The following is a 268251-nucleotide window of genomic DNA, read 5'->3' on the forward strand; positions in this document are numbered from 1 at the left end:
AAAGGGATGGGATGCACTAATCCTTGGCTCCGGCTCGGATGGCAGAGATTGGACTAGGCTCAAACCTGTGGTGAAAGTGACTTTTTTGTTGCTTTTACGGAGAGCTTCCATTCTGGAGTCCCTGTAGTTTCCTCTGGGCCCTTGCTCCATTAATGATGACTCCTTCTCATCGCCACCCACGTCTGCCCCTTTAGCTCCTCCCCCCTTTTTCCCTCTGCTGTCTTCCCCGCAAGAACTGCTCTGCCCGCCCTCACTGACCATCCTTGTGTTCATTCAACTCAAGTTCACTGAATGCCCACAGCTCTTGAGGGCAGCCCAGCCCTCCCACAGACGGCATTCACAGAGTCCTTTCTCAGCCTTAAGGGCACAGACACATGAAAAGGCCACGTCCCCACTCTCACCTGTGACTTCTCTTTGGACCACTTCCTCTTTTCCTTGACTCCTTCCCTCCTTCTTCTCCCAACCTTCCAAGTGCCACCATTTTCCTAGTCACCCCGCCCCCAACCTGAAACCTGATTCCTCTCCTTTGGCCATCACATCCAATCTCCTGGCAAAGCTTGCTGGTTCTTTCTAATGGCTCTGCACTTTTATCCTTTGTTTTCGTTACCACCGCCCCTACACCACTGAGTGGGCACTTGGCAATGGGCATTGTGCTTGGTGCACATCCAGCGAAGGCAGCGCTGTTTTCGAGGACCTTACAGTCTAAAGGGGGGAACAACAGACAAGTAAACGACTGAGGATGTAGTTACACATTCTGCTACATGCTGTGAAGGAAATAAACAGGAGGCAGTGACAGGGGGTGACATAGTAAGGGGACCTGCTTTGAGAATGTGCCTAGAGAAGGCTTCTGTGAGGAGGGGACATTCTGGGCGAGACCTGGAAGGTGAGATGAGCCCAGTGCGGGGCGGGGCGTGAGCCGTGGGGGAGGGAGGGAGAGAACATCCTCCACGGGCCCCCTCTCCTTTTCCGGCCTCCTGGCCTTTTTGCCTGTGACCGAGGGGAACGTGGCGGGCCTCATCTCTGTGAGCCCCTTACACTCCAGCTCAAATGCCACTTTCCATGATGTCACTGGTCACTGCCTTCCCCTCTTGTGTACCACTCTAGCAGGTCAGACTGCACTTTCTCTGTTCTTATTTTCTGGCATGGACGCTATTTGTCCAGAATGTACTTCTTCAACTAAGGGAAAACTTCTAGAGGCTTGTGACTGCGTCCAGTGTGTACCCTCAAAGCAGCTCATACATGCCAGAGGCCCAATAAATGATTGTTGAATGACCCTCCCCTTCCTGGATTTCACAATCTTAATCTAAAACACGAGGAATTTGTACAGAGAATCTCTCTAAGACCTCTTCCTTTGATGATAAAACTGATGATGAAATAGAATTCTGAAGGATTTGTATGCTGCCGCCTGCCCCCCGCCCAAGACAGCTCATGCCTTTGCAAATTTTCCTTTCAAAACAACAAGCGAACAGCGATGCCGACAACATAGAAGGTTTAAATGCTGCTGTCAGAGAGCATGGCACGTGAACACATACAGTTGATACACACTGAAACATTACACGCACACACGGGCTAGGCGCATGCTGTGCGGGAGCACAAGATCTACAGGAGATGGATGGACAAGGAGAGTTGGACAGATGAGTAGGATTCTAGGACAATTTGTTTAAAACGCAGAAGATGCCCTGGCTGGAGTGGCTCAATGGACTGAGCGCCGGTCTGCAAACTGAAAGGTCACAGGTTCGATTCCCAGTCAGGGCACACGCCTGGGTTGTGGGCCAGGTCTCCAGTGGGGGACATTTGAGAGGCAACCACATAGTGATGGTTCTCTCCCTCCCTTCCCCTCTCTCTAAAAATAAACATAAAATCTTTAAAAAAATAAAACACAGAAAGTGTTCTGACAGAAGCGTGCTGATCCTGATAACTTACAGTTGAACAAAAAAGCGGCGCTAGGGAAATATGGGAACAGATGTACCAGACCTCCCACCAGCTGCCCTCAAAGGGGGAGTTAAGGTGCAGATAGTAGTTCATGGTGGTAGTTCCCAGAAAGAGCTATTTGAGATAAGTATGAGGGTGGAAGGGTCACGGAAGAGCAGTCAGCAGTGAGGACACAAACCAGGAAGCGTTCAAGCTGTCCTGGAGCCCTGCAGGGCACGATGTCCCAGGTTTGTCCTCTACTCAGAGCAATTGCCGGCTTTGTGTGTGTTAAATGAAATTCAAGCTTTCAACTTTTTCACATTTTTCTTGAAGGAAGTAAAAAGGTTCCTGAAGTACCTCTCTATTTTGGCATATCAGAGACATTGAGGTATTATTCCAAAGCAGAATAAGGGGGAAATGAAAAAAAAAAAGATGAAAGAAATCAGTACGTAAAGAGGTCCTGAAAAGGTCAAAGGGGAAGCCCTGCCCCTTTTAAGTACAGCAACGTCAGAGGAGCAGATAAAAAGGGCGCTCTCTGCACGTGCTGCCAGGATTCCATCCACTAGCTGTGACTGGGTTTTTCTAGAGAAGAAATAACAAGAAGCAACAGAGAAGGTGAAAGGGACTAAAAACCAGGCTCATGGCCAGGACGAGTAGAAGAATGGAAAACAACAACAAAAATGGTAGAAAGGCCCGCATCTCTGGAACCACCCCCTGCCCCATAACAGGAACATTTCTCAGGAAAATCCAGACCTCGCAGAGAATGGTAACATGGCTCAGGACTTTGCCCTGACTGCCGTGGCTCAGTAGGTTGGGTGTCATCCTGCAAACCGAAAGGTCGCCGGTTTGATTCCCTATAAGGGCACATGCCTGGGTTCCGGCTTCTATCCCTGGTCGAGACACATACAAAAGGCAACCAATCAATGTTTCTCTCCCTATCTTTCTCCTTCCCTTTCCCTCTCTCTAAAAAGAAATACATAAAATCTAAAAAAGAAAAAACTATTTTTAAAAGACTTAGTGCATGAGGGGAACCATACAACCGTGACAGAGAGAAAGCGCTGAATAATAACAGGGAACTTTCCAAAAGCCCTGACGACGCGTCAGGTATCACTCCGAGAGCTTTGCGTGTATTTACTTGTTTACTCTTTACAACTCTGTGACTGTTGTTCCTGACATTTCATAGATGAAGACGCGGAGCCATGGAGAGGTTAAGTACCTTGGCCAAGGCTGTATAGCTCAGCGAAAGAGCAAACACTTTGAATCCAGGCAGTTTGGCTCCAGGGCGTCTGTCACTGTGCTGCTGCCTCCCTAGCTTCCACTTCCCTCTGGGGTATTTATTTGCAGCCTGGCTTCTGCCCTCAGTACCGCATTGCCACTGCTCTCAGTAAGGTTTCCAAATCACCAGACTTGATCCTGTCACAGCCCTCGGCCTCGGGAACCTTTTGGCAACATTTCGGCCACGTCTGACACCGTTAAAACATCTCCTCACTGAGACTTGAAACCTTTGCAGCGCCTCGGATTATGTCTCTGCAAGGACCCTCATTTTCACCATCACCGTTTCCACTGCTATTATCCTAATTCAGTTCTTCATTATTTCCATTCACTCTAACAGGCACATTATTCTGTGTGTCAGCCCCTGGGGATATAATAGTGAGCAAAAACAGATCTCTGCCCTTCTAAAGCTTACTGTTGAGTAGATAGTCATTAAACAAATAATTACACGAATAAGTATATCTTTACAAACTGAGAAGTGTGGTTGATGAAAATGTGGGGTTTTATCATCAGAGGGTGAAATCCGGAAATTGTAATGGCCTCCAAATGATTCGTCCTTCCTCTAGACTCTCCCTTCTCCAATCCAATTTGCATGCGGTTGTGCAGATGGCAGCTCCTGGTGTCTGTCTTCTGATCTTACCACCCACCCCCCACCTCAGATTCCTTCAGTGCCTTACGGAATGAAGCAGAAACTTCTTAGCCAGATGTCTGCGATCCTCTGGAATCTGGTTCCAACCACCCTTTTTCAGCTTTCCCCCGCTCTTCCCCTCTCAAGCACTCTATCTGCAAATTGGCAGAACCATTCGCTGTTCCTTGTCCTCAAAGACTATTTGCTTTTTGCCTTGTTGTTGTTATTGTTACTATTATTACTACTTTGGGCCTGGAATACTCTTCCCCCTCATACCTCTGTTTGAATCCTAACCATTGTGAAAGTCCAGTCCAACCCTCTGCACACAGCATCTCTTGATCCCCTGCTCTGGAATCTCAGCTCTCCCCTTCCTTGTATGGCACTCACGTTCTATCTTTAATATCGTACTCACACTAATACAGGCCATGCAAACCTCACCTCTTCCTTTATTAGATTAGAAGCTCATTGAGGGAAGAGTTTGGGTTAACCAGTTATTCATTGGGTGGATGGACAGATGAATGAATGAAGGAATGAATGAATGAATGAATGAACGAATGAATGAACGAATGTACAGAGATGAATGAATGGCTGGTAGCCTCAAGATTGACAACATGAAGGGGGCCTTCAGTATGCAGGCATTTTATGATCATGAGTTTTCATGGCAGTTTAAAAGAAAGCCATGGGAAAGCTATCAAACCAAAAAAACCGGCCCATTTCCACCTTCCTCCACCTCTTATTCTACCAGATGTACCTCTGTAGGGATGAGGGGCCCCCCGCAAGAGACACAGAATCATCTCCAAGGACTATGATGTAGGGGGCAGAAAATTCAAGGTCTTGGGGGACGAGATGGGGTTTTCTTCTCACAAAAGAAATAATATGGATGATGGAATGGCTGCCTATAGAGATGGGATTTTGGAATGGATTTTTGTTTTGTCTGGACCACAGTTTAAAGTAGTGGATTGCTGGGCTCTTGGTTAGGCACAGAGTTCTCTCTCATACCTGGGAAAAGTGTGTTTACCCAGAGTCTTGCTGATCTGATAAAGAGAACTTTAAATTGGAACTGGAGGGGAAAGGGGCAAAATGCCCTCATAATATTATAAAATCAATTACTACGGATGGGATCAGATAGGACAACAAGAACAGCACTGGAAAGAAGTGCCCATTGAGTCGCAGAAGAATACATTTCTGGAAAGAGTCAGCCATAGAACTTACGGCTTAAGCTGTTTCTTCATCAACTCACAGCACACGCATAGGGTTGAACCATATGAAATTGCTAATATTCAACTGTTTTTGGCAACTTCACTTGATTCAACTTAATATTTTGAAGCAAACTGCAAAACTGAACTAAGGTAATAAACATCAGCCCAAGGGATCATTAAGACCGGGAGGAATGCAACTTAAAACTGGAATGTGGCATCAGGAAGAGCACTTTGTGAGGAAGAAAGACGCTCTTGAGAATGGCAGGTGACATTGTGCTGTGCGCATAGAAATGCATGAGTGCGAGGACAGAGCCCTCCGCAGAGTTTCAGAGAAGCTAAAAGGAGAAAGAAACGGAAGTGTGAGCCAGTGCATCACACAGCACCCGAGGCGAGGCACGGGGCGGGACTGCGTATTCCTGATGCGGGTCCCGGAAGCGGCGCGGGGCCACTGGAGCCGCAGTGAGGGACTGACTCTGCGCAGGGCTGCAACTCAGTTTCATTTGCCTAAAAACAGAACACTTAGAAAAATTCTTTACTTGTCTTGCTGACAGTACTACCCCTCAGAAAGTAATCAACGGGAGGGACTGTTGATTCCCTCAGTCCCTCAGAATTTGTGACCTAATTCTGACCAATAGTGGAGAACTGATTGGTCAAGTGGAAACTTGAAGAGCCACTGTATTAGCTCAGAATTTCTAAGAGCTTAAGGTTAGACATGAGAGATTTGGCCCTCGAGTTCAAGAAGGCAGCCTTCAAATGGTTCAGAGAAAAGAAATGTAGCATGAGGGCAAAGAAAGAGCAGGGGTTGAATAGATCCAGCTTTATTTTTTTTTATTTTTCAATTACAGTTTACATTCAATATTATTCTGTATTAGTTTCAAGTGTACAGCACAGTGGTCAGACAATCATATATTTACAAAGTGTTCTCCCTGATATTTCAAGTACCCACCTGCACCACACATGCTTATTACAATATTCTTGACTATATTCCCCATGGTGTACTTCACATCCCTGTGCCTTTTGTAACTACCATTTGTACTTCTTGATCCCTTCATATCTAGCTATAAATTGTGGCTCTGCCGTTTTCCAGCTGGGTGACCTTGTTTAAGTTGCTTAAACTCTCTGAGGTTCAGTTTTCCGCAGAAACAACAAGGGAGGGAGGGAGGAGAAAGGAAGGAAGGAAAGAGGGAAGGAAGGAAAGAGGGAAGGAAGGAAAGAGGGAAGGAAGGAAAGAGGGAGGGAAGGAAGGAAGGAAGGAAGGAAAGAAGGAAGGAAGGAAAGACAATAGCATGACATCACTTACTTCCTGGGTTTGTTAAGACAATTAGATGAGATAGCACATGCAAATTGCTTAGCGCCTAGTAGGTATGCATTAATTATTAGTTTTCTTGCACTTGGCCATCCTCCCAAAAGGGTCAAAAGGCTCTTAGAAACTAAATTCTGACCATATTGTTGCGACATGCTTTAATGAAGTAAAAGGAAAGGTACCTAAAGAAAATGATGTAAATACACAGAGAGTTCTTTGATGATGAGACATTAAAAAGGTGGAAAGAAGGGCACCTGACCCAGGATGAACATAAAATAGTAACACGGAATGGCCAAAATCCTATCAGGGAGGCGTGGCCACAAATGAGCTAATTCTAGGAGTAAGAAATAGAAGCTTTAGGTTTTGTTTGCATTAAGAAACAAATGAAGGAAGTCCTAAAGTCTGCATGTTGGGGCAGATAGTTTTGTTTTAATTAAAATTAGTTTTCAAACACAGTATAATATAAGCTCATGTAGAAAGAATTCCAGTAGTACCACAGGACATAAAAGGAAAAATGAAATGGTGTGCTGTCGCCAGACACAAAGCTAGAGAGGACCTCTTTAATTCCTACTTTGCTTTAGTCTTCTTTGCCATTGGACTGGAATGGGTCAAGCAGACAAGATGGAACTGAGGGGCATAGGAAATAAGAAGTTGTAAGAAAGCATCAGGGTGCTTTAAATGATTTTGTCTCTTGGCCCAGACAAATTAAATTTCAGGGTGTTAGGAGAAGCTGTAGATGAGGTCTCTGCACTGTTATCTGTAACCTTTGGGGAACCACTGGGAATAATAAAGATGCTGGAATCCTAGAGAAAGACATATGCTCCTTTTAATTTATGTATTTTTCAAAAAAATTATTTATTTTTAGAGAGTGGGTAAGGGAGGGAGACACACAGGGAGAGAAACATCAATGTGAGAAACATCAATCCCCCCAGCCAGGCACCAAACTTGTAACCCAGGCATGTGCCCTGACCAGGAATCAAACCCGTGACCTTTCGCTTTGTGGGATGATGCCTAACTAACTGAGCCACACTGGTAAGGGCCATATACTCCTTTTTAAGGATTTTATTCATTTTTAGAGAGGAGAAGAGAGGGAGAAAGAGAGGCAGAGAAACATCTATGTGTGGTTGCTTCTTGTGCGCCCCCTGCTGGGAACCTGGGCTGTAACCCAGGTATGTGCCCTACCCTGGGAACTGAACTAGCGACCCTCTGATTCGCAGGCTGGTGCTCAATCCACTAAGCCATACCAATTAGGGCGATATGCTCCTTTTAAAGGGAAGATGATAAGTGGCACAAGGTTTAGACAGGTAAACCTCATCTTACAGGCAAGCCTCTAGAATACATTATGAGATGAGATGGTTTGCAGGAGACCTAGAAGGAAAGTAGTGATCACAAAAGGTTTATAAAACCTTTTACTTAAGAATAGTTCAAAACAGACTAAGCTCATTTTCATTTCTGAAATGACCTTTGTAAATGTAATGGGTAACGCAGGGGAATGGATTCCAAGAAGGTGTTGACAAAGTTGATTATGATATCCTTGTGAAAAAGTTGGAAAATGTAGATAGTACAGTTATTGAATGGGTGAATGATCAGCCCAAAGTCTGCTATGTAAGGGATCAATGTTTAATTTATTTATGTAGTAATTATCTGTCACTACCACTTAAATGTAAGCTCTTCAAAACAGGGACTTTGGCCCTGGCTGGCGTGGCTCAGTGGACTGAATGCCGACCTGTAGGTGGGAGGGTCACTGGTTCAATTCCTAGTTGGGGCGCATGCCTGGGTTGTGGGCCGGATCCCCGTCGTTGGGGGGGAGCATGTGTGAGGCAACCACACACTGATTTTTCTCTCCTTCTCTTTCTCCCTCCTCCTCTCTGTAAAAACAAATAAATATTTTTTTTAAAAGAGAGACTTTGTCTTCTATTTTGCTCATGACTTTATCCCCAGAGTGTGTAACAGTGTCCAGCACGTAATAGAAAGTATTCAAGAATTATCTATTGCATGAATGAATGATTTTGGAGGTAGGACTTCCTGGCATGTTACCAAGCTTTGCCTCTGGCTTCTCTTATTCAGGATGTTTCATCATTTATTTGAATAAAGACATTAGTTGGCATGCTGACCAAATATGCAGATAATGGGGGTCTGAGAGGGATAACAACATAATAGAGTCTATCTAAAAAGAACAACTGTCAAGAGCAATTTAATGGTGATAAATGCACTCAGATTTAAAAAAAAAAAAAAGGAGTCTGGCTGTGCAGAACGGAGTGGCCAACGGCCTGCAGAGCAGCGCGCCTGAGTTTTTTGTGCTGCTGCGGTGCATCCCTCCCCCGTGACTCTCCGTCTGTGAGACGGACACACTGCAGCGGCCGGAAACACAGAGGATGTGGATGGAAGAGCAGGCTCAGAACCTGATTGACAAAACAACCGCAGCCTTTCAGCAGGAAAGACACCTCTGACCCCATTCGCTGCTCCCCCTCCTACAGGGGCAAGGATCCCACCTCCCCGCCCTGCCCATCTTTTCGGTCTTCCTCGCGCTGGTATGACGCCAGTGCCCCATATGAGGGGCCCTCCCATGAAGCCAGTGATGGGTCCTCCTCCTCCTCCTCCTGGGATGATGCCAGTGAGACTTGCTCCTGGAATGAGGCCACCTGTGGGAGGCCACATGCCAATGATGCCCGTCCCATGGTGGTGCCCACTTGGCCAGGAATGGCTCGACCAGGCAGACAGGGAGAGAGGGGAGCCTCTTGCTATCGGTGTTATATGACTTGCTCGGCTTCACCAGGAGATTGTGGTGCTGACACTGGGTGTTCCTAACAGCGTGGCAAGGAAGGCTCACTCCCTCTTCCTATCAAAGACAGAATGGTTTGGAGGGGAGTAGTGGGACAAAAAAAGAGCAGTTTTCATTTGTATTGTGAAATGTGAAAGTAAAATTGTTAGTTCTTTTAGTTAAAAAAAAATATTGGAAGCACAGGGGATTCAAGATGGTGGCGTAATATGTGGCAGGGTTACAAGTAAATTATAGAACAATCAAGCTTAACAACCAACTAAACACTAGTTGAACATAAGTCGTATAATCAAGGATTTACACAGAAGCGACATTGAGACTGGTAGGAAGGACAGAGGTGTAGAAAGGGCTGGCTCTGCACCCCTGTGAGGTGACTGAGAATCCGGACGCATCTCCCATCTGCAAAGGTGCCCCCTCCTGAGGAGCGCTGGGCTCCCCAGCCCAGAGCACCAGAGCCAGGAAAAGGAGCCCACATAACATCTGGCTGTGAAAATCAGCAGGGGTTCTGACCATGAGGGAGAGGAGTTTGCTAGAAACCCCAGGCACCCTCTTAAAGGGTCAGCGCATGAAAGAATAAAATGGCAATAAATACATACTTATCAATAATTACTTTAAATGGAAATGGCTTAAATGCTCCAATCGAAAGGCATAGGGTAGCTGAATGTATAAAAAACCAAGACCCATATTTATGCTGTCTACAAGAGACCTATCTCGTAATGAAAGACACACAAACTGAAAGTAAAGGGGTGGAAAAATATATTTAATGCAAATAGAAATAAAAATAAATGCTGGGTAGCGATACTTATATCAGACAAAATAGACTTTAAAACACAGGTTATCATAAGAGACAAAGAAGAATATTATATGATGATAAAAGGATCAATCCAACAAGAGGATATAAGCCTTGTAAATGTTTATGACCCAACATAGGATCACCTAAATATATAAAGCAAATCATTGAAAAAATTTTGTAAAAAATAATTTAATGATAAAGCAAATCTTAATGGACATAAAGGAAGAGATTGGCAATAATACAGTCATAGAAGGATTTTTAACACCCCATTGATGTCAATAGATTTTTCATACAGAAAATCAACAAGGAAACAGCGGCCTTAAATGACACATCAGGCCAGATGGATTTAATTGATATTTTCAGAGCATTTCACCCCAAAGCTGCAGAATATATGAGGTCTCTCCAGAAAAAGTCCAACCATTATTAATATAACAAGAACACTTTGTGCAACATAGATAAAACCTGGCAGCCAAGAAGCATGGACTGGAATGCCCATGTGTGAACAATGAAGACTTCACTGTACTAGTCAGTGGGGGCAACAGACACCATTGAGTGAGCATGTGTACTGTGTGGCCATCGCATTCAAAGTGACTGGGCAAGTAGAGCAACAAATCTGCATCAAATCTTGCGAGAAGCTTGAATCTTCCTCCATGGAAACTATTTGGATGATTCAGAAGGCTGCAGTTACGGACAACTGGTGATTGGCAGCTTCATCACAGCAACACGCCCGCTCATACATCGTGTCTCCTGCAGTTTTTTTAAAGATGTTATGTACTTATTTTTGGAGAGAGGGAGAGGGAGGGAGAAAGAAGGGAAGAGAAATATCAATGTGTGAGAGACACACCAATTGGTTACCTCTTGCATGCCCTACCTGGGGACCTGGCCCATAACCCAGGCATGCGTCCTGACCAGGAATTGAACCGGTGACCCTTCTGTTCACAGGCCAGAGCTCAATCCACTGAGCCACACCAGCCAGGGCTCGTGCAGTTTTTTTTTTAATGTTAACATTTTAAAAAAATTTATTTTTTGAGTGGGGAAGGGAGAAAGGGAAATATCAGTGTGTGAGAGATACATTGATCAGTTGCCTCTCACAAGCCTCCAAGACTAGGAATTGAACCCGTAACCTTTTGGTTCGCAGGCCAACGCTCAAATCCACTGAGCCACACCAGCCAGGGATCCTGCAGGGTTTTTGTTTGTTTGTTTTTTGCAAAACATCAGATCACCCAGGGGACTCAGCCCCCATACAGCCCAGATTTGGCACCCTGTGACTTCTGGCTTTTCCCAAACTAACATCACCTTAGGAAGGGAAAAGATTTCAGACCATCAATGAGATTCAAGAAAATACGATGGGGCAGCTGATGGCAATTGGAACTGTGTGAGGTCCATTGGTGACTACTTTGAAGGAGGCTGAGCTGTCATTGGCCTCTGTACAATGTTTCTTGTATCTTCTTCAATAAATCTCTTTTTTCTATCATGTGGCTGGATACCTTCTGGATCTTGTGTGTGTGTATACGTGTATATGTATATACACATACATACGTATGTGTATCTCCTAGTTCTGTCCACTGAGAGGACCTAGAAACAATGGCACTCTTGTAGCAATGAGTATACCTAGCATCCTGATCTTGGGCACTACCTACCATTTTCCATTAAAAGGATTCTAGTGCTGGGGCAGAGAAAATAAAAAATGAATGTGGAACATCTTAATTGTGCCACAAAGTAAGGAAATGTTCAAAGAATGAGGGGGACACTTCAAAAGGATGTTGGAGCTGGCTTTGAGAAATAAAATCAAAATAGTGGGTAATTCATTAAATAAAATAGAAATCCATTAGTCTGTACTAATATATTTTAAGAACACGAATAAGTAAGTGAGGGAGAAGAAAATGCTCTATTTAACAAATGCCAACTAATAAATAAAAAGGGAATGATGGAAACTTCAAAGTCCACATTTAGCAACCATCACAGTGAAAATTAATTCAGGCACAAATCATTAATGGATGCTAAAACCAGTGAGTGCAAGTTTAATAAGAAACAGAGTATTTGGTCTGAAATATCTTCCAGAATGTAATGCATGTTTACATATCAGTTACTAGGTATGTGGTAGACACCATGTTAACTTTAACCAGGGATGGAAAAAAATGGCTTTGTGTGTCTTGGTATGCTGCACTGGCAGAACATATCACTTTTGTGGTATGCTTACTTAACATGAATCAACTGAATCTAATCATTAAGAAACATCAGACACACCCAAGTTGAGGTTCATGCTACAAAGTAGTTAGCCTGTACTCTTCAAAAATATCAGTCATGAAAGATATGGGAAGACCGAGGAACTGTTTTGTTTTGCAGGAGATGAAAGACATGACAACTAAATGCAGCTTACGAAGGACTTTACTAGGACAATCGGTGAAATCTGAATGAGGTCTATAGATTAGTGGTATAATCATATCATTGTTTATTTCCTAATTTTGATGGTTGTGCTGTGGTCATGTAGAAGAGTATCTCTGTTTTTAGGAAATAAACACAGATATCGTAATGGAGCAACATGTCTGCAAACTAATCTCAGGTGGTTCAGAAAGAAAGAGAGAGAATGATAAGGCAATAATGGTAAAGTGTTAACTAGGGAAGCTGGGTGAAGGATGTAGGGCAATTATCAGTGCTTACTTGCAATTGTTCTGTAAATGTGAAAAGTATTTCAAAAATCAAAAATTTAAAAATGCTAATACCAATCGACTGGCGGGAGAAGCCAATGTGATCTTATAGTACATTAGTGCAAGTCTAGCCAGAATGAGGCTGCAAACTGTGTGTGGGTCAAACCTCTCTGGAATGTGGGATTTGGCTCTTGGAAGGTGAGGTGACTACATCGCCTGAGGAACAGCTGAGGGGTCTGACTTCTGTCTTCAGTTCTCCAAAAGGCATCTGAGACAGGGAAGCAGACTTGGGACAGGGAGACAAATTTCTGTTCAGTAGGAGGAAGGGCTTTCTGCCAATTAGGCAGTAAGGTGGATTGAGCAATCTTGGGAGTTCCCTGTCATAGGACATGTTCTAACAGAGACCGGACAATCAATACTCAAGAACATCATAAAGATATTTCATGAATCCAATCAGTGCTGGGCCCAAAGACCACTAAGGTCCTTCTGATGATAGAGTCTGGTTCTCTGTTGTCTTCAGGTATTGGGAATTGAGTATTTCTGGAATAAAATATGATCTGTGTTGGATGGGGATAAACATTCTTTTTGTTCTCATGGGGCAAGAGTCCCCTAACTTTTTAAAAATATTTATTTTTACAGAGAGGGGAAGGGAGGGAGAAAGAAAGGGAAGGAAACAGCACTGTGCCATTGATATACTGATCAGTTGCCTCTCACACGCCCCCAACTGGGGACCTGGCCCACAACCAAGGCCTGTGCCTTGACTGGGAATCGAACCAGCGACCTCTCTGTTCACAGGCTGGCACTCAGTCCACTGAGCCACAGCAGTCAGGGCGAGAGCCCCCCAACTCTTGCAGTTCTGTGGAACCATTGAGAGAAACAATGATCCAGATCCTTTCCTAGACAACCATCTTGCTCTCCCATGGGCTACTTACAAATATAATTCTTAGCACTTTGGAAAATGAGCTGGTCACAACGGTAAGTTATTTCAGATGCTTTTATTTTAGAACATGCTTTTTAACCATATGAAAATAGGGCCTGAGAAAAGAGAAACATACATTGAAAAGAAAGTTTAACAATTTTGAAACATCGAACTGTCTCAGGCCATGCTCCTCCCAGCTGACATTGGTCCACCAGCTCCTCTGATCTGTTCCAGCAGTTGTCAGTTCCTCTTCATGTAAAAGTGAGACCTTTTCTTTTTATCCAGTGTTTCCACCAGCTCACTATACAGGATATTCACCTGGGAAAGAGATAAATAAATAGATCTCTTGAGGGGAAAGGATATGTGGGAAAGCCTCCCCGACCCATGGTGATGGCAGCAGAGTCTAACCTATACCCGAGCCACACTGGGGAGAAAATACAGTCCTCTCTCGGGGAAGAGGGGCCCTATCACGCTGGGTCCATTTGCTAGGGACAGGCAGCTATCACATGGAAGAAGCTACCCAAAGCATAAATGATCCTTTGCTCTTGTTTGGTAACAAGACTTTTTCTCCACCAAGCGTCTCCTGGTTGGCTTAATGGTCCAGAAGTCTGCAACTCGGAAGAGTTCATGGAGGAAGTACCTTTGTACACAGCCACAGAGGCAGGCACTTCCTTGTGTGCACTGGCACTGACAGGGATGTGTCTTCCCAGAGCTCACTCTGGGCATTGGTCTTAATTAGACTCCATCCGCCATCCCTAAGTGTGTGCCTATTCACCATCCTTCCTGGTTTTCACTCTAAGAAATTGCTATTTACAGTCCCCTAACTCTTGGGAGTTCCATGGAACCACTGAGAGGAACAACGATGGAGATCCTCTCTCAGCCAAGGAAGGTAGCACCGAGGCCTTACTGAGAGCCCAGACAGAACCTCTCTGCCCCGAGTCCTGCTGCCCACCTTCTAACCCTCTCCCTCCTCACCTGAGTTTCGTAGACTTTCTTGAGGGAGCCAAGGTGGTCGAGGAAACGCAATGACAGGCCACACCACTTTTCAGCAGATACATACATCCCATTGCCATACATGAATATTCCGGTATTCCAGGACATGATCATCAGCCAGAGAACCTCCATTTCCGGGTAGCCTTCCTGAAATCCAAAAAAAGTGTTTGTGCTGTCATGATCATTGACTGTATCAGGGCTGGGTCCCATTCTTAGTAAATAACAGGTGCTCTGCTAACACCAAGGAGGGCGCCACAGCCTCCACAAGCAATCCTGTGCTCCTGGAGAGCAGGAAAAGAGCACCTTGAAGCTTTGTCAGCTGTAGAATGGTCTGGATCAGACCTTATGAAGTGACATAAACCGAAGAAGCAATGAGGCCTTCCTGGACTGAGTCCTGCTCTCTCTGAAGCAGGAGAAAAACCTGTATCCTGTTTGGGGCTTCCCTTGGTGCTATCCTCAGTCAGTCATCTCCCCAATACCTTACCTCTAATTTTCAGAGAAGGCTGCCAAGAAGTACTTTTATTGAATCTCTTAATTTCCTTGACCCGAGTCAGTCTGTGTTTGGAATAGAAATTACATTAATCTTTATTTATTTTCTTAGAGAGAGGGAAATGGAGGGAGAGAGAGAAAGGAAGAGAGACACTGATGTGAGAAACATTGATTGGTTGCTCTCCTACACACCCGAATGGACCCACAACCCAGGTGTGTGCCCTGACCAGGAATCAAACCTGTGACCTTTTGCTTTGTGGGATGACACCCAACCCACTAAGCCATGATGGTCAGGTTTTAATCTTTATTTTTAGTCGGGGGGAGAGAGGGAAGGAAAGAGAGAGAAAGAGAGAGAGAGAGAGGGAGAGAGAGAGATTGATTTTAAGGAACTGGCTCAAACAATTGTGGGGGCTGGCAAGTTTAAAATTTGTACAGTAGGCCAACCGGATGGAAACTTAGGCAGAAATCTTTCTATGTTACAATCTTTTTTTTAAAAAGATTTTATTTATTTGTGGGGCGGGGAGGGAGAAAGAGAGGGAGAGAAACATGGATGGGCTGCCTCCTGCACGTGGCCCAACGACGGACCGAACCTACAACCCAGGCATGTGCGACCCTTCACCTTGAGGGACAATACCCAACCAACTGAGCCACACTGGTCAGGGCTCTGCATTACAGTCTTGAGGCAGATTTCCTTCTCCAGGAAAACTCAGTTCTTGCCTGTAAGGCAAAAATTGGTTATGGAGGTTATTGCAGTTCTGTTATACTTAGTATCAACTGATTGCAATTTTTAATAAATATTAATCTTTGGTGTTGACAAAATCTACCTGGCTATGAACAAAGGGTACATTTTTAATATGGTCCCTTTGCCTTATGAGTGTCTTTAACATGGCTGATCATGGCTGATCAAAAGATTTTGCAGTAATGAAAAGGGTTAGTCTAGGGAACAACTTTCTCAGTCCTTGTATAGGAGATGGACTGCAAAGGGAACATCCATGTGCTCATTCCATGTTAAAGGCCTTCACCTACATACTAGGTCTCAGGTCCTTGGAAGGGAAAATGAGATAGGAGACTTGGTGTCTCAGCTGTAATACACTCACTGGGATCTATAAAAAATTACTATGCATAAAACACTATGAGAATGAGAGCGCTAGGATGGACAAGACAAAGCTCTTATCCTAAAGGACACGCAGTGCCTTGGGGGAGACAAGATACCCATGTGTGAAGAGGACTATACAAGTTGTGTGACTAAGGGCTAGTCAGAACAACGCAGGCGGTAGGTGTTCTCATTCAGTAAAAGAAATGAGCATCAGGCGGGCACGGTCAGAAGAGGTCTAGTTTCTCTGCTTGAAATGCCACCCCCATACCTGTCCACTTGGTGAACTTCTATTTTTTTCTTCAAATTTCACAAGCAGAGTTAGTTACTCTTGTCTCTGTTCCCACAGCAAGTGTTACACTCTTCTAACAGAACTTAGCAGGGTTTTTTTTTTTTTTTTTAATCCTCAACCGAGGACGTGCTTTACTGATTTTAGAGACAGAGGAAGGGAGGTGGAGAGAGAGGGAGAGAAACATCAATTGTGAGGGAGAAACACTGATCGGTTGCCTCTCGTACATGTCACAACCAGGGTCCGAACCCATAACCTAGGTGTGTGCCCTGACCAGAAATCAAACCCGCAGACCTTTGGTGTTCGGAGGGCGCTCCAAGTGAGTCACACTCGCCAGGGCACACCTTCTCAGGTTGTTTTGCACATGTTTACATATTTATCTCCTGCAGGCTGTTGATCTCCTTGAGGCACAGGAATTTTGATGTTCATCTTTGTATCCTCTGAATCCAACACTGTGCCCGGCACATAGCAGGGGTATAATAGTTGTTCACTGAATGCATGAATCAATGGATAAACAAATGAATTTATATCTAGCCGAATGCAATGTACTCAGTAAGGCTTTCCCTGACTCCCGGAAATTTATTATTCCTACCACTTTGTTCCTATGGCACTTCGTTCATGGCACTACAGTACAGCAGCACGTCTGTTTCCTCCACTAGGCTAGGAGCTCCTTCACGGCAAAGTGTCAACTACCTTCGTGTACTCACAGCCTGGCACAGTGTCCGACAATGTGATTTTAACTGAATTAATGAACAAATGACTGAACAAACATGGTCTTTGGGTAAATAAGATCTAGACATGCAAAGGTTATATGAAATGTCCAGATTAGGCAAACAGAGATCGAAAGCAGATTGGTGGTCGCCAGGGGCTGGGGGAGCAGGTAATGGAGAATGACTACTAATAGTTATGAGGTTTCTTTTTGGCCAGATGAAAACGTTTGGGCGTTAGATACTGGTGATAGTTGAACAATTTTGTGAATGTACTAAACAATGGACTTGTACACACTTTAAAGTTGTGAATGTTATGATATGTAAATTGTCAATAAAAATTACAAATATGTTGATGTACAGAGAAAGAAAAGGGCATTCCATGTGGGCAGAACAGAATAAATTAAAACATGGATTGTGCTTGAGACTGAGCATAGCTCAGGAAGACTAATAGTTATTTGGCCTAGGCAGGCAATTTATGTAGGGAAATTAATGGGAAATAGGACTAGAAATATAGGAGACGGTTACTTTAGCATTTTCTAAATGCTTTTCCTTAGAACATTACCATTACGCAAAATGTTAACAGATGGTCATAAAAATAGGGTTTTTGAGTCAAATATGTTTTGGAAATACTGCCTTCTATATATACCCCTTTGGAGCATGTGTAATGCACATTCATGAAAAATTTTGGGAAATATTACAGCAAAGAAACTACATAACTTTGTTTAATCCAAGGTATGTAAATTTTTACTAACATCTTATATAATGTAATTGGTGAAATATTGGGCTGGAATGTAAAGGGTTTTGTATTATGAGCCACAGATCTCAGAATTTCTTCTGCTGGTAATGAGAAGTCACTGAAACTTTATGAGAAGGCAAGTGATATGATGAAATTGAAGCTTTAATGATATTGAAATGCCAGCAGTGTTTAGAACAGACCTGTGTGAGAAAAAACACCGGCAGCAAGGTCTGTTTGAACGGAGTTGTAAGAGTCTAAGGATGAAGTGATGAGGGTCAGAACTAAAATAGCGACAGTGGAAACTGAAACATGCAAGAAACAAGACAACCTGGTAACTTACTTGATATGGGGAATATAAGCTAGGCCAATGACAAGTATCAGGTGATCTCACTTATATGTGGAATCTTATGAAGAACATAAACTGATGAACAAAATAGAAACAAAGGCATGGATAGTCCATGGAACAGACTGACAGCTGTGAGAGGGGAGGGGGAGAGGGGACTGGATGAAATAAGGGGAAGGGATTAGCCAAAGGACATACACGCATGACTCACAGACAGAGACAACAGTGTGGTGATGGCCAGAGGGAAAGGGGGGGATGGGGGCAGGGGCTGGGTGGAGGCGGGCAAAGGGGAGGGATGGGGACATCTGTAATAGCATCAACAGTAAAAAAATTAAAAAAAGAAAATGGCTTTAAAGTACATAGTTTGAATGGCTGAGAGAATGCTGATACTGCTGAAAGAAGAAATTGGAAAGAAATGTTTCTGGTGCTACAAGTTCAAGATAATGGTAAGTTCTATTTTAATTACGTTGGCACTGAGGTACCTCTGAATATACCACATAGGCTGTTGCAGTTATGGACTGGAACTCAGGTAATGGCAGAAGTGTAACAATTCACTTAAAGAATAGAGTATAGCACTGGCTGGTGTGACTCAGTGGATTGAGCATCGGCCTGCAAACAAAAAGGTCGCTGGTTTGATTCCCAGTCAGGACACATGTCTAGGTAGCCCAGGTTCCCCAGTTGGGGGCATGCAAGAAGCAACCAATCGATGTTTCTCTCCCTCCCTTCCCCTTTCTCTAAAAATAAATAAAATCTTTTTAAAAAAGAAGAGAGTGTAGAACATGGAGAGCTAAACAGAGAATATTGGAAGTGTTTATAGTTGGGTAGTAAGAGGAAAAAAACAGAGGAATGATGAGAAAATAAAGAAAAAAAAGAGGCTGTCCTTTTCACTTTCTACAGCACTGCTCACAAGCCTCATAGCTGTCTTACCCCGCTGATGATTACAAGTCTGAGGCATACTGCATATGATCCCTATGGCTGTCCAGGAGACTAGGATATGCACACAGGAGATCTGCCTTATGAAGGGCTGTATGAACAGCAGACCTATCAGGCGATCCCCAACATGATCAAAAACTTCATCCAGTATTTCCACAAAATCATCTCACATTTGATTGGCCAGAAGGTGTATGAGCCACAGGCGAGTCGTGTCTCCAGTGATATCATTGACCAGAAAGTGTATGAAATCCAGGACATCTATGAGAACAGCTAGACGAAGTTGATGCAAAGATTCTTCAAGGATACACTTGGGCCTGAGGCTGAAGCCACTGCTCTACAGGTTGGCAACAATGCGGTCTTCCTGATTTTGTAAAAAGAATTATACTACAGGCACACATATGCCATAGCCAGTGGGGGACCTTCCTTGGAGCAGAGGTTTGAATCCTATTATAACTACTGCAATCTCTTCAACTACATTCTTAATGCTGATGGTCCTGCTCCCTTTGAACTACCCAACCCGTGGCTCTGGTATATCACCGATGAGCTCATATATCAGTTTCAGTCATTTTCGTCAGTACCGCTGTAGGACCGCCAAGAAAGTTGGAGGAGGAGATTGACTTCCTTCGTTCCAAACCCAAAATCTGGAATGTTCACAGTGTCCTCAATGCCCTTCACTCCCTGGTAGACAAGTCCAACATCAACTGGCAGCTGGATGCGTATGCAAATGAAGGTCAGCTTGACAGTGTGGCTGGGGAGTACAGATGGCACTCCCTCTACCAGATGCTTGGTTACTTCAGCCTGGTGGGGCTTCTGTGTCTGCACTCCCTGTTGGGGGAATTACTACCAGGCCGTCAAGGTGCTGGAGAATATCAAACTGAACAAGAAGAGCATGTACTCCTGTGTGCCAGGCTACCACATACTATTATGTTGGTTTTGCATATCTGATGATGCGCTGCTACCAGATGCCATCCGGGTCTTTGCCAACATCCTCCTCTACATCCAGGGGACCAAAAGCATGTTCCAGAGGGCCACATACAAGCATGAGGTGATTAACAAGCAGAGAGGGGAGATGCATGTGCTGCTGGCCATCACCCTCACCATGTACCCCATGTGTATTGATGAGAGCATTAACCTCTAGGTGCAGGAGAAATATGGGGATAAGATGCTACGCATGCAGAAAGGTGACCCACAGATCTACAAGGAATTTTTCGTCTATTCCTGCTCCAAATTCCCATCTCCAGCTATGACGATGTGCACTCCAACTACCACAAAGAACCCTTCTTACAACAGCTGAAGGTGTTTTCTGATGAAGTGCAGCAGCAGCAGCAGCAGCAGCAGGCCCAGCTCTCAACCATTCACAGCTTCCTTAGGTGCTGCATCACTATGCCTGTGGCCAAGCTGTCTGGCTTCCTGGACCTCACCGAGAAAGAATTTAGGATTCAGCTTCTCGTCTTCAAGCACAAAATGAAGAAGACCTTACCTAGCTCAGCCATCAGTCTGTCAACTGAGTAGAAGTTTATTCATATCAAAGACTGAAACGTTTTAAGTAAATCTCAGTAAAGGATCTTCTTTGGAGCCAAAAAAAAAAAAAAAAAGAAAAAAGGAAAAAAGAATTTAAATAACAAGGCAATGGTCAATAATGAAGGCCAAGGTAAAGAAAGAGGCCATCAGATTTGTCTAGGAGGTGGTAATTAGTGGCCCTGTAGAGTACAGTGTGGCTAACAGTGCAGACAGTGAGGGAAAAGAGTAGCTAAAGATGAGGTCAGACAGGTAGGCATAGCCTAGTAGGCCACATTCAGGATTCTGGTCTGTACGAACAATGGGAAATGACTGAAGAAGATTAAGCAAGGCCACACATTTGAAACTTTGAAAGCTCACTCTGGTTGCTGGATGAAGAAAGGCATAGAAGAAAGCAAGAGATTCAAGACCAGCGAAAAGGCTCCTGCAGTAGCCGAGGTAAAAGAGAGTAACTTGAACTAGTTTGGTGATGGTGGAAGATGGGAAGAAGTGAATGAGTTTGAGATACTTCAGAGGGAGAATTGACAGGACCTGCTGATAGATTAGAAACAGGAGTGAGGGGAGTTGAGGATAACTCCTTGATGTCTGGCTTGGGCGACTGGGAGAATGGTAATGCCATTCAGTGAGTTAGGGAACACTGGAGGAGTTGTATGTTCATTTGCATTAGCTGTCCTCATGCCCAGCATTGCTCACAAGAATCATTAATCCTCAACAAAAAAATGCATACATGCAGCTACTCAACCCAGACTGACATTGATTTGCTTATGTGAGATACAAATCAGTGCCAGAAAATGGAGGTGTTTGCTCTGATGATTTTCTGGGGCTCATATTTGAAGCCAGTTTTCTCTGTCCTCAACATCTTAATAAATATGGCAGCCATACATACCTCTAACAACACTGTAGGTGTTTTGTCATATTTGTAGCTTTCCAGCCAAGGAAAAGCTAAAGGAGTTTGTTAGCACCAAACCAATGCTGCAACAAATGTTAATGGGCTTGCTTTAAAAAGAAGGAGAAAAAAGAGAAAAAAAAACCAGTGGAAAACAATCTAATAATAAAATGGCACTACATATGTATCTATCAATAATCACCTAAATATAAATGGCTTAAATGCTCCAACCAAAAGACATAAGGTGGCTGAATGGATAAGAAAACAAGACTCATATACATGTTGCCTCCGAGAGACACATATCAGATTGAAAGATACACACAGACTAAAAGTGAAGGGTTGGAAAAAGGTATTTCATGCAAATGGAAAAGAAAAAGCTGGGGGAGCAGTACTTGTATCTGACAAAATAGACTTTAAAACCAAGGCTACAGTAAGAGACAAAGAAGGACACTACCTAATGATAAAGGGAACAAGCCAACAAGACAATAAAACTCTTGTAAATATTTATGTACCCAACATAGGAGCACCTAAATATGTAATGTAAATCTTGATGTACATAAAAGGAGAGACTGACAGAAATACAGTCATAGTTGGGGGTTTTAACACCCCACTGACTTCAACGGGGAGATCTTCCAGGCAGAAAAATCAACAAGGACAGAGCAGCCTTAAATGACACACTAGATCAAATGGATTTAATTGGTATCTTCAGAGCATTTCACCCCAAGGCAGAAGAATACACATACTTTTCAAGTGCACATAGAACATTTTCGAGGATAGACCACATGCCAGGACACAAAACAAGTCTTAATAAATTTAAGAAGACTGAAATCATATCAAGCATCCTTTCTGACCACAGTGCTATAAAACTTGAAAGCAGCCACAAGAAAAACACTGAAAAACACACAAAGACATGGATGCTAAATAACATGTTATTAAACAATGAATGGGTCAACAATGAGATCAAGGGAGAAATCAAAACATACCTTGAAACAAATGAAAATGAGGACACAACAATCCAAAATCTGTGGGACTCTGGGAAAGCATTCCCTTACAGGCTTATCTCAAAATCAAAAACAAAACAAAACAAAAACAAGAAAAAAGCTCAAATAAACAATCTCACTTCACACTTAAAGGAACTTGAAATGGAACAGACAAAGCCCAATGTGGGTAGAAGGAAGGAAATAATTAAGATCAGAGCAGAAATAAATGAAATAGAGTCTAAAAAATGATACAAAAGATCAATGAATCTAAGAGCTGGTTCTTTGAAAAGATAAACAAGATTGACAAACCGTTAACCAGACTCATCAAGAAAAAAAAGAGAAAGGACCCAAATAAATCAGAAATGAAAGAGAAATAACAACTGACATCAAAGAAATACAAAGGATTTTAAGAAAATATTATGAACAATTATATGCCAACAAACTGGAAAACCTGGATAAAATGGATAAATTCCTAGAAACATACAATCTTCCAAAAATAAATCAGGAAGAATCAGATAATTTGAATGGACAGATTACACCTAATGAAATTGAAGAAGTAATCAAAAAACTCCCAACAAACAAAGCCCTGGACCAGATGGCTTCACAGGTGAATTTTACTAAACATTCCGAGAAGCACTAACACCTCTTTTTTCTCAAACTATTTCATAAAATTCAAGAGAAGGGAAGGCTCCCAAACTCATTTTAAGAGGCCAGCTTTATCCTGATTCCAAAATCAGATAAAGATACTACAAAGAAAGAAAATTATAGGCCAATATTCCTGATGAACATAGATGCTAAAATCCTCAACAAAATACTAGCAAACTAAATACAGCAATGCATCAAAAAGATCATACACCATGATCAAGTGGGAGTTATTTCAGGAATGCAGGGATGGTACAACATTTGCAAATCAATAGATGTGACTCACCACATAAACAAAATGAAGGATAAAAACCACATGATTATATCAATAGATGCAGAAAAAGCTTTTGATAAAATCCAGCACCCATTTATGATCAAAACTCGCAGCAAAGTGGGAATAGAGGAAAGGACACCTAAACATAATCAAGGACATATATGACAAACACACTGCTAGCATCATATTCAATGGGCAAAAACTATAAGCATTCCCCTTAAGATTGGGAACAAGACAGGGATGTCCACTTTCACCTCTCTTATTTAACATAGTACTGGAAATCCTAGCCACAGCAATCAGACAAAAATAAGAAATAAAAGGCATCCAAATTGGAAAGGAAGAAGTAAAACTGTCTTTATTTGCAGATGACTTGATACTGTTCATAGAAAAGATTCCACCAGGAAACTACTAGAACTAATAAATGAATTCAGCAAAGTAGCAGGATACAAAATTAATATTCAGAAATCAGTTGCATTTTTATATGCCAATAAAGAACTAACAGAAAGGAAAATTAAGAAAACAATCCCATTCACAATTGCTTCATAAAGAATAAAATACCTAGCAATAAACCTAACCAAGGATGTAAAAGACCTGTACTTGGAAAATTGTAAGACACTCAAGAAAGAAACTGAAGAAGATACAAATAAGTGAAAGCACATACCATGTTCGTGGATAGGAAAAAGTAACATCATCAAAATGTCCACACTACCCAAAGAAATCTATAGATTCAACGCAACTCCTATCAAGATTCCAATGACATATTTCACAGAACTAGAACAAATATTTCAAACATTTATATGGAACCACAAAAGGCCCTCCTGAAGAAGAGCAAAGTTGGAGGAATCATGCTACCTATTATCAAACTATACTACAAGGCCATAATCATCAAAGCAGCCTGGTACTGGCATAAAAACAGACACATAGATCAATAGAACAGAATAGGGAGCCCAGAAATAAACCCACAGTTTCATAGTCAATTAGTATTCAACAGAGGAAGCAAGCACATACAATAGGCTAAAGATAGTTTATTCAACAAATGGTGTTGGGAAAATTGGACAGATACATGCAGAAAATGAAACTAGATCACCTTCTTACACCACACACAGGAATACATTCAAAATGGGTCAAAGACTTAAATGTTATACCTGAAACCAAGAAATCCTAGAACATAAGCAGCAAAATCTTGGATATTGCTCATAGAAAATTTTTATCTGATATCTCTCTCCAGGCAAGGGAAATGAAAGAAAAAAATAAACAAATGGGACTTCATCAAACTAAAAAGTTTTTGCACAGCAAAGGAAATTGTCAACAAAATAAAAAGACAACCCACAGAATGGGAGAACATATTCACTGATCCATCTGAGAAGGAATTAATAACCAAAATTTATAAAGTACATACAAAACTCAACACCAAAAAAACCAAACAATCCAATTAAAAATGGGCAAAGGACCTGAACAGACAGTTCTCCACAGAGGACATATAGATGAAAAGATGGTCAAAGTCACTAATCACCAGAGAAATGAAAATAAAAACCACAGCGAGATACCATCTCACATCTGTCAGAATGGCTATCAAAAATAAGTAAAAAAAACAAGGGCTGGAGAGGATGTGGAAAAAAGGAAACCCTTTTGCACTGTTGGCGGGAATGGAGACTGGTGTAGCCACTGTGCAAAGAAGTGTGGATAATCCTCAAAAATTTAAAAATGGATCTGCCTTTTGACCCAGCAATCCCACTTCTGGGAATATATCTGAAGGAATCCAAAACACTAATTTGAAAGAACATAATCATCCCTATGTTCACTGCAGCACTAATTATAACCACCAAGATATGGAAGCAGCCCAAGTGTCCATCACTAGAAAGGTGGATAAAACAGCTATGGGACATACACAATTAAATTCTACTTGGCCATAAGAAAGAAGAAACTTTTACCTTTTACAATAGTATGAATGGAGCTGGAGAACATTATGCTAATGAAATAAGCAAGTCAGAAGAAGGCAAATACCATATGATTTTACTCATATGTGGAACCTAATGAACAAACTGAACTAATGAGTAAAACTGAAACAGACTCACAGATGGAGAATAGATGACAGCTAGTGAGGGTGAAGGTTAGGGGGTAGAGGGATTGAGCAAAAAAGAAAAAGGACGCATGGACATGGACAACAGGGTGGTGATTGCAGGGGGAAGGAGAGTATAAGGGGACTAAATGGCAATGTAAAAAACATAATAAAGATTATATATTTAAAAAAAAGAAAAAGTATAAATGACCCATGGATGTGGAAAACAAGGTGGAGATTGACTGTGGAGGCAAAGGGTGGGTGGAGCAGAAAAGAGCAAGGGAGGGGGGAAATTGGGACAACTGTAACAGAACAATAAAAATTTTGTTTTAAATAAAAATACAAAATAACCCAAAATGCCAGGTGGTACCACCATTTTGACTTAATCCATAGTATACTTATATGTACTAGAGACTTTCCACTATTAACTATTTACATTTTATAAACTCAGGAAAATTTTGTAGTATGCAATTACATTGTAATATGAGTTTATTTACCCTAAAACTCCTATCAGAAAGTATTATCCTATGTAATTTATTTTTAAGTATATTTTACTGATTATGCTATTATAGTTGTCCCAATTTTTCCCCTATGCCCCCCTCTGCCTGGTACCCCGCTTTCGTCCAGCATTCCTCCCCCTCTTAGTTTATGTCTATGGATCATGCATATAAGTTCTTTAGCTTCTCCATTTCCTATACTATTCTTAACATCCCCTTGTCTATTCTACACCTACCAAATATGCGTTTTAATCCCTGCTCTTTTCCCCCCATTCTCTCCCTCCCCCCTCCCAGCTGATAACCCTTCAAATGGTCATACCTATGATTCTGTTCTTGTTCTTTACTTAGTTTTTTTTTTAATGATTTAGTTGTTGATAGTTGTGAATTTGTCGCCTTTTTAACATTCATAGTTTTCATCTTTTTCTTTTTCTTAAATAAGTCCCTTTAACATTTCATGTAATAGTGGCTTGGTAATGATGAACTCCTGTAGTTTTGCCTTGTCCGGGGAGCGCTTTATTTGCCTTTCCATTCTAAATGATAGCTTTGCTGGGTAGAGTAATCTTGGTTGTAGGTCCTTGCTTTTCATCACTTTGAATACTTCTTGCCAGTCCCTTCTTCCTTGCAAAGTTTCTTTTGAGAAAGCAACTGATAGTCTTATGGGAACTCCTTTATAGGTTACTCTCTACTTTTCTCTTGTTGCTTTTGAGATTCTCTCTTTATCTTTAACCTTTGGCACTTTAACTATGATGTGTCTTGATGTGATCCTATTTGAATCCAACTTGTCTGGGACTCTCTATGCTTCCTGGACTTCTATGTCTATTTCCTTCACCAGATTAGGGAAGTTTTCTCTCATTATTTTTTCAAGTTAAGTGTTCAATTTCTTGCTCTTCCTCTTCTCCTTATGGCATCCCTATGATCTGGATGTTGGCATGTTTGGAGATGTCCCAGAGTCTTCTTATACTATCCTTGTTGTTTTTTTTTTAAATTCTTATTTCTTCTTTCTGTTCTGGTTGACTGTTTAAATTCTTTCTTATGTTTCACATCGTTGATTTGAATCCCAGCCTCCTTCCCTTTCCTGTTGGTTCCCTGTAGATTTTTCTTTATTTCACTTAGTGTAACCTTCATCTCTTCCTTTATGTTGTTGCCGTACTCAGTGAGCTGAGCATCCTGATCACCAGTGTTGTGAACTCTGCAACTCATAGATTGGCTATCTCCATTTCATTTAGTTCTTTTTCCAGGGTTTTGCTCTGTTCTTTCCTTTGGGCCATATTTCTTTGTCTCCTCAATTTGGCAGCCTCCCTGTGTTTGCGTCTGTGTATTAGTAGAGCTTCTTTGATTACATGTCTTAGCAGTGTGGCCTACTGTAGACAAGGCACTTGTAAATTGTGTGAGGCAGAGCCTTAGGTAGTCTCCAGGGTGGGACAACCCACTTCACTGCTTTGTGGCTCTGTATGGGGGGAGGGCTCAGAGAGGGGACTGTGCCCCTAACTGGCTTCTGGAGGTTTGTCCAGCACTTGCCCTGTTTCCAGTCACTTCACCCACTTTCTGCAACTGGTGCTCTTCTAGCTATTGCCCTGGCTGAATCCCAGAGTGGGTTGTTTTTGTACGTTTTAAGACCGTACAAACCCTTTAAGTTGAGTTTCCCGAAAATCTGGCAGTTTCTTCTACCACCCCAATGCCCACTGGTTTTTACAGCCAGAAATTACGGGGATTTATCTTCCCAGCACTGGACCCAGGGCTGTGTGGTCTGGCCTGGGATTGCTCGCTCTCAAGGTATTCCTCCCGATTTTTATCCACCATATATGAACGTGGGACCACCTGGCCCATTCCTCTATCACTGTCACCTTTCCACACCACACTCCGTCTCCTCTCCTGTCACCATGTCTCCGCCCCTCCTGCCCATATGGATGAATGTGGCTTTTTTAAATCCTTTGTTGTCAGGCTTCCATAGTTCGATTTTCTGAGTTTCTGGGTGTTAATTGTTTTGAGATTTAGTTGTAATTCTTTTTGTGGTTTTGTGAGGAGGCAAAGCATGTCTATCTACGCCTCCATCTTGACCCGATAGCCTCTATGTAATTTCTAATACATAATACAGTTCAGATCCTTAAAATTAGCTGAAAGGTTAATATCACTGCTTAACTTACGGTGTGGCTAATAAAGCTCAAAGCATCATCAAAAAAGCCCCAAAGTTCTTCCAGGGGACAGATTTCTTCCTTTGGCACCCCTTCTGGCACCAACAGGTTAACCAATTTGTGCATGCAGTTGCTGAAATCAAAAAGAGAAAATTCATCCCATAAGGAAAGAAATCACTGGTTTCATGGCTAAGATAAGTAAAATCTGGAGCTCATCCCAGACTAAGAGCTTCAAAACATGCCTGTTCTTCACCCAATTTGATGTGGCCTCCAACTCAGAAGAAAGATTTCTGAAGATATAAAAGGGGCTGACAAATCCTTCCTTTTATTATGGTTGTCCTTCACATTTTTTTTTTTTAGTTTGCTACACTAAGGAGTTGTGGCTATTTACTATATTTTATGAGCTGATGGAATCTACAAGCCCTTTAAAGTATCTTGTTACATCTTCAAATAGGCAAGGGAATTGGGATTTAAATTAGAAATAATTCCGGGAGAACTATCTCTCAAATCTCAGAAAAGGAAGACTTTAATGATATTTTCCAGAGAAAAATCACATAACATCTAATTTTTCCCCCTGCCTAGGCATAGAAAACACAAAATCTCCAATAAATAACATGTCATATTATGTATAGCACGCCCTTAAAGAAAAAGCGCTTTAAAAAATCTGCAGAGATATAGCAAAATGTTAACATTTGCTAAACTTTGGTGGGGAATGCATTGTTGTTATTTTAACTTCTGTCTGCATTTGGCATTTTTAGTAATGAAATGAAGAAAGGTACCCAGTAATTTTAGTATATACATACTTACACAAAGAAGCAACTTTCTGTCTCTTTTTCTCCTTTGGGAAAACCAGACTCCTCGACTTAGTTAATTAATTCTTGGTCTATAGCACAACCCTGAATATGGAGCTGTTGTGAAGGCTTTGTAGTTTAGGAGTTATAGGAGTGCCCCAATCATTTTTTTAAATTGGGCCGGTGGAGTATGATCAATGATGTGTGAGGCACTGCCTACTGCTCATTTGGCTATCAAAAAGCCTGGATACAGTGCTGAATTACAATTACTAACCTGTATTTCAGAACATCTATCGATTCCTTCTTTTGGTAAAGCAACAAAGCTCTTTTCAAGGCATTTACAGCAATGGAAGGGTAGTGTGCAGGTGTTTCCATTGCTAGTGCTACAGGAAGGGAAGAAAAAAGGTAGTGAATACTATAATCCCATCCATCACAGTTTCCATCCCAGGCTACAACTTTCTTTCTCTAAAAGAGAAATAAATGAAACACACACACACACACACACACACACACACTTTATAAAATGATGAATCCATGGTGGGTTTCAGAAATAACTTCTACTTCCTTGGCAGAGTAATATAATAGGATCACCAGGTTGTACCTTTTATTCAGGAAACGTCAATAGAAAATCTATTGTTTCTCTGACCCTGCCCATAGTAATACAGGTGAAGCAATAACCTTAGGAACCAGAGTGAAGGAGGGGCACACTAAGACGGAAACAGAACGCAGATCAGTGAAAGGGCACTAATCAAAAATGGATGTATACTACAATCTATTGTTTTTTGTCTGATAATAAAAACAGAAAACACTTGACATAAGAGTGAGTGTCCAAGATAACAGATCTTAAAACTTATAGATGCATTCACCAGTTTCTAGAATTGGAATTCCTTTATACAATGAGCGGTGGTAACCATCTCATGTCCATAAAGTATACACCACCTGCCCCATGTCTCTAGGAATTCTGCCTTCAGAAGACAAGGAAAGGCAAATGTGACTCTTGTTCAGTCGGGGCTACCTAATACTTTTATTAAGCACACACAGGCTCCCAAGGAGAGTGAGAGATAAGAAGAGAAGACAATTAGGTCATTTCTTGTAGTATATCCCTACAGAGATTTTGGGCCCCCAAATACCACTTACAGCCCAACCAGAAATTTGGGAGTAGCAATTGTGTTCACAATATTACCAATATTTTTCTGTACACTTTAATAAACTGCTACGATTCCAACACCTTTGATTCATGAAGCAGTCGTTTATCATTTCTAGCTAGCTGAACAAAACTAAGTTTGGGCTCCCCCTATTGTGTAGCTACAGAACTGAATTTCATCCACACAATAAATGAGAGGACCTATTGTGAGCAATGCACTTAGTCAGGGTTTATAAAAAGTATTGTACAACAAATATAAGTAATTATTCTTTATGATCCTAAGGAGCTTATAATTTTTTGAGATATTAAAAATTTATTTATTTTTAGAGAGTAGAAGGGAGGGAGAAAGAGAGGGAGAGAATCATCGAGTGGTTGTATCTCACACCCTCCACTGCTGGGGACCTGGCCTGTAACCCAGGCCTGTGCCCTGACTGGGCATTGAACGAGTGACCCTTTGCTTTACAGGTCAGCACTCAATCCACTGAGCCCCACCAGCCAGGGCAGGAGCTTCTAATCTTATATAAAGCAAAAGATAAATGCACAAATGATTATAATACAAAGTGGTTCAAGAATGCCATTAGAGAAGGAAAAGCAGAGTGCTATGAGGAAATGTAGAGAGAACAGAGAAATAAAAAAAGGAGTGCAATTTAAAGAGGTGCTAGCCTTCCAAAATCATAAATATAGCTCTTACATGCAATTGTTTCTAGTGTTTTACTTTCCAAATGAGGCAGATCCCACATTGGTTCCAGGAAGCTGTCCAGTAATGGATCATTCTTTTTGGCTTTAACTTCAAACTCATATAGCAGAAGCAATGTCTCACATGGATCATTGGAGAAGTCCCCTACAAAAGAGGCAAAAATGCATTTCATTATCCTCTCATATTCTAATCTCCTCTGGGGAGATTTTTTTGTTGAGGAAAATTAATTTTACTTACAATTTGAAGGTTATTCCAATTTCTGTGGATGTATTTTTTACATTTTTAAACCTATAGTTTCATCAATACTTTAAACACCCTGCGTTACAATCATTAGCATTGCCCATGTTTCCCAAAATTATTGCCGTGATGTTCTTAAACAGCCTGAAAAAGTCCTGCTGTTGTCTAATTCAAATCCACTGTTTACCTGTCTCATTTTAATGACTGAAGTAATCAGAAGATACAAGCTCGTATAAATTAACTGTGGTTTTATTTTTAGCAAAGGAAAGTTTCCAAATTGTTCCATTTAGTCAGCCAACAATATTTCTTGGGTATCACCATGGACAGAGGTTTGTCTCAGATGGCATATACCATACTATGTAAGATGGTTTTCATTCACCCGGTTAGACTGAACTTTTAAGAAAAGTGTTGAGACATAGCGTACATACAATAAATTGAATGATGTGCACCGATCTTAAACAGCCTGATAAATTTTTACATATGTTTAAATCTATGTAACCACTACCCAGATCATGATATAGAATACCTCCAAAACTCACGCTTCTTTCTAGTCAATACTACCTTAGCAGAATTAACAACTATTTTGACATTTATCACTACTGATTGTTATTGCCTGTTCTTGAACTTCATTGCTAGTACATACATACATACATACATACATATATATATATAATTGCACTTTGCTTAATAAGTGAAAATCAATTAATGTAATACATGATATCAATACAATAAGAAGCAGAAACTAAATGATGATGTCAATAGTCAGGAAAGCATCTGACAAAATCCAACATCTTCTTCTGATAAAAACAATGAACAAATCAGGAACAGAAGGGAACTTACTCAACCTGATAAAGGGAATCTGAAAAACACACAGCTAACAACATACTTAATGGTGAAATACTGGATTCTTTCAAAGTCTTAAGAACGAGACAAGGTTGCCTACTTTCACCACTGCTATTCACCATTGTTATAGAATTTCTCAGCTAAGGAAATTAGGCAAGAAAGAAACAAAAGACATAAACACTGGAGAAGAAGTAGTGAAACCATCTCTGTTCATACACAATGTGATCTTGTAAATAGATCCTTAAGGAGTTCAGTAAAATAGATATCTATATCTATACCTGCCCTAATATATATCCCAAGTTGAATCTTTATTAAGGTATTTTCTTCCCAAAGTGTAAGCTGATAATGACTTAAATTGTGAGCTTTCCCGGGGACCTTGCATAGAGAGGGTTCTCAAAGACTGAAATGCTCCATTACTCAAGTGAATGACTAATGATACACTTTCTGGTGCCACATCAGCATTTCATTCAGTAAATATTTATTAATTCTTATTATGTGCCAGACAGAGTATTAGGAGGTAGGGATAGAGAATTAACAGGACAGGTAACTTTTCTGCCCGCGTAGAACTTAGATTCTAGTTGGGGAGACAAAAAATAAACAATATATAATATCAAGTAGAGATGTGTATTGTCAAAAAAAGATAGATTAAGAGGGTAGATAGTGATGAAAGTTGCTATTTTAGAAAGGGTGTGGTTAAGAAAGACCTCTATGAGGGGGGTGACACTAGAGCAGAGGATGTAGGGGAGCAAGCCATATGAATATCCATGAGAAGTGTGTCCTAGGCAAAGGGAATGGCAAATGCAAAGGCCCAGAGGCAAGAAAGTACTAGGTATTATTGAGATACAGTAGGGCTAGAGTACAGTAAGCTAAGAGGCAGAATGATGGAGGCAGAGACGTAACCAAGGGCCAGATAATCTATGGCCTTGTAGATCATGGTAAGGACTTTGGATTTTAAGTCCAAGTAAATGAGAAGTACAAGAGCACTGATACAATCTGACTTACTTTATAATACTCTGGCTGCTGTGTGGCTATTTTCTTCATTGAGGGGCAAGAGGGAAAGCAGAGAGGATAGTTGGGAAACCATTACAGTGGTCTAGCTGAGAGATGAGGTAGATTGGACTAAAGTGATAGTACTGGCCTGATTTATTGTTGGGAAGGGGCACAATGCAAATCACACTACTTTCAGCCTCACCATGTATAATGCTTGAATAACATAATTCAAAAACTAAAATGTTCTCTTATACTCCTGGCTTTTCTTTACTCAGAGCCCATGGCTTTTCCTACTCAGTCTTCAAAAGTAAGTTCAACTATTACATTTGGGAATGAACCCTTTCTTCCTTGGTGGTTCCACACACTCTATATTTCTATTAGTGAAGTCATTTCATTTTCTTTGGTATATGTATAGTAGATTATGTTTATGACCTCCTCGCTGCAAATGTCTTAGGGACACAGACAGTTAACACATTTCCTTATGTTTCCACAATACCTAGTAACCCCTGGGAATTTACTAAAGACTTGGTAGAATAAATATGGTAAACTGCTTTCCTTACATCATTAGTATAATGGCATGTCAAGGTTCATTTTTTGTAAAAGCCAATTCCCATAGCACTAAGACTTCAGTGACTGTATATACAGTTCTTAGTTAACTCTGATTTGAATTGACTTTTGAAAGGTTGGTGTTGTCCAGCTTTCCCCCAGGAGTTTATGATTCACCAACTTTGCACTGTCCCTTAATTTGTCTATTTACAGTTGGTAGCTTAATGATTTACTTACATTTCTCAATGCTGCACTCATAATTTTAGGCAATATTTTATTAGAGGTACCCAAGCCTAAGAAATATGACCCTCTAACAAGTTAGAAGTATTTTTTCTAAATGTATTTTGGTTTTAATTATTAAAGTACTGCATGTTCATTGAAAAATTCAAAAAATAGAAAAGTAAAATAAAAAGTAAAAGTCCTCAAAATCACTTATTCTTGTTCTAAGAGGTAGCAAATGTTCAGTTTGGTGTCTATCCTTTCAAGACTTTTTATATGATATATGCATCCATATGTATGTGTGTGTTTATATAGGTGTGTGTGTACTAGGTATTGGACATATAAAGGTAAGCAAAAGCAGTCATAGTATCTGTCCTCATGGAGCTTATAGTCTAGTATACATGCATACAAATATGCATATACATATTTTCAAAATAAAAATGGACCAAGAAAAGGCCAACAAAAGTACAACACTCTCAGTAAGGAGCACACCCCAAGGTACACATCATTTATCAACTACAATGACAGAGTTTACAGGCTCGTGGAAGGAACTTGTCTGGATTTGGCTTGGTTTTGAGCAACAAAGGAGAAAGGACTGAAGCATGAGCAAGTGAGCAATGAGGCAGAAGAGGGGAGAGAACCTCTGTGTTTCGAGAATCCCTATAGGTGCCTATATCCACTGGCTGGGAAAATGTAGAGATTACAAGAACTCACATATACGACCCTAGACCATAAGTAGTGGATAAACTTTTATTAGCCTGGATCATAGCCTTTGCCTCCTCTACACATGAATCTCCTGCAAATAGTTTGTTGGAGGAAAAAGTACCACAATTAAAGATAAGTTATTACTACTAAATAGTAAAAAACTATCAACCCAATTTAATAACGGGCTGAAGACTTAAATAGACATTTCTCCACAAAAGACATACAAATGGCCAACAGGTAGATGAAAAGGAGCTCAAAGTCACTAATTATCACATAAATGCAAATCAAAACCACAATGAGATATCATCTCACACCTGTCAGGATGGCTGTGAGGAAACAAACAGGCAGCAAGTGTTGGCGAGGAGGTAGAAAAGTCGGAATCGTTATACATCATTGGTGAGAATGCAAAATGGTGCAGCCACTACAGGAAACAGTATAGCAGTTCCTCAAAAAATTAAAAATAGAACTACCATATGATCCAGCAATCCCACCTCTGGTATTTATCCAAAATAATTGACATCAGAATCTCAATGAGATATTAGCACACCCACGTTCACTGCAGCACTATTCACAATAGCTGAGATACGGAAACAACCTACCATAATTTGTCGTGCATAATGTGCACCCACACTTTTGTGTGCACTAGACACAGGATTATTAAATCTATACCCGTGGTATGTACTCATTATAGCTATGTATAATGCACATCCTTATTTATCCCTAAAAATTTGGGCAAAAAAGTGTCCATTATACGTGGCAAAACATGGTAAGTGTCCATTGAGGGATGAATGGATAAGAAAAATGGGATATATACACATGATACAATACCATTCAGCCTTAAAAAAGAGAAAACTCTGTAATGTGTGACAACATGGATGAACCTTGAAGACATTATGCTAAGCAAAATTAGCCATACTGCATGATTCCACTTATATAAGGTATGTAAAATTCGATCTATCACAATCATAGAATCAAAGAGTGAAAATGGTGGTTGCCAGGAGCAGGAGGAAGGGTAAATGGAGCGTTGTTATAATCAATGGGTGTAACGTTAAAGTTAAACAAGATGAATAAATTCTAGAGATCTGTTGTGCAACACTGTACCTATAGTGAACAAAGGATATTACACTTAAAACTTTAAGAGGGTAGCTCTCACATGCTCTTACCTCAACAAAGTAAAATTTAAGAGACAAGTTATCAGAAAAAAAAAAGCGCTGTGTAAGATACTACGTGAAAATGGGAAGGGAGGAACAGGAAAAAAATAATGGAAGATGGAGAATTCTCTGAAGGGAAATGCTGCCATAAAGCAGATGAAAATTGTGACCAAACATGTCAGCATGAATCTTAAAATATTAAGTTATCTGTAAAATAAGAATATAAAGCAGGTATTCAAATACTCAGGGAAGAGCTGGTAGACAAAAGGAAATGAAATATGAGCCATTTTAGAGATAAAGAAAGAAATAGGAAGAAAAAATGAAAGCATCATAGAAATAAAGGTAAAACTAGAGGCGGCAAAAGAGAGGAGAGATACTACTTGATAAACAGTAAGGGGTTCAGAAAACAAGAGATAAGCAAAATGAAATAGAAATTGAAATTGGTTCTAACATCTTTATGTTAAATGAAATCTGATGCATGTTCATTTCATACTTGTATGACAATCATGGTTATATCTTTAAAAGATTATCAACCCAAATGCCCAATGGATATACTTGACAGAACCTGTAAATTGTGTGGCTGGAGAAATGCAACTCACGGACTGCTTACACTCACGTTTTCTTGACTCCCAGATTGAACCCCAAATGCCAAGAGAGCTTTGATGAATAGCTTTTTCCTTTATTATTGAGTTTATGTTTTGTTTCTGTTTCTGGTTTATATATAGCCAATCAGTTATTCCCCCTTGGTAGCAGCAATCACTGGAAAAGTGGTTTTCTGGTCTGACCATTTGGCATTTCTCTAAATGGATTAATGGATTATCTAGTCTCTGACTGGGTAAGAAACAACAGACAATTTAATTTGTTAGTCTTTTTTGTTATTGTATTTGTCCATTTTGAGCTAAAATTAGTAAATTATTTTTTGATAAGGAGAACAGCACTCTGATATCTGGACTGGTAAGTTTCTGTGTTTACTCTTGACCTGTAGTTGAAGTTGCAGATCTGAGCCCGTAAGTTCTCTCTACGTCTCTGTCTCTGTATTTCAGTAACTAAAAAGGCCTTGAGCTTGCATTGTGTGAGTGTGAAATATTTTCCTATGTCTGGAAGGCACTCATTAATTAGGTTATAAAGTCTCCTAAATTAAAGAAGCTCTAACTGGTTTAAAGACATAAATAAACACTTACATACAAATATTATTAAAATCCCTACAAAATGGAAATCTAATTTCTAATACTTTACAGGTGTTAAACTAAAAGTATTCTTATTTTAAAAAATTCTACTAGCTCAGAAACATTTTAAGAATCCAGAGTTAAGACAAATCTTTGGCAAATGATATTTTAATAATTTTGATTTAAAAGAGCTTTGCCTTTTTGGTGATTTATTTATGTAAAGTACAAATTAGCATACTTTTTATTTTACTTTGGTCTGTTTTTCCTAAATGCATACAGGTTTACTGATTAAATATTATTATATATTATTTATATGTAACATTTAAGATAATAGAAAATGTAAAAATTGTGTTCAACTAAAATAAATCATTGTTCTGACAAACTTTTTATTTCAGTGACAACTATTGGTATGTTTTATACTATGTTAGATTTGATTTCCCAGATATTTAACTTAAAATGTACTGATATTGAGTTAATCAATGGATAATGATTAAATACTAACTTTTAAGTAAAATAGAATACTTAAAGGTTACTAAGCATAGTTTTAAGTTTATACACTATTTCTTCTTATCTTTATATGCTACAGAGAGGCAATAACTTTGGGTTGTGTTAATGAATGTGTTCATTTTTCCTCTTTAAAAGGGATGCATGTGGCCATGGAAAGCTGTGACAGGTGTGCTCACGAGCTCTGCCAGTCTGCTGTGTTTGTGGGCGAGGTATGGTTTTCAATTACACCCAAGTTTTCTCTTTGAAACAGAAATTTTCAAATAGAAAATAAAGCCCTGTAATGTATTAACATGTGGCAGTTATCTTGATTTTGATGGGTCTGCTTCCTTACCTTACTGATTAATGCCTTTGCTTACAATATAAAAGGTTATTCTTTACCTTCTATGTAATCTGCCTAGGTGGCAAATTCTGTGTTTTACCAGAACAATTTTCTGGTCCTTATGTTGTCTTCATTATAGCTTTATTCTTGATTATTTAGTGGAGAACAAATAAGACACAAAGAATTTCCTCATTTATCAAAAAGCTAAAGCTCTTTAGACACAGACAACAGTATGGTGATTACCAGAGGGAAAAGGGGGGGTTGGAGCAGGTAGAAGAAGGTAAAGGGGATAAATGGTTGGGAGGAGACTAGACTTAGAATGGTGAAAGCACAATACAACATACAGGTGATGAATTATATAGCATTGTACACTTGAAACCTATATAATTTTATTAACCAATGAAACCCCAATAAATTCAATAAAAATAAAGTTCTTTAGAATTGTGTTACCTCTTATGCTTATTTTTAAATGTTTTATTGTCATTTTGCTTAGACAGGCAACCAAGTAGTATTGTTTCTCAGGCACCCACAGTCAAATTTTAGTCAAATGCCCAAAAAAGCAAATAACGTCTAACAAATCTTTAATCTGCCTTCGCAAAAGTTGCATCCCAAATATGTAAGATATAAAATAAAGTCTTTGAGACATCTTTTAAATTTCAAACTATCTCTGAGATTTACAAAAGGCCCCCTGGAAAACTGCAAAGATTTATTCATTCTCTTCATAGAGAAATGTAAGAAGTAATTAGGTTCATCTGACTGGTCACTATTGTGAGAGTTACATGAGTAGAGCTGCAAAATCAGAAGAGATACTCAGGCTTCTTATGTTAAGTTTTCACAGGTACAACATTACTAAAATAAAGTTTTCAAAAACTGTATACTTATAGGTGACTCCAGGAGATTTTTTTACTGCATTCTCTGTCCATAGTATAGTTTTACCTCAAAAGAAACACTAATCATAACTCTTATGAACTCTGAATAATGGAAAGAATATCTAAAGGAGCAAAAGGAAACAGAGGATGTGAAGAACACTATAAATGAACTAGATTTAACAGCTATGGATAGAATACTCCACTCAACAACAACAGAATAAACATTCTTATCAAGTTCATGGGATATTCTCTAGTATAGTCCATATGTTTGGCTACAAAACAAGTCTCAATAAATTTAATAAGACTAAAGATATATTCTCTGACCACAATGAAAGGAGACATCTGCAATGGAAAGAAAACTGTAAAAATCACAAATATGTAGAAATTAATAATACACTCTTAAACAACCAATGGGTCAAAGGAAAAAATCACAAGAGAAGTTAGAAAATACACAGAGATGAATTAAAACAAAAACACAACATATCAAACTTATGAGATACAGTAAAGGCAGCACTCGGAGGGAAATTTGTAGCTGTAAATAATTTTAAACCTTGGGTAATTAGAAAAATAAAAGCAACCTCAACCTAAAGCTACCAGAAGAAATAATAAAGATAAGAGTAAAGAAAAATCAAATAGGGAATAGAAAAATAATAGCGGGAATCAATGAAACCAAGGGTTGGTTATTTGAGAAGAGGAACAAAACTGACAAACCTTTAGCTAGACTGACCAAACAAAAGAAAAAAAGACTCATTACCAAAATCAATGTCACCCCAATAAATTGAATTAAAAAATTAATTTAAAAAAACAGATTATACACTGTGACAGAGTAGGATTTATTCCAGGAATGCAAGGTTGGTTCAAAAAAAGCAAATCAATCACTGTAATACACCACACTAATAAAACAGTGGAAAAAAAACTTGATCATTTCGATTGATGCAGAAAAGTCATTTGATAAAATCCAAGATTTTTTCATGATAAAGAAGAAAATCACTCAGAAAGCTAGGAATAGAAGAGAACATACTCAACAAAAAGGAAATTAAAAAAATACATTTTCAGTAGCATCCAAAATAAAATACCTACGAATGAATTTAGCCAAGGAGGTGAAAGACTTGTACACTGATAACTATGAAACAGTGATGAAAGAAATTAAAGAAGACCTAAACTATCCCATCATGTTCACTTACTGGAAGACTTAATATTGTTAAGATATCAATACTACCCCAAGTAATACCTACCCAAATTCCAATAGCCTTTTTGCAGAAATAAAAAAGCCAAATAATCTTACAGAGAAAACAAAGTTGGAGGGCTCACACTTCCCAACTTCAAAACTCACTACAAAACAACAGTAATCAAAACAGTGTGGTACTCAATAAGGCTGAAGCAGGTGACAGAGAATGAGTATGATGCTACTTTATATGTGGTAGAGAAATGACACCTGACTTATAGGTTCCATTTAATTGTAATAATTTTTATTTTTCTATCATCAACGAAAAAAATGGTCATATTACCTCTGATCCCTACAACGGTAGTTTCACTGACTTAAAAGTTGATGCTATGTTTGAGCTTTTATAATAATTTGAAAGTTGCAATTTTGAATTGCATTGCCATATATTTGGTTAAAGGATTACTATAACATTACGTGCCAAGTGGATTATTGTTTCGTATATAAGGAGGCATGCAAAAAAAAAAAAAGGGCCACTAAGTAAATTTGCATAATTACTTCTGCCAGATAATTTATTTCCTAACCAATTGTTTCCATTTTTGCATTTGTGACCAGCAAAATAAAGCAAAATTGAGAAATCCAGAAATGAACCCATACAAATATGTCCAGCTGATTTTTGACAAGAGTGTTAAGACTACTCAATGGGGAAAGCAAAGTCTCTTAAAAATAGTGCTGGGGCAAATGGATTTCCACACATAAAAGTATGAAGTTGGATGCTTATTTCACACTATATACAAAAACAAACTCAAAATAAATCAATGAGCTAAATATAAGAGTTGAAATTATAAAGCTCTAAGAAGAAAACATAGAGGCAAATGACTCTATATTTGACAATGGATTCTTAAATATGAAACCAAGAACATGAACAATAAAAGAAAAGGAAGGCAAGTTGGGCTTCATCAGAATTAAAATTTTTGGTGCATCAAAGGACATCATCAAGAAAGTGAAAAGACAACTATAGAATAAAGTATTTGCAAATGATATATCTGACAAGGGATTTGTGAGATAGTAGAAAAAAGTGTATGTTGTTCCTTGGTTCCTAGCACAGAGCTCCTAAAATTCTTGTAATTTCCTGGGTGAGAGAAATGTTTTCTGTTCTAATGAGGTGACTCTGGGTGGGCTCCTGAATGGCTCCTAAATGAGGGCTAGTCACCAGAAGGATCAAACTATGATTAGAAGCTTGGAATTTTCAGCACCACATCCCATTCTCTTAAGAAGACAGAAGGGCTGGAAATGGACTTAATAATCTATCATGCCTATGTGATGAAGCCTCCATAAAAATACCCAAAGTACAGGGTTTGGAAAGTTTCTGGACTGGTGAACTCGTGGGGGTGCTGGGAGGGTGATGCCAGCAGAGGGCATGGAAACTCCATACCCCTTCCCACATACCTCGTGCCCTGTGCATCTCTTCCATCTGCATGTTCATCTGTATTCTTCACCACATCCTTTCATAATAAACTGGTAAGTATAAGAAAATGTCCCCCTGAATTCTGTGAGCCATTCAAGCAAATTGACCAAACCCAAGGCGAGAGTTGTTGGAACCACTGATCTATATAGCTGGTTGGTCAGAAGCCCTGGAGGCAATCTGGACTTGCTACTGGCATCTGAAATGGGAATGAACCCATAAACAGTGGGGTCTAATGTTATCTTTGGATAGTGTCAGAATTGAATTGAATTGAATTGTTGGGCACCCAGCTGGTGTTGCAGAGAATTGCTTGGTGTGGGAAGAAATTCCCACACATTTGGTGACCAGAAATGTCAGAAGTGAAGTGTTTTCCTTTACGGCAAAGGAGGCACACAAGACAGATACAGGAGTAGAAAAAAAGCTTTTAGGTTTTTCTTTAGGTTTCATATAACAATAAAAAAGACTAACAACCCAATTAAATGGTCAGAGGATTTGACTGACAAGTTGTTTTTTCCCAAAGATACATAAATGACCAATAAACACATGAAAAGATACTCAACATCATCAGTCATTAGGGAAATGCAAACGAAACCACAATGAAATAGTACTTTATTCTCACCAGGATGGCTATAATCCAAAAGACAATTATGTGGCAAGTGGTGGCAAGGAGGCAGAGAAATAGAACTCTCATTCAGTGCCTGTGTGAATGTAAAATGGTGCAGCTGCGATGAAAAACAGTGCACATTTCTGTAATATATTAAATGTAGAATTATTGCATGACCCAGTAGTTCTATTCCTAGATTTAGACCCCAAAATTGAAAGCAGGGACTCAGGCAGATACTTGTACGCCAATGTTCAAGCAGCATTATTCACAATAGCAAAAAGGTGGAAACAACCCAAGTGCCTATCAACAGAAGAATTGATAAACAAAATGTGGTATATACAATGAAATATCATTCAGCCATAGAAAGGAATGGAGTACTGATATGCCACAACATTGATAAACCTTGAGAACATTATACTAAGTGAAATAAGGCCATCTCACAAGAACGAATATTGTGTGGTTCCACTTAAATGTAATTATCTAGAACAGGCAAAGTCATAGAGACAAAAAAGTTCATTAGAGGTTATGAGAGGCTGGGAGAAAGAGAATGAGAAGTTACTTTTAACAAAATTTTTACTGCTGACTCTATTACAGATGTCCCCATTTCCCACCCTGTTTGCCCACCTCTACTCAGCCCCCGCTCCCACTTCCCTGTGGCCATCAGCACACTGTTGCCTGTGTCTATGGGTCATGCATGTATGTTCTTTAGTTGATCCCTTCACCTTCTTTCATCCAATCCCCACTCCCCACTTCCCCCTGAGATCAGTCAGCCTGTTCCATGTATTCATGCCTCTGTTTTTATTTTGTTCATTAGGTTCCACATGTAAGTGAAATCACATGGCATTTGTCTTTCTCTGGCTTATTTCACTGAGCATAATAATCTCCAGGTCTATCCATGCTGTGGCAAAAGGAAAGATTTTCTTCTTTTTTATGGCCGTGTAGTATTGTGTTGTATAAATGTACCACAGCTTTTCTATCCACTTATCTACTGATGGGCACTTGGGCTGTTTCCAGATCTTGGCAATTGTAAATAAGGCTGCTGATAAGGGGTTAATCTCCAAAATATATAACGAACTTACAAAACTCCAGGAAGACACCAGGAAGACGAACAATCCAATTAAAAAATGGGCCAAGGACGTGAATAGACACTTCTGCAAAGAGGACGGACAGGCAGATGGCCAATAGATATATGAAAAAATGCTCAATGCCACTAATCATCAGAGAGATGCAAATTAAAACCACAATGAGTGTCACCTCACATCCACCAGAATGGCTGTCATCAATAAACCAACAAATACCAAGTGCTGGCGAGGATGGAAAGGGGAATCCTTCTGCACCGTTGGTGGGAATGCAGATTGGTGCAGCCACTGTGGAAAGCAGTGTGGAGTTACCTTAAAAAATTAAAAAGGGAACTGCCTTATGACCCAATGATTCCACTTCTGGGAATATAGCCAAAGAAGCCCAAAACACAAATTTTAAAAAATACCTGCATCCCTATGTTCATTGCAGTGTTATTTAAAATAGTCAAGATATGGAAGCAGCCCAAGTGTCCATCAGTAGATGAGTGGATACAAAAGCTGTGGTACCTTTACCCAATGGAATACTACTTGGTAATAAAAAGGAAGGAAATCTTACCCTTTGTGACAGCATGGATGAACCTGGAGAACATTATGCTCAGTGAAATAAGCCAGTCAGAGAAAGACAAATACCATGTGATTTCACTCATGTGTGGAATCTAATGAATAAACTGCACTAACAAGGAAACTAGAGGCAGACTCGTAGAGAGTAAGCTGACAGCTGTGGGTGTTGGGGTTGAGGGGATGGAGGGATTGAGCAAAAAAGAAAAAGAACTCATGGACATGGGCAACAGTGCGGTGACTGCGGTGGGGAGGTGGAGGTAGAGGAGGGTATAAGAGGGATAAATGGTAATGAAAAAATACAAAAATTAACTATTTAAAAAAAGAAAATGACACACCAATAATTTAGGGTTATTAGGAAACTAAATTCATCAACATTTAAAAAAAAATAAAAGCACACTATGACCAAGTAGGGTTTGTTCAAGAAATGCTATGATTACTTAATTTTAGGACATCTATTATAATTCAAAATGTTAATACTTAAAAAGAGAAAAAATATGACTATAGAATCTGAAAAGACATGTAATTCATTATCTATTGATTTTTAAAAATTCTAACTAAAACAGGAAGAGATGGACACAATACAAAAAAGTCTATCTGAAAAGCCAGTACCATCCTTAATGAAGAAACAGAAGCCACTATGTAACCCTGAAAATGTTCACTACTATTTTCATTATTTCATAACAAAATAGTAGCAGTATCTGATATTGTGATTGTGGTTTGGAAGACTGTTTCGCCTATATTTAGTCAGCATTAAAAGTTGATTAAGTTACCAATCATATATCACATATATGATTGCAATAATATCATAATATGAGAGCAATAATATCATATATATTCAATACTATATTTGTATAAAAAGCAAAGTAAAAAATATTTTCACTCCAAGCAGTGTGCCAGAGCCAAAATACAGACATATAATGGGGAAAATTTAGTTCTAAAAGAATCATTTGACTGGTTATCAAGTTCTGCAGTGGCACAAATTTCTGGTGATAAATGACTAAGTTTTTCAGGTTTCAAACACCTTTTATAACTGCATTACCAAACTCCCAGTTCCCACAATACCTGTTTCTTTCAGGAGATTCCAGATGTCTCTGCATTCATGGATCTGCTCAAGTGCACAATTCAGGTATCTGGTCTATTTGGCAGAAATGAACAAAAAAAGTTAGTTTCAATCAAACAAAATTTTAACCAAATTAGCATAATCTTAATATCATTTTCATTAAAAGTTAAAAATAAAATGATTAAGTTTAAACTGAACATTTTAGAATTTATATAGAAACATTAGCCTCTATTTATATTTTTTTCTTAGTGTACCAGGAAAATGAGGATTAAATAGAAAACCTGAATATTATCAATTTTTAAAATAACCTAGGACAGAAGAGAAGCACTTCCAGGATGGTGGTGTTGGGAGCTCCATGGACCCTCTCCCTAACAAAACAACCATAACTGAAAAGTATAAAACACAATCACGTAGTCTCAGGAAACTGGCCTAAGGGCATATAGCAAATCTATTCCAAGAAATCTACTAAGTCTCAGTAAGAACAGTGAGCACCTGTGGCAGTTAATTCATGATCTGCCGACCAACCCCCCAGCTCAGTGTGATGTAAGTACTACTTTAAGTGGGTGGGGCTGAGAAGATGGGGCTCCCTCTACCCTCAGTCTCCAGGCTAGAAATTCCCAGAAGGAGTATGCTGCCAGTACTTCTCATCTCCCTCCCCAGGTCTATGTTGCAGAAGCTCTATTATAAAACAAGCACAACTGAGAGGCCCGGAGCTCTGTTCCTCTACCCAGTCCCCACCACATACCAGGCATAGCAAACTGAGAATACTAGGTCTCAACTGCCCTTACCTCAGCCTGCTTATAGGCTAGGGTTTCCATGCTGGGAGGGGTAAGCCAAGAATGCCAGGGACTGACTCCTCCTGCCCAGCCTTCTACTCATAGAGCTGGACTGTCACTCTGATAGAAATGGGCCACTGTCCCTGCCTCCAGTAATGAAATAAGGGGCAAAGAAAGTTTTTCCTCAAGAGGTAAGGCAGGCCATTAGTAGAGCGAGCTTTGCAGTTCTCCCTGAAAGGACTGACTTTAATTGGAACAGAGCATGGAAATGTTCAAGTCTAAGGGCACTATAAAAAAACCATGGAGATCTTCGTGTTGAACAATTAAGAGGTGACTGATAGCTCAATGATATATCAACAAGCAAACAGTACACCAGCTCGCAGTTTACAGAGAGAACTAGGGGAAGAAACAAAAGCTAAGAAGACCCCTTCCTCTTCAATTTATGCCAAAGAGCATTTCTGAACACACACAGAGTTAGGACTAATACCTAGGCATGCTACTAATGGAATAAGGCCATTTAGAGGCTGAACGGGCAGATTAGGGAAAGGGATAGTAAAAAATAGCCTTGCTAAAAAGCACTTTCATCCCTTTGGGGAAGAGGGGTCAGGGAGACTGTGCCCTCTGAGGAGTGATACAGCTGTGGAGGAAATACACTTCAATGAACTAGCTCAGCCAAATCTCACTAAACAAATTAACAAGAAAATATTAACAACAAGCCCCTGAGGGGAATCAGTGTTCAAAGATGCTCCAATATGTCATCTAAAATGTCCAGTATTCAACAAAAAACGATGAGATATGCAAAGAAATGGGAACGTGTGACTCATATGCAAGGGGGAAAAAAAAAGCAGGCAACAGGAACTTACTTTGAAAAGATGCAGATGTTGAACTTAGCAGACACAGATTTCAAAGAATCTATTTTATTTTATTTTTTCAAAGAATCTATTTGGAATATATTCAAACAACTAAAGGAAACCACACAAAGACAGAGTCTGATGACATTGCCTCAGCAAATACAGTGTCTCAATAAAGAAAGCAATGGGATAACACATTTAATGGGATGAAAGAAAATAACAGTAAGCAAGAATCTAATGTCCAGCAAAACTATCTTTCAGAACTGAAAGTAAAATATATTCCCAGATAAATAAAAGCTGAGAGAATTTGTTATTAGCAGAACCATTTTTACCAAAAAAAACAAAACAAAACAAAACAAAAACCAAACCTAAGAGAAGTTCTTCAGGCTGAAAGCAAGTGACACCAGATAGTAATTTGAATTAAAAAAAAAAAGTTCACCAGTAAAAGTAATTGTGTAACTCTAAAAGACAATATAAAGATATATTTCTTCTTTCCTCTCTTAACTTTTAAAAGGCAATTGTATAAAACTATATATAGTTTTTTAATACCTAATAGATATCCATAGACTTCCACCAACCCAGAAAGAATATACATTTTTCTAAAGCAGATACGGCACTTTCTTCAGGATAGACCATATGCTGCTAGGCCACAACACAGACTTCATGTAAACATAAAATATGTTAGAAGTTCACAAAGTATGTACTCTGACTATAGTGGAATAAGACTAGAACAAGAAGAGAATAAACAACAGATTCTTAAGTAAACAATGGGTCAAAAAACACAATGAAAATTATAAAATACTTTGAGATGAATAAAAAGAAAAATGCAACACACCACAAAACTAACGAGATGCTGCTTAAGCACTGTGCAATAGTCTGAATGTGTCCCCCCCAAATTTATGTTAAAATCATAACCTCAAAGGTTAAGGTATTAGTAGGTGGGGCCATTATGAGGTGCCAAAGTCACGAGAGTGGAGCCCTCAGGAACTGGATTAGTGCCTTTTATATAAGAGAGCTATATGCCCTGGTTGGTGTGACTCAGTGGGTTGGGCATCCAACTGGTTCAATTCCTGGTCAGGGCATGTGCCTGGGTTGTGGGCCAGGTCCCCAGTTGGGGGCGTGCGAGAGGCCGCTGATCGATGTTTCTCTTACACATCGATGTATCTTTCCTTCTCGTTTTCCCTTCCCTTCTCCTCTTTCTAAAAATAAATAAATAAATAAATAAAATGTTTTAAAAAATCTGAATAGACACTTTCCAAAGAAGATATACAAATGGCAAATGAGCACATGTAAAGGGTGCTCAGCGTATCTTTGTCATTAGTCATTACATCATTAGTAATGACATCAATAGAGAAATACACATCAAAACTGCAATGAGATAGTACTTCATACTCACTAGGATGACCGTAATCTAAAGAACGTAATAATAAGTGATGGCAAGGAGACAGAGAAAGTGGAACTATCATTCATTGATGGTGGGAATGTAAAATGGTGCAGCTGCTTTGGAAAACAGTCTGGTAGTTCCTCCAGTGATTAAACATAGAGTTACCATATGGCACAGCAATTCCACTTCTAGGTATATACTCAAGAGAAACAAAAAAACATATCCACACAAAATTTGGACGTGCAGCATTATTCATAATATCTGAAAAGTGGAAAAACCTCAATATCCATCAATGAATGAATGGTCAAAACAAAATACAATGTATTCATACAATGGAATATTATTCAGCCATTAAAAAGCAATGAAGTACTGATCCAAGCTACAACATGGAGAATCTAAAAAACATTACTGAAGAATTATAAAAGGAGCCAGTTACAAAATACTATAAATAGTATGATGGCATTCACATGAAATATCCCAAACAGGCAAATCTATAGAGACAGAAAGTAGATGGTTGCCTAGGGTTGGTGGTAGGGATGGAAAGTCACTGTTAATTGGTAAGGAATTTTTAGATTGAGGGAAAAGTTCTAAAATGAGATTGTGTTGTCAGTTGCACAACTCTGTGAATATTCTAAAAAACATTAAATTGTATACTTTAAATGGGTGAATTATAAAGTATATCAATTATACCACAGTAAGTCTGTTAAAAATATTCTAGGACAGGGGTCAGGATACTTTTCTGTAAAAGGCCAGACAATAAATATTTTAGGTTTTGCCAGCCACATAAATTCTCCTTCACATATTTTTCTGTATTTTAATTTATAACCTTTTACAAATGTAAAAACCATTCTTAACTCTCAAGGTATAGAAAAACAGTCCGTAGGCCTGATTTGGCCAGTTAGTAGTAATTTATCCACTCCTGTTCTAGGAAAAAGATGTGGTTCCTTGATAAATTACAATTACTATACTCATATATTTTTTAAAACATCCTTCACTTCCCCCTAACTCATATTCAGGAGAGTAGAAACAATGTTGATAAGATTATGTGGGATATCTGTAGTCCTTCATCATCTGTTTATTTAAAAATATTCCAATTTATGAGGACTCAAGAGAACAAGGAATAGATGTATTTAGTAGAATTCAACAAGTCCTCATTAGAGAAAGCATCATTCATAGGGACCAAATTTAGATGGTAAAAGGCAGAAGTGCATCTTCAATTACCTAAATAGACATCCTTTCAAAGGCAAAGAAAGTTATATAAGGGTTACTAAGAGAGCTCTTAGGAAACATAAGGGCATGCAAGAGAAAGAACAGGAGGAAAAAAAAGAATAGTTGTTAGAAACAAACAAAATAATTAAGTACTGTACTTAAGAGTTTGTGAAATTTTTCTCATGTCAATTTGGTCTCTATTCACTGAGATACAAAATTTGACAAAATTAGGGCTACCAACTTAAAAGGAAAACTTTAAAAAAGTTAAAAGCACTATGCAAAAACAAGATCCTGTAACTATTTTTTAGTAAGGCATAAAAACGCTATTGAAAATAAAATTACATTTGCCCTTACTTGTTAAGAAGCAAAAATGGTTGTTTTTCATTTTGCTCTGGGGCACATAGATCTTTTCTCATCTTTTACAATGTAAAGGTTTCTAAAAAGAGGACACTTTGCTCCTTAGGGATAAGGACTTTGTCTTCTTGATCCCCAGGTACTTAGCAGAGTGCTTGGTAGTCATATGGTTTTTGAATTGTACTCAACAAGGGAAGAGAAAGGAAGGAAAATGCGTCAGCAGAGATCTGTGAGAGTTTGTTGCAGATATGAAGAATCCTATGAAAAAAGAGATTAATTAACAGAAGGAAGAGAATAACCAGGAGGAAGGATTTACATCAATTAGAAAAAAAGAAGCTGGCAAATTTGGGAAGTTAGGAAGGATTTTTTTTCCTAGGTAAAAGAAAAATAGTAGGTACCCAGATCTTAACCTCATACAAAAAATGCTAGTGGTTCAACTTGCAGGCAATTTTCATAGTTTGGAAGGAAGGTAAAGAACTAAAGGCAAACCGATACTCTGGTGTATGGGAGACTGAGATGTTGATGTTGGTTATCTCCCCAAAGGGGAAAGGTTTAAGAAGCTCAGAGTGGAATTCAGGCAAAGGGTAGGAATTCTGTCTTCTGGTTAAAACTGAGTTAATGATAAAATATTGAAAGACATGGGTCAAAGAAAGCAAAAGCAACTGAGTGAAGAACAAGCTATGTAAATAATTTCAGATGGCTTATCCAAACCGTGGAAGTAGATGAGTTCTTCTTTAGAGAGTATGTGAAAGGAAACAAAAGAGAAAAAACTATGCATCACATATGATCACAGGGAGATGATGAAGATAAAGATTATTTAAAAATAGATTTAAAAAATAGATTCAGAAAGAGTGGTCCATGAGAAGGGGTATTTTAAAAGAGACATTCAATCTTTTTGAAAGAAGAGGCCAAGACAAAGGTAACCTTTCCTTAGGAAGGAATTAGCCATTATAAACCTTTGAAATCAAGATGCTGCTGGAAGGGAGGAAAGAATTCTCTAAAGAGAATCAAAAGAACTGCATCAGGGAAGACAAACATACCAAATAGTATACTGAACTCTTTTGTTTTATTTGAAGGTTACACATTACCTGTTCAAAAGCTGTTGAAGCTCTTCTTGCTTGCTCTAGATCAACCGAAGTTGCCATCAGTAAACATGTTTTCTGTGCAATCAGAATTACTTCATCAGAAGGACAAAACTGGGACAGCTGATAAGAAATAACCAGAACATCAATGAATACTGAGAATTCTGCCAGGTGAACACAAACAATCAGAATGAAAATCAGCAGTATTCTGTCTGAATGAGAAAATTCAGCTGGAAAAGCACATCTCACCTTACAAATGATATAGACCATAACATTCATTTATGGTTTCAATTTTACATTACTTTCCATTGTTTTTTAAGCATCTTTCTAGAGATAAAATGCTTCATTTCTTCACAATTTTCCTATCTTTCCCAGTGACAAGTACTGTCATTTGGCCCCGTATTTCTATCTAGTGATCTACTTCTTGGTTTATGTTGTAATTTCTAGGTGATTTCTTCCCCCACAAATAGATTCCCCCTTTGCACTGAATACAGCTGAAATTAGTACATATATTGTCATGACTGAAAGAGACAATGCCAAATCTTGACAGGCTTTAGACATAACATCATCATCAAACCTTGTTCTCTAGCTTTAGGGAAAAAAAAAAACCTCCCTACTTTGTATTAAAATAAAACTCTAGGCCACTTGAGATTTTCACATGGAATCTTACTAGTGCTATCACAAATGTTGAAACTAAAAGTAATTTATTTCACTTAATTAATTAAAATAATACCTAAACTTCCAAAGACTATTTCTTAATCTTCCCAAATGTTTAGTGATCATCACCATCACCATCATTGAATTAATAGCTCGAGACATCCAGTCTCTCTAGGTCTCAGGTTATTTGTGTATAAGACAAGGGAGTTGTGCTGGATTATCTCTATAGTTCCTTTTCATTTGAAAACTCTTACCATTTAATCTATCTTAGTATATCAATCTGTATACTCCTGAATGTATAAGCAATATTCTTTAGTCCCCCTTTTATTCTTTCATGAATACTGTACTTGTTTTTCTTTCTGGAATTTAACCTATACCTTGGAGGTTAACAACTATTTAAAAATGCTTATAATTACAAAACAAGCTCACAAGTCTTTACACACAGAACCCGCTCTAGGAAAAATTATGAAGCAGGCCCAGGCTTCTTAGCATCCCTTTTACCTCTGGTTGTCCCCAGACACCTACCTATTCTATATTTCTCTAGACTTTCACACATAAACCTTCCTAATGTTTTGATAACTGACAATGTTTTAGAGGATCCCCCTCATAAACAAAGTTATATTTTAATATAGGCCTTTGGGAGACTGAACTTCCTTCAAAGGCAAGGAAGTAAGTCTCTTATGGTAGAACTTCAAGCTCAGTGATGGTTGTTAGCCATGTTTTGGTATGGGGGAGACCTGCTTCATTACACCTTATAGGGATTGCATTCTCTAGGTCATTCCTGCTTAGACATACATCAAAAGCCCCTACATTAAAAGCCAATCCCACTCTATATTTAGCCATAATGGTGACATACTTGTTGTGGTAGATATATGAGATATTTATTAGAAGAGACTCACCTTGTAAGAAAGCATGAAAAACTCTCTCATTGTCACTGGGTCTTTGCTGCACTGCACAGCCAAATTCCAAGCTGAAAGTTAATGTGAAATAATATAGTTATGAAAATTTACTGCTTAAATGTACTGTTATTAGGGTTAAAAAAAAAGAAAGCTAACTTTAGTTTTTAGAGAAATTTTTCCAGGTAAATTTAGAGACTTCCATTACTTACAATGTTCAATTCTAGGCCAATGACCAATGGAGATAGTGCTGCTTTTGAAAAAATTGGAGGATATACAATAAGTTCTTAGCATAAATCCATCTAAAAAGTGAGGCTCACCAAGGAGCTCACCAATTGGCATTGGTGAAAAGAAGTTAAAATTTAGCAAATAACATGGTACACTAGAATCAAGAGTTGAAGAAAACTGCTGTAAAGATTTACATCTTCCATGGAGCAGTAGAAGCCCCCATTAGGCAACATTCAGCATGATCTTCACCTTGGAATATCAAAATTAAAAGTCAGTAAAAGAAGTATTGGAAAGTAACTTTTCAAACTTTCCAAAAAAATGAAAGTCATTCAACCTTTATTTGCATAAGCTTCTCAGAAGCCAAATTGCTGTATTTATTCCCCTTTCTCCTAGATTAGAGCCCCAGTAAACTCCATAAAGCAGAAAAAGGTCCATGTAGAATCGGTCCACTTTGTGATATTGCCGCTTAATTGCTCTTGTTTACTTATCACTGTAGTAACTGCCTCCACCAAATTCATAATTGTACATACAGCTTGATGAATTTTCACAAAGTGAATATATATATCCATGTAGCCAATACAGATCAAGAACGATCTTGATCATTACGAGAAACTCAGAAGCAACCCCATCAACCCTCTTCAAAGTCCAACCTCCCTCAAGGGTAACCACTATCCTGAGTTCTAACATCATAAATTAGTTTTGTCTGGTGTTATTTTCTTTTTACCATATGTAAATGGAATCATATAATACATACTCAATGCCTGGCTTCTCTTGCTCAACATTAAGTTTGTAAGATTCATCCATATTGTTGCATGGAGTTTATTTTGATGAATCATGTTCAGAGATAAATTGGACATTCTAGACCACGCTTAGGGGCATAACCTTGGAGATCTGCAGTTATGGTTCATTATTTTAGTTTTTAGACCCATTTCTATCAAAAAGGAAGAAAACTAATATTGACTGAGTACCTACTATGTTCCAGGTACATACAATGTTTCATTTATAACTCTTAACAATCCTACAAAGTATACATTAATTGCTCTCATCTTATAAATAATTAACCTGAGGTTAAGCAGGTTATCCTTGTACCCACAGATACAAATGGAAGAGCTAGAATTTGAATCCACATCTGTTGACTCTACCACCCCACAATGTTGCCCATAGCCACAGAATTTTCTCTTACCTATTTTTCTAAACCAGTGAGCTTCATTAATTCTTGAGTCTGAAGTCGAGGCTTTTCCAACAGAAGCCTGGGAAAATTTCACGAGTGCTGCATCAAACAAGAAAATTTGATATTGAGGTCTTTTACTATAGCAAAGTTGTTAATCCTGCTTTAAAAACAGTGGAACATGAGTTTGAATTTAGAAAGTTCTTTGTGTGTGTGTGCACAGTGGTGCATACTAAAAGTAATTAAAGTGACAAAAAGCATTAGCAAGCTCCAAGAAGCTATTAATTCAAACTTTGAGGAATAAACACGTTTTTGGAGAGATTTACAATTTTAATTAAAGCAATCAGTCACCACCTGAGGTAGAAAGATATGATTTACATGTAAGGAAATAAAGAATTGGATCATGATAGTGTAAACCTAAAAACAAAGTTAGAAAAAAGACTGAAGTGGAGACTGAGAATGGGAAGAGTATTGATAGGCTGGTATAATATTTACTGAACTCCCACAGCAAGCACATTACAGAACAAAGAACATGATGTGATCAGAAAGCATTTACTACATACCCACATGCCCTTCTGAGAGATAAGGATACCAACCAGCAAAGTTATTCTCTTTTGAAGAACTTTGGTTTCTAAACCTCGTTGCCACATTTAACACCTTGTTGATATGTATTTGGGGTACAAAATTGAACTACGGCAATAAACAGAGTTTCTAAAAGGTGGAGTTGGTATGTTTTGGACCTAAGGAAATAAGTATGTGAGCACTAGAAGTGGGAAGACTTGTTAGGCAAAAGGGAGATACCATGTCAGGAAGCATGGAGTTGGAAAAGGAATGAGATATAGCTAGAAGGTTAGCTTGAATAATAGGGGACAGAGAGGAATTATTAGTAGATAGGGGATATGACACAGGCTTGAGTAGATAGGTGGAAAGTTTCAAAATGAAAGTAAACAATCTGAATTTGATTCAGAGAACATGACTACTAGCAGGAGACGAAGGCAGGAAATGCTCTAAAAATCAATTGGGAGAGAAACAGAGCTGAAATCACATTTGGGGATGAATGCTAGGGATGACAAACTTCTCTCTGCTTGTGAAAAAAGAAACGAAGGTAGACTGCTGTGACCAATGTTAAAAGCATGAGGCTTAACTCATACATGAAGTCTGAGTCAGTGTGCTCAATGTAATTAGAGAATTTAACAGAGGATAGAGGTGAGATAAAGGACTGAAAATGGCCAAGGAGATATTTACCTGTATTCAGGCCAGTCAGAAGTCTATCAGTTTCCATTTTTCTAGAAAATAAAGAAAAGAGTGTTTTCTTACTGTTCCAAGGCTTTACTATAGAAAAGTACCACAATGAGACCCTATTGGTGCCTGAGAGCTGTGCAAAAATGCAAAATTGTAAAGTTTGTTGTTCAAGCCTCTAACATGTCATTTCAACACTATTTTTGCCCACTACAGGACCCTGTTCCTCATCCCCAGTGCCCTCATGTTTTTTTCTCTTTTCCCCTTCTACACGTACTTTCAGCAAAGAATTTCATTGACTGATAAGGTTTTATATCACAGGGCCATAGAATGTAATAGTAGATTGTGATCTCTGTGGTTTTCAAGTTTTGTTTTGTTTTTTTGAAGAGGGGTAGTGATCTCTGTGGTTTTCAAGTTTTGTTTGCTTTTTTTTTTGAAGAGAGGAAATTAAAACTCTTGTTTCAAGTAAAATTTTATAAAAGTCTAATAGGCAAGAAAAGATAAAAGCTTAGATGGCTCTGGTTTAACTAGTGGTGGATGGAGGCCTAAATCCTCACCTTCCTCAAAGTCCCTGAGTCAGTGCCACAGAATTCCCAGGGTTCTCAGGAATCTAGTTTAAAAACCACTTATCCTGTCCAGAGAAAATTGATCTGGAAGTGGGGGATGATGTGTCCAAGGTCATAAAAATAATGACAATGTCAAGACTAGTACCCAGGTCTCTTGATCCTTAGTCAAGCTTCTTCAAGGAGTATATGATTTTTAACAGAGGAGAACATTCTGTTTTACTTAAACAAAAGAATGAATATGGAAATATTGGCAAACTCAACTAAGAAAGGTTAGAGGAAGCGGGGTAGAGCATACTATTTCTAAAACTGGCTTCATCAGGAGGTCTAGTATTATATAATAAATATTGTGCTTCAAGAGCAGTAGCAGCTTTCTCAGAGATAAAGATTAGAATTTTGCTTTATATAACTTCTTATAGTAAATTTTATTACTTTGAATTTCAGCTGAGCTAGTTACTTTCTTTCCTATTTAATTCAGTGACTACATAAAATAATCTAGCAAGGGTCCATTAATGCAAATAAATAATGCAAATAAGTATGAGGATATTAAAAGGGGATGAGTGGGTTTTTTAAGAGACAACGTGCTTTTAAAATTTTAGCACACAAAGTTGTTAATACTTAGGTAGATACTGCTAATTAAAAAAACAGGATTTTTAGAAGAGAAATAAACTTTAGAATTATCCAGTCCAGCTTTTCTTTACTTAACAGATGAAGAAAATACAGCTAAGAGAAGTTAAATAAGTTGTTATTACCTACGGTAAGCCAGAATTTGTAAAGTAGCTGAAACTAAAATTCAATTCTCTGTCTCTTCCCATTGAACGAGGCTTTAAAAAAAAGTTAGTATAATCAATTTGTTAAATCAGGTCCTGACCACTACCTGAAATCATTGCTAGCAAATGTTCTTTATTACTATATTTATTTGAAAACAATAAGGGTATAAAGTCTTCTGTAATTTAAGTTTATCATTAATTCAAACAGGATCCCTTTCCTTTTCCCCATCTCCAAATTGGTTTCAATCAGTGGGACTTGACTGTATGTCACAATTACATGGGCTATGAAGCACCTTGTAAGTCTAGTGATAAAGATCTTCTTTTAAAGAACTTACATTCAGTCGTTTAAATAAATCAATGTGTCAGGTAATACGTGAGGTTCCAGGTAAACACAAATATTCCTAGCCTTCAAGGAGCTCTTACAATCTAGTGGCTATCAAGGTTTAGTCTCTCAGTTTCCTTTTTTATTTTTTAACTTTTAAAATTGAACTTATTGGGTGACATTGGTTAATACAATTATATAGGTTTCGTGTTTACTATACTATAACACCTCATCTGTATATTGTATTGCATGTTTACCACCCCAAGTCGAGTTTCCTTCCATCACTACTTATCCCTACTTTATCCTCTTCTACCTCTCTCACCTCACTTTACCTCTGTTAATCACTATACTGCTGCTTGTGTCTATGAGAGTTTGTTTTTTTTTTTTGCTTATCCCTTCACCTTTTCATCCAGGCCCCAACTCCCTTCCCCTCACAGCTGTCAGTCTGTTCTCCATATCTATGAGTCTGTTTCTATTTTGTTAGTTTACTTTGTTCATTTAACTTTTTATTGCATAAAATCTCAAAGATACTTATATGTTAACATATATGTGAATCTCCATGTACCCATCAGTCATCTTCAATACTTATTAACTCATCATCAATCTTACCTCAGTGACACCCTCTACCCACTTTATTATTTTGAAGGAAAGTCAAGACATCACATCATTTCATCCATAAATATTTTAGGATATGTCTCTAGCAGCCAAGGACTCTTTTTAAGAAACATAACCACATTACCATTATATGCCTAAAAATTAATGATTTCTTAATATCATCAAATATTTAGTCATTATTCAAATTTCCAATTATCTCAATATCTTTTTTTTGTTGTTGATTGAGTTGCCTTCACAGAGCCTGTAAAGAGGCAAAACTTAAGATACATGCTCAGGTAAAATTCATATTATGAAATCCAATATTATCAATCCAATTATTATCTCAGTCACAGGCATTTCCAAAAAATTCAGCTGAAAAAATATGTCTCCAGGTACAAATGTATAAAGCCAAAGTGAAGAAGAGATACACAAAAAGCAGAGTTTTGTCTGAAAATGCAGAGATGGTAATAGTTCCCTGAAAGGTGTTCCCAATCAAGGCCTTGAATCGAGCTGTCTTTCAAATCATTAGGACATAGTAAATTTTGTGAATGGAAAATATAGGTGACCCAATTCTTCCACAAACTGTTAACTTCTTGATAACGTATGCCATAGAAACTATGAACAGAGAGGTATTTGAATACTCAGCTGAGCTGATACAGAATCAGGATCAGAATCAACAAGCCAACAAGGTTATATGTTTCTGTGGGAAAGTAAGGGATATATGGAAATTTAAGTCTCCTCTTAAGAAAGAAGGAAACAGATGCAATATCATAATGAAATCATAGCTACCATTGTTGAGGGCTTAGTAAGTGCCTGGTCATTTTCTTCTAAGTGTTTTACACATCTTTACTCTTCCAGTCATGACAGCAACCCCACAAAGTAGGTACTATTACTATTCCCTTTGTACAGATGGTGAAACACAAGCCCAGGTCACACATCTAATAAGTGGAAGAGCCAGGATATAAAGCCAGAAGGCTAGCCCCAGAGCCTATACTGATCTTACCCACTGTTCTACCCCTCTCTCAATATAAAGTTTATATTGAAAGCTACTACTATGATTTTTCTAATGATGAATACATCATTTCTGCTGAAATAACTTACTTGTTTTCAGATTCCTGCATTTGAGAAACTTTTGGAACAAGAAGACGACACAAGCACCTGCATGATAAAGTAATATGAAGTGATACTTAGGAAGAAACATGTGAAAGAATACATACCAAATTATTAACCTTGATTACCCCAGGAGGCAGAAAGGAGATTAATTATATTTTACTTATGGATGTTTGTATTGTTTTTAATGGTTGTGATGAAAACATACCACTTTGTAATTTTGGAAGAGTAAATTAAATAAAATAATTTAAAAACAAAAGTGATATTTATGACAAGTTCTTAAATAGTTCCACAGTATATATCATTGCCCCAGATCACCTGCTAGAACATCAAGTATGGTATACAAACAAGTCTTTATATTTTTTTCTTCCCATATAGGAACCTGGACTGGCATTTGGGTTCCACGTAAACTAGGATGGCTATTCTTTGAAGGGATCTGGCAACATAATAACAAACCAACAAAATAAGGTCAGTTTGTAAAGTTTCAAACCCTAAAAATCTTTTTTCAAAAGATTTTATTTTTAGAGTGAAGGGAAGGGAGGGAGAAAGAGAGGGAGAGAAACAGCAATGTGTGATAAATACTGATTGGTTGCTTCTTGCACACTCCCAGCTGGGGACCTGGTGCACAACCCAGGCATGTGCCCTGACCAGGAATTGAACCGGCGACCTTTTGGTTTGCAGGCGGGCACTCAGTCCACTGAGTCACACCAGCCAGGGCCAAACTCTAAAAATCTTTAAAAAAATACCATCTATCCTGAATGATTTTAGATATTTATCTGACTGAAGGCATGCAAATATCTCAAGACTCCTTCTGATACTTTTATTTGTGACTCCATTTCCCTTTGGCAGTGTGGCCTCAAATAGAGTTGACCAACAGGAGCCCTCTGGTTTCCAGTTTCCCCCACTGGCATAGTCTCAGTCACATCACGAGGCATTATCATGTCCTAACCTCACTTTCCTCTGCCTGACTATTGTATAAGTTTCCTTTTGATAAACCATTTTCAGTCATAAAGAGAAAAGGGGGAAAATCAGGTTCAGCTGTTATCTTTCTTTAAATCCTCACCAAAGGACATCTTTTCATTGCTTTTAGAGAAAGAGAAAGGGAGGAAAGGGGGGGGAGGAGACAGAGAGAGAAACATGCCTAGGTTGAACCTCAAACCTTGGTATGTTCCCTGACCAGGAATTGAACCCACAACCTTATGGTGTATGAGACAAAGCTCCAACCAACTAAGCCACATCAGCCAGGGCTCTTCTTTTTTAAATTAAGCATCCCTATCAAATTTCCAATGGAATTTTTAACAGGAATATAAAACAAACCCTAAAATTCCTATGGAACTACAAAAGACCCCAAATAGCCAAACCAATCTTGAGAAACAGCAAAGCTGAAGGGATCACACATCCTGACTTAAAGTTATACTATAAGCTATAGTAATCAAAACAGCACAATACTGGCATAAAAAAGTCATATAGACCAATGTAATAAAATAGAGTCCAGAAATAAGTCCATGTATATACAATCAACTAATATTAGACAAGGTAGCCAAGAACAGTCAATAGATGACAGCTTTTTCAATAAATGGTGTTGGGGAAACTGAGTATTCATATGCAAAAAAAGTTGAAACCGGACCTCATATCTTGTATTACTCACAAAGAAATTAACTTGAAACAGATTAAAGACTTAAATATCAGACCTAGAACCACAAAACTCCTAGAAGAAAACACAGGGAAAGGGCTCCTTGACAATGATTTTTTTTGGATATGACCCCCAAAGCATAAACAACAAATGCAAAAACAAGTAAGTGGGACTACATCAAACTAAAAAGCTTCTGTACAGAAAAGAAAAAAAATCAACAAAATGAAAATGCTACCTACAGAATGGGAGATAATATTTGCAAACCATGTATCTGATAAGGGGTTAATATCCAAAATATAGTAGAAACTCATATGCCTTGACTGGTGTGGTTCAGTGGGTTAGGTGTCATCCCACAAACCAAAAGGTCGCTGGTTCAGTTCCTGGTCAGGGAATGTGCCTGGGTCCGGGCTGTGCAAGAGGCAACTGATTGATTGATGTTTCTCTCACACATCAATGTTTCTTTCCCTCTCTCCCCCTCTCTCTAAAAATAAATAAATAAAATCTTTGAAAAAAAGAAACTCATATGACTCAATAGCAAAACAAACAAACAAACAAACAAACAAACAAAACCCCTAACCAATCTGATTTTAAAATGGGCAAAGGGTCTGAATAGACATTTTTCCAAAGACATATAGATGGACAACTGGTACATGAAAAGATGCTCTACATCACTAGTCATCAGGGAAGTACAAATCAAAACCACAGTGAGATATCATCTCACACCTGTTAGAATTGTTATCATAAAAAGATAAGAGAGAAGTGTTTATGAGGATGCGGAGAAAAGAGAACTCTTGTGCACTGTTAGTGGGATTATAAATTTGTACAGGCACTATGGGAAACAGTAAGGTTTCTCAAAAATTAAAAATATAACTACCATGTGAGCCAGGAATCCCACACCTGGGTATATATCCAAAGGAAAGTAAATCATGACCTTGAAGAGATAGCCGCACTGCCATGTTCACTGCAGCATTATTCACAATAGTCAAGATATGAAACCCAACAATCTAAGTGTCTGGATGAATGGATAAAGAAATATGGTATGCACACACACAGGAAATCCTTTCCTATCTATAGGGTGTGAATTACTTACTTTACAGCTGTCAGGACTTGTTCTGGGTCTTCTGAGCATAGAGCTAAATATTCCAAAGCTTTTTCTCCCGCAACTTGTTGTCCATTCTAAAAAGGACAAGATACAATATGTTAAATGACATCTCAAACTGCTGGTTACAAAATTTTATCTATATTCCTGTCCATTAAGGACAAGAAAAAAAATAAATTTGTTCATTTTGTATTCTTAAAAGAGATACTGCAAGATGACCGAACAAAGATACAGTTCATTGACAAAAACAGAACAGGTTCACATTAGCGTCAGAAACCCACTCTTCCCTATCCAGAAACATTAGTAGCCTTGCCAACCTTGCTGTACTTGGTACCTTACCTTAGGGTCTTTCTACTGGCTTTTACCTCTGCCTAGAATACTCTGCCTTCACTGCCCATCACGGTACATTTGTGGGGCTAACTCCCTTACCAATTTCAAGTCTTTATACAAATGTCATCTTCTCAATGAGACCTACCCTGGCTACCCTATTTAAAATAACTCACACCAATCCAGCGCACTCTCACTCCTGATCCTTTTTATTCTGCTCTATTTTTTCTATATGACCCATCAACTTCTTATATATTATACAAATTTGCTTATTTTCTGACTGTTTATTATCTTCTTCTGCTTGAATGTAAGCTCCAAGAAAGCATATCATTGTTTCATTTACTTAGTTATCCCAAGACACTAAAACAGTACCTGGCACATACTAGATAATAAATAATAAAATAAATATTTGCTGAATAAATGACATTCTCACTAGTATTTCAAATGTCATTTATAAAGCAGCTGTAGTAAGTAAAAACTGGATACCACACTTGTTCTTTTGTAGGTATATACTCAATTTCTTGGGTTTGGTCACCCATCCTCTAATTCAAACTACTTTTAGGGTTTTTTCCTCCTCATTAAAACCATTTTTCTTTTCAGAAGTACAGTTCCATAATTCTTCTGCTTTCCATATTGAATATAAATTTATAAACCTTCCTTTAAAAAGGTATTTGCCTTCGGCTTCCCCACTACCACATTTCTCTCATTTCCTCCTCTTCACCGTCCTACACAAACACATCCTGTATCTGCATCTGCCAAATATTTTTCCTCCTCCAAGAGTTCTATTACCCTATTTATTAACATTAATACATAGATCATTCAAACTGTACTTAGTAACTACTTTGGGCAAGGTGCTAGAAATATGGTCCTCAAAGATATCACAAGTCAATTTGGATAGACAAGTCATGCATTAGCAATATAAGGCCGTAACTAGCATATATGTTACAAATTACTGAAATTCTGAATAGGAAGAAAGGATGAAGATGGAATTCATTTGGGAAGTCTCCACAGTGGAGGGAAACCTTAGATTGGGCTTTGAAAGGGTAGCATTTGAATAAGCAAGAACATTTTTAAAAAGATGGGATGGTATAAACAAGACATGGAAAAAGGAGTATGATTGGCCTGTTTGAGAGACACTATGTTCAGCTCAAGTGATAGAAGGCTTATGTCTCCACCATTCTAGATCTTGTGGCTAAGGTAATGGTAGCTTATATTACTGTGCTGTATAGATGTAGATGTGAACAAAACCAACCCCATCTTTGTGTCCCAATTCCATTTCACTTTTAAATTTCATGCTGTGACCTTTGACCAACCTCATTGTCCTTAGAAAGCATATCAAAGCCTTCTAATTGATGGTTATCTGCATTCCTTAAAACATAGCCATACACCCAGAATGGCATCAATTGAGATAAATATCAAAGTGGCAACAGTATCAATTATAAACAATCATCTATCACAAGACCACCAGGAGGTAATGACCCCTGGCACTACTGCATTCTTTGTCCCTTTGTTCTGTCAGTCATTAGCACCAAAGTTATACTATAAAACTATAACAGGGGTCTGGTAGTGAAGAATAATCTGTGCATAATAGCTGAGTCATCTGTTCCACTCTCACCAGATCTTCCCATGAGTAAATTGCTTTATAATAAATTCTATTATATTCTATGGAGTTGCCTGCTTCATTTTTTGGTCTTAAGAAACTTTCTCCTTCACCCCACGATTGCACATATGATGATGACACAGGGTAGTAACATAAGATAAAGTAGAAGAGATAGCTGCTGTGGCCAGGTTGTACATACGTTAATTAGAACAGAAATACTATATTTGTAGACCAAGCTTCAAATCACATTTTTGGCTACCTTCTCAGTTAATTTCCACAATTCTGTAGGAAGGTATTACCTTTATTTTAGAAATGATGAAATTAAGAATTTAGTTTATCACCAAGTCTAAAACCTCCACAGCTGCTATGATGCTTTTCCTAATCTTATATGTTTCTAAGTATATTTCTAATTTTATAAGTAAAAAACAGAGTGCAAATACTTATAACTTCTAAAGTAAAATCGCGTTGTGGTCAAGAATTGAAAAGGTCCATGGGGATTTAAACTGGTTTTATTTTTTCAAGTTGGTGAGAAAGATAAATTTCTTAATAGATAACTACTGTATTTGTGTGGCATCGCATTTTAAATTTGGTGTTTCTTTTTAAAATTAATGTTTTGTTATATTTATTTTTCTGTAGTTTTAAACACAAATCTGTTACATCACTTTGTTTCATTTATAGTATAAAGAAATGAAGAGAAATAAAACAATTTTGCAGCCAAGTTTGGTGTGAAAATATGAGGCCAAATAGTAAAGGAAGTAAGGGCAGGTCTCTCTTGTGCTTAAATTGTCTTTCAAAATGAAAAAGAGGTAAAAATTTCATAAATAGATACATAATAGTTACCTCTAGAGCAAATTGGGCAGCTAAGCCTAAAAGCTTGCCATGTGAACCAGAATCTGTAAATATGTCATTCTTTCCTAGGTCTTCAGCCATTAATGAATCCTTGAAAGCAGTAATTGCTTCCAGAGCTGAAAAACAAGGCAACAATTCAAAATATGAGATACTTTTATGAAAGATAATAGCTATCAATGGTTAATTATATTACAACGACTTTGGAATGCATTTTATGAGCACTAATATCTTTAAAATATTAGTTAATTTTCATAGTCATCTAAATTGCTAAACTTCTAAGGAGGACTTAAATGTCAGAAAAGTGTCCAACTGAACAATTCACCTCTGTGAACTTACCATACGGATATACATGCAAAAGCAAACAAAAACAAGTATGTTCATCCAGCAATATTTACAAGAGTAAAATTTGGAAGCAACCTAAATTCTACCAACAATGGATAGGCTAAATACATTTTGGTATATCTATAAAATGAAATACAATACAGAATGAAATAGAATAAATAAATGATAGTATTATATTCCGTTATGTCTTAAAGGTAGACTGTAAGTTAAATATATGTAGTAAAGACAGCATGGATGGACCTGGAGACTTATGCTAAGTGAAATAAGCCAGTCAGAGAAAGACAAATGCCAGATGATCTCACTTATATGTAGAATCTAATGAACAAAATAAACTAACGAACAAAATAGAAATAGAGGCATAGATACATGGAACATAATGACAGCTGTCAAACGGGTGGAGGAGGTAGGGAGTACATGAAAGAAGGTGAAGGAATTAGCCAAAGGATATATATGTATGACCCACAGACACAGAAAACAGTGTGGTGATGGTCAGAAGGAAGGAGGGGGAAATGGGGACATCTGTAATAGTGCAAACAACAAAAATAAAGGTAAATAAAAAATAAAACAAGACAAAGAATTATAGCTAATAAGCCAAAATAAGGTAAATACAACCATAAAATTCAATTAATCCACAAGAAAGCAGAAAAAAGTAAAATGGCATCAAAGAATAGATGGGACAAATAGACAAATCACAGGATGTTAAATTTAAACCTGACCACATCAATAATCACGTTAAATATAATGGTCTAGATGACCCAATTAAAAGGCAGAGATAGTCAGGATTAAAGAAAGCAACTTTCAACTATGTGGTACCTACAAGAAACATACTTTGTTTTTGTTTGCCTATTTTTTAATGTATTTTTTCCATTACCATTTATCCCCCTTATACCCTCTTCCACCTCCACCATCCCCTCTTGTCACAATCACCACACTGTTGTCCATTGTCATGAGTTCTTTTTCTTTTCGGCTTGATCTTGCCACCCCCAACTGCCCCTGCCCCGAGCTGCCAGCCTGCTCTCTATGAATCTGTCTCTACTTTGCTTGTTAGTTCAATTTGTTCATTAGATTCCACATATGAGTGAAATCATATGGTATTTGTCTTTCTCTGATTGGTTTATTTCACTTAGCATAATACTCTCCAGATCCATCCATGATGTCACAAAGTGTATTATCTTCTTTTTTTTAACGGCTGAGTAGTATTCCATTGTGTAAATGTACCACAGCTGTTTTACCCACTCATCTACCGATGGACAAAAAAACACACTTTAAATCTAAAGAGAAAATTGGTTAAAAGAAAAAGCATGGGACAAAAAAATACTATGGTAAAGGTAATCAAAAGATAGCTAGAGGGTTATATTAATATCATACAAAATAAATTTTAGAACAAACAATATTACCAGTGATATAAGGTCACTTCATGATGATAAAAAGAATCAATTCATTATGAGGGCATAACAATCTTAAATATTTACATACTTGATAACAAAATTTCTAAATATGAGAAGCAAAAACTGATTGAATTGCAAGGAGAAATGAACAAATCCACAATGATAGTCAAAGTTTTCAAAACCCTCCCTCAATAAATACACAGAAAATCAGCAAGGATATGGTACATTTAACAATATTAATCAACTTGACCATCACTAGCAATCAGAGAGATGCAAATTGAAACCACAATGAGGTATCACCTCACACTTGTCAGAATGGCCATCATTCAACAAACAACAAGCGCTGGCAAGGATGCGGAGAAAGGGAACCCTAGTGCCCTGTTGGTGGGAATGCAGACTGGCGAAGCCGCTGTGGAAAACAGTACGGAATTTCCTCAAAAAACTAAAAATGGAATTGCCTTTGGACCCAGTGATTCTGCAGCTGGGAATATACCTTAAGAATCCTGAGTCTAAAAAAAAAGAGAATATATTATGAGCAAGTGGAATTTATCCCAAGAATGCAGTGTTGGTTTAACAGTTCAAAATCAATGTAACTGATCACATTAACAAACTTAAAAAATTGGTTACTTCAGTAGATGCAGAAAAAACATATGACTAAATTCAACATCCATTCCCAGACCAAGAAAACAAAACAAAACAACTCCCAGGAAACTGGAAATAGATGGGAACTTCCTCAACCTGACAAAAGGTATCTGTGAAAAGCCTACCCCTAACATTACACTTCATATTTGGAGACTAAATAAATACCTTCCCTCTAAAATCAGGAAAAAGCCAAGGATGTCTGCTCTCACCAATTTTACGCAACACTGAACAGGAGATACTAACAAATATAACAAAACCAAAACAAAAAAATTGTACCCAGATTGGACAAGAGCAAGTAAAATTGTCTTCATATACAGACAACATGATCATCTAACTAGGAAAATCTGATAGAACATACAAGAAAGTTACTGGAACTAATCAGTGAATTTACCAAGTTTGTAAGATATAAGGTCAATATATAAAAATCATTTGTATTTTTACATACTAGCAATGAGCAATCAGAAACTTAAGGTTTTTTTATAATGCTATTTCAAATAGTATAAAATATTGTATTCTTAGGAAGAAATCTGACAAAAGATGCACAAGACCTATACACTGAAAGAAGAGATCTCTGTGAGATATTAAAGACTCAAATAAATGGAGGTTTACAACTTGTTCATGGATTGAAAGATGACAATCCTCTCTAAACCAATATATAGGTTCAATGTGATCCCATTCAATATTCACTTTTGTAGAAAATGAAAAACTAATTATAAAATTCATAGAGATACACAAAAGACTTAGTATAGCCAAAGTAATTTGAAAGACAAGAACAAAGTTGAAGGACTAACACTGCATGATTTCAAATTTATTATATAGCTATAATAATCAATACAGTGGGGGAATGATGTAAAGATACATGAATAGATTAATAGAACAGAATGAAGGGTCCAGAAAGAGACCCATACACATTTATGACAAGTGATTTTTCAATAAAGGTGCAAATTCAATTCTGTTCAGAAAGGATAGTTTTAAAATGAATGATGCTGGAATGATTGGATAGATATGTGTAAAAGAATGAACTTCAATCCATACCTTAAATCAAATGCAAAAATTAAATGCAAAATGATTCAGAGCTAACCCTACCCTTGAACCTAAAAGGACAGATAAAGGACTTCCCAGACAAGAAAGAGCTAAAGGAATTCATCACCACCAAACCAGTATTATATGAAATGTAATGCAAATAGATTAAATGCACTAGTCAAAAAATATATGGGTGGCTGAATGGATAACAAAACAAGATCCTTACATGTGCTGTCTATATGAGACTCACTTCAGATGGAAAGACGTACACAGACTGAAAGCAGAGGGATGGAAAAAGATATTTGATGGAAACAAAACAAAACAAAAAGCTGGGTAGCAATACTTAGACCAGACAAAATAGACTTTAAAAGAAAGGCTATAAAAGGAGACAAAGGATCTGACAATTCCACTTTTGAGTATTTATCAAAAAAAAAATCCAAAAATGCTAAACTGAAAAGACATATACATCTACATTGTCATGGCAACATTACCTACATTAGCCAAGATACAAAAGCAACCTAAGTATCCATCAATATGTGAATTAATAAAGAAAGGGTGCATATATACAATGGAATATGACTCAGCCATAAACAAGAATGAAGTATTGCCACCTGCAATACCTAGAGGGGATTTTGCTAAGTTAAATAAATCAGACAAGGACAAATACCTCAATTTAACTTACATGTGGAATCTAAACAAAATAAACAAGCAAGCATAACAGAAATAGACTCATAGATTCAAGAACATTTTGATGGTTGCCAGTTGGGAGGTGGGTTGGGGCAATGGAAGAAAAACGTGACAGGGTTAACAAAACAAACAAATGAGCAAAAACAGAACCAGAGACATGGAAATAAAGAACAAACTGACAGTGACCAGAGGGGAGGGGGACAATGGGGCAAGTCAGGGAACATGTATAAAGGACCCATGTGCATGGACAACTGGGTGGGAATTGACTGTGGGAGCAGGAGGGGGCGGGGCAGGGGAGAGCAATGGGGGAAAAAGTGGGATAACTGTAACTGAACAAGAATAAAAAAAGCACAAATTGGTAGTCACAGAATAGTCATGGAGATATAAAATACAGCATAGAGAATGTACTCAGTAATACTATAATAACTATACATAGTGTCAAATGGGTTCAGGGGTGATTACTTTGTAATTTATATAAATGTTTAATCAAGAGGTTGTGCACCTGAAACTAATATAATATTTTATGTCAACTATAATTGTGAAATAAAAATTATTTAGACAGTAATCCCCCTCCTAGATATTTACTCTAGAGAAGTGAAATCTTATCATCACACATCTATGAACAGATACCTATAGCACTTTTATTCATAATCACCCAAACTGGAAACTATCCAAATGTCTTTCAACTGGTAAATGGATAGCAAAAGAGTGGTACATGCATACTGTGGAATACAACTTAGCAATAAAAAAGAGCAAACTATGCAAACACATAGGGTATAAATGAGTTTCAAATGCAATATGCTAAGTGAGAGAAGCCAGGCTCAAAAAGCTTCATACTGCATGATTCCATTTATATGACATTCTAGAAAAGGCAAAACTGTAGAAATATAAATGAGATCAGTAGTTTCCAGGGCTGGAAGTGATAGGAAGGAGTTTCAACAAAGGGGCTCAAGGTAATATTTTGTTATCTTGATCATACTAGTGGTTACACAACTATATGCACTTGTCAAAACTCATAGAATTATTAATATAAACAAACTTCATAGAGTCATACATTACTAGCGAGGGTAAATTCTATTCTATGTACCTTCAATAAATATGACTTTAAAAATGGTCACAAATAACTGGAAAAAAGTAAAAATATTGAACTGATGCTATGTTTAAAAGCAAAATTATTTTAATAGAATGTTAAAATAAAAGGTTTAATAGGAAATCTATTTTTTTGCAATTTCTTCTGGCAAAAATTTTCAGGTTCTTTTATGTTTCAACATAATACATCAAATAAAGCAAATGCCCAGAAGTGTCTAATGAAAACATCACTGATGGACATGACACCAATACAATATTAACCCTGATAAAGAGTTGACTTCAATTTGCTACTACTTAACTAATACACAGGTATCATTACTATTCTTGACAATTTCTTTTTCAGTGCAGAATAAGTCATCTTCCTTTCTCTTATGGATTGAATAACTGAGTCCATTGTATATAATAGGTATTCATAAATAGTTAACTTAATTGAATTAGTATACATTCTGTTTGGATTCAAGTCTCTCAATTTATCATCTTGTGCCCTTCACAAAGAGCAACCAGACTGGAGCTCACACTGCTGCAGGATATGCTCAGCTACTCTGAGAACTGAACAGGAATAATGTCACAGCATATCCTAATCAAGTCGAGATACATGTGTTTGCAGGCACATCAACTAGGAAACTATGCTTAACTTAATGGAAAAGACAAGAGCACTAATGGGATGAGGTTCATGTGAGTAATTCCAACACTGTCTACTTTGTGGAAACTCCTTTTCAAAGCTTAATCTCTCACCAATCATCTCCCAAAGAGGTGAAAACAGTCCAAAGGTGCCCTGGAGACTTCCTTTCTCTAAAGACAATTTTTAACTGATAGATGTTTACGGTATACTCTCCCCTGCCCCTACAACTTTTTAAACTTAATTTTTGAATAGGGTGGTTCAAATAATATAACGTATAAAAAAGTATATCATGACAAGACTTGCCCCCCTATTTTTGTCCCACATCCGCCTAGATCCTATTCCCTCAATAGGTAGACCCTGTACTTTTATTCTTACATAAGTGTTCATAGTCTCTTTTTGCATGGTTGTATTATCTTTATGTAGAAAAGTGAGAATAGATATATATCTATATAGATATATTATATGATTTATCTATAATATTATAGATAAATAGATATTATATATAATATAATACAGATTATATTATAGATATAGATATAATAGATTATATACATATATATCATTGTCTTACAAACAATGTTTTTTTTTTCCTATTATGGTCAAAGAAGATATTTGTATTCTTTGTGTTAACAGTTAAATGTATCTCATAAATAACATTTATACCTGAGTCACAATTGCCTTCCAAGACTGCAATCTTGAACATATAAAATTGAGTGAAAATACATCCAGGATCAAGTTGTTCAGCTTCTGTCACTGCTCCTTTAGCCTGAAAAAAAAATATTGTGTCTCTTTTACAAAAGCTTTAAGGAAGATCTTACTGTATTTTGCTAATATTGTTAACATAATGACAATGGCTAAGTTTTACTCATAATGAAAATACATGAATCTAAGAGAAGTCTTTAAAGGACTGTTTTCTTAAAATGCTAAAGACATTTGAGTTGAGTTCTGCTTCTGAAAATAGGGTGCATTATACATGTCAGACCAACCCTCCTACTGAAAACAACCAAACATGTTGGGTAAACTTTTTTAATTCTAAAAACAGCTGACAATATATGTAAATTTATTGCCAAGCAAAATCTAAGAAAAAGTGAGTTCTCAGAGAAATAAGCAGAGAATTAAAGTCATTTTTTTTCTTGTGGGCATTAGTAAACGCAGGAAAATTTTAACTTTAATTTTAGTGGCCCTCCCTAGGTCAGGGAAACAGATATCAAAGCTCAAGGAGTTACAATCGTAGGCTAAGTAGGCTAAGAGCAAACCAGAAGTAAACACACTTCACCAACATCCCCACGGGACTGCCAAAAAGTTACTTTGGCTGTGAGACATATGCAGCAAAATAGGGTGGGGAGACCCAATCCCTGAGGTGTAAGACTAATTAATAGACTCTGTATGTATTTACCACCCCAAATGATATTATATGGGAGGCTGAAAGATCTCAAGCTATAAATTTAGTTTACATTGGTCTCAAACATCTGAAGAAGCAAATATAAATCCTCTACAGAGGAAGTCTCCTTTAGGCTTCAAAATATTTCCATTAATATTTTTTTTTCAAGAATCATGATTAGAAAACATTAAAAATAATCAAGCACACTACAAAACAAGGCACCGTAAGTGAGAATCAACAGAAAAAACAAAGAGCAGAAATAGATTCTCAAGATGTAGATGCCAGAGTTATTGAAAACTGGCTATGAAACACCTATGTTTTCAAGTTTGTAGAAATAAAATATATAGAAGTAGGTTGATAATCAATAGTACATATTGATACTGTTACAGTGTTTTTTCCCAACTAGTATCCATTCTGATTTGTTGTCTGTACCATAGCAGTTGTTAAACACTTTCAACATCACAGAAGATTGTAGGAAACAAATTATAAAATGTGACCTTGTTGATCTGAAAAAAGGAACTATTTGAAATGAACAATACAGTAACACGAATGGAAAAATGCCATAAGAGAATAGAAGACAAAAAGAAGAAAAACTTAAAGAAGACATGAAAATTATGTATATTTCACCACAATGAAAACATTTAAAAAGAAACAAAGATAAACAAGTGATCTACAGATTCAGTGCATTCCTTATGAAAATACCAATGGTGTTTTTTGGTACAAATTTAAAAAACAACATTGGTATGTAATCTCAAGGGACTCTGAGTAGCCAAAAACAACTTAGGAAAGAAGAGCAAAGTTGGAATAGTCGCATCTCATTTCAAAACTTACTACAAAGCTATAGTAATCCAAACAGCGTGATCCTGATGTAAGCGCTGATACAGACAAATGAAACAGAACAGAAAACCCAGAAATAAACCCTCACATACATAGCCAAATGATTTTCAACTTGGGTGCCAAGACCTTTCAATGGAAAAAGGACAGTCTTTTCAATAAATGATGTTGTGGAAACCAGATATCCACATGCAAAAGAATAAACCTGACTCTTCCCTTCTACTATATACAAAAATTAACTCAAAATGGATCTAAAAGCTAAAGTTATAAAAGTCTCAGAATGAAACATAGGGGGAAGCCTTTATAACACTGTATTTGTCAGTGATTTTTTTAAGATATGACACCAAAAGTACAGGCAACAAAATAAAAGATAGATATTTGGAATTCATCAAATTTAAAGTGTTTGTGCTTCAAAGAACACTACCAAAAAAGGGAAAAGACAATCCACAGAATGGGAGAAAATGTCTGCCAATTATATGTTGGTAATGGGTTAATATCCAGAATATATAAAGAACTCCTATAACTCAACAAATAAAAAATAAACATTTAAAATAGGCAAAAGAATTTGACATTTCTCCAGAAAAGATATACAACTGGTCAACATCCACATGAAAAGGTTTTCAATAGCACTACTCATTAGGGAAATGCAAATCAAAAACACAAGAGACCACTTCACACTCATTAGGATAGCTATTTCTAAAAAACAAACAAACAAACAAAAAACACACAAAAAAACCCCCAAGACCCAGAAAATAACAGGTATTCAAGAGGATGTGGAGAAATTGGAACACTTGTGCATTTTTGGTGGAACTGTAAAATGGTGCAGCCATTATGGAAACACTGTGGCTGTTCCTTAAAACATTTAAGCTTAGAATTACCATAGGATCCAGAAATTCTACTCCTAGGTATATACTCAGAAGAATTGAAAATAGGGACTCAGATCCTTGTACACTCGTGTTCATAGAAGCATTATTCACAATAGCTAAAAGATGGAAGCAACCCAAGTGTCCACCAACAGATGAATGGATAAACAGGTGGTATATACATACAATGGAATATTATTCAGTTTTTAAAAGGTAGGGAATTGTGATACATGCTACAACATGGATGAACCTTGAGGACATTACGCTATATGGAATAAGCCAGTCACAATTGGACAAATAGTGTGTGATTCCACTTAAATGGGGTACATATAGCAGTCAAAATTATAGACACAGAACATAGAATTGTGGTTGCAAGGGACCAGGGGTTGGAAGAAGTGGTGAGTTACTGTTTAATGGGGACAGAGCATCAGTTTTGCATGATGAAAAGAGTTCTGGAGATGGATGGTGGTGGTGTTTGCACAATATTGTGTATGTACTTAATGCCACTGAACTGTACACTTAAAAATGTTTAAGATGGTAAAACTTACCAAGATGTTAAAAAATCAATTGTATTTCTAAATACCAGCAATGAACAACTAGAAGTTGAAATTAACAAAGTGAGACTTTTTTGCAATCTTGCCAAAAACACGAATTATTTGGGATAAAGTTAACAGAATATATGTAAGATTTTTATGCTGAAAACTATAAGATATCGATGAGTGAAATTAAAGAAAACCTAAAAAAAGACAGCTATGCTATGTCAATGGATTTGAACACAATATTTTTAAGATGTTAACTGTCCTCAAATTGACCTATAGATTCAATGTAGTTCTAATAAATATCCCACTAGGCATTTTTTTTTAGTAATTAACAAACTGATTTTACAATTTATGTGGAAATATAAAGGACTTAGAGTAGACAAGATTCTGAAAAACAACAAAGTTGAGGATTTACACAGCTTGATTTTAAGACTTACTATAAAGCTACAATATTCAAGGAAGTGAGGTATTAGCATAAAAATAGACACATAGGATCAATGGAACAAAATGGAGTACAGAAGCAGATCCAAATATTTATGATCAATTGGTTTTTGACAAAGGTGTTAAGGTAATTAAATTAGTTAAGGATAATCTTTCAATACTGGTGCTAAAACAAGAGATGTGTATATGGGGAAAAATGAACCTTGACCCTCCCACACACCTGCACATTATCTAAAAATGGATCACAGACTTAAAAAAAAAACTAAAACTAGAAATTTCCTAGAATAAAGCACAGTGGAAAAATTTGCCATCTTGGGGTAACCAAAATTTCTTAGCACACTATAAAAATAAACCATTAAAAATTTTTAATAAATTAGACTTCATTAACACAAAACCCATGACACACCTATGGAAACTGCTAAAAAAGATTGGTGTCCTCTCCCTCCCAGGAGCATGCCTATGGCTTTTCCCTTCCCCCTTTTCTTCCTCCACAGGCTTACATCTCCTAAACTCTAAAGGTCTCCTGGGCTAACTCCCTGAACATGTCCCAACAGTCCCCTTTTCTCCAACTCTCCAGAGAGCTGATAGCGGCCCAGCTTTGTCTCACTCCTTTCCCATGACGTTTCTAGAGAGCCAGAGCAGCTCCACCTAGGCTCTCTTCTGTTGCTTCTTCTATCCTAATCCCTTCCTTGTTTCACTGTCTGTAGCTTTAATAAATGTACTCTCAAAATAAAAAAAAGGGATTGAAAATACCATATGTTGATAAGGATGTGGATGAATTGGCACTGTCACCCTTTGCTGACAGAAACGTAAAATAGCACAACTCTTGGAAAACAACTTGATGGTTTCTTATAAACTTAGAAATGCACTTATCCTATGACCCAGCAATTCCACTCTTAGATTATTTCCCCAAGAGAAATCAAATATCCATTCAAAGACTTCCATTTTAAATGTTCACAGTAGCTTTATTCATAATAGCCTCAAACTGGAAACAACCAAAATGCCCATCAACAGATGAATGGACAAACAAATAGTGGAGTATCCAGGCAAGAGAATACTACTCAGGAATAAAAGGGAACAATCTATTGATACATGCAACAACATGAGTGATTCTCTAAAACATGTTGAGTGAAAGAAGCCCTATCTCCTGAAAATTATGTACTATATGATTCCTCTTATATGAAACTCTAGGGAAGATTAATTGATAGTAATAGGAAGTGTAGCAGTCATTGCCTGGTGCTGAGAGTAGAGGTGAAGATTGACTAGGAAGAAGAGCAAGAAACTCTTGGGGTAATGGAAGTATTCTGTATCTAGACTGCGGTAGCGCATATACTAGGGAATATATCTGTCAAAACCATCCAACTGTATACTTAAAATGAGTGCTTTTTATGACAAATGCAAACTTTGTATCTTTTATGGGAAGTGTCTGGCCACAGAAGTTGCTGCTGATGCTCTTGGTGATGAATGGAAGGGCTATATGGTTCAAATCAGTGGTGGGAACGACAAACAAGGTTTCCCCATGAAGCAGGGTGTCTTGATTCATAGCTGTGTTCACCGGCTTAGTAAGGGGCATTCCTGTTATAGACCAAGGAGGACTAGAGAGAGAAAGCTCAAATTTGCTTGGGGTTGCATTGTGAATACCAATCTCAGTGTTCTCAACTTGGCCATTGTGGGGGGAAAAAAAAGGGCAGAACGGCATTTCTGGTCTCACAGATACTACTGTACCTCGTTGCCTGGGGTCTAAAAGAACTAGAAGAATCCACAAACTTTTCAGTCTCTCTAAAGATGATGTCTGCTAATGTGTCATGAGAAAGCTCATAAAAAGGTAAGAAACTTAGGACCAAAGCACCCAAGATTCAACATCTTGCTACTCCATGTGTCTAACAACATAAACATCGGCATATTGGTCTGAAGAAATGATATACTAAGAAAGATAAGGAAGAGACCGCAGAATACAATAAACTTTTTGCAAAGAAAATGAAGAAGGCCAAAGAAAAGTGGCAGGAACAGATTGCCAAGAGGCATAGGCTGTACTCTCTGAGAGCTTCTACCTCTAAATGTGAGTCCATTCAAAAGTAAGATTTTTCTAAGCAACAAATAAGATCAGACATTTAAAAAACTCAATTGTGCATTATCATTAACTTACAGACTATTCCTAAAACAATCCATTATCCATCCATTAACCAAAATTCAGGTTTTATTATGATATATAGCAGCGATTTTCAACCTTTTTTTTTTATCTCATGGCACATACAAACTAATTACTAAAATTGTGCGGCACACCAAAAAAATTGTATTTTCTGCTGATCTGACAAAAAAAATAGATATAAATTTGATTCATCCACACCAGACTGCTATTGTGTTGGCTGTTGCCATTTTTTAATTTGACAGTCTAAGGGAAAAGGGGTCAGTGCCTCTGACTAAGTAGTCATGTATTTTCATGTTTTAAAAATTCTTGTGGCACACCATTTGAAAATTGCTGATTTACAGCAAAATCCCTTTATATCAAGTTGTAATAAATTGCTTCTATACTTAGAATCCAAGCCCATTTCCCCCATCCTAAGTCTTTCCATTCAAGCCTATGACACAAACCAAGCACTTCAAAATCCTCAAAAATAATAAAATAAAATTAGGGTACTGACTTAAGGTGCTATAAACTCCCTAAAGCAGAGTTGGTGTCTATAAAACTATATACTTTAATACTGTTTCACATAAAGTACTGGAGATACTCAATGGATAATAGCAATTAAAAATTCACATTTATACAACTTAGGAAAAAGAACAAATAAATAAATTACCTATATTTAATACACCACTTTCTCAAAATAATGTTGCCAAATGTATGAACTAATGAATCTGTAACATAATATACTAAGAATTCAGAGGAATTTATTCTCCAATTCCTTTGACCTGCTCAAATTAACTTGTGGCCTATGATTCACTATTTCATTTTAAAACAAAATAAAATAAAATGTGTTTCCCTTTCTCAAAGAGTAAGGAGCTAAGCTAGATAAAAGAATAATGGGGTAATTTTTAAATAACATAATCTTGCTCAGTTCTGATAATCAAGGGCACTCACAGATCTTGATCACTTGCAATTTCCAATTATCCCCGGTGGCAAGGACAGAAATAGCATGAACAAATAGAATTCTTCTATCAGAGGAAATAGACTGACAGGTATTTATTGAGTATCTATGACGATTTCTTAATGTAATGAATGCTTACTATGCATTAGGCTCTATGGTAGATATCAAGGAAAATAGATATAGTCCCTGTCCTCAAGGAGATGGATGGCACTCTAATAGGGGTTACGGCACGTATACAATTAACTACAATACAAGGCAGAATTTAAGTACCTAGATATAAACAGAAGTGTTACAAAGTCTTAAAGGAAGAGCAAGTCTTAGAAATTTCCTTAGAAAGCTAAGACTGTCATTAATAGGTAAGCTTTGAAAAAAGAATTTTAAAAGGCCAGGAAGGGGTCATTTGCAATGATGAAGCAGGGAAAGCAGCAGGTACTCCAGTTGAAGTCAAACATAGTACACATGTAAAGAGAACAAATACATTTATTTTATTTCTAGGTTATAAAGGATCTTAAGTACTAAGGAATTTGGTCTTTATTTACAGGGAGCCACGGAAGATTACTAAACAAGATACAATAATCAGAAGACTATTCCAACAGTCTTAAGAGTTAATGAGGGCCTGAACTAGGGTAGTGAGGTGAAAATGGAAGAGAAGATAGCTGTTAAAAAAAAGCTGCAGAGGTAGAACTGACCAGACTTGGCACATGACTGAGTATAGGGGGAGAAGAAGGAATCCATGAATTTAAGATTTCAGTCATAGGTAGCTGGATATATACCCAAAGACAATAGAGGAGTGAAAGTCGGCTATCAGAGAGATCAGGGCTAGAGATACAGATGTGGGAATGAAGAGCTGAAGCTAAGAAAATATTTGAAGTATTACAGAAAGGTGAGTGTACAAAAGAAGGAAAAGAGGGGACCAGAGAATAAATTCACTCAACAAATTTGTATTGAAAACTTACCATGTACCAAGCATGGTTGTGGATATTAGGGATAAAATACTGAAAAAGATGAACACAGTACCTGCCCTCATCAAACATTTGTTTGGTGAAAAGAGACTAGCCAGATAAGAGAAATAGAAAAAGAACAGTCAAAGCAACAGGATTAAGAGAAGATGTCATAGAAGCCAAAGAGAGTTTCCAGAAGAAAGAAGCAGTTGACAGTGTTACACTGTTTTGTGCAAGGAGGACTAAGAAAAGACTAGATTTGATCATTAAAATGTCACTGGTGATCTTCCTAAGAGCAACTTATAGAATCATAGATGCAAAAAAATCACCAAGAGGGGCGCTGGTAGTGAGGCCAAAAGCTTTGAGTCATCCTTGTGTCTTCTTTTTCTCCAACATCTGGTTACGTCAGAGAATTCTGTCAACTTTACTTTTTTAATCTATCTAGAATCTGACCATTTCTCACCATCTACACTTCTTCCGCCCTGGTCCATGATACCATCATCTCTTGCCTAGATTATTTCAATGGCCTCCTAACTGGTCTCCCAGCTTCCACCCTTGTACCCACACCAGTCTATTCAACAAGTGGCCAGAGTGAACTTACTGAAACACAAGTCAGATCGTATCACCACTCTGCCCCAAATCCTCCCAATGGTTCTCCATCTCAGAGTTAATAACGCTGCTTCCCTGACCACATCTCCAACCTTCCCTAATATTTCGTCACTAATATCTTTGCTGTTCCTCAGGCATAGTCCTATCTTTGCACTCACTATCCTCTCTGTCTGGAATGCTCTTTTATTTTCAGATATCCATATTCAGATTCCTCATTTTCTTAGGTTTCCACTAAAAGAAAAACACCACCTTCTTACTAAGGTCTTCCCAGGCTACCCTATCTAAAATTTCCACCCTTCAGTCCTCTTCTAAAACATTTAATAACACTTTTTCCTGATGAGTTTTCTCCTTTGGTCCACATCCAGCCCACCATCTATTTCTACACAGTTCACAAGCTAAGAATGGTTTTTCATTTTTGAAAGGTTGAAAAAAAATCAAAAGAAAAATATTTTATAACACATGAAAATTATATAAAAATTAAATTTTAGTGTTTTCTAAATATAAAGTTTTATTAAAACAGCCATGCCAATTTGTTCACATATGGCCTATGAGTATTTTCGTGGCACAAGAGCAGAGTGGAATAGTTGCAACAGAGACTATGGCTTAGCGAACCTAAAATATTTACTATTCAATTCTTTACAGAAAATTTGCTGCTTCTATAATATACCATAACATGTGTCTTTTTTTGTCTGTCTCTCCTAGTAGAGTATAAAACCATGGATGTAGGAGGTTTGTCTATTTTGTTCATTATTAGAGCTCCAATGCCTAAGACAGTACTTAACATGTGGCAGATGGTCAATAAATATTTTTAAATGAATGATTACTGAAAAAATATAGGCAGTAATTTTAGGGTAGAAAGTTTGGTAATAAAAGAAAGGATAAAGAGAGAACTACAATTTGAAGACCATGGCAAGGTTGAAGAAGACCTCAAAAAAATTGTAGTAACAGGGGAAAAAGCAGTAAACAAAAAAGTTTAAAGAGCTAGGGCTGAGACCTGTAGAGAAGGTCCCCAGAAAAAGTTAGTACTTTCTCAGAGATTTTTTGGGAGAATAAAGGATAAATAAAGAGAAGTTGAGGTTCATGCCAGTGGCTACAAGCTCAGAAAATTTCAAGGTAAGGTTTTCTGGTAAAAAAAAAAAAAAAAAGGCTAAGGCATGGGGGCTTTAAGGACAAAAAAATGTTTTGGAATCACCTTTGTGAGTAATATGATAGTAAGAATTAGTTTTATTGAATGCCTAACTGAAAAACCATGAAATTTTAGCCTATTCAATAAGCATGGTTGCATAAATTTTCTGAGCAATGTTAAGTAGCTCAAGGGAAAAAGTGAAAAAACAGCAGACAATGAAAATTAACAAGGTTAGGTGAGAATAGTAAAATATGATAAATTGTGTGATTTTCACCTTTCTATCTGCCCTAGTACATAGGAGAGTATTCCTTACAATAGGAGGGCATTAAATCAATGTCAGTTAAGTTCAAGAAAGGAAGAATGAAATGGAGAAATATACTAACAGTAGTTAACAAGAGTACCTTGAACATATTCAAAATACCCTTTGGCTTCAACATCAACCTTAACTAGCATAATCACACACTAAATACGTACTATTAGGACCTGCCTCATTTCCTGCTCTCCTCTTTTTTCCCTCCTCACTATCAGTAGCATTTGAACTGCCAATTATAGACTCAGGCCTATACTAGGCTCTAGGACCAAACTTGACATTAGTTAAAGGAGATTTAAGAAACACTGCTTTAAGGCTTGGAAGACTGTATCTAGTTCTTCTGGTAATTCATCCCAGTCTGGCTCCCCATGCCTGAGCTCCACTCTTGAAAGCAGCCTCATATCCTCTACCTTCTCTTCCTCATCCATTTATCTACACATAACCCAAATACCCCAAAGATTTGAATTCTGCCTCTGAGTCCAAATTTCTACGATTGAAGACCTGTTCCCTGCTGGTACACTTATGTGATGCCAACTACCTGTGTTTCTAACTTATGAAATACTTCCAGTACTTAAGATTTCCTCATTGCCATGTTCTGCTTATCTGCCTATTAGGATAACCTGATGCCAGCTGCGTGGCTGAGCCGAAGGCAACTACGTCTTGTTTGTCTCTGTCAACTCAAAGACAAGCACAGTGCCTCATACTGTGTTCTTTCTACCTTGATGACCTGATTAGATATCCTTCTTTGGCCTGCAGAGGATGCATCCATCCCTGCAACTGGCCTGTCTAGCCCCAGGTCCAGATCCTTCCCAATCTGCCAGGCCAACATAAATCATGGAAGTTACAAAGCTGTAAGTAAGTAGTAGGCAACTATCTTTCTGAAAGCTAATGATATCCTGTGCAGGCATAATGAATTAGGTAACAAAAATCTGTATGACACTCTTCTTTTAAGGTCTTTAAGTAAACAGTAGTCAACTATCTTCATGAAACAGTTAAACACTAGCCTGTGCAGAACTATGATGAATTACATTAAATTTCTACTTCTCTTCCAGGACTATAAATTTATAACATGAAAACTAAATGGTATATATTCTCTTTTGAAAGACAATCTGAAGTATTTAGTCAGATAAACCACCTTTCAAAATAAACAAATCTTCAAAGAAAATGTCTGGAATTACAACACTTAATCACAAATTTTCTCCTAAACTTGTCATTAAACTTGAAAGGCAACAAAAACTCATACTTTATCTGGGTCCACACTTACCCTTCCTTTTCCTTGCCTTTTCATGAGCCAATACCACCCCCCCAAATATGTGCATACTATAAATACCAAAAGGAAGAAATTTCCCAGTTGCTTTGGGAAGTATGAATGGTTCTATCCTTAAATAAGTTTTTATCTTTTACCTTTTAGAATTTTGTCCTGATTAAAAAAATCAATTTCTGGACATTTTTTTAGGGTAGATGGAAAGGCAAGAGGTAACCCAGAAAGTAAAAGATTGACCATTTCATCCAAGTATTTGTTCTCACTGAATCCTTGTCAAAAAAATGTATGCCTTAAAATTTAGTACACTTCAAAGGAAAATACTTCAGATGGTTAGTAGCAGATAACTTTGTTCAGGAGTTCCAATGATATATCACTTTTCAGAACAGGGTGCAAAAAGTAAAGAGTAAGTAATGGAATTAATGGTCTTCCAAATTCTATCTCCTTTTGGGAATTCCAGTAATTAATTTGTATAGTGTGCAAATCAGGAAAATATCAATTTGACTTTCTCCTGTATGATGAACTCTCAGATAGCAAAGAAGTCACACCACTGCCTCTATCTCTCTGCCACTAAGCATGACAACATTTGTGGCCTTTGAAAAACAGGTGATCGTTTGATTACACATATTAGTGAAGGTGTGTGGTACTTGTCTTTCTCTGACTGGCTTATTTCATTCAGCATAATACTCTCCAAACACAGTGGAGACAGACTCATGGATATAGAGGACAGACTGACAGCTGTCAGAGGGGAGAGGGTTGGGGGCTGGGTGAGAAGGGTAAAGGGATTAAGAAAAGAAAAAATAACAAATACATAAATATAGCCAAACTTCTGGAAAATACGTAGACATTTAGCTCACTCTTGCAAAAGGGAAAAAAAAGAAAAGAAAAATAGATAAATCAAAAGACCTTTTCAACTTGTTTCAAATGCAGGTAACAGGAAGCCATGTTCCTCTTCAGCTTAGGAAATTCCCCATCCATTTCATCAGTTTCATAAATTCTCAGAGAATAGTAGTACCAGTTTAGGGCTTCAGCATAGTCTTGTACCTAAAGTTTAAAAAGAAATAACAAAATCACACAAATATCTCTACATTTGGCTCTAATATTTCCAAGTTACCCCTAGGAACAAACAGAAAAATGGTATTGTTTTCTTTCTTTCTTTTAATGGGAGAACTGAAGAAACTTCTATCAGTTATCTTTTAAATATTGTTCACTTACTTTTTATTTTTATTGTTGACAGACACTATTACAGATGTCCCCATTCTCTGCCCTCCGGCTTTGCTTGCCTCCACCTAACTCCTACCCACTTCTCTCTGGCCATGACTATACTGTTGTCTGTGTTTATGGGTCATACCTATATGTTTTTTGGCTAATCCTTTCATCTTCTTTCATCCAGTCCCCCCAACCTCCGACAGTTCCACATATTATTGTTCATTATTGAATCATTCTGTCCCATGTATCTATGCCTCTGTTTCTGTTTTGTTTGTCAATTTATTTTGTTCATTAGATTCCACATTAAGCGAGATCATATGGTATGTTTTTCTCTGACTGGTATTTTTCTTTTTTTACGCAACCAAAACACAACATCTCCTGTAGTTGAGTTCTAAGTGCATTAAATTATCAGTTTTAATAATCAGTATAAGTCACAGATAAAGTGACAATCAATATTCTTATTCCCTCACATTAGAAATCTCACAGAAACCATCAACAAAATTAAAAGACAACCTATGGAATGGTAGAAAATATTTGCAAACCCCATATTCAATAAGGGGTTAATATACAGAATATACAAGGAACTCCTACCACACAATAGCAAAAAAAAATTTTATTAATGGGCTGAAGATCTGAATAGACATTTTTCCAAAGACAACAAACAAATGACCAGCAGGTACATGAAAAGGTGCTCAACATCAATAATAACCAAAGAAATGCAAATCAAACCACAATAATAAGATATCACCTCATACCTGCTGGCATGACTATCATCAAGAAGATAAAAGATATATGCTAGAGAGAATGTGGAGAAAAGGGAAACTGCATGCTATTGGTGAAATATAAACTGGTATGGCCACTTTTGGAAAACAGTATGGAGGTTTCTCAAGAAATTAAAAATAAAATTGTCATGTGATCCAGCAATCCCACTTCTGGGTATATATCCGAAGGAAATGAAATCATTATCTCAAAGAGATATCTATATTGCCATGTTCATTGCAGCATTATTCATAATAGCCAAGGTATGGAAACAACCGAGGTGTCTGTTTATTGATGAATGCCAAGCATGTTACCTCTCTTAATTTTAGATGGTTATTCCCCTGGTTTCAGATATTTTCATTCCATAGTGTCCTCATCAGTACTCTGCTAAACACTGGAGGAGGACTTGCAGATTGCTGGGGTTCTCTTTTTGTGCTATGCTCTCCTCTCTGGTATTCTGTTCTATGAGTTTAGCTGCTTTGGTCTCTCACACTCTCAGCTACATCTACTCTAATTAGAAAGCCCACTAGAATTCACTTCAGTTCTTCTTCCTACACGACAGCCTGGAAATTCAAGGTAGTAAGCTGCACAACTACAGGGCTCACTTTGTTTATTTCCTATTTCCAAGATATCACTCTCTGTTGTCTGATATCCAATGTCTTAAAAACCATTTTTTTCATGTATTTTGTCTTGTTTTATTGGGGTATGTTTAGGCAAAGACATAAATCTGGTCTGTTACTTCTTGATTGGAAGTGGAAATCCAATATAACTTTTTAAAAACAGTATATCCTTTTTTTTTTTTACACACAGAGAAAAATTAGAAGGAAATATACCCAAATTTTGCAAGTGATTATATTACAAATAACTATACTTTAAAAAATGTATCCATAGTTTTAAATTTTTCTACTGTAAATCTGGATTGTAAAGAGAAAATAATTACTACTTTTTTGTATTTTTTAAAATTGCACCACAATTAAAAAAACTTTTAGAAGGTTTTTTAGAGCAGTTTTAGATTCACAGCAAAATTGAGAGGAATGTACAGAGGTTTCCTATGAACCCCCTACCCCCACACATGCATAGCTTCTCCCCTTATCAAAATCCTCCACTGGAGCAATACATTTGTTACAACTAATGAACTTGTATGGACATATCACAGCCACACAAAGTCTCTAGTTTTCATCCAGATTCACACCTGGTGTTGTATTTTCTATAGGTTTAGACAAATGTGTAATGACATGTATCCATCATTACAATATCAAAGTATTTTCAGTGCCCTAAAAATACTGTGCTTCACGCCACAATTTTTAAAGGGAATAAAAACCTCTAAGAGTTTCTCATTCCTCATGTTAAAATAAATTACTTTCCTATAGTTTAATATCCATGGTGTCATTTCCCTACATTCTAAGTCCTCAATGGGGATGAATCATATCTTAGTATTTTAAAATAAATTCTTGTCTGTAAAGTACAGTATAGGAAATGGAGTAGCCAAAGAACTTATAAGCATGACCTATGGACAAGAACAAAGGTGTGGGGACTGCCTGAGGGAATAGAGGGTGCTGGGTGGAGAGGGGCAAAGGGGGAAAAATTGGGGCAACTGTAATAGCATAATTAATAAAATATAATTTATTAAAAATAAAATAATGTAAATTCTTGCCCAATGCCCATTAACATTCTACATTATGAATTTTAATAAATAGAGATTACTAAAGTATTTGATGCTCTATAATTTTTATAGTCAACACACTTTTTTCCTTGTTGGGATTGAGAGAGAATATAAAGAATAAAAAAAAATTATTCCCAAACCTCATAACTTTTGGAAGCTTTTCTCCACAGAAGGTTGTGTAAATAGCCTATTAATTCTGTTGTCATTTTTCTTCCTGCTTGCTGATCTGAAAAAAGAAAAAAAAACCTCTCAAGATCTAGAAGCAAGAATCAAGCTCTATTACATTAAATAAAAGAGCTAACTATATTCAGAACACATAATCTTTAAGTAATGGCTACAAACACAATCACATTCAGACAGCTTTTCATCATAGATTTTAGGTTTACTAGCAAAATCGGTTTATACAATACAGTCAGCGTTTGGTACAGTCACAGTAATTCGCCCATCAATCTGTGATAGTTTTCCAGCCTAGTCTCTCTTTAATGTATTTCCCATGTTCCAAATTTGATCATCATCTGGTGCCTTAATGTTATTGTGAATGAACAGGCAGCAATGCTGGAAATCATTAATAAGAAATGTTCATTATGTACTAACCACATCAGATCAAGTTCACAAGAAAGGCCAATTATACCTTAAAGCCTTTGTAGAATACTTTAAGACAATCTTTACACATAAACTTTATTACTTTAAATTGTAACTTGTGTCTGATTGTTTCTGGTCTAGACATTTACAGAGTTCAAATATATTAGCACACATTAAGGAAAAGTTTAAAACAATAATACAATTCTACACCCACTTCTCTTTCACCCCTTTGGCACTATCAATTTCCACAGTCTTGATTAGCACTGAGAGTTTCCGACTCTCAAGCCTAGTCAGCAGATGTAGTTTGTTTCATGATTTAGTTAAAAATACCCACATGAGAGTAAAAAGCTACTTAATGTATCTACTTAAAATGTTATAATATTTTGAGAATATAAGTGTATAATCTGGAATCACAATGCAACTAAGATTTCTTAACTATAACCTTAGGAAATTAGTTATTCTGGATAACCAACTTTTCTAGTTGATTGACTGTTTAATTAAACATAAAATGTTTTTATTTTAAAAAGTTTAAATCACTTCATTCAGTTCTTAATTTTTCTAAAATTATGTTTTATGAATTATATTTTTCTAAACATACTTTCTAGTTTTCTGAAGCACATTTTAACCTTTGGTCATTCAGAGTCAACAACACTAACAAGTACTGTATTTTATTGTACTATTAATAAATCATGGTGATGCCTTTGGTAATTATTATAGAATATAGTACAGATTATTATATTTTTTAATGTTTGAAACTTTTTAATAAAACTTGTGGAGTTTTTCTTCTTACCTTGTTGTCAAGTTAGCCATATATTTCCCTGTATACCCTTTCACTGTTTTTAATATATGACCATTAAAATGCTAAGGGTTGAAAAAACCAGATGACCAAGCTTATTAGAATTGTGTCTAAGGACATGGACAACGGTGTGGGGATCGACAGCGGGAGTGGGGGGTGGGCTGGGTGGAGGAGGATAAAGCGGGAGAAGTTGAGACAACTATAATAGAACAATAAAAAATTTTTTAGAAAACATTTACTGACTATATCTCTATATATGTGTAGAGTTGGAAGAGACTGGGGTGAGAATTTCTAAGAAAGGGATTATAACCATCTGTGTGCTTCAGGTTATAGTGTCCTACAGAGAGGTGGGAGATTGGGGAATGCTAAGATTTGGCTCTACATCTCTGCTTTAACTGGAGCAACTACAGTGTATTTCATGTGGCACAGGGTTCATATAAGATTGTATCACAAGAGGATGCTGCTGCTAAAAAATGTCAAAAACCAGGAATTTGACACAACCTTCATTTCACAGTTGGAAAAAAATAAAATCCAGTGATATTATTGACCTGCCCAAAGGCATACAGCAAATTTGAGATCAAACTGGAAACACGTGAAATTAGGTTTCTAACATCACAATTTTCCACCATACATGAGTTTTAAGTTCAAAGGTTTGTTTTTGTTTATGGTTTGTTATATTTGCTTATTTTGTCATTCTAGCTTGCCAAAGAAGTGGAATCTGGATAGGTGACGTGTTATAGTTAAAGGTTATTAGGAAGAAAAAAAGAGGAGTGAGAAAAAGGAAAAAAAATCTCTTGACCTGAGTATTTTGCTACTGTTCTGATAGCCACCTTGGAATCATATGCATATTAACACCTTTCTAAAACACCTGTAGAAATCCTACTGACCTATAATGATGTCTTCAATCATCTCCTTAGCAAGCTGTTCTTCCTTTCTTTGTATAAGTATTTCAATGTGGTACAGTAAAGCTTTTCCAACATTTTCTGATGTCTTAAAATGTTCGCAGATCATCTTCAGGAAATGAAACCCAACAAATTCTCTGTTCAATGAAACAAAATTGTAAGTTGTGTGAGTAGAATAGTTGGTTTTTTAACCAATAGGACTAAAGTTTATTTGAGTATGAGCAAAAGAGGCAAGATAAAATTATATCTGAGCTTAGGTAATATCACTAAATGTGTAAATAAGCCTATTTGTCAAAATAAACCTTTTAATTCAATTTTTGCTTAATTTATTAAGCCACAAATATTTTATTTTCATGAACACCTATAGTCAGATAATCATCTCTTTCCTACTGTCTTATTTATGCTTTTTCTCCAAAAATGATGCTAATTTATAAAAATTGCTTCATGAGCTCCAGTGAAGATGCATGGACTGACATCAGAAATTCACTAGTCATTTTGTGATGAGAACTTTTAGAATCTACTCTCTTAGCAACTTTCAAATACACCGTACAGCTATGTTAATTACAGTCACCATGTTGTACACTACGTCTCTAATATTTATTTATCTTGTAACTGGAAGATTGTACCTTCCAACCACCTTCTCAAGTCATTACGCTGTACACCTTTAAACTTATACAGTGCTGAATGTCATTTACATCTCAATAAAATTAAAAAGAAAAAAGTTTACCAGTGCTTTCTGCCAACCACTCCTTATAAATATTTATTTATCCTTGGTTACACAAATAATACCAGTATATTTTGATTATTTAAAAAATTCTAACAATTCATGGACTGGAAGACATTATTGTTAAGAGAAGTATCATATGATTTCACTCATATTAGGAATCTAATAATGAACAAAATAAACTACAAACAAAATAGAAACAGGCTCAGAGAGGACAGACTGACAGTTGATAGAGGAAAGGTAGTTGCATGGCTGGATGAAAAAGATGAAGGAATTAAGTAAAAAAAAACAAACACCCCTCATAGGTACAGACAACAGCATGATGATCACCAGAGGGAAGGGGTGTAGGGGGAAGTAGAAGAGGGTATATGGAGTATAAATGGTAATGGAAGGAGACTTGACTTGGGGTAGTGAACACACAATACAATATGCAGAAGATGTATTATAGAATTATACACCTGAAACCTATATACTTTTATTAACCAATGTCACCCCAATAAATTCAGTAAAAAAAAAAATCAATATACAACAAGTGTTGGCAAGAATGTGGAGAAAAGGGAACCTTCGTGCACTGTTGGTAGGAATGCAAATTGGTATAGCTACTATGGAAAACAGTATGAAGTTTCTTCAGAAAATTAGAAATAGAATTGTTTTTCTTAAGATGGTATTTCTTTTTTTAAATTGTTATTCTATTATAGTTATCCCAATTTTCCTGTTTTCCCCCCTTCCCCACCCACTCCTCCCCCCACAGCCAGCCCCCACCCTGTTGTCCACGCCCATGGGTCACTGATACTTGTTCTTTAAATAGACCTGGCAATTCCACTTCTTGGTATGTATCTGAAAAAACCCAAAACATAATAACCAATAAAAAGATCAAATGATCTATGCCAAGATTACAAATAGGAAAAATTATGCACAAATACAAAGAGTTGAAAAAAAGGAAAATTCAAAACAGATTATTTGTTAGGATAGTAAGATTAGATATGATCTTTTTCCTTTTAAACTTTTCATTATAGTCATGATATGGTCACAGAGCTAAAAAATAGAATTTTTGAGAAGAAGGAATTAAAGCTCAAGGTGAGGAGACAGTAATAGTAACTTCTTTGTTGTAAAAAGTTCAGGATCCCTTGATCAAAGTAACTTGCATTATAAGAGACTAAAAGGATTTATAAGTAAGACTTGTAAATTATAGAAGTCTTAAGAAATTATGGAAAAACTAAGGGGTAATGAAGACTAAAGAAAGGAAAAGTTGTTAGTTCTGATTTTTCAAAGGGGGAAGTAAACTCCCAAACCTGGCTACTCAAAGTGTGGTTCACAAAGCAACAGCATTAGCATCATCTGAAAACTTGCTGGAAATGCAGATCTCAGGCCCCACCCCAGACCTACTAAATTGGAGTATCTATTTTAACAGGACCTTCAGCTGATCATATACACATTAAAGTCTGAGAAGCACTAACATAAACCAGCAAAGATTTGATGAGTAAAAGACAAGCCAAATTAATCTTAGTTTATATTTTGACAAGTTTACTTAAGTGGTAAATTTACAGAGTAATCAGATAATCTAAAAAATTTCAGAAAAATGACTCACAATAATAGACTATCAAGCCACCTAACTGCTTTCCTAGAATTGGAAGCATATGTTATGCCCTTCTATAGCACAATATATTACCAGGATCTCATAAGTATATAACCTGAAATTGTTTGCACCCTGACTCCTAATCAAGCTTGACTATAAATGGTGAAATGTCAAAAACATATCACTTAACAAACATGGTATTTCAACCCACTTATCAATGTATTCAAAATTTTACCCTTACATCAAGGTGGAACGTCAGAAAACTAGGTCTGCACTACCTTAGCTTAGTCATAGCAGAACTGCATTCACTTTCTAACAACGTTTTGCACACTTAGCTAAAAGAAACTTCTTTACATACAATATATTTATGCCTTTGCAATGATATTATTAAAATCATTCTCTATAATATAATGCATAATTCTTATACTGCCTACAGGTGACAAGTGTTTAACATAAATGAGTGAAACAGACTTCAAGAAAAAGCAACTTCCAGATATGCAATCACACTTTAAAAAATTTTTTTATTAAAGTATAGCTGGCATACAATATTATATAAGTTGCAGCTGTCCAGCATAGTGATTTGACATTTTCTACCTTACAATATGATCACCACAATAAGTCTAGTAATCATCTGTCACTGTATCAAGTTATTATAATATTGCTGACTATATTCCCTGTATTGTACATTACATCCCCATGGCTTATTTATTTTATAACTGGAGGTTTGTACCTCTTAATCTCCCTTCAGTCTTCACCCATCCCACCACCTCCTCCCCTCTGGTAACCATCACTTTGTTCTCTGTGTCTATGAGTCTGTTTTTGTTTTGTTTGTTCATTTGTTGGGTTTTTTTTTTAGATTCCAGAAATCATATGTTATTTATCTTTCTCTGTCTCACGGATTTCACTTAGCAAAATATCCTCTAGGTCCATCCATGCTGTTGCAAATGGCAAGATTTCATTCTTTTTTATTATGAGAAATGTTCCATTGAATATATATATACTACTTCTTTCTCCACTCATCTATAGATGGACACCTAGGTTGCTCCCATATCCTGGATATTGTAAATAATGCTGCAATGAACATAGGGATGCATATATCTTTTCAAATGAGGGTCTATTAACTGAACGGCGATACAGCATGTTATAGTAGAAACAGGTAAGAGCTCAGAAGCAGCAGCTTATTTTAAATTTAAATTTGAAATCTAATAGTACTACTTAATTTATCTAACTTTTAATATTAATTTTGAACTTTTAAATTCTCACCTGAGGGTATATTTATGATTTCTGAGAGAGAGAGAAAGGGGAGGAGAGAGAGAGAGAGAGACAGACATGCTCCAACTGGGGATTGAACCCGCAACCTAGGTATGTGCTCTGACCAGGGGTGGATCCATCCAACTGAGCCACCCAGCCAGGGCTGATTTTGAAATTTTGAAATTTATAATTCTGTTGATTTGAAAATAGAAACCTGAAACTCTTCTATACTAATATGCCAATATCCACATGGGCTGATATGGAAGAAGTAGGTACTTAAATGGAAATTTGGGTGCTGTCATTCAAAGGAAAGTGGAATGAATAAATGATAGCTGATCAAAAGCAATAAATGTCCACTATATCTGATATTTCAGAGTTACCTGATTAGAATTCAGTACCACACTACACTACAGTTCAATGTGTAGTTCTTTTATCCACATTAGTGATGTTAATTGAGAAAGGCAAAATAGTGCTTTCATTATTATAATGCTGAAAATCAGAAAACATTTTTAAGAAGTCAATCTTTAAGTCTACAATTTTGAGTCTGTAGTTTAGGTAATCACTTCCATCTCTGAAAACCAATTTCAGCATAGAAAAGTGAATCAGATTATTCCTTGCCAAATGAGTTCCCCGAAGAAATGACTTCACTAAGAACATGTGAATTAAAATTTACATTTGCGTAATTACTTATCGAGCACATTTGCAGAGACAGGTTCAGAATATTTATATGGGTTGTCACATTCACCAAATGGGTCAAGTCTTTGGGCTGAGGCAGGGATTTTCCCTTGGATGACATGAACAAGCTGAGTTATTTCAACAGTTCAAAAAACATCTCTTTAGCACCTGTCATAAATGCTGTGCTGTATTGTCCGGCTCTCCCTTTCGAGACTGAAGTATTTATTTCCAACTTGCTATTTAGGAATTACCAAAGGTTATGCCCCCTCCCCGGGCAGCTGGCATCCAATGACTAGTCAACACTGGGCTATATGATCTCACCCTAACTGAAGACAATTCTGAAGGGCCATCCCATCTTCAGTGCTCCCCATGGGCTGAGGTTGAAGCATTGTTGTGATGTTACATCAGTCCAACTCTCTTTACCTAGTTCTGCCCCCTTTCCTTCCCGTTATAGGTGTTGATCCCAAGAGTACCCCTTAAAAAACCATTTGCACATTAACCTCCATCTTAAAATCTGCTTCCAGGGCAACCCAACTGGTGACAGCATCACAATCAAGTAAGACCCCTAAGCTCCAAGAAGTAGAGGCCCCTATTGCATTGTGCGTCAAATTCACCCAACAAAGCAATAACCTCTGATGAAGTCACAGGAGATATTCAGTATACATGTAGTATTACTACATTCACATTTCATTTTTAGCTTTTTAGCACAAACTGTTTCCTGGTGAATTATACAATGAATAGACTTGTCTTATAATCTTAAAACACACTTCCACCTTAGATTTAAGGTACAAATCAAGGCCTATATTAATAACTAACCATTGCAAGCATATCTTTTATATTCACATTTAAGTTATTTTGACCAACCTACATGAAACTTATAAGATACAGGCACCATGTGATAAAGTTCTATCACATCAAACTTTTCATTGACACCACAAATAAATACACTTTTGGGGGGCAGTATTACTTATGTCTGTGCAAAAGAAACATCACAAATAAACCTTTTAAAACGACCTTCCACTAAATTATCAGACATGCCTTCAATGTGCCACACAACAGCATTTCTGGTTAGATTACATTTGAAACTTAAAACTATACTTTGTGCCTCACTCACTAGAAACCGTTTTTGTAAACTTGTCATCTATAAGAGGGATTAATGCCTGGGCAATCTTTTTCTTTAATATATAACTATATAACTGCATTTTAGAACAGGGTTGCTTATTTAATTCACTTTGCAGAAGAAATTTGGTTAAAATTTCAGTACTTTCCTTAAATGCAGTAAGTTTTAATTATATCACTTTTCTGCATACTGGCCATCGTTTCTACTTTATTTTGTTTCATAATGAGCTCTTGGGTGGTATTCATTTGACATAGACACACTTTGTTTTCATATTAAACATGTAGGAATATTTTTTACTTCCATCACAAAGAGATTTGTCCTTTCTCATTTTCTTGAATGCCCTCTCAGTCTAGCTTTCATTCTCTCACTTTTTGGAGAGAAAATAGGTACTGTAGGGATTGGGTCAAATTAGAGAACACATGCCCCATGTCTTAAGATGGTACCAACTATTTAGCTCCACCTGATTGTTGCTTAGCAAGAATACTGGCCAAGTGTTTTCAGATTTTTCAATTTTTTTTCCCAGGAGAATATAGAAATCCAGATTTTTATGTAAAGTTATTAAATGTTGGCAACTAATTCATCCCTATGCCACACATCTCTGGCCCTACCCAGCCTACAGTCCACTGGTTTGCAAACTCTTTCCTGTGTGAAATTCTTTAGAATATAGAATTGGGGCAGGGAGAGTTTTCAGTCCTGAAAATAGTAATACAGGACATGAGAGACCAAAAAAAAAAAAAAATCTATCAGGCATATAGAAAAAAACAGCAAAATAACAAAAGCCCCACTTTATCAGTAATTTCTTTAAATATAAATGAATTAACCTATCCAACCATAAGGTAGAGACCTAAAGAATGGATACAAAAACAGAATCCAACTATATGCTGTGTTCAAGAGGCTCACTTTAGATCCAAAGACACGAATAGGTTGAAAGTGAAATTATGGAAAAGGAAAAGGGTATTCCATGCAAATAACCAAAAGTGAGCAGCAGTGGCTATAATAATATCAGAAAAAATGACTTTGAATCAAAAAGTCTTAGAAAAACTAAGGAAGGACATTATACATTAATAAAGGGTTCAATACAAGAAGATATAACAATTATAAACATTTACATACCTAATAACAGATAATCAAAAGAACTCCAACTGAGAGAATTGAAGGCAGAAATAGATAAGTTCTACAGTAATCGTTGGAGACTTCAAGACTCCATTTCAACAATGGATAGAACCAGACAGAAGATAAGGAATAGATACTTGAACAATACAATAAATCAACTAGATCTAACAGACACATAGAGCACATTCTACCCAATAACAGAATACACATTCTTCTCAAGTGCACATGGGACATTTTCCAAGATACATTAGGGCACAAATGTTGTCTCAATAGATTTTAATAGATACCATACAAAATGTCTTTTTTAACCACAAAAGAATAAAGTTAGAAGTCAATAACAGAAGAAAAACTGGAAAGTTCAGATGTTACAAAAATTAAACAACACACTTAAATGACCAATGAATCAAAGAAGAAATCACAAGGGAAATTGGAAAATACTTAGGGATGAATAAAAATGAAAACGCGACGTACCATAACTCATGGGACACACAAAAAAAACTGTGCTAAGGAGGAAATTTACAGCTATAAATGCTTACATTAATACAATCAACAGAGATCTCAAGTCAACAACCTAACTTTACAACTAAGGGATTAAAAAACAAGAACAAACTAAGCCCAAACCTAAGAAAAGAAAGAAAACTGAAATGAAATCAGAAATGAAAGAGGAGACACTGCAACAGATGCCACAGAAATTAAAAGAATTGTAAGAACTACCATGAAAAATTATACACCAGCAAACTGGATAACCTAGAAGAAGTCAATGAATTTCTAGAAATATACCACCTACCTACCAAGCCTGAATCATGAAGATATATAAAAACCTGGCATACCAATAACTACTAAAGAGGGAGGGGTGGGGGGCAGTCTTGTGGAACTGAGCCCTTAACCTGTGGGATCTGACATTATGTTCAGGTAGACAGTGTCAGAATGGAGTCAAGTTGTAGAATATCCAGTTGGTGTCACAGAGAATTTACTGGTGTGGGCAAAAACTTACACATATTTGGTGACCAGAAGTGAAACGCTTTGTGTAAGTAGTAAAGGGGACAGGGAAAAAATATGTATATAGGAAAAAAACACACAGTAGGGAAGAACTAGGTTTTTCCCTACAACAGGAAATATGTATAAATATGTAGAGATTACTGGAAATATGTATAAATTCTATGTGAGGAAGAATTCCATACTCCAGCTTTGTAAAAATGTAATAATGAAAATCCTCTCTTCCACAGGTATTCCAGAAGAGGCTATATGACTTTTCATCCAAGAAGTCATGTACAAGTAGGAGACTGGTCTACAACAATGGTTAGCAAGCTCTAGAGCCTGCAGACCAAATTCAATCAGCCACCTGTTTTCATAAATAAAGTTTTATTGTGTAACTAAAGCCACTGTCATTCATTTATAGTTTATAGCTGCTTTCACATTACAACAACAGATTAAGAAGGTGTGACAGACTTTCTGGCTTGCCGAGCCTAAGATACAATATTAACTGCCTGGCCCTTTACAAAAAATGTTTACTGATCCTTGGTCTGAAATAGTGGCTCTCAGAACTACCTGGAAATCTAATAAGAATACATAGACTTGGGCTTGTTGGAGTAAGGTAGGGCCTGACCCCTTTATTTTTATCAAGTTCCTTAGTGATTATATTTTTAACAGTTTTATTGAGGTATAATCCACATACCATATAATTCATCCATTTAAAGTATACAATCTATTGGTTTTTGTATATCCACAGTTATGCAACATCACCTAATTTAAGAACATTTCCATCACACCAAAAAGTAACCCTAAACCCTTTAGCAATCACTCCTCATTTTCCCCAATCTCTTACAGCCCTAGGCAACCAAAAATCTATTTTGCGACTATAAGTGTGCCTATTCTAAAAGTATCATATAAATGAAATGATATAATATATGGTCTTTGTAGCTGGCTTCTTCCACTTAGCATAATGTTTTTAAGGTTCATCCACATTACAGGGGTGTCCAACCTGCGGCCTGCAGGCCGCATGCAGCTCACAATAGCTGCGGATGTGGCCCAACAGAAAATCGTAAATTTACTTAAAATATTATAAGATTATTTTGTGATTACATGTCTCAGTGTATTTAATGTGTGACCTGAGACAACTCTTCATCTTCCAGTGTGACGCAGGGACACCAAAACGTTGGACACTCCGGTAGTAGGATGTTTCTTTTTATTGCCAAGTAATATTCTATGGTATGGATAAACCATATTTGTTTATCTATTCATCAATTAATAAAAATTTCAGTTGATTCCACGTTTCAGTATTAAGAATAATGTTGCTAAGAGCATTCTTATACAAGTGTTTGTATGGCCATAGGTTTCTTAACTCAAGAGCGTACTTGCTAAGTCACGTGCTAAGTAACTTTCTATTTAACTTGTTGATGAACTAATAGACTGTTTCCAAAGCTGCTGCACTATTTTACATTCCCACCATCAGTGTATGAGGGTTATAATTTTTCTACATCTTTGCTAGTATCTGTTATTATCTGTCTTGTTGATTCTAGCCATCCTAGTGGGTGTGAAGTGGTTTCTCATTGTGCTTTTGATTTGCATTTCCCTGATGGTTAATTATATTGAGCATATTTTGAAGTGCTTACTCCCCAGAAATTCTGATGCATAGTGATGTTTGAGAAGCATTAAGGGGTCTGTAAGGACTTTAAGGTCCCTTTTGACATTAATGATCCCATAAAGATACTGCTGGAGAGGTATATCACTTGAGGACTATACTTTGTTCCTGTTCCACCTGACAATGACCTGCAACTTAACTTAGTCTAACTCCTGTTTTATAAAGCCATGACATTCTTTTTTAATTTTATTATTTAAATTTTTAATATAAATTTTAAAATTACTTGACTATTGATTGTTTAAATCATTAAACAAAGTTCAATTTTCTAATTTGATCAGCACAATGGCAAATACTGTGCTCTGTGAATATGGATGTATGGATGTATGGATAGAAAGAGAGAAAGAGAGAGAGAGAGAGAGAGAGAGAGAGAGAGAGATTGATTGATTGATTCAATGCGTGTATATGGAAACCTGAGAAAAATATTAGTCTTTAGAGAAAAGATAATCAATTCTTCTGTACCTTTCACGATCCATCAGCAGTTTAGCAATGCTCAGACAGAAGTCTACAGTCATGTCAAGATGCAGTATGTCTGTGACAGCTAGCAAAAAGAAAAAATAATCATATCAGTTTCATTTCTGAGCAAGCTTAGCCATTTTCAATAATTTTTCTCTGTTCAAAGTGTACTTTCTAAATGTTTGCCACATACCATGCCTTGCCTAAAAACTTATCAAAATCTTTTTATGACATAAAAATATACAATGCTAGGGAGTGTGAGGAAACAGGCACTCTTAAATAGATGACAAAGTAACCTGGTAAAATCCTTTTGAAAAGCAGTTTGGCAATACTATGTGCTAAGAACATAGTGGTTAAAAGCTTGGGCTATGAAGTCAGAAAAACCTATATTTGAAATCATTTGCAACCTGTATGGCCACAAGCAAGTTACTGAGATTCTTCTGCACCTTAGTTTTGTTATCTATAAAATGGGGACTATATCCCCAATCTCTTGGGGTGATTGAGAGGGTTACATGAGATTATATATGTAAATTACACAGCAAAGCACCTAGCACTTAGTAAGCATTCAATAAGTGACGGCTGCTATTATTCCCTGTACCTCAGAAATTATATTTCTGAAAAGTCATCTGGAATAAATATAGGAAAATGCTTATGAACAAAAATATTAATGGCAGTGTTGATTATAACAAAAGGAAATATACTGAGTATGCACTATGGACCCAGGAACTGTGTGCCTGTTGCTGGCCAGCAGCAGACAAAACACAAAATCCCTGCTGTCAAGGAGTTTATATTCCAGTAGATGGTGGACGAAAGATATCTTTAGTATTTACCAAAAACTTCCTTAATGGGTATCTGCTATCCTTTCATAATTTAAAGAATTATATGTATTTTAATTTTTTTCTCTACAATAAAAAATACCAGTGAAATTCTAATGCCAGCAACTTAGGTTGCCTATTCTAAGAGAAAAGTACTTTCACTAGCAAAGAAATGAAGAGACAATAAAAATGCAATTTTCATACATTCTCTCAATGCAACAAAGTAAAAGATAATTTTATTATTTTACACTATGGAAAACTTAGAGTCAGGGAAGCCTCCTAATTTATAATCTGACATTGGAACTTCATTACTCTGAATATCAACAATATTTAGATTGAGTTAAGTAAAACAATCTGGGAATAAAGAATAATTTCACTTCAAACTCTGCTTCTTATGTACATTTTGATAAAAAACTGTAATGGGGAAATCTCATCCAAAATGAAAGGACTTCACACCAGGTTACTCCAATAATATCTATGGTCTTCCCACATTGTACTAATTTGAGTAAATCTACCGTTTTAATTGGTTAGTTGGTTTGTTTATTTCCCTAGAGCAAAAAAAGTGGAGTTGTCTTCCTGGTCGCTAACACTCTTCAACCTGTGCATACTGAGATGACAACCTAGGGATACTAACAACCTGGAGATGCAGAATCCTCTGTATATTTCAGTTTCTGAGGTCTCTTAGTGATTGGATAAGATTCAAGATGTCACAGGAAGTTTCAGCAGTACTAAATTTAGAGCTACACACTTCCAAATTTGACTATTGTCCTACTTATTGCAAATTGTTGTCATTTATTGGATAATCAGTGATTAAACTAATATACAATTTTATATAGTAAAAATAATGCAGCTCTATAATACAACTATATTTTTATATAGTAAAAAACTAAAGCATGAATACATTAAACGAATTGAGTAAGTTACTTTTATGACTAAACATAATTGAAATACTGTTAGGGGGCCAGTGTACATTAAGACTTTTTTTGCCTCACTTAATACATTTATATAGTAGTAATAACCATGATAATAATAACTACAATAATAGTTATTATTACACAGTAACTATGCACCAGGCAGGTATGGTGCTAAATGTTCTACATACATTTTCTTATCTCAAAACACCACAATGAGGTAGACATTACTATTATATCTTTTTACAGATGAAGAAACTGAAGCATAGGAAAACTAAGTAACTTGCCAAAAGACCCACATACATTGGGTCTGAACACCCCACAGCTATATATTGGGACCTTTACTTCGTAATGTGTATATTCTAGCACCCTGAGAATTCTGAGAAACAAGTAGCAATGTTTATACAAGTAATTATAAAAGTTACAACATTATAAAGGGTTTTTCTATCAATAGGTAATCTTTCTTCATGGTAATAGACAACTTCAGAGGGTTAGGCAGGTGTAACTCTGTTGGGCTAAAAGAAAACTGATAGCTTTTTAAAAATTCTCACCTGAGGATATGTTTTTTTGATTATAGAGTGTGAGGAAGGGGGGAGGGAGAGAGAGAGAGACAGGGGGGGGAGAGGGGGAGGGGGGGAGAGAGAGAGAAAGAGAGAGAGATCAATCGGCTGCCTCCCATACATGTGCTGACCGGGGACTGAACCCACAACATAGGTATGTGACCTAACCCAGGATCGAACCTGAAACCTTTTGGTGTACAGGATGATATACTCCAACAGAGCCACCTGGCCCTGGCCTGATAGCTTTTATCCAGTTATTTTTTGCTACTTATTAAATTTGCTATTATTATCTCGTTTCTTTTTCTTCCTAGATAACAATCTTCTCCCTTTCTTATGTAATCAATTTCCCTTTCAGTCACCATCAAATTATACTACAAAAGATCTCCTGTTTAACAAATTGGTGGTTAAATTTCAAAATTGCACTTCACACACAGAGACGATACCTTCAATGAGTTCTTCATTAGCTATTTTGCTCTTCAGGAGGATTTTGATCTTCAAGAAAACCCCAGCTGGGTTTAAATGTTCCTATTTTAAACAAAGAAATCACAATTATATTAAAACTGTGGAATGTAAAAGACAATTTTGAAGTAATTGCCTGTTTTATTCAACCACAGCAGGATGACTCATGATCAAAGGAAATCAAAATTACAAAAGATCAGGTCATAACATTCAATCTATCCCTGAGGACATTTTCTGATATTTTATTCAATCTAAACGAAATGAAACAAGGAAAAGAACATGTAAACATTTCCACTGAGTGGCAAGCATTTAAATGGCAAGGTTAGTACTTAAACTGTGTGACTATAAGGCCATATTCTTTTCTTGGTAAGCAAAACCTTAAACATCAATTAGAATTGGGTTTTTTTTGTGAGATTTTAATAACAGCTACAGTACTCTGTAAACAATGGTTGAAAAAAGAGAAAACATACTGTCTTTCCTATAGGATATGCTTGTCATATTTACTATTCATAAGGAGGTACTCTGAATGGTTTCTCCAAGTCCTGTTAGCTGGCCTTAAGCCATCTGTGATCTCTAGCCTGCTTCTACTTTTGCCTGACAAGGTACATCTTTAAACAGCTAGCTAAGATTAAAAGTGCAGTGTAGACCCACAGAATAGAACTTTTCTCTCTACAAAGCCAATTATCCTCTACACGAACACTGTACTCATTAAATCTAAACTCTGAAAATGATTATAGCTATTCATGTAAGAGATGTCTTAAGAATGTAAAGTTAGAGAAAGTAAACACTGGTATTAAAAGGGTTTGCAAATACAGATGACAATACAAAGAATAAACTAAGGTTGCAAATTTTAACCTATTCCGTTACTACCTTTCCTAGTGGGCATGTTGAAATATGTCTTATGCTCAATACCCTCTTACCTTCAGAGGTATACAGGTCTTCCAGACCTTAGCAGGATCTGTTTTCCTTCAATCTATGATACTCCCATAAGTTAACATTATGTTTTCCTCTTTTATTTCATTATCAAACAACTCCAGAGAATGGACAGTACTTAGCTTTTATTGTATCATCTATTCATTTCCATAAACATTTACACTGTATTGTCTGTCCTGTGTCTTGACACTAAGCTTTCAAAATTCATGACTAAGTACCTGTTAAATCCATCAACTTTCTCCCTACCATCAACCTCCTTGTCTTAAAACTGTTATTTTTTCTCACTATTATTTCTTACTCTTCTTCTTTAGATTTTTGTTTGCTTTTTTTCTTTCTCTTTTTACCAAACAGTTATTGGAAAACAGGATCCAAGTATAACAAATTTTCAAGGCAAGTACTGTAAATATTGTTTTGCAGATGAGGAACCTGAGGCCCATATGGAGTACCTTGCCCAAAGACACACTAGTTGCTAAGTAGTAGAGATGAAATTTGAATTCGGATCTCTCTGACTCTAAAGGCCATAATCTGCTGGCTCCCTTGAAGCTCTTTCTACCCTTGGCCTTCCTATCATTATACTGTTTGCTTTTCCTGCAAGCTCTAAAGATAACTGTTTCATTTTTTAGTGTGAAGTGTATCACAAACACACACGATTATAGAAAATATATGTGTATAATTTACAGAATAATGATAAAACAAACACCCATGTATTCACCACATAAGTTAAGAAACAGAACACTACTAGCACATTAGAGGCCTCCAATCTACGACTGCCCACTTGCAACCTCCTCACTTTCCCACAGAGGTAAATACCACCTTGAATTTTGTGCAATTGCTTTGGTATTCTTTATAGATACTCAACATATTGCTCAGTTTTGCCTGCATTTGAACTTCATTCAAACAGAATCATAATGTACACAAATGCTTCTGTGACTTGTTTCTTTCATTCAATATCATGATTTTAAGATTTATGTTGATGCATGCAACTAATTTATTTGTTTTTATTACTCTATAACGTGGTCCTCAAAGTATATTCCCTTCATCAACATCACCTGGAAACATGTTAGAAAGGCAAACCCCACCAAACCTACTGAATCGACAGTGTGGTGATTGCTGAGGGGAGTAGGGTATGAGGGGACTAAAAAATAATGTAAAAAAATATGAGGATTAAATAAAATTTTTAAAAAAGAATTAAAAAAAAAACCTCTAGGAGTAGGGCCCAGAAATAAAGTATGTGTGTGGTTTTAGAAAAATGTGTAAAGTCATTATTATTGATTTGCATAATGAAAAGTTTCCATTTCGACGTAAATTCTAGTACCTGTTTAGTAAGGTAATAAGGGAATTGCGTTGGTTTAACAGACACTCTAGTTAATACTTATGAATGCTAAAGTTTGAAAATGACTACTCTATAGTATTCCATTGTATGACAATTTGTTTACCTGGTCTACTTTGGATACTTGAGTTGCTTTCAACCTAACTGCTTTTATGAACAATCCTGGCATCAGCTTTATGTACATTTCTCCTAGCATTCAGTACATTTAATTGCCTAATTGAGTAAAACATATTGATCCTAACTGAATCTCTTTAAATGGTCATCAGCCTGACTATGAATGTTCCTTGTTGAGGAGTACAGGGGTATATATGCATGTATGTTCATATATATGTATGTACCTATGCATGTTTGTATGAGCATGAGCTGAAAGAAAACCACTGGTGTTGGTTTTTTTCAGGTTCTGTCCAATTTACTCTGTTTAAGAAGGCAAGATAGTGTTCATAACATTAATTTGGAACATTTCCACCAATAACAGAGAAAAAAACAGTTTTGGGCACATGGAGAGCTAAGTTTCAGTGACCTGGAAAGTTTCCATTTATATGTGACAGCTGCTCAGCCTTTTTTCCCAGACACTATGGTAATGACTTGGAGTCCCCACCTCTTTGCAAATGAAATTCTGAATTTTGTATTGACTGAGAAAGGAACCTGAGTGGGAGCTCCTTGGTGAGACACAGAGGACCTCCAGCAACCAGGTCCAAATCTGACTTTTGGCCTCCCTCCCTCTGGCTGCCTTCCTCTGGGCATCACCTGGGAGCCGGTTACAAATTCAGAATCTCAGGCCCCACCCCAGACCTACTGAGTCAGAATCTTGACATGAACAAGATTCCCAATGTACATTTAAGTGTGAGAAGTGCTGCTCAAGTCTAGACCATGACCAGGGACCAAATACTCAGCTCTTTAAAATTTCAAGAAAAATCTGTCCATTGAACAGGCTCAAGTGTACCCTCCTTGTACTGAACTCGATGCTGCAGTGAAGAGTGCTCAGAAAAAAATCAAATTCATTCATTCATTCAATTAATATTAGGACAAATCATATTAAATCGCCATTTCATAGGTCACAAATGATTAATATTGTTCTTTGGATATGGTCTCACTCTTAATATTTACTGAGCTCCTCTTATGTACCAGGCACAATACCAGGTATTGGGGATGTAGTAGTGGGCAAAACCAGCCTTGGTTGCTGCACTCATAGAGCTTACAGTCTACCAGGAGAGACGCTCATTAATTTTCTTAAAAATCCACACAAAGAGATATAAAATCACAACCGTGGTAATAGCTACAAGGTGAAGTCCCTGGTGCGTGGACTGTCCTTGAGTTGATGTATTACAGGGTAGGTGTTGTTCAGAAGAGCATCCTGAGGAAGTGTGGCCAGAACTGCATTTTGAAGGGCAGGGGGGTGGGGAATGAGGAGCATGCCCACTTGGGGGATGAGAATTCCAGGCTGAGGGCACAGCAGGTGCCAAGGCCTCCTGTAGAGGATTTCACGGAGGGTAGAGACCCCCCTGACTGCAGGACCCAGCTAGCCAGGTCTAGAGTCCCTCCTCTTTCAAATGACCTTGCCAGCAAAGCAGCTGAGTTTGCCCACAGCAGCTCCCCAAGGCTTTCTGCTTCTCCTGCAGCCTCTGTGTTTAAAAAGGCTGTCAGGGCCTTCTCTTTCCCATGGGAAGAGACTGGCAGACTTCTGTTTAATGGTCCTGCTGGTCTAATTTACTCATTTCACATCTGTGTGCTCTGCTTTTGATCTTCTTATCTGAATAAACTTTGGTGGCTTGGGGAAACTGTTTCAATTCCCTGAATGCCTGTGACGTTCTCCCTTGCTGCTAAGTCTTTGCACATACTGTTCCCTCTGCCTAGAACACAACATGGGCAGCCTCCCCACCTCCCCCGACTCCAAATACCCAGCTTACTCCTACTCATTGTCAGCACCCATCCAGGAAGTCTTTTTTAGCCCCTCCCCCAAAACTTTGATGCTGTTCCCACAACCACCTACAATAAAGCATTTATCTCCCCTGCTAGCACCAAATCTGATCTTCCCCATCAATCCTCTCCAACACTCAGCTCAGGGCACAGGATGTGCTCAATATTCACTTGTTGAATGAATAAATGAAATATTGTATTTAACCTGAAGCACAGTGGTGGCCCACACTGTGGGCTGGCTTACTCAACTGCTATTTCTTCCTTGCTTACCTTCACTCGCATGGTGTTGGTTTTTAAACTAAATTCCATTATCTGCCTATTTTATCATCTGCTTTCTTTATCCTAAAAACTCACAGCAGACAGAAAAGACTTTATATTTCATACAAAAGAATTTTTTCAAACATATCTGTTATCAATGAGGTATTTTTTATTTTTCCTTTCTGTGCTGTAAAAAAGATTGTTACAATCTGTTGTTTAAAATAATGTAGGGATACTAAAGTAAGTGTCTAAACTGGATTTCAAAATGTGAATCAAAACTTTAAAAAATTCATTAATCTAATATCCAAAAGTAAAAACTTCTTATACCTTGTTTGCTAGGTTTATAGCGCCAAGAGCCTTATCATAATTTTCTCCGACTTCCCAATCCAAATAAACAGTGGCCAGCAACCGTAGAACTTTAGCCTATAATTAAAAATAGGGTAAAAAAGCACACGGCTGAGGGTTAAATTGCAATACAACAGCTGATTAGCACTTACACAGTGACAGTCATCTTCTCAAATGTAAGTCATTTCCTTAAGTAACCAGATACTCTTGGGATATGTCTCCTCACTATGCTACCCACGCCAAATACTAAGGATTTTAGGGTAGTAGCTTATTCTAATTTAATATAGCCATATTAATCTAATTATTTTCTTAACAGTGTTTTACCATTAAAGTACTTTATCATCTCCACTTTACAAAAAAGGAAACAGCAATATTTAATTTAATCATCTTACCACCTATTGCATAGGTAGCATTGTATTATGCCTCCATCAAAAGAGATAAATCCATAAAAAGACATAATCCCTTTCTCAGATTTTATAGCTCAGTTGAGAATAACCAATTGGACCAAGGCACATACGCCACCATTTCAGTAGGGACAGATATACTTTCCTAGAGAGAAGATTTCTCCCAACTCAGCTAAGTTTTCAAATTAATAATGCACTGCTGAATTAAGTCAGTTTTTCCAGCTAGTTCTACATTGATAAGGGGAGTAACTCTATACAGTGTGAACGTATTTAACTACAGATTCACATTTTGAAAGAAGGAGACCTATTTCAATGAAGAATCTGCCTCTAACTATAAGTACAGTAGGGCCAGGCAAAGGTGATGTTCTAACGTTTAAAAAATACATGTTAAGCACATTAAGGCTCCGTGAAACTAGAGAAATGAAATTTAAGGTGTCATACCTTTGAGTTTTTTAATTCATAAATGAATATGGGTCAAATAAGATGTATATATGTACTTAATAGCATTATTATTATTGTGGAAAGACTCTCAACTTATAAACTTTCCCAAAGAACTTTTATGGAGTAAATACGGCATTTCTGAAAAAGACTGCAGCTATTTCATAACAGTAAAAATAATAATAATAATAATAATCATTATCATCATAGAAAAATATAGCGAAATGGATAAATCTCAAAACCATTTATTATGGCCCTGGCCAGTTTGGCTCAGTTAGTTTGGAGCACTGTCCCATAATCAAAAAGTTGCAGGTCTGATCCCCAGTTTGGACATGTACAGGAGGCAACCAATCGATGCTTCTCTCTTGCATCAGTGTTTCTCTCCCTCCCTCTCTATCTTCCCCTCTCTCTAAAAGCAATGAAGAAATGTCCTAGAGTGAGGATTTTTTTAATAAGATTTACTATGTTAAGCAAAAGAAGTCAGACATAAAACGGTACAAGCTGTATGATTCCAGTTATACAAAGCTCAAGAAAAGCTGAAAATAAGTTGCAGCAGTAGAAGTCAGAAGAGTGGTTTTATCCTGGGGGTAGGAATGACTATTAACCAGAAAGAAACCAAAAGAATCTTTTTAAATATATGTTTTATTGTTTATACTATTACAGTTGTTCCACTTCTTCCTCCTTTGCCCCATCCACCCAGCCCACACCCCTATAATCAGTCCTTTCACCATTGCCCATGTCCATCGATTTTTCATGAATGTTCTTTGACTAATCCCCTCACCTTCTTTCAAACAGTCCCCACCTTCTACCTCCCTCTTACAGCTGCTGTCATTCAGTCCCATGATTCTCTGCCTCTGATTCTATTTTGCTCATTTGTTTGTTTGTCAGATTCCTCTAATATTTAGTTGCCATTTCCATCCATGCTGTCGCAGAAGGTAAAAATTCTTTCTTTCTGCTGCACAGTATTCCATTGTGTAGATGCGCCACAGTTTTTTAAATCCACTTATCTACTTATGGGCACTTAGGCTATTTACAAATCTTGGCTATTGTAAATAGTGCTGCTATGAACACGTGGGTACCTAAGTTCTTTTGAATTGGTGTTTCGGGATTCTTTGGATATATTCCCAGCAGTGGAATAGCTGGGTCAAAAGGCAGTTCTATTTTTAGTTTTTTGAGAAAAACTGTTTTCCACAGTGGCTGCACCAGTCTGCATTCCCATCAACAATGCACTAGGGTTCCCTTTTCTCCATATCCTCTCCAGCACTTGTTCTTTGTTGATTTATTAATGATAGCCATTTTGACAGGAGTGAGGTGATAGTGGTTTTAATTTGCATCTCTCTGATGGCTAGAGACACTGAGAAATTTTTCATATGTCTATGGGCCATACGCATGTCTTCCTTGCCCATTTTTTTAAAAAGATTTTATTTATTTATTTTTAGAGAGAGAAGAAGGGAGGGAGAAGGAGAGGGAAACAACAATGTGTGGTTGCCTCTCAAGTACCCCCTACTGGGGACCTGACCCACAACCCAGGCATGGGCCATGACTGGGAATTGAACCGGCAACCTTTCGGTTCACAGGCTGGCGCTCAATCCATTGAACCTCACCAGCCAGGACTCCTTACCTATTTTTAATTGGATTATTTGTCTTCCTGGTGTTGAGTTGTATAAGTTCTTTATGTGTTTTGGAGATTAAACCCTTGTCCAAGGTATCATTGGCAAATATGTTCTCCCATACACTCAGTTCCCTTTTCATTTTGATGATGGTTTCTTTAGCTGTACAGAAGCTTTTTAATTTGATGTAGTCTCATTGTTGATTTTTTCCTTTATTTCCCTTGCCCTAGTAGATGTATCTGCAAAAATGTTGCTACAAGAGATATCTGAAATTTTACTACCTATGTTTTCCTCTAGGATTCTTATGGTATCACTGCTCATAATTAAGTATCTTATCCATTTTGAGTTTATTCTGGTATATAGTATAAGATGGTGGTCTAGTTTCATTTTTTTGCATGTACCAGTCCAGTTCTCCCAACACCATTTATTGAAGAGACTGTCTTTACTCCATTGTATGCTCTTGCTTCCTCTGCCAAATACTGATTGACCATAAAGACAAAGGCTTATTTCTGGGCTCTCTATTCTGTTCCATTAATCAATGTTTCTGTTCTTATGCCAGTATCAGACTATTTTGATTACAGTGGCCTTGTATTATAGTTTGATATCAGGTATTGTGATCCCTCCCACCTTGTTCTTCTTTCTCAAGATTGCTGAGGTTATTCAGAGTCTTTTTTGGTTCCATATAAGTTTTTTGTATCTTTGTTCTAGATCTGTGAAATATGCCACTGGTATCTTAATTGTAATTATGTTGAATCTACAGATTGCTTTGGGTAGTATAGACATTTTAATGATGTTAATTCTCTCAGTCCATTAACACAGTATATGCTTCCGTCTATTTGTATCTTCCTCAAAATCTTTCTTTAGTGTCCTCTAGTTTTCTGAGTACAGGTCTTTTACATCCTTGGTTAAATTTATTCCTAGGTACTGTTTTTTTGTTGTTGTAATAGTTAATGGGATTCTTTTCTTAAAGTTTCTCTTTCTGATCATTACCAGTATATAAAAATGCCACCAATTTCTGAATATTGACTTCGTATCCCACTACTTTGCTAAATTCATTTATTAGGTTGAGTAGTTTATTGGTGGAATCTATAGGTTTTTCTATGTACAATATCATGTCTATGAATGATAGCAGTTTTACTTCCTCTTTTCCAATTTGGATGTCTTTTATTTCTTCTTGCCTGATCACTGTGGCTAGGACTTCTAGCACTATGTTGAATAAGAGTGGGGAAAGCAGACAGCTCTGTCTTGTTCTTGATCTTAAGGGAAATGCTTCTAATTTTTGTCCATAGAGTATGATGTTGGCAGTAGGTTTTTCGTATATGGCCTTTATTATGTTGAGGTATGCCCCTCCCTCTATTCCTACTTGGTGAGTGTTGTTTCTTTTTTTTTTTTAATCATAAATGGGTGCTGGATTTTATTGAATGCTTTTTCTGTATCTATTGATAAAATCATGTGATTTTTGTCTTTCACTTTGTTTATGTGATGTATCACATTTACTGATTTGCAGATATTGTACCATCTTTGCATCCCTGGCATAAATCCCATTTGATCGTGGCAAATGATCTTTTTATTGTATTTCTGAATCCAGATTGCCAGTATTTTGTTGAGGATTTTAGTATCTGTGTTCATCAGAGATACTGGCTTGTAGTTTTCTTCCTTTGTTGTGCCTTTACCTGATTTTAGAACTAGGATGATACTGGCCTCATAAAAAGAGTTTGGGAGTCTTCCTTCTTCTTGAATTTTTTTGGAATAGTTTGAGAAGGACTGGTGTTAGTTCTTCTTTGAATGATTGGTAAAATCTGCCTGTAAAGATATCTGGTCCAGGGCTTTTGTGTGCTGAGAATTTTTTGATTCCTGCTTCCATTTCACCAGTTGTTATCTGTCAATTCAGGTTTCCTGCTTCTTTCTGATTCAGTTTTGGAAAACTGAGTGTTTCTAGAAATTTATCCATTTCACCCAGATTGTCTAATTTCTTGGCATATAGTTGTTCATAGTAATTTCTTACAGTCCTTTGTGTTTCTGTGGTATCTGTTACTTCTCCTCTTTCATTTCTGATTTTATTTATTTGGGTCTTCTCTGGTTAAAGGTTTGTCAATTTTGTATATCTTTTGGGAAAAAAAAAATCTCCTGGATTCACTGAGCTTTTGAATTGGCTTTTCTTAAAGTCTTTATGTCACATTTCTCTCTAACCTTGATTACTTGCTTCCTTCTACTTGCTCTGGCCTATAATGCTATGAACTTCCTTCTCAGGACTGCTTTTGCTGTGTCCCATAGGTTTTGAGTTGTTGTGTGTTCATTTTAATTTGTTTCCAGGCATTTTTTGATTTCTTACTTGATCTAATTGTTAACCCATTCATTATTTAATAACACGTTTATTCAGCCTGCATGTATTTGAATGTTTTTGAGTTTTTTCTTGAGGCTGATTTCTAGTTTCAAGCCATTGTGATCCAAGAAAATGCCTGATATGATTTCAATTTTCTTGAACTTGTTAAGGCTTATTTTGTATCCTATCATATGGTCTATCTTTGAGAATGTTCTTTGTGCATTTGAGAAGAATGTATATTCTGTTTCTTTGAGATGAAATGTTCTGTAAATATCAATTAAGTCCATTTCATCTAGTGTGCTGTTTAGTGCCACTATATCCTTGTTGATTTTTTTGGGGGGTCTAAAAGATCTGTCCATTGTTTACAGTGAGGTGTTAAAATCACCTACAATGACTGTATTGCTGTTGATATCTTTCTTAAAGTCCTCCATGATTTTCTCTATATATTTAGATGCTCCTATATTGGGTGCATATATGTTTACAAGGTGCTGGACCTTGACTATTTCCCTTGAGCATTATCCAAGAGAAATTTTAAGGTGATATAAATTTCTATAACTTGATTTGTATGATAGTAACAAGACTATATAGATATATTAAAATTCACCAAGCTGTACACTTAAGATTTGTACAATTATTGTGCAAATAATTGTTCATAAATTAAACCTCAATAAAGTAATGTTAGCATAAAATAAAAACTACTTCAGCAACTATACTTTAATTAAAAAATATTTAAAACCAAAAAAAAGAAAAGAAAACTACTTCATAATCTTTGCAATACACATACAGTTCAATCACAATGGATCCTGTCTTTCATCCTCATTTCCTCCTCCAGATATCATCTGTTCTAACTCCCTTGCCTGGTATTCCCTCCATTTTAACTGTATGGATCCTATCTATTTTTCAAGGCCTTCCTACCACAGGCCTTCTTCAACTACTCCAGTCAACCTTAATATTCCACTTCCTGCATGTCCTTGTACAAACTTCAGGTCAGTACCACACAGTTTATCACTTGGCCTTCCCAAATTGTTTCACTTTTACTCAGTTGGAAATCTGTTTTTGAAATTTTAATCAAAGCATAAAATGCAAAAAAGTTAAAAATCTCAAGAGTACATAAATTTTCATAAAGTGAACACATGTATGTTAATGACACAGGTATCAAGAAATAGAACATTAACAACAGGCTCACTTCATGCCCCTTTTCAGACACTTCCCAACAAGGGTAACCAATTACCTGACTTTCCAACACCATGAACTGTTAGTTCTACCTGTTTTTTACATTTACATTTAAGGTACCATACAGCATGTACTACTTTATATCTTGCTTTATTTAGTCAACATTACATGTCAGAATAACCATATTCTTTCAATTCTTATAGTTCTTTTTTTTATCCTCACTCAAGGATATGTTTATTGATTTTAGAGAGAGGAACAGAGAGAGAGGGGGAGAGAGAAAAACATCAATCAGTTGTCTCCTGTATGTGCCCTGACCAGGGATCAAACCTGCAACTTAGAAATATCCTCTAACCTGGGATCAAATTTATAACCTTTTGGTGTATGGGACAATGCTCCAACCAATTGAACCACCTGGCCAGGACTTATAGCTCATTTTTTTCTCATTGCTGTATAATAACCCTTTCTGTCATACTATTGCAGTACATTTTTAATTATGATAATCTACATATACCATAAAATTAATCATCTTAACCATTTTTAAGTATATGGTTCAGTAGTATTAGGTATATTCATATTGTTGTGCAACCATCAGAACCAGATACCTACAAAACTCTTTTAAGCTTGCAAAATTGAAATTCTGTACCTAATAAACAATAGCTCCCATTGTTCCCTTTCCTCCAAACCCCTGTAGCCACCATTCTACTTTGTCTCTATGAATGTGACTACTCAAGGTACTTTCTCTAAGTAGAATCATACAGTATTTGTCTTATTGTGAATGTCTTATTTCATTTAGCACAATATCCTCAAGGTTCATCTATGTTGTGGCATGAATCAGAATTTCCTTCCTTTTCAAGGCTGAGTAATACTCTGCTGCATTCACTTGTATTAATTTTATACTTTAAATATAAACATAAGAGTACAGGCCATGTTTTATACTTCTCTCTTATTCCCCTTCTATAACATTGCATATATATGAATATATATAATTGAATATGAATATATATATTGTTACATTTTGATTGATACACTATAATGGTAAGAAGCAGAAACAGATATTCAAAACATTCCATTTTGCTGTAGCATGTATTAAATTGGTTTTACATCAGATTTGTTTACATATCACATTTTGCTTGATTAAATATTAAAATTAACTCCCATAACAAGCCTGTTCTATCTGTGTGGTCAGGGGAAAACCCAGAATTTTTAACATTCAATAATAAAAGCTGAAACTTTAGAGCCAAAGGTTGTTTAAGCACTTAACATATATTAACTCATGGGTGCAAGAATCTACCCTACAGGTATAGTATATCAATTTTATAGAAACTAATACACTGAAATATTAAATGATGTGCCCAACAGATAACCTATTCACAACTTGGGGGAATAGGTTATTATAATAACATAAACTATATTTTTTCTACCCAATTCTGCAATATTTAACATGATTCTTACCAGCATTTCAGGATCAACAGAACTCTTATCTATCTTCGCAATATCATAGCTTTGGCTAATAATAAAAAAAGGAAAAAAATAGATATTCATTGATTATATTGTTAAAGATTATATATTACTAAGCAGACATGATATAATTATACTTTATTCCAACTTTTCTATTTTGCACTACAACAGGTTATTAGACAATTAACACATGAAAATCAATTTTATAAAGCATTACTTTCTAATTACAAAAAGCCACAATTTCTCAGGATATTTTATCAAATAAATCAATGCTATAATTACATTAATGTTCTTTTCCATTTGGAAATATATATATATTTATATATATATATATATATATAAATATATATAGCACTGAGCTAGATTACATATGTATACAAGCTCTTAGTGGGCATCTTTTAAAGTCTAAGAAATATAAATATATTTTAAATAAAACAAATACAGCATTTTCATGAAAACAAATGCTTAGCAATATTTATTAAGCTTCACAACACCCTTGTGAAGCACTATTAGTTCCATTTTGTAGCTGAAAGAACCAATTTAGCAGTTAAGTGATTTCTAATATTTCCTGGATTGATATTGAAAATGAGAATGAGGGGTTGGGGAGTAGAGAAATTTGACTTTCAGTTTTCTGCTTTAATTACCAAACCATGTTATCTATGGGACATTCTGATAACCACAAATAATATATTAATATGAGCATCAGGGTTTCAAAACCTAAAACTTAAAAAACAAAGCAAAGATCACTTACCATAAAATTGATATTCCAAGGGAGGATGCCAATAAAATTTTGTTAAACTGAATTAAATTGAAGACATTACTTTCAAATATTCCTTTCTAAAAACTTTAAAAAGACCCAGAGCTACCAAACTGAGTTTTCCTCTTGCTAACAAGGATACTATAATGCTGGCCTAGTCATTGTAAGTCTATCTCACAGATGTCTCTTATGGTACATTAAACCTTCTACATCCAGTTTTTAAAATAACCAATGAGGATGGAACTTTTGTAATGGTGGTATATGGAGTTCTCAGACCTTCTCTCTAGTGAAACAACCATTTCCCTGGGAAAAATGTTAAAATAAATGACCATTTAAAGTCTCTGGAAATTGTCTTAAGGGTCTACAGTAAATGAAAAAAATATTTATTCAAAACAACAACTAAATCTCAAAACAGTGCAAGTCTGTTCTATTTGAGCTCCTATCCCCTCTCTTATCCACAACTGCTGCTATCCACACCAGCTCCATGTGATGGAAGCTACTCAGATGAATGCAGTTAAGAAGGTGGGCATTCACTCTTCCTCCAGCCCCTAGACTCCTAGGCTATGGTTTCACCTGGGGAGGGGCAACAATGAAAGAACTGGGTCTTTATCCATCCAATTCTCACTCTTAGGGTAAGGACTCTACCTCCAGTGTAACAGGTTAAGAATACTAGACCGTAATTGTCTTCATCCAGGCTGGCTTATGGGGCAGAGCTTCCATGCCTGGAGGGCATGCTAATAAGGTCTAGGACAACCATCTCCTCAGCATCCACTCATAGAGCAGGGGTGGCACTCCAGAAGCATGCCATTTCCTGCCCCAAACTCCAGTAGTGTGGCACTGAGGCTCTGCACAGGGAGAAAAGCGTGCAAGAAAGTGGAAGAGTTCAGTATCTCTGCACGAAGGGACTGACTTTATTTAGAACACAGCAGGCGATGTTCCTGCCTAAGGGCCATTATTAAAAACAATGGAGACCTTGGTGGTGAGCAATTAAGAGGGGACTAGTAGCTCCAAGATAATAGTAGCAACAAGTGAAGTAAAAAAAAAAAGTTTAAAAGAGGGGACATAGCTAACAACAATCCTGGGGCTACACCCTTCCCTGAGGATACAGGTAGTTATGCATATGTCCTTGGCTACAGCTACTCAGGAGTAATCAGAGGATGATCTGAGGAAGACTAAAAAGCATTCCTCAAGAAATACACAGGTCCATCAACAAAGAGCCAAGAGCCTGAATGGCTCAAATGGCTCCAGGAGAACCTCTTACCAAACAATAACTGAAAATTAAGGTACTCTGATCTGGGGGTGATGGTATGAAAATAGAAAATAAGATTCATTTGATGTACCCCTCAAGAACCAATTACTCTGCTTAAATGGACTAGCCATGGTCAATGAAGGACTCAAATACTACAAATAACAAGAGCCGAGTGGCCATTAGGAAATGGCCACTAAGGATAGGGGCTTCTCGAGTATTCTGTATTCCTGGAAGACCTCCGACTAAAACCTCAGCTTCTGGCACTATGCCCATGTGTTTACAATGTCTGAGTCAACCACTACAGAGAAGTCCTAGTTTCACCTTTCTACCAATGGACTGAGACCTCCCCTGTCTAATCAAAACTGCACAATTTGGATACCCCACTTACATAAAACAGACCAAATTGAGAACCTAGGTAGAAACTTCTTTCATTGAATTTATTGGGGTGACAATGTTTCATGAAACCATACAGGTTTCAAGTGTACAACTCAGCAAAACATCTGTGCACTGCATCATGTGCCCATTGCCCAGAGCAAAGTTTCTCTCCATCCCTGGAGAGAAGTTTCGCTATAAAAGAGGATCTCCCCTTTAACTTGATGGAATACAATTTAAGTTACTACCTGAATCTGTGTCTCCCAGGCAGCAGCCCCTTTTTTTTCTCTCAAATAAATGACTTTTATTCTCTATTACAGTCTAAAATTAATTTTGGTTTACAAAGGTAAGGAAGCCAAGCTTAAAAAGAAACCCACACTTTTGGTTTTAGGTTCCACCTATAAGGAGTTTGGAAGTCACAACCCCATTCTAACAACAAGAAAAAGCTGAAAAGGCTGAAGAAACAACAACTCTTCTTGGATCCGCATGAGAATGAAAGACACAGGGCAAACCACGGCCCTCAAGATTGGAGAGCAAACAGGCAAACACAAGGAATTGTGGCTTACCACAGGAAAGACTCAAAAGCAGAAACTGCAAAGGGAACCAGTGCTGGAACAGGAGTTTGTGAATTACAAAACTGACTGCTGAAAGCTCAGTGTGGACAAGTCTGAGATTTAAAAACTCCAGGGGAACACAGCCATAGAGGGGAACCCACAATACTGTCAGATAGACCTACAGGAGCTCAACCAGATTCCCATGGCAAATATCAGAAAAATATCCCCTTGGGCTTTGGCAGGTGGAGGCTAAAAGAAACTATGTTGAAATACTCCGGAGCACTCTTCATCTTAACAAGGTCTGTCCTGATAGGAAACTAGTTAACCAGCCCCTAACCTCTTGAGGTATTGTCAGAGCTTAACTGACCTGTGGAAGAGAAATACTCACCCCTGCCCTACTCTAGCCATTCTGTACCACCTAAGAGGGAAGGAAAAAAAACCTGAGAAAACACTTGTGAAGTTCACAGTTCAGAGGCATAAGCTCACTAAAAGACTGAGAAATATTTATAGGACTATAGAACTCTTCCATTCCCTGCAAACCTAACCACCACATCACTAAAGGCCTATTTACAATAGTTATTTTTACTCAGTGCATTCATGTACACGTAAAAAGAAAAATTACAAGACATAACAAAGGCAAAAACTCCCCAGAATTTGAAGAGACAGAGCAAGCATCAACACCAGACATGGCAGAGATGTTGGAATTACCAGGCTGGGAATATAAAATAGCTCTAGTTAATATTATAAGGGTTCTAATGCATAAAGTAGACAGATGGACAATATAAACAAAGAGATGGAAAGCCTAAGAAAGAACCAAAAAAAGTCGAGAGATTAAAAAAAAACACTGTAACAGACATTGGGAATGTCTCTGATGGGATTTTTAATAAACTGGACATGGCTGAGGAACCAATCTATTAGCTAGAGTCTTTATCAACAGCATCCTTGAAAAGCAAAGAAAACAAAAACTAAAAAGAACATAATAGCCAAGGACTGTGGGACAACTATCAAAAGGTGTAAAATAAGTGTAATGGAAAAAGTGAGAAAGGAACAGAAGAAATATCGGAAACAATGACTAAGAATTTCTCCCAAATTAATGTCCAATACCAAATCACACATCCAAGGAACTTAGGGAACACAAAGCAGGATAAATACCAATACACTACACCTAGGCATCTCATTTTCAAATTACAAAAAAATCAAGGATAAATGAAAAACTCCTGAAACAAGCCAGAGGGTAAAAAAAACTTACCCATAAAGATGCCAAGAATTAAATTCAACATTTCAAAAACCATGCAAGAAGAGAGTGCAGTGAAATACTTGAAATGTTAACAGAAAAATACCACCAACCTAAAATTCTGTACCTGGTGAAAATATTCAAAGGTAAAGAAGAGATAAAGACTTTCTCCTTTTGAGGGAATTTCTTTCCAGTAGACCAGCCTTACAAAAAGAAGCTCTTTAAAGAAAGGAAAATAATAGAGGTCAGAAACTCCGAAATACTTCAACTAAGCAAGAGCATGGAAGAAGTGCCCTGGCCAGGTGGCTCAGCTAGTTGGAAAGTCATCCCTACACCAAAAGGAGATTGCAGGTTCAATTCCAGATCAGGGCACACACCTAGGTTGTGGGTTCCATCCCTAGTCAAGGTGCATACAAGGGGCAACAGATTTATGTCTTTCTCTCCACACCCCCCCACTAAAATCAATAAACATATCCTCAACCTTCCATCTTGGGAAAATGAAAGAGCAAACTAAACATAAAGCAAGCACAGAGGGAAAGAGTCATGAAGATTACAGTGGAAATAAATGAAATAGGTAACTGGAACACTATAAAGAATATCAAGAAAACTGAAGGTTGGTGCTTTGAAAAGATCCAACAAATTGATGGACTAAGCTAGACTGACCAAGAAAAGGAAAAGACTCAGATTAATAAAATCAGGGATCAAAGAGGGGACATCACTGCCGACATTTGGAAAAAAACTATTCATGAAACACTGGAGATCTAGTGCTACAGCTAGGTGCCCTCGTATAAATCTCTTAATCTCTCTAAATTTCCATTTCCTTATCTGTAAAAATAAGGAATCTGAACAATCTGAAGTTGATGCGTATCAGTCATCTTCATACTATAAAGCAGCAGTCATTTTTTTCCAAGCAAAATCTTACAAGAACACACTACATAGGAAATTGATAAAAGCCTAACTTCTCTGCAGCAAAATGGGGATCTTAGAGATCTGTGGATAAGTCTCCTCCTTCCTCTTAAAGGAGATTCTGAAACTCTTCTGGCAAAAACCTAGGGCATCATACTTTGTTCTCTTCAGATCATGTAAATCTTTGCCTTTGACAAAAACCTAGGGTATCACAGAACAAAGGTTCTAAATTACTGAACTAGATGATCTGTAAGGATTCTTGCAGCTCTAAAGTATTATTTATACTAAATTATCTTCTTATTAAAATTGCTACTATACAATTCATTCTATTTCCACAAGATGGTGCTAATACTTCCATTTTCCATTGAAACAGGTGTTACATGTGATCATTTTTACAGTTAATAATTTTATCATAGTCTATGATTAGAGAATATCCTTAATTTTTCAAAGTACTATTATGTTACTTATATTATCTTCATTACAAGCCTGTGACACAGATAATGGACATCCCAGCACACAGTAGTAGTTAGGTGAATGACAAAGTCACACAGTTGACTAGTAACAGATTTTCTACTATTAGCTCTGTAATCTTTCCTTAAATCTTACTGCCTGACTATGAATAATATTGTCAAATTCTCAAGGGAACAGAAGGGAAAATAAGGAATGAACATTAAGTAACATAAACAAACTTCTCTCGGGCCCATGTATTGAACTATTAATTTTTGTGCACATAAATACATTTATGTTTATTTTGTTACTTCCTTTACCTCTCATTAGAAGACATCTGGGGATATACAGGGTCTGGCACAAATAATGCACCTTTTTTATTACAGTCTTTTATTACAAAATCATAAGCATGTAATTCTGTAACATAACAATATCACATTCAAGCATACCATATGACATTTTAGGTAAAATGTTCAAATTAAACTATAAATTATCACACTCATATTATTACGCTACTAACCACTCAAGCAGGCGTTACTTCTGCCTGACCCTGTACATTCCTATATAGCCCTAGTAAAGGCTAAACATTGATAAATTAAAAAAAAATCTCACAAATACTCTCCTTATTGTAAACATAGTAGCCATTTTTATTTTTTTTAAGATTTTATTTATTTTTTGAGATGGAGAAAGAGAGGGAGAGAAACATCAATGTGTGGTTGCATCTCACACACCCCCTGCTGGGGACCTGGCCTGCAACCCAGGCACTGGGAATTGAACCAGCCACCCTTTGGTTCGTAGGTGGGTGCAAAACCTACTGAGCCACACCAGCCAGGGCCATAATAGCCATTTTTTAATCCAGCATGGTAATTACATAACCTGGGTTCACTAACTGTAAGTGCTATGAATTTAGAAAACCAAAGTATAATTTTTGCTGAATTCTTCTCTTCTGATTCCATGAGAGAAATAAAAAGTTTTATAGAAGCAGGAAAGAGACACACTTCTCTTCCATTTGAGGATACTACATCCAGAGTAAAAACTATTCCCAACTAATAGAAAGCAATTCACATTAGCTACCAACTGAGAAAAGTTTAAATTAGTTTTAGAGAAATTAAAAATAATGTTAGAAAGAGAGCTCAAAAATTACTCCTCCTCTAAGAGACTGCCAGCCAATCCAATTATTTATTCACTCCAAAAAATCTAGCAATACTATGTTTAGGTTGTTGTTTCTTTTAAGATAATATAAACTGTAACCATGGTCTCAAAAGAGTGCTGAAGAAATCATGCTTTCTTCGGATCCTAAGGAAAGAAAGGCAGCACAGACAGAAATCTCACAAAGGGGTTGAGAAATACTTCCATTTTTGTTAAACTACAAAGGACTCTTGTCTTCAGGAATTTATAAACACTCAGGCTCTGACATGCAGTTTAAAGAAGCAGGGTCATTTCAATTTCATTTATTAAGATCAATGTTAGATTATTTTTTACAGAACACCTTCGGGGTTTTATCCAATTCTCCAGGACTTCATCTAATTCAAATATCTTCTGTCCTTTTCCCAATTGTGCTCATTGTCTTTAACATAATAAGAAATTACAAATTTGATATTTTCCTATGTATACTTTTTGGCTTTTTTTCCATTAATCTTCTTTATTTACAGTCCATTTTTTAAAAAAAATCATCAACTCCTTAAATCCTCCAAATACACTGCAATGATTCTCATGTTTTCCTTGCCATTTAATATATTGACAGAGCTTTTAAAAACTGCTTTTGAAAAAAAACTAACATAAAGCAAACTATTAATACTGAGCATTTATGAGTGTGGGGTTACAGGGAACTCTCTTTCTATATTATGTATTTTCATGGTATTTAAAGTTTTTTAAATAGCACATAGAATTTCCTTAATAAGCACAGAAGTTTTAGATAGTATTTTTACTATATCCATGGGCATTGCCCTTTCATTTTGAATATTCTCCCCTAAATTTAATTTGCCATAGTAAGAAAATAAGTCTTGTTACAGCAAAAGGAAAAAAGGAAGTTTCCAAGTGTTTACCAGTCAGTAGCCTCAGCTGAGTGAATTACAAAGAAGTACTAGAAACTTTTTAAAAATCATCAATAATTAAGAGTATGACTAAGATTTGAGATTGGGGTATTTTCCTCCCAGGGGAAAAATGTACAAAATCTTTGCAGTAAATCAATGTAACCCCAAAGCTTTTGGAACTGGACTTAGTTGTATTTATTTGGTTTACAGTGCTTCTTGTAGAATAATAATTAGTCACAGTGCAATTTCTGTACACCACCTCTAAAAGGCCAAGTTCAGTATAATATATGTTCAATTTATTAGATAAGACTTTAAAAGATACACAGCAAATTTAAATTCCACCAGGGCAACTGAGAGGTCCCGAATAAACCTCCTAGACTGCAGAAGAAAGTTCTATATCAAGTCTCTTCTCATTTACTTATTCTTGCCTTCTGCCAAGAGCAAACAGAGGAGCTCAATATAGCAAGGATTACAAAAGGGAAAGAATAGGAGAAAAAATACATTATATTAAACAAAAAACCCCTCTTAAACACATTTCCAAAGTTGGCATTTTGATTTCAAAGGTCTGAAATTTTATATTTACAGAGTCCTAACTGAATTTGTCACTAAATACATCAAGGCGGTACCTTGACGCCCACAGTAAAAAGTAAGCTGAAGGATTCCCAATTTCACTCACAAGTACAGTAGCCTTCTCTTAATCTGTGATATCTCTAATAAGGGGGCAGGGTCAAAAGAATGTGGCAGAAAGCAAGGAGAGCAGCAGCTGTTCTTGAACTTTTCTTAGTCAGAGAAGAGACAGAAACTGAGAAAAGTCCCAAATTGAGATTTGTTAACAAGAATTGAGGGGAAGAAAAGAGCTTTTTAAACAATACTCACTATCACCCTTTATGCTAGGCTTTTATTTCAACAAAATTCTAAAATACTAGAGCAATTTTGATATATTACCATTAGTGTAAAAACAGGGTTTTTCCTCTTAGACTGAATGGGTACTTCCAAACTGTATATACCCTCTAGCTTAAGATATTCACTTTTCTCAAAAGAGTTAAGCCTATAGAAAGTACACTCACTTTGCATAGCCTCCTTCTGGTATAAAATTTACAAAGAGTGTTTAATTAGCAGCTCTTCATTCCTGCTTGTATCACCAAATGCTCTCAACAGTTTCTCAACACATGGATAATTAAAGCATGATGAAAAAACTGTTCCATAGATTAGTAGTATATGACAGAAGATGTGGGTAACTATCCTTATGATAGTTTTACTTGGGAACTCAACAAGTAATCCATATTTGACTTGACTGTGATCAATTTTAGAACAACCTACTGAACTAACCACATTAGTGTCTACTTCCAGTAAATCACAAACACATTACCTAGAGCAGTTTCTATTTTCCCACTCATGTTACTGAATACTCTACAATACGTGCATCATAGTACTTAAGCTCCAAAATCACTCTAATATGCAGGTATCACAATATTCACAATTTACACAGTGATGTCACAGATTATTTAGATTTTAACTGATAGTTGACCTAATACTAGAAAAACTATCCATTTGCTAGATTCTTATTGTTAATAATATAATTATTTTTGACTTTCTAAAACACATTAAAATACAATTTTTTTCAAAGCATTTGAAAATAATTCACCAAGTTGTTTTTCTATCTCCAAAAGATGTGGGAAAAAAATCAGGCAAAGAAATTAAAATTGTATATAATAACTAGGGCTAGAATTCAAGTGCTGCCTGTGTTGCCCAATCCCAGTCTCGTGATAAGAACACAAAAGACTCAGAGAGAGTGGACTGATAGTTGCCAGAGGGGAGGGGGTTTGGAGGACTGGGTGAAAGAGGTGAAGGAACTAGTAACTACAAATTGGTAGTTACAAAATAGTCCCAGGGATATAAAGTACAGCAGAGGGAATATAATCAGTAATATTGTGATAACTATGCATTATGGTGCCAGTTGAGCACTGGAAATATTGAGGAGAACGCTATGTAAAGTATATGATTGTCTAAACACTAAACTGTTCACCTGAAACCAATACAAAATAAAACTGAAAGGAAAAGAAAGAACACAAAAGACTCAAAATATAGTGGTGCTCTCTAAAGATTTTGATGAAAATATGGCTGCAGGTCAAATTACATTTTTAGAAATACATCCACTAAATATATAGTAAAAATTTGATATAGTTATTTTATGGTATGGATGTCAGTCATGTCCTGTCACTACCACTTTTTCTTTCTGTAAGGTTTTCTAAAAACTGATGACAGGTAAGAAAGGGAGAGCGGGACAGGGGAGAGCAACAGGGAAAAGGGCGGGGCAACTGTAACTGAACAACAATAAAAAAAGTCAACAATCCATGGTATAGGTGAAAATAACCTACATGTCATGCCACCTCAAGCCTCAGCCTACTCTTACGACCAGTTCCCAGAGAACATTCTCCCGCATTCTTAACATAAACTTCAAGTTCACCTCTATTGTCTTAAGCCATCTATGGCACCAACATGCTGTTCTTATCCTTCCTATTTCTGTCTTCTTGGCATACGAGTCTTTTGGTAAGTGTCTGCTGTAAACTTTGTGAGTGCACTACCCTTAAATCCTGCCAAAGCCTGCCAAATAGAACTCACTGATCATTCACTTTATTAAAGGAGACTGACAGTGACCAGTGGGGAGAAGGAAGGGGGATAATGGTGGTAAGAAGAGGAAGAACTAGTTGGAAAACATGTACGAATGACCCATGGACATGGACAGCAGTGTGGGAACTGACTGTGGGAGCAGGGCAAGGGCTGGGCAAAGGAGGGCAAAGGGGGAAAAATTGGGACAACTGTAATAGAATAACAATTTTTTAAAAAGTGTTCCTTTAAAGGAAACCTATGCTAAACTACTTAGCTCCTTTGGTATATTTTTTAAGTAATCCAACTTATAAAAATGTGATTGAAAATAAAAATCTCAGGTATATTGCACTTGTATGAAGCATTCTAAATTAAGACAAATATAGTTCTTTCTTATAACTGCATAAGCCTGTTCTGTCAACCACAGTTTACATTCAATACCATTCTGTCCCAGTTTCAGATGTACAACAAAGTGGAAGCATAGTTCTTTACAGAGTTTGATAAATCTTTGAGCTCTAAAGTCCTTTACATAAACAAGTTATTTGCATCAATATTTTTAGAGAGATACATGTCTGAGTGCTGTCATCTTAATGACCATATTTGTATTTATTTCATTAATGGCAAATGTAAATTTCACAGTATTTAAACTAGTCATGGGAGTATCTCCAAGCAACCAGAAATAACCCTGTACTAAGAAAGAGAAAATATTTGGTGAGTTGATTTGATATATTTTACTCTGTGATCCCCTGATATTCAAAGTGCCTTGTGCAGCATCTCCAGAAGACTACATTTGCACATAAAATCATACAAACAGAAATTACTGAGTATCTACTGTGTGTCAGAATCTGTGCTGTGCCTAGGTATTCAGTAAAATACAGAGTCTGTGTACACAGCTGTATTTTTGCACTATTCCCTTGATATTTCCATAGTCAACACAAGAGTACAAATTTTAGCACAGTAGTGAGCATATAGTAAGTGCCAAATATACACTTACTTGACTGATATTAAAATACCAAAATTCATTTGAAACTAATAATTTTAGTTGATCCCATTCTTGCCCACCCCTCCCACCCTTATACTGTGGGATTAGCAGACAATATGTCCCAAAGCAAAAAAGAATTTCCATATTCTTCATGAAGATACAAAGGAAGAATGGGAAGGGAGCATGCTCTTATGTTATATTAAGAGTATAATACATTTTTCTATCACTGGCAACATGTAAGAATAATAAACAATACATGTTAAAGAAGTAAATAAATTTAGCATGTTGGCTTTTGAAGTCAGAGAATGTCTGAACTGCCAAAACACCATACAATAAGTATTAACTAAACTTTATGATAATATTCTTGAATTTACATTTATTATTTTTGTTTATATTACCTAAGCCAGAAACAACCTTCTTCATATTTATGCAGCATGTGGGATTCTACTCCAAAGTTGTAACAGAGAACAAGAAGATAGTTGACCTGCAATAGAAAAAATAGGTCAGATTCATGATTTATTTAACACTAAAATATCTAGTCTATAGCCATAACATCCTGAATGTGTCTCATCTCATCTTAACATTAAAATATCTATACAGCCCTGACTGGCATGGCTCAGTGGGCTGCATGTCATCCTGCAAACTGAAAGCTCGTTGGTTCAATTCATGGTCAGGGAACATGCTGGAGTTGCGCAGGCCAGGTCCCTGGTTGGGGGCACATGTGAGCAACTGATCAATGTTTCTATAGCACATCAATGTTTCTCTCCCTCTCTTTCTCCCTTCCTCACACTCTAAAAATAAATAAATAATCATTAAAGAAATATCTATAGAGATTACACTGAGCTTTTGGTAAAGATGGCAGTAAAGGTAAATGCAGTACTGGCATCCTTCAACAACCATATTAAAATTATAATTTAACTGCAGAACAAGCATCATGCAGAATCACCTGAAAACTAGCTGAACAGAAGTCCTATAACTAGAGGTATACAAAAGAAGCCACACTGAAACTGGTGGGTGGGGCAGAGTCATGAACAGGCTGGTCCTACAGCCACATGTGACAGTTAGAAATTGTGAGGACCATCTCGGCTGCTGAGGTCCTCCTAGAGGAGGAAGGCACCCCAGCCGCACTCAGGCCCTCCAGCCCAGGGTTCCAGTGCCAGGAAGAGAACTCCCCATATATTTTGGCTGTGAAAACCAGTGGGGATTCCTTTGCTTAGTCCTCCCCCAACAGAGCCAGAAGGCAGGCACACTACCTGCATCTCCATCAACCTGGCTAACACTGTTCACATAGCCCTTGTAATTCCCTGACACCTCACCCCACTCAACCTTCAGGCTCTCCTGAGCCGTTTCCAGTGGCTTTTCCGTACAAACAGTCTCTGTACTGGCTCATGCTGCAGACTTTCCTAAAATCTCTCAAAGGTCCAAAACCCCAAACAATAGCATCTGGCCTCAGTGTTACCCATACACTTGCTAAGCAGCCCCAAGCCCAGCATTAGTGATAGACAGCCTTAGTTTGTAGCTTAGCTTCTCCTGGGCACCTCCAAGTACAGCACAAGTGGCAGCCTTCTGCATATCACTCTGTAGCTCATGTCAGGTAGTTCCAGGCAGGGAACAGGTCGTGGCTGATCTTGGAAGGTGTCAGAGCCAGCATACCTGGTAGAGAGCTTCAGACCATGCCAGAGAACCACCACACCATCTCCACAAGAGATACACTCAAGGGACAAATTCAGTGGGCACCAGAGTCTCACTGAAGGGTCAGCACCTGCATATCTGCTGCAGTCAGGGCCAGTCCTCACAACCCATCGATCTTGGGGAAAATCCCTCTCATTGACATGCCAATAGCAATCAAGGCTCAACTACAAGAGCAGTGTCCACACAGGCCACGTGGAGGAACACACCTGGAATGCCCAGCTCAGGTGACTGAGGAGGCTGTGCCCTTGGACCCTACAGAACACCTACTGCATATGGCCACTCTACCGTGACTGGGAGAAATAGCAGCTCTACCTAATACAGAGAAATGAGCACAGGGAGGCAAAAAAAAAAAAAAAAGAGGAGACAAAGAAACATCCCAAATGAAAGAACACAACAAAACTCAAGAAAAAAAAAACTAAATAAAATGGAGAAAAACAATCTACCAGATGTACACTTCAAAAACACTGGTTATAAGGATGCTAAGGGAACTTAGGGGAAGAGTAGAGGGACAGTGAAAACTTCAACAAAGAGACAGGAAACATAAAAATGGAGACAGAAAACATAAAAGTTAGAAATAAAGAATATAGTAACTGAAATGAAGACTATGTTACAGGGGATCAACAGTAGAGTAGATTAAGCAGAGGATCAAATCTGTGATTTAGAAAATAAGGAAGCAGAAAACAATCAGAACAGCAAAAAGAAAAAAAAGAACCTAAAAACTGAGGATAGTTTAAGTAGCCTCTGGAAAAACTTCAAGAATACCAACGTGTGCATCATGGGAGTGCCAAAAGGCGAAGGAAGAGAGCAAGAAATTGAAAACCTATTTGAAAAAAAAAAATAATGAAAAATTTCCCTAACCTGGTGAAGGAAATAGACACACAAGTGGAAGAAGCACAGAGTCCCAAACAAGATGAACCCAAAGAGGCCCACACAAAAACATGTCATAATTAAAATGCCAAAGGTAAAGGACAAAGAATCTTAAAAGCAGCAAGAGAAAAGCAGTTAGTTACCCACAAAGGAGCTGCCATTAGACTGCCAGCTGATTTCTCAACAGAAACTTTGCAGGCTAGAAGGGACTGGCAAGAAGTATTCAAAGTGATGAAAAGCAGGAACCTATAGCCAAGACTGCTCTACCCAGCAAAGCTATCATTTAGAATGTAAGGACAGATAAAGAACTTCCCAGACAAGAAAAAGCTAAAGGAATTTATCACCACCAAACCAATATTACAATAAATGTGAGAGGATCATCTTTAAGAAAAAGGAAAAAACATTAAAAATATGAATAATAAGCCCTAGTCAGGTGGTTCAGCTTGTCGGAGAGTCATCCCATACACCAAAAGGTTGTGGGTTTGATACCCAGTCAGGGCACATGCCTAGGTTGCAGGTTTGATCCCTGGTTGGGGTGCACACAGGAGACAATCAATTGATGTTTCTCTTTCATATCATTGTTTTTTTTTTCCTCTCTCCCTCCTTTCCTTCATCCATTCCTCTCTTCTCTCTCCCTTCCTCTCTTTCTAAAATCAATAAACATATTCTCAGGTGAGGATTAAAAAATATATGACTAATAAAATGGCAATAAATACATATCTATCAATAATTACTTGAAATGCAAATGGATTAAATGCTCCAATCAAAAGACAGTAGCTGAATGGATAACAAAACAAGACCTGGGGGGGGAGGCAGAGACAAATGTATTTTAAAAGTAAATAAATTTAAAAAATAAATAAATAAATTAAAAAAAAAACAAAAAAAACAAAAACACAAGACCTTTACATATGCTATACAGGAGACTCACTTCAGATCAAAAGACAGAGACCGAAAGGAAAGGTATGGGAAAAGATATTCATGAAAATGAAAATGAAAAAAAGAGCTGGGGTAGCAATAATACTTATACTAGACAAAACAGACTTCAAAATAAAAGCTATAACAAGAGACATGAAGGATCCAGCAATTTCACTTCTAGGCATTCATCTGAAGAAATCCAAAACACTATATTGAAAACACACATGCATCCCTATGTTCACTGCAGCACTATCTACAATAGCCAAGATATGGAAGCAACCTAAGTGTCCATCAATAAATGAGTGGATAAGTAAGTGGTATGCAGCGAAATATGACTCAGCCATTAAAAAGAACGAAATCTTGCCATCTGTAACAACATTGATGGACCTAGAGTATGTTTTGCTGAGTGAAATACGTCAGACAGAGGAAGGCAAATGCCATATGATTTCACTTATATGTGGAATCAAAATAGAAAATAAACAAATAAGCAGACCAGAAACTGACTTGTAAATACAGAGAACATTTTGACAGTTGCTAGATGGGAGGAAGCTTGCGGGGATGGGAGAAATAGGTGAAGGGATTAAGAAGCACAAATTCGTTGTTACAAAATAGTCATGGGGATGTAAAGTGAAGCATAGGGAATATAGTCAATAATGCAATAACTATGTATGGCATCAGATGGGCACTAGATTTATCTGGGTGATCACTTCGTAAGTTATATAAATGTGTAATCACTGGGTTGTACTCCTAAAACTAATATAATATTGTGCATTGACTTTAACTAAAAAATTTAAAAATATTAATTAAAAAAGATGATGAATGGAGAATCAAGATGTCAGAGGAGCGAGTAGAAGTCACACTGACCTCCTCCCAGGACCAACCTGGAATTACAACTAAATTGTGGAGAAATCACCCGGAACAAACAACTGAACAAGAGCGAGAGAGGTGCAGAAGAATCGGCTTTAGCGCAGTCTAAGTGGTAAGGAGTGCAGTACAGACTCGAGAAGGTGGGTGGGGCACCCACAGGTGGCAGCACCAGAAGGATATTGAAACGGCCAGTTGGATCCCCCTGAGAAGAGAGGGGTCTAAACCAAAAGCGGGGATCTCTAGCCCACAGCACCCGAGCCCAAAAAGTACACAGAAAACAGCCAGCTGTGCAAAGTGGCAGGGTTGCTCTCTGCCAGAGACAGGCGGCTGGAGACCCAAAGAGTAGTTTAAAGGGCCAACACATAAATTTTTATTTGCAGCCACTTACCCTGGTCTCCGGCAAAGGTGGGGATAGAGTGGGCTAGAGATGCCTGAGAAGAGACTGGGGAAGGAGGCTTTGGGGAGAGAACTGAGAGAGTAGCTGGCGGGATCTCGGTGCTGACTCTTCCCCCATGTGGCAGCAGCCATCTTGCTGAGGCAGAGACCATGCCCCCTGAGCAGCACCAGTGTCAAAGGACCCAACAGCCCCGCCCCCAGGTGGGATTCCACCCCGCCCTGAGCTGTCTAAGCCAGCCTGCTGAGTGCAGAGTGAATTGATTAACAGCTGAAGGAGACAGCCACAGAGAGTAGATTACTAGAAGTCTCAAACACACTGCCTAAGGTCAGACAGGGTCAACATCGGACATCATCAGAGGCAGATCCAGAAAGCAAAAACAGAGGTCTCCATCCATAGAGGTTCACACCACAAAGTCAGGAAATCAAGACAGATCAACTTAAGAAGCAGAAGCAAAAGAGAAGAGTCTCACAAATAATGAGAAGACAAAGAAATACGCCCCACTCGAAGGGAAAGGAGGAATCCCCAGAAAGAGAACTAAATGAAATAGAGGCAAGTAAACTATCAGATATTGAGTTCCAAACAACAGTTCTAAGGAAGCTCAATGAGCTCAGTGAGCTCAGAGAGAATTACCAAAAACTACAGGGAAACTATGAGGAACTTACTGCAAACTATATCACCATGAAAAAGGACAAAGAAACTAACAATAAGAAGCAATAGGAAATGAAGAATACAATTTCTGAATTGAAGAACACAGTAGAAGAAATCCAAAGCAGGCTAGATGACGGTGAGGACTGAATCAGCGAGCTGGAGGATAAGGTAGAAAAAAGTTCCCAGAAAGAGCAAGAAAATGAAAAAAGACTCAAAAAGAATGAAGAGGCATTTAGGGAAGTGCAGGACAACTTGAAATGTAATAATATCCATATAATAGGGATACCAGAAGGAGAAGAGGATGAGGAAGAGATAGAGAACCTGTGTGAAAAAGTCATGATGGAAAACTTCCCCAATTGGAGGAGAGAAAAAGTCACACAAGTCCAGGAAGCACAGAGGGTCCCATTCAAGAGGAACCCAATGAGGCCCACTCCAAGACACATCATCATTAAAATGGCAAATATCAAAGACAAACAGAGAATACTACAGGCAGCAAGGGAGAAAGAGGTAGTAACATATAAGGGAGCCCTGGTACGGCTAGCAGCTGACTTCTCTACAGAAACACTGCAAGCCAGAAGGGAGAGGCAAGAAATATTGCAAGTCATGAAAAGCAAAGGCCTGTAACAGAGACTGCTCTACCCAGCAACGCTCTCAATTAAAGGGGAAGGCGAAATAAGGAGTTTCCCAGACAAAAGAAGGTAAAAGGATACACCTCCACCAAACCGACACTGAAAAATATGCTAAAGAGACTGCTTTAAGAAGATGAAGTAATAGAATCTATGAATACCCAGTTCCTTTCACAGTCACCCATACTTGATATTACCAATATTTTTAATGCTTATTAATCTGATTGTGACAATGATGTGTTATTTTAATTGTTCTTTTACTATTTGTTGAAACTAACCCTGTTTTTGTATATTTCTTGCGTATTTCTCTAATTTTTTAAAAGCTTTAAAGGACTTTTTGGTATTCTTTATCCATTTACTGATTAAAGGTTTGTAGAACTTTTTTCCCTAAAAAAACCCAAAAAACAAAAAAACCCATTAACCATGTTTTAGATTTGTTGCAAATCCTTTCCTATTCTATTCCTTGTCCTTTAACTTTTTTTATATGTGTATTACTATATAGTCTTAAATGTTTAATACAGTCATATTGTCAATATTTATAGCTTTTGGGTTTGAATATTTTACTTCAGGGCATGAAAAATATTAGTTCTATTTTCTTCTAAAACTCCTTAGATCCTACATATTGATTTTTAACTCACCTGAATATTTCTTGTATAATGTGTGAAATAAGGCTCTATATTTGTTTTATTTTAAGTAATAGTGGCCCATGCACCTTATTTGTTGAATAAGCCTTATTTTCCCCATTTATCTGAAATATCAACTTACTCATATATTATATTGTTAGACAGATACATACGTTTGTCTCTAGAATGCTCATTATATTTCATTTATCCACTTGCTTATTTCTGTGCTGGTGTCATGTTGCTTTAATTGCTGAGACTTATAATGGTTTTAAATTTTTTAATATTTTATAGTTAACTTTGACATTTAAAGAATAAATAAATGAAATCAATCTGCATTTAAGAAAGAAAGAGAGAGAAAGAGAGAGAGATGGAACTCCTACCTTTTGTGACAACATGGATGGAAGTGGAGAATATTAAGCTAAGTGAAATAAGCCAGTTGATGAAAGACAAATACCATATGATCTCACCTATAAGTGGACTCTATTCAACAAAATAAACCAGAAGCACGAAACATGGAGCAGACTGAAAGTGATCAGAGGGGATGGGGAAGGAGGACAATGGTGGAAAGAAGGGGAAGGGACTAGACAAAGAACGTGTATGAATGACCCATGGACATGGACAACAGGGTAGGAATTGACTGTGGGAGCAGGGGGTGGGGTGGAGTGGGTGGAGGGGGGTAAAGGGGTAAAAACTGAGACAACTATAATAAATATGATTTATAAATTAAAAAAATAAAAAATGTAAAAAAAAGTCTAGTTCAAAAGTAAATAAATAAATAAATAAATAAATAAATAAATAAACAGAAATAAAATGAGATCCTACAGGATTAGGGTAGCCCAAATTCCCATGGCTGGTGTCCTTATTAATAAAGCGATGTGACACAACATCTACAAAGCATCCAATAAAGAAAGGTTAAGCCAAAAAAAGCCACGTGGAGACACTCAGATACACAGGGGAGATTGCCTTGTGAAAACAGAGGCAGAAATTGGAGTGATGCATCTGAAAACCAAGGAATGCCAAAGACTGCCCACATGCTGGAAAAGACAAAGAATAATTCTTTTCTAGAGCCATTAGAGGGCGCATGGCCCTGCGGATACCTTGACTTCAGTCTGCAAGCCTCCAGGACTAAGAGAGAATAAATTTCTATTTTTTTTAAGCAAAAAGAAATCCAGTATGACTACATAATTAGTGTGTCCAATTACAATAGCAGTTCAGAGTCTTTAAGACATACTTCAAGTGCTCTGTACATCACAATAACCCACTCTTCCTTCTCAAAACTTCTCAATTTATTTAAAGAGCTACAAAATATTCAGGTTGGGACATTAGTTATGTATGAAAAAGTAACACAATATAGTACTAATAAACTGAAAGGTCCTTTAATAACAGGAACTGGAAAATCTAACCATTTCCCAGCAAAAGGACAGGCTAACATTCTTCTGTAGGCTGTCAGATTCAGAAAAAAGTTTCAGAGAGTATATTCAGAGCCAAAAAAATTCACCATTGAGGAGAGGAAAAAAATGACTTTTTTCCAAAATAAGACAACTTCAAAAAATTCTGAAGTTCTGAAATGTGTCCAAAGCACATTTTTAGTCTTAAGACTTATTTAGAAAGAATTTGTTTAGTCGTAAGACTTATTTTGAAAGAATTAGTGGGACCCTCTTTAACAACAAAAATTTTCTTTACTTAAATTACCATTGAGATAAAACCAGGAATAAGCATGTGAATGATGCCATAAGGAAATACTCTTTTATGAGTTAATCAGTATCTCAGTCTCTGCATCAATGCCATCCTAATCTTGCAGAATTTTCACCTGTCAAAATACTGGCAAATGGCATAAGAGAAAAAAATTTTTAATTCTAATTATTTATCTAAATATCCCTTTCAGGAACCATCTATCCAGAATCTGATTATGCCCATATAAAGGAGTCCTGTATAGGTTTTACCTCAGTGAGACTACAGAAGCAGATCACCAATTAGGAATCTGAGATCTGAGGCAAGTTATTCATAACTAATATGTAAAGACCTGTCTTGCTTCAAAAAAAGGTTCCCCTTTGAATTACAGTACATTCAAAAGTCCAGTGTACATGCTTGAGCACATCAGACCAACTGTGTATTTAAAATCTAAAATAAAGGACAGTCTTGGTAATGTACGTCTCCCAAAAATCTAGACGTATTTAAATGCGTTCTTGACACGTCAGTGGAAAAAGCTTAACTCATTATATGCCCCAGAACCCACAGGTTCACACAGGGACACACCAATTATGTAGTTATACTGGAATTATGCAGCCCACACCCACTTGCTGCAGAGAGGCCTGCAACTAATTGTACAGAGGAAAATAGAAAATAAAGCTTTTGATGAACATTTAAGTGTACTGAATATTTATTATATTCCCTCAGTATTTGTCTCTGCCCTCAGAATCCTGGCAAGTGTACCTATATTAAATGCTACTTTCTAGGGTAGAAAAGGATACACAATAAATTCATGAGAACCTAGAAAATACTAAAATATGTTTCAAGAGATCCAATGCATATTTGCAATGTAATGACAAAAAAAAAATCTTTTGACTACCAATACTCCCCATTCACTCATTCATTTATACATTCAATAATAAATATTTACTAAGCATTTCCTAACTATTAGGCATTAGAGATACATCAGTAAACATAACATAAAAATCTCTGTCCTCATGAAACATTTCTAATGGGGTATGAAATACTAAGATTCATAAAAATATCTCTGAAAAATATGTTCCTAGTCTTCTGTGGAGTGCTAACATCTCATTTTGCAAGCAATATACAATGGAAATAAAAATACAAAGGTAGATCTCCAAGTCTATGAAATACTGGTTTTTACTAATGCATTATGGGATCCCCAGGACCCATAGGATCTCTAGAACCTCCAGCTACTGCTATGTCTCCGGGCCTAGAAAGGACAGCTCCAACTGAATGCCTATTTACAATGCCGAAATAAGATTATACAGAAGATTGATCACTAACTTTCCACTTTGTTACAAGGCTTTTTATTTTTAATTAACTAGATAACTTCATTTTCCGCAAGTTATTTTGTAAATTGTGTTTTTAAAATTCAGTAAAAACCAGCCTGCTATTATTTTCCCAGTCCCAAACTCCGAACTATGTTTTCTGTGATTTTGTTGTCTTTTAAACATTTATAGATTCAATTATAATAGTGTAGTAATAATTGAATGATAATTGCCTGGCTTTCTTCCTTAATGGCTTTAAGACATTTACCTTCTAATCCCTCCATTATTCAGCTTTCTCTAATTCTTGGATTATCTCAGTAATAATAAACAACAGACCATTAGTTATTTCTCCTGATGTTCTAAGATACAATTTTCAAAACACTTCATTTGCCTCTGAACAATAAGCATTACCTCTGCCTTCAAGTCAACACCTTACAGTAATTCCTAATCTAGTCTTGGGATACAGGAAAGATGTCTCAGGAAAAAATAAAAGAGCTGGTTTACTTAATTAATTCCTTTTAAAACACTGTGTTAGGCCCCGGCCGGGTAGCTCAGTTGGTTAGAGTGCCATCCCATATGCCAAGGTGGCAGATTCGATCCCAGGTCCAGGTCCGGGGGTATACAAGAAGCAAACAATGAATGCTTAAAAAAAAAAAACCCATTATGTTAGCATGTCTCTAACTTCTACCTGGTCATATCCTGTCATTATCAGATTTCCTGTTCTAGATTTCAGGTCCTTTGTCTAAAACTTAAGCACATTTGAAAAACATCCTAAATACTTTCATTGATCTTTAGAATTAAAGCCATGACTTTGCTAACACTTTAGTCCTATCAACCAAATAAAATAACTCTCTGGACTTAAAGGTCTTTTACTAGTAGCCTCATCCTGATGAATGCATAATTTCTCTTCTGTCATATATCCTATGTCCTCTAACTCTTCATCTCTTTCTTCTCTCTGTACATTTCCTTTTCCCTTCATCAGCTCTAACACTACCCAAGATAGCAAAAGTTTTCTTTCCCTACACACCACCTAAGAATATCCTGTCATATCTTTCAATACACAATTCAATGTCCATTAACTCTACAAAGCATATTAAAGAAAGTTCTCTGTCCTCTAGTAATTTATAATGTGAGATAAACAGCAATAGAGCTAAAAGAGATGGTAAAAACATGCAAACAATCTGAGAAATTATGCAGACAAAATTATTAGAATTAGTAAGAGAACTCAGAGAAGTTACTGGATGTTAAATAAGCATTTATAAACATCTGCATCTTTATACATCAATGACAAAAAAATTCAAAAATATAATCTTTAAGCCCTGGCCAGGTAGCTCAGTTGGTTGGAGCATCACCCTATGCACCAAAAAGGTGGTGAATTCGATCCCTGCTCAGGACATATACCGCAGTTGTGGGTTCAATCCCCTGTTGGGGTACATGTGAGAGGCAACTGATTGATATTTCTCAGTCTCTCTCTCTCTCCTCTCTCTCCAAAATCAGTAAAAAACATATCCTTGAGTAAAGATGTTTTTTTCTGTTAAAAAAGATTTAATCTTTAATATATCACTTATGGTAACAATCAAATGTAAAAATTATAAAACTATGTTGAAATACATTAAAGATTATATAAATTAGGATATATAAAATTTATGGATAGGAAGACTCAATATTACAAAGATAATGAAGTTCTCCAAATTAACCAGTAAATCGAATGCCATTTCAATTAATATCCTAATAGTTTTTTACCAAACTTGACAAGCTGACTCAAAAAATTAATATGAAAGAATAAAAGGCCAAGAACAGCTAAGACAATATTGAAGAACAACAAAGGAGAAGGACTTGTTTGTGAAGTTTGTTGGACACTGATCTAATGTCTGAATCTCATCACTTGGCGTGTTGATTCTGGGCCCCTTGGGATGTGCTCCAGCAGAGGACAATGTCAGAGACTGTTTATGCCTGGCCCTTGGCAACTGATTGAAGTTATAAGCAATCTACAGTTTGTGGCTGCTTCTGCTGGGCCTGGTTGCACATGGAAAGGTCCAAACTGAACTCAAAGGCTGGCTTTTACCAGCACTGGGCCTGGGAATGGGCCAGCAAACGTCCCAAGGCACCCCAGGATCCGCCTCCACCTGCCTCCGCCTGCCACTTCTGTGATTTTCTGGTCCAAATCCATAACCTGGTCTAATCCTGAGGAAACTCTGAACACTCAGATTAAGGGTAGAGAAGTTAAAGAAATGTTGTTAAAGGGTACAAATGTGAAACTAGTAGATATGGAGATTTAATGCACAGAACAATCAACAGTCCTGTATCATAAATTTCAGAATTGCTAAGAGACCAGAGATTAACTGTTCTCAACACACACACAAAAAATGGCCTGTGACCTAGTAAAGGTGTTAGCTACTGCTGCTGCAGTAATCATATTGCAATATATAACTGTACCAAACCAACACATCATACAGCTCAACCTTACGCAATGTTATATGGTCAATTATCTCTCAATAAAATTTTTTTAATTAAAAAAAGTAAGTCATGTTCTATAAAATGTCTGGCCTCTGGTCTTCAAAATGGCCAAGGTTATGAAAGTCAATGCAATAGTGAGGAAGTGTTCCAGATAAAAAGAAACTAGGACCCAGGTACAATCCTATATTGAACCCATTTTGTATAAAGGGCAGTACTGGGAAACTAGAATGGGTTCTCTGGGCAAAGGGTAAACCAGGATAAAACCAGCAGTTCTTTGAACCATTCTTGGAACATGTTTTGTAAGTACAAAATTGCTTTAAAATTTTTACAGCTGAGAAGACTACCTAGCATGTAACTGGCAATATATAAATATTTACTGAATTAAATTCTACATTATAACATGAAACTTGGAGGTAAAATAAGACCAATCTCACAAGTGTAATTTATGGAGCCCCGGGAACATTCTCCTTAACATCCAAACATATCTTTGTTACCAATTCCCTCTGTGATAGTAAACATGAAGTGGGCAGAGGCACTGAAATAGGGGAGAAAGAATAGAGAAGGGAGATAAAGTGGAAAAATAAAAACTTATTAACTCTGGAAATTTGATGAGATGCAGTCTGGGAAGCAGGCTTTATTTACCCTATCAAATATCTCACATCTCCAAATCCCAATACAGAAAAGTACTATAGCCGTGATATTATTAACTGCTTGTCAACCTTGCCAGCAGAGAAATAAACTTATTTTTTTCTTTCTTTTATCACATATCATAAAATATGGAGGAAATACTATCGAAATGGTTTGACAATAATAGGGAAAGCAAAGAAATTTTAAGGAAAAAAAACCATATTTATTTTTAAACACCCTTTCTAGTATAAGAGGGAAGACCCACAAAAAACCTGAATTATCTTCTGGAGGGCGGGCCCTTTGTAGTACAGGCTTCCCCTGCTAGGTGAGTGTTCTAGGAACCCATCTGCATCAGTGTACCACTTGGCCTTGTTGTGAGAGGCTGAATTCAGCTTCAGGGAAATTTTTTTGAAGACTTTTTCAACCCGTTTGCCCATTTCACCGTGGGTGATTTACAAGTGCGCCTGCCCACACTGCACTGAGTGTTCAGCAGTTTTTGACCAAAAACAGCATTACCCCTGTGTCCAACCCTCCCTATTCACCCAGTGTTGCCCAAGCAACTTTTTTTGGCTCTCCAGATGAAAAAAGTCCTCAAAGGGAAACATTTTGCCAATGTGGAAGAGGTGAAACAAGAAACAACAGAAGCACTAAAAGGTACCAAAATGGATGTGTTCAAAAACTTTTTGAGCAGTGGAAAAAAATGTCTCGATAGGTGCATTGCATCAATGGAGAGTACTTTGAAGGTAACTAAAGTTTAAACATGTAAGAAAAAAGACACAACTTTTTATAAATAAATTCTGGTTTTTTTGGGGTCCCCTCAGTACAACAAATGAAGCAAAATATTTCAAAGATCAACTAAGTAGAACTGATTTCATTATAATCTCTAAAGGGTTGCATAAACTGGTGATAATTCTTCCTAAAACTTGACATAACATTTTCAAAATCTTCAAGAATAAATGCAGAAATTTTACTCACCATTTTAGGAAGCCTCATCAACATATCTTTACAGCGCAGTATACATGTAGATGCTCTTTGAAAATCCCCTTGAATAATTGCCTGGGAAAGTGAAAAATGTCAACAATTAGTTAAAATGAAATAACAAGATATTTGTCTACAAGTCAATTTTAGCATATTTAACCGTTATTTAAAAGCCATAATTTGTTTTCTAATTCTTTTAACAATACTAGTTAGTCTAAATAAGCATAATAACAGGCTCAAAATACAGAGAAATAAGAGGTAATAATCTTGGGCAACAGAAAATTGACACTGAATGACTGAAAGTCATTTACTTTTTGTGAAAATGTCAAAACTGGTGCACAATCTTAGGTTATTATATTATGATATAATGCCACATCTAACAGATACTTCCTGGGCTTGAATAGATCTTATAGTGGAGGAATTTTTAATGTTAAATAACAGTCTTGTCCTAAAACAGGCTCACAATAACCTCACAGTCTAAACTGCTGTGAATGTCTGCTATTACCGTAAAGGCAGTTTAGTACACTCTCATCTTGGAGCCAAAAGAATTACTCTTATGTTTATTATGCATAACCTTGAACCTTATGCTCTCATGGCTTCAATTTTGTCATCTATAAAATGAGGACACTGTACTAGCTTATCTCTAATTTCTTTCAACAGTTTTATAATTTTCAGTGTACTAGTCCTGCACTTCTTCTGTAAAATTTATTCCTAAGTATAATTTCTAAATAAAATTATCCCTATTTTCAAATGACATGATCTTGCATATGAAATATCCAAAGACGTCCACAAAACTCCAATAAACAAGTTTATCAGGTTACAGGTTACAATTATAAAAATCTATTGTATGTCTATCCGTTAATGAAATTAAGAACTTAATTCCATTTAAATTAGCATCAAAAAACAAAATAATTGGGAATAAATTTAACAAGAGAACTGTAAGACTTGTATACCAACAAAAAAACTACGGGAAGATATTAAAGAAGACCTAAATAAATGGAAATACATTCTATGTTCACAGATCAGAAAACTTAATACTCTGAAGATGGCAATAGTCCCCAAATTGAACTAGAGATTCAATACAATTCCCATCAAAATTCTAGCTGGCCTTTTTTTTTTTTTTTTTTTGGCTCCCTGGATGAAAAAAGTCCTCAAAGGGAAACATTTTGCCGATGTGGAAGAGGTGAAACAAAAAACAGCAGAAGCACTAAAAGGCATCAAAATGCATGTGTTCAAAAACTGTTTTTGAGCAGTGGGAAAAAATGTCTTGATAGGTACATTGCATCAATGGAGAGTACTTTGAAGGTGACTGAAGTTTAAACATGTAAGAATAAATACACAACTTTTTATAGAAATTGGTTTGCTGATCTTAAAACTCATGTGGAAATTTAAGGGACCCAGAATATGCAAAACCATTTGGAAAAGAACAAGGTTGCAGGGCTCACACTTTCCCATTTCAAAACTCACTACAAAGCTAGAGTAATCAAAACTGTGGTACTGACACACAGATCAACAGAACAGAATAGAGAACCCAGATATAAACCCATACCTTTATAGTCAATTAATATTCAACAGAGGAAGCAAGCACATACAATGGGCAAAAGATAGTTTATTCAATAAATGGTGCTGGGAAAATTGGACAGATACGTGCAGAAAAATGAAAATACACCACCTTCTTACACCACACAGAAGAATAACTTCAAATGGATTGAAGAGCTAAATATTAGACTCCAAACCATAAAAATCCTAGAGGAAAATATAGGCAATAAGAGCTTGAACATTGCTTGTAGAAATATTTATCTGATATATCTTCCCAGGCAAAGGAAACAAAATAAAAAACAAATGGGACTACATCAAACTAAAAAGGTTTTGCACAGCAAAGGAGACCATCAACAAAATAAAAAGACAACCCACAGACTGAAAGAACATATTTGTCAATACATCTGATAAGGGGTTAAATCCAAAATTTATAATGATCTTATAAAACACCACCAAAAAAAGCAAACAATCCAATTAAAAAATGGGCAAAGGGCTTAAATAGACACTTCTCTAAAGAGGACATACATATGGCCAAAAGATATATGAAAAGATGCTCAATGTCAATAATCATCAGAGAAATGCAAATTAAAACTGCAATAAGATGTCACCTCAGAGCTGTCAGAATGGCTATCATCAATAAATCAACACACAACAAGCACTGGCGAGGATGGGGAAAAAAGGGAGCCCTAGTGCACTGTTGGTGGGAATGCAGACTGGTGCAGCCACTGTGGAAAGCAGTATGCAGGCACCTCAAAAAACTTAAAAATGGATCTGCCTTTTGACCAGTGATCCTGTTTCTGGAAATCTATCCAAGGAAACCCAAAACACTAATTCAAAAGAACATAAGCACCCCTATGTTCATTGCAACATTATTTACAATTGCCAAGATATGGAAACAGTCAAGGAGTCCATCAATAGATGAGTGGATAAAACAACTATGGGACATTTACACAATAAAATACTACTCAGCCATAAAAAAATAAGAAAATTTTACTCTTTGTGACAGCATGGATGGACCTGGAAAACATCCTAAGTAAAATAAGCCAGTCAGAGAGAGACAAATACTGTAGGATTTCATTCATATGTGGAATCTAATGAACAAACAGAACTGAAATTTTATGTCCACATAAAAACCTGTGCATAAATGTTCATGCCGATTTTATTTGCAATAGGCAAAAACTGGAAACGACCCAAATTCTTTCAACAGTGAACGGCTAAACTGGTACATCTATATCACTATAGAATATTACAAATAAAGAACAAACTGTTGATACGCAAAACTTAGATGACTGTCAAAGGAATCATGCCATGTTAAAAAGGCCACTACCAAAAGGTTATATACATTTATATAACATTTCCAAGTGACAAATTTTATAGAGGTCGGGAATAAGTAATTGGTTGCCTGGTACTGGGGTTGGAGGATTGGATATAACTCCAAAGGAAAGCACAAAGGATCTTTTTAGTAATGGAACTGTTCTGTGTCTTGATTGTGGTGGTTACATGAATCTATCCCAGTGGTAAAACTGCATAGAACTATAGGAACACACACAAGTTGATGTAAAACTGGTGAAATATGAACAAGCTTTATGGATTGTACCAATGTCAGTTTACTAGTTTGACAATTCACTACATTTATACAAGATGTTACCATGGAGGGAAACTGGGCAAAAGGTACACCAGAATTTTCTTTACTTCCTGTGAATCTCTAATTTTTTCAAAATAAAGTTTTTAAAAATCACATTAGTTAATATCACTGTCGATTTTATCATAAAAGTTTACGTATCTGGAGGATGTCAAGTTCATAGTAGAGGTACAAGTTTTCCAAAATTCTAATTTTTACTTAAAAATTAAATTTTATCGCTGACAACAACTACTGTCAGTGCTTTCCTTAACATCACGTTCCCACTTCATTCATTTTTATGAAAATGTCTGCTAGATACTCAAGTCTGAATGAACAAATTTATCTGTCATTCTTTCCAGTAAAAATGGTATTCTGTGAAAACAGAAGTAGTTAATTCAGCTCAAAGTCAAACAATCACATAAGGGCCTTTCCTGAAGACAACCATTGGACTTCACTATGCACAAGTGCTCTTTTTCTTTTTCTTTACATATATTAAAACAATATATACTCAAATTTCAAGATTTAATAAAATCAATTTTTTAAACCAAATCACAGGGGTATTTTTTAAGTTAATACTGGAGTTCTTTTTACTGCAAGTCTGTAGCGGTGAAGAACACAATGACTACTAGTAAAGGGTGTGCCACTGTCTTGGTTCATGTTAAAAGTGACAGAAGTTCTAGCCCTGGCTAATGTGGCTCAGTGGACTGAACTACAGCCTTCAAACCAAAGGGTTGCTGGTTCCTTTCCTGGTCAGGGCACATGCCTGGGTTGCGGGCCAGGTCCCCAGTAGGGGGCACACAAGTGGCAACCACACGCTGATGTTTCTCTCTCTCTCCTCCTCCCTTCCTGTTCTCTAAAAATAAATAAAATATTTTTAAAAGTGTCAGAAGTTTTACCCACCATTGCTTTTGCACCACCAGTACAAATGTCAACAGAGCAAAAAAAGGCTAATAATGTCTTAGAATTATTATGAAAATAGTTTTGACCTCACGGCAACAACATGAATGGACCAGGAGAGTACTAACTTCTTCCATTGCTTCACCATCCACTGAGCCTTTCAACTCCTACATTATGTCTTCCACTTTTATTTTTCTATTAAAATTATTTCCTATGGCCACTATCTTCTTCCTAAATGTCAGGTCCAATAGCCTTTTCTTCCACCTTATTTTCATTTATTTCTCTGGAGCACTGGCCACTGCTGATCATCCCATTTTCTTTGAAATGTTCTTCTCTTCTCACTGGTCTAGTCCTCCTTCATCTCTCATATGTCATCCGTTCTTTGTGTTTGCTATTTTTTACTACACCCTCCCCAACATGTAACTGCAGAATGAATCAGCTTTCTTATTATCCTCCCTTTCCTGCCTCCAAGGACTGAGTGATTCAGACCTTCTCACAGAGTGTAAATGCTTTCTTGCTTCTGCTACAGTATCTTCTATATCTGTTACCTTCCTTCCCATTGTTATTGCTACTACTAGAGTCCAGGTTCTCATCACTTCATGCTTACACCATGCCTCCATTCTAGTCACTTTTTCCATCCATCCTAATCACTATGGCCAGATTGCTCTTTGTTTTGTGTCACCTTACCTCTTCCCCAAAACCTTCAACTACCCCAGTGCCTTTAGGAAAATTGAAAAAGTAATTTTTCCAAGACATATATTGAGGCTTCTCAACTTGACCCAACTTATCTCTCCAGACTTAGTCCTCACACAAGTACTTTCCTTCAAATACTGGTCATTCAACATTCCTTAAGAAAGACATGCACATTCCTGCCTATACGACTTTGCTCCTGCTCAAGCCTTTACTCTGTCTGAATACACTGTGCCCCTTCTCTACTTTTCTAAATCTAATCCTTTTTATGGAAAACAGTCCTGAAGTTTCATAAAATGTTAAAGATAGAGTTACCATGTTATTCAGCAATACTACTCCTGGGTATGTATCTAAGAGAAATGAAAGCATGTACACACAAAAATCTGTACATGAATGTTCACAGTAGAATTTTTCATAATAGCTCAAAATTGAAAACAACTCAAATGTTCATCAATGGATGAATGGGTAAACAAAACATGGTATATCCATACAGTGGAACATTATTTAGTAATAAAAAAATGAAATACTGATGTTACAACATGGATTAACCTTGGAAACATGCTAAGTGAAAGAAGCTAATCACAAAAGAGTACTTATTGTTATGATTTCATTTTTATGAAATGTCCAGAAGAGGTAAATCTATAGAGACAGTAGATTAGTGATTGCTAGACTGGGATCAGGAGGAATGGGGAGTGACTAGTAATAGATAGGGGGTTTCATTCTGGGGTGATAAAAATGCTTCAATCTTAGATTGTGGCCAAGACTGCATAATTCTGTGAATATTCTAAATCCATTCAATTATACATCTTGAATGTGTAAACTTTACAGTATATGAATTATACTTCAATAAATATGTTAAAATAAAATAAGATGATTATACTAGATGATATTTAAGGTCTCTTTCATTTGTAGAATTATATAATTACAGAGCACAAACTCATCATGGCTTACATTGTGTCAACTGAAAATGTACCCCTAACTGATGGTGACTAAAGGAGGAAACTAGCAGCCAAACAGAGGTAAAGTACAACTTTGAACACTGATAACAGCAAGTTTTAATATTTTTTAAAATATTTTAATTATTTCTTAGAGGAAATGAGGGAGAAAGAGAGGACGAGAAGCATCAATGTGCTAGAGAAACATCAATCAGTTGCTTCTTGCACACCACCAACTGGGGACCTGGACCACAACCCAGGCATGGGTCCTGAACCAGGAATCCAATCAGCGACCTTTTGGTTTACAGTCTGACACTCACTCACTGAGCCACACCAACCAGGGTGATAGCAGCAGACTTTGAGAAATCATCAGCAAAAAAAGCCCAGAACTGCAAATGGAAAGGCTCTTACTAGGCACATTTTTTAGCCAGGCTGTGGATGTAAAAGAGTCACAGAGATGGGCGTTTCAAGTAGAGGCTACTGCCATAAATAAATAATAGATATTACATACAGTGGTTAAAATGATGTTTAGTTATATATCAGTCTTTCCAACTGCATCCACCCTGACATAGATACCAATTGCCATCAGTAATGTTACCTTCAGATACCAGAGATTAAAAAAAAAAATCAAATACATTTTTATGAAAGGCCAATGACACCTCACCTTCTTCTAATACGTTATAGATCATCACTTTTTTCATTTACATATACAGAATGCCACACTGTGAGGTCGTGGAGACTATGATACTTACTGACTCTGCTTGGTAAGAAAACACTTTGAAAAGATCCCTCTCCACAGCACACTTCTGTGTAGCCACTGTGGGTTCAGAAGAGCAATTCTCCATTAATTTGGCATAAAATTGCTCCAGACCCTGAAAAACAAGACCAAATATTATGTAAAATGAGAAACACCACAACTGTTATAATTGCTACAGCTTAAAAATCAGTGGTAACTTACATCTATGGCAGCTTGAAAAAATTCATCAGCGATCACTCCATTTCCAACATCCACCCACTCCTTTCCTGTTTTCATATTCATCTGGAAGAAAGAAATTAGAAAATTTTTTAAATCACACCTTCTCCAGACTTACTTAGGAGGGTACTGGAGAAAATATTTAATTTTATGTCCATATTCAGTAGTGCAATCCACAGAAAGCAAAAAGGCAACAGTCAACGTTTATTAGAGTTTTGAATGCTTTCAATTCTGTAATTTAAGAGAAATGGTCTTAAGCAATAATAAAAAATTAACAGATTTGAAAATGTATCCTCAAAGGAAATATTAAAAGAAAATATTGGGAAAATTTAGACAGGAAAATTCTGAAAAATTAATACCTCATGTGAAGAAAGTTACATGAGAAACATTAAACTCTATGTCAACACAACTGGGTTCTAGCTTTAAATTATAGCTCTAATAAAATTTTTATTAATCTGCCCTAGCTGGTGTGGCTCAGTGGATTGAACGCTGGTCTGCAGACCAAAGGGTCGCCAGTTTGATTTCCATTGTAGGGCACATGCCTGGGTTGCAGGCCAGGTCCTCAGCAGTGGGCACACAAAATGCAACTACACATTGATGTTTCTTTCCCTCTCTTTCTCCCTCCTTTCCCCTCTCTACAAATAAATAATAAAATCTTTAAATTTTTTTTCATTAACCTAACAATTGTTTATTAAGTATCTTTTAAATGACAAGCACCCTGAAGAAGCTCACAGTATTGAAACTGACAGACATGTAAATACATAGTTGATATATGACATGCACAAATGTTATGGAAGCAAATAAGAACTGAATCAATATGAAGAACTGAGCACACACTACAGGCACCCTTCTACTATAAACCCCTAGAAAAGCAGTATATACTATAAACAGTGTATGTTATAAATTTCACTATAAATTTATATATAGCATATATACTATAATTTTAGTAAAAATTTTTATAAGCTATAAATTCCTAGACATGCTATATTATACTATATATACATTACATTGTATATATCATATATTTATATATATAACTTCTAGTAATTTATGTATATTCTCTGTAAGTAAGAGAAAAGATATACACATGTTACTTATTTGATAAGAGTCCTGGAAAATAAGGCGCATTTTCAGCTGACCCAAATTAATGAGAAACCTTTGAAAAGTCAACAGCAAATGGGATGAGGCAAAAACCACCATCCCAAATATGCACAAAAATGAAAAATGTGGAAACATTCTGAATGTAAACAGTAGGAATATCAGGCAGTTAGCTTCCCCTAAGAGGCATCTACTCCTCTCTCACCCAGCAAGAAACTGTGAGCGCAATCACCAAGGCTGGAGATTTTTCAGGTGGCTGGCAACACAGGTCATCCAGACCTACCTCTCCATCAGCTACTTGATTCAAGTTACATTAAATAGTGTGACACAGTATGTACAGAAAATTATCAGGGAATCTCAAGTCAAATATGAGTAACAATCACCAAATAGCTGAGGGAACGAATACCATGAAAGGACAACACATTCAACAAACAGAAGAATACCTGAGGAAATAGTATTAAGAGAGTAAGCAGATGGAAAATAAAGACCTAAGAATCCTGAAACGCCAATTCAAAAGAACCTATGCACCCCATTGTTCATAGCAGCGTTATTTACAGTAGCCAAGTGCTAGAAACAGCCTAAGTGCCCATCAGTAAATGAGTGGATTAAAAAACTGTGGTACATTTACACAATGGAATACTACACAGCAAAAAGAAAGAAGGCGCTCCTACCCTTCTCAAAGGCATGGATGGGACTGGAGAGCATTATGCTAAGTGAAAACAAGCTACGTGGTAAAAGATAAAATACCATATGATCCACAAAGTGGAATTTAGTCAACAAAACAAACAAGGAAGCAAAACAGAACTAGGGACAAGGGAATAAAGAACTGACAGTGACCAGAAGGGAGGGAGGAAGAGGAAAATGGGGGAACAAAGGGGAAGGGACTAGTCAAGAAACATGTATGAATGACCCATGGACATGGACAATAGGGTGGGGATTGACTGTGGGAGCAGGGGGTTGGGGCAGTGCTGGGCAGAGAAAGGCAAAGGGGAAAAAATTGGGTCAGCTATAATAGAAGGTCAATAAAATATTTTTTAAAAAACTTATGCAGACCTCTGATCTCTTGAAATTAAAAATTATAACAAACAGTTTATAAACTTGATCCTGAGGAGTTTGGGGGGAACAGTAGGAACAATGCTTATTATATGTCTAAGTTATGAATGAAAAAATGAAACGAAAAAGAGAAAAAGAGAAATACCATTTTTATCCACAGAATTAAATAGTAGTCACAACCAATAGGATTGTCCTTTTAGTTTTCATTCCCTGAATCAACAAACCCAAAAATGCAAATGTTAAAGGTGACAGAAGTTAGAAGGTTAAAGGTGAGGAAAGGTAGAGAGAATGATAAAAGTACTAACATCCTCACAGAGTGAAAAGTAAAGACATCCTCTCCAAAAATGACTTAGAAAGAAATAAAATTTTGATGTTATTTAAAGTTTTAAAAGGTAACCTTCAGATAAATAAAAATAGTATAATTAAAAAAACCAAAGGGAGTAGGGGGAGGCAATATTAGAAAATAAGAGATAAATTTTCATCTCTCATAGCAGGAAAAATAGATCCCATATAAGCTGATAAATCAAGATTAATTGAAAATGATATCAGTATCATGACAGAGTGAAAACATCTCTTGGTTTCTCCCCTTAAAATTACAAGTTGGACAAATATAATTGAACAAAGGATTCCATGCTTAACACACAAACACATCTGAGGGATCCATGCATTGAGATACTGGAAGGTGGGTGTTTCAGAACAAGCAAGGGAGGCAGGAAGAGGGGAAGGGCAGAGACAGGAGCCGCAGACAGTCTGGTCTTCACCAAGAACAACACAGGGAAAAATTACAGGCCAATATCTCTAATGACCGTGCATATAAAAATTCTAATCAGAATACTAGAAAACTGAATACAACAATACATTAAAAAGATACTATATCATGATCAAGTGGGGTTTATTCCAGGGATGCAAGGACAGCTCAACATACACACATCAATCAGTGTGATATACCACATTAACAAAATAAAAAATAAAAATCATATAATCCTATCAATAGAGGCACAAAAAGCATTTGACAAGATACAACATGCATTTGTGATTAAAGCACTCAATAAAATGGGTATAAAAAAGTACCTCAACATAATAAAGACCATACATGATAAACACTCAGCTAAAGCCATAATGAATGGAAAAACTAAAAACTTTTTCTCTAAAATCAGGAACAAGACAAAGATACCCACTCTCACCACTGTTATTCAACATAGTACTAAAAGTCCTCACCAAAGCAATCACACAAGAGAAAGAAATAAAGACATTCAGCCCTGATAGCATGACTCAGTTGGCCGAGCACTGTCCCACATCTTGGAGGAATGGCTGATTCTAGGTCTAAGGCAGAAACTACTGGATATCTCGTAATATCAAAAATCAAATAAAACTATTAAGGACTACTGGGGTTATGTCAAAAGGACTCATCATCACTTAAAGAGGCTCCTTCTGGCCAAAGACAGGATGCTGTTCTTCAATAAGAATAATAAATCCAATGGATTGAAATTCATTAAATGTTAAAATCCATGAGTTCACAATAATACTTTTTAAAAACCTATTTGTTCATAATTTAAGGATGTTGGAGAACCAACTCATTATCCTGAAAATGCTAAGTAAAGGGAAAGAATCAAGACTGTCTTTCCTGTAAAAGTATACTTCAGAGTAACCAAAGAGTTGATGAGGAGAAGTTTTCTATTTCAGTTAATAAACAAAGAAGAAATACAGAATTCAGAATATGCAAACCCTTATAGAAATAATGGATCTTGGAACAAAAATTATCCAAGGATACTAACACAAGAAAAAGGGGAGAAGCTGGTGTGGCTCAGCGGATTAAACACCAGCCTGTGAACCAAAGGGTCACTGGTTCGATTCCCAGTCAGGGCACATGCCTAGGGTGTAAGCCAGGTCCTCAGGAGGGGGCACATGAGATGCAACCACGCATTGATGTTTCTCTCCATGTCTTTCTCCCTCCCTTCCCTTCTCTAAAATTAAATAAATAAAATCTTTTTAAAAAAAAAAGGGAGAAGCAGAACTTAGTGCCTTCTGATGCAAGTATACCATACTGTCTATGAATTATTCTTGACAAAACTGAACCTGAATTAGATCAAACTTCTAAATCTACCAGTACAGGAAAAGCAGGGTATAGAGGACTATATTATATGAAGCTGTGGATGCAGTCATCAGAATCCAAAATTTAGGAAACTCTATGAACAACCTGGTTTCTTCAATGAATAAATTTATTCAACAGATTTTTAAGTGGGCGGGGGGAGAAAGATGTAGATTAAAAAAAAAGAGAGCTATTAATAAAATACGAGGTGTGGGCTTTCTTTAATTCTGATTCTAAGAAACAAAGTGGAGGTGGGGAGAAGGAGAAGGCAGGCAGGGCAGGAGATACTGGGTATTTATAATTTTAGAAAATCTCTTAAATTTTATTAGGTATGATAATGGATATTGGGTTGGTTTGAATAAAAAAGATACCTTGTATTTTGGAAACATATATTGAAGTAATTATGGGTATAATTATGAAATAATTATGAAATGATATATTTTGGATTTGTTTCAAAATAACCCATGGGAGTTTGCTGTTGGAGGAGATATAGAAGAAACAAAAGCAGTCATATGTTGATGGTTATTCTAGTTAAATGATGAGTAAATAGGGGAATCAATCAATTTTGTGTGTACATTTGATATTTTCAATAAAATATTGTTTTAAAACACTGGCAAAATACTTTCCACTGAAAATACATACTTGCCTCTAGGAAGCAAAACAGAGGGTAGAAAGGAATGGATCAGAAAACTATTACTTTTTATTACTTACATTACTTTTCATAAATCTTGAATTATAAGTTCAATTTTTAGTCCGCTGAACCACTATAATAAAAACTATAGCACCGTTGAGACCTTCAATTTTAATAGATATAATTATCCTAAAAGGAACATGAATACACTAAAGGTTATGACCCCTTCTAGGTTCTAACTTCACTCTAACTTCAACCGTCTTCATAGAAGTAATGACTATCTCATTGCATCTGCACTTTGTCCTCACTTAATTAGGACTTACCAAAATCCGTCTGTGAATAACTTCTTCTGGAGCATCTGCGCTTTCACACATGCATATCAACTTGCAAGCAACATGTCGTACTGCAAAACAGTAATTAGACACCCATAAACACAAAGCATTCATTCTCTTTTTATATAAACCTACAAAGAGAAAGGAGATGTTAAGTGAAACAAGTATTGTTGTTAAAAATAAGAATTTTAAAGGGTTTTTTAAAATCAATTATCAAAAGTAAATGATCTGAAATTTATCAAATGAATTATTTGCTTAAAGAAATCTATTCAGAAAGATACTGAATTTTCAAAATTTAATTTCTGCAGCTCTTAAGCCCCAAAGACTCACTGAAGATACCTCATTCCACATGATGCTCTTGTATATACTAGCAGCAAAATAATTCTAAGTGGAACTGGAATCTGAAGCTATTCAACATCTGACAAAATTTCTGAACATCAGGGTAATTGTGGATTATTCTCCTAAAATTGAAACTTTCTAAATATATTCTTTGCTATAGATGACGTAAAAGTTCTTAAAATATAATTTAGAAAACACAGATATCTTCATGATACACTTCATTTCCCCTTGAAAATGGGAAAGTTTTAATAATTGTAACCTCCTTATTTGTGTAGTTTCTTTCATCATAAAACATAACCAATTTTTTAAAGGATGACTTCACATATAACTGAACTAGCTGCCTTGATGTTAGGTCTCAGCAGCCACTCTACCTATGCTATCATTTTTAATTAATATTCACTTGAAAAGAGATTTGCCAGCTGAAATTACAGGGTAATTGAAGTAGATAGATTTTTTTATTATCCATCATTAAATGTAAAATGTATGCATCCCTTAACAAAATTAATTTATTTCTGAAAAAATCTTTCAGTATAATAACTAATAATCATATTTACCATCTTGCATTTCCAGTTTTTAAAATGTTTCCTTTATTTTTTCCAAAGATTACTAATTCTTCAGTACTCTTAAGGACCCTGATCTCTCAATTATTTCCCCTCTCCAAAGCTACCTTCAGTACCTCCGTCTCAATTTATCCCTTTCTCTCTACCTTCAAATACATCCATCTCTCTTGAAAAAAATAATCAACTCCACAGTGCTTCAAGTTTCCATCCTATTTCTCCTCTTCCTGTCATTGCCAAACTTCTTGAATTGAATGGTCTATCTGCTACCTCTATTTTCTTGCCATTCACTCATCTCCTTAAGCCCCTGCAATGTTTCTGCAGCTGTACTTTGCTAAAACTGCACTACCAAAGATCACCTTCCCTGACTTCACAAGTGACAGTTCACAGTGATCATAACCTTTCTCAAAAATATTACTTCCTTGACCTCACAGCTTTGAACAGTGTCCCTCTGTGGGAAATGTCTTAGCCTAAGAACTTTGCTCCCATCCCCACATTCCTGATCCAGCTGTTTATAGTTTATCACCAACAAGCCTTCAGGCCAAAGGCAGCTAAAGCTGAGACAGCATGCTCCTTCAGTATAAAGATGTTTTTTCTTTGTTGCTGTTGCTATATCCTTGTCTTCTCACCAGCCCATACTTGGCCCCTCTATATTACAAACATCTCGGATAGGTGCCTGCTGATTGACTCCTTAGATCTGCCTTACTCTGTCTGCTCCATCAGTGCCCACAGCTTGATATTTGAATTGACTTTAGACAACACATGGTGTTGTAATCTCTGGCATTTGTGAATTCTTTGTTTTTCTTGTTCATTTACCCACTCCTTCCCATATCCTCAAGCATAACATTTGCCAAGTACTTTTGTTCTGAGTATTACCTTGTCCCTTTCACCTACTGCCTGCCATAACATGGTATGATAACCCTATCAGAACTATGTATTCAATAAGTGGGTAGTGAGTCTAGAATGTTCTGACTTTCTTTTGGTCTCCTACCCTTGTTCTTTTTCTTCCCAGACTTGGAAGACTCAAGGTTAAAAATCTCACTACTCTGTTCTCTCAACGCCATTGGTTCTTAAAATTTGGTAAGCATGAGAATTCCTGAGATTTTTTTTTTCAAATTACAGATATACCCATCTTTCATCCTAAACCTAGTAAGTCAAAACCACCAAAGGTGGGGCCTAGGTATCTGTAGTGTAAGTAAGTTCCACAGGTGATCTTTATTTATATCAATATTAAAAAACAGTTACTCTTCCCTGGCCAGGTAGCTCAGTTAGAGTATCGTCCTGATACACCTAGGTTGCAGGTTCAATCCCTAGTCAGGGCACATACAAGAATCAACCAATGAATGCACAAATAAGAACAACAACAAACGGATGTCTTGTGCGCACTCACTCGCACGTGCTCTCTCTCCTCTCTCTAAAAATCAATTTAAAAAAACTGTTGCTCTTTATTCTCTCCCTCAGAGACTTCAACTACACCTGTGGCTTCAATAATCACCTCCATGTGAATAACTACCAAATCTACAGGCAACCTGACCTTTCTCAGACCTCCAACCTTATTGTTACCTTAAATGCAACAGGTCGAAAACTAAAATTTACAAATAATTCTTCTATTCTGGCTTTCCTCTTTCTTTTCATTGTTCCATAAGTCTTCCCAGTAATAGAAATGGTAGCATATAAATCTTGATGACTTTTTTCGTCACACAACATAATCCAGGCACACTGAATTTGTTTGTAAGGAGACAAAACATCTTTCAACATAATATTTTTGAAATAAAACTTTTATTTCAAAATAACGGTTTCCTGCACTACATCCTGTTTTCTACTGTATCTTAAAAGTACTATATATGTGTGTGTATGTGTATTTATATGTATATAAAATAAGCGCCCAAATATCTGATTAAGAACTGCAACATGCACAGTCAGTACACTGAGAAAGGTCCTAGGTCTGCAGCTCCCACTTCACATACCAAATCGCTACTATGTGACAAGCAGTGAAAAACAGCCACAGCAATATTCCTTAATATGCAGAATGGTGGGAGTTTAGAATTAATGTATTTTAATATCACACAGTTCACCTGTGTAAAAAGTTTCTCCATGGATAAATTTCTAACTCTTCCCTCCCCATAACTACAGGATCTAAGGCTCCTAGGAACACTGATATGAACATTTATCTGAGTTAAAGAGGTAAAATTGTTGTCTAAAAACATTCTAATGGAGGAGTGGGCTAATGAGTAAGTATATAATTGACTTTATTGACCACTAATTACCCTAAACCTACACTGAAGCTGTATACAGTTTTGTTTATATTCATAAAGATAAATACTTGGTAATAAACTCTATTTGTCACATACAGATAAAACCTGTCTTTACAAAGTAAACCAGTCCAGAGATTCCCTTTTTGGGTTATTGTCTCAATATATCCTTCATAACTGGGCAATATAATTTCTAAAATGGCATCAACTGTCACTATCCTTGTTGGAAAGCAGCAAGTGCGAGCACATTAGGCCCTGCCCATTTAGCTTAAGCACTAGAACTTTGCCAGTGAACCACATTTAATGCATCCAAGCAGATGGGTTTGGTTTGGGGTTTTTGTCTTGTTGTTGCTCTTTTTGTTTGCTCTCACAGGTAGAAAAAACTTCTCTAGTGTTTCTCAGTAACTCAGTCCAATGTTCATCAACCAACCTCATGAGGACACTAATCATTGCAGATTTTTTAATCTAAATCCCTCACATAGCAACATTTTCTTTTCTATTTTTAATGGAGAGAGGAAACTACTATTTGATGGTACTTCAGAATCCAGATCATATCTTCTCCAAGGAAAATAATCCATGTCTTTTAACGCTTCCTCAAGTTCTCATTTTACCACCCTTTAATCATCTTTGTTGTTCACCACCAGACGATTTCTTGCAGTGGTGCTTTTAAACTTTTATTAATATGGAGCTAATTTCTGAAAAATCATAAAACTGATGAAAGCTTTTTGCTTAAGTAACCTGTTTATGGGTTGTTTTGCTTAAGTCTTGTTTTAACAAATTTCCACCTAAGAACTGGTCAAAATTTTATTTAAAATACAGGAACACAACCTGATGTATTACAAAAATACTCCTCACAATGATTCACAAAATATATACGTACATTTAGCTCTCTGCTCTCCACTTACATCCAAACCAACTCTCTTGGAAACTGCCCAGTTCCAGAGGTTTATTGCCATTTCTTCAACCTAGACAAGAGAAACATTTTCTTAGCCAGTCAAAATACTGTCCACCTCCAATGATATATTTTTCCTTGCATGTTTTATGCTTATGTGACTATTGTGGGTCATTTATAGGTCCTTAGTAATATAATCATATTCTACTTTTCCTCCCCAAAATTTACCCATTGTCACAGTAACTGTCTCACTGTCCTATGAACACAACTTGTTCATTTCTATTTATTCATTTTTTAAAAAGATTTTTTAAATTTATTTTTAGAGAGGGGAAAGGAGGGAGAGAGAGAAACATCAATGTGTGGTTTACCTCTCACATGCCCCTTACCGGGGACCTGGCTCACAACCCAGGCATATTCCCTGCCTGGGAATTGAACCATGACTCTTTGGTTCGCAGGCTGGCACTCAATCCACTGAGCCACACCAGCCAGGGCCCTATTTATTCACTGTTGACTTCGCCTAATATACCTCCTCCTATTCTCTTTACATAACTCAAATCCAGTTCAATTTCACTGGTAATATTCATGATGTTTTCAGCAACCACTACAGTCTACACTGATCTCTCTCTTCCTTGAATTCCTGTATTCATTGAGTTTCACACAATTGAGCAATTAATTATACTATTTTGTATCATTTATTTTTTATTTTAGTTATTAGTCATATTTCCAAACTAGGCTCCTAAATATCAAAGATCATGTCTCAGCCCTGGCTAGGTGGTCAGTTGGTCAGAACGTCATGCTGTACAACAAAAGGCTGTGATTTCGATCCTTGGTCAGAGCACATACCTAGGTTGCAGGTATGACCCCCCAGCCAGTGTGCACATGAGAGGCAATCAATCAATGTTTCTCTCACATTGATGTTTCTGTCTCTCTGTGTCTCTCTCCTTTCCCCTCTCTCTAAAATCAATAAATATATCCTTGGTGAAGATTAAAAAAAAAGATCATGTCTTATGCAGTACTTTTAGTACTTACCAAAATGCTAAATAAAGATATATACTCAGGACTTACCGCCAAGATAGTAGTGTCAGTAAACATAGTACTCACCTTCCAAAACCACATCAAAATTGCAATAAACTACAGAACAAACATCATTAAGAACTGCATGAAATTCAGCTGAATGGAAGGCCTACAGCTATGGAGCCGAAAGGAAAAAAAACACATCCAGACTGTTAGAAGGGGCAGAGAAGTAGAAAGGCCTGGTCCCACATCGATATGTGGAGCTTGAAAATTGGGAGGGAAATCTTGGCTGTGGAGGTGCCCCCTGAGGAGCAAGAGGTCTCAGCTATATACCAGGCTGCCCATCCCAGGGTTCCTGTGCCAGGAAGAAAAGTCCCCATAACTTCTGGCTGTAAAAATCAGTGGGGATTTAGCGCAAGGAAGAAGGCTTTAGGAGTCCCAGGCAATTCCTCTTAAAGGACCAGCATGGACTTACATGGACTCATTCCCTCTGAACTCGAGCACAGGGGCAGCAGCTTGAAAGGCAGCAGAGACATATAGAGAGGAAGTAAATTATTTGGCATGAGGGTGAGAGCTGGGGGAGCAGCTTTCTATCAGGCAAAAATGCTGCCAGAGGCCATTGTTCCTTTCCTGAGCCCTCCCCTCACACAGCCAATAAGCAGGCACCATATCTGAGACTCAATCAACCTGGCTCACACTGTTTGCCCTACCCTGGTGATTCCCTGAGGCCATGCCCCACCCAACTTGCAGGCCCTCCCAAGCTGTTTCTGGTGGCTTTTCTATACAAATGGCTTCTCTTAGCTCCTGCTTCAGATTATCCTATTCTCTCAAAGAAGCAGCATCTGGCCTCAGTGAGCCCTGTACCTCTCACTCAGTGGCACCAGGCCTGGCACTAGGGGCAGACAGCTTTGGTTCACAGCTTGACCTCACCTGGGCATCTCCAAACCCAGCACAAGTAGCAGCCACCTGTTTATCATTTTGTAGCTTTATGCCAGATGGCGCCAGAGCCAGGGAACCCAGTGGACAGTTTTAGACCACATCAAAACACCACCACCCAACCACCTCACAAGCAACATACTGAAGGGGCGCCAGAGCCCTGCAGAAATAAGTCCTACTCTGTGGGGTGGGCTCCTGCAAAGCTGATCCTCCATGGCAGTCGGAGGTGGGTGGTCAGTGGTTACAGCCAGTCCTTGCAGCTGACTGGCTTGGGTAAATCTCTCCCATTGATGTGCCAACATCAACCAAGGCTCAATTACAAGAGGAGGGTGTACTCAGCCCACATGAAGGGCACACCTCGAGTACTCAGCCTGGGTTGTAGGGGAGATTCCGCGACTGGTCCCTATAAAACACCTACTACATTAGGCCATGCTATGAATACATGGAGTCAAAGAAGCCCTACCTAATACATAGAATCAAACACAGGGAAGCTGCCAAAATGAGGAGACACAGAAACATGGCCCCAATGAAAGAACAGAACAAAACTCCAGAAAAAGAGCTAAACAAAATGGAAATAAACAATCTATCATATGCAGAGTTCAAAACACTGGTTATCAGGATGCTCAAGGAACTTAGTGAAGACCTCAGCAGCATAAAAAAGACCCAGTCAGAAATAAAGGATACACTAATTGAAATAAAGAACAACTCACAGAAAAACAACAGTAGAGTGGATGAAGCTGAGAATCAAATCAAGGATTTGGAACATAAGGAAGCAAAAATCAACCAATCATAACAAGAAGAAAAGAGAATCCAAAAAAAGAGGATACTGTAAACAGCCTCTGGGACAACTTCAAGTGTTCCAACATTCCCAACATTGGGATGCCAGAAGGAGAAGAGAAAGAGCAAAATATTGGAAACCTATTTGAAAGAATAATGACAGAAAAGTTCCCTAATTTGGTGAAGGAAATTCACCAAAGTCCAGGAAGCACAGAGAGTCCCAATTACAATGGATGCAAAGATGCCCACCCCAAGACACAGCATAATTAAAATGCAAAAGGTTAAACATAAACAGAGACTCTTAAAAGCAGCAAGAGAAAAGCACTTAGTTACCTATAAGGGAGTTCCCATAAGACTGTCAGTTGATTTCTTAAAAGAGGCTTTGCAACCTAGAAGGGATTGGCAAGAAGTATTTAAAGTCATGAAAAGCAGGGACCTACAGCCACGATTGCTCTACCCAGCAGAGCTATCATTTAGAGTGGAAGGGTAGATAAAGTGCTTCCCAGACAAGGTAAAGATAAAGGAGTTCATTATCACCAAACCATTATTATATGAAATGCTAAAGGGACTTATTTAAGAGAAAGATCAAAACTAAGAACAACAAATTGGCAGTAAATACATATCTATCAACAACTGAATCTAAAAAGCAAACAAGAACAGAGATGGAACCGTGGATAAGGACAGCATTTTGATGGTTGCCAGATGGGAGGGGGTGTGGGAGAATGGGGGAAGAGGTGAGGGAATTAAAGAAGCACAAATAGGTAGTTACAGAATAGCCATGAGGATGTAAAGTACAGTATAGGAAATAGAGTAGCCAAAGAAATTACACACATAACCCATGGGGACATGAAAAATGGTGTGGGGATTGCCTGAGGGAGTGGGGGTTGCTGGGGAGAGGCGGAAAAGGGGAAATATTGGGACAACTGTAATAGCATAATCGGTAAAATATAACTAAAGGGAAAAAAAAAAGTAGTGAAGTATATGCCCTGACTGGTGTTGCTCAGTGGGTTGGACATTGACACACAAACCAATAGGTGGCCAGTTCGATTCCCAGTCAGGACACATGCCTGGGTTGAGGGCCAGGTCCCCAGCTGGAGGTATGCAAAAGGCAACCGATCAATGTTTCTCTTGCACATCGATGTTTCTCTCCCCTATTTCCCTTCTCTCTAAAAATAAATAAATAATATGTATTTTTTAAAAAGTAATGAAGTACAGATACATGCTGTAACACTGAAGAACCTTGAAGTGAAATAATTCAGTCACAAAAGACCACATGCTGTATTGCTCCATTTATAGAAAATGTCCAGAATAAACAAGCCCATAGACACACAAAGTAGATTAGAGGTTGTCTAGGGCTGGGAAGGGGAGGAAATGGAGAGTGTCTCTGAACAGATACAAGATTTCTTTTGGAGATGATGAAAATGTTCTAAAATTGTGGTGATGGGTACACAACTGTGAAATACTAAAAATCACTGAATTGTACACTTGAAATGAGTCAATTATATGGTTTGTGATTACATCTAAATAAAGCTATTATATGTAGAAAGACAGAGATATTTACAAAAAAACTTTACTCTCCCCTTTCCATATGTGCAATCACCAAAATGGAAGGCTTAGCCCAAAGTAAACATTCCCAAAAGTGTTTCAGAACCTCAAGACAATTTCCAAATTAAATGACAGACCGTCATTTAAACACCATAAAAAATATCCCCAACAAAAGCACCCCAGAAAGCTTATTCTCAACTGAGTTCCCCGCTACCAGGTAGTTTCTTACTTTACTGCAAAGGTGAGGAAGAGAGAACTATTATTTAGTGACTCAGTTCTATGTAGCCAGGACCTTAAATATGCTATTTTGTTCACCATTTGCAACCCTGGGAGGTGGGTTTTATTATTCTCCTTTAACAGATGGGAAAACTGAAGCCTGGAGAGGTTACACATTAAATATTACACTTTGAACAACTATTTTTCCATTGGTTTCTAAAACTATTCTCCCTGGATTTCTTTGTATTTAGCAATAATCATTTTTACTTATAAAGACAATCAAAAGTTATCAAACGAAATTACTTTTTTAATTTTTTAAAAAGATTTTATTTATTTACTTTTAGAGAGAAGGGAAGGGAGGGAGAAAGAGGGAGAAAAACATCAATGTGTGAGAGATAAATCAATTGGTTGCCTCTCACACGCCCTCAACTGGGGACCTGGTCCCCAACCCAGGCCTGTGCCCTCACTGGGAATCCAACAAGCAAGTGACCTTTCAGTTCGCAGGCCAGCACTCTGCCCACTGAGCCACACAAGCCAGTTCTCAAACAAGATTATTTTTATACCAACCTGAACATCCTTTATTTCAGCCATAGATTTTCTGTTTATATTTCCTATGTCCATGAAGAGTTTATCAATTGCTTCAGGTATGCCAGGTGAAGTATCTCTTTTTACCAGGCTTTGGATAGTTTCTGCAATAACAATGAATGGTAAAAGTAATGTAAGCTATCACCATTGGCTGAAAATAGCAAATCATTTTGAAATCTGTCCCTAGATATTTGGTCAAATGATTATAACATGAAGAAACTGTGAATGATCCTTAGAGTAAAACCAAACTAGAGAAAAAGTTTCTTTTAGCTGAAGGTAGAGTATAATTTTCAAATAAAATTTATATTCCCTGGGAGTCATTTGTTTATAATGATTATTACTTTAATTCTTGGGAAGTAAAATGCATTAACTTCACAAATAGTAATGTTATTATAGGTCATCTTAAAACTATAAAATAGAAATAATGTCAGCAAAACTAGAAAAGGTTTAAGTTCTGACGGGAGGCTTAGATACATGCCCTGTAAAACTGAAATACTTATTAATATTTTCAAGCATTACACAGACATAGCTAACTTATCCTGTCTCTGAAGTCTTGACCTTACTGTGAGAATAAAAAAATGACATGCCCAATTAGTGACTACATTAGTCAGTTACTGGATCTGTACAAATGATGTCACCATTTTCTAAACAGTCTGAGCTCCATACTCCATAGTGCTGAATCTTACTAAGGCATGGAATTCCTTAAATCCAAGCATGATACAGAATTATAATTGATACCTTTCATATTATCAAAATTGAGGGTTTTCCAAACTCATGTAACAGAAGTGTTCATAACCTAGACGTCTGTAATTTTTGAAACATACCTGAGCATCAACTACCAAAAGGTTAATATGCATAAAAATACTAAATGAGCAACTTCTGAAAGAAATTTTAAGCTGCCATTTAACCTGCTACAATGAACAAATCTGCTAAGTGAAAATTTTTCAGTTGTACATCAAAAAAGATTCACATAAAGATTTTACAAAGCAAATTATGTTCAAATATATTCAAAAATTTCTTACAGCTCATGGAATCTTTATTACCCACTGCATGAGCAGCAGTATTAGGGAAAACACACCACAAATAATTTGTACACCTTAAGTAATATATACAAAAAGAAGAATCTCTAGCTTCCTTACACCAATAAATTTGTGAAAAGACATACTATATCTTGACTCTTCTAAGATTAGGTAAGTAATAGGCTGAAAGGCATATATAGTACAGCCCTTGCTCAAAATATAAGGTGGGGGGAAAAGTAGGTTTACAGTTGTCCATATAGAAAATAATACAATAATTAATAAATAATACAGGAATAAATTGTTTCACATACTCACAACTGTAACTCACTTTTGCCCCACCCTGTATTGATAACAGGATTAAGAAAGTTTAGAATGGGGAAAATATTTGTAAATCATCTGTCTGGTAAGGGGATAGTATCCAAAATATATAAAGAACTCAATAGCAATTTTTTTTTCATTTTTTAACTTTTATTTTAAGATTTTGTTTATTTTTTAAAGAGGGGAAGGGAGGGAGAAAAAGAGGGAAAGCAGCATCAATGGGTGGTTGCCTCTAATGCATCCTCTACTGGGGACCTGGCCTGCAACCCAGGGATGTGCCTTAGACTGGGAATCGAACCGGCGACCCTTTGATTCACAGGCCAGCACTCAAATCAGCTAGGGCAAACTTTTTAAAAATCCAATTTAAAAAAAGGATCAGAGGATCTTTCTAAACATTCTTCCAAAGAAGAAATACAGAAGGCCAACAGGTACATGAAAGGATGTTCAACATTACTAATCAGCAGAGAAATGCAAATCAAGACACTGACGTTATATCAGTTCACACTTGTTAGAATGACTATTACCAAAAAGACAAGAAATAACACAAATGTTGGAGAGAAGGTAGAGCAAAGGGAACCCTTGTGCACTGTTGATGAGTATAGCCACTACAGAAAACAGTACAGAGGTTCCTCAAAAAATTAAGAGTAGAACCACGTATGACCCAGCAACTCCTCTTCTGGGTATCTACCTAAAAATTTAGGAAACATTATTCATAAAAATATATGTACCCCTGTGTTCATTGCAGCATTATTCATGGTAGCCAAGGTATGGAATCAACCTAAACATCCTTCAATGGATGATTGCATAAAGAAGATGTGGTATACCCTTTATATATATGCACACATACATACATTACATATATAAATGCATATGTACATATACATATATGCATATGTATATGTACATATTTACATACTTATACACCTAAATACATAAATATACCTATATTTATAAATATATCGATACCTAAATATGTATTTTATAAATATGCCTGTTATATAAATGTATGCATACATACACATATGTATATAGGCATGCACATAATGCATATACTTATGTGTGCATACACACATGCACATACATGCATGTGTATGCACTAATATACACATGCTTATATACATAAACGCATTATATATACACATGTGTATGTACATATGTGTGCGCGCGCATGTACACATATATAATGGAATACTACTCAGACATAAGAAAATATGAAATAGTTTCATTTGTGACAACATGGATGGATATTAAGACTATTGTGCTAACCAAAATAAGTCAAACAGATAAGGACAAGAACCATTTGATTTCACTATATGTAGGATATTAAACTGAAAGCAACAAATAAACAAACCAAACAAAGAAACTCATAGATACAGACAAAAGTATGGTAGTTACCAAAGGGGAAGGGGAATGGGAGAAGGATGAAGAGTGTTAAGGGGGCCAAATATATGGTGACAGAAGGAGACTAATTTTGAGTGGTGAGCACACAGTGCAATATACACGTTGCATTACAAAACTGTACAGTTAAAACTTATATGATGTACCAACCAATGTCACCCCAATAAATTTGACTTATTTAAAAAAGAAATGTGGTGAATATATACAATGGGATAGTATTCAGCCATAAAAAAGAATGAAATCTTGCCATTTCTGACAATATGATGGACGTTGAGGGTTTATACTAAGTGAAATGAGTCAGAGAAAGACAAATACCCTATGATCTCACTTATATGTGGAATCTTAAAACAAGCAAATAAACAACAAGCTCTTAGACACAGAACAGATTGATTGTAGCCTGGGATCAGGCTTAGGTGGTAGACAAAATGGGTGAAGAGAGTCAAAGATACAAACTTCCAGGTATAAAATAAATAATTCATGAGACGTAATGTACAATATGGCAACTGTATTTAATACTGTACTGCATATTTGAAAGTTGCTAAGAGAGTAAATCTTAAAAGTTCTCATCACAAGAAAAAAACCTTTGTAACTATGTATGGTAATAGATGTTAACTAGACTTAGTATGGTGATCATTTCACAACATATACAAATATCAAATCATTATGTTGTGTACCTGAAACTGATCTAATGTTGCATGTCAATCATACCTCAGTTTTAAAAAATTAGGAAAGCTTTGAAATGTTTTTAAAACCCAAATACTGTTTAAAAACAAATGTCTTAAAATGATTTTGAAAAGAAAATATATATACACATGTTTGAGTTGCTTTAAAAAATTCCAGAAATATTTTAGTAGAATACCAATTATAACTTCTGGTCACATAGTATAAGAAACGGTGAAGACATTCATTTTGATTTGTGCATGTTCTCTTAGTGTTTAATATAATTCATTCTTTGTCAAAATAATTCTGGTCCTTTCAAAACATATTTTTAATGTCATTTACTTGACCAATTTGACTGACACCAGCTGAGGCAATGACAGTACTACAGATCTTTAGGGTAAAATGCAGTCAGCAAAGCTGGGTAACTAGTGGAGATCACATAGCTAAATGGTTGAGTTAAACTATGAAGGAGACTTGTTTCTGGCAGAAGCTCACAAAGGAGCTTCTATAAATACAGCCTATTCTTGAGATTTGAAGATAACATGCTATATTAAGGTTATATCAAGCAAGATTGTACATTTTGAAAGAAAATTATTAAATTATCTTCCCAGCTACTGAAATAAACTATGATTTAAAACATGGTTTCAGTCAATATACTTTAAATGAGATTCATCCTAGTTAAAATGGGGGGGCGGGGTCACACCATTGAGATTGTGTTAATCAATACCAATTAATTCTGATTAGGCAGACAGCATTGTAGGTAGAATATGAATAGAAAATAAATATTTTCCTGTCCTTGAGGCAGTGAGCTTCTGCTACAACATGGCAAAAAAAAAAAAAAATCTATCAACCGTCCTGCCAAGTCTCTCCCTGTGACTTCCATCAGCTCAAACGGTCATTTCAAAGGCCAAAGCACCTCAAAGGCCTACCAGGGTCAATTCAAGGTTTGACTTCCAATCACAATAATTATCTGCGACTTCCTCAGCGAGAAAAAAACAAAAATAACATGAAAATTAACATTTGCATAGTGCTTTATACTCTCAAAGCTTTTCATATGCATCCTCATTTAATCATCAATCTACACTGTAAGGGAAGTATTTTTATTTTATAAAATGTGGAAACTGATATTTAACAAAGTGTAGTGACTTCTCAAAGGTGATACAAAGAAAGTAGCAACTAGAACTTGAATTCAGGCTTTCTCATTGGAAATTTATAGCATGCTATCAGGAAGAACCTGAAACAAGTGACATGCAACACTTGAAGCTAAAAACAAAATAAATGAACACGCAGAACAGAAACAGACTCATAAATACAGAAAATATTTTGATGGTTGCCAGATGGGAGGGGGTGGGGCAGTTGGGTGAAGAAATTGAAAGGATTAATAAGTACAAATTGGTAGTAATAGAATAGGCATGAGGGTGTAAAGTATAGCATAGGGAATATAGTCAAGCATATTCTAATAATTATATTATGGTGTCAGATGGGTGTGAGATTTATTGGGATGATCACTTATGTTACATAATGCCTAATCACTGGGGTGTACACCTGAATTTAATGTAATATTGTATGTTAACTGTAACTGAAAAATAAAAATAATTTAAAGAATTTTAGAATAAAAAAAATAAAATAAAGCATCAGTAAGTTAATTATCTTGCTTGCTCAAGATCAAAGCTATTGGTAGCACAGCATGAACAGAATTCAAGACAAGTGCATTCTTTTTGCTCTGGCTAGTGTCTGCATTTCTCCTTATAAAATGTAATTCAACAAACATTTTTTTGATACCTGGTATCGGGCAGAAACAGGGCATCTTGCTAGGAATGCAAATATAAGTGAGGCAGTCTATGCCATCTAGTGGACCACACTATTCAGGAAAGTTAAATTTTAAAAACTTGCAATATAATGTAGTAAGTGCCATGAATACAAGATACTGCAGGAATATAAAGGAAGAATTGAGTAACTCTTGCCATTTGAGACTTGGGATAAAGGGATGACGGGATAGTCTTCACTGGGGTCCTATCTGAGGTGGACCTTGAAGGATAAGTTAGAGATCTGCCAAGCAACATACCAGAGGGAAAAGCACAGAGGTGTGGAAAAGCACATCAGGTTCAAATAACCATAAATAGTTATGTATGGCTGGAGAAAAGGGTAAAGGAAGGTTACAGAAAACACCATTAGAAAGGTATATAGAGGTCAGAGCTTGAAACATACTGTATGATGTACTATGAAGGTTAAATTCAGTTAGTTATTCCACTTCTTTATTTCATAAACTGTTTTATAGCTACCTAATATGTGCATACTGGGTGACCTCTCCAAGTATCTCAATGAGATTTCTGCACAAGCCATATAGAAACTATGCTATGACTCTCAACTATGTGACCCTCTCTTGGCACATTTCCTAACAACTCTGCTATTCTTAATCTGAGGATCCATTATGACATTTAAAGGCATGGGAAAAAATAATTCAGGGAGGCTTCCAAATAAACAAAGTTCTTTAAGAATAAATGAAAGCCTATTATCTTTTTTTTAATCCTCACCAGCAGACATTTCTTCATTGCTTTTTTAGAGAGAGAGGGTTGGAGAGTGAGAGGGATGGATGAAAGAGAAAATCATCGATTGGATGCCTCCTCTACCCCCTACATGTGAGAACTGGTGATCCTATTCTTGGACCCAGGAATCACACACACCAGAAGACTAAACCTGCAATTCAGGTATATGCCCTAACCAGGAATTGTACATGCAACCTTTCGGTTATGGAACCACACTCCAACCAACTGAGCCACACCTGTCAGGGTTGAAAGTCTATTATTTTGAGTGAGTTTTCCTACTAAAGGTTTCGTCTAGATTTGCAGTTTAACATGGCAGCCATGTGTGGCTATTTAGCACCTGAAGTATGGTTAGTGCAAACTGAGATGTACTATCATTGTAAAATAACAGATTTCAAAGATTTAGTATAAAAAAATATAAAATATGTCAGTAATTTTTAATAACCGTAATAGTTTATAACTCAAAACATCAGCACTTTTATATACTGATTACATGTTAAAATAGTAGTTTTGATATGTGGGGCTAAGAATATAGTATTAAAATTATCATTATTGTTATTATTAAAATAAATTGCACCTGTTTCTCTTTACTTTTAAAATGTGGCTACTAGAAATTATTTTTAAATTACATTCCTGGTACTCACTTTGGCAGCACATATACTAAAGTTGGAACAATACAGATATTAGCATGGCCCCCTGCACAAGGATAACATACAAATTCATAAGCATTCCACTTTTTTTAAAAAAGAATGTTTTAGCCCTGGCTGGCATGGCTCAGTGGATTGAGCAACAGATTGCAAACTGAGAGGTTGCTGGTTTGATTCTGAGCCAGGGCACATGCCTGGGTTGTAGGCCAGGTCCCCAGCTGAGGGTGTGCGAGAGGCAACTAATCTGTGTTCTCTCTCACAATGATGTTTCTCTTCCTCTTTCTCCCTCTCTTCCCATTTCTCTCCCTCTAAAAAAATGACATTATTTAAAAAAAAAGAATGCTTTAAAAAATACATTTGTAGTTCACAATATGTTTCTACTGGACAGGGCTGGTCTAGAGCAGAGGTCCCCAACCCCTGGGCCACGGACCAGCATCAGTCAGTGGCCTGCTAGGAACAGGGCTGCACAGCAGGAGGTGAGTGGTGGGTGAGCAAGTGAAGCGTCATCTGTATTTACAGCCACCTCCCATCACTTGCATTACCGCCTGAGCTCCGCCTCCTGTCAGATCAGAGGTGGAATTAGATGCTCATAGGAACACAAACCCTACTGTGAACTGCACATACAAGAGATCTCGGCTGCACACTCCTTATGAGAATCTAATGCCTGATGATCTGAGGTGGAACTGAATACAGATTATCATTAGCAGAGAGTATTGACTGCACAGAGACCATAATAAATCAATCGCTTGCAGACTCATATCAAAACCCTAACAGTGAGTGGCAAGTGACAATTAGGCTGCATCTGGTGGCAGGCTATAAAGCATACCCCACCCCCAGGTCTGTGGAAAAACTGTCTTCCATGAAACCAGTCCCTGGTGCCAACAAGATCGGGGACCGCTTGCCTAGAGCATATACTGTGACTGAATGCTGAAGATTCAATGAAACCAATTAGTTAATATCTACTTCCCTAAAAGTCATCATAGATTTAAAAGAAAAAGAAAGTATAAACTTGGATATTTTAATAGACCTAAGAGTATTTATATAATAACAAATACAAAAATATTAGAAATCTATAAAAAGGAGAATTGCCTCCAAATTAGCCATAGGAAAGGGAATTCCAAAATTTGATAAACAGTTGCCATTCTTTAAGAAGAAACAACCCTCATGTAGAGAAGGAAAACTGGGCTAAATTATCTTGGTATGAATTTTTTATTTTTATTTTTTAAATATTTTACTTATTTATTTTTAGAGTGGAAGGCAAGGAGAAAGAGAGGGAGAGGAACATCAATGTGTGGTTGCCTCTCACATGCCCCTTACTGGGGACCTGGCCTGCAACACAGGCATTTTCCTTGACTGAGAATTGAACCAGCGACCCTTTGGTTTGCAGGATGGCACTCAATTCACTGGGCCACACCAGCCAGGGCATGAATTTTTTAAAAACTTTTTAAAAAATGCATTGCTTTTGGAGAGAGTAATGGAGAGAAAGAGAAATTTGTTTCTCCACTCATTTATGCATTCATTAATTGATTCCTGTATGTGCCCTGACCAGGAATCAAACCTCAACCTTGGCATATTGGAGACACTCTAACCAACTGAGCTACCCAGTTAGGGCAGCACGAGATTCTTTTAACACCACTCAACTGTTCGCTATTCCCATGTTACGTCACCTTCTTTACGGATGGTCCCTGGTGCTTGCCCAGATGAGAAACTTTTTTTCTGAATCAGGAGAGACACTTTTAGAAAACCTTCCAGCACAGTTATTATTGTTTCTTAAATTAAGAATTTGGGCCTTTCAAAACTTGTCCTTCAGGAAAGAAATACCCTAGACAGTCTGTTGAAACCTGGTTACAAAGGCACTTCACATTTCAGCAGATCCACTTCTAGGTATTTCCCTCAAGAGAAATAAAAACCTAAGTCATTTTAAAAAAACATATATATGAATATTCATAGCAACTTTATTCATGATAACCAAAAATGTCTACCAACTGATAAATGGATAAATTGTGATATATTCATTCAGTGGAACACTACTAAGCCATAAAAAGGAATTAACTACTCTTATGCAATTATATGGATGAATCTCAAAACAATTATGCTTAGTGAAAAACACTATAGGAAAAAAGAGTACACACTGTATTGTTTCATTTATAAACTCATCTGCAGTGATAGAAATAAGAACAATGAATGCCTGGGGTGAAATGTGAAGGGTAGGTTGACCACAAAGGGGCATGACGGAATTTTCTGAATTGAAAATGTTCTATTTCTTGATCTGAATGGTGGTTATACAGGTTACATTTGCTCCTCCCTCAAAAAACAGGTATCACCCTGTACACTTAAAATGTGTGTATTTTATTATATGTGTAAATTATATCTCAATAAAGTTGATTTCTAAGAAAGGAAAGAGGGATAGGAGGGGAAAGGAAAGGTACTATAGAGCTAAAATCCCTGGAGGCTGCAGGTAAGGAGCAGGATAGCATAGTGTGACATCAAACTTTGGTCAACTTCAAGAAGGCAGCCTCAGAGGTAAACAGGAGAGCCCTGACCAGTGTGGCTCAGCTGGTTGGGCACTGTCCCACAAAGCAAAAGATCGCCAGTTCAATCCCTGGACTGATTGGGCGTGTACGAGAGGCAGCTGATCAATGTTTTCCTCCATCTCTTTCTCTCTCCCATCCCCTCTCTCTAAAAAATATAAATAAATAAATAAATAAAATTTTTTAAAGGTGAACAGGAGATTTGTCCCCTTTTCCCACCTTCACCCATTTTCCTCACCACCCCCTGCAAAAATCCTGTAACTATGTGAGGTAATGGATGTGTTAATAAACCTTCTTGTAGTAATCATTTTACAATAATATATACATACATAAAATCACTACAGAGTGTTATATGTCAATGATATTTCAAAAAAGTTGGGGGGGCAGGGAACAGGAGAGTTAGTAACAGAAGTGCATGTACAGAGAATCCCAAGAGCCTTTCAAAGAGATAAACCAGAAAAAACTAAATCTAGGGAAAAAAATCAAGTATAGAACAAGTTAGACACCAGACTTTGGAGACGAGAGCAAACCAGACAGGTTGAGCAAGCATACCCAAACATGCTGCTTAATGGATTGATGCCAATCTGAAGTGAGGTTTTTAATGGCGTAACATTCTGTCCTTGGCCCTGTCCTATTTAACTGTCTTATCAATGATTTGGATGAAGAAGCTGAGAGAGAACAAAGATGATATAACCAGGAACAAAAATTAAATCTCTAGTTGTAGCAATGGGATTAACATAAAGAAAAATTACAGTCCCGCATTTAAATCTTCAGAATTAACAGCACCAATGCATGACAGGCAACACATAGCTTAACAGCAGAATGTATTTTTTAAAAATGAGAGTCTTTTAGAAGCAAAATGGTCAAAATAAGTCATCAGTGTGGTGTGACTGTCCACCCCCAAAATTCAATCTTAGCTACATTGTTATCTAAAGAAAATGATGATCACATCACTCCCAAATCTAAAGAGAAAGATTATTTTGTGCTGATCATGTCAAACCTAGAGAACTGTGTTCTATTCTGGGTACCAGACTTTAAGGAATAACATGAAAAGAATAGAACATGTTCGGAGAAGAGCACACAAAATGATGAGGGGACTAGAAACCATGTAATATGAGGAATGGGTAAGCAAACTGAGAATGGCTCATCTAAAGAAGAGACTTTCCAGGGAACATAAGTATCTTTAAACAGTTGAAGAACATGCAAAAAAAAAAAAAAAGATACACTTATTTAGCCCCAATGGGTATAACTTAAACAAATTTCTACTCCTTCTTGCCCATGAAACTGATTGGAATTGTTGGTACAAGAAGTTGGATGTTATGTCAATTCTCCCTATGAAGGAAAAAAAAAAGAGCTAAGGCCATCACATGGGCCTTTTGTGGTCCTTTTTTACAAAACTTGACTAAAGGTTATGTATACAAAAAAGAAAACTCAAATAGCCAACAAACCTATGAAAATACACTCAACTTCACCCTGGCCAGTGTGGCTCAGTGGTTACAGGAGTGCTGCCCTGTAACCCAAAGGCTGCGGGTCTGATTTCCAGTCAGGGTGCATAGGATGCTGTCTGGCACATACTGGAGGCCCGATGAATGTTTTTTCTCTTACATCAACGTTTCTCTCTCCCCCTTTCTCTCTCTCTAAAAGCAATGAAAACAATGTCCTTGGGTAAGGATAAAAAAATTTTTAAGAAAAAATACACCCAACTTCAACAGTTATCAGGGAAATAGAAATTAAAACATTATCCATGTAAGATGATAACAGGGGAAAATAAAACTGGCTGAAGGGTATATGTGAACTCTGCACTATCTTTGAAACTTTTCTGTAAATCTAAAATTATTCCAAAATAAATGTTAATTAAAAATAATGACACCCATATTTCATATCTGCAATACTTTTTAAGTGTGACAATACCAAATATTAGCAAGATTATGGGTAAAAGAAAAAGGGAGAATATAAATTCTTAAAACTACTTTAGAGATCAATTTGGCAATATTTATAAAGTTAAAGATACTGATAGCTTTTGACCCAGCAGTTCCACATTCAGCAGTTCTACCTAAATGTATGCCCTACAACAGCACTGCCACTGTAGGGTGGCCTCTAGCCACATACATGTGACTACTAAGCACTTGAACTGTGGCAAGTCCAAAATGGGATGTGCTTCAAGTATAAAATACATGCCAGACTTCAAACTTTTACCAAAAATGTAAACTATCTCATTAATAACTTTTATATTAATTGCATGCTAAATGATAATATTTTGGATATATTGAGCTAAATAATTTATATTACTAAAATTAACTTTATCTGATTAACCTTTTTAATGTGGTTATTACAAAATGTAAAATTGTGTTTGCACTATGTTTCAATTGGACAGCACTGACCTAGAGCCTCACCCCCCCCAGTGCTCAAGAAATAAATCAACTTAGTAGGTTATAACCAGCATTTTTTAATTAACAAAAGCATAGAAAAGAAAATATTGTGGTGCACTGCATGTAATAAGGGTAAAACTGTTTCATTAAACTTCTGGTGCCATGTATTTCCCTGCCATGGGTGGTGGTCAAAAATGTTTGAAAGCTCCCGCTAAATTCTCTGAAGCACAATGTTCATTGTTGTTATTTGTAATAGCAACTATTTAAAACACATATATACCCAGTAAGAGAAATTGAATAAATGATTTGTGGTACACTTATATTCAATGTAATAGTACTAATCAGCAGTGGAAATAAAGGAACTACAGCTAAAATATTCATACAGGTAAATATCCAAAATATAATGCTGAGCAAAAGAAGACAAGTCACAGGAAGGTAAAATCACATAAAATGAAACAATTTATGTAAAACTTTAAAAGATGAAAAACCAGTACATGTAATCTTTGAGTTCTTTAAAACATGAAATATCTGAAATACATGACAAACTGTTAAGATCAACAAAATTTAGTGATGGATATGCTGGTGTTCATTATATTATTCTCCATACTTGTCTGTGTTTCAAATATTTATGTAAATACGTCTCAAATACCATATACTTAAAACTCATAATCTCTATTCTATGTTTATATCTTTAAGATACTATAGCCTAAATTAAAATTTAAAGCAGGTGGTAGTGAGCTTTGTTGTTGTTTTATAATGACAAGCATTGATTTTTGCTCTGATGGGCATGGCTCAATTGGTTGAGCGTTGTCCAGTAGAGCAAAAGGCCCCTGGTTCATTCCCAGTCAAGGCTCATGCCTGGATTACCAGGCCGGTCCAGTTGCGGCGCTTGCAAGAGGCAACCTATTGATGTTTCTCTCACACATACATATTTTTCTCCCTCTCTCCTTCCCTTCTCTCTAAGAATAAATAAAATCTTAAAAAAACATTGACCTAAACTTTTGAAAGCCAGAGATCGGTAGCCACCCTGGATACAGCATAGTTTCGTTTTGTAAATATCATAAATTCCCCCATATCTGGCATAGCTGAGGAATCTGGTATTCTGATCAATCAAATTGCTTTTGTTTATTAAGAATTCCCATGAACATGCTCCATGGATACCAATTCTCAAAAGAATAAAGATATAATCAAATATACTTAAAACCTAAAACTACACAGGATATAATTTATTTTCCCCTGATAATTATGGAAAGGCCCAGGACCTTGCTATACTTTTTAATGTACTTTTAATGCAGTAATTTCTATTTCAGATTAAACCAACAGTATTTTGCATTCTGGAAAAAACCTTGAGAAAGCAAGCTATGAATTGTGAATTATATTTCCTTATACTAGTTTATAAAAGGGTTCCAGTGTCTTAAACATCTACATTGTTTTTCTGGTACATTAATGAGAAAACGTGAAGCTATGGATACCACAAAGACATCAAATTCAGAAAAAAAAACATTTAGAAGATCTTAGATATAGAATCAAACAGTGTTACATTTTCTTTATTACCATGTAAAGCTGTATACCTTTAAAGTCCATTGAACGAAAATCCATGTCGTCCATTTTTCAATCTCTAGATGACACCTATAAAAGTAAGAAAATATTTTAATATTCAGTCATTTAAACTCCTGTTTATTTTTACTCTAATTTTTAGACTTTCTTTTGAGTCTAATTTTTCCAGTTACTTGCTATTCAAAGGGAAAAATGCTGAGGAAATTTAAAATCTCAGAAAAGGTAGTTAATGAGACATGGGAACAGACTGTCCAGCAACCTGAGCCCAGCCTGGAGGAATGTTCATCAAATCTTATCTTAGCATAACCTGCCCAGCAAAGCAGAAAACCACGGCTAAGGGTACGCTCTGATTGGTCCGGATGGTGCTCGTTACCTCGTTCTAATTGGCTGAAAATCCCAAGCCCAATGTATAAAGCATCCAATGGCGTACGGCTCTCCCAGCCCGCCGTCCCGCCCCCGTAGACAGAGCCAGCGCGCGCGCTTTCAGCTTCCCGCCACCCAAAGTGGACCAACCGCTTCTCAGACATCACTAACCATAGGGCCCCACGGAACTTAGGTCCTTAAACCCAAACTACCATAACTACTAACTCCCTATGCGACGGTCCCTCCACCCCTCCTCAAGCGAAAGGCAACTGTTTTAAAAGATTTTCTTTCTTTACCTAACCACAGGGCTCATTTTGAGCTTCGACCAGCAGACGGAAATGTCGCTGGCGGAATCTCAGTGGAAACGCGAACTACAGGCAACCTAACGATATCACTCCTAATAAATATATTTTTATTTCTATCTTTCTCCCTACATTAACTTCTCTGTACAATAAAAAAATAAAACGCTTACCTCTCTTCCAACACCTCATATATCTGAACTTCCTAATCCCTCTTAAAAGACCTTATTACTTTATTGAAAACTGGGTAAAGGGGGAGAAATTGAGGGAATATCGACTTATGAGAAAAACGCTGATGGCTACAAACCAGAGAGGCCCCGTATGGAAAACACAAGCCAGGTGTATGCCTTGGCTGGGAATCGAACCGGCGAACTTAATATTTGCGAGAAAATGCCATTAGGAAACAGCCACCCCAATCACTACATCTTAATTTATCACGGTAAAAAAAAAAAACCAAACGAACAAAAAAAAACCTTTTTTTTTATTACTTATACCTGAAGCGAGACTGACCTACAGCCCGCTCCCTAAGGCGAAACGAACCGCCTCAGGACATTTCTAAAAACTATTCCCCTAAAGGCTTTATTGACTTCTTACTTATACCAACATATTCATTGGTACCGGACCCTCCTCTACCCTTCTGCCTTTAGTACATCACTCACCGCCGCGCAAGCCGCCCTCACGGAAGCCTCTCCACCGACTCCCTCCGTCCGCAGCGCGCGCACCCACCGACAGGCGGACGAGCGCGAGCGCCACAAACGGTTCCCCGCGCCTCGCGCCTCGGCGCTCGGCAAGCTCCTCCCCCGCGCAGTGATGTCAATCAAATGCCACGCCCACTCGCCCTTCCTCCTCTCCCGCACCGGCCGAAGCCTCGCGGGCGCAGTCCGGGCCTTAGGTCCTGGGACGCCGTGCCGAGGGTCAGGGTGAGCACCGCCGAGAGCGAGGAAGTACGGTGCCCACTACAATTACAGAGGGAAGATTGCAGGCGGCCAGGGTCACAGCAAAGACGAGGGCAGGCCTTCAAAGGAAAGAAAATGGACGGGGCCACGGAGGGAGAGAAAATGGAGGGACGGAAGGAAAGAAGCAATGTTGCCCACCGGTTATTCGAGAGTGGCAAGGTTCGGCCCTGGCTGGTGTGGCTCAGCGGGCTGGCTGTCGCCCCGAAACTAAAACGTCGCCGGGCCCGCTGCGGTCAGCGCACCTGCCCGCTTTGCGGTGCGGTGCGGCTGGGCGCGTTCGGCAGGCAACCAACCGAAGGTTGCCTGGCACGTCCGCGGTTCTCCCCGTCTCCTTCAGGGGCCCCTCCCTCCCCCTCGCTCAAGAAATAAGCAATGAATAAAACCATTAAACATTTTTAAAAGTAAAAATAAATGCATAGTCCCGGCTGGTGTGGCTCAGCGCACGGAGTGCCAGCCTGCGACCCGAAGGGTCGGTCCCCGGTTCCATTCCCAGCAGGGCACAACGCCTGGGTGGCGGGCCAGGTGCCCCGTGGGGGCTGCGCGAGAGGCAACACCACACCGGCGCTTCTCCTCCTCCCTTTCCCACTCTCTAAAAGGAAATACAGTCTTTTATAAATGACAATCAGTCTAAATACATAGAATCCTCCAGAAAAAGGGGAGCAACGTTCAGAAATTTCAGAAGCGAAGGAGAGAGAAGAGAGCCAAGTCCAAGGGCACCTGCGCTGCCCTGCCCTGCCCTGCCCTGGTCAAATCTATTGGTAACTGATGGCTCTTGGACAGGCTCACAGCAAGGGCGGGAGTCTCACCCATGTGCAAACTAGTGGTCTTGGGGACGGGAGAGAAACACAGGAGTACACGTGTTTGTAGCTAAACCCGTGCGTGACGCTTGCAACCAAGCAATGGGCCTGTACTGAAATCTCCACTCAGAGACACGTGTTATGGCACGATGCCTCCAAATTTGGAGAATGACCCTAAATCAAAGCATCAACAGGCCTCCCACTTCTCTCCTCACATGCCCCTTTTCTACTGAACGTACTGGGGCGGCACTGGTTCACAAAACCACACAGGTCTGAAGTGTAAAACCCAACGAAACGTCACCTGCACCCTGCATTGTGCTCCCAACGCCCCAAGCAACTCTCTTTCTGTGCCCACTGCCCAGCTCCACCTTCCCTCCAACCCCTTTCCTCTGCCTATCACCACCCTGTTGCCTGCGCCTATGCCTCTTTTTTTTATGTCTGTGTATACCTACACACACATCCGTGTGTATGTGTATACACATGCACATGTATATGTGGACGTGTCTATACACATGCCTGCGTATTTTACCTGCATATGCGTGTCTGGGTGCGTCCATAGGTATGTACATGTGTGCGTATACACACAGACACACACATCTTTTCTATATATACACGCGCGCGCCTCTGTGTGTGTGTGTGTGTGTGTGTGTGTGTGCGCGCGCGTGCGCACGCGCGTGTGTATAAAAATATACAGGAGCTTAACTGCTCCACCTTGATTCACCCAGTCTTTTGCCGGACGCACCTCGGTCAGGCCGCCTGTGAAGATGCCTAACAGGGTGAAGAGGAGGGATTGCAACTTCAAGTTGGGAACTAACAGAGCTCCCTCTCGACCCTGACAGTCTCACGGTCACGATTTATCATGCAAACACGGGGTTCCTAAACGTAATTTCCTCTCCCCCTTCAAAATTTCCTGCACCTAGTTCCCACAGCACAGTGAAGGAAAAGAGGAAAAACAGAGAAGGCGCTGCCGTTAACTGCTCTTCGTTTGCATCCTGCAATTGGGCACTCATTTCACAATCTGACAATGCTAAATTAGCGGGAAAAGCCTACTGGGGAGGGGCAGTAGACTGTCCCATAGCTGCCTGACACTCCGTGCACCACATACTGGGCGACCTGGTGCCAGCTACTGAGGACTCTCACCGGGTCGATGTCCTCACCTGTAAGTAGGGACACAAGTAGTTCTAGGTCTGGCTCAGTGGAATACCGCACATGAGCCTACTAGAACAGTGGCTGACATAAAGCAGATACCTAACGAAAGTTAGTTCCCGTTATCATTTCCTGGTTGGCAAACTCGGGGATCCCAAATTCCCCGCCTTTGGGGGAATCCGGCCCACCCAGGCCCTCTTGTTCATGGATGAAGGGATGAATGAGCATAAAGACTTATTCTTTTTATTTTACTTTCTTTAGAGAGAGAGGAGAAGGGAGGGAGAAACCCAGGGAGAGAAGCATCGACGAACGAGAGAAACACTGGTGGCTACGACTCGCAAAAGCCCCGGCCACGGACCGAACCCGCAGCCCAGGCGTGTGCCCTGGCTGGGAATCGAACCGGCAACCTTGCGGGTTGCTGGAACGTGTCCAACGCACTGAGCCACACCAGTCGGCGCCCTGTATTTTACCTATGTTTTAAAACGAGGGAAAAAAGAAAACCCAAAACACCCTGTCTTTGCCCACCGGTACCGGACCCTCCTCTACCCTTCTGCCTTTAGTACATCACTCACCGCCGCGCAAGCCGCCCTCACGGAAGCCTCTCCACCGACTCCCTCCGTCCGCAGCGCGCGCACCCACCGACAGGCGGACGAGCGCGAGCGCCACAAACGGTTCCCCGCGCCTCGCGCCTCGGCGCTCGGCAAGCTCCTCCCCCGCGCAGTGATGTCAATCAAATGCCACGCCCACTCGCCCTTCCTCCTCTCCCGCACCGGCCGAAGCCTCGCGGCGCAGTCCGGGCCTTAGGTCCTGGGATGCCGTGCCGAGGGTCAGGGTGAGCACCGCCGAGAGCGAGGAAGTACGGTGCCCGCTACAATTACAGAGGGAAGATTGCAGGCGGCCAGGGTCACAGCAAAGACGAGGGCAGGCCTTCAAAGGAAAGAAAATGGACGGGGCCACGGAGGGAGAGAAAATGGAGGGACGGAAGGAAAGAAGCAATGTTGCCCACCGGTTATTCGAGAGTGGCAAGGTTCGGCCCTGGCTGGTGTGGCTCAGCGGGCTGGCTGTCGCCCCGAAACTAAAACGTCGCCGGGCCCGCTGCGGTCAGCGCACCTGCCCGCTTTGCGGTGCGGTGCGGCTGGGCGCGTTCGGCAGGCAACCAACCGAAGGTTGCCTGGCACGTCCGCGGTTCTCCCCGTCTCCTTCAGGGGCCCCTCCCTCCCCCTCGCTCAAGAAATAAGCAATGAATAAAACCATTAAACATTTTTAAAAGTAAAAATAAATGCATAGTCCCGGCTGGTGTGGCTCAGCGCACGGAGTGCCAGCCTGCGACCCGAAGGGTCGGTCCCCGGTTCCATTCCCAGCAGGGCACAACGCCTGGGTGGCGGGCCAGGTGCCCCGTGGGGGCTGCGCGAGAGGCAACACCACACCGGCGCTTCTCCTCCTCCCTTTCCCACTCTCTAAAAGGAAATACAGTCTTTTATAAATGACAATCAGTCTAAATACATAGAATCCTCCAGAAAAAGGGGAGCAACGTTCAGAAATTTCAGAAGCGAAGGAGAGAGAAGAGAGCCAAGTCCAAGGGCACCTGCGCTGCCCTGCCCTGCCCTGCCCTGGTCAAATCTATTGGTAACTGATGGCTCTTGGACAGGCTCACAGCAAGGGCGGGAGTCTCACCCATGTGCAAACTAGTGGTCTTGGGGACGGGAGAGAAACACAGGAGTACACGTGTTTGTAGCTAAACCCGTGCGTGACGCTTGCAACCAAGCAATGGGCCTGTACTGAAATCTCCACTCAGAGACACGTGTTATGGCACGATGCCTCCAAATTTGGAGAATGACCCTAAATCAAAGCATCAACAGGCCTCCCACTTCTCTCCTCACATGCCCCTTTTCTACTGAACGTACTGGGGCGGCACTGGTTCACAAAACCACACAGGTCTGAAGTGTAAAACCCAACGAAACGTCACCTGCACCCTGCATTGTGCTCCCAACGCCCCAAGCAACTCTCTTTCTGTGCCCACTGCCCAGCTCCACCTTCCCTCCAACCCCTTTCCTCTGCCTATCACCACCCTGTTGCCTGCGCCTATGCCTCTTTTTTTTATGTCTGTGTATACCTACACACACATCCGTGTGTATGTGTATACACATGCACATGTATATGTGGACGTGTCTATACACATGCCTGCGTATTTTACCTGCATATGCGTGTCTGGGTGCGTCCATAGGTATGTACATGTGTGCGTATACACACAGACACACACATCTTTTCTATATATACACGCGCGCGCCTCTGTGTGTGTGTGTGTGTGTGTGTGTGTGTGTGCGCGCGCGCGTGCGCGCACGCGCGTGTGTATAAAAATATACAGGAGCTTAACTGCTCCACCTTGATTCACCCAGTCTTTTGCCGGACGCACCTCGGTCAGGCCGCCTGTGAAGATGCCTAACAGGGTGAAGAGGAGGGATTGCAACTTCAAGTTGGGAACTAACAGAGCTCCCTCTCGACCCTGACAGTCTCACGGTCACGATTTATCATGCAAACACGGGGTTCCTAAACGTAATTTCCTCTCCCCCTTCAAAATTTCCTGCACCTAGTTCCCACAGCACAGTGAAGGAAAAGAGGAAAAACAGAGAAGGCGCTGCCGTTAACTGCTCTTCGTTTGCATCCTGCAATTGGGCACTCATTTCACAATCTGACAATGCTAAATTAGCGGGAAAAGCCTACTGGGGAGGGGCAGTAGACTGTCCCATAGCTGCCTGACACTCCGTGCACCACATACTGGGCGACCTGGTGCCAGCTACTGAGGACTCTCACCGGGTCGATGTCCTCACCTGTAAGTAGGGACACAAGTAGTTCTAGGTCTGGCTCAGTGGAATACCGCACATGAGCCTACTAGAACAGTGGCTGACATAAAGCAGATACCTAACGAAAGTTAGTTCCCGTTATCATTTCCTGGTTGGCAAACTCGGGGATCCCAAATTCCCCGCCTTTGGGGGAATCCGGCCCACCCAGGCCCTCTTGTTCATGGATGAAGGGATGAATGAGCATAAAGACTTATTCTTTTTATTTTACTTTCTTTAGAGAGAGAGGAGAAGGGAGGGAGAAACCCAGGGAGAGAAGCATCGACGAACGAGAGAAACACTGGTGGCTACGACTCGCAAAAGCCCCGGCCACGGACCGAACCCGCAGCCCAGGCGTGTGCCCTGGCTGGGAATCGAACCGGCAACCTTGCGGGTTGCTGGAACGTGTCCAACGCACTGAGCCACACCAGTCGGCGCCCTGTATTTTACCTATGTTTTAAAACGAGGGAAAAAAGAAAACCCAAAACACCCTGTCTTTGCCCACCGGTACCGGACCCTCCTCTACCCTTCTGCCTTTAGTACATCACTCACCGCCGCGCAAGCCGCCCTCACGGAAGCCTCTCCACCGACTCCCTCCGTCCGCAGCGCGCGCACCCACCGACAGGACAGGCGGACGAGCGCGAGCGCCACAAACGGTTCCCCGCGCCTCGCGCCTCGGCGCTCGGCAAGCTCCTCCCCCGCGCAGTGATGTCAATCAAATGCCACGCCCACTCGCCCTTCCTCCTCTCCCGCACCGGCCGAAGCCTCGCGGCGCAGTCCGGGCCTTAGGTCCTGGGATGCCGTGCCGAGGGTCAGGGTGAGCACCGCCGAGAGCGAGGAAGTACGGTGCCCGCTACAATTACAGAGGGAAGATTGCAGGCGGCCAGGGTCACAGCAAAGACGAGGGCAGGCCTTCAAAGGAAAGAAAATGGACGGGGCCACGGAGGGAGAGAAAATGGAGGGACGGAAGGAAAGAAGCAATGTTGCCCACCGGTTATTCGAGAGTGGCAAGGTTCGGCCCTGGCTGGTGTGGCTCAGCGGGCTGGCTGTCGCCCCGAAACTAAAACGTCGCCGGGCCCGCTGCGGTCAGCGCACCTGCCCGCTTTGCGGTGCGGTGCGGCTGGGCGCGTTCGGCAGGCAACCAACCGAAGGTTGCCTGGCACGTCCGCGGTTCTCCCCGTCTCCTTCAGGGGCCCCTCCCTCCCCCTCGCTCAAGAAATAAGCAATGAATAAAACCATTAAACATTTTTAAAAGTAAAAATAAATGCATAGTCCCGGCTGGTGTGGCTCAGCGCACGGAGTGCCAGCCTGCGACCCGAAGGGTCGGTCCCCGGTTCCATTCCCAGCAGGGCACAACGCCTGGGTGGCGGGCCAGGTGCCCCGTGGGGGGCTGCGCGAGAGGCAACACCACACCGGCGCTTCTCCTCCTCCCTTTCCCACTCTCTAAAAGGAAATACAGTCTTTTATAAATGACAATCAGTCTAAATACATAGAATCCTCCAGAAAAAGGGGAGCAACGTTCAGAAATTTCAGAAGCGAAGGAGAGAGAAGAGAGCCAAGTCCAAGGGCACCTGCGCTGCCCTGCCCTGCCCTGCCCTGGTCAAATCTATTGGTAACTGATGGCTCTTGGACAGGCTCACAGCAAGGGCGGGAGTCTCACCCATGTGCAAACTAGTGGTCTTGGGGACGGGAGAGAAACACAGGAGTACACGTGTTTGTAGCTAAACCCGTGCGTGACGCTTGCAACCAAGCAATGGGCCTGTACTGAAATCTCCACTCAGAGACACGTGTTATGGCACGATGCCTCCAAATTTGGAGAATGACCCTAAATCAAAGCATCAACAGGCCTCCCACTTCTCTCCTCACATGCCCCTTTTCTACTGAACGTACTGGGGCGGCACTGGTTCACAAAACCACACAGGTCTGAAGTGTAAAACCCAACGAAACGTCACCTGCACCCTGCATTGTGCTCCCAACGCCCCAAGCAACTCTCTTTCTGTGCCCACTGCCCAGCTCCACCTTCCCTCCAACCCCTTTCCTCTGCCTATCACCACCCTGTTGCCTGCGCCTATGCCTCTTTTTTTTATGTCTGTGTATACCTACACACACATCCGTGTGTATGTGTATACACATGCACATGTATATGTGGACGTGTCTATACACATGCCTGCGTATTTTACCTGCATATGCGTGTCTGGGTGCGTCCATAGGTATGTACATGTGTGCGTATACACACAGACACACACATCTTTTCTATATATACACGCGCGCGCCTCTGTGTGTGTGTGTGTGTGTGTGTGTGTGTGCGCGCGCGCGCGCGCGTGTGTATAAAAATATACAGGAGCTTAACTGCTCCACCTTGATTCACCCAGTCTTTTGCCGGACGCACCTCGGTCAGGCCGCCTGTGAAGATGCCTAACAGGGTGAAGAGGAGGGATTGCAACTTCAAGTTGGGAACTAACAGAGCTCCCTCTCGACCCTGACAGTCTCACGGTCACGATTTATCATGCAAACACGGGGTTCCTAAACGTAATTTCCTCTCCCCCTTCAAAATTTCCTGCACCTAGTTCCCACAGCACAGTGAAGGAAAAGAGGAAAAACAGAGAAGGCGCTGCCGTTAACTGCTCTTCGTTTGCATCCTGCAATTGGGCACTCATTTCACAATCTGACAATGCTAAATTAGCGGGAAAAGCCTACTGGGGAGGGGCAGTAGACTGTCCCATAGCTGCCTGACACTCCGTGCACCACATACTGGGCGACCTGGTGCCAGCTACTGAGGACTCTCACCGGGTCGATGTCCTCACCTGTAAGTAGGGACACAAGTAGTTCTAGGTCTGGCTCAGTGGAATACCGCACATGAGCCTACTAGAACAGTGGCTGACATAAAGCAGATACCTAACGAAAGTTAGTTCCCGTTATCATTTCCTGGTTGGCAAACTCGGGGATCCCAAATTCCCCGCCTTTGGGGGAATCCGGCCCACCCAGGCCCTCTTGTTCATGGATGAAGGGATGAATGAGCATAAAGACTTATTCTTTTTATTTTACTTTCTTTAGAGAGAGAGGAGAAGGGAGGGAGAAACCCAGGGAGAGAAGCATCGACGAACGAGAGAAACACTGGTGGCTACGACTCGCAAAAGCCCCGGCCACGGACCGAACCCGCAGCCCAGGCGTGTGCCCTGGCTGGGAATCGAACCGGCAACCTTGCGGGTTGCTGGAACGTGTCCAACGCACTGAGCCACACCAGTCGGCGCCCTGTATTTTACCTATGTTTTAAAACGAGGGAAAAAAGAAAACCCAAAACACCCTGTCTTTGCCCACCGGTACCGGACCCTCCTCTACCCTTCTGCCTTTAGTACATCACTCACCGCCGCGCAAGCCGCCCTCACGGAAGCCTCTCCACCGACTCCCTCCGTCCGCAGCGCGCGCACCCACCGACAGGACAGGCGGACGAGCGCGAGCGCCACAAACGGTTCCCCGCGCCTCGCGCCTCGGCGCTCGGCAAGCTCCTCCCCCGCGCAGTGATGTCAATCAAATGCCACGCCCACTCGCCCTTCCTCCTCTCCCGCACCGGCCGAAGCCTCGCGGCGCAGTCCGGGCCTTAGGTCCTGGGATGCCGTGCCGAGGGTCAGGGTGAGCACCGCCGAGAGCGAGGAAGTACGGTGCCCGCTACAATTACAGAGGGAAGATTGCAGGCGGCCAGGGTCACAGCAAAGACGAGGGCAGGCCTTCAAAGGAAAGAAAATGGACGGGGCCACGGAGGGAGAGAAAATGGAGGGACGGAAGGAAAGAAGCAATGTTGCCCACCGGTTATTCGAGAGTGGCAAGGTTCGGCCCTGGCTGGTGTGGCTCAGCGGGCTGGCTGTCGCCCCGAAACTAAAACGTCGCCGGGCCCGCTGCGGTCAGCGCACCTGCCCGCTTTGCGGTGCGGTGCGGCTGGGCGCGTTCGGCAGGCAACCAACCGAAGGTTGCCTGGCACGTCCGCGGTTCTCCCCGTCTCCTTCAGGGGCCCCTCCCTCCCCCCTCGCTCAAGAAATAAGCAATGAATAAAACCATTAAACATTTTTAAAAGTAAAAATAAATGCATAGTCCCGGCTGGTGTGGCTCAGCGCACGGAGTGCCAGCCTGCGACCCGAAGGGTCGGTCCCCGGTTCCATTCCCAGCAGGGCACAACGCCTGGGTGGCGGGCCAGGTGCCCCGTGGGGGCTGCGCGAGAGGCAACACCACACCGGCGCTTCTCCTCCTCCCTTTCCCACTCTCTAAAAGGAAATACAGTCTTTTATAAATGACAATCAGTCTAAATACATAGAATCCTCCAGAAAAAGGGGAGCAACGTTCAGAAATTTCAGAAGCGAAGGAGAGAGAAGAGAGCCAAGTCCAAGGGCACCTGCGCTGCCCTGCCCTGCCCTGCCCTGGTCAAATCTATTGGTAACTGATGGCTCTTGGACAGGCTCACAGCAAGGGCGGGAGTCTCACCCATGTGCAAACTAGTGGTCTTGGGGACGGGAGAGAAACACAGGAGTACACGTGTTTGTAGCTAAACCCGTGCGTGACGCTTGCAACCAAGCAATGGGCCTGTACTGAAATCTCCACTCAGAGACACGTGTTATGGCACGATGCCTCCAAATTTGGAGAATGACCCTAAATCAAAGCATCAACAGGCCTCCCACTTCTCTCCTCACATGCCCCTTTTCTACTGAACGTACTGGGGCGGCACTGGTTCACAAAACCACACAGGTCTGAAGTGTAAAACCCAACGAAACGTCACCTGCACCCTGCATTGTGCTCCCAACGCCCCAAGCAACTCTCTTTCTGTGCCCACTGCCCAGCTCCACCTTCCCTCCAACCCCTTTCCTCTGCCTATCACCACCCTGTTGCCTGCGCCTATGCCTCTTTTTTTTATGTCTGTGTATACCTACACACACATCCGTGTGTATGTGTATACACATGCACATGTATATGTGGACGTGTCTATACACATGCCTGCGTATTTTACCTGCATATGCGTGTCTGGGTGCGTCCATAGGTATGTACATGTGTGCGTATACACACAGACACACACATCTTTTCTATATATACACGCGCGCGCCTCTGTGTGTGTGTGTGTGTGTGTGTGTGTGTGTGTGCGCGCGCGCGCGCGCGCGTGTGTATAAAAATATACAGGAGCTTAACTGCTCCACCTTGATTCACCCAGTCTTTTGCCGGACGCACCTCGGTCAGGCCGCCTGTGAAGATGCCTAACAGGGTGAAGAGGAGGGATTGCAACTTCAAGTTGGGAACTAACAGAGCTCCCTCTCGACCCTGACAGTCTCACGGTCACGATTTATCATGCAAACACGGGGTTCCTAAACGTAATTTCCTCTCCCCCTTCAAAATTTCCTGCACCTAGTTCCCACAGCACAGTGAAGGAAAAGAGGAAAAACAGAGAAGGCGCTGCCGTTAACTGCTCTTCGTTTGCATCCTGCAATTGGGCACTCATTTCACAATCTGACAATGCTAAATTAGCGGGAAAAGCCTACTGGGGAGGGGCAGTAGACTGTCCCATAGCTGCCTGACACTCCGTGCACCACATACTGGGCGACCTGGTGCCAGCTACTGAGGACTCTCACCGGGTCGATGTCCTCACCTGTAAGTAGGGACACAAGTAGTTCTAGGTCTGGCTCAGTGGAATACCGCACATGAGCCTACTAGAACAGTGGCTGACATAAAGCAGATACCTAACGAAAGTTAGTTCCCGTTATCATTTCCTGGTTGGCAAACTCGGGGATCCCAAATTCCCCGCCTTTGGGGGGAATCCGGCCCACCCAGGCCCTCTTGTTCATGGATGAAGGGATGAATGAGCATAAAGACTTATTCTTTTTATTTTACTTTCTTTAGAGAGAGAGGAGAAGGGAGGGAGAAACCCAGGGAGAGAAGCATCGACGAACGAGAGAAACACTGGTGGCTACGACTCGCAAAAGCCCCGGCCACGGACCGAACCCGCAGCCCAGGCGTGTGCCCTGGCTGGGAATCGAACCGGCAACCTTGCGGGTTGCTGGAACGTGTCCAACGCACTGAGCCACACCAGTCGGCGCCCTGTATTTTACCTATGTTTTAAAACGAGGGAAAAAAGAAAACCCAAAACACCCTGTCTTTGCCCACCGGTACCGGACCCTCCTCTACCCTTCTGCCTTTAGTACATCACTCACCGCCGCGCAAGCCGCCCTCACGGAAGCCTCTCCACCGACTCCCTCCGTCCGCAGCGCGCGCACCCACCGACAGGACAGGCGGACGAGCGCGAGCGCCACAAACGGTTCCCCGCGCCTCGCGCCTCGGCGCTCGGCAAGCTCCTCCCCCGCGCAGTGATGTCAATCAAATGCCACGCCCACTCGCCCTTCCTCCTCTCCCGCACCGGCCGAAGCCTCGCGGCGCAGTCCGGGCCTTAGGTCCTGGGATGCCGTGCCGAGGGTCAGGGTGAGCACCGCCGAGAGCGAGGAAGTACGGTGCCCACTACAATTACAGAGGGAAGATTGCAGGCGGCCAGGGTCACAGCAAAGACGAGGGCAGGCCTTCAAAGGAAAGAAAATGGACGGGGCCACGGAGGGAGAGAAAATGGAGGGACGGAAGGAAAGAAGCAATGTTGCCCACCGGTTATTCGAGAGTGGCAAGGTTCGGCCCTGGCTGGTGTGGCTCAGCGGGCTGGCTGTCGCCCCGAAACTAAAACGTCGCCGGGCCCGCTGCGGTCAGCGCACCTGCCCGCTTTGCGGTGCGGTGCGGCTGGGCGCGTTCGGCAGGCAACCAACCGAAGGTTGCCTGGCACGTCCGCGGTTCTCCCCGTCTCCTTCAGGGGCCCCTCCCTCCCCCTCGCTCAAGAAATAAGCAATGAATAAAACCATTAAACATTTTTAAAAGTAAAAATAAATGCATAGTCCCGGCTGGTGTGGCTCAGCGCACGGAGTGCCAGCCTGCGACCCGAAGGGTCGGTCCCCGGTTCCATTCCCAGCAGGGCACAACGCCTGGGTGGCGGGCCAGGTGCCCCGTGGGGGCTGCGCGAGAGGCAACACCACACCGGCGCTTCTCCTCCTCCCTTTCCCACTCTCTAAAAGGAAATACAGTCTTTTATAAATGACAATCAGTCTAAATACATAGAATCCTCCAGAAAAAGGGGAGCAACGTTCAGAAATTTCAGAAGCGAAGGAGAGAGAAGAGAGCCAAGTCCAAGGGCACCTGCGCTGCCCTGCCCTGCCCTGCCCTGGTCAAATCTATTGGTAACTGATGGCTCTTGGACAGGCTCACAGCAAGGGCGGGAGTCTCACCCATGTGCAAACTAGTGGTCTTGGGGACGGGAGAGAAACACAGGAGTACACGTGTTTGTAGCTAAACCCGTGCGTGACGCTTGCAACCAAGCAATGGGCCTGTACTGAAATCTCCACTCAGAGACACGTGTTATGGCACGATGGCTCCAAATTTGGAGAATGACCCTAAATCAAAGCATCAACAGGCCTCCCACTTCTCTCCTCACATGCCCCTTTTCTACTGAACGTACTGGGGCGGCACTGGTTCACAAAACCACACAGGTCTGAAGTGTAAAACCCAACGAAACGTCACCTGCACCCTGCATTGTGCTCCCAACGCCCCAAGCAACTCTCTTTCTGTGCCCACTGCCCAGCTCCACCTTCCCTCCAACCCCTTTCCTCTGCCTATCACCACCCTGTTGCCTGCGCCTATGCCTCTTTTTTTTATGTCTGTGTATACCTACACACACATCCGTGTGTATGTGTATACACATGCACATGTATATGTGGACGTGTCTATACACATGCCTGCGTATTTTACCTGCATATACGTGTCTGGGTGCGTCCATAGGTATGTACATGTGTGCGTATACACACAGACACACACATCTTTTCTATATATACACGCGCGCGCCTCTGTGTGTGTGTGTGTGTGTGTGTGTGTGTGCGTGCGCGCGCGCGTGTGTATAAAAATATACAGGAGCTTAACTGCTCCACCTTGATTCACCCAGTCTTTTGCCGGACGCACCTCGGTCAGGCCGCCTGTGAAGATGCCTAACAGGGTGAAGAGGAGGGATTGCAACTTCAAGTTGGGAACTAACAGAGCTCCCTCTCGACCCTGACAGTCTCACGGTCACGATTTATCATGCAAACACGGGGTTCCTAAACGTAATTTCCTCTCCCCCTTCAAAATTTCCTGCACCTAGTTCCCACAGCACAGTGAAGGAAAAGAGGAAAAACAGAGAAGGCGCTGCCGTTAACTGCTCTTCGTTTGCATCCTGCAATTGGGCACTCATTTCACAATCTGACAATGCTAAATTAGCGGGAAAAGCCTACTGGGGAGGGGCAGTAGACTGTCCCATAGCTGCCTGACACTCCGTGCACCACATACTGGGCGACCTGGTGCCAGCTACTGAGGACTCTCACCGGGTCGATGTCCTCACCTGTAAGTAGGGACACAAGTAGTTCTAGGTCTGGCTCAGTGGAATACCGCACATGAGCCTACTAGAACAGTGGCTGACATAAAGCAGATACCTAACGAAAGTTAGTTCCCGTTATCATTTCCTGGTTGGCAAACTCGGGGATCCCAAATTCCCCGCCTTTGGGGGAATCCGGCCCACCCAGGCCCTCTTGTTCATGGATGAAGGGATGAATGAGCATAAAGACTTATTCTTTTTATTTTACTTTCTTTAGAGAGAGAGGAGAAGGGAGGGAGAAACCCAGGGAGAGAAGCATCGACGAACGAGAGAAACACTGGTGGCTACGACTCGCAAAAGCCCCGGCCACGGACCGAACCCGCAGCCCAGGCGTGTGCCCTGGCTGGGAATCGAACCGGCAACCTTGCGGGTTGCTGGAACGTGTCCAACGCACTGAGCCACACCAGTCGGCGCCCTGTATTTTACCTATGTTTTAAAACGAGGGAAAAAAGAAAACCCAAAACACCCTGTCTTTGCCCACCGGTACCGGACCCTCCTCTACCCTTCTGCCTTTAGTACATCACTCACCGCCGCGCAAGCCGCCCTCACGGAAGCCTCTCCACCGACTCCCTCCGTCCGCAGCGCGCGCACCCACCGACAGACAGGCGGACGAGCGCGAGCGCCACAAACGGTTCCCCGCGCCTCGCGCCCTCGGCGCTCGGCAAGCTCCTCCCCCGCGCAGTGATGTCAATCAAATGCCACGCCCACTCGCCCTTCCTCCTCTCCCGCACCGGCCGAAGCCTCGCGGCGCAGTCCGGGCCTTAGGTCCTGGGATGCCGTGCCGAGGGTCAGGGTGAGCACCGCCGAGAGCGAGGAAGTACGGTGCCCACTACAATTACAGAGGGAAGATTGCAGGCGGCCAGGGTCACAGCAAAGACGAGGGCAGGCCTTCAAAGGAAAGAAAATGGACGGGGCCACGGAGGGAGAGAAAATGGAGGGACGGAAGGAAAGAAGCAATGTTGCCCACCGGTTATTCGAGAGTGGCAAGGTTCGGCCCTGGCTGGTGTGGCTCAGCGGGCTGGCTGTCGCCCCGAAACTAAAACGTCGCCGGGCCCGCTGCGGTCAGCGCACCTGCCCGCTTTGCGGTGCGGTGCGGCTGGGCGCGTTCGGCAGGCAACCAACCGAAGGTTGCCTGGCACGTCCGCGGTTCTCCCCGTCTCCTTCAGGGGCCCCTCCCTCCCCCTCGCTCAAGAAATAAGCAATGAATAAAACCATTAAACATTTTTAAAAGTAAAAATAAATGCATAGTCCCGGCTGGTGTGGCTCAGCGCACGGAGTGCCAGCCTGCGACCCGAAGGGTCGGTCCCCGGTTCCATTCCCAGCAGGGCACAACGCCTGGGTGGCGGGCCAGGTGCCCCGTGGGGGCTGCGCGAGAGGCAACACCACACCGGCGCTTCTCCTCCTCCCTTTCCCACTCTCTAAAAGGAAATACAGTCTTTTATTAATGACAATCAGTCTAAATACATAGAATCCTCCAGAAAAAGGGGAGCAACGTTCAGAAATTTCAGAAGCGAAGGAGAGAGAAGAGAGCCAAGTCCAAGGGCACCTGCGCTGCCCTGCCCTGCCCTGCCCTGGTCAAATCTATTGGTAACTGATGGCTCTTGGACAGGCTCACAGCAAGGGCGGGAGTCTCACCCATGTGCAAACTAGTGGTCTTGGGGACGGGAGAGAAACACAGGAGTACACGTGTTTGTAGCTAAACCCGTGCGTGACGCTTGCAACCAAGCAATGGGCCTGTACTGAAATCTCCACTCAGAGACACGTGTTATGGCACGATGCCTCCAAATTTGGAGAATGACCCTAAATCAAAGCATCAACAGGCCTCCCACTTCTCTCCTCACATGCCCCTTTTCTACTGAACGTACTGGGGCGGCACTGGTTCACAAAACCACACAGGTCTGAAGTGTAAAACCCAACGAAACGTCACCTGCACCCTGCATTGTGCTCCCAACGCCCCAAGCAACTCTCTTTCTGTGCCCACTGCCCAGCTCCACCTTCCCTCCAACCCCTTTCCTCTGCCTATCACCACCCTGTTGCCTGCGCCTATGCCTCTTTTTTTTATGTCTGTGTATACCTACACACACATCCGTGTGTATGTGTATACACATGCACATGTATATGTGGACGTGTCTATACACATGCCTGCGTATTTTACCTGCATATGCGTGTCTGGGTGCGTCCATAGGTATGTACATGTGTGCGTATACACACAGACACACACATCTTTTCTATATATACACGCGCGCGCCTCTGTGTGTGTGTGTGTGTGTGTGTGTGTGCGCGCGCGCGCGCACGCGCGTGTGTATAAAAATATACAGGAGCTTAACTGCTCCACCTTGATTCACCCAGTCTTTTGCCGGACGCACCTCGGTCAGGCCGCCTGTGAAGATGCCTAACAGGGTGAAGAGGAGGGATTGCAACTTCAAGTTGGGAACTAACAGAGCTCCCTCTCGACCCTGACAGTCTCACGGTCACGATTTATCATGCAAACACGGGGTTCCTAAACGTAATTTCCTCTCCCCCTTCAAAATTTCCTGCACCTAGTTCCCACAGCACAGTGAAGGAAAAGAGGAAAAACAGAGAAGGCGCTGCCGTTAACTGCTCTTCGTTTGCATCCTGCAATTGGGCACTCATTTCACAATCTGACAATGCTAAATTAGCGGGAAAAGCCTACTGGGGAGGGGCAGTAGACTGTCCCATAGCTGCCTGACACTCCGTGCACCACATACTGGGCGACCTGGTGCCAGCTACTGAGGACTCTCACCGGGTCGATGTCCTCACCTGTAAGTAGGGACACAAGTAGTTCTAGGTCTGGCTCAGTGGAATACTGCACATGAGCCTACTAGAACAGTGGCTGACATAAAGCAGATACCTAACGAAAGTTAGTTCCCGTTATCATTTCCTGGTTGGCAAACTCGGGGATCCCAAATTCCCCGCCTTTGGGGGAATCCGGCCCACCCAGGCCCTCTTGTTCATGGATGAAGGGATGAATGAGCATAAAGACTTATTCTTTTTATTTTACTTTCTTTAGAGAGAGAGGAGAAGGGAGGGAGAAACCCAGGGAGAGAAGCATCGACGAACGAGAGAAACACTGGTGGCTACGACTCGCAAAAGCCCCGGCCACGGACCGAACCCGCAGCCCAGGCGTGTGCCCTGGCTGGGAATCGAACCGGCAACCTTGCGGGTTGCTGGAACGTGTCCAACGCACTGAGCCACACCAGTCGGCGCCCTGTATTTTACCTATGTTTTAAAACGAGGGAAAAAAGAAAACCCAAAACACCCTGTCTTTGCCCACCGGTACCGGACCCTCCTCTACCCTTCTGCCTTTAGTACATCACTCACCGCCGCGCAAGCCGCCCTCACGGAAGCCTCTCCACCGACTCCCTCCGTCCGCAGCGCGCGCACCCACCGACAGACAGGCGGACGAGCGCGAGCGCCACAAACGGTTCCCCCGCGCCTCGCGCCTCGGCGCTCGGCAAGCTCCTCCCCCGCGCAGTGATGTCAATCAAATGCCACGCCCACTCGCCCTTCCTCCTCTCCCGCACCGGCCGAAGCCTCGCGGCGCAGTCCGGGCCTTAGGTCCTGGGATGCCGTGCCGAGGGTCAGGGTGAGCACCGCCGAGAGCGAGGAAGTACGGTGCCCGCTACAATTACAGAGGGAAGATTGCAGGCGGCCAGGGTCACAGCAAAGACGAGGGCAGGCCTTCAAAGGAAAGAAAATGGACGGGGCCACGGAGGGAGAGAAAATGGAGGGACGGAAGGAAAGAAGCAATGTTGCCCACCGGTTATTCGAGAGTGGCAAGGTTCGGCCCTGGCTGGTGTGGCTCAGCGGGCTGGCTGTCGCCCCGAAACTAAAACGTCGCCGGGCCCGCTGCGGTCAGCGCACCTGCCCGCTTTGCGGTGCGGTGCGGCTGGGCGCGTTCGGCAGGCAACCAACCGAAGGTTGCCTGGCACGTCCGCGGTTCTCCCCGTCTCCTTCAGGGGCCCCTCCCTCCCCCTCGCTCAAGAAATAAGCAATGAATAAAACCATTAAACATTTTTAAAAGTAAAAATAAATGCATAGTCCCGGCTGGTGTGGCTCAGCGCACGGAGTGCCAGCCTGCGACCCGAAGGGTCGGTCCCCGGTTCCATTCCCAGCAGGGCACAACGCCTGGGTGGCGGGCCAGGTGCCCCGTGGGGGCTGCGCGAGAGGCAACACCACACCGGCGCTTCTCCTCCTCCCTTTCCCACTCTCTAAAAGGAAATACAGTCTTTTATAAATGACAATCAGTCTAAATACATAGAATCCTCCAGAAAAAGGGGAGCAACGTTCAGAAATTTCAGAAGCGAAGGAGAGAGAAGAGAGCCAAGTCCAAGGGCACCTGCGCTGCCCTGCCCTGCCCTGCCCTGGTCAAATCTATTGGTAACTGATGGCTCTTGGACAGGCTCACAGCAAGGGCGGGAGTCTCACCCATGTGCAAACTAGTGGTCTTGGGGACGGGAGAGAAACACAGGAGTACACGTGTTTGTAGCTAAACCCGTGCGTGACGACGCTTGCAACCAAGCAATGGGCCTGTACTGAAATCTCCACTCAGAGACACGTGTTATGGCACGATGGCTCCAAATTTGGAGAATGACCCTAAATCAAAGCATCAACAGGCCTCCCACTTCTCTCCTCACATGCCCCTTTTCTACTGAACGTACTGGGGCGGCACTGGTTCACAAAACCACACAGGTCTGAAGTGTAAAACCCAACGAAACGTCACCTGCACCCTGCATTGTGCTCCCAACGCCCCAAGCAACTCTCTTTCTGTGCCCACTGCCCAGCTCCACCTTCCCTCCAACCCCTTTCCTCTGCCTATCACCACCCTGTTGCCTGCGCCTATGCCTCTTTTTTTTATGTCTGTGTATACCTACACACACATCCGTGTGTATGTGTATACACATGCACATGTATATGTGGACGTGTCTATACACATGCCTGCGTATTTTACCTGCATATACGTGTCTGGGTGCGTCCATAGGTATGTACATGTGTGCGTATACACACAGACACACACATCTTTTCTATATATACACGCGCGCGCCTCTGTGTGTGTGTGTGTGTGTGTGTGTGTGTGTGTGCGCGCGCGCGTGTGTATAAAAATATACAGGAGCTTAACTGCTCCACCTTGATTCACCCAGTCTTTTGCCGGACGCACCTCGGTCAGGCCGCCTGTGAAGATGCCTAACAGGGTGAAGAGGAGGGATTGCAACTTCAAGTTGGGAACTAACAGAGCTCCCTCTCGACCCTGACAGTCTCACGGTCACGATTTATCATGCAAACACGGGGTTCCTAAACGTAATTTCCTCTCCCCCTTCAAAATTTCCTGCACCTAGTTCCCACAGCACAGTGAAGGAAAAGAGGAAAAACAGAGAAGGCGCTGCCGTTAACTGCTCTTCGTTTGCATCCTGCAATTGGGCACTCATTTCACAATCTGACAATGCTAAATTAGCGGGAAAAGCCTACTGGGGAGGGGCAGTAGACTGTCCCATAGCTGCCTGACACTCCGTGCACCACATACTGGGCGACCTGGTGCCAGCTACTGAGGACTCTCACCGGGTCGATGTCCTCACCTGTAAGTAGGGACACAAGTAGTTCTAGGTCTGGCTCAGTGGAATACTGCACATGAGCCTACTAGAACAGTGGCTGACATAAAGCAGATACCTAACGAAAGTTAGTTCCCGTTATCATTTCCTGGTTGGCAAACTCGGGGATCCCAAATTCCCCGCCTTTGGGGGAATCCGGCCCACCCAGGCCCTCTTGTTCATGGATGAAGGGATGAATGAGCATAAAGACTTATTCTTTTTATTTTACTTTCTTTAGAGAGAGAGGAGAAGGGAGGGAGAAACCCAGGGAGAGAAGCATCGACGAACGAGAGAAACACTGGTGGCTACGACTCGCAAAAGCCCCGGCCACGGACCGAACCCGCAGCCCAGGCGTGTGCCCTGGCTGGGAATCGAACCGGCAACCTTGCGGGTTGCTGGAACGTGTCCAACGCACTGAGCCACACCAGTCGGCGCCCTGTATTTTACCTATGTTTTAAAACGAGGGAAAAAAGAAAACCCAAAACACCCTGTCTTTGCCCACCGGTACCGGACCCTCCTCTACCCTTCTGCCTTTAGTACATCACTCACCGCCGCGCAAGCCGCCCTCACGGAAGCCTCTCCACCGACTCCCTCCGTCCGCAGCGCGCGCACCCACCGACAGGCGGACGAGCGCGAGCGCCACAAACGGTTCCCCGCGCCTCGCGCCTCGGCGCTCGGCAAGCTCCTCCCCCGCGCAGTGATGTCAATCAAATGCCACGCCCACTCGCCCTTCCTCCTCTCCCGCACCGGCCGAAGCCTCGCGGCGCAGTCCGGGCCTTAGGTCCTGGGATGCCGTGCCGAGGGTCAGGGTGAGCACCGCCGAGAGCGAGGAAGTACGGCGCCCACTACAATTACAGAGGGAAGATTGCAGGCGGCCAGGGTCACAGCAAAGACGAGGGCAGGCCTTCAAAGGAAAGAAAATGGACGGGGCCACGGAGGGAGAGAAAATGGAGGGACGGAAGGAAAGAAGCAATGTTGCCCACCGGTTATTCGAGAGTGGCAAGGTTCGGCCCTGGCTGGTGTGGCTCAGCGGGCTGGCTGTCGCCCCGAAACTAAAACGTCGCCGGGCCCGCTGCGGTCAGCGCACCTGCCCGCTTTGCGGTGCGGTGCGGCTGGGCGCGTTCGGCAGGCAACCAACCGAAGGTTGCCTGGCACGTCCGCGGTTCTCCCCGTCTCCTTCAGGGGCCCCTCCCTCCCCCTCGCTCAAGAAATAAGCAATGAATAAAACCATTAAACATTTTTAAAAGTAAAAATAAATGCATAGTCCCGGCTGGTGTGGCTCAGCGCACGGAGTGCCAGCCTGCGACCCGAAGGGTCGGTCCCCGGTTCCATTCCCAGCAGGGCACAACGCCTGGGTGGCGGGCCAGGTGCCCCGTGGGGGCTGCGCGAGAGGCAACACCACACCGGCGCTTCTCCTCCTCCCTTTCCCACTCTCTAAAAGGAAATACAGTCTTTTATAAATGACAATCAGTCTAAATACATAGAATCCTCCAGAAAAAGGGGAGCAACGTTCAGAAATTTCAGAAGCGAAGGAGAGAGAAGAGAGCCAAGTCCAAGGGCACCTGCGCTGCCCTGCCCTGCCCTGCCCTGGTCAAATCTATTGGTAACTGATGGCTCTTGGACAGGCTCACAGCAAGGGCGGGAGTCTCACCCATGTGCAAACTAGTGGTCTTGGGGACGGGAGAGAAACACAGGAGTACACGTGTTTGTAGCTAAACCCGTGCGTGACGACGCTTGCAACCAAGCAATGGGCCTGTACTGAAATCTCCACTCAGAGACACGTGTTATGGCACGATGCCTCCAAATTTGGAGAATGACCCTAAATCAAAGCATCAACAGGCCTCCCACTTCTCTCCTCACATGCCCCTTTTCTACTGAACGTACTGGGGCGGCACTGGTTCACAAAACCACACAGGTCTGAAGTGTAAAACCCAACGAAACGTCACCTGCACCCTGCATTGTGCTCCCAACGCCCCAAGCAACTCTCTTTCTGTGCCCACTGCCCAGCTCCACCTTCCCTCCAACCCCTTTCCTCTGCCTATCACCACCCTGTTGCCTGCGCCTATGCCTCTTTTTTTTATGTCTGTGTATACCTACACACACATCCGTGTGTATGTGTATACACATGCACATGTATATGTGGACGTGTCTATACACATGCCTGCGTATTTTACCTGCATATGCGTGTCTGGGTGCGTCCATAGGTATGTACATGTGTGCGTATACACACAGACACACACATCTTTTCTATATATACACGCGCGCGCCTCTGTGTGTGTGTGTGTGTGTGTGTGTGTGTGCGTGTGCGCGCGCGCGCGTGTGTATAAAAATATACAGGAGCTTAACTGCTCCACCTTGATTCACCCAGTCTTTTGCCGGACGCACCTCGGTCAGGCCGCCTGTGAAGATGCCTAACAGGGTGAAGAGGAGGGATTGCAACTTCAAGTTGGGAACTAACAGAGCTCCCTCTCGACCCTGACAGTCTCACGGTCACGATTTATCATGCAAACACGGGGTTCCTAAACGTAATTTCCTCTCCCCCTTCAAAATTTCCTGCACCTAGTTCCCACAGCACAGTGAAGGAAAAGAGGAAAAACAGAGAAGGCGCTGCCGTTAACTGCTCTTCGTTTGCATCCTGCAATTGGGCACTCATTTCACAATCTGACAATGCTAAATTAGCGGGAAAAGCCTACTGGGGAGGGGCAGTAGACTGTCCCATAGCTGCCTGACACTCCGTGCACCACATACTGGGCGACCTGGTGCCAGCTACTGAGGACTCTCACCGGGTCGATGTCCTCACCTGTAAGTAGGGACACAAGTAGTTCTAGGTCTGGCTCAGTGGAATACTGCACATGAGCCTACTAGAACAGTGGCTGACATAAAGCAGATACCTAACGAAAGTTAGTTCCCGTTATCATTTCCTGGTTGGCAAACTCGGAGATCCCAAATTACATCATCCTACCCAAGTCCTTTTGTTCATTGACGAACAGCTGAATGAATAAGGTTACAATAAAAGATGCCTTCATTTTTATTTTATATTTTAGAGAGAAGAGAAGGGAGGGAGAATGTAAGGGAGAGAAAGATCGCTGTGAAAGATACACTTCAATCCATTGCCTCTCTCACCTCCCTAACCAGGGTCCTCACCGCCAACCCCAGCATGTGCCCTGGCAAGGAATCCCACCGGTAACCTTTGGGATTACAAAACAAATCGCAATCCAGTTTGCCACACAGTGAAGTCAGGGCGTTAATTAGACCTGAACCTCAAGCCAAGAGTCGTTCTTTTACGTGCGTCTTAGAGCTCTGTTAATTAATAATGTCTGTAATAGAATGATTATTATATCATCCAAGATTATGTGAGGCAGTTGGGAATCAAGTGTCTCTATTGATTAATGCTGATTTTTAAATGTGACTCCAAAGTCAGGGTTACTGAGCTGACACCACTACATTGAAAAGACCAGTGGATTAAAGTAAATACGCAGATAGGCTGAAAATCCTAATGTTGTATGGGTATTCGCAAAGTTATTATGTTTTATCTTGATGGCCTCCCTAGATGTTACAAGTGATAATAAAAGAGACCAAAAAAAAGTAAAAGAGAAGATGAAAGATGATAATAAAAAAAGCAGGTGCATATTGAGGAGGATATGCTCGAATGACTAGTACAATGCCATTAAGTGGCACTTGACATGCTGGAGATTATTTTCCCTTACCCTAGCATAAACTGCAATCATTCTGCTTCTACCCTTTAACAAATCGATGCAGAAATGGTGAAATACATAGTACATAAGGCAGGTGAACAGCTTGGACTCTAATGAGAGCTTATTATGACTTTCATTAATAGAATAGATTAAAAGAGAGTTAGCAACCAAGAATGGAAATTAGTTAATAAGGCAGCATTACACCTTGTTAAAAGAAGAAAAACACTTTCAGGATAAATATACAATTATAGTCAGAAAAATTCTAAAAATCAAAGTAATAATGGTGTAAGAAAGAGGGGCTTGTTCTACCAGATATATAAACCACCATATATAAAATTGTATGGTAATAGTGCAGATGAATGGAACAAGATAGAGTCCAGAAACATACCCAGATATATATAGAAATGATTTCAATTAGTGGGCCAAAGAATTTTTCCAGAAGAAGTACTAAAACAACTGGGTAGCCATTTTAAGAAATAAAGCTAGATCACTGCCTCACTTCATATACCAAAATGAATGTGAGATCAATCAAAAATTAAATTGAATCATAAAATTTCTAAAAGAAAATGTGGGTGAATAATTTATAAACAGAATGCCAAGATTTAAACATGATCTGAAAGCCAAAATCAAAAAGGAAAAATAGTAAGCTTTACAACATAAAAATTAAAATCTTCTGTATGGCACTATAAGCAAGGTTGAAAGACAAACCACAGGCTAGAAAAAGACCTTTTGAACATATGTAATGGATAAAGAGTTAACATATCTAACATAAAAAGAGCTCTTAAAATTAAAAGGAAGAAGACAAATGCTCTAACAAATAAATCTGCAAAAGACATGATCGGACAATTTACACAGGAAGAAATATAAATAGCCAATAAACACATGAAACGATATTCAACCTCACCAGTTATCAAAGAAATGCAAATTACATCAAGGTAAATGTTTTTTTCATTTATCAGATTGGCAAAGGTTAAAAGATTAACAAAACCTCAAATTGGCAAGATACACAAAGCAGGCACTCTTGTGCACTGTTGGTAGAGTACACATTATTGCAACTTTTCTGGAGGGCAGTTTGGAAATATGGAATCAAAATCTTAAATATGTGTACCCTGTTACCCAAAAACTCCTTTTCTAAGAACTTCCCTACAGAAGAAATTGGGAAAATTTGCAAAGATGGGTTAACAGAAGCGTTCACTGAAGTACTGTAAACGACTTAAATGTTCACCTAGTTAAATGTTGACTAATTATACAATTAGGGTAAATTAATAACATATAGTGGAATACTTATGTAGCCTTTAAAAACTTTTCTGTGAAAACAATCTAAAGTTAGAAAACTAGGGAAATACCTATATCATACCATTTGAGTTTAAAAATGAAAAAAGTTAGCAACTGTTCCAAAATATGTAATTATATAGATTTGAATGATTTTTAAAAACTCAGAATCATTTCCACCTGGGTATGAATGTGTAGTGACGTAAGTGGCTATGGGGACCAACTAATCCCACCAATATGTAAATTGTAAAAAGAAAGAAAGAAAGAAAAAGAAGGTATGCAACTGTGTTAAATTACATGTATATTTGAAGGAAAATATCTCAAAGAATATTTACTAAAATGGTAACAATGTTTATCTTTGAGTAGTGGGATTTGGGAGGATCTTTACTTTTTTCTTTATATTTTTCAATTTCCTACAATGAACACGTTTTTATCATTAAGGGGAAAGAAAAAAGGAAGCTATTTCCATTTTTAAAAAATCCACAGGAAGATGAGGGATTTTTTTTATCTGATGGGCATGTGTTTTTGCAATAAAGTATGAGGCAAAGTCAACAGCAGAGTAGGAGGGAGAGATTTGAAGAATGCGAATAAGGAGTTGTTTCTGAGAGCAGAGGAATCTGAGAAAAAAGCATTTCATGCCGTGTTGAGGGTCTAGTGGAGGTTGATGATCGTTAGCTATATGTTTGCCTCCACCAATCCTGAACCCACAGGTCAACGTATGGAGAAGATGTTTGGATTCCTCTGGAGCTCTGGTACTCTGGAGTATTGCGTACAGAAGTGAGGATATTTGCAAGGGAGGTAACAGTAATAAATTCAGTAATTGAAGTGGGAAAGAGAGCCAGCAAGATTGGAGGAAAGTGACAAAAAGAGAGAAAATGTATGTGGGACGGGGAAGAGTGAACTGGAGGATTCACAAGGTCAAGGAATTATGGCTGTAGTGTTAGTTGACCAAGTGAGCTTGGGGAAGTCTGGGAAGTTGTAGACAGAGAACTTGAAGTAGTGATTTCAGACATGGACATTCTTGCAAAATCTAGGGTGTAGCCACCTGACTAGATAGCTGAGGTGTAATTCATTGAACTAAATCACAGAACCACTCTCTCCTTCACATATTATAACACTCTTTCCACACTCTTCTTGCCCTTCAGTTGCAGGCCCTGGAATTAACAACCTTCAGGAGTCTGACTGGAATCTACCTTTCCTGCCTTATTTTTCCACTTCACCCCTTCCATGTCCTAGGCTCCAGGCAAACTTAATTAGAAAGTTTCCCATTTTCTTGCCTGTGCATAAGGTTCCCTCTTTCTAAAATGCTCTCCCCCCACTTCTGAAATTACACATTCTATTTAGCCTATTTAGGCCCAGCCTAAAAGCCTCGACCTCCGTGAAAGACTTTCCAGAAGTCCCTGATGATTCACATGGTACTTTGTGCGTACCTCTCTTAAGACATATTATTTCCTACTTTATGTCTTTATACATATTTGGGCCAATTTTCTGATTCCTTGAGATTAAGATTAGACCATACCTACAGCAATTTTCTACTGAATCTTCAAGCATAGCCCCTGCAGAGATTATTCATTGTGTTAAATACATAAGTGTTTCCAAAGTGTGGTATATATAATTATTTTGGGTGGTTCAGAGATATTTAATAGTTGGATATTTCTTTTAATGTGTAGCAGGAAAACACTGTTTTCCATCTATTTTATTAGTAAAATGTTTTCTCTTAAAATAAGTGCATTTGCCCTCACTGATGTGGCTCAGTGGATTGAGCCCTGCAGCCTGTGAACAAAGAAAGTGGCCAGTTTGATCCCTGATCAGGGCACATGCCTGAGTTGTGCCTGTGTTGCGAGCCAGGTCCCCAGTTGGGGGCGTGCGAGGCAACCAATTGATGTATCTCTCACATACCGATGTTTCCCTCCTTCTCTTTCTCCCTCCCTTCCCCTCTATCTAAAAAAAATTAATAAATAATAAAATAAACAAATTTAAGCTAAACAAAAACTAGTTTAAAAATAGTATAGGAATTACACAGAGATTATTCATGAAGGTTATATTAACCTGCCTGAGGTCTGGCAAGCACTGCACTAAATGAAAACAAGACTAAAGAAGCAAATCTATAGAACTACTCCTCCCTTCACAAATGGCTTATTTAAATAGTGGTAGCAGAATTTACTCACTCTCCTTTGATAATCTTCTTTAAGCATATAAATGCAAGAATTACCCATCTTTAAATACAAACAAAAAAAACCTTCCCTCACCTTCCTCCAGTTGTTGCCCTGAAATGCTCACCTGAAGTCCCTGTCCACTTCCTCACCCTCTACACGACCCACTCCAATATGGCTTCCACCCCTACCATCTGACCAAAACGGCTCTTGAAATGATCCATTACCTACTACTGACAAAGCCAATGAACCCTTTTTTGTACAATCTTTTGTAACTCTGCTTTCCAGTCAGCATTGGGCATTGTTGACTGTTATCTGAAAAGTTCTGTCTTCCCTAGACTTCCATGTCACTGTCTCTTCACTCATTCCTTCACCATCTCCTGTACTGAGTCCTCCTTCTCTATCCCTTAAACATCCCCCCAATATTTTACTATTGTAATGAGTATAAAAGGAATGAACAAGTAATATTTGTACTTGGTTTAAAAAAAACTAAAAAAGTACAGAAGAAAAACTAGAGGTTAACAGTCCATTTTTTCTAGAAAAAAGGCAAGTGAATACATCCTGTTTTGTTCTTCCACAGAAATGTTTTGTATCTTGGGATTTTGATTCCATTTGTTGTTTCTAGTTAATAGTGTGTCTTTCAGATCTTCCCATACTACCTCTTGGCACATGGAAGTCCATTTAGTTTTTTTAAAAGCTGTATAAATATTCCAATGAATTAATGTATTGTAACTTACTTAACTAGTTCCTTGCTGATGACCATTAGGTAGCTTCTAAGATTTATGTAAATAATGTTGCAGTAGATATCCTGATATTGTAAGATGTTTTTAAAAATTCCTGTAAGTGGAATTGTCAGATCAAAAGTAATGTTTTTAATTCTCGTGTCATCAAATTACCCTCCACAAGTTATCAGTTTCCTCATCATGCCTAAGACTGCCTGTTTACCCTCACTTTTGCCCTTGCTTAGTCCTTGAAATTTGTAACAAACTGAGATCTCCTGGTTCTTCTGATTTGCATTTCTTTAAGGTATGAAGTGGAGTATTTTTCTTATATTTGTTGCTGTTTCATGTTCTTTTTCTGAAAACAATTTACATCCTTTACCCCCTTTTCCTATCAAATATTCATCTTGCTTCCTGTTTGTGAGTGCTCTTTGTATATGAAGGAAATTTTGTAATTTGTACATTTTTTTCTTTTGATTTTGTTTCACCCCAAGGCAGTCTTTAGGACCTCACACCACTTGTATCACATACACATACGTCATCTGCGTTGACTCCTAAATCTAACTCTATTCCAGACCTCTAGACCGGCTCCAAGTTCCTGCTGGTGATTATGTATCTTCGCCAATATGAAACTCAGCTCATGTATGTTTAGGAAGTCAGTGCATCTGGAACTAAAGTCATCTTTCCCCAGATATGCTCTTCCTCTTATGCTCCCTCTCTTGGCTAGTAATTTGATCACTCACCCACAAATTCCACCTAGAAATCTTTGAAGTCACCCATTTCTTTCTTACTGCATATATCCAACCGACCCAAAACCTTGAAATACTTTGCCCAAATGATGGCAGTGCCCTTGTGACTATTTCCTACTGGCAATGTCACACAGTGGCTGAAGAGCCACGAGCTGCAGTCAGACAGAACTGGGTTTGTATCCTGGCCCTGATCATTCCATGTTTTATGACCTAGAGCATGTTTCTTACCCAAAACCTGTTCCCTCTACTGTAAAAGATAATAATCATGACATCTGCTTCATAGGGTTATTGCAAGAACTCAGTGAGATTGTATGTATAATACTCAATAAATGGTAGCTATTATCTCACTGCTCTAGCCTTCCCTCACCCTCTTCCAACCCCTCCTTGCTGCGGCCAGAATAAGAAATCCAACCATCTCCTTGCTTGGAATCCTTCAGTGACTCCTCCCTTCACTCTACAACACGCACGCGTGCAATTCCTTGGTAGGGTATACAAGGCCATTCATAGTCTGTATTGTTCACCACAACCCCGTATGTGCTACCCTTCAACCACATTAAACTGTATGCTATATCCTCAAATACAATACGATTTTTTAAAAACCCTCACCCAAGGATATGTTTTAAGTGATTTTAGAGAGAAAAAGAGAAAAATATTGATGTGAAAGAAAAATATGAGATCAGTGACCTCCCGTACTTGTCTTGACCAGGGATCGAACCCACAACCTAGGTATGTGCCCTGACCGGGGATTGAACCAGAAACCTTTTGGTGTATGGGACAGTGCTCCAACCAACCAAGCCACCCAACCAAGGCTTACAATATACTTTTTCACACTTCCATGGTTTGGGACACACTTTTCACTGACAGACAAGCCCTCCCCTTGGTCCACACTTCATAAACGCAGATTCAAGACTGAAGCATGTCCTTTGTGCTTCTACAGCACTCAGCACTTATCCCTGCCCTGGTATAAATCATACTCTTTCATCTTGACCTGCTTGTTTATCCCACTAGACTGTGAATTCCTTGAGGGCCGGAATATTTTATTCATGCTTGTATCCCCAGCACCCAGCATGGGACATACTATTTTATAGGAGCATCGCACGTTTGTTGAATAGATGAAGGAGTTTTTGGTCTGAGCAGAGTTCTGACCTCTCTGTTCCCTTACTAATTCTGTAGCAATCAGTTATCTATACACATATACAATCCTTTACCAACCCCTACCCATTGTCCACTTCTCTCCCAGCAGTGCTTAAACCCCCAGCCAAAATTTCTGTTGCTCATGCAGACACAGGAGCCTGGGACTGATCGAACTAGAAGGGGTAGAACGGAAGACAGTGGTGTCACTGAGAGCCCTGACAAATGCCAGTACTGAGATCAAAGTCCACCCCAAACCCCAGAGACAGGTGTTGCTGTCTTACTTACTCAGAACCTAATCTTTAGGAAGGGGGAAACATACGTCAAGATCATCCCTTTAAGTGTGGCTAGACTGGATGGCAGCTTACACCACCCTCCTCAAACCCTGATCCAACGAGAAGCACACGCAGGCACCACAGGTACTTTTGTGGTGACTGGAGCCAACAAAGCACACTTATCTGCAGCTTTCTACACTGAAAGACAGGCTTCACATCATCTCTAGCAAGCAAAAAAACAAGACGTAATTTCTTTTTCTAGATTCTTTTAATATTTTTTCAAAGCCAATAAGCAGCTACAGATGCAATTAAAAAGGAGACAAGTTACAAAAAGGAGACGAGAAACAGCAAAGACACACCCTTCACTCTACAAAGCAGAGCTCTATTAGCGTTCCCCCACCAACACCCCATTGGAGGCCTAGTTCCCCTTGTGGCCAGGAGTTCTCTCCATTATTGTGTGGGGACATCAAGACTGCATTCAGCCGCTGCTGAGATCAAAGTCTACCATTCGGGTCCTAGACTTGAGTGGGGGTTCATCTCTCTTAACCTGTTCCAGGCTGTGCTGGATTCCATAGCCGAAGTAGATAGCAAACCCTAGTGCGGAAAGGTAACTGTGAGGTAGGGAAATAGTGACCTGTAAAGGCTTCATAGGTACCCTAGTTGAGACCAAGAGGAAAAGGAGTTGGGATGGGATACCCAAGAGGCTTATTCTTTCCAAGTGGACACCTACCAATCAGCATCCAGACTCCAAATCGGGCCCAGGTGCCAGCTGTCATCTGCATCATAAGGTAAATGTTCACAAAGATGCTCATTAGTGGGAGAAGAGGCAAAGCAGGTACCTGGGGGAAAAGCAAAAATGCTTTTTTTTTTGTACATACCACAAGGTGACCTAGAAAAAGATCCCTAACCTACTCAGGCCAGGAGTGGGAGAGTCCAACTCCTACCCAACTGTGTATTTCAGCGTTCGCTCATTTGGCATGCCTCACACAGGGCTGTAAGAATACTCAGAATTTGGGAAAATAGAACTGGAAAGGAACTAAGGAGGGTCAGAGAAAAAGTCTTTGCTCTAGGTATCTCCTGTAGCTTTTCTTTCTTGCCCAATTAAAGAATATCTGTGAACCTCATTGTACCGCAAGGTACCTAAAGCCTATTTTCTTTCAAAATGGGACAGCAAAGAGAGAGGTTGTTTACCTTAAAGTGAAGGGGAGCAGAGCTCTGTGGCTGTCTCCAGATGACCCCAGTGATCCCAGTGATGAGCATCAGGAGCAGCACCACCGCTGCAGCCCACACTGGGTCTCCAGAAAACAGTGGCATTGACCACTGGGCCAGCACCAGGCAAAGGACACTCATCAACACAGCTTCAAGAGTCAAAAAGAAACAGCAGAACAACTTTGGAGATCTACACATTAAGACATTGAGCACCCCATTCCAAAGCAGGTCACCCCCTCTCTCGAGTTCTCCCTCAGCCACCAAATGCCACACACTCTTCTTCCTACATCATGCCGACCCCAGAGGCACCCCAGAGAAAAACGCCACTGCTCACCAAGCAGCGAAGCACAAACATAGACAACTTGGCCAGAGAGTGGAGTCGGGGTGGAGTTGCGTGGACAAAATAGTGCCTCTAAGGTCAGCTTTTCTGTTTCATTCATCGTCTCCTCCTGCAGCTCCAGTTCATCTTCCTCAATCCTCGTCTCCTGGCCAGGCTGATACCTGAGGCAAGAGAAAGAAGAACAGCCCTTGGCCATTTTAAGATCTCTCAGGCAGCTTAACATTCCCGGTCTCCATGAAGGGCAGAAGCTGCTTTTGTCAGGAGGGATCTCCATATCCCTCAAGGAGAGTCAGGATGATGAGGGCAGATGAGGGAGGAGGAGGAACAGATCCCCTTCATTCCACCTCCAAGACCAAGAACCCAAATCTCAATATGCGGAGGAAGGGCGCCTCACCTGAGAATGAGAACACAGACAGACACCAGGGAGTAAGCAAGCAGGGTCCCAATTGACATGAGGTCCACCAGATCGGCGAGCTCAAAGAGGAATGCCATTAATGCTGAAATCAATGGTCAGAAAGCAAAGACATGAGAAAAGGCAAGAGCAAAATTAAGGGAGTTGGTGAAACAACAAGGGGAAAGGCAGAGACGATTTTTCACCTGCAATAATGCCAGAGACCACAGTGGCTACGATGGGGGTGCGTGTGCCGCTGTGGATGCGCGCAAGGACTCGGAACAGGAGGCCATCCTCCGCCATTGCGTAGATCACCCGAGGCATGGGAAACATAGAGCCCAAGAGGCTGGAGAGAAGAATGCCCAGAGCAGCATGAGAGGACTGCCATCTCTCTCCCCAGGCCTGTGAGGTTAAGGACTCTCCGCCTTCTCCTCACAGCCTTTTTAAGGGGTATTCTGTAGTACTGAACGCTACAACCTGAGTGAGACTCTGACAGCAGGGGACGACACACATTTGCCACTGACCTGGTAGAAAGAGCACAGAGGGATCCAATAGCCACAACATAGCGGGCAGGGGCCCATCCAACATGGAGAAATGCCTCAGGCAAGGGGCTCTCAGGTTGAAGCTGATAGTAAGGCATCATTAGCGTGAGCGCCGAAGAAACCCCAAAATACGCCAAAAAGCAGACGGACAGTGAGATCACAATGCCAAGGGGGATGGAACGCTGGGGATTCTGGGCCTCTTCCCCTGCAGGAAGGGGCACAATGTTCTGAATCAGGAAAGCAGGCTCACTCCTCCACCTCCCCCAGTCTGCATGCAGCCTGAGCACACACTGTGCCCAAGCCCCAGACACAATGGAATGGCCTTGTTACCGGTGGTAGCGATACAGTCGAAACCAACAAATGCATAAAAACAGGTAGCTGCTCCACGGAGAATCCCCTCGATGCCAAAAGGCACAAATCCTCCAGAGCCCAGAAGGCCCAAGCTAAAATAGAAGAAAGGGTCGAAAATGTAAGGGTGCCCAACCAAGTCTGTACCTTTTCTCTGATGTCAAACTACTTGGGTCTGCAAGGCCTAGGTTCCCATTCCTCCCACTCCCAACCCACAATCCCTCAGCATGGAAGCTCCCTGCTCCCCATCATGTTCCCAGCTCTGCATCTCCTGAGGGTGAATATCGTTGAGTCTAACCTGTGAGTATCATTGAGGCTAGTCATGGTCAGTTCGTAGTCCTCTTCTGTGAGCTTCCAGTTGTGCGGGTCCCCCTTAATGAAGCCAGAGATGATGACGAAACCGAGAACCAGAAGGTTCACCACTGTAAACACTTTGGTAACGAAGGCTGACTCACTAGCCCCCAAAGCCAGCAGTCCTGTGGGAAAGAAGCATTCAGAACTCTCTAAGAAAGTCCTCAGTGCAAGCTCTGTTCCCTCCCCTCCACGTGCAGACTGCTCCTTCCCAGCTTCTCTTTTTTCTGACCATTATCACCTCCGCCAAGCCCTTCTCAGGCCTAGGGCCTCTTAGCCCCACCCCCATCATTATCCCAGTCCCAGGCCCTCACCAGTGAGCAACAACACAAGGCCCAAAGCAAAGAAGTCTGGATATTCTGCGAGGACATGGGGAAAATTCAGTGAGATGCTCCCCTGCAGCATCTGAGAGATGTGGTTCCCAATCAGGTTGTCAAAAGCTGAACTCCAGGCGCGGGCCACACTGGCTGTACCTGGCGGAGCAGAGGGAGAAACATGGGGTCAAGTTCCCTCCCTCCTCTCCTTCCTCCCCCACAGCACTCTCACAAGAATCCCTGCTGTTTTCATCTATGCTTACTTTTTAAAAACCAAAACTGGTCAGTTTAAGAAAACCAGGTGAAAGGTAAGTAGAACGCACAATTTCTCCACACCTTGAACCCTCCCAGCCCACTAGCAAACACACACATTTAGGGTATTCCTGTGAATGACTTCGCCATTCCACCCAGATTTCCTGACTCAAAAGACCCTTCATTGGCTGTGCAGTTTCCTCCCTGCCCCAACATCTCACCGATGACATAGGAGAGGATGAGGTTCCAGCCAGTGGTGAAGGCCCAGAGTTCACCCACAGTGACATAGCTGTAGAGATATGCAGAACCAGACCGGGGAACCCGGGCACCAAACTCTGCATAGCACAGCCCAGCCAACACAGAAGATAGAGCGGCCACCAAAAAGCAGATCACAATGGATGGTCCTGCTTTATCTTTGGCCACCTCGCCAGCCAGGACATATACGCCTGCACCCAATGTGCTGCCCACACCCAGGGCCACTAAATCCAGAGTGCTCAGGCATCTGGAAAGGCGAGTCTCGGCCATGCCTGGCTCCAGTGTACGTCTGCGTGCCAGCTTATGACCAAATCTGCGAAGTTTCTGCAATGGCATTCTAGCTGGGATTGAAGAGGATGCTAGGATCTGGTGAAAAACAAGACAAAAGCTCTTAAGTAGGGCTCAATATCCCCAGGCTCTAAGAATGAATTACAATAGCCACTCCATCAAGCACAGGTGCCAGGGGGGATGGGGAGGAGGCTATCGAAGAAACAAAGGCAAGTCACTTCTCCATCCTCAGTTTCTTCCTACACAGGTAGGAATAACAATACCTCCTGGGTCCGTGGAAGGGCTAATTTCAGAAAAGGCATATGAAAGCCCCCTTATAGTAAGTGCAGTGGCCTGGCACCTTGCAGGTGCTCGTCAATACTGGTCTCTTCTTTCTCTGGTGGGGAAACTATGGAGTTTATCCTAGACCCCAATCCAGAAACCATGGAGCTTAATTTAATATGTCTGTCTCCTGGCCTGTAGATCCTTGGGAATTAAACAGAACTCGTCTCAGGAGAGGCCAGCAACTCGGGGAAGAAGCTCAATACCCACGCTCCTTCTCAGTGCTCGCCTCCGGGGCCACTCAATAGGTGTGGTTCCTACAACGCCCGGAGGGAGAGGGAAATGACCTGGGCTGAAGATGAAAAGTGAGCAGACCCTCAATCCATCTCTCCTCACCAAGCCCACACCGCGGAACTGCGTGGCCATGGATCAGGGGAGTAAGCAAATGTTCCCCCATTTCCTCCCGCCCCGCTAGGCTGACCAGCAAGCATCAACAGTGGGGCGGGGCTTCCTACATCTAAAGACTTGGGAGATGCGCCTCGAAAGGGGGCCATGGGCAGCCCGAAATTGCTCACACCAGAGAGAAGGGGCTCCGCACTAGGCCCCCCGACTCAGCTCCCAGATTCTTATGCCCCCATCTAGAAACGGTCTGGGGCTGAGGTGGAGACGGGTGCCTTGGCTCCCGGGGCCGGGGTCTCGCCAGCAACAGGTCACGGCCGCGTTGATGCAACTGCAAGCCATGGTTGCAGAGAATCTTAAGCATGCCCGGACCCTCACCGTCCCCCTCCGACGCACGTGTCGGCCCCCAAGGCTTACCAGGGAGCGGTTAGTCTTGGGTCGACTTCAGCAAGGCTGAGTTAAGCCGAGTTGCTTTGGAGGTACCGAGTTCGCTTGCTCAGGCTTCAAAGCTGCTGCTTGGGGTCGTTGCGCGCCAAGCGCCCCTTATATACACCCAGAGGCGGGGCCGGTAACGTCATGGAATCCCGCCCCCAATCCTCCTCCCTACACACAACACACACACACACAAACACGCACGCACACACTCCTCAGCTTTGCAAAAGGGATTGCGTGGGGCCTGAGACTGTTTCCCACTTGCAACAGCAAGACCAGCGTGGCCAGGAGCGAGAAATGGGGGAGGGCAGCCTTTCTCCCTTGCTTACCTCCAAGCAGGACAATGAGAGGCTTCCAGGGCAGATACCCCCTGGGGTTTTCTACCTTTGTGCCTTGATAGTCGGAATCAGTGATTGGCGGGGTGGGGGAGGGGTGAGAGGTGGAGGGAAGCAACACCGCAGCCTCCAACTCTCTCTCCCTGGGTCTTCCTTAGCTCTAGTTTCTACACGAGGTTCCCGCACCCCTAAAATCTTTCCCAAGGACCAGATTATGGACAGCCATCTGACGCCGACCCCTCAGCTCTCACCCTCAACTGCGCGTGTTTCTTTTTTTAATTTATTTTTTTATTAATGTATAGTTGACGTACAATATGTGGGTGTTTTTAATACAGTCAGCAAGAGAATGGAAGATGATGATTTCAACCACCACCTGTACGCATAATTAATCCTGTCTAGATTTCCAGGCCCCAGTCTCCCCACAGTGTATCTCCAGCTACCTCTAAAATGTTAAACTCTTAAATATGAAATTCGGACAATATTGAAATATTGGAGGAAGGAGGGAACTCATTTAATTCCATTTTACTGATGAGTAAGCTGAGGCTCAGAGGGATGACTTGCTTGGCATCACACTATAAATATATGGTCACTACCTCACTGATAAAACCTTGCCCGTCTGACATAAATGCCTGCCTCCCACAGGTGCCATACCTCATTTAAATGCAGGAGAAGAGGAGGTTTGGCCACAGGCGAAGCCAAACAGGCAGAAGCACCGGCCAAGAGACAGGCTCTTTTAGGCTAGGAGCTTCTGGAAAACAGAAGAGGAGCTGAAGAATCAAAAAATGATCACTCCTCGTGTCGAACCCATAATCCCATCCAGCCCAATCAGTTCTTAGTCATAATGGAGCAACAAGGGGTGTGAAGGAGTGCGTCTCCCCCCAGCAAAACATCTCAGGGGGTAAGGATAGACCCAAATATCCTTGTTTCCTTTCAATAATCCATTATGAATATGTCACCCATGAAATTGATCCAAAATCTAAATCTTTTTTTAATTAGTTGGTATTTTCAGCTACCTACAACTCCATTTTGTCATTCCTTAAATATTTATTGAGCACCGATTATGTGTATAACAGCTGGTGTAGCAGCGAAGAGACTACAAAGGAAACATAAAATAAAACCCTTGCCCTCCTAGTCTTAAAAATCTTGCTAGGGCAAGAAAACACACACATTGAACGATAAAAAATAAATAAATAGAAAAGAAAACACACACAGTATAATTGAAAACAATATTACCGATATGTAGTGGTTAAGTTAGGAGTGCAGTCTTTGGAGTTACTCCTAGGTTAAATTCTCAGCCCAGCCACTCTGGCCTTGGAGCAAATTTTGTAACATCTTTGAGCCTGTTTCTGGATATAATATATACATTTAACAAGGTTGTTGTGATGCTTAGATGAGATTACGAAGTCAGTTTTTCCTGCCTGGCGCATGAGAAGTATTTAGTAAAAACTTTGTTCATATTCAGAATAATACATTTGCATATATGATGAGGGTTTGGTTGCTTAGAGTAGGTGATTGACTCAATTATGTCATTAGTTGACAAATTGAATTTTTTGTTTGTTTTTATTATAAAACAACTTAGCAGTAATGCAAACTGCAGAAAAATAACCCATAATTCCTAACAAAGCAACTATGTATTTTTGCATGTTTTGTTATGGTCTTTGTCTATATATATGTATATACAGGGGTTGGCAAAAGTAGGTCTACAGTTGTAATTCAAGTAAATAATACAATAATTAATAAGTAATCATACAAGAATAAACTCTGTGTTTTGCATACTCACAACTGCAAACCTATTTTTGCCTACCCCTGTACAGCTTATATTAAATTATCATATAATTGTGAATTCTCCTTTTTTTATCAAATATTTTTTAATCACTACTAGAATGTGTTAAGATAAAAAAAAAGTCGTTCAGTTTAAAAACATAAATGTTGCTCTGGTCTATGTGGCTCAGTTAGTTGAGGCATTGTCCTGTACACTGAAAGGTTGCAGGTTTGATTCCTGGTCAGGGCACATACCTAGGTTGCAGGTTCAATCCTCATTCGGGGAACCTACAAAAAGCAACCAATAGATGTTTTTCTCTCTCACATGGATACTTCTCTTTCTCTCTCTCTTCCCTTCCTCTCTTTCTAAAAGCAATGAAAAAATGTCCTCAGAGGAAGAATAAATAACTAGTAAATGTTTCATCATTCTGAAAAAATAAAATCAGTAGAACAAATGTGTATGAAAAATCAATAAATAAAAATAAAAGAATTCATACACTCATACTGATAATTTTAAGAGGCAGAGAAAGCTCTTCTTTATAAAAGAACACCAGCTAATAAGTTCATAAGAAATGGTGAAATTAGAAAATCACCATCTTCTACTCACCAAAGCAATAACTGTTTCAGACAAGGATAATCAACAGATAAAGTGTTGGGAAACAGGATATTCACATGATCTCAAACTACCCCTCACCCAGATTACATATTAATTACAAAGGGAAAGGTGTTTGTATTAGTTTTCTATTTCTGCCATAACAAATTACTACAAATTTACCAGCTTAAAACACCACAAGGTTATTATTCCGCAGTTTATATGAGTCAGAAGTGTGGCACTGCATGGCTGGCTTCTTTGCTCAGGGTCTCATGGGGATAAAATAAAAATATCTACATTCCTATTTATTAAAAAAATTAATTTATTGATTTTTGAGAGGTAGGAAGGAGGAGAGACAGACAGACAGACATCGATATATTGCTCCACTTATTTGTGCATTCATTGGTTGATGATTCCTGAATGTGCCCTGATGGGGAATTGAACCCACAACCTTGGTGTATCTGGGACAATGCCCTAACCAACTGACCTACCTGGCCAGGGCTGCATTTCTTTTCAGATGCTCTGGAGAAGAACCCACTTCTAAACTCATTTAGGTTGTCGTCAGAATATAGTTCCATGCAGTTCGAGGACTGAGGTCCCCATTTCCTTAACATGCAGTCTTCTCCAGCTCCAAGTCACAGCGTGTAAAACCCTTCTCCTGCTTTTAATCTCTCTGACTCCCCCTCTAATACTTTTAAGGGCTCATGTGACCACATTGGACTCATTGAGATCATCCAAGCCAGTCTTCCTTTTTTAAGAATTGGTAAATTTCACTATACCTGCAAAGTCCTTTTTGCCATGTAGTATAACACATTCGTGGGGAGAGAAGGGCGTAGGGACCAAAATTCTGCCTAAATCACATTTACAGAAAAGAGATCTGGGGGGAACCGCCTTAGTGAAATGACCAAATTTGGCGTCACAAATAATGGGAGAAACTGATATTAAGTGCTCTACTTGTGCTATAATGAGAAGTACATACTATCCGTGACATATTATTGTCAAAAATTTTTCATCTAAATCTAGCCATGAAGAAACAATCAGAAAAATCCAGATTGTGAGACATTCTACAAGACAAATGATAACTAGCCAGAAATCTGCAAATGCCTTGAAAGGCAAAAGAAAAAAATTGAGTGGAACTATTTTAGATTAATGGAGACTAAAAAAGCATGGCATTATAAAGTGTATAATCCTCAATTGGAACTTTGAAATTAAAAAAAAAACAGCTATAAAGGACACTATTGGGGGCTATTGAGGAAACTTGAATGTGTGTTGGATGATGATACAATATGGACCACCCATATTGTATCAATATTAATTTCTTGTGCATGATAATGGTATTGAGATTATGTAGGAGAATATCCTAGTTCTTAGGAGATACATGCTGAGTATTTAGAGATACTCACAAATTGTTCAGCATGAATAATGTATGTGTATATGTGTATAGAGAGAGACAGAGAAAGCAAATGTGGCAAACGCTGGCAATTGGAGAATCTAAGTGAATCTATACGGGTATTCATTATACTACTCAAATTATCCATAGGTTTGAATTTTTTAATATTTTTGAAAGTTTAATGATGATCACTTTTTGGGGGGTATAAAGCCTAAGAAATATAGTCAACAATATTGTAATAACTATATATCATGCCAGGCGGGTACTTGAAATATTGTGGGACTATTCTGCAAAGTATATGGTGGTTTAACTGCTATGCTGTACACCTAAAACTAATACAAAATAATGTTGAATGCAAACAGTAATTGAAAAACAAAATTTTTAAAAAATCACAAAAAGGGATCATCACTTTATAGATGATGTTTCACTTTTTCTAAATAACTGTAATCCATTTGGAATTTACTTTGGTGTATGAAATATGATCTATATTATATTTGTATAATGGGTATATATATTAACAGGTACTTTATGATATTATATATATATCAATGTATGACATATATGATATGTAAATAATTGGAACTGTCAAAATACAAATCAGTCAGCCTAATACAACGTATTAGTCACTCTTTTCTAGATTGATGATGCCTACTCTATCATATAGTAAATTCTTAAATATACTAGCATATAGTTCTGTATTTTCTATTTTTCAATTAATTTATGTTCACTTTTATGTTAGCATACTAAATTTAGTTTTTAATTTAAAAAATTATAAAAGCAAAACATGTTCATGAGAAAGTAAAAGTTCACTCCCATCCAGTGTGATACCCCACTGTTAAGTTTCTTTTGCTTTCTTCCAGGTTCCATGCCTATACAAGAAAAAATATGCATAATATAAACACACATATCTTTTTTAAGTGATTTTTATTTATTTATTTTTAGAGAGAAGGTAAGGGAGGGAGAAAGAGAGGGAGAGGAACATAGATGTGAGAGAGAAACATCGATCAGCTGCCTCTTGTATGTGCTCAGGAGACTGAACCCGCAACCCAGGCATGTGTCCAGTCTGGGAATCGAACCTCGAACCAACCTTGTGAGACAATGCCCAACCAACTGAGCCTCACTGGTCAGGGCCACACATGTATCCTTTTAAAAATACAAATATGTTTACACTATACATATTTTTTTCTTCCTACTCTTTTTTTATTAAAAATATATTTTGGACTACTTTCCACATCAGTACTCGTGGACTCCCATTTATTCTTTTAAAAGACCTCTACTGTTCCACAGTATGGATAGCCCCTAATTTAACCAGCATCTTTTTAAGCACATTTATGCAATTTCTAGTTTATTTTTCCAGCCCAGCATTTAAAATAATAGGTGCCTTGCCATATTTTAACATTTGTTAAGGCAAGACTTGCTCCTTATACAAAGTACTCCAAGCAGTTTATTTTTCAAAGTGAAATTCATTTTACAGTCACTCCTGCTTGTTTTGAAAATGAGAATTTGTTCCAAAGCAATTGATACATCAGGCAACAAAATGGGCGGAGTGCAGATTTCACCTTTACTTTATATACAATTTCATCTGTGGGAAACAGTAAACAAATGCAGAAAACTGCACCCAGATAAACGAAGCAGGAATACACATAGTGGACACAGACATACACTGCAGCCACCAGCTCCATCAGCTCACCGCGTTGTTATGAGTCACACCCATCCACATCTGGTGTTACAACTTGAGCAACACTCCCACCACCACTTTACCATAATTCACAAGCTGAAGCCACTCAATGCCCACTTCCACGAGCAAACCCCAGGTCTTTTTCAAGATAAAGTGTCATAGTTACTGCAGTGCTCATGTATTTCTTTTCATTTCACACGTGTAAAACTGTGATAATGTTTTTATTAACGTCTTATCTTTTTCCTGTTACGAAGAAAGATTTGTTAGTGGTGTGCCTCTGCAGTATTTTGATTGATAAGAAATAAATATTTAGTCATTCAGATAACCATTCAGTGTGTGTGTGTGTGTGTGTGTGTGTGTGTGCGCGCGCGCGCGCGCACCCACACGCACGCACCCCCCACCCCACAATTCCTTGCTCACAGCTTCCAAAATCCTTGGAATTTCTCAAGAGTTGAGTGATAAAGGTGTCTTTTGTTATGTTAACGAGTGACAGTTGGAAAGCGCCTAAGGTTGGGGGCTGGTTGCCAATGGAGGCCACCACATGATTAAAGGATTGGAACTTTCAGTACCACCCCCTGCCTCTGGTGAGAGGAGAGGGGCTAGAGATTGAACCAATCCACCACTGGCTAATGTTTTAATCACTTGTGACTTGAAGCCTCCGTAGAAAAAAACCAAAAGGACAGGGTTGAAAGAGCTTCCAGGTTGGTGAGCACGTGGAGACGTGGGGCAAGTGGTGCCCTGAAAGGCTGTGGAAGCTCTGCCTCCCATCCCTCATACCTTGCCCTATGTACCTCTTCTATCTGGCTGTCCCTGAGTCCGTTTGTCTTTTTACAATAAACGGGTGATCTAGTGTGTAACACATTTCTCGGAGCTCTGTGAGTCCCTCTAGCAAACTAACCAAAAGCAAGGAGGAGGAAGTTTGGGGGAACTTCTGATTTTTAACCAGTTGGTCAGAAGAGCAGGTGACAACCCAGACTAGCAATTAGCATTCTGAGTTGCAGGGAGCCGTTGGAACCTCTAATCTGTACCCCTTGGTGAGAAGCACAGTTAGGAAGAGCCTGGGTTTGAGACTGGTGCCTGAAGTGTGGGGGAGGGTGGGGGGAAGGGCAGCCTTGTAGAACTGAGCCCTTAACCTGTAGGATCTGATGCTATCTCCAAGTGGATAGGGTCAACGTCCAAATCTGTAAAGAATTTTATATAAGCCCACACAGAGGAGACACCTGGAAGCAAGATCTCAACAGACTGAGATAAATGCTTCCTAGGAAAACAGCTTGCAGTTCCATTTAGACATTTGAGATTAAGGAGGGAAGGTAAGGAAGACTTCGAGAAGGTGGGAGAAAGCAGGGCGGGGATCAGATTACAGGTTAGTTAAGATTTTGTGCTTTCTTGAGGGCATTTGCTTTAGAAGGAGGGTGTGAAAGGGGGCATTTCAAAAGCATGTTAACGTAGATGCACAGAAACAATGGAAGGGGCTTGCTTCAGGCAAAGTTAAGCCTTTTAGTAAAGAAGTTATATTCCTGGGGTATGACTACCCACCATGACCTTCACACTTAGGAATTTACAATCAGATCACCCTGTGAAGTTAGTTTCCATAAACCCCCTTTTTTTTCTCGTCCACAACAGTGTCAGATTGAATGGAGCTCTTGGACACCCTGCTGGTGCCCAAGAATTGCTTGTTGGTGTGGGAACTCCCAATCTAGTCGGAACTGAATCTTGGAACACAATTTAGCCCCTAACCCCATCTCACCCATAAGCCACGTGGCTTTTATTGCACAATTTTGCAGAGCTGGGTGATTTTTAGAAATGCATATGCTGCTTATAGCAAAAATAACAGTATTGAGTTGCAGGGAAGATTTTGTTGAGGTTCTGAATAGAATCACAGTCAATTAATCAATTCATTTTTAAAATGTGACAAAATGGGGGTCCTATGGAAAGTAACCTCGCAGGGTGATCTGATCATAAATTTCTAACTGGGCAGGTCGGGGTGGGTAGTCATGCCTGAGGCCTGTAACTTCTTTATTGAAAGGCATTAAACCAGCCCTGTCCAACTTTCTTGTGCATCTAGGTTAACACATCTTAAAAATGCCAGAAGTTGTACCCTTGGTGAAGCGTAATAATCCACAAGAAAGTACATAATCTTGTTGACTATCCTGTAATCCAATCCCTGCCTTGTTTTTTCCCACCTCCATGTAATCTTCTTTAGGTTCCCTTCTTAATTCCAAATGCATAAAAGAAGCTTCAAAAATGTTATTCTCTGGAGCATTTGAGATCTTGCTTCCTAGCAGATCAGTTTGGCGCAAATAAACACTTAATAAAATTTTTCTACGGGTTTGGACGTTTCTTAGGTCAACAAAAACTAATATTGTTTTTTAAAAAGATTTTATTGCCATTGGCTGGTGTGGCTCAGTGGATTGAGTGCCAGCCTGTGAACCAAAGAGTCACTGGTTCCATTGTGCCTGGGCTGCAGGCCAGGTTCCCGGTAAGGAGTACATGAAAGGAAACCACACATGGATGTTTCTCTCCCTCTCTCTCTCTCCCTTCTCTTCTCTCTAGAAATTAATAAATCATTTAAAAAGATTTTATTTATTTATTTTTAGAGAGAAGGGAAGGGAGGAAGAAAGAGAGGGAGAGAAAAATTGGATCTGGTGCTTCTCACACGCGCCCAATCTGGGACCTGGCCCACAACTCAGGCATGTGCTCTGACTGGGAATCAAACTGGCCACCTTTCAGTTGCGGGACAATGTCCAATCAACTGAGCCACACCAGTCAGGGCAAAACCTAATATTCTTAATATTTCATTTTTCTATCCAGAAACAAAAGATGTCTCTTTATTAAAGACATTTTATATTTCTCAGTTGTTTTATAATTTTTCTTAGGTCATATATCTCTCTCTCATTGAGTTTATTTAAAAATGTTTCCTACTATCGGGCATAAGATCTCTTTTATTGTATTTTTAACTGGTTATTTATGGTGTACAAGATTACTACTGATTTTTGTATATTTCCCTTATCTGGGGAATACTTAGGCATACAACCACTTCATCTGCAAGTAATATTTTTGTCTCTTTTCAAATATTGATTTTCTTTTTTCTGTTTCAAATCTTATTTCACTAGCCAGAACACCCAAGACCATATTAAATAATAATGGAAATAACAGGCATCCTTATTTTATTTTCAATTTAAAAGGGAGTTTAAGTATGATGATTGTGGTTTGGGATTCTTTTTTACCACATTAAGAAAATGTCCTATTTCTATTTTTAAAAATTCTTTTATTAGAAATGCATGTTACAACACTGTTCCACATAAGATGTTTTCTTTTATTTTCAATTCTCCTTTGTTTGTCACTACGTTAACCACAACATTTCAAATCTCTAGGCTTTTGCCCGTGCTGTGTATTTTATCTGAAATGCCCCTCCTTTCTCAGCTTGAAAATGCCGAGTCATTTTTCAAGACTGTATTACACAGCTTTATTGCAAAGGACAGAAATCTAACTCAAACTAGTATAAGCAAAAAAAAAAAAAAAAAGGAATATATTGGTTCCTATAACTGGGAAGTGCAAGAAAAGATCTCACTTTAAGAACCGGGTTCCAACAATGCCATCAGGGCTATATTTCTGTAGGCTGTTTCTCTCTGCTTATCTCCTGCCACAGGTTCTCTTCATGTGGCAACTTGTGAGCAGGAGAGAGACAGAGAGAGAGAGAGAGAGAGAGAGAGAGAGAGACAGAGAGAGAGAGAGAGAGAGAGCGCACACAATATCCTTACAACTGTGATCCAAGAAAGACCCTCAAGACTCCCTTTATCAATTTCATATGATGACTCTGTCTGGCCCTACTTAAGACCTGTTCACCCCAGGGTTATGGGGTACCATGAATGGTCAAGCATGAGTCATGTGTCCACCTCTGTACTCAGAGGTAGAGAAGAACGCTTATGCACAGTCCCAAGAGAACTGTATATGTCAGAGAGGGGCAGGTCTCCACAGGTCAGATGAGGCATGTTTCTGCTGTTAGAAGGTGAACCTCTTTTTCTCCCTCTGTCTCCTCACTACTGTCTAGGAAGAAAATGAAATAACCTGACTAATGACTTTGTAAGAGGTACTAAGTATATATGGCTCAGCTCTTCCTGGGTCCCCATTTACGAAGCCACGCTGCCTGCAGAGACAGTGCGGTCTCATTTGCACTCTGTGAGGGTCACAGAGGTTGCTCAACTAGGTTAAGTCTCTCTAATCCAGGGTAGAGAGTATTTAAAAGGCCCCCTTGGCCACAAAGCTAAAACTATGTCCACTCACCAGCTTTATCAGTAAGAATGCTGATATTTTGATCTCCATTTACTTATCTCCTGTGCCTTATTTCTGAATTGGTTAGAAACTATGAAGGGGGAAAAGCCAACATTATCTATTGACTCCTTTAAACCTTAACATCCACTACAAAGTCCAGTCTCAAATATCACCTCAGTGAAGCCTTCCTCCTATTCCTCAGATAGTGTTAATCTCTTGTTTTCCTGTTTATACATCTAACACAGTCCTTCCTACATAAAAGAACAATTGTGTTCACATTCTTTTGTTTCCCCCACTACACAGGCCTTCTCAAGTGTGGAGACCATTTTATTCCTCTTCTAACCCCAGCACCTAGTACTTTGCTAAACTGCTGATCTTTTTGAGGAAAAAGAAATCTCACTCTTGGTTCCATTATTTCTATATTTCTCATAGTACACCAGCTTTCTGGTAACCTCAAACAGATTATAACACAATTAAGTAAATCAGTTTTCTTTACACTGGTCACATTCCAGATGTGAGGATTAGCCCTGGTCCCCTCCATTGGACCTGAGAATTACTCTGGGCTCTTCCTCACGTTAGGAAAGATGTTCAGGTTTCCTTGATAAAAACTTAAGGAATGACCTTGTCTCATAATTAATACACTATATTTAATCTCAAATCTATTCCGAATTCTTGGGGGTTCACTATCACAAAGCAGGAAATAAGCACAGGTATAGATTTGAGGAAGAGCAGGAGTCGGCAACAATCCCTACCCTGTGAAGCGCATTTAGCCTGTCCCACTTGTGACTCGGGTACTCAGGCTCCATTACTTTATGCTCTGACAGAGCCTGTGTGACACTGTGATTTATAAGAAGAAATACATATTTGGTATTCTTCCTGTTTCTGGCACAGAGCTCCAAAAATTCTTGGAATTTCTTAAGCGATGAGAGCAATAAAGGTGTCTTTGTTATGTTAATGAGGTGGCTTTGGGACCTCACCTAAGGATGGGGATTGGTTGCCAAGGAGAAGCAACCTTGTTTAGAAGGTTGGAATTTTCAGTCCCACCCCCTGCCCCCGACTTCTGGGGAGGGTAAGGGGCTGAGGGTGAAAGGTAAATCAATCAGCAATGGCCAATAATTTAATCAATCCACGCCTATATAATGAAGCCACCATAAAACCTCAAAGCAGATTTTGAAGAGCTTTCAGGCTGGTGAACATGTGGAGATTTTGGGGGAGATTTGCACACTTGGACGGGGCCTGCAAGCTCCGTGTCCCTTCCCCTTATCATGCCCCGTGCATCTCTTCCATCTGGTTATTCCTGAGTTAGATCCTTTTATAATAAACCAGTAATCTAGTAAGTAAACTGTTTCTCTGAGTCCTGTGATCCACTCTAGCAAATTAATTGAACCCAAGGAGAGGGTTGTTGGAACCTCCAATGTAGGGCTGGTAGGTCAGAAGCACAGGGGACAACCTGGACTTGGAATTAGTGTCTGAAATGGTGTAAGGGAACAGTCTGGTATGACTGAGCCTATGGGATCTGATGCCGTCTCCAGATAGATAGTGTCAGAATTGTGTTGAATTGTAGGACACCCAGCTGGTGTCCAAGAATTGCTTGGTGATGTGGGGAAAATCCCGCACACATTGTAATTGGGTGCAGAATAAGAGTATTGGACTATATGTACCTGTCAAGCACAGCTAGGTCAGGGAAAGGGCCTCTGTAAGTTGCAATGGACCTATAGGAAGCTCTGTGATCTATGATCATAACTCTATCCCTAAGTGAGAAAATATGGGCAAAACTCACATTAGAAGGGGCTTGAATTTTTCACAGAGACCTCAGTCCTACTTTCCTTAGACATCTGCTGCTTAAGTCCTCTGAAGCATTTCCTGTTATTGATCACCTCTTCTTTAATTTTATTCATACAACAAAAAGAATTACTGAGCTTCTAGTACATGTCAGGCACTGTGCTAAGATGTGAAAACTCAGGGTCCCTGTTGTTAAGGAGTTCACAGTCTATTGGGGAAGACAAGCATGTGAGCAGATGATAAAAATTCACTGTAATAAATGCTTTTAGATCTCAAAAGAAAGAATAACCTACAGCGTGGTAGGGGGAAAGAGCAGGGGAAAACCATGCAAGAAAAATTCACTGAGAGATGAAACCTATAAAGTAATCTACATAGTAGGACATTGATTCCAAACCAAGAACGTAAGATTTTTTTTAAAGATTTTTTAAAAGATTTTATTTATTTATTTTCAGAGAAGGTGAGGGAAGAAGAGAGGGAGAAAAACATCAATGTGTGGCTGTATCTTGCGCACCCCCTGCTGGGGACCCGGCCCACAACCCAGGCATGTGCCCTGACCGGGAACCAAACCTGTGACCTTCCAGTCCGTAGGCCGGTGCTCAATCCACTGAGCCACACAGCCAGGGCAGAAGGTAGGATTTAATGGTAATAAATATTTTAAAAGTCATATATTCCGCCCTGACTGGTGTGGCTCAGTGGATTAGGCATCATCCTGAAAACCAAAAGGTCTCCAGTTTAATTCCCAGTCAGGGCACATGCCAGGGTTGTGAGCCAAAGCTAGGTCCCTGACTGGGGGCGCAGGAGAGGTGACCGATCAATGTTTCTCTCCCTCTCTTTCTCCCTCCCTTCTCCTCTCTCTAAAAATAAATAAAGTCTTCTTTAAAAATTCATATATTCAGTTTAAAAAGCTCATCTCAAAGGGATAATACAGAGTGAACTAACTTAAAATGATATGAAGAATACCTGGAAATATTCTGCTCACTGATAACAAGTTCTAAATGGGTCAACAATTGAAGTGTATTACTTTTCTATGGCTGTGTCACAAAGTACCACAAATTTACCAACTGAAAACAATTCCACTTATTATCTCATAGTTTCTGTGCGTCAGAAGTCCCACCACATATTAGCTAGGTCCTCCGCTTGGTATCCCACGAGGATAAAATCCAAGTAAAGGCCAGGGTTGTGGTCTCATCTAGAGCTCAGGATGCTCTTCCAAGGTCACATACTCGTTGAAAGAATTCAGTGTCTTCCAGTTGTAGGACTGAGACTCCGCCCCTAAGAGGCCATCAGCAGCTCCCTGCCATGTAGTCCTCTATACAGGCAGTTTATTGCATAGAAGTTTGCTTCCTCACGGCCAACAGGAGAGTTTCTCTCATCACAGCCTGTTGAGATACAGTCTTATATTACCTAACATAATCATGAGAGTAATACACCATTACCTTTGCCATATACCATGGATTATAAGCAAGTCACAGATTCTGCTTGTGCTCAAGGAGGGAATTATACAGGGTGTGATAAATTGGGGGTTATTTTAGGGTATGTCTACCTCAGTAAGGCAGGTGCTAAATAGAAGAGAAGTAGAGTATCCAAATTGTTCATTTGAACAGCATTACAGATGACCTACAATGGGCAAGGAACTATGTTAGGCATACAACGGAGATACAAAGATGAAGAAAACATCATCCCTATCCTTGAGGATGAATAGGTAGGTGGCTATCTAGAAATAAGTAAGTTGGGTTCATAGATAAATTGGATCTTACACCAAAATAAATTCCATATTGATAAAAAATTAAGTATAAAAATGAAACTATAATTAATGGTACTTGGAAGAACAATGGAATTTTTTATTATCTCAGAGCAGGGAGGTGTGATGCCCTTCTAAGTAAGACTCAAACCTAGAAGTCATACAAGAAAAGACTGATAAATTTGGTCACATAAAAATAAATTCTAAATGACAGAAAATTAAAATCACAGGCCATGCCAAGGGAAACAATTTGCAATTCCTATGGCAAAGGTCTAATTTTACTAATATATAAGGAACACCTACAATTCAATAAGAAAAAGACCATCATCCCAATGTTAAAATGAATGAAAGATATAAGGAGAACAAAGGGAAAGGATGCTCATAAGCATATGAAAGGTTCTTAATTTCACTCACGGCATGAAACATATTAATTAAAACTATATTTAAAATCATCATAGAATTGCATACTTGAAACTTACACATTGGTGCCTCGGTAGTCATCGTCAGTTCATTCTGGAACTCATGATGAGTGCTGAAACGGACAAATCCCAAGCAAGCACCAAGCGCCGAAACTTTTGTCTCATCAAAACGCAACAAGTACAGGGTTTGACAAGTTCTGAAACCATGAGTACCAAGGTGTGACTATATATGTTATTAATCAGTGTCACCCCAATAAATTTAATAAAAAAGAAAAAGAATTCAAAGTTATGACCTCAAAATTATGTACTGAAGTCAATATGTCTTTATTTTAGTCATTTACTGATTTAGTGCAGTGTTTCAATCAACAATTCAGGAACTCTGATCTTTTTAGCAGTGATCGATTGAAAATGCTAAAGACTTTTTCTATTCTGTCTAAATTTATTTTAATTTTTAAAAAAGTTATTGTAAAAAATTTTATCTTTCAATTACAGTTGCCATTCACTATTAGTTTCAAGTGTACAGTATAGTGGTTAGACATTTATATAACTTACAAATAATCCCCCTATAAGTCTAGTACCACACATAGTTATTACAATATTATTTAAAAGATATTTTATTTATTCATTTCTAGAGAGAAGGGAAGGAAGAGAGGAAGAGAAACATTGATGTGTGACAGAAACATCAATTGGTTGCCTCTCGCATGCCCTCCGCTGGGGACCTGGCCCACAACCCATGCATGTGCCCTGACTGGGAATCGAACCAGTGTGCCTTCAGTTTGCAGGCCAGTGCTCAATCCACTGAGCCATACCAGTCATGCCTCATGTTAATCATTTCTGACCTACAAAGTTTCTATTGAGAAATCAGCTGACGGTCTTATGGAAGCTCCCTTGTAAACAACTGCTTTTGTCTTGTTGCCATTTAAGATTCTTTGTCTTTAACCTTTGGCATTTTAATTATGATGTGTCTTGGAGTGGGCCTCTTTGAGTTTATCTGTGCTTCCTAGACTTGCATGTCTATTTCCTTTGCCAAGTACAGAAATTTTCAGTTTGTTTTTTAAAAATGTTTTTAATTTTTTTCTCTTTTCTCCTCCTTGTACCCCTATGATGTGAATGTTATTATGCTTGATATTTTCCCAGAGGTCCCTGAAACTACCTTCATTTGTTGATTCTTTTTTCTTTTTTTTCTTTTTGCTGTTCTGATTGGGTGTTTTCTGCTACCTTGTCTTCCACATCACTGATTTGATCCACCGCTTCATCTAATTTCCTATTGATTCCATCTAGTGTATTCTTCATTTCAGTTAATATATTCTTCATTTCTGTTTGGTTCTTTTTATGGTCTCTATCTCCTTTTTTATTTTTCCTATCTCTTTGATGAAGTTCTCACTGTGTTCATCTATTCTTCCCTAAAGTTCACTGGGCATCCTTATAACTAGTGTTTTGAACTCCGTATCTGGTAGATTGCTTGCCTCTATTTTGTTTAGTTCTTTTTCTAGAGCTGTGTCCTATTCTTGCATCTAGACACATTTATTTGTCTCCTCATTTTGGCTGCCTCCCTATATTTCTTTCTCTATATTAGGTAGGTTTTCTATGTCTCCCAGTCTTGGCTGGGTGGCCTTATGTAGTAGGTGTCCTGTGGGGTCACTGGTGCAGTCTCCCGAGTCACCTGAGCTGGGTTCTTCAGGGATGACCTTGTGTGGGTTGTGTGTGTCCTCCTGTTGTAGTTGAGCCCTGACTGCTGTTGGCAAGTCAGTGAGTGGGACTGACCCTCAGGTTCACCGGCTGTGAAGACCACGACTGCAGTGGAGAAGCCATTGTGCAGGGACTGACCCCACGAAGCAGGAATCACTTTAGTGGCACTCTGTTGACTGCCTAGTCCACCTTTTGGGTGTGTTATCGGTGGTGCTAATTGGATGGTGCTCTGGTGTGGTCTGAAGCAAGCCACCAGGTGCGTTGGTTCAGGAGCCTCTTGAGGGGGGTGGTTTAGTGAAGGCCCAGGGCAGACGCCCCCTTTGCCTGTCTCAGGGCCACCTGGTAGGAGTGATCAGTTCATTGTGACCACTTAGAAAGAGGTAAGGCCAGTTGCTGCTTGCTTGGATTTTGTGGACCTTTGAGAGTTTGTAGAAAAGTCCACAGCATGGTCTGAGACCGGCTGCTTGTGAGAAATGGCCACTGAGAGAGGTTTGGGCTGGTGTGCAAGTTGAGTGGGGCAGGATCTCAGAGAATTACCAGGGCAGAGTGCGTGCGGTCAGCCAAGTTAGTGGAGAGCTCAGATTTGGTGCCTGCCAGTACTTCTGTCCAGATGAGAGCTGCCTAGCCTTAGGGCAAATGTTTATGAGCAAGTGAGTCTGCGCTTGGGTCTTTTTTTCTTTTTTTAAGATTTTATTTAGTTATTTTTAGAGAGGGAGAGAAACATCAATGTGTAGTTGCCTCTCGCACACCCCCTACTGGGGATCTGGCCTGCAACCCAGGCATGTGCCCTGACTGGGAACTGAACCAGCGACCCTTTGCTTCGCAGGTGGTTGCTCAATCCACTGAGCCACAGCTGCCAGGGCTGTGCCTGGGTCTTTAGGAGGATGCTTGCATGGGTCCACAGCAGCCCTCCATCTCACAGGGCCACGGTCCCCACTGATTTTCACAGCCAGGTATTGTGGAGGACTTCTCTTCCTGGCACTGAGACTCTGGGATGGCAGGCCTGGTGTGTGGCTGGGACCCTTCACACCTCAGGGGGGACCTCCACAGTGGAGATATTCCTCCCAATACTTAACTGCTACATGTGGGTGTGGGACCAGCCTGTTCTGTGCCTCCACCCCTCCTACCAGCCTTGACATGGCTCCTTCTTTATATCCTTAGTTACAGAAGTTCTGTTCAGCTAGTCTTCATGTGGTTCTCAAGGGTGGTTGTTTTATCATTTAGCTGAAATTTTGATGTGGCTGTGGGAGGAGGTGAGCACAGCTTTTACCTCCTCCACCACTGTGACCAAAAGCTCACTGTTCATTTAAAGTGAGAAAAGAAATTGTGAACAATTTTTTAAATAATTTTTCTTAAAAAACACACACAAAGACTTCTTATCTACAACAACAGTTTTTTTTTAAAAAAAAGATTTTATTTATTTATTTTTAGCCAGGGGAAGGGAGGGAAAAAGAGAGGGAGAGAAACATCCATGTGTGGTTGCATTTTGCATGCCCTCTGCTGAGGACCTGGCCTGCAACCCAGGCATGGGCCCTGACTGGGAATCGAACCAGCAACCCTTTGGTTTGCAGGCCAGCTCTCAGTCCACTGAGCCACACCAGTCAGGGCTAAAATTGATTTTTCATGTAATAAGGTTAACAAAGAACAAAAATTTTTATACTGTCATGGCGACAGTACAAATAAATATGTGGTCCCTTATATTACTGGTAGAAACCTTGAACAGAAAACAACTTGGCAATATCTAGCAAAGATATTTATATTCGTATGATTCTTCTAACAATTGAAATTTATCTTACAGATATACTAGCATATATAAGGGGTTATTAATTACAGCAGCATTTTTAATGGTAAAGTATTTAAAATAACCAAAATGTTAATCAGTATGGAACTAGTAGAATAAAGTATCATCCTTTCAGTGGAATACAAGGTAGTTATTTTAAAAATTAAGAAGGTTCTGCCCTGGCTGGTGTGGCTCAATGGATTGAGCACCAGCCTGCAAACCAAAGGGTCACTGGATCAGTTCCCAGTCAGGGCACATGCCTGGGTTGCAGGCCAGGTCCCCAGTAGGGCATGCGAGAGAGGCAACCACACACTGATGTTTCTTTCCCCCTCTTTCTCTCTCTCGTCCCCTCTGTCTAAAAATAAGTAAACAGATCTTTAAAAAAAAAAAAGATGAAGGAGGTTCCATTTCCAAATGGCCATGGGAAGAGTTCTGTAGATACACTCCCAAATGAAGCACCTATAACTGGTAAGGTTATTTTTTAAACACACAACCATTTAAACTCTCTGGAAATTGTCCTAAAGGCATAGAACAAATTTTTTAGAAAACATTTATTCAAGATAATCTAAATCAGTAGGACCGGATCAGTAGAGTCTGTGACACTTCAGTAACAATCCACAGCCTCTTCCACCCCAGCTCAGCATGACGAAAGCTCCACTCTTGGCAGATGTGGCCAAGAACCCAGGACATTCTCTTTTCTCAGGTCTCAAAGTTTATTGTATTTCCCAGGGCGGGGCAGGCCTCCAGCATCTCTCAACACTACTTGCTCTAGCAGCAGAAGCTGAATACCTGGTGATTGAGATCAAGAGATTGAGGGCTCCCTTCTTCCACCCAGCCTGCAATCATAGAAAGGATGTTCTACTCAAGGTGCAGCAGGAAAAAATACTGCAGCCCTGAAGGCCCTTGCTCAGCTAACTTGTAGGGCCCCACACCAAGAAGACCAAAGGCTTCCAGACCTTTCCAGTGCTCTACTCATAAAACAGGGGTGTTGCTCAAAAGGCCAGCGTTCTTGCTCCGGTTTCCAGGGTAGAGGTTCAGAGTCAGCATAGGAGGAGAGGCAGTCTTCCAGAGCTATAAAAAATCCAGTTAAATCATACTTAATGGTGAAGAACTGAACGCTTTCCCTCTGTGGTCAGGAATAAGACAAGGATGTTTACCCTTGCCACTTCAATTTGGCATTGGAAATTTGAGCTAGAACAATTAGGCAAGGAGAGGAAATAAGATGCACACAGATTGGAAAGCAAGAACTAAATGATCTCTACTTGCATATAACATGATCTTGCATATAGAAAATTCCAAGAAATCCACTCACAACCAGAAGAACTAATAAGCGAGTTCAGCCAGGTTACAGGATACAAAATCAATATGCAAAAGTCAATTGTATTCCTATACAGGAGCAATAAGTAAACTGAAAGTAAATTTTTAAAAAAATTCTATTTATAACAACATAAAAAGAATAAAATACTTAGGAATAAATTCAGCAAAAGAAGTGTAAAACTTATACTCTGAGAACTACAAAATATTTTTGAAAATAATTAAGAGAGACCTAAAAAATGGATAGATATTCCATGTTTATGAATGAGATGTAATAAAATTGAGAGTCCAGAAATACATGTAAAGCTTTACATTTATGGTCAATTGATTTTTGACAAGGATGCCAAGATCACTCTATGAGACAGAATAACCTCTTCAGCATATTGTGCTGGGACACCTAGATATTCCAATGCAAAAGACTGACTTTGTACTCCTACCTCACCCTGTGTACAAATTTAACTTGAAATAGATCAAAGATCTACATGCAAGCACTAACAATATAAAACTCCCGTAAGAAGACATAGGTGTAAATCTTCATAAGCTTGAATTTGGCAGTGGGTTCCTTAGATATGACACCAAAAGCATGAGCAGCAGATTAGGAATAGCTGAATCAGCTGCTCACCAAGATGGGCCGATTTGCACCAAGATGGTGAAGAAGGAGGCCTGGGTCATCATCGAGAAGTAATACATGCGCTGAGGCAATGACTTTCACACCAACAAGCATGTGTGCGAGATCGCCATTATCCCCAGCAAGACACTTCATAACAGGGTAGCAGGCTATGTTACACATCTGATAAAGTGGATTCAGAGAGGCCCCATCAAGCTGCGGTAAGAGGAGAGAGAGGAGAGAGAACTATGTTCCCGAGGTCTCAGCCCTGGATCAGGAGATCACTGAAATTGATCCTGACACTTGGGCAGCCTATCCAACCTGTAGTTCGCTCAGCCTACAGCAGGGATGAATTTCAAAACACCACATGGGGGCATTTCAATCTTTCTGCTGTGCTGTAATATTTTTCAATAAACCATAGGCAACATTTAAAAAAAGAATAGACTTCATGAAAATTAAAAACCTTTGTTCAAATGATACCATCAAAGATGAAGAGACAGATGATCTATAGGAGTCTTTTATTTGATAAAAGACTTGAATCAAGGATATATAAAGTACTTTTACAACCTAATAATAAAAATAATAGTCTCTAGCATGACTATTATTAAAAAACAGGACCAGAAAAGAACTCATCTTGAAAAGAATATGGAGGAATTGCAACTCTTGTGCATTGCTGGTGGGAACGTAAAATGGTGCAGCCACTGTGGAAAAACAGTCTAGTGGCCCTGGCTGGTGTGGCTCAGTGGATTGAGCTCTGGTCTGCTAACCAAAAGGTTGCTGGTCCAATTCCCAGCCAGGGCACATGCCAGGGTTGCAGGCTGGTCCCCAGTAGGGGGCGTGCGAGAGGCAACTAATCAACGTATGTCTTGCACATCAATGTTTCTTTCCCTCCCCTTCTCCCTCCCTCCCCCCTCTCTAAAAATAAATAAAATCTTAAAAGAAGAATTACTATATGACCCACCAAATCTACACCTAGATGTATACCCAGAGAAATAAAAACATGTATCCTCAAAAAAGTTGTATACAAATATTCAAATATTGATAGCACCATTATTCATAACAGCCCAAAACAGAAACAGCCCAAATTTCCATCAATTGATGAATAGATAAATAAAATGTGGCATGTCCATACAATGAAATATTATTCATCAATACAAAGAAATGAAGTAGTGATATATGTCATAACATGAACCTTGAAGACTGTGTACTAAGTATAAGAAACATGTCACAAAAGTTGTATGATTCCATTCATATGAAATATCCAGAGGAAGCAAATCTATAAATAGAGAAAGTAGATTTGTGGATGCCAGGGGCTGAGAGGGTTGAGAGAAAATGGGGAATAACTGCTAATGGGTACAGTGTTTCTTTTTTTATTATTGATTTTAGAGAAAGGAAGGGAGAGGGGAGGTAGGGAGGGACAGAGAGAAAAAGAAACAGTGATTTGTTGTTCTACTTATTTATGCATTCACTGGTTACTTTTTATATGTGCCCTGACTGGGGTTCGAGCCTGCAACCTTGGCGTATCAGGATGGTGCTCTCAGAAACTGAGCTACCCAGCCAGAGCCAGTGCTTCTTTTTGAGGTAATAAAAAATGTTCTAAAATTGATTGTCGTAAGGGTTTTATAACTCTGTGATACATGAAAAAAAAACCCAAAACAAACTCATTTACTTGTACACTTTAAATAGGTAAATTGTAAGATATGTAAATTATAGCTCAATAAAGCTGTTATTTTATATATTTTTAAGATTTTTATTTATTTTTAGAGAGAGGGGGAGATATACTGCCTGGAAGTTTTCTGGAGAAGTTTTCTGGAGACCTTGTCACGTGAGGGCTGGCTGAAGAAACTAAAACTATTGAACTTAAATAAAGGGAATCTAAAAAGGGGCACATGAAAAAGGAGCCGCAGATAATAGGTCAAATATGTGATTGTTTGCCATCTAAAAGAGGGCAGAATTAGGAAACCTTCTCGTTCTAACATTCTGTGATTTCCTCCTTATTATTGTGATCTTCCCAAATGGACTATGAGCATGTGCTGGCTGGTGAATGAATCTGGCTGGTAAGGACTGAAAATGGACCACCACGGGAGAGCCGGCGTTAGAGAGCAGTGGGGAAGGAGTGCATGGGAGGGAAGGCGAAGGAGACAGTAAATGGGAAGGGCACAGTGCTAATATCTAATGCCATATTTGGTCGATTGAAACATGCACATTTCTTCATGTTTTTAAGACTTCTGAAATCGGGATGCATCTTTTCTTTAATTTATAAATCATGTTTATTCTAGTACAGTTGTCTCAATGTTTCCTCCTTTACCCCCTTCCACCCATCCCACCCCCACCCCCTGCTCCCACAGTCAATTCCCACCCTGGTGTCCATGTCCACGGATCATTCATACCTGTTCTTTGGCTAGTCCCTTCCCCTTCTTTCCACCATTGTCCTCTTTCCCCATCCCCTCTGGTCACTTTCAGTCTGCTCCATGTTTCCATGCCTGTGGTTTATTTTGTTCGTTAGTTTATTTTGTTGAATAGAGTCCACGTATAGGTGAGATCATATGGTAATTGTCTTTCATCAACTGGCTTATTTCACTTAGCTTAATATTCTCCAGGTCCATCCATGTTGTCACAAAAGGTAGGAGTTCCCCTTCCTTCCTTCCTTCCTTCCTTCCTTCCTTCCATGCAGATTGATTTTATTTATTTTTTAAATGTCAAAGTTAATTATAAAATATTAAAAATTTTACAACCATTATAAAGTCCAGCAATTAAACCAACAGGACACGTCTTATCTCAGGATGCATCTTATAATGACGGCAACCTCACAACTGCCGCTGGCCCGGCTGCAGCTGTGATGTAGCTGTCACTGCCTGACACGTTGTGGCGAGACCAGGAAAGTGCATTTGCAGGACGCTTGTTGGCAACTTGGAAGAAAATCCTGGATAATACTACGACCGTCTTCTCTCCCCAGAAATACTACATCAGCCATGTGCTTAATGACAGAGACAGTAATGTTATGTGTAAAATCTGGAACAGGTTGACTGAGACAAAAGGTAATTCAGAATTGTCAGATTCCAAATCTAAAGATGTTTTAGCAATAGCTTAACCAATTTACTTCCATTCAGTGTCCTTTGTAATGCATGCAGGAGTGAGATATGACAACAATCCATTTTTAAACAGGTCTTAAAGAACATTCTCAATAGTAATACAGTATAAATTCTAAAAGCTAAAATAATATTGTTTTATAATTTAATGGGCAATATTTTGTTCTTAGCAGTGCATAAAACAAGGGTGCGTCTTATAGTCAGTGATGTTGCAGATTAGATCAAATATGGTAATTCTACATGTGAACAGCACCTATCAGAGTCCCATATATTAGGTACAAAAAAATGTTCATTACTGGGAATTAACTGATGTATTCATTCATTTATTCAACAAATATTTACTTAGAGTTTACTATGTGCCAAGTGCTGGATGCTTGGTATACAATGGTAAATAGGACAGATATAGTGTTCACTCTCATTGAGCTTAATTACTAGATTAGACAGCAGTTCCCAAACTGGTCCCTCAAAATTAGTTCCTCAAGATACTCCAGAAAAAAATTAGTTCTTTGGTCAGATTAGCTTGAGAAATGTTGCATACTAAAATCATTTTGTCACAGTTTACATGATCACACTAAGCCTTTTAAAAATCCTATGGTAAGGAAGCTTGCTTAATTTTGTGTCGCTCTGCATATTCCAAACTTATAAGGGATGTAAAAAAAAAACAGAGTCAGAATTGTGATACGTAATATAAAAAGAACTACAAACCGATCAGAAAAACACAAAACAATATGGGCAAAGGACATCAACAGGCAATTCACAGAAGAAATTACATCTAAAAAATGCTCCACTTCACTCACATTTAAGAAATACAAATTAAAACAATGAGAGGGCAGACTTCTGTCCATCTGATTGGCAAAGATGGAAGGACATTAATGATAGTGTTGTAAAGATTTGGGGAAGGAGATGTTCCCATTCACTGGTGGCTGGAGTGGGAAGCGAGTCAATGTTTTAAGAGTACAGTATGGCAATATTTACCAATTTCACTTCTATTAAAATACTTGCCCAGGTGCCCAAAGATGTATGTACAAAGGCTGTCCACTGCAGCATTGTTTAAATAGTGAAAAACTGGAAAGAACCCAAGTGTCCATCAATTGGGCATTTAATAAACTATATTACATCCACACAAAGTCTACCATGAAGTCATTATAAAGATAAGAAAGCTCTCATTGAGGATGTCTGACTAAAGATATGTGCTTATCTCCCTCCCTTTTGACATCCCATTAAAATGGTAATAAAGAAATAAGCCCTTAACAGTGAAGAAAATGGGTTTAACAAATTTCTGGAAGATTGGAAATATGTCAACTGATGAAACAGAATGGAACTAACCAATGTACCTGGCAGAATCCCAGGAAGCCTCCCATTTTAGAGCTGGCAAGTATTCAAGGTCAAAATCAGAAGAGAGTCTGAAAATTTGGGGTAAATTCAAAGTCTGTCTATGAAACAAATGCCTCCATTAGTTCCCCATGATTCCCCCACCCATCTCCATACTCAGCATAATTAACCCAATCTTTACTGAGTTGAGGAAGGAAACAGAAGGCCCTGGTTGGTGTGGCTTAGTGGACTGAGCACCAGCCTGCGAAACAAAGTGTCAGAGGTTCGATTCCCAGTCAGGGCACATGCCTGTGTTGTGGGTCAGGTCCCCAATAGGGGGTGCACAAGAAGCAACCACACATTGATGTTTCTCTTCCTCTCTTCCTCCCTCTCCACCCCCTCTCTAAATAAATAAATAGAACCTTTTTAAAAAAGAAAGAAAAGAAACAGAAAAAAAGAAGAGGACTCGGTAGAAATAGAATAAACCTCAGGAGAAAATTAAAGAGGACTATAGGTATTGGTGCCCTAGAGCAACTGAAAACTCTTCTTAATCTGGCATTTGGAGTCTCCCAACCCAAAAAGGCTTCCAAATCCAAGTCTAAAGAGAAGGCTGCCAGTCACAAGCCCTGACCAGATACATAGACAGTCAGTCCAATCCCACATTCAGGGCAGAGATCTAGTGGGAAAATGGATCTACATGCATAAAATAGACGAACCTATATCAACTACCTAATCTTTCAGTTATAAATATGAAGAAACAATCCAATACCATCAGAAATATGAAGAAAAACAGCATTATGAAAAAAAACTGGCCAAGATAAACACATAGAATTAACCCCCAAAAAACAGATAATTCAGAGAAGAGATGTTCAGGGCTTACTAAGACCATACTTAGACAATCTATCTTTTTTATACTATCAGACATAGAGAGGCAGCCCTGGCTGGTATGGCTCAGTGGATTGAGTACTGACCTGTGAACCAAAGGGTTGCTGGTTCGATTCCCAGTCAGGGCACATGCCTGAGTTGTGGGCCAGGTCCCCAGTAGGGGGCATGAGAGAGGCAACCACACATTGATGTTTCTGTCCCTCTTCCTCCCTCCCTTCCCTTCTCTAAAATTAAATAAATAAAATTTAAGAAAAGGGAAAGACATAGAGAGGCCCTGGCTCATTTGGCTCATTTGGTTGGGCATGAACCCAGAAAGCAAAAGCTTGCCAGTTTGATTCCCTGTTATGGCACATGCCTGGGATGCAGCCCGGTCTCTGGTGGGTTGGAGTGCATGCAAGAGGCAACCGATTATGATCCATGTTTCTCTCCCTCTCCTCCCCCCTCTAAGAATGAATAAATAGAATCTTTTTTAAAGAAATAGAGAAAATTATACATGTTTGCAGAAAGAAAAAGTAGGTTACTGATAAAGAAACAAAAATCAGACTTGTCATTAGCAATACTGGATGCAAGAATAACACTTTAAAATTCTGAGAAAAAATTATTCTGAACCTAGAATTTAAAACCTAGCCAAATCACCAATCAACTATGAGTACAAAAAGATATTTTCAGAAATGTAAGAACTCAAAATAATACCTTCTGCACAGCCTTTCTTAATATGTTACTTGGAGATATACTCCAACAAAACCAGGGTAAACCCCAGAAAGAAAAAGACATGGGGAACAAGAAACAGCAGAGTTAACTCATGAATCCAGTGACCAAAAAAAACCCCCAACAACTACAGGATTAAAACTGTGAAGTTGGCCTGGAAAGCAATCAGTCCAATTTAGAAAAAGAAACCAGGGTGCTACAGAAAGAATGTCTTCGAGAAGAACGAAAGAGGTTCCAAATGATGGATGGACTAAGAAGCTGGAACATATTAATGATTTGACTAAGTCATTATTATAAAATATAAAAGGCAATTGGAAACTCCAGCAAGAGCAAACAAAAACTATACAAGAAAATAATGACAGAAATATGAAGCAAGATTTCCATTCCTGTTTCTTTGGGGGATTAGGTATCTGAACCAGCTCTCCCACAGGAGGAAAAAAAAAACACTTAAAGGACTGGATAAAATATAAAACACCTATTAAAAACATCAAAGAACTGGTAAGATAGTAAGAAATTATTGTGATAAAATAAAAGGGAAACCATAAAAACATGTGGTTCACTGAAGCTGCCTTTGCCCCAGGAGTATTTGCAAAACCTGGTGACCTTCAGCTAAAATATTTGTGGACTCTTAGGTCTATCTAGGTTGGAGAGTATTTTAAAAAAAGCCCCTCTTTCTATGGTTGCAGGCCAGCCCTCAATCCACTGAGCCACACCAGGTTGGGATAAAAAGCCCCTCTTTCTGTACCCCTGTGTTTTAGCTGTGTCCTGAAAGGACTTCAGCCTCAAATAAGGGCAAACTAGAAAGTAATCTCACCACACCCCACTACCCTAGCTCCAGGGGACTGAAGGAAAGGTTGTTTTGGCCGCTCTTAACAGAGTAGAAGGGAGAACCATGCCGCTGAAAAACTGAACAATCACTTGGTCCTTGCTCAAATTTACAGCTTAAATATCAAATACGCCATCTAGTGGTCAAAAAACTCCTCGCTGCACATAGTCTCAAACCATTGTCCATAAATGCCTCGCAGAAGGAAACAAACACTTTCAGAAAGAATGCTTTTACCCAAAGCCTCAAAAATTTGCACAAATAATTTTCTAAGGAAAATGAGCAGCTCACTGTAAAAAATACTTCAACATACTTCTCTCTCACCAGAAAGATTATTTTTAAAAAATATTTGAAAATACCAATTTTTGACAAGGATGTGGAACAATCTGAACTCTGATAATTACTAATGGCAATGCAAATTGGTACAACCACTTTGGAAAACTGTTTACCAGTATCTAATAAAGAGAAACACACATTTACTCCATGACTCAGCAATTCAGGTCCTAGGTAAACATTCAACAGAAATCAGTGCATATATCCATCAGAAGACATGTACAAGAATATTCAGAGCATCTTTAGGCATAATAATCAAACATTAAAATATGGCCCAAATGTCCATTCACAGGGGAATAAATGAATAAATAGTGGCATATACTCAGCATTAAAAGGGAACAAACTTGTGATAGAGGCAATAACATGAATGAATCTCAAAAACTATGCTGAGGAAGAGAATGTAGACAGAAAAAAAGTACATTCATTTATCAACACTCATCAAACTGTACATGTAAAGTAGATACATTTTATTATATGTAAATAATACTTCAAAAAGATGATTAAGCCCTGGCCAGTGTGGCTCAGTTGGTCAGAGGTTCAGGGGGGCTCAATCCCTGGTCAGGGAACGTAGCAGAGGCAACTAATGTTTCTCTCTCCCATTAATGTTTCTCTCTCTCTCCCTTCCTCTCTCTCTAAAAGCAATAAACAGTTTTAAAAAGATGATTAAAACTGGTTTTAAAACCTGTAAAAATGAGAAACACACTAATTGCAATAAAAATGTAATAGACAAGATGATTCTTGGAAGGTGGTGAGGTGGCATGGCTTTTTAATACCCCCCAAGTTCCTCCATAGAAACCAAGAAAATAGGATAGCAAAACCAAAGACCCATGGATAATATCGGCAACAAAACTAGGCATCAAGATATATCGTCATGAACCCTAAAATATGAAGAAGGGGGACAAATTCCCATAGCTAGAAGACTTGAGTGATATCAACAACTGTATAAAAGGAAGCACAGGGGCTCGCCCAAGTGGTCACCGGTGTGGTAGAGTTGCTAGTGACACTGGAGTGGCGTGGGCTCCACGGACACCATGAGACCCAAGGTGGCAGCCTGTAGCCCCAGAGGTGCTGGATCACATCTGTCACTGCCCCACAGAACATCCCCAGAGGACACTATCGCTAAGCAGCCTAAGAGCCCCATACCATGGAGACTTTGGATCCTGCACCTGGAGATGCTAAGTGGACCAGAATCGGAAGCCTGGATGTGACTTCAGAAACTCCTTGACTGTGGGTGTGTTTGTATGTGTCTGTCTTTACAGCTTGAACCTGGGGGGTGACCAATAAACTTCTAGATCAAAGGGGGCCTTTGGGTTTCTGCATCCTGTAAGACTTTAGTTACCCATTTGAAAGTGTCAAGAATACCTACACAGTTCTGGGGTGGGGGGTGGGGGGTGCTGGCCAGTTTCACTGTGCAAGCCATGATTCGCTTCTACAACAATTAATCTGATGCAGGGGATGAAAAGCACAAGGAAGAAACCCAGCCCTCTGACATTTAGTGCTAGGAGGCAGAAGGACTGGTGGAAAATGGCCCAGGAGGAACAGAGACAAGCTGACATACCTAGGACAGATCTGGAGGACGCAGTAGCCTTGGCGGTAAGGATCCCACGCAGTAGACATTCCAGTGCGGGGGGTGGATGAGTGCTCCTCATCCAAATAAATGGGGTCTCCCTACCACACCAGACCTGCCTCATATGCACTCTTGAGGACAGCTGTGTCAGGACACTTGGGGGTACAGGGGTGAGGGGCTGATATGACTGTCTCTGGCCAGCATTCCAATCATGGCAACAACTCAGCTTTCACTTTTCCTTCTCCTGGTGACTCATTTTCAGGGCACTCGTGCCTATATTCGAGAAAGGATTCTTGGACTGAGAGAAGGTTTGTGTCAACATGGGTTATCAGGTAGGGCCAACTTTCAAAGCACATTCAGCACAGTCACGAAGCTGAGCAAATGACCAATTACTCCCATAGAGATTAATAAGCCACCCACGCCTCTCATTTATCCTGAGACTCGTTATTTAACTATTTCTGCTGTTGTAAAAATGATTTAGATATTGTCCAAGGGTTGCTGTGTTTGCGTAGTGACATTCTGAAAAGAAAAAGAAACAAAACAGAAATTTTGTAAAAATAATAGAAATAAAAAGATGGATTTTTAGGAGACATTTCTGGATAAAAATGTACTTTATGTTATCTAAGTGCTGTGTGTATGAATAGAGAGAAGAACTTTAAGTTGGAGGCTGCTTTGGTCTTGTTACTTGACTAACACTGTTTTTGATCAAAGCATCTAATATAAAACTATTTTCACTTTTTTTATATTTGGATGACCAAATGAATGTATTCCTCAAGGTTTTTTACTTAACTGTCTTACATGCAGTTGTCTTCCTGTACATATTATATATATACTGTATAAAGATTTTATTTATTTATTTTAGGGAGGGGAGGGGAGGGAGGAGAGGGAGCAAAACATCAATCAGTTGCTTTCCTCATGCCCCCAACTGGGGACCTGGGCCGCAACCCAGGCATGTGCCCTGACTGGGAATCGAACCAACAACCCCTTTGGTTTGCAGGCTGGCACTCAACCCACTGAGCCATACCAGCCACGGCTATAAGTTTCTACTTGAATTAAATATTTTGGGAGAAAAAAAAGTAAGCAGAGGGAAGCAATGGGGCATCTGACACACCAGAGAATCCCCAAATAGCCAAAGTTATTCACTGAGGAGTTCAGAGGGCCAGTTTGAGGACAGCAGCTAAAAGTGGGAGAGGTTTTGCTCATTTCAATAATAGGGCAGTGGTAAGACCTAAAGAAGCCACAACAGTCTCAGCCTGGAGTAGCATGAGCCCCATGAACTCTCAAAACTAACCAGCTAAAGCTCCTTTCCAGGACAAAGCCCCACAATGAGGAGAAACTACTGGGAATAGAATCTAAGCTAGGCAGTGCAACAAGAGAATGCCCAGATCAGAGAAGAGGAGGGGAGCAACACCAGGATATCGTTTTCTAGATTTTATACAAATGCAACAGAAGAGGGAGCTCAAAAGCCATAAAATTGGAAAATCTACTCTAAATCCACCCTCCTTCTAAAATTAAAAAAAAAAAAAAACAAACCTTATGTAAAAATGAGCAACAGAACAGGATCTAGGTTACATTTATTATAATAACAAAGAGACTAAGGATAACATTTCTTGACAATGAAAGCATGAAAAAATACAACACTACAAAAAGTGAAACTTATAACCTACTATTTTAAAACAAGTAAAAAGACATTAAGAAAAAAGACAAGATATGAAAGAACATAAATCAGAATTAGAAAAGCTTAAAAGTTATAGACCTGGCTGGTGTGGCTCAGTAGATTGAGTGCCAGCCTGTGAACCAAAGGATTACTAGTTCAATTCCCAGTCAGGGCACGTGCTTGGGTTGTGGGCCAGGTCCCCATTGGGGGCACATGAGAGGTATCCACACACTGATGTTTTTCTCCCTCTCTTAAAAATAAGTTAAAAAAAAAAAAGAAAAGAGATTTCCGGCCAAGATGGATGTGTAGGTAGATATACTTTGCCTCCTCGCACAACCAAAAGAAGGACAACAACAAATTGAAAAACAAAAAACAGCCAGAACTGCCAGAAAATCAAACAGTATGGAAGTCTGACAATGAAGGAGCTAAAGAAGAAACATTCATCCAGACTTGTAGGAGGGGTGGAGATGAGCAGCTGGGGCAGAGAGGCCACGTGGCAAGGCAGTGGCTAGAGGACTGAGTAGGTGAAGCAGCAGCTGGCAGACCAAGTGGTCCCACATTTGTGTGTGGATAAACCAGGAGGAAAAACTGTGGAACGAGACAGACCACACAACCCAGGGTTCCAGAGCAGGAAAAGAAAGCCTCAAAACTTCTGGCTGTAAAAATATGTGGGGGTGGTGGTGGCAGGAGAAACTCCCATCTTCACAGGAGAGTTCATTGGAGAGACCCACAGGGTCCTAGAATGTACACAAGTGCACCTACCCAGGAACCAACACCAGAAGGACCCAATTTGCTTGTGGGTAGCAGAGGAAGTGACTGAAAGCAGGCTGAGAGCCCAGCAAGCAACACTGTTCCCTCTCGGAACCCTCCCCCACATACAGTGCCACAATGCAGCGACATGGGTTGCCCCGCCGTGGTGAATACCCAAGGCTCTGCCCCTTACAATGTAACAGGCTCTCCGAGATAAAGAAATATGGCCCAAATGAAAGAACAGATCAAAACTCCAAAAATAGAACTAAGTGATGAAACAGTAGCCAACCTATCAGATGCACAGTTCAAAACACTAGTAATTAGGATGCTCACAGAAAAGGTTGAGTATGGTCACAAAATGGAGGAAAAAGCAAAGACTCTGCAATGTGAAATAAAGAAAAATATACAGGGAACCAAAAGTAAAGGGAAGGAAACAGGGACTCAAATCAATGATTTGGAGCAGAAGAAAGAGATAAACATTCAACCAGAACAGAATGAAGAAACAAGAATTCAAAAAAATGAGGAGAGGCTTAGGAACCTCTGGGACAACTTGACATGTCCCAACATCCAAATCATAAGGGTGCCAGAAGGAGAAGAGGAGGAGCAAGAAATTGAAAACTTCTTTGAAAAAATAATGAAGGAGAATGTCCCCAATCTGGCCAAGGAAATAGATTTCTAGGAGATCCAGGAAGCTCAGAGAGTCCCAAAGAAGTTGGACCCCAGGAAGCACACATCAAGGCACATAATAATTAAGTTATCCAAGATTAAAGATAAGGAGAGAATCCTAAAAGCAGCAAGAGAAAAGGAGACAGTTACCTACAAAGGAGTTCCCACAAGACTGTCAGCTGATTTCTCCAAAGAAACCTTGCAGGCAAGAAGGGGTTGGCAAGAAGTTTTCAAAGTCATGAAAAGCCAGGACCTACCTCCAAGATTATTCTATCCAGCAAAGCTATCATTTAGAATCGAAGGGCAGAGGAAGTGCTTCCCAGATAAGGTCAAGTTAAAGGAGTTCATCATCACCAAGCCTATTATATGAAATGTTAAAGGGACTTATCTAAGAAATAGAATATCAAAACTATGAAGAATAAAATGATGACAAACTCACAACTATCAACAACTGAACCCCCCAAAAAAGAAAATCAACTAAGCAAACAACTAGAATAGGAACAGAATCTCAGAAATGGAGATCACATGGAGGGTTATCAATGGGGAGCGGGAGGGGAGAGAATGGGGGAAAAGGTACAGGGGAGATGAAACATAAATGGTAGGTACAAAATAGTCAGGGGGAAGTTAAGAATAGTATAGGAAATGGAGAAGCCAAAGAACTTATATGTATGACCCATGGACATGAACTAAGGGAGGAGAATGCTGGTGGGAGGGGGGTGCAGGGTAGAGGGGAATAAAGGGGAGAAAAAATGGGACAAGTGTAATAGTATAATCAATAAAACATACTTTTTTTTAAAAAAAGAAAAACTCAAAAGTTATAGTAATAGGACTAAAGAAAGAATTGGAAATAAAAGAAAAATCAGCCCTGGCTGGTGTGGCTCAGTGGATTGAGCACTAGCCTGAGAACCGAGGTGTCGTTGGTTTGTTTCTCAGTCAGGGCACATGCCTGGGTTGCAGGTCAGGTCCCCAGTAGGGGGCATGTGAGAGGCACCCACATACTGATGTTTCTCTCCCTCTCTTTCTCCCTCGCTTCCCCTCTGTCTAAAAATAAATTTAAAAAATCTTTAAAAAAATAAAAATCGGATATGAATTCTAAACTAGAAGGAACACAAGAGCAAATAAACTCAACGTATAATGCCTTAAGAGAAACAGAAAATGAAAAGAAGGGATTTGGATTTCAGAAAAACTGATAAGATAGTTAAAGAAAATCCAGTTTACATAGAAGAAAACCAAAGCAAGGGAAGAGAACAAATAATAAAGACTATAAGAAAGTTTTCCTGAAATAATCTTTAAAAAAAAAGACTTGAAAGAACATTTGAGAAGGCAATTTTTATAACTGAGAAAATCAACCCAAAATGACCATAGCATAGCAAAATTACTGGACATTAAAGAAAAAATATTATGTATCCAGGGAAAAACAACAAGGGAAAGAAAATCATCCAGTCATCAAATATACTGACAGCAGTGGTTTACACCAGAAGAAAATAAACATATCCAAAATATGCAAAGAAAGACGATATGAGCCAAAGATCTGATATCCAGCCAAACTGACTTGCATGGGCTGAATCATGTTTCCTGCCCCCCCTACCACCAAATTCATATGTTGAAGCCCTAACTCCCATTACCTCAGAATGTGACCATATTTGGATACAGCGCCTGTAGGAGGTGATGACGTTAAATGAGGCCATTAGGGTGTGCCATAATCCAACTTGACCGATAAGATAAAATTTGGGCACGCAGAGAGCCTCTAGGAATGTCCATGCACATAGAAAAGACTAAGTGAGGATAGAGTGAGTGAGAAGGTGACCATGGGCAAGCCAAGGAGAGAGGCCTCAAAAAGCCTCACTAACTTTCTAGAATAGAGGCTACAAACTATTATCAACATGTAATCATTCAGGAAGATTGCTCTCATGATCCCTTCCTGAGGAATCTACTAGAGAACAAACTTTAGAAAACCAAAATAACTAGAAGGACATTTATTGACGTAAGACCAGTAGTGAGCATTAAATAAATGTAAACACACGCACCAACTTGTAGAACTAAGAATCAATGATGGTTCTAAGAGAGTATAGTATATCATTGTTACAAAGAGAGGAAAATGGAGAGAGGATATATAAAATACATTTTTTAGTATTTGTAATCATACTGGTGGTGCCTTTACTGATATTCTGAGACACTTGTGTATGTGAGTGGGACAAAGCAAGTAAGTAATTTCGTGGTATTCTAATTCCATTGGATTGGCCAAAAAGTCTATTTAGTTTTTTCTGTAAAATAAATTTTTCATTTTCACTAATAACTTTATTGATTTGGATATTTTGAGTATATCGGCTATCTCCTGCATGCTTTAACATTGATTTTTCTCAATTAATGTCTTGATTTGATCGCTCTCAACTTCAACAGCTCTACCCAACCATGGAGCATCATCCAGTGAGAAATCTCTGGCACAAAACTTCACAAACCACTTCTGACACGTTCAGTCACAGCACCTTCTCCATACACTACACAAATCTTTTGCATTTCAGTTGTGTTTTTCTCTCTCTTGATATAATAAAGTATAATATGCAAAAATGTTGCATATTTTCTTCCATCTTCAATATTAAAATGGCTACACAAAAATTCACCAATTTTGATAAATTTTTAAAATGCACACTGATATGACAGCTGTCACAATACAATCTAACAAAATTGTTTCAAATGAAGTTAAAGGCAACTAAGGGCTACTAGAACCATCTTATAGCAAAAAACAAATGAACTTTTTGGTCAACCCAATGTTATCCCCTATATTTTTTGGAACCATGATTCTCAAGTATAAGAGGAAGGAGATTCAGATGTAAGATAGAAGTTTAGGAAAACTCTGTAGGCCTGAATTTGAATTAAAGTATTAGTGTGAACTCATGAGGCATTTTTTTCTTAAAAGGCTTAGAAAAAATGACCATACCTGTAATTATGAGCTTTGGTAGCATCTAAATTGTTGTCTCGAAATACCATTTCCCATTAAAAAGAAACCAGAGCTTTTTGGAGAAGTGGCTGACTCCACGTCTGGGGAAGGAAATGTACAAGATGAGCGTGAAATATCAAATATGTTCAAATCCATGAGTTTGTAATGATTCAATCTTTGTTCAAAAATAAATAAAGCTATATATACTAGCGCTATGCAAAGGGCCTCTAAAATTGTACAGGAAAGAGTTAACAGTTTATCTCTTGGGGCTAGGATTATGGAGCATTTTTCTTTCAAAGTCGCAACTTTCCAGATTGTTTAGAATTAAATAAGCGTATGTTAATTTTGTAATTAGCAAAAATGGTGATTAAAAATTAAAAAGAGAAATGACTGTGATAACAGCCTACTTCTCAAGAATCAATTTACAAAACAAGGCATTATCACGGACTTAAAATGGAGCAATATCTAACCCTAGACCTTGCTAAATGATAAGAATAAAGTTTCCAAAACTGACTTTCGAACTGGTTTTGAATTATTGCTCAAAATTCATAGTTTTGAACAGCTAGCAGGCTGTTGTTATTCATAAAAATTCATATATCTTCACACATGGTTCAGTACTTTTAAAAAAGGAAAGTAGAACCATGTGTTAAGGTTGAGCCATCCTCTTGCCTTCTGCTTTGGTAGGGTGTAAGGATCAGAGGGGAAGGCTTCTTAGGGGCAACACTATGACTTTTCACCTTTTAACCTTTAGTTCATGAATGCCCAGTGTGGCTCCCGGACCAGCACAGCAAATTCTCAGGCCTCGTCCAGACCTACTCAATCAGTAGGGGAAAGGGTCCAGCCATCTGTGTTCCAGGAAAGCCCTCTAGTCAAAGTTGCCAGATAAAATACAGGGTGAACCAGTTACATTTGAATTTCAGACAAATAACAAATAATTGTTAGTATAAATGTTTGCAATATTTGGAACATACTTCCATTCAAATTCAAGTTTAACTGGGTATCTTGGGGTTTTTCTTTGTTGTTAGCTGTTTGGTGTTTTTGTTTGTTTGTTTGTTTGTTTTATTTCCTTTCTTCTAAACCTGGCAACCTGACCTCCAAGTAACTGACCCATGCTAAAGTTTGTGAACAGTGTGCGTAAAGGTTGAGAGGATGGGCCTTGGATTGAGATAGATCTGACTGCACAATTTGTTAAACCATGGATGGAATCCTGCAGATATGACTGGCATCTCCATATGACAAAGGAGACTAAGGGGGGAGAGCCAAAGAGCTTCAGGGTGTAGAGTAAAGTTTGGTAGCAGAAGGTCAAACACACTCTGAGTGACTGCTTCTCTAGCGCCCGTGGGGTACTGTTCTGTGAGCCCCTGAAGCAGTTGTTCTCAACCAGGGGTGATTTTTACCCCTGGCCATGTCTGGAGACATTCCGGTTGTCATAATAAGGTGGAGTACAGGGAGGTGTACTACTGGGTAAAAGCCAGCAGTACCGGGAAACGTGTTCCAGAGCACAGGGCAATCACCCTCCTCCCACAGCAAAGAATTATCTAGCTGCAAATACCAAGTTCCAAGACTGAGAAACCCTGCTGTAAAGCACATCTGTTCAGAGAAGGAGTTCCTCACTTCGCCAGAGCCTCACCCTTAACCCCAAACCTGTGACCCTGTTTAGAAGGAGGCCTTTGCATGCTCTGCAGAGGTTCTATGTGTGTACACTGTGTAAGTCTGGACTTGGGCAAGCTACTAAGTCCTCTAAGCTTTTGTATCCCAATTTGTACAATTTGGGTAAAATGATTTACCTCCTAGGGTTATTGCAGGGATTCTCTTTTAAATTCTGGCTTTATTTATTTATTTATTTATTTAGAAAGAGGGGGAAGAGAGGGAGAGAAAGATCAATCAGTTCCCTCTTGTACTTGGGGCCAAACCCACAACCCAGGCATGTGCCCGGAAGAGAGGGAGAGAAAGATCAATCAGTAGCTTCTTGTACTTGGGGCCAAACCCACAACCAAGGCATGTGCCCTGACTGGGAATCGAACTGGTGACCTTCTGCTTTACGAGACGACATGCAACCAACTGAATCACACTGGTCAGGGCTATTACAGGGGTTAAATGAGGTAATTTGACAGTTTAAATTCAAACATTTATTGAGTACCTATGCTCTTCTATCTGCTGCTTAAATGCTCATTTGCAGGGGTTCTGTTCAGCTTTTCTTTCACTTTACACTATTTTCAATAATGACCCTATTTCTAGATCCCACTTAGATGGTGTTGACTATCATCTGTAACTTCTTAACTCCCAATCTGTCATCTCCCGACTCTAATTGTCTTTGGAGCTACAGGCTCATATTTTAAGTTGCCTATTAGGTGGGTCAATCTAGATGCTCCTAGATGTCCCAAACTCAACATGTTCTGAATTCAATTCTAAATAAGGTAATTTACAGTAGAAATTCAAGTTGCCATGAACATATGAAAAAATGCCTCAACTCACCTAGTAACCAGGAAAATGCAATAAATGCAGCATTTCTCATAAAAATTGGCAAGAATTAATGAGAAGGACAACATCCAATATTGGTGAAGATTAGGGTAAACAGGCACTTTGATATACTGCTGGTAGAACTATGACTTGTTATAACCTTTTAGGAAAGTAATGTGGCAATATCTATTAATATATAAATATTATATATGCCAAGGAAGTTGCCACACAGGTCCATAGAGTGCATGTATGAAGATGTTTATGGCATTGTTGTTTGTGTTAAAGTTGGAGGTGATCTGCTTACTCACCCCTGGAGAAATGGATTGGAACCATGTGGTAGTACTATGCAAAGATAGAAAGAATGCCTTAGATGTATATACATAGCAACAGGAATGGTTTTTCCAATGGGGGTGCTGAGTGAAAAAAAAGTCATTGGAATGTCTGAAACAATACAATTTATGTAAATTAAAACAATATACAAATAAAACAAGAAATTGCATTTTATAAGACTACATTAGAACAGAAAGATATACATTAAGAAAGGGTTGCTTATGACCTAAAGAGGGAGGGGAGTGGGCAATGGGGCTAAAAGATAACATACAAACAAACAAGGGCGGAATCTTACATGGGCCAATGATGATAATATGCTACACACTGAAGAATATGACTGACTCAACCCACAGCTCTGAGGGTCTCTCCCAAATTCATAATAACACATTGTCTGATCCTACAGTCTGTTCCTATTTTTTGTAACTAACAATAATGTTGCAATAAATATTATTTATATGTATATTTTTATATTGCTGATTATATTTGTATAGCATACATTTTTAATTGTGATATCTCCACATATGGAATAGTATATAGTTATTAGAAAGGATGGGTTACAAAGAAATCCATGCCAAGACACATCATAATTAAACTTCTGAAAATGATAGACAAAAAAAATGTTGAAGTCAGCCAAACAGAAAATATGCATTGCTTCTACAGGAACATCAATTCGAATGATAGAAGATTTCTTTAAAAATAAAATCTTCACCTGAGGATATATTTTTATTAATTTCAGAGAGAGAGGAAGGGAGACGCAAAGAGAAACATTGGTGTGACAGACAAACATCAACTGGCTGCCTCACATATGCATACTGACCAGGTATCGAACCCACAACCTAGGTGTGTTCCCTGGCTGAAAATCGAACCCACAACCTTCTGGTGTATGAGACGACACTCCAACCAACTGAGCCACCTGGCCAGGGCAATAGCAGATTTCTTATCTGAAACCATGCAGGCCAGAAGGAAGAGGCACAATGTTTTTCAAGTACAGAAAGAAATCAACTGTCAGACTAGGGCAAGTATACACAAGATGAGACTGGATCACCTGGCAGTGCAAAAAAGTAAGGCAGTGCCCAAAAAAAGAAAAAAAAAAAAAAAAAAAGGAAACCACAATGATGGGAGTAAGTCAAGGGACACAGGAGCCAACTAAAAGAGTTCCCAAAGGCCAACACTATAACAATTTGAGCGACACAGTAAAGTGATACGGGGTAATAACCTAAGGTAGAAAATAAATATCCATGAGCCTATACTGATATAAATAAATAATTGATTAGATGGGTATATACATACATATATACACACATATATACATATATACACACATACATGGGGGAAAAGAGACAAATCTCCCCCCCCCCGTGCAAAATTCTAAACAATTTTATGTAGACACTTTGCTCTCAAGGAGGTGGAGCATAACTCTCTACTCCTTCAGTTTGGGTGTGCACAGTGATTTCCAAAAATACAATACGGAAGGGGTATGGGATAAAGGAGTAACTTTCCAGTGGAGAAACCTGACAAACATACCTCACCCAGGTGTTCAAGGTGAGTCTCAAAAGCTAATGTTGCAGCATTATTTACAATCGCCAAGCTATGGAAGCAGCCCAAGTGCCCACCAGTAGATGTGTGGATAAAACAACTATGGGATATTTACCCAGTAGAATACCACTCCGCCATAAAAAAGAAGAAAATTTTACCCTTTGCAATAGTATAGATCGGCCTAGAGAACATTATGCTCAGTGAAATAATCCAGGCAGAGAAAGACAAGTACCATATGATTTCACTCATTTGTGGACTCTAATGAACGAACTGAACTAACAAGCAAAACAGAGACAGACTCATAGATGGAGAGCAGGCTGACAGGTATGCAGGGGAGGGTTAGGGTGGAAGGATCCAGCAAAAAGGAAAAAGGACCCATGATCAGGGATCAGGGCCAGCAGTGTGATCATTGCAGGGAGGAGAGGGGATAAGGGAGTTAAATAGTAATGGAAAAATACAATAAAATTTTTTTAAAAGTTGATGTCATTTTCATAGTATCTACCCTTGGTATGATGTGATGAAAATGGTACTTTAACACTGTGGTCCTCTTCCCCGAAACCCATTACCCCAGTTTAATCATATCAGACAAATTCCAACAGAAGCACATTCTACGAAATAGCTGACCAGTATCTCTCAAAACTATCAAGGTGATCAAAGGCAGTAAAAGTCTGAGAAACAGCCTAAGGAGACATGATGACTACATGCAATGTGACATCCTGGATGATCCTGAAACTGATAAAGGATATTAGGTAAAAAGTAAGGAAATCTGAAAAAAATATGGACTTCAATAATAAGGTATCAGTATTCATTAATTGTAACAAACAATAGGGGAAGGTGGGTGTGGGGTCTATGAGAACTCTGTACTTACCTTCTCAATTTTGCTGTCAATCTAAAACTGTTCTAAAAAGAAATATTAATTTTAAAAAAGAACTGTCAACAACATATCCTATTTGGCAAACTAGCCTTCAGATAGAGGAAAACTGAGAGAATTAGTTGCTAGCAAACCTGCCCATAAAGAATGGTTAAAGCAAGTTCTCTAACTAGAAAGGAAATGATAAAAGAAGGCCTAGAACTTCAGAAAGAACATCAGAATGAGCAAAAATAGGTGTATATTATCCTCTTCATGAGTTTCTTAAATCATATTTGATGGTTAAAGCAAAAATTATACCACCATCTGCCCTGGCCAGGTGGCTCAGTTTGGAGCATCATCCCATATTCCACAAAGGCTTGATCCCTGATCAGGGCACATACCTGGGTTGAGGGTTAGATCTCTAGTCGGAGCACATACCAGAGGCAACAAATCAGTGTTACTCTCTCACTCTCTCCCTGCTCCTCTTTTTTTAAAATCAATAAACATGACCATGAATGAGGATTTAAAAAAAATCATACCACCATCTCATGTGGTGGCTCAATATATGTAAATACTTAACACACTTACATATTTTTAAAGTGGGGGAGGTAAAGGAATCTAAATGGAAGATCGCTACACTTCACTTGAAGTGAGAGAACACCAATACGAATAGATTGTGATAAGTAACATATGTATATGTAATACCTACCACAACAACTAAGGAAGCCGTAGAAAGCAGTATTCAAAAATACTATAAATAAATCAAGATATAATCCTAAAATTGTTTAATAACCATGGGAAAGCAAAAAAAAAAAAAAGAGAAAGAGAACAAGAAACAGAGGAAAGAAACAGAAAACAAATAATAAAATGGCAGACTCAAGCCTTAACATATCAATTACTATTACAGGGTGAATTGTCACCCTTCCCAAAGATATATTGAAGTCCTAACCTCTGGTACAAGTGAATTGACCTTATTTGGAAATAGGGTTGTGTTAGTCAGTTCTGGCTGTTTTTACAAAGTACTGTAAAGTGGGTAGTTTATAAACAACAGAAATTCATTTCTCACATTTCAGGAGGCTAGAAGTCCAAGATTAGGGTGCTAGCATGGTGGAGTTCTGGTTAGAGCCCTTGTCCAGGGTGCAGGCTGCTGACTTCTTGTGTCCTCACACGACAGAAAGGGAGCTCTCTGGGGGCTGTTTTAAAAGGAAAAGGGACTCATGGACAACAGTGTGGTGATTGCAGGGCATAGGCGGTATAAGGAGGATAAATGGTAATGGAAAAAATACAATAAAAAGACAGATATAATTCATGTAGGGATTTCATATCCAAACAAAATGAAAAGAAAAATAAAATGGTAATATTGTTGCTTACTACTGTTATTACCATTAATATTAATACTATTATTTAGATTTATTACCACTCTGAAAAAAGGGGCGCTAATCCCCCCCCTAAATTCAAGAGGACTCTACCTCACAAAGGCCCCACCTTCAAAAACCATCATATTAGAAATTAGGTCTCAACATACGAATTTGAGGGTAACACATTCAGTCTATACGAACTGTCTTTGTAGATGTAATCAAGGTAAGATGAGGCCATTAGGGTGAACTCTAATATAATGTGACGGTATCCTGATAATGAGAGTGAAATATGGACACAGATACAAAGAGAAAGGAGAATACCATGACACATAAACATAAACACAGAGGGAAGAGGGCCATGAGAAGACAGAAGCAGAGATTGGAATTATGCTACTAAAAGACAAGGAATGTGTGAGGCCACCAGAAGTTGAAGGAGGCAAAGAAGAACCCTCCTCTAGGGACTTCGGAGGTTGCATAGCCATGCCGAGGCTTGATTTCAGACTTTGTAACAAATTTTTTTGCATATAAATGTTTATAGGGGCTTTGTTCGTAACTACTGAAAACTAGAAACAACTAAGATATCTTTCAGTAAGTCAATGGTTACACAATTCTGAAACCACTGTACTGGAATATATACTGGAACTGAACAATTAAGGAACTGGATGGTGGATTGTAGAGCCAGATTTCTCACTGTTGGAGTGGGAGGGTACACATGAGCAAGGGGAAGAGGCTAAAATAATCCATGTGGTAGGGGATAAGAATTGGATACATCAGTATACACTTACTTTTAGCTTAATACAGATATAGTTATAAATATTTATACATACATTGTTAAATTAAGTAAACAAGGAGGCCATTAGACTGCTGTAGCTTTAATGTGATGGTGGCCTATGGAAGCAAGCCAAAAATCTAAGGCCATAAATGCTTCAACGTTATGAAACCACAATGCTAGGAACAAACAATCACAAACAGCCAACTAGGCTTTAAGCTATAACAAATAAATTCTTTATTTTGTTTCCACCTTTTCTCCACAGAAGCTGCTCCCCCAGCTCCTGTTGTTGGTAGAGCTCCCCTAACAACCTCTAGTCTGGCACTACCTGATTGGAAGGGGGTTTTGCTCAAAAACAACTACCCCAGATTTTAATATGCCTTAGTTTATCTTCCAACAGCTTGGTGTGAGAAGAGGAAACCAAAGGAAACCCCCAAAGGAGACCCCCTACAGCTCCCAGGATCAAGGAGCGACCAGGCAAAGCCACCCACTGAGCTGCCTCACTGCTTCTAGAGGCTGAGGGCAACCCCTCCAATGCATCTCAGCTCCTCAGCCTTTGTATTATGAACTTGCAGACTCCACCTGAACGTTTATTTCTTTGGAGTAGGTCTGAAATTGGTCAGAGTCAGGCTGAGTCTGACCTAGAAATCAGGCTGGTGTGAGGATGTTTTTGTGACAGCGCTCCCATAGCACCTCTATTGTACAGTACTTGCACTTTATATTATGGTGACTGTTCATTTTCTCGTGTTTCCCATCACATCACGACCTCTTCCTGGACAGGGGCAAAATCGTACCCAACTTCTTATCTCAAAGTCTCACAAAATACCTGGCATAAGTAAGTATTCATAAAATGTAAGTTCAATGAAAAAATTGAAGTCTGGAATCTAGAGTCAAGGAGCGCATTCCCTGAAGGCTAATTGGCTTTCCGTGACACTGTAGCTTTTTGTCTTCTTCCAGACACTGCCCCTGGTCACCTGGAAAGGAACACAAACGTCAGAGTTGTGGAGGGTTCAGGGATAGGAACAAAACAGAATAGAAGGGTTTAAGATGAGGTCAAGTTTCCCCCAACTGGCACTAAGTTGACTGTTCTGCCCAACCACTTCAGTCTTTATGGACCAAGTCTTCTAATTTTCCCTGTCTATCTGGTTTCTGACTTTCTGGGGTGAGTAAACCAAAGAATTATGGATTCAGCCTACTTCTAGAATCAGCAAAAAGTGTCCTTGACATGAGGTAACAGAGTGGACATTGCTCTGCTGAGGTTTCATTTCTGTGTTGGAGTTTGGAGCTCTCTAGGCTGGCATTTCACTTCTAGATAAGGCACAGTCATTGTGAGAGGTTGTTCATGGTGGTGGGGGGAAAAGAGGTAGGTGAAGGGAGAGAGGGAGAACTAGACTGAGTACCATCATACAAATCTTACATGGAAAATATTCAAACACTTTGGCTTAAAGTCAGCCCTGATGATAGCCCCATTTTCTTTAGGAATGCTGACTGAGCAGGCAAAGAGAAGTAGGAAAAGGTTGCCAGTCCCTTGTGTGACAGACTCAGAGCTATCCCTCCATATTCCCTTTGCACTAATGGAATATGCGCTAAGCGCAGAAAGGTTGAATGTTTCCAGCTTACTAGAGGCTCTATGTCTTAGAAACCCGTGGCTGTAGCTCCCACAATCCATGAATAGGCAATATGGCATTGATCTGCCATGAAATGTTAAATAAAATGGTTTGTATTAAAAATTAATTTTTGATTTTTTAGTTATTGCTTTGGGAATGGGAAAGTGGTGCCAGAGAAGCAGTGGATAAAAGAGCAGTAGATAAAAAGAGACCTGAAGTCCCTTTATTAAGCACTTCCTCCTTTAGCTACTTGATCCTGAAAGCCAGACAGGATTAGGCAGATACAGGGACAGGAGGGGAAGGCAAGATGGCTCATATATTTTTAAAAAATGTGAAGGTATATGGTATGTATAGGAAACAATGAACCTGAGTTTACTAAACAGTGATATCTAACATTTTAAAAGATGTTTTCAATGTAAAATGATACATGTTTATTATGAAAATACGGAAAATGAAGTCTTCTAGATGACTCTGTCTATGTTCACTCGCTAAAGCAGGCTCTCTCAAACATTAATGCATCATGGGAAACTTTAACAAATGTAACATAGAAGCTGTTACAATGCAGATTCCTAGATTCTAATCCAAGAAATGGATTAAGTAGATCTGGAAATCTGTGTTTTAAATAAGCATACCAGGTAATGCAGAGGGTCCATACTTTGAGAATGTGAGCCTCATTCTCAGTACATGGACCAAGGATTTTTGTTCCACTTTGCCTTCTTTTAGCAATCTTATCCATTGATGTAAACACAGTCTCACTTATATAGACATTGCGACTACATCAATGGATAAGATTGCTAAAGATTACTGAACATTTATTTCTACCCTCAACCTCTCTGAGTTTACAACTACTTGCAAGATACTATGTGCCTTGCCAGCACCTCAAACTCAACATGTTCAAAACTGAAGTCATTAGTCATTCACTGAATAGTGACTTCTTACTATGTACTTGTAAGTATGCTAAAGACCTGGAATAGAAAGATGAATTAAAATACAGTCCTTGTCAGAGGGGAGGAGGGTCGTGGGGCTGCGTGAAAAAGGTGAAGGGATTAAGAACAAAAACAAAAATACAAAATCTTAAATACTTTATCAAAAAACTGCTAGAACTGATAAAACATTCAGTGAAGGTGAGGATACAAAATCAACATACAGAAATTAGCTGTGTTTCTACACACTAACAATGAAATATCTGAAAAGAAATAAAGAAAACAATGCAATTCACAATAGCATTAAAAACGATAAAGTACTTACAAATAAATTTAACCAAAAAGATGAAAGGCCTATACACTGAAAACTACAAGATTTTGAAGAAATTGAAGACACAAACAAATGGGACAATATCTCATATTCAAGGATCAGAAGAATTAATATTATTAAAATGTCTGTACTACCCAAAGCCATCTATAAAATCAATGCAATCGCTATGAAAATTCCAATGAAATAGAAAAAAATACTAAAATTAGTATGGAACCGCAAAAGCACTTGAATAGCCAAAGCAATCTTGAAAAAGAACTAAGCTGGAAGCTTCACATTCTCTCATTTCAAAATATACTACAGAGCTATAGTAATCAAAACAATATAGTACTGGCATAAAAAGAAACACAGACCAATGAAACAAAACCAAAAATCTAAAAATAAACCCTTACATATACTCAACTAATATTTGAAACGGGGGACAAGAATACTCAATGGAGAAAGGATAGTCTCTTCAATAAATGGTACTGGAAAAACCGAAGACCCACATACAGAAAAATGAAATTGGACTCCTATCTTATACCAGTCACCAAAATCAACTCAAAGTCAATTAAGGTTTCAAACATAAGACTTGAAACCATAAAAGTCCTAGAAAAAAACACAGAGAAAAAGCTCCTTGATGCTGGTCTTGACAGTGATTTTTTTTGGATATGACACCGAAAGCACAAGCAACAAAAGCAAAAATTATTAAGTGGGACTACATAAGCGAATCCAAAAAGCTCTGCACAGCAAAAGAAACAATCAACAAAATGAAAGGGTGACCTATCCAATGGGAGAAAATATTTACAAATCATATATCTGATAAGGAGATGAAATCTGAAAAACATAAAAAACTTATACAACTCAATAGTAAAACAAACAATTTGTTTTAAAAATGGTCAGAGTGACTGGATCTAATATATAACACTGTGACTATAGTTAATAATACTCTATTATATACTTGAAAGTTGCTAAGACAGTAAGATCTTAAATATTGTGACCACAAAAAAAGAATGGTAATTCTGTGATGAGATGGAAGTGTTAGCTATCACCATAGTTGTGATCATTTTGCAAGATATAAGTGCATGAAAACAACATGTTGTACACCTTAAACTTACACAATATTATATGGCAATAATATCTCAATAAAACTGGCGGTGGGGGGGGAAGTTACCAAAGAACCTTCTATGACAAAGTAACAGGGTTGACCAGACCCAGAGAGAGACTGATTGTACTTTACGATGAACATTCTCTAAAATATAAAAGGAAGTAATGAACATGAATCCAAGCTTTGTTCTCTTGTGTCTCTCTCCCTCTCGCCTCCTCTCTGGTTTTGTTTCACACTCTGAGTACCCTAAGTCAAATTATATGTCGTAATCACCAGAAGGATCTGTAAGGAAGATTGTCTCTCTAGACTCTGGCTCAATCAGTTATCTCCTTTCTCTGTTTTCAACATTTTCTTCTCTATCTACAGACTTAGCTTTCTCCACTCTAAAACAAACTTAAAGCACCTGTATCCACCCTATCTTCATTACAAACTTCCATCCTTTTTTTCCTCCTTCATTTCACAGCCAGACTTCTGGAAGGATTAGTCTACACCCACTGTCTGTACTTTCTGCTTTTCTTTCACTCAATTCACTGCACTCTGGCTTCTGCTGTAATTTAATGAAACTATAAAGGAAAGCTTCCTAGTTCCTGGATTCACTGGCCTATATTCACATAGCCTAACTCTATTAATTGCTCTTATTTCTAAAAAGTTCCTCTTCTTGGCCTCTGGGACACTACTCTGTCCTCATTCTTCTATCTTTCTTATCTTTCTCTGTGAGGCTCTCCTCTTCTGTCCAACCCTTACTCATTGAGGTTCCCCAGGATTATGTCCTGGACCCTCATATTCTCACCCCACATGGGAAGTTTGTCTACTTACATATCTTCAAATATCACCCATAGTTGATAAATCCTAATCTTTTACTACTAGCCCCAAACTCCTGCTTAAACTCAAGTCCTCTATTTCCAAATTACTTTAAGCATCTCTACCTATAGGTGACAAGGGTACTTTAAGCTCCACTGGTCTAAAATCAGGGTTATCTTTTCTACTGTTCCAGTCACCCACAATCTATTGGATTCTTGGATTATATTCTCATTCTCAATCACAAGCCAGGCTCCCAAACTAGAAACTCTTGCTTTTGGACTAAGTCTCCTCTCTAACCCCACACATTTAATCACTCAGCATGCAATTTTATTGATTCAACTTCATAAATATTATTTGGTCAAATATGGCCTTTCCCTTGCGCTACCACAAGCCAGGTTAAGACTCTTATAATACCAGCTTGAGTTATTTACAATACCTGCCAATAGTCTTGCCACCATTCTCTCCCCACTCCAGACTAGTACAGGTTCTAAATGCTTTCAAAATGATGTTTATGCCCTGACCAGCATAGTTCATTTGATTGGAGCGTCATCCCATAACTGAAAGGTTGTAGGTTCAATTCCTGGTCAGGGCGCATACCTATGTTGAGGGTTCATACCTGGTTAGGGTGTGTATGGGAGGCAACCAACTAATGCTTCTCTGTCTCCTTTCCTCTCTCTGTAAAAGTAATGAAAAAAATGTCCTCAGGTGAGGATAAAAGACACACATACACAAAGTGATGTTTACAAAACAAAACAAAACAAAACAAAACAAAACAAAACAAAACCTACTCTTTTGACTACCCAGTGCCTACAAGATAAAACCCAAACTCCTTCATGTAGCATATTAGGATCTGAGCCTCACTTTCTTCCCCTCCCCCAACTCCTGCTTACTAAGCTTCTCAATATTCCACAAATGCACCAGGCCCTTTTACATCTCCATGTCTATTTTTTAAAAAGATTTTATTTATTTATTTTTAGAGAGAGAGTAAGGGAAAGAGAAAGAGAGGGAAAGAAACATGAATGTGTGGTCGCCTCCCATGCTCCCCCTACTGGGGGCCTGGCCCACAACCCAGGCATGTGTCCTCACTGGGAATTGAACTGGCAACCCTTTGGTTCTCAGGCTGGCACTCAATGCACTGAGCCACACCAGCTAGGGCTATGTCTCCATCTCTTAACACAGTGTATTCACTCTTAGAATGTCTTTCTCTGTCTTCTTCACTTAACAATGTCCTAGGTGTCTGAAAAGAGAGAATTTGCTTTTTTTCCCTACAGCATTCTCCATGTGCCTGACACATGGGTTGAATAAGCCATGATTGACTAAGAGAGATTTTATCCCTTAACTCCCACATGCTTCACATTTAGGCACACAATTTCAAACACTATTATCTCCATTTGTTTGCACACACTGAACCCTTCTAAATCTGAGGGTGGAAAATGCCTATGTGACTACTCAGGAAATAGAAACTAACTGTCATATATTGAGGAGTTTTGCTAAGCAATTTATGTTCATTAGTTTATTGTAATCCTCAATCAATACTATGAGGTAAGTACTATTATCATCATTTTACAGACTAAAAAACCTTGAGATTTAGAGGGGTTAAATCACTTTTCCATCTTATAAATGGTAGGATTTAAATGCAGGTCTTCAAAGCTGGAACCTGTGCCTAGACAATGTGCATTCCACACAAATGATGGTTGTGTCCTCTGTGTTCCCAAAGCACTCTCTTCACTTCTCTGTAATGGCAGTTATCACAGGAGACTGCAACATCGTCCCCACTAGACTGTAAAATCCATAGCGATAGCAACAAAGTCTCACAAATGTTTGTATCCCCCATGTGTCTAGCATGTTCTATGTTCAGTAAGTGTGCGCTGTATATGTGAAAGCCAAAACCTTTCTCTGGCACTAGCCTTTTGCTGCCTTGGTTTTCTTCTTGCTGTATCCTTTCATTATTCATTCAACTACAAGCCTGACAATTGGGTAGTGTTTAATAAGGATCGCCTTTCACATACTAAGTGAATTTGTATGAAGTAATCAACAGAGGAATAGATCAGGAGTGCTTCTTCATTTTGGGGGGAAACTTTACTTTGTAGCATTATAAATCATTTCATATTGTATTTTTAGACAAGTTTTTGTATTAGAGAAGCACAGTACTGATGATATATATTATTTTAGGAATCAAGGTTTACAGTACAAAAGAAAAGGAAGTACAATCACAGAATCAAGAATTTAGGAACACCATTAAGCATTACTGTTGAGCATGTTAATTATGTTAATATTAACTCTCTTATTGGTATCATGAAGAATATAGAAACTGTTAAAGATAGCAGTTAGGAGACATTTTCTGACTCAAGGGGAATATTAGTAGAATGGACGTGTAAGTTCTGAACTTGAGTCAGATGAAACCATTTGAAATATCCAATATCCAACTGAATCTAATTTTAAGGATCCTTAAGATCTATAAATATGAAAGAATTCACAATTCCACCAGGCCTTATGTCTTCAAAGAAAATGCAAAGTACAGCACTATGGAACATCAAGTTTAAGAGTCTCTAGAGATATTTACATATCTGTACTTATTAATGTAAAGAAATTTACATATCTTAAGATTTCAAAGCTCAATCAATTGATCAAGTTGGATAGAAGCTGTACAGTTATAGAGAGAAAAAATACATAACATGAAAATAGAATCCAGGATGACAGCTGGATGGGGGGAGGTTAGGGGTGGAGGGACTGAGCAAAAAGGAGAAAGGACTCATGGACATGGACAACAGTGTGGTGATTACTGGGGGGAAAGGGGAATAAGGGGACTAAATGGTAATGGAAAAAATACAATAAAGGTTAAATAAAAAAATAATGTGCTCTAGAAAAATGCAGAATCTTTGTTACAGCATTTACAGAGCTAAATAAAAATTGTCTTGATGAGTGTAATCTCAAAAAGCTTCACTAACTTGTTGGGTTTATCAGTGCTTTTCCTTACATGTGCCAAATTTAACATCATATAAAGCAGGATCCTGCTGACTTGACTTTTTACACTATCAAGAAATATTCAGGGTATCCAACTATTTGTTCTTTCCAGTATTGGGCATCTAGGGAAATCAAAAGAGAGCTTAATCCATGGGGAATACAAACGTCTGTTTTAGCCAATAGTTTCAGTATCTTCTTCATGAAATAGTTTACAGATCTGCTGTGAGGCAGACAGATGAGCATTTCACCTTGTCTCATTTCTACCGCCTAGTCAAGGGGCTAATGAACTATAAAGCAGTTTCAAGTAAAGAGCAGCAGGGATAAGGAACAAAAAGAACTTGGCAATAATCCATTCACATAATTGGACCTTGGGAAAAAAATCAAGCTTAAATGGTCATTTTTGAGACTGTTAGTAGCTCTCAGCTTCCACAGTGGTAAGACACAGTAAACGACATATTACACTATTTTATTATAGTCAAACACTGCCTCATTTTAAATAGAAGTCTATAAAATTGAACTAGATTGATGTCTTAATTAGAGTTATCTGTATAATCTCTAACTAAATTTGCCTACTTGGATCATTGGCAATGGCCCTTTTGGCCCTTAGGAAAAGAGAAAGAAAGAAAGAAAGAAAGAAAAATAGAATTCAAGGAAATGGGCTAAGTGATCACTACCCTATTTATGTATTTAGGCATATATTTATATATTCCTTTTTCTTTTTTTGTCTGGAGTATTTTAAAGACAATCCCAGATATCTTATCATTTCACCCCATTATTCCTCCCTTGAAGTTAGGGAATCATTAACATAATCATATATAGAGTTCAGTATCGCCCATGGGGGTCTGAAACAAGGTATCTCAGTCTCCCAGCACAAGTGTCTGCTAGTAAACAGCTACAGTTAACTGCTATTATAACTGCTTTTTGAGGTGGGTAAATGTCTTTTAACATGGGAAGCTTTAGAATAAGCAGAGAAATATTTAAGAGACCCATCACATGAATATTTTTGTGCTAAAGGGTAACTGCACATTTGATGTTTTATGTATTAGTCACCTGAGCCGTTCTGGGAAAATGACATCTTTGTAACCAATTTGAAATGTTTGAGCAATTTAAATTTTTATTTTAAGGTAAAAATTTACTAAATTATTCTTTTTAAATTCAGCTTTATTGAAGTATGATTGACAAACTGTCTATATTTAAAGTGTCCAACATGATGATTTGATGTATGTATACTTTTTGAAATGATTACCACAGTCAGGTTAATGAATATATCTATCACTTCATATAGGTACCTTTTTGTTTTTGGTGTGGTAAGAACATTTAAGATCTAATCTCAGCAAATTTCAAGTATACAATACAGTATTAATAACTATAATTACAATGTTGTACATTAGATCCCCAGAACTTATTCATCTTATAACTGAATAACTGAAGGCTTGTACCCTTTGACCAACATCTCCCATCTCATCCACCTCCCAGCTTCTGGCAACTACCATTCTACTCTGTTTCTATGAGTTTGAGGGTGGTTTTATTTTTTAACACTCCACATATAAGTGAGATCCTACAGTATTTGTCTTTCTCCTGTCTGAATCATACTTAGCATAATATTGCAAATGGCAGGATTTCCTTTCTCATAGCTGAATATTTCATTGTGTGTGTGTGTGTGTGTGTGTGTATCACATCTTTTTTATGCATTCATGTGTCAATGGATACTTAGGTTGTTACCATATCTTGGCTACTGAGAATAAGGCTGCAATGAACATGGCTGTGCAGACATCTCTTTGGGATACTGATTTCATTTCCTTCACATATATACCCAGGAGAGGGATTTGCTGGATCATATAGTAGTTCTATTTTTAATTTTTCTGAGGAACCTCCCTATTGTTTTTCACAGTGGTTTACATTCCCATCAACAGTGTACAAGGGTTCCTTTTTCTTCACATCCTTGCCTATACTTATCTCTTGCTTTTTGATAAAAGTCAGGAGTAGTTATTGAATTAACTTTCTCTTTCAGCAGCCTAATCCACTGACACCTTCTCTTCAACTTACTAATGTTCTCAAGCTTTTGCCTGTCTTAAAAAACATAGTGCTCCGGTCAAGAAAATTGAAATCATATCAAGCATTTTCTCAGATCACAATAGCTTGAAACTAGAAACCAACCTCAAGGAAAAAACTCAAAAACAATCAAATCCATAGAGACTGAATAACATGTTATTAAATAATGAATGGGTAAACAACGAGATCAAGGGAAAAATCAAAGTTTCTGGAAACAAATGAAAATGAACACACAACAACACAGAACCTATGGGACACAGCGAAGGCAGTCCTGAGAGGGAAGTTCAAAGCAATAAATACAAGCCTACCTAAAAAAGACAGAAAAATTTCAAACAAACAACCTAATCTTACATCTACAAGAACTAGAGGAACAACAACAAACAAAACCCAGGGCGAGTAGAAGAAAGAAAATAATCAAGATCAGAGCAGAATTGAATGACATAGAGACTAAAAGAACAATTCAAAGGATCAACCAATCCAGGAGCTAGTTCTTTGAAAAGAGAAATAAAACTGACAAATCTCTAACCAGGTTCATTAAGAAAAAAAGAGAAAGGACCCAAATAAATAAAATCAGAAATGAAAGAGAAGTTACAATCGATGCCACACAAATACAAAGGATTGTAAGAAATTTCTGTGAACAATTATATGCCAAGAAATTGGACAACCTGGGTGAAACGGAGGTGCAGGGCGCATGCAGGGCATGTGCAGGAGGGCGCATGCATCAGTGTTTCTCTCTCACATCGATGTTTCTCTCTCTCTCTCAAAAAGCAATGAAAAAATGTCCTCAAATGAGGGGAAAAAAGAAACAAATAAAACATTACTGCTACAATTTAAGTATCATGCGTACCTATCACTTCCCCACTCCTCTTCCTACTTCCCCAGAAGTAACCACTATTCAGACTTTGATATCTCTTATTTCTACACATGTTTTGATATTTATGCTACATATATTTTTCCCTAAAAATATACAGTCATGGGAAATGTGGGATCAATAGCCCCCAGTGAATCATGTCTCCTTGAATTCACACCCATGGGTAGTCTTCTTCCATGATGGCTCTGGACTTGGTCATGTGATTTGCCTTGGCCAAGGTAATATCTACAAAAGTAATATAAGAGGCTTGAAAAGCGCTTGTACATTGGCACTTGCCACCAGCTGAACAGGTCCAAACCTTCTGGAGAGGCCTCATGGAAGAAAATCTAGGCACCCTAGCTGATCGCTGGCCAACTGCCAGACATGAGTAAGGTCATCTTAAATCACCGAGCCCCCACCTACCTGCCAGCTGACTGCCACAACATGAGGGAGCCTAGGCAAGAGCTACAGAAGAAATGTCCAACTAAGTCTATTCCAAACTGTCTACAGAATTTTGAGCAAATTAATGTTGTTTTAAGTCACTAAGTTTTGGGATAGTTTAGCTTTATGATGGTGGTATCATATCATATGTGGCATATCACAAGCACATATTACCATTTGCTTTTTTGCTTCTTCATATTGAGATTTTTCCATGTTTATACATATAGTTATAGTTCATTCATTTTAACTAACTTTAATAAAGAATGCTTTCATATGAGTGTACCACAATTTACTTATCTATTCACTTACTAACAGACATTTACACTTCTAGTTTTTCACTACTATAAGCAATATTGCAATGAACACTCCTGTATGAGTCCTTTTGCACTAGGAGTAGAATTCCTGGGTTTAAAGATGAGGACATTTTCAACTTTACTGTATGAGGGGGGACCCCAAAAAAACCAGAATTACCTTCTGGAGGGCAGACCCCTTGTAGTACAGACTTCCCCTACTAGGCCAGTGTTCTAGGAACCCATCTATATCAGTGTACCAGCTGGTGTTATTGTGAGAGGCTGCACTTGGCTTCAGTGTGTTTTTTTGAAGACTCTTTCAGCACATTTGCCCATTTCATGGTGAGTGATTTACCTGCCCACATTGAACTGAGTGTTCAGCAGTTTTGTTTTGTTTTACCAAAAACAGTATGATCCACCCTCCCTACTCACCCAATCTTGCCCCATGCCCCACGTGACTTTTTGTTTGTTTTCCTGGATTAAAAAAAGTCCTCAAAGGGAAATGTTTTGCTGATATGGAAGAGGTGAAACAAAAAAATGGCAGAAGCACTAAAAGGCATCAAAATCAATGAGTTCAAAAACTGTTTGAGCGGGGGGAGGCAAATGTCTTGATAGCTGCATTGCATCAAATAGAGAGTACTTTGAAGGTGACTGAAGTTTAAACATGTAAGAATAAATACACAATTTTTTATAAATAAATTCTGTTTTTTCAGGGGGTGCCCCTCGTATATTGCCAAACTGCCTTCCAAAGAGGCTGTACAGATTCTAATTCCTTATCTATAATTTTTTGGGGGGAATCTTTAAAAACAAAAGTATTGTTCATGAGTTGGCCTTTTCACTATGTTCATGATGTTTTAGTATATTCTGTTATTTACAAGTTTTCCATTGCAATGTAGTCAAGGTTACCAATCTTTTTCTTTATGGTTGTCCTGTACCTTTCTATTCAGCCCACTATAAACTGGCTTTGAGAAGCAATTTGCTCAAAAACTGAGTCATGCGTGAGAGATGCGTGACTGATCATATAGGTATCAGTATGAAGGGGTTGTTGGGTGGAGAACCAAAGTTTTGTTCAGTAACCGAGACATTTTTTTTTGCATGAACATCTTGGTTGAGAACCCAACTGTTTGAGATGGAAAACATTCAAGAACTGAGGTTTAACTGTATTTCTTAAGAGTCAAACCCTGACCAGATAGCTCAGTTGTTTAGAGCATCGTCCCAACATGCCAAGGTTGTGGGTTCGATCCCTGGTCAGGGCACATACAAGAGTCAACCAATGAATGCATAAATAAATGGAACAACAAAAATCTGGGTTTTTTTCCTCTCTCTCTCTAAAATCAATAATTAAAAAAAATTAAAAAGTCAAATCTCATGGGCATTTTCTAATACAGCTGAATAACTATTTGACTTCTGCAGCATTTGATATTCATCTTTTCTGCCTTAGAAATTTCACCTTCCTTAGTTGCTTTCATACCACTGTCTTCTTATCTCTCTGAATCTCCCTCTCAACCAGCAGTCTATATACCATTAGTGTAATTCAGTAAGGTGCAGTGGGACTCAGAGTTTTAATCAAAATTACCAAGAACCTGTGTTCCCTCATGTGCACCTCTACAATTTGTGCTATGTATAGTAGGTGTGATATATCACTAAAATGTTACTGTGCAATAACGTTAATGAGTAATTTCCAAATGGATTCTATACAACAGTGATGTGACATGAATGCCAATGAACTTAGGAGATAAATTATGTATCTGCTTCCCCCTACACTAATTGTTACCTTTTTTTACTCCAAGTCCCCGAGTGTTCCTTAGAGTAGCATAGAGTGATCTTCTGATTAAGGTGTACCTTCTCAGGAAGGTAAACTTAGTCACAGCAGTCACAATATTGCATGAAATAAAGGTCAGGTACTGAAAAAAAAATACCTACACAACGTTTTAGGGAAGAACCGTCAATGTTAAAACTAGTGGGTGAAAGTATGATGAGAAACAAGATAGTTTCAAAATGTCCCTCTATGAATTATTAGTTGCAAAAGGAAGAATAGTGACTTTACAGTAGAGAAACCTGGCCAACTTGACTTTAACCAACTGATCAAAGTTATCATCACTAGTAATGACAGAAGTAGATATCATGTGCTTTCTGATATGATGTACTGAGAACACAAATTACTTCTGTGGTATTCCTATCCAAAATGCATAACTGGAATCTAATAATGTAGAAATACCAGACAAATCCAAAATGAGGGGCATTCTACAAAATAATTGGCCTGTGCTCTTTAAAAAAACACCAATGTTACCCTGGCCAGGTATACCCAGATATACCCAGATTTCATCCTAAACCTAATAAGTCAAAACCACCAATGGTGGGGCCTAGGTACCTGTATTGTAAAAAAGCTCCACAGGTGATCTTTCTTTATATCAATATTTAAGAACTGTTGCTCTTCCCTGGCCAGGTAGCTCAGTTGATTGGAGCATCGTCCTGATACACCAAGGTTGCAGGTTCAATCCCTGGTCAGGACACATACAAGAATCAACCAATGAGTGCATAACTAAGTGGAACAACACACTGCTGTTTCTCTCTCTCTTCCTTCCTCCCCTCTTCCTCTCTCTCAGATCAATAAATTAAGAAGTACCAGTGTCATGAATGACAAAGAAAGGCTGAGAAACTGTTCCAGATGAAAAGAAACTAAACTCGATGTTTCCTCAAAAATGTTAACCTAGAATTACTATATGACCCAGCAATTCCACTTCTAAGTATATACCCAAAAGAACTGAAAACAAGTGTTCAAACAAAACCTTGAGCACATATGTTCAAAGAAGCACTAGCCACAATAACTAAAAGGTGGAAATAACTCAAATGTCCCTCAACAGATGAAGGAAAAATAAAATATGCGATACAATGGATTATTATTCAGCCATAAAAAGGAATGAAGTATTGATACATGCTACAATGTGGGTGGACCTTGAAAACATCATGCTAAAAACAAACAAACAAACAAAAAACAGCATGGTAAGTGAGAGAAGCCAGACACAAAATGTCACATGTTGTATGATTCCGTTTTTATGAAATATCTGGAATAAGCAAATCCACAGAGACAGAAAGCAGACTGGTGGTTGCCAGGGGCTCAATGCTGGGAGTAGGGTAAAGACACTGCTTAAAGTATATGGGATTTTACTTAGGGGTAATGAAAATGTTCTGGAATTTGATAGAAGTGGTAGTTGTATAGCATTGTAAATGTACTAAATGCCATCGGATCATTCACTTTAAAATAGTGTTATGTGAATTACACCTCAATTTTTAAAAAGCCAACCAAAAGAGAAAATGTAAACTCAGTGCAATCTATTATCCTGAACTAGACATTTTATTGTTTTCTATAAAGTATGATAAATGGTAAAATTTGAATAAGACCTCTTGGTTAGATAGTAGTATTGCATTGATATTAATTTCCTGATTTTGACTATCGTACTATAGTTATATAAGAGAATGTCCTTGTTTTTAGGAAAAATGCTCTGTAATATTTAGGGGTAGAGGAGCATTATGTCTACAATTTGTGTGATTCAGAAATAAATGAGGAGAGGGAGGGAGAGAAGGGAGGAGGAAAAGAAAGAGGAAGAGGAGAGCAGGGGGGTAATAAGGCAAATGTGGTAAATAAAATTTTACATTTGGGAAATTTGGATGAAAATATAAGGTGTGTGTGTGTATATATATATATATATACACACACACACACACACACACACACACAGTACCTGACTTACAATGATTCAACTTACAGTTTTTTTATTTTATAAGGTGTGAAAATGATATGCATGATAGTTTATGTGAGATATTCAACACTTCATTATAAAATAGGCTTTGTATTAGATGATTTTGTCCAACTCTAGGCTAACATAAGTGTTCTGAGCACATTTAAGGTAGGCTAGGCTAAGCTATGGTGTTAAGCTATGGTGCTAAGCTTAGACTTCTTGCCAAAATTGACAGCAAGATATTCCATAAACAGGGAGGTGAACCCAGAACCAGTTCCTCCATCAAAGCTGTGGAAAACTAAGAAGCCCTGAAGACCTGTACATGGGTTAGCCAGTTTCCAAATTCAGTCCAGGGCAAGGTCAATGATCTCCTGGCCAATGTGTAGTGCCCATGGGCATGGTTGTTGGCAGCATCTTCCTTGCCTATGACAAGCTGCTCAGGGTAGAAGAGGTGGTGGTAAGAACCATTGCAAACTTCATCAATGACTATGGGGTCCAGGTGTACAAACACTGCCCTGGGCACATGCTTGCCAGTGCCTGTCTCACTGAGGAAGGTGTTGAAGGAGTCATCTTCCCCAAAATGGTCTTGTCACTTGGCATCTGGCTGGATGCAGTGTTCCAGGCAGTGGAGCTCCCAGCAGGCATTGCTCATCTGGACATCGGCCTGGCCAATGTGGATGGGGATGCACTCAAGCATAACTGAGACTTGTGGAGCTTTGGGGGGCTGGAGGAGGTGAGGGGATGGTGACAAGGACCTCCCACAAACAGACTAGCAAGGAGACCAGGGGAAATATCCAGTTTTGTAGTTTTTTAAAGCCAAAGGGTAAATCAAGTCCTTGTTACTCCATCATAACTGGGAGCATAAGTTATTACCCTTTTGAAAATATCACTGTTAACTACTCTGAAAAAAAAAATGGATTATAGAAGGGCAAAAGTGGAAGCAGGCAGACTAGGCCAATAGTCCAAGTAGAATTTATCAACTTGGACTAATATGGTAGCAGTGGAAATGGAAAGAAATGGACTCTGGATGCATTTGTTTGTTGTTTGAGAGTAGCTGTTGGGTCTGTTACCACTAAACTTTTAGCACAGTAACTGGTCCATAGTAGATGTTTAATAAACAAAAGACCATATGGCACACCCAATGACTTGCTCAAACATAATAACATATGGTCACTGTCCACAAGAAACTAACAACCTAACGCTGAAAAAAAGATTTGATTATGTTACTCTGTTGACTCAAACACCTTTTTCTGTCTTCTCATTATTTACAAAATAAAGTCAAAACTCCTTAGTGTATCATGCAAGGTCCTCCTTGATGAACTTGTCTTCATTCTTTCTAGCCCATGTGCAACTGAACCCCTACTCTGCCAAATTCTCACACTGTAATCTCACCTAACTGCAAATAAATAAGTGTTGAGTGAACAAACAAATGACATTACACACACACATACACACACACACAACACACGCACGTGCACACACACAAAATTCCAGTATTTTTCCAGTTCCTGACTGTATCTTAGGAAGAGGACAAATTCAGAGAATTAGAATCCTACACTAAGCCACAGCTATTTTGAATTTTCAATAATTTAGAATAGATTATTGACTCTAACAACTGGCTCTTCTTCTCAAATATCCCATTCCTATTAGTGGTACCACAATCCTTTCAGTCTTTCAGTAAAAGTCTTCACCTCATCTTTGGATACAGGTTCAAAAACAGATCTCTCATTTATTTTATTACAATGTGTTTAATTTACACATCCTTCTTCCATGCTATTGGGCGCACTACCATCCAGGATCTCGTTGCTTCACACATGGATTACTATGACAGATTCCTAGCTGGTCTCCCTTTACTGTTTCCCAGTATATTTTACACACAGCTGTTGGAAAAATCTTCCTAAAGCACAGTTTCCATCATGCCACTCTCCTGCTCAAGGAACCTCAACAGCGCTCTAGTTGCATCAAGTCAAACTCTTCAGCCTGCTTTTCAAAGGGTTCTATTTTCCACTCTCCTTCTGTCAACACGATACTACCTTATTTCCTGTTACCCTCACACCTGTAACTGCCACTACAGCTACACCAATTTCTTCCTTATTCTTCATGGATCACAGCAGGTATATTCCTATCTCCATACTCTCACTCATGCTGTTCCCCTTAGAATGGCCTCCCATCACCTCTCCCTGCTTCTTAATCTTCCTCTTGTTTAATAATTATAAGAACCAATCCTAATCTCACTCTTCAGTGATGCTTTTTTCAATTACTGTAACCTTAAGCACATAAAGTATCTCCCACTATAGATAGTTCCCAAAGCACCTCACATAGCACTAGGCATAAAGAACCCAAATGAAGTCTTAAATGTTTAATATAGTCATATTGTCAATATTTTACTTTATAGCTACTGGATTTGAATATTTTACTTCAGGGTAAGAAAAATATTATTTTGTATTTTCTCCTAAAACTTCTTAGACTTTACATATTGATTTTTAACCCACCTGAATATTTTGTGTATAATGTGTGAAATAGGGCTCTATATTTGTTTTATTTCAAGTAATAGTGGTCCATGCACCTTATTTGTTGAATAAGCCTTATTGTCCCCATCAATTTTAAATATCGATTTAATCATATATTACATTGTTAGATGGATATATATGTTTGTTTCTAGAATGCTCATTTTATTTTTTATTTGTTTTTAGGGTTTGATTGTTTTTCTATTCCAAAGACAATATCAAATTGTAGACTAGCAGTTAAAACTTATTATATAGATTCAGTCATCTTCAGTTGACTGTAAAGTAAATAGTATGAAGGCATTTTAAAATTTAACCCTCGTATTGGCTTTCATCAGAAATGCAAACAACTTGTTGAATTAGCCTGATTTGCCAAGTTTCCCCATGACTAAAGGAGCAAGGAATGGTGTGATCGATTCTGAAGATGCAAATTATTTAACAAGCTGGATTCAGCTTTGTCCTGGCACAGATGGGTGGAGTCTTTTTGTCCTCCTTTCAGACCTGTACTTATGAGGGGATAATGATTCATACCTTTAAAAGAAAATTAAAACAAGGAAGAACATCTATGGATAGGAATTCTTTTGTCTGTTGCTCATCAGGTGTTCAACACAATGTTGTAATGACATACATTTTTCCCTGGCATCAAAGGACGTGCCAATGGCCAGCAAATTCATTATGTGAAAATTCTAATTACAAAAAGAATAAATTAGAATGATTATTTGCTATATAGAAGATAATGTAAGACTTACTTAAATTCTCTTCAGTGCTAAAATTTTTGTTAGCAAAATTAATACATTATTTGACATTAACATTGATATACTTTCAGAAAACATATAAAGAAGATCCAATTTATATATATATATATATATATTTATATATATATAATTGCAGAATTAGAATGCTCATTTTATTTCATTGATCTACTTGATTATTTCTGTGCTGGTGTCATGTTGTTTTAATTGCTGAGACTTTATAATGGATTTAAATATTTTAATATTTTATAACGGATTTTGACATTTAAAAAATAAATAAATAAAATCAATCTGTATTTAAAAAAAGAAAAAAGAAAGAAAGAAGGAACTCCCACCTTCTGCAACAACATGGATGGAACTGGGGAATGTTATGCTAAGTGAATAAACCAGCTGGTGAAATACAAATACCATATGATCTCACCTATAAGTGGACTCTATTCAACAAAATAAACTAATGAACAAAATAAACCACAGGCATGGAAACACGGAGCAGACTGAAAGTGACCAGAGGGGATGGGGAAGGGACTAGACAAAGAACATGTATGAATGACCCATGGACAGACAACAGTGTGGGAATTTACTGTGAGGGTGTGTGTGTGTGGAATGGGTAGAGGAGAGCAAAGGGGGAAAAATGTGACAACTGTCATAGAATAAACATGATTTAAAATAAATAAATAATTTTTTAAAAAAAGAGTCCAAATGAGTACTTTCTTAAATTAATGACTATACAACTTAACAAGAACAAAATTCATAATATTTGTTGAACCTAATCTCAGTCTCCTTCACTGGCTCCTCATTCTCTACCTACCTCTTAAATACTACTATTAAGATGGCAATTATAGTACTACATACCTCGTTTAAGGTTGTTGTGAGAATGAAGTAAACAAGTACACATAAAGCACTTAGTATAGTACCTGCCCCACAGTGGGCTCTCAGGGAATGTTAGTGATTATTACATCACAGTCACCACTCACCTAATTGCTGAGGGCCAGATCATTCTCATCTCCTGTTGCTAGCTTTTCTCATCACCATGGCTGGAAACAATTCCTTTCTTGTCGTGTTCTCTATTATAACATGAGATTTTAGGATCAATAAGATCCAAAGACCAATGAGATCCACTCTTTCCCTGAAGAATTCTCTGTCTCCAGTGGGGGTCCCTAACCTAGGACAATGGTTCTCAAAGCCTAGGAAATAACAGTATCACCTAGGGGGATTTTTCAAAATCTTCAGGATTCACCTCCAAAGACCCTGATTCGGTAACTGAGAGTGGGGCCAGAAAATTAGCTTTGTAAACAAACATTCCAGGTGATTCTAATGTATATGTGTGGGTCTGTACATGCCCCTTAGGAGGTTCATGGACCCCATGGAATTACATGAAAATTGTGTAAATATATGCATATATGCATTTGCCTAGAAAGAGCCCACGGTTTGTATGATATCATCTATGACCTCCAAAAACAAGTTTAAAACTCACTGATCAAATTGGAAACAGATCTCTTAATTGGCTAGTTATAAAACAAGCTAAGTGCTGGAACAGAAATATAAATAAAGTGATGTGGGGACACAGACCAAGGAGCAACTAAGTGTGCCTGGGGTAGCTAGGAAAAGCTTTGTTTGAGGATTAACATTTTAGCGGGAACTTCCAGAGTGAAAACGAGTTTGCTCAGTGGAATAAGATACTAATATTCTAGGCAGAGGGGATCGTATATATAAAGACACAGGGATACAAAAGGGAAGTTGTATGTTCAATATGTTTAGAATATTTGTTTGAGGAACTTTGTGTATATAATAAGACTAGAGACCTTGTATGCCAAGCTAAAGAATTTGAACTTTATCTTGTAAAGTAACAGAAATGACAGGTTTTTTTTCATTGAAGTAAACTTCATAAAAGATAAAATTTACCATTTTAGCCATTTTAAGGTGTGCAATTCAGTGGCTTCTGGTACATTCACATTGTTGTGCAACCATCACCACTCTCTAATTCCAGAACACTTCATCACTCAAACAGAAACAATGTGCCCCTTAATTAGTCACTCAAAAAGCCCCAGGTAACCACTAATCTACTTTCTATCTCTAAGGATTTGTCCAATCTGGACATTTCATTGAAGTGGAATCATACAGTATGATGCTTTTTCTGTCTGGCATCTTTCACTGAGGATTATATTCAGTTCACCCATGCTGTGGCATGCATCAGCACTTCATCCTTTTTTTTTTGCTGAATAGTATTCCATTATATGGATATACCACATTTTGTTTAACTGTTCATCAGCTGATGGGCATTTAGGTTGTTTCTACTTTTTGGTTATTATGAATAATGTTACTATGAACATTCCTGTACAAGTTTCCATTTGAAAACCTGCTTTTAATAGTCTTGGATATACACCTAGGAGTGGAACTGTTGAATCATGTGGCCAATCTGTGTTTAAATTTTCCAGGAACTCCAACAGAGCTGTTTAAGCAAAGAAATGATCAGTAGGGTATTAACTACAGCAAAGTGTAGGAGAAAACTGGAATAGGGAAGAGATAGGAGATAGGAAGACCACAGAGGTGGTTATTGTAATAGCTAAGTAAGAGTACATAAGGGTTTAAATTAAAAAGAGGCTACAGAGGAGGCAAAATAAGTGTGTGTTAATGTTCAGCATTTGAAATAGGGATAAATCAAGGAACTGTATAGATATAAATGCCTATATTTGAAAGAGAAAGATCTCGCCCTGGCTGGTGTGGCTCAGTGTGCTGGAGCATCATGTTATAATCAAAAAATTGTAGGTTTGATTCCCAGTCAGGGCACATGGCGAGGTTGCAGGTTTAATGCCCGGTCAGGGTGCATACAGGAGGCAACTCATTGATGTTTCTCTCTCACATCAATGTCTCCCTCTCTCCCTTCTTCTCTCTCTAAAAGCAATGAAAAAAAAAATGTCCTTCAGAATTCTTAGGGTATTTCTTCAAATTTGTTGTTTATCAAGACCTGAGCCACACTGATAAAAAGACAATTCAGCAGGGAACTATTTTTAAAGCACAAAAACTTACTTGGAAAAAAAAAGAAAGAAAAAATTTACTTGGGGAGAATTCGGAGGATAATTTATTTAGACAACAATTTGTGTTTTATGTTCCGCATTCTAAATTAGTGGCCACATCATGTGTCCAGAATTTAGGCTCCCTAACTCAAGGACTTTAATGACTGTTACGGGACAGAACCTAAAGTAAAAAGTTACCAAACACCTGGAATACAAAAATCCCCCAGTTCCTGCTATCAGATCTTGTCTGAGAGATGATGAAACATCAAAGGGTGCTGGAATTGAAAGTGGTTCAAAGATAGGAGAGAAATGACTCAAATTTGGAGGAGATGGTTGAGGTTTACCAGGACAATAAGGAAAGAAGGTACTAATCTTCCAGGGAGTTAAAAAAAAAT

General features: G+C 39.2%; 2 protein-coding genes, 1 non-coding gene and 2 pseudogenes across 3 annotated transcripts; 3 read left to right on the forward strand and 2 right to left on the reverse strand.

Annotated features, from left to right (window-relative positions):
• Positions 1 to 13692: 13692 nt before the first annotated feature.
• On the reverse strand, positions 13693 to 169793 carry TEX11 (testis expressed 11). Its single transcript, XM_054574233.1, has 29 exons — positions 169640 to 169793; positions 156207 to 156328; positions 151140 to 151224; positions 147103 to 147182; positions 141894 to 141974; positions 141688 to 141807; positions 135251 to 135331; positions 121974 to 122059; positions 110429 to 110483; positions 103011 to 103106; positions 98230 to 98311; positions 95507 to 95585; positions 85933 to 86084; positions 83808 to 83893; positions 80943 to 81080; positions 69309 to 69411; positions 62844 to 62968; positions 60068 to 60153; positions 57336 to 57392; positions 53992 to 54032; positions 52762 to 52848; positions 51354 to 51424; positions 49804 to 49920; positions 44144 to 44216; positions 30653 to 30802; positions 29092 to 29200; positions 28039 to 28159; positions 14428 to 14592; positions 13693 to 13770 (listed from the first exon to the last, which is right to left on the reverse strand). The coding sequence occupies exons 1-29, from the start codon at positions 169791 to 169793 to the stop codon at positions 13693 to 13695; spliced, it is 2880 nt and encodes a 959-aa protein (XP_054430208.1).
• On the forward strand, positions 18474 to 20550 carry LOC129071083 (eukaryotic translation initiation factor 3 subunit L-like; annotated as a pseudogene).
• Positions 162799 to 162903, forward strand: LOC129071144 (U6 spliceosomal RNA). Its single transcript, XR_008529212.1, has one exon. It is a non-coding gene; the product is annotated as a U6 spliceosomal RNA (small nuclear RNA).
• Positions 169794 to 200209: 30416 nt separating the features above from the next.
• SLC7A3 (solute carrier family 7 member 3) lies at positions 200210 to 204069 on the reverse strand. The gene is made up of 11 exons (XM_054574234.1): positions 203700 to 204069; positions 203227 to 203385; positions 202860 to 203037; positions 202544 to 202656; positions 202196 to 202418; positions 201878 to 202017; positions 201675 to 201777; positions 201275 to 201441; positions 200923 to 201089; positions 200462 to 200570; positions 200210 to 200325 (listed from the first exon to the last, which is right to left on the reverse strand). The coding sequence occupies exons 1-11, from the start codon at positions 204067 to 204069 to the stop codon at positions 200210 to 200212; spliced, it is 1845 nt and encodes a 614-aa protein (XP_054430209.1).
• Positions 204070 to 224449: 20380 nt separating this feature from the next.
• LOC129071107 (40S ribosomal protein S17-like) lies at positions 224450 to 224887 on the forward strand (annotated as a pseudogene).
• The last annotated feature ends 43364 nt before the right edge of the window (positions 224888 to 268251 follow it).

The sequence above is a fragment of the Pteronotus mesoamericanus genome, unplaced genomic scaffold (genome assembly GCF_021234165.1).
Source record: "Pteronotus mesoamericanus isolate MK-2021 breed Mesoamerican mustached bat unplaced genomic scaffold, CSHL_Meso_final contig_256, whole genome shotgun sequence".
Taxonomy (NCBI): domain Eukaryota; kingdom Metazoa; phylum Chordata; class Mammalia; order Chiroptera; family Mormoopidae; genus Pteronotus; species Pteronotus mesoamericanus.

What these genes read in the sequence shown, in the direction of transcription:
- TEX11 (XM_054574233.1), bottom strand. Translation starts at nt 169,793, where the DNA reads ATGTCTGAGAAGCGGTTGGTCCACTTTGGGTGGCGGGAAGCTGAAAGC. An exon ending in TTATTCACAGACGGATTTTG is followed by an intron (nt 141,975 to 147,102) that starts GTAAGTCCTAAT and finishes TCTTTCTTCCAG; the next exon opens with ATGAATATGAAAACAGGAAA. An exon ending in GGAAGGCAATTGTGACTCAG is followed by an intron (nt 62,969 to 69,308) that starts GTATAAATGTTA and finishes CTTGTTTTTCAG; the next exon opens with CTCTGGAAGCAATTACTGCT.
- SLC7A3 (XM_054574234.1), bottom strand. Translation starts at nt 204,069, where the DNA reads ATGCCATTGCAGAAACTTCGCAGATTTGGTCATAAGCTGGCACGCAGA. An exon ending in TGTTTGTGCTTCGCTGCTTG is followed by an intron (nt 201,090 to 201,274) that starts GTGAGCAGTGGC and finishes TGACTCTTGAAG; the next exon opens with CTGTGTTGATGAGTGTCCTT. An exon ending in TGGAGTCTGGATGCTGATTG is followed by an intron (nt 200,326 to 200,461) that starts GTAGGTGTCCAC and finishes TTTCCGCACTAG; the next exon opens with GGTTTGCTATCTACTTCGGC.